General features: G+C 35.9%; 17 protein-coding genes across 17 annotated transcripts in view; 13 read left to right on the forward strand and 4 right to left on the reverse strand.

The window, feature by feature from the left end:
• LOC132556992 (replication protein A 32 kDa subunit-like) overlaps window positions 1-2,965 on the forward strand; it is a 6,308-nt gene extending 3,343 nt beyond the window's left edge. The window contains exons 5-8 of the mRNA XM_060221457.1: window positions 14-202; window positions 767-874; window positions 1,267-1,361; window positions 1,784-2,965. Of these exons, the coding sequence (XP_060077440.1) occupies window positions 14-202; window positions 767-874; window positions 1,267-1,361; window positions 1,784-1,865 (474 nt within the window). The 3' untranslated portion in view covers window positions 1,866-2,965. The remainder of the gene's footprint in view (window positions 1-13; window positions 203-766; window positions 875-1,266; window positions 1,362-1,783) is intronic.
• Window positions 2,966-11,822: 8,857 nt separating this feature from the next.
• Window positions 11,823-13,691, forward strand: LOC132556968 (vesicular inhibitory amino acid transporter-like). The gene is made up of 2 exons (XM_060221432.1): window positions 11,823-11,852; window positions 12,471-13,691. Exon 2 carries the CDS (start codon window positions 12,474-12,476, stop codon window positions 13,689-13,691), a length of 1,218 nt encoding a protein of 405 aa, XP_060077415.1. The 5' UTR covers window positions 11,823-11,852; window positions 12,471-12,473.
• A 3,103-nt stretch (window positions 13,692-16,794) lies between these two features.
• LOC132556969 (uncharacterized) lies at window positions 16,795-30,728 on the reverse strand. The gene is made up of 12 exons (XM_060221433.1): window positions 30,359-30,728; window positions 30,074-30,196; window positions 29,166-29,360; window positions 28,242-28,556; window positions 27,302-27,512; window positions 24,879-24,961; window positions 24,385-24,598; window positions 23,434-23,525; window positions 22,731-23,015; window positions 22,242-22,378; window positions 19,052-19,094; window positions 16,795-18,359 (listed from the first exon to the last, which is right to left on the reverse strand). Exons 1-12 carry the CDS (start codon window positions 30,726-30,728, stop codon window positions 16,795-16,797), a joined length of 3,633 nt encoding a protein of 1,210 aa, XP_060077416.1.
• A 7,390-nt stretch (window positions 30,729-38,118) lies between these two features.
• Window positions 38,119-60,850, reverse strand: LOC132557005 (extracellular signal-regulated kinase 2-like). Its single transcript, XM_060221470.1, has 15 exons — window positions 60,785-60,850; window positions 58,937-59,035; window positions 58,426-58,546; window positions 57,685-57,815; window positions 57,027-57,196; window positions 56,441-56,580; window positions 55,258-55,315; window positions 54,622-54,756; window positions 53,971-54,076; window positions 51,442-51,658; window positions 51,036-51,136; window positions 47,202-47,285; window positions 43,960-44,124; window positions 41,231-41,326; window positions 38,119-38,598 (listed from the first exon to the last, which is right to left on the reverse strand). Exons 1-15 carry the CDS (start codon window positions 60,848-60,850, stop codon window positions 38,407-38,409), a joined length of 1,881 nt encoding a protein of 626 aa, XP_060077453.1. The 3' UTR covers window positions 38,119-38,406.
• Window positions 60,851-61,295: 445 nt separating this feature from the next.
• On the forward strand, window positions 61,296-63,720 carry LOC132557014 (uncharacterized). Its single transcript, XM_060221479.1, has 2 exons — window positions 61,296-61,316; window positions 63,202-63,720. Exons 1-2 carry the CDS (start codon window positions 61,310-61,312, stop codon window positions 63,705-63,707), a joined length of 513 nt encoding a protein of 170 aa, XP_060077462.1. The 5' UTR covers window positions 61,296-61,309; the 3' UTR covers window positions 63,708-63,720.
• Window positions 63,721-68,885: 5,165 nt separating this feature from the next.
• On the forward strand, window positions 68,886-110,026 carry LOC132556990 (probable methyltransferase-like protein 24). Its single transcript, XM_060221455.1, has 6 exons — window positions 68,886-69,076; window positions 88,042-88,172; window positions 89,497-89,625; window positions 103,003-103,077; window positions 105,635-105,782; window positions 106,271-110,026. Exons 1-6 carry the CDS (start codon window positions 68,945-68,947, stop codon window positions 106,571-106,573), a joined length of 918 nt encoding a protein of 305 aa, XP_060077438.1. The 5' UTR covers window positions 68,886-68,944; the 3' UTR covers window positions 106,574-110,026.
• A 4,563-nt stretch (window positions 110,027-114,589) lies between these two features.
• On the reverse strand, window positions 114,590-123,461 carry LOC132557001 (eukaryotic translation elongation factor 1 epsilon-1-like). Its single transcript, XM_060221466.1, has 6 exons — window positions 123,373-123,461; window positions 120,932-121,031; window positions 119,991-120,094; window positions 116,371-116,466; window positions 115,876-115,935; window positions 114,590-114,740 (listed from the first exon to the last, which is right to left on the reverse strand). The coding sequence occupies exons 1-6, from the start codon at window positions 123,457-123,459 to the stop codon at window positions 114,654-114,656; spliced, it is 534 nt and encodes a 177-aa protein (XP_060077449.1). The 5' UTR covers window positions 123,460-123,461; the 3' UTR covers window positions 114,590-114,653.
• A 307-nt stretch (window positions 123,462-123,768) lies between these two features.
• Window positions 123,769-144,345, forward strand: LOC132556996 (uncharacterized). The gene is made up of 6 exons (XM_060221461.1): window positions 123,769-123,974; window positions 133,591-133,694; window positions 136,149-136,221; window positions 141,831-141,880; window positions 142,027-142,180; window positions 143,007-144,345. Exons 1-6 carry the CDS (start codon window positions 123,899-123,901, stop codon window positions 143,042-143,044), a joined length of 495 nt encoding a protein of 164 aa, XP_060077444.1. The 5' UTR covers window positions 123,769-123,898; the 3' UTR covers window positions 143,045-144,345.
• A 6,165-nt stretch (window positions 144,346-150,510) lies between these two features.
• On the forward strand, window positions 150,511-158,514 carry LOC132556970 (monocarboxylate transporter 12-like). The gene is made up of 6 exons (XM_060221434.1): window positions 150,511-150,760; window positions 151,019-151,162; window positions 155,795-156,214; window positions 156,409-156,678; window positions 157,190-157,315; window positions 158,351-158,514. The coding sequence occupies exons 1-6, from the start codon at window positions 150,511-150,513 to the stop codon at window positions 158,512-158,514; spliced, it is 1,374 nt and encodes a 457-aa protein (XP_060077417.1).
• An 8,362-nt stretch (window positions 158,515-166,876) lies between these two features.
• LOC132556971 (monocarboxylate transporter 12-like) lies at window positions 166,877-174,450 on the reverse strand. The gene is made up of 7 exons (XM_060221435.1): window positions 174,267-174,450; window positions 169,889-170,128; window positions 169,290-169,433; window positions 168,573-168,977; window positions 168,089-168,358; window positions 167,677-167,802; window positions 166,877-167,118 (listed from the first exon to the last, which is right to left on the reverse strand). Exons 1-7 carry the CDS (start codon window positions 174,448-174,450, stop codon window positions 166,877-166,879), a joined length of 1,611 nt encoding a protein of 536 aa, XP_060077418.1.
• A 15,763-nt stretch (window positions 174,451-190,213) lies between these two features.
• On the forward strand, window positions 190,214-193,482 carry LOC132556972 (monocarboxylate transporter 12-like). The gene is made up of 6 exons (XM_060221436.1): window positions 190,214-190,439; window positions 190,944-191,087; window positions 191,500-191,922; window positions 192,119-192,388; window positions 192,761-192,886; window positions 193,223-193,482. Exons 1-6 carry the CDS (start codon window positions 190,214-190,216, stop codon window positions 193,480-193,482), a joined length of 1,449 nt encoding a protein of 482 aa, XP_060077419.1.
• A 7,557-nt stretch (window positions 193,483-201,039) lies between these two features.
• LOC132556974 (uncharacterized) lies at window positions 201,040-201,852 on the forward strand. Its single transcript, XM_060221437.1, has one exon. It carries the CDS (start codon window positions 201,040-201,042, stop codon window positions 201,850-201,852), a length of 813 nt encoding a protein of 270 aa, XP_060077420.1.
• A 115-nt stretch (window positions 201,853-201,967) lies between these two features.
• Window positions 201,968-203,359, forward strand: LOC132556975 (uncharacterized). The gene has a single exon (XM_060221438.1). The coding sequence runs from the start codon at window positions 201,968-201,970 to the stop codon at window positions 203,357-203,359; it is 1,392 nt and encodes a 463-aa protein (XP_060077421.1).
• Window positions 203,360-203,976: 617 nt separating this feature from the next.
• Window positions 203,977-204,744, forward strand: LOC132556976 (uncharacterized). The gene has a single exon (XM_060221439.1). It carries the CDS (start codon window positions 203,977-203,979, stop codon window positions 204,742-204,744), a length of 768 nt encoding a protein of 255 aa, XP_060077422.1.
• A 27,135-nt stretch (window positions 204,745-231,879) lies between these two features.
• LOC132556977 (mucin-2-like) lies at window positions 231,880-235,714 on the forward strand. Its single transcript, XM_060221441.1, has 2 exons — window positions 231,880-231,897; window positions 233,564-235,714. The coding sequence occupies exons 1-2, from the start codon at window positions 231,880-231,882 to the stop codon at window positions 235,712-235,714; spliced, it is 2,169 nt and encodes a 722-aa protein (XP_060077424.1).
• A 12,808-nt stretch (window positions 235,715-248,522) lies between these two features.
• LOC132556978 (putative defense protein 1) lies at window positions 248,523-250,828 on the forward strand. The gene is made up of 4 exons (XM_060221442.1): window positions 248,523-248,727; window positions 249,225-249,394; window positions 249,951-250,042; window positions 250,588-250,828. The coding sequence occupies exons 1-4, from the start codon at window positions 248,523-248,525 to the stop codon at window positions 250,826-250,828; spliced, it is 708 nt and encodes a 235-aa protein (XP_060077425.1).
• A 7,872-nt stretch (window positions 250,829-258,700) lies between these two features.
• On the forward strand, window positions 258,701-267,408 carry LOC132556979 (putative defense protein). The gene is made up of 5 exons (XM_060221443.1): window positions 258,701-258,795; window positions 265,316-265,434; window positions 266,138-266,298; window positions 266,689-266,783; window positions 267,216-267,408. Exons 1-5 carry the CDS (start codon window positions 258,701-258,703, stop codon window positions 267,406-267,408), a joined length of 663 nt encoding a protein of 220 aa, XP_060077426.1.
• Window positions 267,409-288,358: the final 20,950 nt, after the last annotated feature.

The following is a 288,358-nucleotide window of genomic DNA, read 5'->3' on the forward strand; positions in this document are numbered from 1 at the left end:
TTTGGTATGATAGGATAGCACACCAGACTCTGAGAGAGTTTCAGCAATGCAGGAAAATACCTATGTTCGAGTGAACGGACACGTACGATCCTTTGGTGGGAAGAGAAGTGTGGTGGCTTTCCGGATGATGCCCCTCACAGACATGAACGAATTAACATGTCATATGCTCGAAGTCATCCATAGTCATGCAGCATTATCACAGGTATGTGTCCAGGTGAAGGAAATAAGCATGTGAAAAATAAGAAAACCAAAGTGTTGTAAAATACAATTGGTACACTGCTAAAAAATGTTTAGATATCTCTCGCATCACTGAATTTCTATGAAGGATTTGTGTAGGATTTACAGTGACATGCAATAGATATTTGTAGATGCAGGAAGAAAGTTACTTGTAGATAATTGGAAACTCCTTCTGTCAGTTTTAAATTTGTCTAAAGTGGTGTGAAAGAAACAGGTCAGTGTTGCTGAAACATAATGTTAAATACAGTCACTGCATTTAGTAGACCTGCATGTTTCTTTTTGTCTCAGATCTGTGAAGCTTAGAATTATCCCACCATTTTGTTGGTGGGGCAATCAACAAAAATGGTTTTCTTTTATAGTGCGGCTACTTTTTTCAGTAGAAGATGCCTGATGTTAACAAAATGGTTGATTGATGATTAAGGATAAAAGTTTATGACCAATCCAATGATTCCGCGTGTACATTGAAGTTTTATGTATGTGTGTGCCGTTTCAGTTTAATGTTAATGGTATTGTGACTTCTATTTATTAGCAATCTTCCAACCATATGAAATCAAATGGTTTAAACAATAACACGATGGGAAGTGGAGATGTGTCAGGATTTGGGGCTGTTAATGGATTAACTGCCACCCAAAACCAGGTAATTGTTAACATGTAGATGTTGTCTTTGATACACTGTCCATGAGCCCTGAACAAAGTTTTCAAAATACTTAAAAAATCTAGTTGATGAGCTTAAGAATTGGTCCTCATACAGCTTTTTATCAAAGAAGGAAAAACAGGTGTCCTGAAAATCATATCATTGAATATTTATTTTCATTAGATAAAAAAATTAATTTCTTTCTAGTTTTTAAGAATCCACCCATTTGAGTATTTAAGAAAGAAAATGAGAAATGTTGATTTAAAAAAAAAATTCTCCCATTATTAAAATTTATATAAAGATAGTAAATTCATGAAATGAAACATCAGGCTAGGCGTATATCAGTTCTGTCCTTAAACACGGTGTGTGGTGATTTTTGTTGTGCATTGTTACAGGTACATGTTATCATCAGAAATAACATGACAGATCAAGGAGCCAATGTAGAGCAGGTCTGCAAACAACTGAGAGGTGTGCCGGAGAAGGCCATCAGGTAAAACTCAGCCTTAAATATTTTAGGCTATATTTAGGAATTCTTTAACCTTTCAAGAGTGCCGCCATTCTATCTATCACATACATCTTGACTACTTTAGGTATGGAGCTCCCTACATACTTAGAATGAATTCCTAGTGTCTGAATAAGATGTGCTTCCAGTTCATTCAGGTCAAGATCAGATCCACTGTCATTAAAAGTTTGAATCTGTTACTTTTGGGCCTGGTCCAAAAAAAAATGTGTTTATTGCTTTGTTCAGTAATTTCTTTATCAGAAAATGTTAACTATTTCAGATTGAATAAATGTAATTCGATATGAAACAGACTTTGGAGAAAGAAAGGAAATAAAAAAAAGTAGGTCTGCCATAAAAAAATTTCAGCTTTTTCTGATGCTAGCTTTGAATTGCTTTAATTTATTTTGCAGAGAGGCAATAGACTTCCTTAGCAGCGAGGGACACATATACTCCACGATAGACGAAGACCATTACAAGGCGACAGACAGTTGAGAATTTAAACAGTTGTAAATAACGGAGTATACAACTGAGTGTGTGAGAGACTGAAAGTGGAGATACAAAATCAATCCAGCTAGGATTAAAACAAAATACTATGAAATTAATCTGGGAACTCCACTTTTTGTACAAACTTCAAAAGTTGTAATTTTGCTATATTTAGGCAGATGCTTTCTGTTAAATGAGAGGCGAATTTGTTTCTGTTTTAACACTGACCAAGAAGTTTCTGTTGGTAGAGTGCCAGGAGTGCCCTCATGGTCGTTAAAATTGTTTACTGTCAAATCTTCTCACAATTATTTATTTTGATAGTGATCATGTGACTAGATGATAGAAGATTGCTACTAGCATCATCATATTTAAGGATGTTGTCCACCAAATGTCTTCATATGAACTATATATGGTATACCACTGTAGGTACAGAGAAATTGAATTTACCTCTTTGATACAGCAACTATGGAAAGCGGCCAAAAAGAAACTAGCAAAGGAGCAAAAGACTTCTTTGTGATAAACAATTGCTGTAGAGTAGCATTTTTGAGAATGTATGATAGCTTTAGTAAATTTAAGTTGCATTGTTTTTGTCTGTATTTAGCAGTTTATTACAGTTAAACAGATCGTAGAAGCTAATTGGTAGTAACATTTTTTCACCGAAGTGGCTTTTATTGAACGACAGTGTCCTAGAGAGAAGTAAAAGGTAAAAGGGTTGTTAACTAGTTAAAATATGGTTAAAGTTTCAAATTTATTGTTTTTTACTTCACATCGATCAATATTCCTTTTCTTTTGTTATGTGTAAAAGTTACGGGGTGCCATCCTGTTCTTGGCCAGTACACCTGACGTGTTTCTACATCTATATGGTATATCGGAGACAATGCAGCATCTAGTTAGCATTGGTGCAAATATCACAGTCATCTTTTGCACTTATCTGTGACCTGTATAGTACTTCATCGCATAGAAACCAAGAACCACTCCATATTATCTGTAGCACTGAAATACCTTCATGTGGTTTACAATCCCGTCTTCATATTTTTAAGATGACAAGATAAAGCCCTTTTGTTATCATATATAGTGAAGTTGTAATAAATGTCTTAAAATTGTTAGAAGTTTTGTTATATATTCAAGTGAATCAGACTCGCATCACACAATCCTTACATGCATTCATTCAGTTTGACATAAGAGGTTTACTATTGATTACTAATATAGCATGGACATAACTTCTCAGTGTCATTCAGTGAGATATCCCCAGAGAAACGGATAATGATTGACAATATCATCAATTTAGATGTTGGACTTCAATAAAATTCTGTGTTCACAGTTATTTGATAAACATAATCTTTCATTCATTTCTATTCTGTTTATGTAGGAGATTTCGGATACTTATCAAAACTTTTTTTCACTTTACCTCAGCAGAAGTATGGTAAAACAAAAATGAAAGGACCAAAGCAGCCTCCTGTCATAAATCTTATGAAATGGTCCATCTCAGCTTAGGACAAACTGGTTTACAGATGTGAAAGAAAAACATCAGGTACCGGTTGGGGACAAGTCAGTAGGGGGTTCCTAAAGATTCTTGTTTGGAAAGACGAGAACATGCAGGTAGACACTTTAAATACCTCAGATTGACAAGGAAGACACTGCAGTCAACTAGAGGTCTCCCGTTAACCAGTTCATGGATTAATAGACACATGGGTAAGGATGGACTGAGGAGACGCATCAGTCAATATAGGGAAAGACATTAGTAGGTCTTAGTAGACACTACAGGACATCAGTCCAGGTAACTGGTGTATAATTTGACGTGATTTCATATACCAATGAACACAAGTTTTTTCTTGCAAAATGTGTGTTTTACAAAGAGATAAGCTTATGTAGACAATTATCAAATTCAATTAAATTCACTGATACATATTTTGATTGGAGATCGTTAATCAGCACAAAAAATGCTACCGATATGTTTAAAACCCGAAAGTCAATTTGATTGAGAGCCGCTTTCGAGGTTTATTTGAGAATCACCTTGAACTTCAGTAAGGTTATAGGTCAAATACATACATTTTGTATAACTGTTTAAATTTTTTTTGTAAAAATCCAAAATAATTTTTTAGTGACCATTACATGCAATATGCAAGGTCACACACGGATAGACAGTGACAATTTTTGAAATATTTTAAAAATCGTTTGTATTTGCTGTTAGGTGATATTGATCCAATTTTGTCACAGTTCCGAATTATTTTAGCGTTCTATCGATTTCCGGCTATCAGTCTGGACTCGGTGACACGGCTCCACCCAATGAGGGAGATGACACTGACGTTTGTCGTCGAGACCTAGAATTAGGACGAGTCAAGGGGACACAACTAGAACAGTATAAACATGATGAAACAAAATATGAAAACTGCCTGATGGCAATAGTCAATGAGTTAAGACAACTTGGGAGATCGTGGGACTGTCGCCTCCATTTGATCACAGAAAAATTCCATTCTCATGCGCGAACGTTTTTTTTACATCGAATTACATGGCAGATAGAGCGATATATCGATTTGTACCAATAAGTGTTATATTTTAACAAAACAGGGATATCATACTTTGAGGATTAGATAAATCCATTCGAATGGAAAAGATAAAGAAATTCAAAGCAACGAAAAGTCCTGTAGGTCTGGACATATTGCAGGGTGACACGGCAGCCGGAGGTGTTTTTTTCTGGTGGTTACGTCGTCGGTTTTTATAGATACATAATTACTCGGATACGTAAATGATTCGATCACTTAATCACTTGGAAGAGTTTATTAAAAGTCACAAAGACCTTGCAAAGTCAATTAATTTCACTTTCAGGTTCACCGATGACGTCTTGTCTTTAAATAACTAAGGATTTATTGACCACGCCAATCTTATATACCCATTAGAATTGGAAATCAAGGACACGGCAGACTCTTCTTCATCAACCGCTTATATCGATCTTTTCCAACAACGAAACTAACATGGGCAGCTTTCTACCAAGCTGAAAAGCGTCATGATTTCAGTTTCCCTGTTGTGAATTTTCCATTTCTGTAGCAATATTCCTTCATCCCCAACATATGGTATTTACATGTCGCAGTTGATTCGAAATTCAAGCGCCTTTTCCCATTATCACGATTTTCGTGCAAGAAGTCGTCAAACTCGTAACACATGGTTTCTAAAGAAGCAGGTTGGTTAAACTCACGGGGAAGTTTTACGGTCGTCATAGTGATCTCATTGAGAAATTTTTGTTTTCTTTGTACGATACGAAGCTGGATGTGTTTGATGCACGTTAGTTTGCCCGTTGTTGAATACCTTGTTCTCCTTGTGTGACATTCCTTACTTGGATCGACCATGGTTTACATGGCGGGTGTCGTCGATGAAGCAGAAGACGTGAAATCTTTAGTCTTGTATTTTTTGGAAAGTCTCCTTGTAGATTTTCCTTTGTTCATGTTTTACCTTAGTTTTATTGAATTTGAGTTTGAATTATGATTATATTCACATGATGGTGTTTTCCTGCTGTTTTTGATTGGTGGAGACAAAATAATGAAAATAAATTGCAAAAATTTGAAGTATCTAGAATTTCGACCAAAAGACCTTATTTGAAAAAGGAAATTTTCAAACAAATGAAAGCACGTTGAATAAGACATTTCTATTATTAGATTTCAATGTAAACTTTATATTTGGTATTCTCAAGATATTAATCGATTAAAAAAATGCTCGGAAGGAGAGTTGCAATAAGCCGAAGACAAAATTTCAAAAACCTTTCCTTAAGTAACAAAAGTATATTGTGCTTTAGACACGTACAGGACTAAGTCTAGCTTAAATCTAGACCGCAAGTCAGGGATAGAACACATTTCAGCAATGGTGAATGTCTTGTTTACATTTCCAGCGTGAAATATTGTTAGGAAGAAGAATCATGTTAAGATTTCAAAGAATTTTTACCGATAACTACGCACAAAAAATAATTATCTGTTTGGAGGAATATTAATCATCAAAAACTCCCACCAAGTATTTTTTATTTTATTCTTAAATGGACAAATTACAGATTGACTGCAAAGAAATGTGAAATTCCATTCGTACAAGAGAACATTGCCACCAGCTGTTGGATTGTGTAGATGCTAATGGCCAAGCTTATTGAATAATTCCACGACGAGGATGTCAATAGTGTTGTGCTGGTTTGGATGTTTTGGGCAATTTGCTTTGTAATTTAACAGCTGTAGAATTGCCTTACTCTTGGAAAATGATTTAAAGGTTAAGACCCTGTCAGAGGGAGAAAATTAATAACCCTTAGAGTTAAGAGGTACTTGTGACAGCCAGCGACATCGGTCGTCTGCTACAAATGTTTGTAACTGAAAGCAGAATTGTTTACCAATATGATTGCGTCGGACCGTACCTAAAGAATTTCCTCTGTAGCTAAAAATCACGTGATCTGTAAATCAATGTTCCACTTATTATATTTTTGTCGGAGTTCGGACAATTTGATCCGTCTTTCCGTTCGTTCTACTTGAACTGTTGTTATACTGGAGCACCAAACACAGTCTATGAAGTATGGTCAATAGCAATATTTCGGCCATGAAAACAAATCTTCTAGTACTTATCCGGGTTTCGAAAATGCACGACTCCGCAAATATTTTTTATAAATCTCCTTACATTGTTGAAAAAACTTCTACATGCAACTTGAAAAACAGTCACACAATAGTTATTGACCGAGACAACGTGATTAAACATCAGAGAACCATTCACAAGATTGTTTCTGTGTTTTGTATTCAGTATTTGTGTTTACTAAAGCTTAAGTTTAATCGACTTGGTGATTCGAAAAAAGCGTTTAGTTCTCATTGTTTAGAGTTTTCAGTTTCTTACACGAAAAAGGGTTTCCTACTATCCAGAATGTTTTCTATTCATTAAAGCAGGTTTTACTTCTATCAGGTTCACGAACTATATTTGTAGACTTCAGTCTCAACACTAAATTCACGATCAAAGGAAATAATGTTTATTTATAGCATTGTTTTGTAATAATCGGCGAACGTATGAATTCGCAGGTAAGGCTTACTGAATATTTATCTCTCGCGAAAAATAAAGCTCTACAGTATAACATTTAAGGAATTAACGAAAGAAAACACTTGTCACCAAAATACCAAAGTGACAAAACCAGCGAAATTAAACGTCTGTAGTACTTATATGTCGTGTATATATATCAGCTGTATCTTTCTATACTTTTATTGCATTACGACATTCATTATCATAAACTTCACCTGTTATTTTGTACAGTTCTATCATGTCTCCCCTAATTCTCCTGAATGTCAGTGTTGGTAGCTTTAGTTTCATCAACCTATCACTGTAGGTCAGGTCCTTCATTCCCGGGAGACATTCTCTGAACTCCATCTCTTTTGTCATTGTGTTTTGTAGCTGTGGTGCCCAAACAGAGCTGGCGTAGTCAAACTGCGTTTTTACTAGGCATTTATACAGTAGAGTAATGACTTGATGTCCATGAATTGTTAGAAGTGCGAGTATAGAGTTTGCTTTTTAAAATACTTTTACTGGAATGCGTTAATCGAATGATAGACCTGAGTCTATTATTACTCCTATATCCTTTTTCCACTGAGAAGGTAGGCTTGTTCAATTTCATTCTACCCTCTGCTTCTTTCCTTGTCTATTCGCATATGTTTACACGTATCTAAATCTTTCTGAAGCTCGACGTTAGCCTATTTTGTTTGGTTGTTGGATTGGGGAGGAGAGTGGTATCATTTTCGAATTCATGGATTATAGGAATATGCGAATGATAAACAGATTTAAGTTGAAATGGATAATAGTATTAGTGAATTTTCAAGGCGAAATTCATCCACGAAATCCAGTGCCAATGAATACGTATAATTTTGGAAAACCACGAAATTAGAGCCCCGCGAAAATAATTTTTTACCTGTATATAGATTAAATGCGTCTTCGAAGTAAATATTTTCAACTATATATCTTTTGTGGGACTCCAATTTCATTTCAAAAGAAACACACTTATTGCACTTGAATTCAGAGTACACCAAAATATTCAATAATGCTAACAATCCATGTCATTTTTAACGCTATACAAATGCCCACAAAATCCACGAAAATAAAGCCTACATGAAAATAAACAATACAGCAGAATCGGCGGTAATATTAAAAATAAATGAAATATAAAGAACACGATAGAAAATAAGTAAATTAATAAAATAAGCACAGGAAAAGTGTTTCGCTGGACCCCCGTCCTCATCTTAATTAACCCTGTTGTGACAGGATTTCTTTACCTGTTTAAAACACATTATAGAATTTGTTTATTTAATAATAAACGCCATGGATGTATAATTCACCCGAGAAGAACGTCATCAACGACAACAAAATCTCAAAGATTGTTGAAACGAGGACAAAATGTGAAGAAAGGGCGAATTAAGTTTCGTTTATCTTCCCGGTTCAGAATTTGTTGACCCCCACCCCTTCCCCTTATCGGATTCAAAAACATAGATTTGGTATAAAAGTGTATATAACACATGTACATAGAATGAAATGTTATTTCACGCTAAACATGGCCGATCTAGTGTCTATATTGTCGGTCTTTAAGTATTTACCAAGGACGCAGATGCCAGTTGTCCAACGAGGCTATGTTTCAATATCCTTACAGCATGCTAAGGAAATAATGGGCTTTCTGATCTACGTTTGACTTTTTGGGGTACACGTTTTGTTATGACCCCGAGGTTTTTTTCGAAATAATAATAAGTACTAACATGTCAACATCATCCAAGCTAAAATTCAATAAAACTAGAATAAAATATGAACAAAAGAAAGATTTACATTGAGACAAGAAGAATAAGAACAGAAAGAGTTACATATTTAAATAATTAAACTCTCTTCCATCATAGATGTTACACCTAACTCAGTGTATTTTTGGTCACCTTTACCTTTCTGGACATATAGAAATATCCCACCTTGGCTAATTGTTTGGTTGTCCTGCTTTGGACCTGCTCCAACATTAAAATATATTTTGCATGATATGGATGTCACACAACATTCAAATACTGAACATCTATTCAAGTACTCGATTATTTGGAGTTAGTCTTTTTAATTTGTGTTTATATGTGGTCTACGAATGTACGATCACTGATTTACACAACGATCCTTGAAATGGTACAAAATAGTAGCGATTCAAGATTCATCGACGACACCCGAAAGGTAAATTTTACTCATCCAAGTAAACAATGTCACATTTTCAAGCAAGAATCAGGTTCATTACAACGAAACACTAAGCTTCATGTCACGTAAGGAAATAGAATAACGCAGAGAGCCTTGTCTCCTTTAAAGCAATATCACTCTTATTTACTTTTTATAAACTTTCGATGAATGACACAAAATATGGGTGACTGATCCGTTTGTAATTATTAATGTTTTTGTTTTCTAAGAATGTTCAGAATAAAAATGTCGCTTCGATATAAAAAAAAAACAAAAACAAAAACAAAAACAAAAAAAACGATGGTCATTATTTTGAGATTGCTAGAAACCTTTTCATAGTAAAGTTGTGGTGTTTATCCGCTTTCCATTCGAGAACAGTAAATTATTCTATATATGACGGTATTTAAAATCAGTCTCTCACGTGGGGGCGTGCCAACATAAAATGTCAGTTGCTTTTCGCGTTCGATAGGTCCACATAGACGGGGAGTAGTCCAGCAGTGTGAAGTGCTACTACACTAGAAGGCATAAAGCTATGTCAGTGCTCCTACACACACCAACAGAATAGACTCGCACCAAGACTCTCATCTCTGTAAGTACCACTATCCTTTTTACAATGTAACTCTGTTTTATATACATCTATAATTTGATTTTTCCATAAATACACGTTTTTATCTGATGTGATTGCTAAACTTTATCATTAGTTGACGGGTCGATTTAAAGCGGTATAAATGGATAAGTATACATTTATCTATTATCGTTTTTCCTTCATCGTTGAAAAATTCTCTGAAAGCAATTATTCTTGTTCATGTTTTCGACCCTGAAAATCATCAGTGTTATGCATTTTGATCAATTTCGTTACGATTCAGCTGTCAGGAAAGATAATAATTCTTTTTATTTTGAAGTTAGTTGGTAAATTTTTAGTGTTATTTTGACTAACGTTAATTTTGTTGTTCTATTTTCGCTAATGTCATGAAGATTCGTTTCTCTGACCTTTACATTGTTAATCGGTACCTTGCAAATTGCTATTAACCCTCTAAATAGATTTGTGTTAGCAGACGAATTTGCCTTTAAAAGTCCCTATTAAAGAACCAGTTTTAGACAATTTCCCATTCTTTCATGTTAGGAATCTATTTGTTTTAAAGGACACCTAAGGCGTGCCATTGGTATCTGTTACATAAAAAGTGTTTTGATGACTTGAGATTAAACTCCATAACTTATCAGGTGATATATGTGAACATGCATGTCAATTTGTTGAATATTTGGCAACATATATAATTTTGAGATATGATGTCAGCTATGCACGTTTGCTTAACACCCAGCATGTCCCTTTAATAATATAATGGGTGTAACTTAATTCAGAGCTGGCTTTTGAAAGATTGATATCACCAAACATATAAATACAATATATTTCGTTTTTATTTTGTTTTGTTTTCACAATGTATTTTCGTACAATGTAAACCTAATATTTACTCTGTAAACTGTAATACTAACCACAGAAGAAGAAATCGTCTTTATTTCAACTCCAATGACACATAGAAAATTGATATGGAATATGTACTGAGGGTAAACGTACTTGATTTGGCGCAATCAAATTTTAGTGTATTACTACAAATAGCACTATGATGAATTTGCGCGTCAACGATACTTGCAGTAGAACAAGTATAAATTGCAAACGTGCTATTGTAATACTTCGGTGCTAAACGGTAAGACAATATTACCACTGAAATATGCATTATAACGTTGTCGTCTTATAGTATATGTATATTTAACGTGTCTATAAAGTTCAACGAAATACAGCATATATAAACTGGTGATTACTTTTGATATAGAGATTTGATAACTTTAAATATGGATTCGAAGTGAAATTGTGAAATCAGTACCAGTGAATATTGCACACAAACTATTATTCATATCTTTATAAAAAGGCTTAAAGGTTTTGAATAATTGCTCTTTGGAAAAAATAGACTTAAATGTTTTAATGGGGCGTTTTTGTAAATTACTGAATGCTATTTCTCTAATCGCATATTCGCTATATAAGAATTGATGATTATCAGGACTGTCATGTGTTAGGGTTTGCAACCATCGAAACATTCAATATTTATTCACTGACGAGTCCTAGGTGGTCGAAGCAGCTGCATGATGCAGTATCTAATTCTGAATTTGTACCAAATTCTTCCATTCACGTATGTTGTACAGTTCTTTGAGAATGAAAGGCTCTGCCAGCGGTGCATAGTCCCTGACATAACCCGTGACCAGCATATTACGTTTTAATTCTTTTTAATAGTGGCTCAGTTTAGAATGCAAACATCTACTAGGTGTTATTTTGCAACTCTAGACAATCATTGACATAATTGATTTTTCCCGAAGTCCCCTACTACAATTCGAAACTTAAGGTGAAATATTATCACTGATGAGTCCTAACAGGACGAAACAGCGGTATGATGCAGCTTAATTCAACTTCCAGATTTGAATTTAAAAGTGTTATTTACTTGTGTGTGTATTTATTCTTTATACCAATAATACAATAATTATATATGTTTATTTTCAGAAAGGGTCAAGGAAACAAGCACAATGCCTTTCTCTGTTTCTGGTACTTTCCGGTGGGCTCGATCTTTTTTTCCAAAATTCAATGCCACAAAAGAAGAAAAGCTGCATTTTGTGAAATACTCCACGTCCGAAAATGAGAAAGAACTGTGTGAACTTACTAATGGAACATTTACTCATTCGAATTCTTCGGATGAATTTGGCATTGATCCAAAGGATCAGATCAACGAATGGCAGGCTGCATGGAACATCACAAATGCCATACAGGTAAAATTTAGTAATACAAAATCAAAGATCTACAAGCATACCATTTAAGGGCGTATGCCCCTTTTAAAAACCCCATTAAGTGATGACTGTTAAGTGTTTATATAGTGCAAAAACAAGATATCATCCAAAGAAAAATCAAACATGCAATTTGGAGGTAGTTTTAAATTTGTCCGTGCTGAGTATTGAACTTAGTCTGAAGTATAAAAATGCAATATTGTAAGATATTGTTTTCGAGAATATTCACACATCATCCCGTTATTGTGTAGTTATGTATTTCATACTACGAAGGAATAATGCTATACAAATGAACGCAGAACGCTTATCTTGGGAGTTGACTGAATATTTTAGTTTCTAACACAAAGCAATTGTATTAGAAACTATTTACTATATTTCTTAATTACATTTTCATAAATTCTGAACCAGAAAGGTCACGATAAGGTACATTTCTTAATGTAAAGAAACTGTATGGGGTTATTCCTACTTTGAATATATATTTTATTGGTATACTACTTGTTGAGAAATGTAATGAAATTTTCTGCGTCACTTAAATGTTGGGGACTAGGAGAGACAGGCCTAAATTCAGCCTTCAGCATCAGCAATTTTCTGTTTCTTTGACAGGGTATGGTAATTGTTAGTTTACCTTACGTTGTCCTGAAGAGTGGCTACTGGGCCGTGGTTGCCAACGTGCTGGTAGCTGGTATATGTTGCTACACGGGAAAGATCCTTGTCGACTGTCTGTATGAGGAAAACGAATTTGGGGTCAAGGTCAGAGTCAGAAAGAGTTACGTGGAGGTAGCTGATTTTGCCTTTGGGTCGGTAATTGGAGGAAGGATTGTAAATTTTGCTCAGATTATCGAATTGCTGATGACGTGTATTCTGTATATGGTTTTAAGCGGTGATTTGATCGTCGGTAGCTTTCCTAACTTACCCGTCGATCTATCGTCTTGGATCATGATAAGTACGGCATTTCTGATCCCTTGTGCATTTCTACAGTCACTTCGCAGCGTGTCCTGGTCAAGCTTCTGGTGCACCGTTGCACATCTTATCATCAACGCCATTGTACTTATTTTCTGTATAACGAAAGCGGCGCAATGGAAAGTACAAGAGGTTAAAGTTCATCTGGACATATGGTCATTCCCAATATGTCTTGGTATCATAGTGTTTAGTTACACGTCACAAATATTTGTACCTACTTTGGAAGGCAACATGGTCGACAAAAGCAAATTTTCTTGTATGATGAACTGGACTCATTTTGCCGCTGCGTTATTCAAATCTTTATTTGGATATATAGGCTTTCTTACCTGGGGAAGTGCTACACAGGAAGTAATCACCAATAACATATCGTCGGAAATTTTCAAAATAATCATCAACATGTTTCTTGTCGTCAAGGCGTTGTTTTCGTATCCGCTGCCGTATTACGCAGCAGTGGAGTTGATAGACACTGCATTGTTTAGTACGGGATCTAAGGCAGTGTTTCCTTCCTGTTTGGACGACAAAAAGACTCTAAAAGTCTGGGCAGTTGCACTCCGATTGGGACTTGTGTTAGCTACAATGTTGATGGCCATATTTGTACCGTTCTTTGCCCTTCTAATGGGGCTTATTGGAAGCTTCACTGGGACCATGCTGTCCCTAGTGTGGCCATCTTACTTTCATTTGTACATCAAATGGAGGGTATTACGTTGGTACTCCAAAGTATTCGACATTGGAGTTATAATATTAGGATTTGTATGTTGTTTTGTCGGGATGTATTACAGCGGTTTAGCACTATACCAAGCTATCCAAGGACTCCCTTCCACCCCTAGTCCTGCGTCACATGTACCCTTCCATAAAGGCGTATGACCTATAATACAGACATTACCATTGGATGTAATTTTGTATTAAAGCAAAAATAACATGTACCACTTTATATTTTAGAGTGCTAACTACCTAAAACGTTGTTTTCGAGAGGTTAAACATTTTGTAATTTTGAGAAATTGCGAAAACCAGACACCTGGAAATATATTGCATACTTCAGGACTTCATTGGCAGATGTATCCATCAAGCTTCGAACGTTTTGACAACCATTGTTTATCGTTTTAACTGTAACAACGTGTCACCATCCTTCCTTTCTCTATCTAAATTGCTGAAGCCATGTTGATATGACAAATATCTTGTAGTGGATTAGAATTAGTTTTTTTTTAAATCATTTTATATGTAAATAAACCGACACCCGATTTTGAGGTAATCAAACTTTAATTAACCTGAATAAAGACTACTGGACTAATACTTCCCCTCTTCCCCCCATCATTTAACATACTTTTTATGGAGGGAAGAAATTATCCCAATATTTCCAAAACTCTCCTTTAAAGTAAACGTGCCTTTAATTCATTGAGTGTTATTTTCAGTAATGCTATATTTTATAACCACAAGAAACATTGCTCCTAACCAAATCACGTCGTCAAAAAGTATTCCACAAAAGAAATTTCTTCAAAATCGCTCTTTTCGACTTTATAAGTACTATAGATAAACAAGTGTTTAAGAACGTCCAAGATGTTATGCTAGAATTCACTTTATATTGCATTATGGCTAACTTCAGGTCAAACGACAAAATTTTAAATCGTTAAATGCTGATCAATTTTGAAAACACATTGTAAATAGAGAAAATATATCAGCGCCGACTAAGTCTCCTCTCCCAGATTATTTTTTCTCTCTTGTTTTCTTGTTTATGCTTTATGGATTAAAACAACGAAAAAAACGATATTTTGAAACTTGCTTCAAAATTAGAACCATCGAATAAAATACCTTTATAGTAAATGCTTTTTATAGTATAACCCGGTAATATTTTCGAATTAGGCGTAAAAGACATGTACATATTAGAACTTGAGTGTAATATTTAATTGTTGGTATCAGGAACAGTCTAGAAATTTATAAAAAAAAACGTTGTGGTTGTTATTCATTTTTATAAAAAAAGTTTACTTCCCAGTTTATGATATTCTCATCAACCGTAAAGATTTGATCCCTTCAAAAATATTTACTGTTTGTGAAAGAGAACTTGAATTTTAGACTGATGATGATTTCATTTTAATTGATGTCGTCTCCGTTTCAAAGTTGTTGCCAATCCGAATTTAAACAAAATGCATTGTCACTAAAAAACAGTGTAAATGACAGAATACTAAATCACAGGTGATAGCAAAAATAAAATACCCCCCCCCCCCCCCCAAAAAAAAAAAAAAAAAAAAAAACAGGAACTTAAATAATTGTTATCACATGGAAAGAAATGTTCAACCATAATTTTCATGTATTACTAAGGTTTTTGTTATATTTAAATGCAAAGGATATCCATACCTTGTTGTTTCAAGTTTTCTTTCTATGCCAGATTCGGTCATAAAATATCGTATAACCAATTTACTATTTTCGTTTTAATCCTTCAACAGTTGACAACATTTCGCTATTTTCGCAACGTTGAGTTAGAACTTCAATTGACAAAGAGCTGCACAAATGGTTTCTGTTCTTCATCTTTAATGGCAAATATATAACATGAATGAAATATTCTATTTTTGACAAAATGGTATGATAACCTGTTATATGGTAAATTTAAATCAAGCCAGTTTTGATTAAAAACTTTTTATCTGTTTTTGATGTTCATTTTGTTTTGATTAAGATGCCTCTCCGTTTGTGTAGTAAAATATGGCCATTGCTGTTGTTCATATTTTGCATTGCTTTCTTGTTGTATCTTCGTTTTCTATCACAATAAACAGATTACAATGAACATTGATCATTATAATTATTATTTAAACAAAGATGATTATGGCAAATCATATAATACATTTTGTTACATTTTTATCACTAAAACATAGAGAAATTGAAAAATAACAATTTTGTAGACATAAACCAATGAACAGAGAGTACAAAATCATCTTATAAAGCCCGGTACAGAATCGGAAGAGCTTGTTAACTAGTGCCATGGTTTTCATTTCCATGTTAAACGTTTCATTTCCATGGAAGTCAGCAAGCGATGGAACTCAAATTACCTTATCAAAGTGCAACCTCAATCCGCAACCGAACGTCTTGAAAGTGGGTCTACACATTTCAGGAGGCTTCGTGTCATCGAAAGCACCAGCTAGGCTGCCGCCATATTTTCAGTCGCGTAAAATTTGCGATAGGTCAAACTCTCTCTGAACGTTTTACAGCAGCTTTTGTCTAGCAGTGACATGAAGAACATTTTTTAATAAGAGCATAAAAATTAATGTACATTAAAATCATTTATGTGTTAATGATCTTTTAAAAAAAGGACTATATTTTGTTATGAGTAACCAGTGTCCGCAAAAGTTTAGTCATTCTATATACGTACTTAATATGCCAGTAATTCGGCTGTTTTGCTTGCAAAATAAAATAAATAGAATATTTGTTTTTACTGAAACACTTTTAAGTATACTCTATGTCTTTTGAATGTATGTTGATGTTACTTTTGTGATCTTCTTGGTAACTATGGTGACCAAAGTAAGATTAACAGCAACAAGTAAACTTCAGTTACTCACTTAACCTATTTCATAAACTTAGAGTCATTTCAACATATACCAGAAATATTTAGTGTACAAATGTAATAAACACAATCTAAAAGACTTCACCATACGTAATCTCTACAACACACAATGTTTGCTATGTCAATATCCAACTTGGGAGAACACTTATTTTTATTTCATCCATATTTTAATTTAACATTTATGTACAAAAATGATTGAAAAAATATCTGACGTTCTTCTGATGTTTACAATAGACATCAAACTGACAGTGACATAATATGTTATTGTTAAATGTTGTTTTACTTCAAAACGTAAGGTACAATCCGATTCAATACTGTCTTCATTGATATAAGTGAAGCCAACAACAAGTATACTATTCTCTCGGACCAAAAGAGCTCCCTGATGACAGGAAGCAAAACGTTCCGCATTATTGACTAAATTCAGAAATATACTGGAGATGTGCTATCCTCTGTTGTAGTTTTCATTTCTGCCTCATCACCACTGTCCATAAAAGGTATATTTTTATCAATTTCTTCCTGTTCAGAGGGATTTCGATTGTTCCCTGATTCCTGTGGGGTAGTGAATTCCTCTGAATCACACTCGCTAGATGAACTTTCTGAAGAGGTATCGGAACTGTAGGATGTATCACTTTTATCATCACCAACAGATGGCACCGGAGTCTTAACATTAACACGCTTGCACCGTAGCCTTATCTTCTCAATAGGGCCTTTACTGCCAGGTAAGTCATTCGACTCATCCTTGCTTCCTTCGTCCTGTAACGCGTTCTTACAAACATTCACTTGCTTTGCAGGTATTGTCGCCATATCAATGTAGTCATCAGTAAACACAACCTCTGTGCTAGGTAAATTCGATAATGCAGCCGTCTCATCACATTTCAGTTTATCGCGTGATGAAGTTTCTTCAAGGTAGACCTTGTCAGGAACTTTAGGTATCGGCTCATCTGGTTCACCGGACAAGAAAGACATTTCAACATAGTCCTGTTCCGGACATGTATCATCCTCTTTCGTCTCGCGTCCATTATGGCACCGTTTTACATGTTCTTTATGTGGCAAGTCGTTGTCTTCCGAAAGACGTTTTGGATTCTCTTCTTTGATGTGTCGGTCAATATTGTCACTACTACTCTTGAAAGACCCGGATGAGTCACTGTTATTACTGATGTCCAGTGGTGTGACGTCTTCAAGTGTGGCATCAAGTGCGGCCAATGCCTCTACAGATGCCGAGAAAAAGTCGTGTAATGTGAAATCATCATTATTATGCATTGCAAGTTTGTAACTCGACCTCTTTACCGGTTGTTTGTTATTATCCACGGAAATGCCTTCTTTTTTTTCCGTATCTGTTTCCCCGCTTATAGGGTCTGTTGGTATGACACAACTTTTGAGTTTCGAACTGAAGGAACTCGATGACCTTGAACTTTCGTTTTCTTCTGTATAGTTATCTATGGTTATGAAATGTGATAAAAGATTTGTTTGAAAGGTCAAACCAGAATCATCTAACTTTGAATCATTTGTATTCGGTATAATCTCCAAAGACACAGATTTTTTGTCATCAATAGGTGGCCTGTATCTGCGATCCGTTGTTGCCATTGAAATATCCGCTTCACTGTAACAAAGGTTATGCCTTGAACTATCACCAAAATGTGACGGAGTCTCTTTTAGCCAGTCTTGAAAGTCATTAACGTCAAAGTCATCTCCTTTCTTCGTCTTTACGTTGACATTGTCCTCTATCAGTGGCTGGTGGGAAGGAACTTGGTATACCCTCATCTTATTGGAGATCGAATGATCAACTTCCGGGTCAAAGTTCTTTATATCATATGGATTAATGTGTCTTACAATAGCCTCGTTACCATCCGCCAATATGAACTGGTTGTTACCACGTTCTCCGCAAGAATTTTGGACGATATTTGCGTTTTTCGTTAAACTAGAGCCATTTGATGTTCCTATCACATGACATGATTCTCCTTGTTTTGATTGGCCTGTGTTTGGGACTGTGTAAACATTAAAAAATCCAATAGATGTCATTTAAACAGAATTTAATTGATCAATTAAACAACAGTTCCTATAATGTTTTATTTATTTTATATTTTATATATTTTAGTGGTGATTTTATTTTTGATAAATTTACAATAATGGAAAAAAACTATGGAAATATAAGAATACCAATTATATTCAGTTTCATTCTTGAATTATTGATATAATGCTAGGTCACAAAAAAATAACATATTATACAAGACAGGGTAAATTTAACAAAGAGACAAGTGTAAAGCAGTGCGGGAATACTACGGTTAAAAAATCAAACATAAACGCATTATTGCTTTGTGATCAGGAAAGCAGTGTGTTTGTGAATACAGTTCTGAAAAAAGTAGAAAAGACAGATATTTCCGTGTACACTGAAAGTATATTAATTTTCTTGCTGCGTTTTTATCTAAATTTTCGTTGATTTCGTGCGCAATCGTCGTCCACGAATTCCTATGCCAAAACATTAATATACTTTTCAAACCTTGACATTGGGGTTGTACTATAACTCTACTTCAGGATGTTTTTAAATGGACCAAAAATACGTGGGAAAATTGGTTAAACAAAATTGCTATGACTATCAATATTAAATAATCTTAAGTATATATGCTTAAAACATGATCAATGGATAACTTCGAAGTGCTTAATCCCATGGTATACTCACTATTGTTCTGGTTCCAGGTGGATTCCTGTGGGTCCTTGTCCAGCTGTAAATATTCTCTTATATGTAAAGGTTTGATAATATCTCACATAAATCACCTTATAGGAATTCATTTTAGAGATGCCTGGCATATATGAAACTATGTGTCTCCAGTAGGCACGCAATTGATTATCCAACGAATTCGTCATAATGCGTAAGTATTTGAATATTTGTGTGAACTGTCGACTGTTAATAATTTTATCTGTAAGGTCGATCTATTAACCTAGAGTTGTGATAGAATCATAATTTAAATGCTGTACTGTTAAAGTTTCTTTTTTCGAAGGTCCAAATTTTTCCGGTTGTATCAAAGGATTGAAGCAAATAAGTTTGTTTTATCTACAGAAAACTTGAAACTTATTTTCGTTGTGTCTTTTTTTTCCGCGTTATTTACTCTCTAAAAATCAAACTGGAAAACCTCAACCTCTTCAGTATTCCAAAAACAATATTATTTTCTTTATAGACACGAAATTTAATACTTTGCTAATGTTTATTTCCTTTTTTATACCTAATGTGGAAAACAGTCGTTGCAATTTTCAGTTGTCAAATTGTGCATTTGAACAAGAGCTGATTGAATCACGTAAAATTATATACATTGTATCTCACAAACATAGAATGTTTCTTATATATCAATGATCGTAAGATTAAACATATATGACAAACTAAAGCTTCAATTGGAGGATTTAGTGTAGAGCTCGTTTGTTTAGAAATAAATTATCAATATATTCTAGCAAGAAACTATTGTGAAAAGGAGATAGTTATTAGCTTGAAGTAAAAACCTATATATATCCTAGTCTGGTTGAAAGCATTTTGATCAGAGTGAATAATGATATCTTTGACAAAATTCCGGTAACAGCATTGGATTTATATTTAAAAGTATCGAAATTAAAATCTGATATAATGTTCTGAGTTTATCATACCGGATCATGAGCATATGGTTGTATGATGACACCATCTCCATATTTAAGCGGCGCTATATTTTTGTCAGTGAATTTTTCTATTTTGCCAATTTGCTATATATCGTTTCATTTTATGGTGTGCGTGTAATTTAATATATTGTTCTATCTCTAATCAGAAACAAAATGTCATATTAAATAAATAGTTTATGGGTAGCCGAAAATTCAACAGCATTTAATGTACATGTAGAACAACCTTTAAAAAAGGCAAAGATAAATATCTTTGAATCATGCGTTTGTTTGTTTATTTCACGGCAAAATCAATATTTCCTGTGTAGCCCAAACAACAAATACTTCGTGACGGCATTGTCTAAACAGTTCTAACTACAAAAACACTTTTTCTTCCTCTTCTATTCAAACGCTCATATGACCCTATGTGTTGAGTTAATAACAACATTCAATTTGCTCGCGAAGCGAAAAGATGTTTGACTTTCGCCTGTTTCGATCTTTTTTAGCTGAGGTCAATATGTAAATGGACTTAAGTGTATTGCTGAAGTTGAATTCCTTGTTTTATGTATCTTAGAGCAAAAAGATTACCGAGCAAATGTTTCCCCTTATATATATAGTTTTATATTGCAACAGGAGGGAAATATGCAAATACGGATTATTTTGTGTTACTGGTATGTATATTGGAATGAAAAGTTGCTATTTTGACAGCTTTGGTTACTAAAATCACTTGATAAACGTTAACGTTAAATGTTAATAAAGAATCATATGTAAGACAAACTTGAGTTAGTTGCATAACAAACTTCAATTGAAATAACCAGGAAATATAAAATCATATTCATATAAAAACAGAGTAAGAAAAGTATGTGTGACGATTCGATGATTATTCTGTCACCTTTGTAAGAATAGTAGGATTACAGTAGAGCCAAAATGTCACATCGATGCATTACTATCCCGTAAACGTTTGTGCAAATACGATTCAAACATCTGATAAAGGGGCAGTGTAGTTATGGAAACGCCACTCAAAATTTTCTTATCGACTAAAAAATCATATATATTACTTACCAACCAGTAGAACATGTTTCTTTACATGCAAGATAACGTAAAAATAGCTGAGCATGCATATTAATATAAAAAGTGTATTTATTATTATAAAGATAACAAACATCAACGACAGCACTGTTAAATGAATATGAACATACAATTTGGAAATGAAACTCGTACATGCAGATGAACAGATGTGGATGCGCACATGCAAAACAGGTGAAGTGTAGGTTATGGCTTGTGTAATGTGGCCTCAGATCATGCTTCTTCAAATCCAGTACATCCGGTGTCCGCTTTACGGCAGATGATACATGTGTTTCTGAGGAAAAAGAGGCGTCTTATACTGTCACCGGTCTGCCATAGAATATTACGGAACGAAGAAATTTCTACAAATTAAGAGATTCATGCAGTTGATCACCAAATGTGTTTGTCGTAAAATTACATGCTTTCGATTTTAAAGTGTTGGTGAACTTCATTCCTAAACCCTCTCCCCTTTTTTTGGTATTTCATGATTACCCTATCAGAGGATCTAAAGATAGCGCATAGCTGGTTAATTTCAGGAATCAATTAATTTGGCGATGATTTTATTTAAATCGGCATAATTCTACTTTGATTAATTAAATTTCGCGATCTGGATCTAAAAGGACATATTATATACACGCGTCTCTTTTTTACGCAATTACGTAAAAGTACCGAGAAATAGAGAAAATATTGTCCCCTTACAAATTACCAACTAAATAATAATGATATTTCAGAAAAGTTTTAAATGTTCAATGGCCATTGTATAAACCAAAATATGTAGTTTTTTTTTAACTTGAAACTAATACAGAAAAATGATTTTTTTTAAGTATGTAACCGACAGTGGTATTTACATTTCAGCAAGACGTAAATCGAATACAGCATTGACTTTTGGAATAGGTTGAAAACGGGAAATCAACATTAACTTACAGACAGAATTAATACAAAAGCTGTTTGTTGTTCCATTGTACGGATTTACGGATCGTTTTTGTTGGATCATGTCCATAGAATGAATTTTCCAGCTCACGCCGGTTGGGAAGGCTGTGAGAGGAAGTACTGTAGTGGCCATGCGTAGTGCTTGTAATGTTGACGCCATAGTTAACATGCCCGTCATTGCTTATCACGTGATCTCTATACATGCGGTGAGCAGCTGAAGCAGCCAGTTGGCTGTTGTGGTCATACGGTTTACGAACCTGTCTCCTTCTCCGAACAAAGAAGATGATAATTCCAATTAAAATGAAAAGGACAACAGCTCCCATGACTCCAGCAGCGATATAGGGGGCGCTATTCGGACTTCCTGCGGATGCCAAAGCTTGTTGGTCATTTATCCCTTTAAGGAAAAACATATACTGATATACCTATCTGCCATTTGCGAAGAACGAGTTTTGGTGCATCCCAGATATTTTAAGCTGTCAAATATCTGCATACTTTACATCAAATTTTTACTTTATGTCTTTATGATATTTTTGTAAATACGGATGAAAGACCAGGAGCTATTAAAAGTAAACAAAGCGTCCATATCCAAGGGCATCAATTAACAAAATAGAAATTGAAAAGAAGATATTAAGTTATAGTGATAACTCCATGCAAGAAACATTTCGAGTTTAACCTTTAACATTGTACATCAAGATGGATATAGCTCTTTTCGTAGATTTTCAAAAGCGAAAATGAATCTGTCTCACCCTCGGATGTCTGGGCTGCTACTTCAGAAGAGCAACTGGGAAGTTGTGGATATAGGTCAGATATTGCACATATCTTGAACGAATAGCGAGTTCCTGCCTTTAGGTTGGATACTACAAACATGGCCACTGTAGCATTCTTGGTCGTTTCATACTGACCGCCACTCTCTGACTGTTGAAGGACGAAATATTGACCGGATCCTCCATCAAACCCGGGATTGCATTGCACGCGAATCTCCACGTCATTTAGCGAGGACCACGTACAGTTTGTGGGCACTTCCGGAGGACCTACGTAAATAGGGAGCACTTAGTACTGCAGTATTTGTATACCGAAATGTGCAGGATCCTTTCGATCACTTGAATTTGGAAGTTGATATGTATATAATCACTATCAAAACTTATTTAATGTAATATTTTATGGTAAGTAATTTCGGTTACATACGTTTTTATACATTAATAATTACATGTAAGAAAATGCACTGCAATATCAACATACCAATTGTTAAAAAAATTGATTTGATGGAACTGGGTTAGCCTTCAATGGCATCACTCATTGAGTAAACTTTTGGCATAATAAAAAAAGCCATGTGAACTATCGAAAGGGATGTATGAAACCGATAGAAAATACATAAATTAATCAATAAAAAGTCCTAAATAAATCAAACGAAAGACATGGAAATGCACCAATGTTTTTATGGCCACAAACCTGGTCTCACTATGCGGTAAATACATGGCGATCTGGATTCACCAATTGCGTTCGATCCGACACATTCAACATCTGTGTACTGCCAGTCGTCTCTGTTAGATTAACCCAAATAAGTCTGCATTACATAGTAGCATATTAAGCTATACCATCTGAACATGAAAAATCAAAGTTATCTTTTTTGGTGTTTTTTTCCAATTTAAAGCTACTACATTTCAAACCTGCTATTTGAGCTGGTTATCGCAAACAGAGCAAATATTTATTCCAAATAAGATGAAATGAAAAGTAGATATCGTAAATGTCGATTTTTGTTTCAGATTATTTTTCCCCTTGCTTCTAAAACTTTAAAAGAAAAAGAAGTATAAATGGAATAATAGAACGGATATTGGTTCTAAATTAACTATAAAATATTTAATTATAATGTTCATCGTTTCGTTTTCGTGATTTTATTCCATCCTAAAAACAATTGAAAAATAGGAGCTCTCGAAAATTACAGCTTTCACAGTAAAATAGAAACAACAAACTCACATAATATAACTAAACAGAAATATTTTAACACCGTTACTTTCGAGACGCATGTACTAATTGTTTTCGAACGCCGTCTAGCGAATACCATGTTTTTTTTGTTTGTTTTTTTTTTAATCCCTCCATGATAATTTCGTAAATATCTCGAATACCAGCGGTATAGAAATTCTTCTAAAAGCATCTGCACTGACCTTTTTTTTCCAAAATCACCGAAACACAATATATTTACAACAAAACAATAAATTATAATAGAGGATATGTTGACTCTTACATATGCGAATTAAATTTAATAGTAAAAAAAGAGAGATATTAAGATATATTACATCCTGACAAATCAAGAAGCGCTATATTGTTATGTGAAAAAGGCTCGACTATTTAACGCACTGAAATGTATCTTTACAATTAATATCATATGGTTTCAATACTAACGTCACTGAAATGACAGCCGTAGAAACTGTTTCCCTCGGTCTACCGTATACTACATGATTCGAAACACTAGGAGTTATAGTTATCCCAGTTCCTTTGTAACGCCATTTAATTGTGGAATTCCCAGGATTACCATCAACTGTGCACGTGACCGTCACAGAGCTCCCAAGCTTCACAGCGTGCCTTACAACGCTACCTTGTGTACAAAATGGGCGATCTGAAAACAGACGACATGAGCAGATAGGTCAGTTTCAGTAGGCATAACAAAAACTGCAAAGGAAACCTTCCCAATATTTCTCAACAAATATGGTTTTTGAAAACATGTCTTTTAAAGCAGGTAGCCTCTTACTATATGTGGTCCCTTAACACAGGTTGCCTTTTAAAAAGTAGTATCAAAAACGTATGTTTTTAATAGGTGGTATATTTATACTGTTTATCCCTTATTAGAGATGGTATCTTAACACAGGTGATCTATCAAGCGGTTCCACTGTACTTACATGACACCTCGATGTGGACTTTTTGTCCTACCCCAACACCAATCGTGTTTAGAGCCTGACACTCGTAGTTCCCAGCGTCCTCTCTGAACGATCAAATTAGGAATGAAAAGATAAACATGGTATATATTGTGAGAGATTTGCCATAATAATTATAACATATGACTCTTTCAATAACGTCTCTCCGATGATATTTTTTAAAGACAATATTGTAGAAACCAAGAGTAGCCTATCGCAATAATTGGTTCGGATAGTCTTGCAAAGCCATTTCAGTTTGTTTTTTTCTTTCTTTTTTCAGTAATTGGGTCGCAGTCAAAATAAGTACCTACATAGTATTTACAAGTATCTTAATATTAACTCATACAGGTTTCTGAAATTTTTGACGAAACATTAGAATTAAAGTTCTTGATACAACCCAACCAGTAGAAAGTTTAAGTGTGACATTTCGTTAGTCATTAGTCATTGAAGGTTGCCTTATATTTACCGAAACGTCACACTCAAATCTTTTTCTGGTAGTGTTATAAGAATTTTATTCTAGTGACATTACCAACCTGAAGAAATATGGACAAACGCATGTTAGTTGTAATACATGGTGCAATAAGATTCCAGGTACTTTTTCTACTTAAATGGCTAGTAATAATATGTATATTTATCGCAAAGAAGGTTTAGATTGAATTATTGAGTAAACGTAAGATTAAGGTGGGTCTTCAACCAGAAAAATGTCAGAAGGTCATAGCAAAATGACAAAATGGGACTTAAACAGAACAGTCTCTCTCCCCCCCCCCCTCTCTCTCTCTGAGAAACACATCTTCATTATAATTACCTTATCATGACATATAGGCTATGGACATATACCCACACGAAATAAATCACTTTTAATTACTACATCTGTGTCGTGGTAATAATACTGACAGATATCAGTAACCAGCATTCATGTAATTTGGTAGAGCGTCTGGAATAGTCGATATCTTTATACTAACTGCTGATGAAGAAATGATAATTTTACAGAATTATCAAATCTATTCCACAAGCTAGTAGTTGAGGGGATAAATGATTTTTCTAAATACATCTATTTAGGCGAAGCAAGAAATGAAATAATTTTGCACTTGTCTATTATGTCTAGATTGTAAAGGTAGCCATCCAGTTTCAAGATATAATGCCTCACAGTAGGTTACAGGTGATAGGCAAGGCACAAGTCTAGCAAATTCTTATTTGACTCATTCCACGGCATTTGGCAGTTCGTCAGAACAACCATCCCAGAAACAGGAGGCATATTCAAGAGTTGGTCTAATGAAAGACGTGTATATAGTATTAAGAGTTTCCTTACTAACTTTATATATCAATAGTTTTAAAGCAGTTATTTTACATGGGTATGTTTTGACAATATGTTGAACGTGGTCATGCCAATTACAATTACTACTGAGAAACACTCGAAGATGGCAATGTAAGTGAAAGTAAGTGGTTCATTTTTACGGGTAAGATTTGGTTTTACATCGAGGGGTCTGGAAGAAAATGGAACGGTTTTGCATGATTGAATTGCAGACCAATCTTGTAAACGTTGGATGTCATGATTTAGGATCTGTTCAACAGCATTTATGTCTACTGAAGCCTCTTCAAAAGATGAGACATCTGCAAAGAGAGGCTAGTAACAGCTTTCATTGGGTCTACAAGGTCGTTAATATAGGATATTTTAAAAGAAGATTTCCTACATCTACCACTATTAGACTCAAGATTACTGTAAAAGTGTAACTTTGCTTGTTTTTTCGTATTGTTGACTTCATTCCTGTTATTTTTTAAAAAAAATATTTTCTTACAATCAATACGGTGTATGTGTATAAAGTCTTTCTCAGTCTTTCACGAATTTGACAATGCTTACATAATGTAGAGTCAAACCATCGTTTGTCCGACGGACGTTTAGTCACTTCATAATTTGGAATACAGACAGACACTAAATCCAGAAATTTACTTGTGAAGTTGTCAGCAGCAGATTCAATGGACGGAGCAGACTAAGTGATTTCACAATTAACAATTCGATCAGATTATTAAAAAGATCTCTCTCTCTCTCTCCCTTCTTCCCCCGCCACATCTGTCAAACTTTTTAGGGAAAGGACTTATCATAAGTTGAAAAACTTGTGATCCATCCCATAGTATTCTTACAATAAAATATGTTCAAGTCAAATTAAAGAAAACTGAAAATGGAACCGAAAATAAATAAATAATAAATGAATAATTGAGCTAACCCCCCCCCCCCAAAAAAAAAAGCAATTAAATAGAACCCCGATGCAATTGACAGTTTGTTCATTTCCCGCACCATTTGTGGTGATGTCAATGTTATATCCGTCATTTTGTCATCCTATTCAAATACAGCTCGGTACCGAATGATAAAATTGTGGTTTGGATCAAATTATACATAATCATAAAATAACCTTTTCACGGAAGAAATGTGAAGATCGGCTACTCGACTTGAAGTGTAGTTAAATCTACTCCCTGTTCCCAAGGCTATAATGTTGTTATTGTGGCGCCAGAATATATTTTGTGGTAAAGGCATGGGCCTCGCATCGACCTGACAAGTGAGAACGACGTCGGAATCCTCAGTTACCTCCCTTGTTCCGTTTTCCGACGTTATCTGAGGTGCATCTACAAATCCAAAAATATTTGGTGAAAAGAAGAAAAGAGCATGTTAAGTCGAATCATACTCGGTTAAATCCGAATGCCGTATACGAGAAAGTACACTGACCTGTTCTTTCCCGAGAGTGATGCAAAAGAAATTTAATTTTCAATCAAGATTCCGTCTATCGGGAATTTTTTAACGTATTTAATTTTTTTAATTTAGCAATATTTTCAAAATAGAAAAAAAAAAAAAAAAAAAAAAAATCGCAAAAATTTGCATGTTTTCTTCTTTTCATTATAATCGCATGAGTGATACATTTATTCAAATTTCTTGTGACGATGAAATTGCAAAAATTACAAGAGGTACTTTCGGAAATTTTAGTTACAATTGTACAATGATAACATTTCGCCTGTGGAGAGGTGAAAGTTTACTGTAAAATCATAAAGGAAAATAAGAATTTTCAACACACCCTTTTTAAAGTTTAGTTTCCACTGGAAATGATTTTTTTTATTCCTGAGACGATGAAATCGCAAGAAAAAATTTGAATACGCAAAAAAGGCAAAAGGTTAATTTTGGTGATTTTCGCGAAAATTGCACTGCGGGAAAATATCCCCGATATACTGTATATTGTTTTCAATCATGGATATATCAGTCATTATATCAATGAATTACACGGCATACGACTGCATGTAAAAATTATACATGTAAATTCACTAAAAGATATTCTATAAAAGTCAACTTAATTGAAGACTTACACGTTACAAGAAGTGTGAGTGTCCTGTTGACATCGCCGACGCCATTAGTATGTGTTACGGAGTTTGAAGCGGCACATCTCATTTGACGTCCACTCATACTTTTGTCGAATTTAACGGATAAAATTCCGGTTACAAAGAATGTTCCATCAGACCTCGGTAGTACCTCATGAATAGTGTTTTGTAATTTAGCGCCATCTATGTACCATTCAATGGTAGCTGCTGGCCTACTTCCGGCCGATGTGCAGGTAATGGTTTTTGTTTCCCCGTCGTTGAATAGACCCGTAAAGTACCCAATTGCTGGCATTAAAGGTGATACTGTGAGATCAAAGGTTTAAAAAAAGGTCATAATTAAAGATTAAAGATCAGACGAAATGATACGAAAATGCGGAAAGTTTGTAAATATACTCTAAAAACTGGATAACAAGCCGACTTCAAAGATAAGATCATCCTGAAAACAACGAAAACTATAATCTCTATTGTATATATAGAACGTTGAAGTATGCCTTCAAAATGACACCAAATCTAATATTCTTGGCAAGCCCATGAACAAATCTTCCGAAGACAGTTTTTTTAGCTCCCTCAACATCAATATAGTTTTCGTTCAATTCTCATAATGACAAAAAACCAGAGAAAAATTGAAAGAATTGTTGCGGGTGTTTTAAGCCAAGGTTGCCTAGAAATGAATGATAATGATATTTTGTGGAAAAGTGAAACTTAATGTGATAGTTGATTATGTATTTATTTTCTGAAAATTTAAATGCCCACTAATAAATCAGCCATAAAGACTTCAGCATCGATGGATTTCATTAACACATCTCTATAAACATGAAATTAAATGCTCTCCAAATAAATAAATAAATAAATAAATAAACACGAAATTTGAGCATCACGATAACTCACCATTTTACAGTATTCACTACTTACGATTGACATCCAGTTGTGTCTGAAAGCTTTCGTTGTAGAAGGGGATGGGTCCTGTGTTGACTAAACAGTACAAAGTACTTCGGTACATCTCCCTCGTCACCGTAAAGGTTAGATTGCTCCTTTTGTACCAAGTCCCGTTCGGATACTGTCTGGCTTCTTCACTGCCAGTTAATCTCGTCCTATTGACATCAGGGCCTATACAATCATCAATTTTACTGACTTACTCACTGTAAATATTCTTATTTTCTAGGGGTCTTTTTCGCTTTTTTCGAGGATGACATTCAGTCATGAGAAATGTATACTGTTCTGTGAAAACATAATAGAGAACCCTATTCCATCCTGTTTGTTATGGTAACATCGCGAATATCTGAGCTGTAGAAACTGATCATGTCTAATACTGCAAACGTTTTAATTTCAAAATATACGTGTGGAGGATATCATAAAATCATATGAGAGATAACTCGTACATTGAAAATCAAATTAATTAAGATCAACATTTCAGACTTTTTGTGAATTGTATTCTTATCATTTTAAATGTCTTGATATTAAAGTCAAGTTATCGAAATAGATAAAGATCAAAGAATATATATTCAAGTTTCAACAACAGTTGATGATTATAGATTTTCAGTCAAATGATATTTCAGGACCACGAAATTCCCAATGCAAAGTAATGAAAAAATTCATTTGTAAATGTGATAAACATATAAAGCATCTTATTTTCGTATGTTCATTATTCAAACACATGATAAACTTAAAAAAAAAAAACCTTGTAATATAGAAGAACCCTTTTCAGACGTTTTGTAAATTACATCATAATGTATCATGTACGATACCTTGAATACGTTTTGAATATTGTTTGGATAACGTTGTTGTTTGATCCGATATAAAATCTATAAGTACAAACTTACTCAAAAGATACCATTCTATGCTCGGCGAGGGTTTCCCGCCATCCGCGGTGCACGTAATCGTCTGCTGGGTGCCCTCATCTATCTGACCAATCAGTGAAGACACCCCATCGTCAAACGGGCGCACTGAAACAAGACGACTCCGTCAGAGCAACATGAAGTAACCCCCCCCCCCCCCCCCTTTTTTTTTTTAGTTTAAAATAGTAAAAATATTAGTATTCAAAATACATTTGTGAATTCACATTAATTATTTTTTTATTGAAGAGTGTTTATGTAAAATGCAATTACCCAAAATTGTGACGTCAAATTTATCCGCCGTCGACAAATCTATGACGTCATAACATCTGTACTCGCCATCCTCCATCAGGCCCATCGACTTCAGTTCTAATGATGTCGAGCCATCGTGACGTAAGTGAACAGATATTTTTGAAGAGTTTTGGAATCCATTTTGTAATTTATCGTTAATGGCGATAACAATCTTTGTGGGTGTTATTTTCTCCCAGACCAGGAATGAGTTTGCGGACCGCGACACGGTACAGTCCAGAGTCACAGAGCTCCCTAACACCGCGGGTATCATTCGAGGAATGGTCTGTGTTGATATCAGGACGGGCCCCATACATAGCACCATATATGTGACACAAAAAGCATGAACGAACATGATGCTGCAAAGAAAATGGATAAAATTCATTTCGGATGTAAAATCGTAAGTTTAGAAGGTTCAATTTTTCCTATCTTCTAGGACTGAATAAAATAGTGGAATAGAAACCTTTCCCTGTACACAGAATGAAAACAACTATAGCAGAAACATCGAAGTGAAACGGTATTCTTTTAACATAATACTATGTCTGAGAAAAATGTATAAGTTTATATATAGAAAAAAGTTAAAACACTGGAAAACACGTGATGTAAAACATTATATGTTTATATATATATCTCTCATTCCACATCTTTCGTATTAAGACATGTATATTTATTCCTAGTGTTTGACCGGTCTCTGGTATCTATATAGTTGGCTACAAGGAAAACAGCTGAATTAAACTTTATCTATAATTAATAAGTAATATAGAAATAAGAACATCATAAAGATTTACAAAAGCCACACAAGTGGATAGCGCCATTTAATACAAATTTAGAACAGATACAGCAGAGCCAAACAATGAAATTAATTGCATCATATAGTTATTTCGTCCTTGTGTGACTCGTCAGTGATGTTATAGGACCCCAAAGTTGCTATCTCGAAATTTCGGATTATTAACTAAAAATTTCTATTTAGAAATTTCGAGTTGAAATAAAACACAACGTGGCCTGAATACGCTTCCGTAGAATCCTATCAGGCGTCCGAGGTAAATTAAAATGGCGAAATTCAAAATATAGGCCGAAAGATGTACTAATCCAATAATAGTGTTTCTTTAACTTCAAATCAAAATGTGTCCAAGACAAGTGGATATCGTGAGCTGATTAGTTATCGAGAATATCGATCCAGCAGCCGCACTGTCCTGAATAAAAAGTCAATTTTCATTCGAGGAGTGCTGCGATTCATTATTGTAAATCAAAAACCAATGCCGGTATTCGAAAAAAAATGTATTTCGTGACATACGGATATATAAAATTAACATTTGTCATATTTTGCAATTTATTATGAAAAATGAAAAGATTTTTATTTGCGTGAACAAACACTTTTAAGTACCGAACAAACAGAAGACATTGTGAATTTCGAAATGTTTGAAATGTATTTTGATATCTGTGAAAGGTAAGAAATAAAAATGACCTACCTGGATGGTAACGATGCTTTCTCTACAACTTTTCAGGATGATATAGAACTGGTAATACTTTGTAAATGACGGAAATCGAGGATACAATATACTGATCAATTTTCCTCATTCACCACACACTACCCACACAAAACAATTACTTCATAATTCGAAAAAAATGTACAAATGATTCACGATGTTAAGAGACTAAATGGTGACTGTATGTGTGAAACAGACATACCAAATATTTATAAACACAACTAATTATGATAACACCCATCAAGGTGAAAAAGGGACAAATATACGTAGAAGGAAAATATTCAAAGCCAAGAAGATTCGGATCATTTCAAAATGAGAGTTTCGCGAGAAATGATTTTTAAACTGAAATTCAAATTAAACAAGGTTTGAAATAAAAAATAAATAACATTCTTTAAATAAGGATAACATAGATATAAGTATATATATATATATATCTCATATACTTTAAGTACCCCCTTATTGGCCCCTTTGTTTACCATATAGAGATAAGTATGAACATACCTGCTATAGACTGATTTGGATGCGGTATTGGGGGAAGATAAAGGGGTTATCGGATAATTAGCCACAGACAAGCTTATTTCCAGTCGTTCGCTAGCGCTCTATTTGTCCAGTGGGCCCAATTGTTGACTGACCATCCCAAACCGATTAGGTCATCGTTCCGATTACATGTATCGTACATTGGGCGAAATATACATATTTATTTTGGTGTTTATACATCTATCACAATAATTTGTCTGGATCAGATTTCGAGACGACTTTGATCTTATTGTTAACGTACTGAAATTGGCGCAATCAAATTTCAGCGTATTATTGTCAACAAATAAGTACAGTCGACTTCGCGCATCCACAGCACCTGGTAAAATGAATGTCCATTCGATGGAAGATGCTGTTCGAATATGCAACTTTCAGTTTTAGAGTGCGGTCGTTCTACTGAACTGTACCGAATATAACACTAGCTAGATGACTGAAAAAGTTCCTCTAAAGAACCATTTGTCAAGCTTAAAAACGTGAGACTTGAGGACACCAACACATCCTCTGGAATATTTCAATATCATTTTCCTATTTGCATACCATCCTACCGACCGAATATTTCGTTGAAGTCCCCAATTGCCATGTTTAATAAACGATACACTAAAATGAATTAGCGCAATATTATCATCATGAACATTACTGAAATAAAATAACCACTAAAATAGACAGTTTACAGTAGTAAAAATAGCCACTCTGTAATTGAGGCCCTGAATTCGACATTACTTACAAGAAGCATCTCATCTCTACCCTTCTGGAACACCTGGTCTCATTCTCCTTGCACTTCCTTTTGTTCATCATTTACCATCTCCTTTCACAAGCTTTCAGTTTGAATTATGATTTTGTTATGATGTCTGTATTTTCATGTTATCATTTGAAGAAACAAAATAAACCAGATTATCTTGTCATTCATTTTTATTTGTCATCTTCCAAATATTGTACAAGAAAATTTGTAAATATTTCTGGCATCTAGCATCAAGCTTAACCAGAAAGACACAAGAAAAGGATTGTGATGGTTGTCTTGTAAACTACATAAAGATGAACCAGCACTGACAGACATACAGATGAGTCCGGCTTTAAAGGACCTACACACAGATGAGTCAGGCTGAAAGTGACCTCCATTTGGATGAGCAAGACAGTGAGGTACATACATATGAGCAAGGCTGTCCGTGACCTACATACAGATGAGCAAACTGACAATGACCTTCTGTCAGTTCACTACATACAGACGAGCACGGCTGCCCTGTACCCTACATACACACGATCGAGACTGTTAGTAAACTACACTCTGACTTGTCAGACCATTAGTTAAATTACCTAGACCAGACAAATCGTAAGTAACATCCTAAAACATACAGATCCTCAGTGAACTACACAAAGATTTGTCTGACTGTCAGAAGTCAGCAAGACTTTATCATTACATACAACCTTAAAATGAAAAAAGTGACAGTGTTAGCTTTTCTATGAGTATTCACATACAAATCTTACTTCAATACTCCTTGTGATAAATCATATTCACTGTACCTACATATACCAGTATATATATCTAGATGAGTGGGATACTTCTCTTAGCTTTAATGTCATATAACAGCTAGATACTTCAATCTCGACTTTACTGACCAAAAGATGATTCAGTTATATTTTATGAATGGAAGGATGAATGAAAAGGACATGAAAATTATTTAATATATATCACAATCTTATACTGAAAATATGAACACCATGTACAGGTATCATCAGTGAAATGTGATTACTGGATGCACAGTGAAATAGTTTACATATGTTTCAAAAATAAAAGATGCCTGCTTACCCCCTTAAATCAATGTTGGACTGAGTTAACATACAAATGATGATGTATGTCTGACACAAAGTTAATGTTACAGATTACAATAATTAGTGACAAGATGAATTATTTACCGTGTAAGGTTATGTTTTAGAGGGCCTCTATATGATATGATAAGATGAAAATAGATGCCATGAAAAGTGAAAAGAACAAACAGAGAAAACCATAGTTTGGTTCATGACTTTCCTGAAAATTACAATCCTTTTGCTTTAGGTTTCTTACATCCAGTTCTAGTAAATTCATTGACATTACAGATATTTATCAGATATTGTGAATGTATGAATTTGAAATTAAGAAATAAAAGATGAATTATATATCAATCAACATTTATCATAAATTATTTCCAATAAATAACACACACATAAAAATCACAATGAATCATGCATAATTCAATAAATGACTCATCCAGGACAAGAGTCAAACAGGACAACAATACTGGGACGGAATGTTGTTGTATATATTACATTTGGCATATTCTCCTGCAATTTCAAAATCTATTCAAATTTCTATTTTCATTTTTATATTCTTTTGCTGTCAAAATCAAGTAGAATGGCACAACATTATATACAATGTACGTATATCTTTTATTTGAAACAGTTTTTCCCTTTTTTAATTTCATATAATTTTTTTCCCAAATTTTGAATATCTTATTATATGAAATCAAATTTTCTTTTTATATGTTTTAAATTGATTTTTTTTTTCAAAATGATTTGCAATCGGATGAAAAAAAAACCCCACCAAAAACCCTGAATATCACATTAATAATGGTAGATTTTCAACATAATCATGAATAGACTTGAACTTCATTTAACAAAATACAATATTCACAAAGTCTATTGTGAATGACATGTAGTGTTTTCCTATTTAAATTAGTTTTCTCAACAAATATCACATCTATGTATATACAAGATAATATTATCTACAAATAATTTTAAATGCTTTTTAATGATTCTTGTGATCTGGAGACCAGCTGTAAAAATGATATTTTTGTCAAAGTTTTCAAAAATAAGGAATGAATAAATACTTAAAAATGTAAAATTCATTCTCCTGACAGCAAGAGAAAATCAAGGTTTTTTATTTAAAGAGATATTTTAGAAATGGACGGCAGTTGACACATTGTATTTGGATAAAGTTAGGTACATGAAAAGCAGGCAAAAACAATAGAGGTATCTTAATCTTTTCATTCATCAAACATAATCATGTATAAAATATCAAAGTGAAATCTAAAAAAGGAAAAACCAGAAAAAAATGAAAAGTAACTACACAAAAACCTAAATTGATATTATGATACATTTACTTAAATAATTGATCATTGAATTAAATAAGAAGTTAAAGAGAATAAAATGTGAAAAACTGAAAAAAAAAAAAAAAAAATCAAAGAAACGCAATTGATAACTGCTGGAATGGTTCAAACATGTGGAATGACAGTGTAAACAAATAAATTTTAATCTTTCAACACCAGAATATACTCTCAGCACACAGTATTCTCTATGTACGTAAATATTTTACACAATAAAACTGCATGGTTATATTGTTCATGGTATACAATGTGTGAATTATACCTATATATATATATATAATATATCTTGGACGGCAAAAATGGTGATGCTTATACATAAAACACTTATCACACTATGGGTAGTTCTAATAAAATATTTTAAAAATCAACAATACTTTTAAATAAAATCATACTCTCACAACAATATAGTGAACTTCCAACATGTGCATATCATTTGAATAAGTGCTGGACATGTTGGTACATTAACATACATACCCTCCAGTAATACACTTAAGCCCTATCTCCACTTCTACATTCACATCTTTATTCTTTTACTCTACCGAGGTTATTTTAATGAACACATTTTCAGCAAAAACCTAGTTCAAACTGTTCTGTGTAATTCCTTGCCATCAACGTTTTCAAATGTGAATAATTTTAATTTTTGTGACCTTCAATTTCATCTGAAGTCTTTTTCCTCTATCTTTCTCACCATTCATTTTTTTTTTTCATTTTTCCATCTTTACTGAGGAAAAATCAGAGGACAGAAGGAAATGGTTCAGCTTTTCGAAAATATAAAAGTAACCCCATAAGCACTCTTCAGGTTTTGTATTTAAACAACTCACTATCACTCCAACACTCTGTCATCATAATCAAGTCTGATCACACAATTAATATTTGGTGTACGCCCTTACAAACACTCCTTCTTACTGACACATAATTCTTCTCCTTAAAAGCAAGATCATACAGAACCTATAAATCAAACATGTATGTATTTAATAGTTTGACTAATTTCTAACATTTGAATAAGACCTATTTCAAACACGCCAAAGATCAGAGTACTGCACACAGAACACAGTTCACACACAAATCTTGTACCCTGGTCTGAATTTGTTAATCTGCACACGACATGACTCATTGAATGTAAAATACCATTCTCAACTTTACGGGTGCAACATTAATCATAACAGAAACATGAAGGACGCAGTTTATGATGTTACTTACAGGGAAAAATTTCCCACTAAAATGCATTGGGAGACAAACCTTTCATAGAAGTTAAAAAAAAAAAAATAGATTTGTAAAGAATATGTAACTCTCTGCCATATTTTGTAGCTAACTGGCAAAATGGTTCATATGTTTGTAGATTGGTGAAGAAAGAAATCTTTAAATGGGTTTTGATTAACTGGAGCCATCTTTTCCTCTCGTGAAAAGGTGAGGAATACAAACCTATCAGAGCATGTCAGCGTATCAGGTCAAATACACTAAATCAGTGAACCATACCCATGGCCTTGGAGTATAAAGCGGTACATGACACAATGACCTGTATGAGAGGAATTCCATCCTTCTATCTTAGACTGAGGACATAAATGTGATCAAAGCATTAAAAAGTCAATGAATTTACGATGGCTGACAATACGTCTTGCTAGGACACTTTATCTAACTAGCGATAGTCCTAGGGGTTTAAACATGCATAACACTTATTTCTAAATTTTACTGAAAAAACAATGAAATATATTTCACCAAAGATTTGTTTGTTTGCTTGGTTTATTGTCCCATGAACAACCAGTGGCTGGTGGATTCCTCACTGAACAACAAACAGGAGGCCCATCACATGACATCCAGACCAATTAGAGTAAAATGTCTTACCCAAGGACGAAACCATATCGCCAATGATCGGTCCGTTTCCTGAGAAATGCAAAACTCCACAGAAGGGACCTTTAAAATTCCCACCAAACGGATTGGCATAGCTATAATGAAGCACATCCCGACAACTAAGTCCAGTTAAATAGCAAAATAACAGAAATGTATTATTGACATTGTGATCCTTAAATCAACATGGGATGTACCAACTTTATTCACAGTTGCACCTCATTCCTTTATTGTAAGAACAGATCATTCATTCTATGACTTTGTTACAGGAATGTTGGAACCGTCTTCAATTTGACGAGTTATAAAAAAGACTTCTTACTGTACGTAAGAAAAATTCTATGATAAAATAATCTCTTTGATAAAACAGACTTCTATCTCAATACATATGTCTTGTTTCAAGACTATTTTTTTCAATTTCCGCATCATTCGCACTCACAGGTAATCCTCTCTCAATAATTAAGTACAAATCTCTAAATTTTCTATACTTTGATGTGGTAATCTTACAACTAACACAGGCAGAGCCCATCCCTGTCTACCAAGTCATTATTTGTGTATAAATTTGAGACATCAAAACATGTTGCACCTCAGAAACAGATAAATCACTTTTGTGACAAAGTCCAAATGAAAATGTGATTTGTCAACCCCAAAATCAAATATATAGTATATATATATATTTTTTTTTAATTTTCAAATCTTATGATAAAAATCATAAATCAAATGATAAAATACTGGCAACCAATTCCTGATCATTTTTTTTAATTCACCTCCAAATAGTGCTCAATGGCATTTTTCTTTACTTATTTTCACATTGACAAAATTGACCTGTTCTCAATGAAGTGGAAAGGTCAAATCAGACCACATCAAAAGCCTCCAATCACCTGATGATGGGTCATTTATATATTCAACCAATGATATAGCTGAATAAAACCGTCTATTTTCAAGTACAAGGAGCTTAAACCTGGTAAAATATATGTCAAATGCAGACATATATATAAAATTTTGAAGCCTGTCAGATGTTGCCGGTGACCTTTCATGACCTTTTCCCTTGAATTGATGCTAGAGCCGTGGAGGAGATGGTGCCGACATTCTGATTGTAACTGCCGAAGTAAGCCTTGTGTGCACCTGACGACGGGTTGTTGATTGCATTGCTGTACTGTTTCTTGCCGTACAATGGTTTTCTCTGTTGTTGATTGGTTGCTGACGATGGTCGCTGACCGGGTACCTAAAACACATAACAGTTTCCATCCATTACAGATTACAACAGCAAAGAGCAGTGTGTCAGATAACAATCATAAATTACAGGAAGAAAATAAGTCTTGACAATTTCCTTATTACTGATATTAAACAATGTGAACCTTCAAGGTTAAGTCTACCTTCCAATTCAAATAAACAGTAAAATATATATTTATATATAAAACTAAAAATAGAAAAAGGGGAGTGTTAATGAATATATAGACACAAGAAATAAACAGACATATGCAGGAATGAAAATATCAAATATTGTTAAAAAGACTGTTAACAACTTCTGATTTCTCTGTTGATATATAAACCTGAACATTGGAAAGCTGTGAAATATCATCTGCACAATTCAATGCAGACAACTATTCACAACTACAGATACGAGCTGTAATAAGCTAGGAAAATCTGACCATGATATTTTATTTTCCAGCATTATACATCAATCAGAATCACAATTCATTACAGCCAGTGAAATATAGGAATCTATCAATCTGCTTAAAACATATCACTGCAGTTCTGATATCAAAAATCTCATATCATCACTGGTGATGATAAAATTTACCAGCGTCTTTGACCAGTGATAATATAACTTTCATAGTTTTGACCAACCAGTTGATATCTGCAGATTTTCCTATTCAGGCATAAATTTTGTATTTGGATCAGTCTAATTTCTCATTTGTTTTTTTTTCTTTTAAAAACGTAATAAAAAGAAAATTTAATAGTTTCCTGTTAAATATCATACATATTTCACTTGTATGACAGAATATATAGACAGTTTTCACTCATGCTTCATACCTGTGAAAAATTGAGATTTTGCCATACTCATGAAATATATAGACATTAAAAGGGAAACCATTAACTATCACCTTAGCAAGACACTTGCATGCAATACATTTTTTGTAGTGGTCCTGGTATAAAATTTACTAGCACTGGTGCTTAAGACAAGCAACATCCTGGTCTGCTGTTTTTGTGTGTTAATCTTACCAACATGCATGCTAATGAGAAAAATTTTACTAGAAAAGGCATTAATATGGCAAAGTGTTCACCCCAGTTCAATTAAAGAAAGCTCTACAGAAATGCCTGCATAATGCCAAGTCTACAAGCAAGAGAAGATATTAGTAGAGTGTATAAAGAAACTTCCTTAAAACATATAATATACACCAAGAAAATAGAATACAAGGCTGCCAAATTTACCTTAATGAAGTTTTCAAAATTTTTCCAACAAAACTTCAAAAATGTACAAATTCATCAAGGTACTTGAAATTTTGAAGTGAAATTTATAACTGTGGTGAAAAATTGCTAGAGTTAGATATCAAAAATAAAGCAAAAATTTTCTTTCACCAGAAGGAAAAAAAAATTAGGAAAGACAAGACGTGATTGTAACATTACCCACAGAGACACATGAAATGGAACTTTGATAATCCTGCAACCTTCATAATGATAAAAAGAGGCTGAATTGTCAAAAAGATCACTCATGGGACAATTTTATACAGAAATAGACCAACTTGTTGAAAAAGTAGGTACTGAAATTTCTACACAACTGTTTTCAAAATAGGCGGTCTTATTACCAAAAACAGATTTATTGCCAGAAATGATGCAAAACATTTAAAACTATAACAGCCTTATACATATATGTAAGAAGGAAGAATTTAGATGATAAATAGAAGTCAAGAAAATTAGCACACTATCACTACAGCATGTTAAAATCATGGCTATACAATGGTCAGTAGCTGGTCAGGATTTGTACCCAGAAAACAAGCCAGACATTAATAAAATGGATACTGTCCACTACTTAGTACTGGTCAGTTAACATTTAAGGATATTTAAAGTCACACAGGGAAGTTAGCAAAAAAAAAAAGGTACTGATCAAGCAATGGACCCGAAAAATTCCTCCAAAATTTTTAAACATAAATCTATTTTGGTCAAATGTAGAAAAAAACTATGCTATACATTTTCATACAATTTTCAAATTTTTAACCCCAAAAATTCAGAAATAAATACCTGTAATGTTCAGTTGGTAAATTTAAAACCAAAATTTTCTTTTAAGGGATAAATTACATTTAACACTAACATGTAAATGTAATAGGTAAAGAGAAAAATCATGCTTTACAAAATCTGAAAGAAAAAGGAATGTCAAAATTCTGCCGAACATGCTATAGTGATGTCAAAGTATAAAGCCAGTCAGTTCCTACTAAATGTAATATATCAGAACGGCTAAAAATCAGTACTTCACCTAACCAAAGATTCATCTGTCATTTCATTATATCATAGGAAACCGTATCTTTGTTATCAGAAAATTAATATCTTTATCTGAATAATTGAAGTGAAAAATTAAATTCTTTGTGAAAAATAAAACGTATCACTTTTTCTCCTTCATTTCTGATTGTTTGATGTCCAGTTATCTAAACAATTTGATAGAACAGACATGAAATACTGAATCAAAAAATCATTTGGTGAAAAACATTCATCTAAACCTACAATAAGTCTATATAACTATGCATATGGTTGGTCTGAAAATCTTCAGAAAGTGATGATGATCAAACTGATGATAAAAAGATTCTGGTGCGTTCTGAATGCTTAAGAGCCAGATATATCTAAGTCAACCCCTCACTTACATAGTAGTCATCAAAGGGTTCGTGGTAGTCATGGAAATTGGACTTTATCGGAGGAAGGGGGTCCATTGCACAAGAAAGCAATCTGCCAATTCCCAACTAGGATAAGTGAAAAGTACACGAACACATTAGGTGAAATACAGTTTGTTTTCACCCCTCAGCTAGCATTTGAAATACAGTGGAACGTATCATCATACTATGAATTTATTTTTTATATTTCAGGATTCCAGGGTTTTTCCAATAGTGGAGAGTGAAGACATCATATTTTTCATGAAATGAAAATTTCAAGTTATGTTCTATGCAAGAATGGGAAGTTGTCAAAGACAAAACTAAACAGAATTTAAAGCAAGAAAATTACAGATCTGAAAAATGGAATAAAATATGCATATAGTTGCAAATAATATGTTTTCTACTTCAATTCTATAAGTTATGTGTTTATGTGAATAGCATAACAACACACAAATCTAAATGGTGATCACAGTAAAATGAAAGATACATGTATAAGGTATAATTCTATAGTTTTATAAAGAGTAACATTCCCCACCCCTTCACTTCCTCAACATCTCTCTGTCACTCCAATACACTGATTCATAATTTAATTCAAGTTAGGTGGAAATAGGTTTTAAATAAAACACAAAGTTTTGTTACAGGTAAGAGGTTGGGGATAGAGACTGGGATAGAACATGGAACAAGAAGGAAGAATATAGTTTAAACTACAGCATTGAAAAGTTAGAGAGGCCCCTGCCTGTCGATTCAGAATTTTAAACATTGACCTTACACCTTTTCACATTGTCCTCAGATAACTTCCAGAAAACTTTACCTTTTAATTACATATCTTTTCCTGTTTTTAGAATATCATTTAGAATAGAGAGTACTGACATCACATTTTTCAGTCTCTTAAATGTTTTACTGACAAAGGGGAAATAATTTGAAAATGTTTAAAACAGCTACCAGTGTTGGTGTATGCTTTGCTTTAAACTTTTCCTTATCAACCTAAATATGTACCGAAAAATAACCAAAGGGAAATAACTCTTAATAAGAAATAAAAGACAAAAAGTATTTGTTCATTTAAGTATTCAGATTAATGATGAATATCATTTGTCTAAATAACATATAAGTAATTTGATGATTACATAGTTGTAAAATTTTATTGCTTTTATTGGTTTGGTGTTCAATTTTAGTGAAAAAAATCCCAACCAAAAAAATGATTGTTAAATAATATAAAAACACACTCTAATAAAAAGAATGTAAAACAGAATGATTGATCAATATGGTTGAAAGTCTTTATTTATTACTCTATCTAAAATAATTAGCAATGTAATGACTTATTTAGGTTTTTGTTTTTCTTTTTTGAAAGAGACTGATGTGAAATTATTTCCAGAAGTTATGGTTTAATGTGAAAGGTATCAAGAGGGATCAAGTCCATTATTAATAAAGGTCAAAAGTCCCATTTCTATTTCAACATCATACGATTCTTTGATATTTGTTTTTCTGTTTCTTGCATGTCACTTTTTATCCATTGTGATCCTCTTAGGGAATCCCAACTTTGAAATGTTTCCAGTGATACAGAAGACATATTGATACATAAATATCATGACAGCATACACTGAATGTTAAAAAATGTTATCTTTTTCAAATGAAATGGGGTCCTTACATATATTCTAAATGGCAACCTTGAAAACGACTGGAGTTCTTTTTAATCTCTATCCTTCATAAGGCTACAAAGATGGAATATAGCAAAGATTTTTCCTGCTTTAAATTGGAGATTTCTTTATAATGAGACATAAGAAATCAGAATGTATGTCATTAAGTCAGAATTAAGTTATGCTATGGTGAATGAGTGCACAATTGATGTGAAAAAAAAATAATAAAAACAACTCTGTCAAAAATGTTTGGACTCTCCTAATTGATGAAAAGTGGAATCCACTGTATTTCAAATGAGGAAAACAAGGAATTGTTGGTTTTATAACAAACTGGCTATATATCAAGGAATTGTTGGTTTTATAACAAACTGGCTATATATCAAGGAATACAGTATATGTGAATAATATGCACAGAATTTTACAATGATTAAAAGACTTAAAAGAAAATGTTAATATGTTATATTTATCTTTATTAGAAATAATCTTAATCTCACTCTAGTTAAAACCAAACATAGGTCAAATTAAACTAAAGCACAACAAAGCAAAAAACCAAATATATAAGTGTTGATGACATTATCCAACTGGTGATATTGATATTTGAATATAAATACATAATATTTCCGGAACTTCAATCAGCCATGAAATTGTTTTATTTCCCCTACTCAGACAGATGTTTACCTTTTGGTAGGTTAATACATTTTGTTAAAATTTACCCAATTTACATGATATTGGGTTAATAAAATTGTACCATATTTTCCCGATTATAAGCCACAACCTTTTGCTTCATGTATGTATAAAATTTCAGTCAAAAAAATGTGAACAAAATCTATTCATGAATTTAAACTTGTTCTTTTATTATTGAAGATACTAGTTTTCATATTAACATTTTTAAACTAAACAGTTATTTTACTAAATTCCCTACAAGCAGCTGCAATGAATGTCATTAGGTGATAGTATTTGATGATTTATATCAAACCCTGCACAAACCATTTTTAGGAACAGCTATTGATACAAACAGAAAACATTACTTAGGTATTTTTATCAAACCACAGAACTGTGACAGTGAGTTCACAAGGATGTGAGACTTACCATTCGTGAGCTAGTTACACTGAGGCCGGACGACTTTTCATCTCTTGTAATGGTTGGGTTCTTTACACCATATGCACCAGATATTGGTCTACTGCCCATCCGTGAAGCGGCTGGGGCTGAAGCTTGTCTGTTCTTTGACATGGCGGGGTAGGGATCCTGTGTCATCTAAAAAAACATATTTGAAAATAATGAATATGTAAATTAAAAAAAAACAAGGAATGAGGGGAAAAAATGTATATGAAATTACATGTAGTTAAATTTGTAATAGAAAATACAAGAAGCAAAACTTTTGATAAAAACTTATATTCAAAACGAGAATTTCAAAGAAGATTTCAGTACAATGAGTTAATACACAGTAACTATATAATATCCAACAGAAAAAAGGTTTTTTGGTCAAGACTGGAAAAGTTTGCTCACAGAAACCACAGAAGAAAGTATTAATACAACTGTTACAAATTCTGCTGATCTTCAATGTTAAATAAACTGAAACCAGATGAAATATATTTGTTCATGCCATCTCTTTGCAAATATGTACCAGGTATACCAGCAACCTACATAGTTTTATGCATTTCAATGGTAGATGATGAAGTGACAAATCTGTCTATTATACACAGCAATGAGCTGATGAATTCAGTGACAAATCTGTTTATCAATACAGCAATGAGCTGATGAAGTAAGTGACGAATCTGTTTATTATACACAGAAATGAGCTGATAAAGTAAGTGACAAATCTGTTTATTATACACAGAAATGAGCTGATGAAGTAAGTGACGAATCTGTTTATTATACACAGAAATGAGCTGATGAAGTAAGTGACGAATCTGTTTATTATACACAGAAATGAGCTGATGAAGTAAGTGACAAATCTGTTTATTATACACAGCAATGAGCTGATGAAGTAAGTGAAAAATCTGTCTATTATACACAGCAATGAGCTGATGAAGTAAGTGAAAAATCTAAGTTTGTGTTATCAAGTCAATGAATTTTACTTTTTTTCTTTCTTGTTGTTGTTGTTTGTTGTTTGTTGTTGTTGTTGTTTGTTGTTTGAACAGCTTGTACTTTACCTACACACCTTTCTCGAGGTGTAGGTAAAGTCTAATGGATGATGAAGCTGTACTTTAGCTGCTATATATACTATCAAACAAAACTGGCAAATCTAACCTTCTGTAAATATTTACAGTAAACAAGTCTATGATAAACCTATTAAAGTTTAGAAGGTACTGTTTCCTAAAATAGTCATTTAAAATTTTGAAAACGAATAAATATTGTTCACAAACATGACTTTTAAAAAAACATGCCATATATCGTAAAGTGCAGATAACATTAGCTTTGTCTACCTAAGCATGAAATACTTCTCATTAAATCTGCATAATAACTTTGACAGTAAAAAACATTGAATTACAAAACTTATCTACCCTATAAGCATATATAATAAAAATGTTATACTGTAAATTCTGATTATTTGATAGGCCAGTATGAACAAAAAATATAAAAACAGGAAAATTAAAATAAAAAATAAAAAACAAAAGCAAAGCATAAAGAGATATGTCAGAAGTTGTTAACATAAAATGACCAAGATCAAATATATGACAGCCAAGTTCAGATTCAGGCAATTGCCACAGCAGAAAGGAAAATAATTAATCTGGTTATTAATAATTATCTTAATACACTGTTTGTTAATCAGTCGTATTAAATTTCAAGTTACTGTAGTGATGGACCCACAACTGGAAAATGGATCAATGTAGGAAATGTTGTGGTACTTAATAAGTATGATATACAAATAATGACAAATGCAAGCTCCTTAAAACACTGTGTATGATTTTAATCAATGACACTGAATTATGGGGCTAAGTGCACCTTCCCATCTAAGTTTTTACTTTTCTTTCCATTACTTTGGATTTTCACATCTCCTAGGCTTCAAAATTTAGCCCCTTAGCATTCAATGACATGTCCTAGAAAGATGAAACAGCTGTATGATGCAGTTTAATTCATTGTTTGGCTTTAATGTATCTAAACCTAAATTATTAAACGGTGTTATTCACTTGTGTGTCTTTTTTTTCCAATTTTCCATGAGAGAAACAAACAAGTCAAAGTATTTCATAGTTAATGTATAAAACTCATTATAATCAATAATCAATTAATCATGTGTGTTCAGTTATATATTATCCAACTGAAACCAATACCCTTTACATAGGGACACAGCAGTCTGCAATCCAGTGTAGAACTTTCACATAATAAAGAATAATTAGTTGCACAAAATGTGTGCTGGATTACAAGCTTTATAAAGTTCCTTCACTTAATTTTGAAACCATGTACTGGTAAAGACTAAGAGTGACAAATTGATTTCTAGGGAAAACTACAAACTATTTCTAACTATCTACCTAGAGCTATATCTATTCCAGGTCAATGTTCTAGGATAACATACATGTAGCATGCTTTCAGTTCCTATGGGATGGCCTGACAGTGTATATTACATCTTACATACAGTACACACTGGTAGCAATGTCTAATTACTGACGAGACTGTCAACTTCCTACTCTTGGCATCTGAATGTAATTTGCTATTGTCAACTAGAAAATTCTCTAATCTGCCATAAGCATGGAGAATTACTCTCGAACTCGCCATTGGTATCAGAAATATTCTCAACTCTCCCTCTAGCATTAAGGATATTCCCTAATAATCATCAAAATTGGTACTTAAACAAATGTATTTGCTACTAGTTTGCCACTGGTATCCAGAATACCCTGTTATTTGCCAGCGGCACCTGGAATACTCTGTAACTTGCTAGTGGCATCCATAATATTTTCTAATTTGCCACTGTCAACTCTTGATTAGTATCAGAATTAACAGAAATTTAGGAATTGATATTTTTTGTCAAAAACACAGCATACAACTACATGTACATGTACTTTAAAGTGATAACATGGCCTACCACACTTTAGTATGGAAAACTGCATAAATTGCTCAGAATTTGGCAGATGAAAGGAAGCTGACAGTCTCAAATAATGATCACAAGAGCATGCAACCACACCACAAAAAACGCAGTTTAAGTTTTAGTTGTGTTTTAGTATCAAAACACCTTTTATAGGCTAAGCAATGGCATATATTATATGTTTAATGCTGAGCTCCTTAAAAAAAAAACCCAAAGCACATCTTTTTAAGCTTCTGTCTGACAAAGACTACCAGTGAGTACATTTAGTATTTAAGACATACACAGCATCACTGTCAAGCCTCTCACTCACCTTGGGCATATTACGGCCATACAGAAACTGATTCATCTGAACTTTAGGGTTTTGAGATCTGAGGAAGACTTCAAACATCTCCATCTAAATAAAGTCAACACCTTATAAGCTTCAAAGTGACCAAGGCAATATAAATCACCCAATTAAACTGTCATGTGACCAAGACTAATTAAACATCAAGAATTCTTAAAAATAATTGAAGCAAATTGAAAAAAAAAACCCGCAGAACTCAAGGGGTTCCACATGACCAAGAAAATTCATATTTCCATATAAAGCTCCAAGGTGGCCCAGGCAAAATGATTAGGAAAATTCTAGTTTTAAAGCTTCATGATTATCCAATAAGCAAATGGAATGTGATGCCTTAAAAGCTTAAAAGTGATCCATGCAATTTAAGCTTTTAGTAAGCTTCATAGAAATGCAGCTTGGCAATAAGCACCAAAGTCATCACCAAATAAGCATCAAAACCAAAAACCTTTGGAAATCTAAAGTTATCTAAACAAATATCAACACCTTGAGAACTACAAAGTTACCATACAAATAACACGTTTTTGCACTATCAATAATATTGTACAGTTAAACATGTCTATCAGGCCATCCCTATGTAAATGCCCTCTGTCTATAAAGGCCACTTGTTTCAGGTCCCAATATAATACCAATTAAAGTAATTTGAATTTTCATATAAAGACCACCTGTCTATTTTCTCTGGTTCTTTGAGTGGTCTTTATAGACAGGTTTCAATGTGTAAGAATCACAAAAAAAGTTGTATGCCACAACACTCTGTAGTGGTATTATTTGGGACAGAAAGTAAGAGCTATTTATAATAAGACTTGTCATTCATCTGTGTGTATACCTGTGTTTAATCTATCATGACTTTTATATGATTTACTATATTTGATTTCATTCAGTTCTTACTGTACTATATTTGTATAACACATACTGTAAAATCGATCATTTTCCTTGGGCTCAATTCTAGTGTTCTTTCCTTCAAAAAACATCATTACATGGACAATTGATTATGTTGATAAGTACATTTCTATGAACACACTCGCAGTAATTATGACAGTTCGTGGACATATTAATAAATCAATTAAGAATACCCAAGAAATCAATGAAAATAAACACCCTTCAAAATTGAATGATTCTACAGAATATAACATCAGATTGTCCATGTCCACTCAATTTTTACTTCTGAACTTTTCTTCTCTTCAGGTATAATCCTCCAGTACATAGTATATAACTTTATATATACAATGTAATTGATGTAAATACTGTATGTTATCTAAAGTGTTACATCATTTTTTCATCTTTCACTGGACAAACTACAAGTTTCTGCATTATGGAAGTCTAGTCATGAAGTCTGTTAAACATTCAAACTGTTAATTTATTAGAAATATCAAATGTTGTACTGAAATCACAGATAAATAATACTACAGCGAAAGTTAGTGTTGAGTTTCAGAGTAAATAATGTGTAAAATGACCATAATACATGTGTCATTTAGAAGTTGAGAGGACTGTATATATCGTGATCATGTGATATCTTTATGTGTTTCGATTTCTTGTTTATTTGTTGGATTTAATACCCTGTGAACAGCCCAAATCATTAAAGGCAGCACCTCCATCTATTAACTGGTGGGTACCTTACTGAAAAACACATGGGAGGCCTGTCACATGCCATCCAGAGCAATTAGGGTAAAATGTCTTATCAAAAGTCACAACCATGTATAGACAGGTCCATTTCAAAGCTTTCTAAGAAATACAACCAGTCATGGGCATGGAACGTGGAACCATGCACCTCAGATCTTCACCTGAGGTAACATGAAACAAACTTTCTAATTCTAGACAGCTTTGGTGGACCAGTATGCTACTAGTATAAAGCACCATTGTTCGAAGAATTTTTTTTTTTCAATTTCAGCGAAGTTTTTGATACCCTTACCAAAAACATACAGCTATGTTTCCTGTGATATGTTACTAACATAAAAATCACACTGGAGTTGTTATTGTGTAGTGAACATTAGATTTTCCTTTGAAAGTTTCAACATATTAAGCAAGTTGTTGTAGATGACAAGCCATTTCGTTATTTCAAATTAAAGTACTAATACAATGATATCAAGTCACTAAATTCTCTTCTTTTTTCTGACTTTTCATTCAACTTTCATATCATAGGGCACTAGATTGTCAATTTGCTCCATATCCCTTTCCCATGTTTTCTTTTAAAATGGAAAAAAAGAAATTCTACTACTAACAATGACACTAAATACCTAATCTGTGTCTAATAATGCATTTCTGTCAAATAAAGTGATTTATTTTTGGTTAAACAGATTTAACAAGAAACTGTTATATAAGCCTAGAATTTCATCCTGTTTTATTTATTTGATGCAGTCTTCAACCTGATGGGTTTTATAATTTCTGTTAGAAAAAATTCCTTAAATTTGTCTTGAACGTTTAAATCAAACTTCTGAGTATCATTGACTGCTACAACCATAATTGATGGGTCGAACAAATTGAAAGTTCTTCAACTGTGTAGGTGAATATGAGGTAAAGAAAGGTGTGAAGTTGATGAGATTGATGAAACATACAGCAGGCTGGGTTTGAAGCTGAAAGGCAGGAGTCAGAGATCTCAAGCAACTGGGTCAGAGATCTCAAGCAACTGGGTCAGAGATCTCAAGCAACTGGGTCAGAGATCTCAAGCAACTAGCTCCAGATTTGAGAATTTCAGGAATTTTCAGTAGTTAGAAGGATCTAGAAGCTGTAACTTAGGTCTAAGGCCTTAAGTCTGGAGTCAGAGCGCTCAAGAAACTGAGTCCAAGATCCAAGGCTTAAAGGTGGGAATTAGAGCACTTGGAAAGTAGGTCAGAGGTCTGAGGCCTAAAGGCAGGAGTCAGAGAGTTCGGAAACTGGATCAGAGATCTGAGGCTTACAGCCAGAAGTCGGGAAAAAAAAAAAAAAAAAATTAAACAGACCAACGTAGTAGTAGCTCTTGATTATACTTTGGTCTTGGGATGTGTGAAGTTAGCAGACTTGAGTTTTAAAAATACAGTCAAACTTTGATGTTTCGAAGTTCAATGGACTATCAAAAAAACTTTGACACATCAAGACTTTGAATAATGTGTGGTGGGTTATATTGATATTTTCATGTCCATGGCTATATCTAGTTGTTGACATGATATTTCTACCTGAATAAATCACTGTGTTTCTCTTGTTTTTATGCTTAAAACTAAAAAGTGATGCTTTGGGAATGAATGAAATCATCATACAAGTAATCAAATTTCTTTCGTTTGTTTTCAAAATTCTGTAAATTAGACCTGACTAAATGCCATCACCACAATGGCCGCGGTGAACATCACACGATGTCCCATTATCTTTGATAAAAGATCATGGCTTGTAGGTAAGCAATTAAATCTAAATCTGTGTCCAGTCATTAATTAACCCCGTAACACAAAGCTTATGATAGCAGGCTATCGTAATCCCATTGCCAGGTAGCACTCGTCATTGAAATGTGTGAAATTTTGCCGCGGGGACAAAATAGCTGTATTTCATCCATTTGCAATTAGGGTCAAAATAGAAGTTGGGCTACAGACATATATTCAAGGTGAAATATATCTTTTTACAGATATTTATGCGAATTCAAAAACCAGATGCAAATGAATAGATTTATTATAGTACAAAAGTAAAGTACAATGCATGTTTCTCTGCCTATAGTAGTTTTACTGAATCAGAAGACGGTAGGTACAGACGAAGACTTGAAAGGGTGGTGATTGTCAGAAAATGTAACATACACTGCATAACAGACAAGGTTAACATTAATGAAAGCAAGATAATTATACTTACACCAGCATTCGTCGCTGCTCTCTCCATGTTCTCATTGTTTGGTCGTCGGGCATTTCTCGACTTGGATTGTGGAGGCCCTTGATCACCATGTGTTGTTCTTCCAAAGGCTAAAGATCAAAATACAGAATGGTTATAATGTTCAATGCTACAAAGATTTTGGTTTGTGAATACCTCTCTTCTTGTCTGTATCATCTGTGGGTTGGAATATATTTAATATCAAAACTGACTTCACCAATGATGAAACTACATAGAATATGTACACCCACAATATCAAATCCATTTTGTGACTTACAATATTTTAGTTGCTTACTGCTTTACAAACAGTTCAGACAACATTACCATCTTTGCAATGAAATCATGGACTTGATCATGTGACCCAGCACAAACACATGCAAGTATGACTTGTTCTCACCTGAAAATGATGAGTGGTGTTGAGGTGCGGATTGTGGCGGGCCGTCCCCTGCATGTTTGTTGTTGTAGACTTTTGGGGATGCCCCTTTGGGAGAGGTGTCCTTGTGGTATGGTTCACTGGGAGGGTGGGGACTTTCTGTGCGTACACGAGTTGGATGAGGGGCACTCCTCATCTCCTGACGTCGCCTCCGACGCTCCTGTTTCTTTTGCATAATCATCTGTAAATAGTTTATCCTATATTGTTAAAGAAACTGATTTTAACTGAAATTTGTGTAAAAGATTAGACACTTGTTTCAGAGAGGCTGATATCTGTATAAGTGATATTAATGTTTGTGTGATATTGACATTTGTGTAAGTGATATTGATGTCCGTGTGATATTAATATCTGTGTGATATTGACATCTGTGTAAGGGATATTTATATCTGTGTAAGGGATATTGACATCTGTGTAAGTGATATTGGTGTCTGTGTGATATTGACATCCGTGGAAGTGATATTAATATCTGTGTGATATTGACATCTGTGCACGTGATATTGGTGTCTGTGTGATATTGACATCTGTGGAAGTGATATTAATATCTGTGTGATATTGACATCTGTGCACGTGATATTGGTGTCTGTGTGATATTGACATCTGTGGAAGTGATATTGGTGTCTGTGTGATATTGACATCTGTGTAAGTGATATTGATGTCTGTGTGATATTGACATCTGTGTAAGTGATATTGATGTCTGTGTGATATTGACATCTGTGTAAGTGATATTAATATCTGTGTAAGGGATATTGACATCTGTATAAGGGATATTAATATCTGTGTAAGTGATATTGACATCTGTGTAAGTGATATTTATATCTGTGTAAGGGATATTGACATCTGTATAAGGGATATTAATATCTGTGTAAGGGATACTGACATCTGTTTAAGGGATATTGACATCTGTGTAAGGGATATCAGTGACTGTGTGATATTGACATCTGTGTAAGTGATATTGGTGTCTGTGTGATATTGACATCTGTGTAAGTGATATTGGTGTCTGTGTGATATTGACATCTGTGCAAGTGATATTGGTGTCTGTGTGATATTGACATCTGTGTAAGTGATATTGGTGTCTGTGTGATATTGATGTCTGTGTAAGTGATATTAATATCTGTGTGACATTGACATCTGTGTAAGGGATATTTATATCTGTGTAAGGGATATTTATATCTGCGTAAGTGATATTGGTGTCTGTGTGATATTGACATCTGTGTAAGTGATATTGGTGTCTGTGTGATATTGACATCTGTGCAAGTGATATTGGTGTCTGTGTGATATTGACATCTGTGTAAGTGATATTGGTGTCTGTGTGATATTGATGTCTGTGTAAGTGATATTAATATCTGTGTGACATTGACATCTGTGTAAGGGATATTTATATCTGTGTAAGGGATATTTATATCTGCGTAAGTGATATTGACATCTGTGTAAGTGATATTGGTGTCTGTGTGATATTGACATCTGTGAGGGATATTGATGGCTGTGTGATATTGACATTTGTTGAAGTAATACTGACATCTGTGAGGGATATTGATGGCTGTGTGATATTGACATTTGTTGAAGTAATACTGACATCTGTGAGGGATATTGGTGTCTGTGTGATATTGATGTCTGTGTAAGTGATATTAATATCTGTGTGACATTGACATCTGTGTAAGGGATATTTATATCTGTGTAAGTGATATTGGTGTCTGTGTGACATTGACATCTGTGCAAGTGATATTGGTGTCTGTGTGATATTGACATCTGTGTAAGTGATATTGGTGTCTGTGTGATATTGATGTCTGTGTAAGTGATATTAATATCTGTGTGACATTGACATCTGTGAGGGATATTGATGGCTGTGTGATATTGACATTTGTTGAAGTAATACTGACATCTGTGAGGGATATTGATAGCTGTGTGATATTGACATTTGTTGAAGTAATACTGACGTCTGTGATGGATATTGATGGCTGTGTTATATTGACATTTGTTGATGTAATACTGACGTCTGTGAGGGATATTGATGGCTGTGTGATATTGACATTTGTTGAAGTAATACTGACGTTGGAGGGATATTGATGGCTGTGTGATATTGACATTTGTTGAAGTAATACTGACGTCTGTGATGGATATTGATGGCTGTGTGATATTGACATTTGTTGAAGTAATACTGACGTCTGTGAGGGATATTGATGGCTGTGTGATATTGACATTTGTTGAAGTAATACTGACGTTGGAGGGATATTGATGGCTGTGTGATATTGACATTTGTTGATGTAATACTGACGTCTGTGAGGGATATTGATGGCTGTGTGATATTGACATTTGTTGAAGTAATAATGACATCTGTAAAAGTGATATTGACATCTATGTAATTGATATTGTTATCAGTGTGAGTGATATTAACATCTGTGTAAATAAGATTATTGGCACCAATATAAAGACCTGTACACAGCTAACTACACAAATTTTCTTAAGCTTCATTTTCAGTGTACACCATTACTATACCTCATATAACTTGTTTCTATATTCGTCGACAGTTAACTGTACATCATCACTAAGGGGAGGGACCACATCATAATCTATACTTTTTTCTTCTGATGGATTATGAAACCTGCAACAGAAAATTTCTACTCAGCAAATATGTTATCAGGATAAAAAAAGTCACAAATATCCTCATGGTTTCAGTTAAAGTACTGCTTTGTAGTGCAGTAATTATCCATTTCAGCATTACATAAACACCATATCCAAACACAAACATCTCTACCAATAAATAAAACCCCATTTCAGCTTGTTTTAAAATTAGGAGATGGCTTCAAACTATTGATTCTAGTTTTTACAAAAGTCAGTAAATGATCAGGATATTTAACCAGAAGTTTGGATGGGTGATGCCCCCTTTCCTTCACAAGGTTTTCCACTGCTTTGGGATGCAACATTTTGGCCTAATTTTGGGATGAAATTTTGTGAATCAGGAAGGAATTTTCAGGAGTTAATTGAATTTTTGTGACTTTAGATATGAAAAATTTCAATTGGAAATGGGGCCCATTACCAGCCCCCAAAAAAGCCACAATAAAAACCCTGTTCAAGAAATTATAATGATAGTGGACATGCACTTCCAGATCATTATCTTTACCCCACTGCCCAGCTATAAAAACTAACCTCGATACATAAGGATGGCGTAGCCCTTCGTCAGCAGTTATACGTTTGTCTGGGTTAAAATGTAACAGTCGTCGTAATAAGTCTATGGCTTCCTTTGGAGCTTCTGGTAGCATGTCTTCAAAACTTCTCTTAGGCCTGCAAAGTAAAGGATTCAACAAAACTGAAAATGTGCATGTGTAAAACCTTATTAGTAATGACACAGTAAAAGAAACAAATCTATTCAAGTACTTTAGTAGTTTGCCTTGTTGAAAAGTCATTCAAAATGCCTGAATTGCATTGTGAAAGTACATTTTAAAACTGTTCACCGCCTTGCTAGAGAAAAATGTATTATATTGGGTTTGTTAAACAAAGTAATCTTGAGAATTTGATTTAGAAGGATGAAAATTTCATTGCACTTTTGTCATTATATAAAACCATGAAAAGTCAAAAACTAAAATAATCCAACAGTAAGATTTCAACAAGTGTCATTTTAATTCCTCACACTGATTATCACATGTCCTCACTTCAAATGAAAATGTCTCTGAATACCTTCCTAATTAATGGCAAGTCTTCATAATTTCCTCTATCAAATTTTTTAATTGGTATCAATAGATTAACACCTACCAGTGTATTCTGTTGTATTTAAACTATACTTACTTAACTGCAGCTTTTCCTAACACTGAGGAACCATAGGCTGATCGTATACTCTCAATGTCTAGAATTAAAATGCATAATGAAATTAACAACAATAAATGGCTATTGAGAATTATAACAAATAAATAAAATTAAAAAAAAAAGAGAATAAAAATTTTGAAACTGAATTTTTCTATTTATAATACCAAAAACTTTCAGTTACATATCATATTGAATTTTTTTCTCTCTCTTATTTCCTTTTCTGAGTTAGAAATAAAACATCTCTCAATAGTTATCTAAATTATTTTCAAAAGATGGTGGGTGAAGATCATACATTAAACTCTTGAAATTATTGTAAAAGAAAGAACTTTATGGTTGATTTAGGTCTCAGACAGAAAGACCGAAAGGGATTCCACCCTCTTGCTTTGTATGTAACCCTTCCTGTTTGGTGAAATGATAATTTTTCTCTGAAATCTGTAAAGCTTCTGCCAATGTTTTCTTTATCTAATCCAGTCTGTCTGGTAATTTTATGTGACATTTACATCAAGCGATGTCATAAACGAAATAACACTACAGCTAATTGTCTTAATTTCTGATGTGAAACAGCAAAGGGAGATAATCTCATCAGATAATAATTTAGAACTGCAAAGTTCTTCTTGCGAAAGCTTAAGCAGTTTTGACTAAAATCATGTACAACAGAACCACTCTTCTGTAATATCTGAGATCAATTTATTTCAGTCTCTGGCATATATTCTGTTACATCTTGATTTCCAATTTGCCTCGAATGAGCTTTTTTAAAGTATATCTGCTCAATGTCACAATTAATCAACTTCTGACACATACAAGTATAGAATATCTGTTCAATGCCACAATTAATCAACCTCTGACACATACAAGTATAGAATATCTGTTTAATGCCACAATTAATCAACCTCTGACACATACAAGTATAGAATATCTGTTCAATGCCACAATTAATCAACCTCTGACACATACAAGTATAGAATATCTGTTTAATGCCACAATTAATCAACCTCTGACACATACAAGTATAGAATATCTGTTCAATGCCACAATTAATCAACCTCTGACACATACAAGTATAGAATATCTGTTTAATGCCACAATTAATCAACCTCTGACACATACAAGTAACAGGTTCTATCAATTAACCAAGGGATGCCTAATACTATTTAGTATATCTTACCTTCTCTAGTTGGTGGTGGGATACCAGCCATGATTTTTTCTATTTGATTGAGTGTCGAGGAGCCTGGGAAGAGAGGCTTGCCTCCTAGTAGTTCTCCAAGTATACAGCCAAGACTCCACATATCCACACCCTTGGTGTACCTATTGCAATTAAAGATAAAAGTGCAGAGGACACTTAAAAGAAATGTGCATGATGAATTGAGTTAAAGAAACACAAGAAATGGTAAATCAGTATTGAATGGCATAAAATTACCGAAGAATTTTAGCAATGGCAAAAATAAGTTAATAAGCCAAAGTCATATTTACATGAATCAGACCATCCAACAAAGTAGAAATTCTGTTTTACAACATATATGTAGCCTTAGTTTAAATTTTGATGGCGAAAAAAGCTGAACATGAAGTCTGACCATAATTGGCTGAGCAGGTCATTGTGACCTATATTTACTTATGCATTAGTAAAGTACATCTAAAGGTTAATTCATATATAAATTAATGACAACAGGGCATTACATCACACAGAAATAAAGCAGTTTACAGAGTGTTAGATAGAGAGGCATTGAAAGCAAGACTTAATGCCATATATGTACCTATGAGATGCCAACAGGATCTCTGGTGCTCTGTACCACCGAGTGGCCACATATTCTGTAAGGTTTGGGTCTCCAGTCTCTGCGTCTATCCCTATCTGTGTGAGGGAACGAGCCAATCCGAAGTCACACACCTTTACCACACAGTCACTGTCCAGAAGCACATTTGATGGCTGGTGACACAATTAAAAAATACATGCAAATAACACAGAAGAAAATTGGTTTATGACTATAAAATGTGAAAACAGTTGTTTTTTTCTTCTGATTTTTACCATTGACATAACTTTAACTTTGATAGATCCAATACATTTCTGCAAATAAAAAACCCAGTCATCCAATCTTAGTTTTTCTATAGATCTTGTTTAAGATTAAAAAAAAAAAAAATGATACCATGGGGTAAAATATGAAGTAAATTTGTTGAGAGATTCTAAAGACACTATTTAAACTGAAGATTAACGCAATGGATGATCATGGTTAACACTAAATTCAACCCCTATTTAATTTTGTAACAGATGCAGAATATAAAGAAAACTAATTCCAGACCAAAAAATGTTTGTGCCTTTATATGAACTTGGAAGACAATTTATATAAAATGTATAAAACATATCACATAAGATTACAGGACAAACAAGATACATATATGTAACCCCGTAGTACCTACCTTATTATCTCTGTGGATTACATTGCCAGAGTGGAGGTATTTAGTAGCCTTCAAAAGCTGATACATAATGTACCGTTTGTGTACGTCACGCAGGATACTGCCTCGCTTGATCACATTATGGAGATCAGTTTCTGTCAAAACAAAATAAGAAAGACTTAAATTTCAGTATCTACACGTTCTAAAACAACTGCAAACATTTTTTTCATTACAATTTGACAGATGAAGATATTTTGTCAGATTTGACCTTTGACTTTGCCATGAATTTAGGAAACAACTGTATTTATAAGACAATAAGTCCATGACTGCTAATAAGCCCACCTTCATCTACTACAGTTTCAATAGTAAATGCTATGAAATGCTATCAATACTGTTTAATATGCTGACATCACAATTTTTCTAAACAAATATCTCATTTTCATTTGCTTTAAAAAAACTAATTAATGTAGAAACAACTACAGTCCAACCTGCTTTTAACGGCCATCTGCAAACATAACAAATCACCTGTCTATAAAGGCCACTGGTTTCAGATCTAAATGTAATGCAAATTATGGGAATATTTTACCTCTACATAAAGATCACCTGTATATTATAAATACCTGTCAAGAAAGGCCACTGGTTTCAGATAAAAATATAATGCAAATCATACTAACATTGAACCTGCATTATTTTCTCCTCCCTTGTAATGGTCTGATAAAATCATACACAGAGTTGAGTGATTTTGATCTCACTTTTAAGACTTACCCATAAATTCAAACACTAGATAGATATCTTTGTCATTCTCAGCTTTAATAACATTATGCAGCTTAATGATATTTGGGTGGTCTCCAAATTCCTGCAGAAACATTATCTCACGGAATGTCCGCTGTAAAAAAATAGTGAAAAACACTTATCAGTGGACCATGGCACAGAAAATATAGCCATACTCAAATTCTTACATAGAACCCAATGATGTGAAATAAAAATCATCTTCATTTTTTACTAAAACAAATAGTGTACACAGCTCTTAAAACTGACTTTTATTATATTTCTTTGGAGAGGAAAATTGTAGGTATGCCCCAGGGCATTTAAATACACATTTACCACATAATTCTATCACGAGATACAAAGCAATAATCCCCAAAAAGGTGCCCATAACTTTAAGAGTCAACTTTTACGAACATAAAAAATATGAAAGTATTTCAGTTAAACATGGAAAGAAAAACAAAATTAAAATCAATATATAAAAATGTATTTAGAAATCATTGATAAAAACCTGAGCGTCTGTCTGGTTTCTGAAGGCATCAAATATTTTCTTAACAGCAACCACTTCCCCCGTCCTCCGATCAACAGCCTTCCATACGATCCCATAGGCCTAGAAATATAATCATAAATATCAGTAATGATTGTAGAAGTCTTTTCACTAAGTTTTATTACACTAGAGACAGCAAGTTTTATTAGAAATTAGAAACGGAATCGCGACTTCACTATAATGAAACCCTGGTAAAATAACTAGCCGCAATATACCACTTGGCTAGAGAGAACTTCTCTTTAGCTTGATTAGTTCAGCATCAGACTAGTAAGCCAGGGGTCCCAGGTTTAATTCCTAGCAGAGGCATTGAAATAAATAATGATCTCTGCTACATTGGCACCCATTTAGGGACCCGGGAATAGTACTTAGCCATGCCCCACCAGCATCACTTTAACCCCTGAAAACTTGAGAACAAGTTATTTCCTGGAAGGGGAGTATGTAACCCTGGTAAAATACTAGCCGCAATATAACACTCGGCTAGAGAGAACTTCTCTTTAGCTTGATTGGTTAAGCATAAGGCTAGTTAACTAGGGGTTCCGTATTTGATTCCTGGCGGAGGCATTGAAATAAATAATGTCTTCTCTTAGAATAATTGAATTTCCAACAGAGAAACGGGAGAATTCAGTGACATCTTGAAATCTAGAATGAAGCTCCAGTCAAATGATGGAAGTAATATTCATTTAGCATTTTATATTAAACATTACATGAACAACTGAACCAAACCAAAGACTTCATAAAAAGTATGATATCCTAGAAAGGAAAACAATTTACAGGTGTTATGTGCATCCAAAATTTTGGTCACACAGATGTTTGCATTTTAAAACATTCAAGGATTATTTTCCCTGAATTTCACTTAAGACTTTCACTGTTATAGCTTAAGGTTTCATAGCTTGGTAAAATAAATTAATAAAGCATGCCTGGTTGTCACTATATACAGTGCTCATTTGATGATCGTTAAAATATACATTTCTACCAGGCAAGATAAATTTAACTTTCTTATATCGTAAACCCTTTTCAGTCTCAGTTAGTGCAAGTTTCTCTTTAGAAAAGTGTACTGTATGCCAAGAAAGTCAATACTGGTTATTAATTTTTCATAGCGAAAGTGAACAAGGAAATTGTTCAGAGCAATTCCTGAAACGATTATTTGCATACTATATCAATTGTTTTAATTGAATTTTCTCCTGTCCTTGTTAACCATATCTGGCTAGTGGGAATTTCTCTTCGTCCAATTTACGTAGAAGTACACAAGAGGTTGCTTGATTGAGGCCATGTGGGGACAGGACATGTTTATTTCAGATTTTTCCTACTATATTATTGGCAATTTGCCATTTCTTATTCTCTCACAGCAAGCACCTGCACAGCAAGTTTATTACAAAACTTATGTATCAACAATAATACATCTTCAAAAGATACCTTCAAAATATTTTAACACTGTAAAATCGATCCAAAACAGAAGAAGAATGCATGCAATGTTATGAAATTATTTTCAATCGCTAGCTCTTTCCAACTGAATCATGGTACGCCCACGCTAACACGTCAGTCCACGATCTGAAAGTTTTTAAAATTTTTATTTATGATTTACAAAAATGATTTCATATTGTCTTTTCCAATAAGAACAATTATAAAATGCCCCGTCATGAGATTATCAGTAGCGTGGGGTGCAGATATTGAAGAATCGCCTAAGATATATTTTAGAAATGCAAGCTTCAACACATCGATTTTCAGCTATTCTGTCGGAATGACATGACGCCGAAACAAAGGTATTATAGCATAAAGTATACATAATATCAAATACAACTTTCTCTGACTTACCCCTTTTCCCAGTCTCTTTTTGATTTCATATTTTTTACTAATGTGGGGCTCAATTTCTGAATTCATGTTCCTACAACATCAGGATTTTCAGTTTCTCAAATCAAGCGATCCACCATTGAAAAACAACCACTTCACTACCCGAAATTCCTCCGAGAGATTCATACGTACTTTTTCTAAATAAATCAATGCTGTCATAATATGCATTTTATGAACTTGCAATATCAAAACACTTCCATCATAGTTAGACTGGTGTATTGAAATGTAATATATGATATAAATATAATTTGCAATAATGATAAATTTGTTCGGTGCGGATTGATATGTTAGGTAAAAAGTTTGAGCTCAAAATTTACAACGTCGTCATTATTGCGAAGTTTTGTGTTGTTGTTATGACTACTTAATCTCTAATGCCGTTTATGTTGGTAGCATTTTGGGTTACAGGCTAAACCAGTACTTCCGTTACACTTGGCGGGAAATCCACCACGTAGCCAGTCAATGACAATTACTGAAATATTAGACCAAGCGATGTCGCGTAAGAAGGCTTTATCCATTACTTAGTAATATACTGCGGCTAACATTCTTTCGTCGTCCGTTAAAGAATAAATCGTAGTTTTTCCCATAATGTTTGTCATGTAAAAGTGTTCTAGGGTCACGAACCTTTTTGGATAAACAAGTGCTCGGGATTTTGAGTAATCATACTTTTGAAGCATTATGAAAATTTGGAGTGTGAATATTATAGCATAGGATATTAGGAAATAAACTTACGACTGCTTTTGTAAAACTGTTGGAATTTTATCAACATATGAATGTTCTTTTAATTCTTCGTCACTTCACAAGGAATATACTGTTGCAGTTTACATTGCACTCTAGAGATTCTGTGACCAATCTTCAATTACATTCACAAGTCCTTTTCAACTTAATTGCTAAAAACAATAGGTCCCAGGATATAAAATTTCAGTTTATCTAGAAATTCTGAGCTCCACTGCTATCTGATCCTGCGCAAGTAAAAAGGGTTTTGTGGTATAGAGATTAAAACATCAGAATCTATACATGTTCACTGCGGAATGGGGCCACTTGGTGTAAAACTGTCAAACAGCTTCTTAAAGATGATGGTATTGTTTGTTTTAAACAAAGCAGCTTTTAAACATTCTAAATCAAATTTTATAGATTGGAAGAATCTGACTAAGTAGGGGTAGAAGGAATTTGAGGTGTCCAAGTAGGGGTCAAAACATCAGTGCAAACCATTCAATTGATGTATATTTTCGTACATGCGCATAAATGTATAATTAGGTCACCCTTTTGGACTTTGAAGGCCAAAAGTTCAGGTCTAGTCTAGATGGCAACTTTCCCCTCTCCTGTTATTGGTGGCACCTATCAAAGATGCCTGTCAGTAACGATATTGCATTTCTTCATTTTTTTTGTGGAAAATTTTGTTGAAGTGCAGAATTGGCATTATTTATACTAAAGAAGAAGAGTCCATCTGTATTGAGAAGGTGAAATGATGCTAGTATGAATGGTATCTTAACTGAATAGTTTTGGAATGGTACTTAACAAGAGGCAAGGACCAGCTACATGTATAGGTGTCTTGTTCCTCAGAGGCAGTAGACCAAGGTTATTAATGAAAGGTCAAGGTAATGACAGTCAAGTTTAATATTTGTAAAAGTACTATATGGATTTCACTTCTGGCACAAAGGTTTAAAGGTTAAATGCATGTAATAGAACAGGAAAAAACAATCCTGCATGGTGCCTAAACAGGAATTGAATCGGGCTCTCTTGTGTGATAATCCATAACTACCATCTGAGGATTAGAAGCATGTGTTTTGTCTGCTAATTGACAGAGACCATATTTAACACTTTGTAAACCACCCCGACCTACCTGTTCCATTATTATTTCAAAATATGACTCGTGACCTTGACACATATTTATCATGTTATTCTGATGTTTTATGATCAATGAATTATGGCCAGAATCGAGCATATGAAAGTATAGTGTTTAACATTTAAACGACTGAGTGATTGATCAAGAGTCTTGGTTGAGTTTGACTTATCCCTTTCCTGTAATACTTACAATTAAATGAACATTGTAGTCAGTTTTAAAGCCCCAAATTCATTGATCCTCATAATCTCGTGTAGGGGTGCCAAGACCCCTTTAGAATCTGTTGTGATTAATTTTGACTGGGTTTTGTATCAATGTAAATTAAAAGGGATGTGGTTCCTACATACTGGTAAACACTGTTAAGATGTATTTTGAAGTTTGTTTTTAATTGCAATGAAAAGCCTAGACCTGCATTATGATACTTTATGTAAAGTGGAAAAGATGTTCTATACACACGATCTTTTAATGATGTTTATGTATTCTACATTTGTATAGACACATTTTAATTAGTGAATTAACCTTTGACCTTCTGTTTTGGTAGATGCTCATTATTATGTAAAGGAAGAAGTAAGAAACGCTAGGAACAGGCGTCGCTTCAGACAACTAGCAAGAGAGGTCTGCGGTGAAGTTTTTGACATACCAGAAGACAACCGTGTTTTATTTGCATACCAGAAGCATCATGGCAAAGAAACGTTGATTGGGGAAATCAGTTTTCAAATTGCTGATGAAAAGTTGACATCACCAGGAATAACATTTGATTCGGAGTATTTTCATCAGGTGACATTTATGTTTGTGAAGTATGATTTCCAAGGAATGGGAATTGGGCAGCGGTTATTTTCAAAATTAATGAAAATTATTGGAGAGAAGTCTGTTCGACCTATTCGATTGCAAAGTGCAGAGAAAGCTGTAGGCTTCTTTGAGAAAATGCAATTTGTGTGCCAGGGTGAACCCATTGAAAGTCTATGTGGTGTAAACTTGTTTCGATTCATGTACAACATGGAACGACCTTCTGGATATCTTACTTGTGATTCAACTAATGATTTATAAATGATGTCGATCAACACTGAAATATATGTGTCACATAAAAAATGATTAGTAAGTAAGTTATTTTATAATTGATTTTCATAAATTCATTTATTTTGGATTTCAGCTATATTGGAAATGCTCAATAATGAATGGAGAGAATATGGGCCAAAGTATTTCATACTATACAAGTTTTTGTTTTTATTCCATGATAGCTTACATGTTGATCGTATTAACAGCATTAGAGAGTTACTAAAGATGAAATTTCAATACTGTACAACCTTTGAAAAAAAATAATCTTAATATGTGCAGTTTATTAAGTCCTCATCTGAGTAAAAATATCTCCTGTGCAATCTTGTTAAGTCATATTAACGATGAAATTGATGTATATTTTCATGGATTATTATTATTCTCTTTATGTTTTATTTTAATGTTTCCTGTTTGGTATCAGTTTATTATTCATGTTACATAGTGTATACATAAATCAATTTTATACTGCATAATTGCATTTGTCTATATGTGTAGTTATTTGTTACAAGAATAAAAGAAGAAATAATGAAATATTTTTGCTGCATTTGATTTTGAATTTGAACTATTTTTATGCTCACTTTGTTGGGGAGCATATAGACTTTGATTTGTCCATCCGTCCGTTTGCTTGTCCATCTGTCATAATTTTGTCCAGAGCATAACACAATTACTATAAGAGGTGTCAACATAATACTTCATAAGTAGATAGATCTCAACAAGGAGAAGTGCAGTGCACCAGAACCATTACTCTCTTTTGTATAATTTAGGAATTATTGCCCTTTGTTTTTTTCATGCTTAAATTTTGTCCAGAGCATTAAATTAAAAATTATAAGAGGTATCAACTTGGAACCTCATATGTAGATGGATCTTGAAAGAAGGAGGGCAAAAGAATCATAACTCTTATTGCCCTTTGTTATTTTTCATACTTAAAAATTTGTCCCATTCGCGGAGCATAACCTGCATCTGTGGCCCTTGTGTCGTAGAGCATGAGATTTTTTTTTTGTGTTGTCAAGTTGCCTTTAATCCATGGTCTGGGCCTGTGAACAAGCTGTTTGTCTTAGAAATTTGATTATTTTGATTTTGATTTAGAAAACGCACCAGTTTTAGCTCCTCGGCACATATTCTGTCTCGGGTCAGCACAAAATATCTTTAATTCACAGGTACACAATACAAAATGTACTTGGCCATCTTGAAATTCATGGCAGAATTTGTTGATTTCTTGAAAAGCATTTTTGAGATCTTTCCGAAGTTTTGCACATACTATTGTGTGGGTTCTCCAGTTCAAAATTGAACATACATTTGTATACATGCATATGCATAGTGCAAAGACTGGCCATCTTGAATTACAGTCAAATTACATCATTGCTTCTCACATTATTTAAGGACCCCAAATTGTGAAACAGCTTTCGTTTCCTGATGGGAAAAGTAATAGCCATATCGACTGCTATATTGGTTTTGACTGTCGGTATTTTAATAAATCTGTCCGATATTCCAGGATGATGGTATGAAAACAGTTAAGCTAATTAAAGTTGGGAAGGAGGAAGATATTGAACAACACTGGAGTTGGACGTAACACTGTTTATTGGAATCAAAGGAAGTACAAGGTCAAAGGTCACAAGGTCGTTATTCTCGAAAGTTTATAATTTGACATGAGTAGCATGACCATCTATGTTGCGAAAGCATTAATGGTCAATGTGATTCTTTGACGGAATATAGTTCTGTTCAGACGTATAAATAAATGATCACAATCAAATTAAAGACGTGTACGATTTGCATTACCGACCTCGAAAGCTTTATTCATCAGATTTTAAGGTCCAACATACTACTAAGCAAAGTAAGTTAGAATGAAACAAAAACTCACTGGACCATGTTGATAAAAGTAGCAAGGTCTCCGATATTAATAGTTACTATGGGCGTATGATTCTCTTGACCTCATGCGATGGACATTGCAGTATGATATAGTGATTTTCCTGACTGAGATATCTTGAGCTGTAGATTTCTAGGCGTGGTAAGTGATGTTATAACTTCAATATTAATTGGATTCTACCCCGTTAAGATGTTGACAAATTAACGATATAACTATGTTTAAGTATCATTTTATTCTTATATCGATACAAGAAATGTCAATAAAAAATAATAAAGATAAGCAAGAAGTAATTGAAGCAAACAAAAACCCGGCATCACCAACCAACAGTCATGTCAGCGACGGAGATACGAGTCACGGGCAAAGAAAAACCTGGAAAGCCATCATCACATGTATTATGTGCCTTCGCCACTTCAAAACATACGCACTGATGACATTATTTACTTGTATCCATGAAAAAAAATAGGCTTTGTCTCGAATCATGCTTTGAAAAAACTATCATTGTTCGTATGATTGCCGTCAATTATGTAAGAATAGGTCCTGAGGGGAGGGGTACCATACATATAGCCTATGTGTATACAGGACAGTCCCTTTGTTTATACCACAACAACATATGCCTTATATCTTAGTTAAACATTTTGAGGATTTTCTGCCGTTCCATGCAATCACTGATCATTTGAAATGTATGTCGTATGTACCGGACACACTAAAAAAACAAAACAATAAAAAACACTTGGAAACGTGCGCCCCCTCCAATTCGGAATCCTGCAAATTACGGGATATATATTGATATGATTTGAAAAGTAAATGATGTATTCTGTGAAATATGATTTTTTTCAGAGATTTATACGATGTGTTTTGTTCGTGTGTGGTCATGATGTCACTGTCAAAGGTCAATTTCATATTAAATCGATTCTATGATAAAACAATGCAAGGTTTCTGGCAATGTTTGCCTGTCGTTACTCTACCATACTCGATGAACGTTTCTTTCTGTACGATCAAGGTGTGTATATCGATAATTGACGATGTGTCATTATGATCACGCCGAGAAATCCTAGCTGCCAATCACTACAATTGCCCAACGCCCTGTTTGTTAAATGGTTATATCATAATTTCTACTTATTATTTCTTCTTGTTTATTGAAGAAGGTTAATTAAAGAAGTGTCACCAAAGTGAAAATCTTCATCTCTAGTCTGATATATTCAAATATTATAAATAAATAAATTGTCCCCTTTCCGTGACCGATCAGAATTATCACATAAATATGGCCGCAAAGATCAAGTTTGTTCTCTGTCGATTAATTATAAGTGAAGAAGTAATTCTACTATAATTTCTTAAAATGAAGCGGAAGAAAAAATGCAGAGTTTCCTGTCGTTATAAAGTTAGTTATCTTTGTTCTTCTACAATAATACTGGGAATTATCTTCTATTACATAAACCGATGTCGTTTAAAAAAACGCGCAACCATATACGGCCGAAGTTCCGATTTGTGGTGTAAGGGGAATAACTCCTTTATTCCTAGCGAATCATATACACTGGCATAGATGTGATTGTCATTAGTCGGTTTTTTTTTAGATTCGGGTCCCTCATTCCCAGTGCCCACCCCCATAGCTCCTGGTTTCCACACTGTTTCCAATCTCCTGCCCTATACCTAAGCTTTTCTTCTGACAAAGTGGCATTGAACGGGTATATTTTTAAGACTTACTCTCAAGTCTATTTACATTTATAGTCCTAATGAAGGAACATTTAATAATTACAGTACTTAAACTTGTTATTGTTTTCTGTAGTTCAGGGTTATCAGCTATAAAGTGGATTGAAATGCTAGAATTTATGACCATGATGTTTTGTCCACTTCCTTTTGGATAAATTGCAGATATGGATGAAAATATTTGTATTCTTGAACAAATATGTCGAAGGCATGTACATCAATTTGTCATACCTCTCTTCTTTATCTGGATTGTGACACCAAAATAGATATAGATACGTGTTTGGAAGATTTTTGTCTTGGTATGTAAATAAACAGAACCATTACGTCCAAGTAGATATACTGTTATAATCGTATATCTATATAACAAAGGCATTAGACAAGAGATGTAAGAGGGATCTTAGCGGTTCATTATAGAAAGATCTTTACTGGTTCTATGAACGTTTCTCTCTTATTATAAACTGCATGTTGACATGGTATATTGACACAATTTAGCGGTGCTTTAATTATTTAAAAAAAAATAAGCGAGAAAAATTGGAGTAATTGAAAATACATTTTGTATATATAGAGTTCTTTCTCAGAAACGGTAAAAATGGAACTTTGTCAAAATAATATGTCAGTGTTATAATTGACAATGTGTAATGTGTAACTTATTCCCGACTTCCGACCCCTTTGTTAAAATATGGCGAGTTTCAACGAAATTATGAAAGACGCAGTTCATATAGAACTATATATAGATCCCGCTAGTATGTTACCTGTGGCTGTGTGTTCCCATACAAAATATACCGAGTAACCTTTATAACGACTTAACTTAATTACTCTCATGAAATCTCTGCTTTGCATTATATATTGTTTCAAGGAATTACTACAGTCTATATGAAACTTCCGATGAAATGTTTTTGGTCACTTTTGTGTGAGTTAAAATAAGTATATTCTAAAGGGAGGGGAGTGAAAATGGCTGGGTTAGGAACTATTAAGAAGAAATCAGCTGTTCTGAAAGTAAAGGGTCAGTTTAATTAATTGGTTGATTAATTGTTATTTTTTAAACATGTATTTATGGTGTATGAACATAATTTCAGGAACATCCGTCACAATTATTTTAATTTTACTTATAAATTTGAATGGTATCTGTGAGTGGGATTTTGACAGTCTAGAATTTGGATAATAGTACATCCCAAACTCGAAAGACCGGCTTGGAAGTATGTTGTTTACAAACAGCTTGGATAAACCAGAATCTGATGTCATCACAGTACGTTTGATGTCCAATACTTCGTGGAATAGTTATATTTAGAAACTGGTTCCATGAATCACAATTTAACTTTATTGAATAAAAAAACATATCCCATTCGCTAATTTGTTAAAAAAAATAGTACAATATCGCACATGTGATATCTTATACGACTCGGTGCGTACGCGTGTTACACACATGTATTATATGACACACTGTCATTACAGCAGTCACTTTATGCAACCTATTTTTATGTTCCGCCGATATACGGTGGGGCTTTTCCGGCGTTCTAGTAATGACTTCCATGATGTGGATTTTTGACCACAAGCTTCCCTGTGGGCGCCTCACTCACTAATAACGTGCTAACCCGTACGAATGCTCGCGTGGAAGAGGAGTGTGTAACGGTGAAAATCTGCCGTCAGAAAGCAGAGCTCAGACATGAGGGCTCGTTGGACACTACTCGCCATTACAGGGACCATATTTATGTTTAGTTCAATATACTTGATAAACAAAGGCAATCTTAAACTACAGCACGGCGATGCAGCAGTTTCAACAACTGAGGCACCGAAGGTGAGTTTGTACCGTCTTTGTATCAAAGAAAGTAGTGTCTAAGGCACATGACGGAGGCTCCCTTCCGTCTGTTTACACAAAGTGTCTCTTGACATCAGGTGCCAGACGCAAGTAAGCTGACGTAAGCACACATGTACATTTATACGATATTTTAACTGCAGCATAGTTGAACATGCTACGTGCTACTGATGTTGTTCTGTATTTGGGCTAAATGATCAACCATTCTAAATTTAGGCGTTAGGGTCACGGTCAAGTGGTCAGATGGATGACAACAATAAGGTTCAATTTCGGTCCACGCTGAGAGTCAGAAGTGTACAAATTGAGGATGTAAATATTATACACTGTATCAGAAAATTTGTTACAATTTAGATTACCATTAAAATATATGAGAAAAGAAAATTTACTCAGCAGCTACAGGAAAATGTAGATTTTTCAAATAAATTTTTGAGTTGATGATAAAAAAAAAGCCCCAGTAAACATAGTGATCCCAGTAATGTTGTTACACACATATCCTTTGTAAACAGTTTGTCATTACCTGGCCAACATTGTAGTCTCACCCTTTAATATAACATTCCTAATCAATTAAAACTGAGATTTCTTGTAGAAAATTTTCAGAGCTGCCTATAGAGGATAGGTCCAAAAGGCAGATACAACATAAGTAGACTTGCATTGTTTTGTAGGCTAGAGACCTACCTTGGCAATCTCTCTTTCTAAAAAAAAAAAAAAAACAAAAAACACCAACTTTCTTTCTGTCCATCCCCTGAATACTGTTTTGCAGATTGAGTTCTCTAGATCAGCAATATTTTATATACTGACCTAGTTCAGACGAAAAAAAATGAAGAATTTCTAAGGAAGCAATATCTTAATGTTTTTAGCATGTACAGTGATAAGTTATTTCAGAATCTTCATACAGATGCTTCTTGGAACATATTCACGGGAACCTCTGCATATATCTGACATTTACAATTGTACCAAGTATGTGACTCTTATCATTAAGTATTCATAATATAATATTTTTGCTGGGCTTTTAGAGATACGAAAATCCTGTCTTCAGCACATGTTGAAGATGGCTGGCTGATAGTGGCTGACAAAACACTCATATTTGTATAAAGTGCTCTGTCTGACATGTTGTCAATTTACTAGGAGACAGGTTACACATTTTGCGAAACTGTTATGACACAGTTTACCCATAAGCTTTCAAAAAATAAACATTGAGGAGGAGGTAACTAAGGCTAACTTGGGCTACATTATGAGAGCTAAGAGGATTTCTTAGTCTCAATAACTGGTGACAGGGCATCACTGATTTATTGTAAAAAAGACTACAGTACAAAGCAATAAGTTAAAATGAGGTTAAATTGTTCATGAACAACTACATATGTCTGCAGACCCATTCGCTCAAGGATATTTCAAATAAAATTTGGTCAAAATACTTTTATTGCAACAGAGGGAGATGTATTTCAGAGATTACATCAACATATCTAATTGGGACACAAGTCCTGGGGACGGTGAGACTCATCATTTTAAAAAAAAATGAAGTCTCTGTCCCCATGGATGCTTCAGACAAAATTTGGACAGAATCTTGGCATTTCTACAGAAGAAAAGAGATTTTGATAATTTGTTCTTTTTCCATATATGGCATTGCCTCTCCTGCCCAAGGAGACAGAGACTCACCAGTTACACAAAATGAATCCATGTCATCCAAGCAAGCACCAGACAAAAAATTGAGCACTATCTTCTTTTCTTTCCCTCTGAAGAAGAAAGATTGTAATGAACTTACTAAATTTTCCAAATTTTGGCTGCACTCCTCAATCCCTTTGTGCCAACATGGACCATTTCATGAAAGTGAAAAGTCTAAACTGCCCTGCATGAATTTCCCAAGTGTCATGGCAGTTTACACTTTCTTAAAATGTGGAAACTGTCTCCTAGTAAATTGACAAAGTGTCAGACAGAACACTGTTTTACTAATAGGACTGTTTTGTCGGCTGCTATCGGCCATTGTACATTGTACATCGTACATGGTTACTACTTTTGGGCATATCATATGCTCATTGCCAATTATTGCAATGGTTTTTATTAGAAACACCTCTTTCAATGTTGTAGTGTCATATAAAAAGTGGGTCAAATGGGTATTCTTCTTCTAGCACTATCTGTATATGCAGAGTTATGGTTCTTTTTTTTTTTTGGTCTTTCAAACAAAAGACTCCGAACTTGTATAAGTCTTGTCAGTAACATGTGTTGCATTCAAAGGAAAAACAGTTAGGATGTAGTCACTGGCCTGTACAATCTGAAAACAGGATGTGGTCGCTGGCCTGTACAATCTGAAAACAGTTAGGATGTGGTCGCTGGCCTGTACAGTCTGAAAACAGTTAGGATATGGTCGCTGGCCTGTACAATCTGAAAACAGGATGTGGTCACTGGCCTGTGCAATCTGAAAACAGGATGTGGTCACTGGCCTGTACAATCTGAAAACAGTTAGGATGTGGTCACTGGCCTGTACAATCTGAAAACAGTTAGGATGTGGTCGCTGGCCTGTACAATCTGAAAACAGGATGTGGTCACTGGTCTGTACAATCTGAAAACAGTTAGGATGTGGTCGCTGGCCTGTACAAATTGAAAACAGGATGTGGTCACTGGCCTGTACAATCTGAAAACAGGATGTGGTCACTGGCCTGTACAATCTGAAAACAGGATATGGTCACTGGCCTGTACAATTTGAAAACAGGATGTGGTCGCTGGCCTGCACAATCTGAAAACAGGATGTGGTCACTGGCCTGTACAATCTGAAAACAGGATGTGGTCACTGGCCTGTACAATCTGAAAACAGTTAGGATGTGGTCACTGGCCTGTACAATATGAAAACAGTTAGGATGTGGTCGCTGGCCTGTACAATCTGAAAACAGGATGTGGTCACTGGTCTGTACAATCTGAAAACAGTTAGGATGTGGTCACTGGCCTGTACAATATGAAAACAGTTAGGATGTGGTCGCTGGCCTGTACAATCTGAAAACAGGATGTGGTCACTGGCCTGTGCAATCTGAAAACAGGATGTGGTCACTGGCCTGTACAATCTGAAAACAGTTAGGATGTGGTCGCTGGCCTGTACAATCTGAAAACAGGATGTGGTCACTGGCCTGTGCAATCTGAAAACAGGATGTGGTCGCTGGCCTGTACAATCTGAAAACAGTTAGGATGTGGTCGCTGGCCTGTACAGTCTGAAAACAGTTAGGATGTGGTCACTGGCCTGTACAATCTGAAAACAGGATGTGGTCACTGGCCTGTGCAATCTGAAAACAGGATGTGGTCACTGGCCTGTACAATCTGAAAACAGTTAGGATGTGGTCACTGGCCTGTACAATCTGAAAACAGTTAGGATGTGGTCGCTGGCCTGTACAATCTGAAAACAGGATGTGGTCACTGGTCTGTACAATCTGAAAACAGTTAGGATGTGGTCGCTGGCCTGTACAAATTGAAAACAGGATGTGGTCACTGGCCTGTACAATCTGAAAACAGGATGTGGTCACTGGCCTGTACAATCTGAAAACAGGATATGGTCACTGGCCTGTACAATTTGAAAACAGGATGTGGTCACTGGCCTGCACAATCTGAAAACATGATGTGGTCACTGGCCTGTACAATCTGAAAACAGGATGTGGTCACTGGCCTGTACAATCTGAAAACAGTTAGGATGTGGTCACTGGCCTGTACAATATGAAAACAGTTAGGATGTGGTCGCTGGCCTGTACAATCTGAAAACAGGATGTGGTCACTGGCCTGTACAATCTGAAAACAGTTAGGATGTGGTCACTGGCCTGTACAATATGAAAACAGTTAGGATGTGGTCGCTGGCCTGTACAATCTGAAAACAGTTAGGATATGGTCGCTGGTCTGTACAGTTTGAAAACAGTCAAGATATGGTCGCTGGCCTGTACAATCTCAAAAACTTATTTTGAAGTTAATTATAAAAAATTAAGGAAGGCCACAATTTTTCTTCTTTAGAGTTAAGTAGTAGGTCTATTCATCTAATGGTTGAGCTAAAGGAAACTTCCTTCTGCAGCAAAATCTTGTACATGGACAACTAAACTCTGGTAATTTTCTGCAAGATATACTCTCTCTGTCTCATGGAAAGCATTTCAACTTTCAAGATCAATGTTAAAATTATCTCAAAGGAAAACACAAATGCAACCTGAGGTCAGTTTCCCTGTTTGGGATTTGAACCAGTGTTTTACTTGTTTAGTTACCATATCTGGCCTACAACAAGACAAGAGGCCTATCAATTATAAGTGTAAAAAGCCAGACAGTTGGGATATTATAACAGTACTGATTAGTAAAATATATTGTATGGGTGAAATTTTTATCAATTATGGATTTACTGTCATATAAACAAGAAATAAAGGAAAACTCCCCATACCTGTCAGTAACATTAAACAGTTTTTTATTCTTCCTGAATTTCACAGATTATGAAAAAAGTGATGCTTCTTTTCAAATTTGGAAGATAGTCTTGTTTTTTCTTCATTTTTGAAAAAGAGTATATATTTAAATAGAAAAAGTGCCAGTTTTTAGCTGTAAAGCTGGAACAAAAATCACTGACAAGTGACTATAGGTGGTTCACCACTATTTCATGTAAGTAGTTTTATAAGGCAGTTATGATGGTCTTAGCGGTCATGTAGGTGAATCTGAATTATTCATGAGCTTTAAGTCCACATAATACCACATTGAATGTGTTTTCTGTAGAAGTTTCCAAATGGCTTAAACCTAAATACGTACAAAGACAAATTGATGATGTCCATCATGTGTCATAGTGACATGTTAGCTATATGATGACTGAAAGGTATTGTTAGGCCTGAAGGGCATTTGATTTTTCTTTATCATAATGACATGATGGATCTTAACTGGTCCCAAGGCGAGTGAACTTTGTCATTAAGTTTGTAGTTTTTTATGCTGGCAACAAATTTCGACTTGTTACATCTGTGGAGAGTTTTTTCTCAACTCTGTCACCTGCAATCACTCTCTCCTTGGCCAATATAAACAATGGTTTGATGTCATGACAAATGTACTTTAGTTAATGATTCATCCATTGATTAGTTCATTCATTCATTGATTAGAGAAAGTCAGCATTGAGAAACATCAACAATTCTATATAAATTATGACGGGCACTATTCAGACGGAAAAAGTCCTGCATTATTTTGTAGTGGTGATAAAAATAAGGTTTTAACTATACTGTCAGTATTAATGAACCAGTGGTTTGCAATGAGGGAAAGACAACTGTTGATTTTGTTTTTAAATTTCAATTAGACTCAATTAGGGTGTCGTGCAACTTATAACAATATGGTTGGGATACTTCAGTGTGATAAGGGTAAAAGGGTCCTGTCATGGTGCATCATTAAAAAATTTCATCAGATGATTTGAAGCTGCATCAAATGGATAATCCAATATATACTTATATAATATATATCTGCATTGGGGAAACCATAAAATGTCCTCTATGAACAGGTAGATATAATGATATATAATGAACAGGTATATATAATGAACAGGTATATATAATGATATATAATGAACAGGTATATATAATGAACAGGTAGATATAATGATATATAATGAACAGGTATATATAATGATATATAATGAACAGGTATATATAATGAACAGGTAGATATAATGATATATAATGAACAGGTATATATAATGAACAGGTAGATATAATGATATATAATGAACAGGTATATATAATGAACAGGTAGTATATATAATGATATATAATGAACAGGTATATATAATGAACAGGTAGATATAATGATATATAATGAACAGGTATATATAATGTATATATAATGAACAGGTAGATATAATGATATATAATGAACAGGTATATATAATGATATATAATGAACAGGTATATATAATGAACAGGTATATATAATGATATATAATGAACAGGTATATATAATGAACAGGTATATATAATGTATATATAATGAACAGGTATATATAATGATATATAATGAACAGTATATATAATGTATATATAATGAACAGGTATATATAATGAACAGGTATATATAATGAACAGGTATATATAATGATATATAATGAACAGGTATATATAATGAACAGGTATATATAATGATATATAATGAACAGGTATATATAATGAACAGGTATATATAATGATATATAATGAACAGGTATATATAATGAACAGGTATATATAATGATATATAATGAACAGGTAGATATAATGATATATAATGAACAGGTAGATATAATGATATATAATGAACAGGTAGATATAATGATATATAATGAACAGGTATAATGAACAGGTATATATAATGATATATAATGAACAGGTAGATATAATGATATATAATGAACAGGTATATATAATGATATATAATGAACAGGTAGATATAATGATATATAATGAACAGGTAGATATAATGATATATAATGAACAGGTAGATATAATGATATATAATGAACAGGTAGATATAATGATATATAATGAACAGGTATATATAATGATATATAATGAACATATATAATGATATATAATGAACAGGTAGATATAATGATATATAATGAACAGGTAGATATAATGATATATAATGAACAGGTAGATATAATGATATATAATGAACAGGTAGATATAATGAAATTTCAATTGTTATACTGATTGCTGGTGTTCTATATAATACATTGGATTGATTCTTTAAATTGGGTACTGTGTGTGTTTCTGATGTTGGATAAATATTTAAACTGCCATATTTGTACATATGTATCGGTTTTTCCCAGAACCAAAATAAATCTGATGTCTTCATTGTATCACTTAGAATCGTCTTTCATTCCTTTTTGTCTTTGTGTGATACTTTTGTTTTCTTGGTGTCCCTTTTGATATCTGTACTTTTTCAATCCTGGCTATTGCGATGACAATGGATATGTAAACTATGTGAAAACAAAACAATTTATTACTATTGAACTGGCAATAAGCTGCCCCCCCTCCCCCCTTACCCATTTAGGGTAGAGGTCCCTGAATCAGGTAGAAATTTGTATGCTGGCAACCTTTGCTTATTGAAGGATAATTACGGTACTCTTCATTTTGCATGTAATGTATTATTATGAGAACTGTCCACAAACACTAGCTCATTGATAAAGTTGAAATATAAGCCTCAGGAGCAATGTGTTGTTGTAATGGAGACATAGCAAGCCAAAGCTTTGATATTAAGTGTTGTTACATCATAAAGAGTTCAGATATAAATTGTAGCCCTGGGGCAGTGATACATGTCTATATCTGATTCATGTGTGTTCTTTACTGGTATATGAAGTAATGTTATGCTTTACAACAAAGATGTTCAAATGGTGCTGACATTTTGTAGGGCTTATAATTGTGATGTCACATGCTAAGGACCATCAATCTTGGTGGATGTAATCCCTTACTGTATGAGTTAAGAACCATCAACATATTATATAATTAATACTAGCTATACCCCCCAGCAACAAATGGAGGTGGTGGTGGATGGGGGGGGTGTGGGGTGTGGGTGTGTGGGGTGTGGGGAATGGGGTGTGTGGTGAAGGGTTATACTGGAATCTGCTTGCCTGTTGGTCTGTAGAAAAATTTAATCCAGACAACAACTCCTAAACTTGTGGAGTGATTTCATTGAAACTACACAGGAATGTTGACCACCATTTGTAGATGTGAATATCTAGATTTTTTTAGCAGACATTTTAGGTTGCCATGATAACCAGGTTACTATACACAGGTCTTTATGAAAACATTTTGTTTGGACAACTCCTCCTTAATCTGTTAGCTAATTTCAAAGAAACTATACAGGAATGTTAAGGGTCTATGTGTAAATGTGCATGCATGTTTTTTCAGCAGAAATTTGTGTAACCTGGTCACTATAAACAGATTTTTATGTCATGGCAGTAACTTGTCAATACTTAGATCAATTTCATTGAAAATATGTGTAACTTATTAAGGCCTGTAGTTTGACTCATCTGGTGTTTCTAGAACCATTACTATGGAAACATGATGGAGAATTTTGATTGGTTGGAATTGAGTTATTGTCCAATTGTATTGAGAATTGAAATATACGGGTTTATGAGTAAAGGCATTTACAATGGTATCATTTTCAAAAACATTGCATGTCATTTGGTTGCTATGGTAACCACAAAAGGCTGATGAGATAGATGTTTATCATACTGCTCCTGATGTTGTGGACTGATTTCACTGAAACTACACAGGGATGTTAGGGACTATGTGTAGATGTGTTAATGTGCATGCAGTCTTTTTTAGCAGAAATTTTGGTTGCCATGGTAACCAGGCCAATATACACAAGTTTTTAAATTAAGTGCCATAACTCTTAATTTCATTGATTTTATTGAAAACTTTATCAAGTGTAACAGCTAATTAGAGCCTATAATTTGACAGATTACATGTTCAAAACTGTTACCATGGAAACACATTAGTGGCTTCTGATTGGTCAAAATTAAGATATAATTAAGTTGAAAATTGGTAAAAACGGTTTAGGGGGATGACAAATACAACGATACAAAAACAATGGCTGCCATTTGGTTGCCATGGTGACCAAATGAAGGCCTCTTGGAGGTATCTTGTTTGAACAACCCCTCCACAAATATTGTTGATTTGGGAATGAGGATAGGGGATACTAGTCGGAAATTCTGGCTGTTCATACCCTACCATGCGAGCATATAGTCCCCAATGTCCATGGTCAGATGACCCTTCTCAAAAAGTTGATATGATATTATGCAAACATACCCTTTCCCGAAAAAATAAACTTGTCATAAAATGAATGATATGACTGAATTCAAATGTCAAAGTCAAATTCACTCTTACTGTGCATATGCAAACCTCATTTATGAGAATGACTCCAGTATGCTTGTTGTTTCAGAGGTCTAAGGTTGTAATTAAGGTCATCGTTACTTTTGTTAAAAAACTTTGATATCGATGCAATAATTAATGTTTTTAATCAAAAGTAACAGTGACCTTGATTACAACCTCATTTTTAGCAGCAGCATTTTTTCAGGGATTTTGATCAAACTGCTATCAAATGTATGTATATGAGTACCTTTCGCAACAAAACATGACTTGTACATTATGTTGTCTACGTGATAGATAATACTTCAGACTGAAAATAGGGGATTGGCTTAATGTCTTATCATTGGACAGCTTTATCTCTGATAGGTGCTGATTTACATACTTAATTACCACACATTGACATTTGTTGAATATTTACGATGTTATATTTTGTGGTGATGGGTGTTTTTTTAACCTGTACTACTCGTAAATTGCTGCTGCAAGGAACACTTCAAAGTTTTCTGATCTATCATAATGGTACCAATATTGTATTAATTACTGAAATATACTTACTATTTCATGTACACCTCCATGTATATAGATTTTAATGTGTCAACTGACATCTTATTACAGTAGAACAATAATTGGAGGGAGATTATACAATTATTCACTTCACTTTGGGAACATTGGATGGTAAGGGCTGAAGGCTGCTTACATAATTATATATTTAAGTGTTTATTTCTAGGATATAAAATATAATCTGTGAAAAATAATTATACCTAATACTGTTTGTGTGTCATAACATACTAAACTTGACTTTAGAATGTTAACAAATTTATTCTGTGTTGATTTGACCAGTGCCATTTTGTGTATCTAAAAGCCCAATACATTTACCAATTCCATCCAGATCTCCATGTATAGGAATTGGGGGAAATTGAGGAAGAAGAAAACCCCAGTTGACATCACTGTCCTGTCATCAGGAAGCAGTATAGTCAGTAATATTCATGAAGGATTTAATTTTATGATATTCACAATCAACACTCAATACACAACACAAATTTACCATGTGAGGAATCTTTATTATATGTCTGTACACAAAGATAGCCCAACTGAGACAACTGTAAAATACAGTATATGTCTGTACACAAAGATAGCTCAAACTGAGACAACTGTAAAATACAGTATATGTCTGTACACAAAGATAGCCCCAACTGAGACAACTGTAAAATACAGTATAAGTCTGTACACAAAGATAGCCCCAACTGAGACAACTGTAAAATACAGTATATGTCTGTACACAAAGATAGCCCAAACTGAGACAACTGTAAAATACAGTATATGTCTGTACACAAAGATAGCCCCAACTGAGACAACTGTAAAATACAGTATATGTCTGTACACAAAGATAGCCCCAACTGAGACAACTGTAAAATACAGTATATGTCTGTACACAAAGATAGCCCAAACTGAGACAACTGTAAAATACAGTATATGTCTGTACACAAAGATAGCCCAAACTGAGACAACTGTAAAATACAGTATATGTCTGTACACAAAGATAGCCCCAACTGAGACAGCTGTAAAATACAGTATATGTCTGTACACAAAGATAGCCCAAACTGAGACAACTGTAAAATACAGTATATTTCTGTACACAAAGATAGCCCAAACTGAGACAACTGTAAAATACAGTATATTTCTGTACACAAAGATAGCCCAAACTGAGACAACTGTAAAATACAGTATAAGTCTGTACACAAAGATAGCCCCAACTGAGACAGCTGTAAAATACAGTATATGTCTGTACACAAAGATAGCCCAAACTGAGACAGCTGTAAAATACAGTATATGTCTGTACACAAAGATAGCCCCAACTGAGACAGCTGTAAAATACAGTATATGTCTGTACACAAAGATAGCCCAAACTGAGACAACTGTAAAATACAGTATATGTCTGTACACAAAGATAGCCCCAACTGAGACAGCTGTAAAATACAGTATATGTCTGTACACAAAGATAGCCCAAACTGAGACAACTGTAAAATACAGTATATTTCTGTACACAAAGATAGCCCAAACTGAGACAACTGTAAAATACAGTATATTTCTGTACACAAAGATAGCCCAAACTGAGACAACTGTAAAATACAGTATATGTCTGTACACAAAGATAGCCCCAACTGAGACAGCTGTAAAATACAGTATATGTCTGTACACAAAGATAGCCCAAACTGAGACAACTGTAAAATACAGTATATGTCTGTACACAAAGATAGCCCCAACTGAGACAGCTGTAAAATACAGTATATGTCTGTACACAAAGATAGCCCAAACTGAGACAACTGTAAAATACAGTATATGTCTGTACACAAAGATAGCCCAAACTGAGACAACTGTAAAATACAGTATATGTCTGTACACAAAGATAGCCCCAACTGAGACAACTGTAAAATACAGTATATGTCTGTACACAAAGAAAGCCCCAAATGAGACAACTGTAAAATACAGTATATATAGTTATTCATGGCTTATGTATGCCTGCCCATATATGGAATTTAGACACAAATTAGAACATAGTTGATTTGTATTTCTGAAGGATTTTGATATGTAAAAAAGACCTACAAAGCTCCTAGAACTGGATTTTAAGATCTAAACTACAGCAAAGTTGTTTACTCGATACTGCCATTTAATCTGATGGAATGTTACCACTAAAGTATACAGACAGGAATTCATAGTCAGCACAAAGTCAGCTTTATCAATTCATAAAACAACTTGTATGATTCAGTAAATCTGTGTGTGTAAACTTCATGGTAGAAGACAAGTGGACAGGTACAGTAAAAAGGTGTTCAGACAGGCATTGTCATTTTAATCTTGGAGAATTCAAATTTCTATCTTCCTCGACACAGCTTCTCTGAAAGAATGTGTCTATGTCCGGCCAAATGTCGTTGTATATCTCAGATAATAGTTTGATATACTAATATAAATTATTCCCCGTAAAGAACCTTTACAAACATAAATCTGATCAGACAAATCATCAGCTGGTAAATATTATTTTATCATGTGTGAACACAATTAAAAAAAAGGAAAACCTAATTATCATATTCTAAATTAATATATGTGTATCCAAATATTTTTCATCAGACAATTAAAAAAGCTTACAGCCTTGATGAATGTAATCAATTTTTGAATATCAATATATATGGGCCTGTTCTTTTGCATTTTCTTTGTCTTTGTGTGTATTAATACATAAGTAACCTAGATGTGTTGAGGAGCCCTTCATCCAATCCCCTTGCCCCTTGCAAAACTTTCAAATTGCCAAAGAAATTTGCCCTGTCTACTGAAATAATTTGTTTTTCAATTTTGATGTCATTTATATTCTTTCAGACATTGAAAATAGTTTTATTTTCCTTATTGAAGATCTTCTTGATATTCAAATAACTACATTTATTGTATCACCCTAGAATATGGAAATTTATGACACATAAACAGTCTCTGCTTTCAGTTATTATTGGCTGATAGAAATGACCTGTTGTGTTTGACTTAACATGGAAAATTCCTATTTAGGAAGTTGTTTCGTGTACAAGTATATGAATTTTATGCTTCTTTTGCCTGTAATATATGTCACCACCCTCTTAGCTTTAATGCCTGATTGGTTTTCCTATTTTGTGTTCCCATGTGACCATTGATTTCAAAATTAGGATGATAATGGAGAGTTAGTACCGCCAATGATGGGTCATTCTGGTCTGACTACAGATTACCCAACATCACTTTGGCCTTACACACGGACACTTCCTACAGCAACATTGTTGTACTATAGTATACCTATGTTAACATGAAATATTTACGATTGATGTTTAGTCTGTCTGACGTTTAATCAATTTTGACTTTAAGTTGTGTTTTTTTCTTAAGTTGCATCTAATTTCAGTGATAACACCTGTAATGGTTTTTTGTTTGTTCGGGTTTTTACATATGAAGATGTATCCATGGATGATGTGAGGCCTTTGAAAATTGTTTTTACAGTGTCATGATTAATGCTGAAATTTCATAAGCCTGGATGCTAAAGCCTGATACCAAATCACATTATACTGACACCATATACTTTACAGAGCTCCATGATGATTTTAGGATGATTGTATAAAGGTTATAGTTTATTTATTCGTGAATATAATTTTACATGCTGGTACACAAAACATCTTTGGGACATCATGTATATACATATATGTATATAAGGTTACGTAAACAACATGAATATTCAAGAAATTTAAATGTGAGTCATATCATATGCCGTCCTTCAAGTGCAGAGGGCAAAGCACATTCGTTTGTGTATAGTGTTGTGGTTTAAGTTGCCAACACTGCAAAACATACAGGGCAGAAAACGATAAGCCTAGCTCTAATTTCTAAACATTTTGAGGTGAAAACTGAACAGGTCATATTTCACGACAGAATACATGTATGTTCATATGGTACAGTTTTGAAGAGCTTTTTAAAAACTGAATGACATGTCTGTGGTCTTTCAATAAAAGAAACATTATATAACAGTACCACTCCCATCTGGAAATTGAAAACTATGTACACAGTCACACATAGAAGAAAACTATGTACACAGTCACACATAGAAGAAAACTGTATGTACACAGTCGCACATAGAAGAAGACTATGTACACAGTCACACATAGAAGAAGAGTGTGTACACAGTCACACATAGAAGAAGAGTGTGTGTGCACAGTCACACATTGAAGAAGACTGTATGTACACAGTCACACATAGAAGAAGACTGTATGTACACAGTCACACATAAAGACTGTATGTACACAGTCACACATTGAAGGAGACTGTATGTACACAGTCACACATTGAAGGAGACTGTATGTACACAGTCACAAGATAAAAAGAACGGTCTGAGTTTATAATTAAAGTAGTTTAAATAGAAACTTATCTTCCAATCTTGATTCAATCAGCCAACAATTCTTGCTACACAGGACGAGTAAAACTCCGCCAGTCCTTGGTGACAGTAATGCATAAAGCTGATTGATTTTACATTTATAATTACTGCAGGTTGTTGTTACACAAAAACCCATTGCCTGTAGGATGTAATATTACAAGTTCATGATCCACCAAAAAGATATTTCGTTAATTATAGTGAGCCTCATATCTGTTAGTTTGTTGATCTTTACGCAGTAATGATACCTTAATGGAAATTTTCAGTTACCAGAAAGAATCTCTGTCTGTAAATAGTACATGCATTGTCAGCGGCTTGTCTGTAGCCTGAAGGCTTTTCTACGTAAAGAACATTTCTATGAAGGTACATATTATCATGCATTTAGTATCATAATTTGATTCTGAAAGATAATCTGGACTAGGACAAAGAAATAGTATCTGTTGATACTGAGCCTGGGATTGGTGTATGTGGGCATAATGTGAATGTCAGGCATGAACTTTAAGTGAGAAAAATAAATGGTAGTGATTTGAAACATTCAACCCTTTCACCTTTCTCTATTGATACCTCACCTGGTCAACCTCAATATAATGACTCTATTGATCAGCGTCAATATAATGAACCCACTCTCCCCTCCCTGTTGGTCAACATGAATATTAAGACTCTCTCTACTTCGAAATATCTGCTGGTCAACCTCAATGAAATAGCCTCCCTCAATCATTACTGGTCATCTGGATATAATATCCTCCTAATGTCTACTGGTCACCTGAATATAATGACCTAATGTCTACTGGTCACCTGAATATAATGACCTAATGTCTACTGGTCAATCAGAATATAATGACCTAATGTCTACTGGTCAACCTGAATATAATGACCTCCTAATGTCTACTGGTCACCTGAATATAATGACCTAATGTCTACTGGTCACCTGAATATAATGACCTAATGTCTGCTGGTCACCTGAATATAATGACCTCCTAATGACCTCCTAATGTCTACTGGTCACCTGAATATAATGCCCTCCTAATGTCTACTGGTCACCTGAATATAATGACCTCCTAATGTCTACTGGTCAACCTGAATATAATGACCTAATGTCTACTGGTCACCTGAATATAATGACCTCCTAATGTCTACTGGTCACCTGAATATAATGACCTCCTAATGTCTACTGGTCACCTGAATATAATGACCTCCTAATGTCTACTGGTCACCTGAATATAATGACCTCCTAATGTCTACTGGTCACCTGAATATAATGACCTCCTAATGTCTACTGGTCAACCTGAATATAATGACCTAATGTCTACTGGTCAACCTGAATATAATGACCTAATGTCTACTGGTCAACCTGAATATAATGACCTAATGTCTACTGGTCAACCTGAATATAATGACCTCCTAATGTCTACTGGTCACCTGAATATAATGACCTCCTAATGTCTACTGGTCACCTGAATATATTAACCTCCTAATGTCTACTGGTCAATCTTATTATATTAACCTCCTAATGTCTACTGGTCAACCTGAATATAATGACCTCCTAATGTCTACTGGTCAACCTGAATATAATGACCTCCTAATGTCTACTGGTCACCTGAATATAATGACCTCCTAATGTCTACTGGTCACCTGAATATAATGACCTCCTAATGTCTACTGGTCAATCTTATTATAATGACCTCCTACTGTCTACTGGTCACCTGAATATAATGTCCTCCGAATGTCTACTGGTCAACCTAAATATAATGACCTCCTAATGTCTACTGGTCAACCTGAATATAATGACCTTATGTCTGCTGGTCAACCTGAATATAATGACCTTCCTATCTGCTCTTATTACCTCAGTATTTACTTTCTCACCTTATCGACCTCAATATTAGTCGTTCATTGACCTTAAGGTTTATTCCACTTTCAGTCCCTTTTGACCTCAAAATAGATCATGATTGCCCAGTTTTCTATTTGGTGGATATTTCTATATGAACCATATTGACTCCTTCTTCTTTTCAACTGAATATGTACCAGGTCAAAAGCGTGAGGTAGAAATATGGAAAAAACTTTAGATGTTGTGTGTTTTCAAGGGTCAATGAAACAGACATTGAAGTTTGCCTTTCAATGCCATCCATTTTCATATTCTTTTCATAGTGTAAAATGTGGAAATTTCAATGTACCATTACATTCAAACTGTACAAAAGGGCATTTTATTTGAAAAGGATCCTATTCATGGTAAATCATTCAGTGCTACAATATTGAATTAAGGGATTAGGGGTCTGTATAGCTAACCCCGTCTACTCATACTTGAGTGGACATTTGATGGTCTGCATGAACATTCTTCGATGTTATAAAAAAGCTTAAAGAAGGATCCAGGTTCCTTTGAACATGAACTCATAATTTTCATGTAGACAGCTTTTGATAAAAAAGGGAAATCTAGCATGTATGTTTGAGACATTGCAATATGAAGGAAAAAAGGATTTTCTTGTAAAACCAATTTTCATGATGGAATTCATGTACTTTAAACTATAAATTGATATATTTAGGGAGCCATTTTGGCTGGCTCTAGGTGACACCAGACCCCAAGTGTTACTGCCCTTAAGATGGTCCCTGTTGTTTTTGTAGGCAACAATATTACTGAAATGAAATTATAACGTGCAGATTTTTTTTTTTTTTTTACAAATATTTTCTCTATTACAAAACTGTTTGTCTGGCCAGGTGTATTCTTTGACATTTCTTTACATGTATTCTGATGACTCAGAGCACTATGAAAGGAAATCCGTCTTAGCTTTTTATTTGCTGCATGAAAAAAGCAAAACTGCAATGATGCATAAATGTAGTAAACAGGTACATGTGCAGAGATATCTGAAAATCAAATGGACTGGTGTGTTAGGTTTTGCCACAGCTAATGAGCTGAGGTTGGTGTCATTATCTCAAGTCATCAATTTCCTGTGAATATCTCTGATTTATGAATTAGATTTCAGTAGATTTCAGAACCTGAAATTGAAGTTTTGACTTAAATTTCAAGCCAGTAAACTAATTTGTTTTCATTTCTATTGATGGGTTTTTCTATCACAGTTTACTGATATGACAGCCGTAGAGTTACATTAACGTTTGGATTTAATATTATATATATAATGTGTTTAATAGTGATAACAGTATTATTGGTTGTGGTATAGTAGAATAGATTTGGATAGAAATGCCAGACAGTATTATACATACATAATTAAAGTAAATTATTTATCATTTATTTCATCTGTTTCTGAATATCTTATATATAACATTAGCAAATTGATAGTAAATCACAAAGACTAAGGGTATTAATTAAATGTTATGAAGATAAAAATATGTCATTTTAATTACTCAATTAATATATACATTAATTGTTACTGTTGACAGAAATGATTTTTAGATAACAGATGGTTTTAAAGAATCTTTAATCAAGTCTGAAACAATTTTCTCATTTGCTTTGCAAAATTACACATATGTATACTAGCAGATAAGAGAAACTGTGCATGGATATCATATGCTATAACGTAGGAGGTATGTAAAAAAATCAGGGTTTTATCTGACACATATTTAACACCAGCTCAATTGATATGGTTATTGCATCAGCAGCGTCTTGGATAGAGATCAGTTTTCACAGACGTTCTCTAAACAAAGTTCAGCTTATCAATACCTTGTATATCCACTACTGGAATAGATGCATTTTTGACAATGATGTCTCATTGGCGTGACAAGTATGCTGAAAAAAGCCTTTGGAATACCATTCCATATTCTCACAAGCGCACGTGATGTGTCAGATAACGTCAATTGCTGATTTTGGAGGCGATGTAAGCGACGCTTCATCTCATCCCACACATGTTCTGTTGGCGACATATCCGATGACACCGCAGGCCAGGGCATCACATTCATGTTGTTCTAGATCAAGAAGTCAAGGTCAGCCCACATCTGTTGCAGAGTGGCGTTATGTTGCTGCACAAATTGAAGGACATGAGGCCGGATGATTTTGTCACAATATTTGATGCCTGTAAGTTTGCCGGCCACAACCACAAGAGCTGTTCTGCCACAGAATGAGATGCCACCCCACACCATGACACTGCCTTCGCTGAATGGACATCGTTGAATCTCACAACTGTCATGGAAACGTTCACCAACACAACAGTACACCCTACTGTCGAGATGAAACCTGGGTTGGTATTCTTGAAACCATTCTCATGCTCAAGCTTTATGTCTTGTTTAAGTTGAAAATTAATAAATAAGGCTGATTTTGCCAAAGATTTAACAACAATTTTGAAAGGACTTCAAGTCAAAGCTATATTCAAGGTTTAAATTTGACATTTGTATTATTTTATATGATTTAGGTAAATTATACAAAAATTTGCTTGAGCATAAAATCTATGCTTGAGCATGAGAATCATTTCAAGAATACGGACCCTGGACTCATGCATGAAAAGAACTTGTGCCTAGTCCTGCCACGTGAAGTGTATGTGTTGTTTACACCAGGCTAAATGTGCTACACAATGGCACTGCTGGATAACAGGACACATGACTGGGCGTATGCCTTGTTCATGTAATTTATTACATACTGTTCAGGGACTGATTCTTTTAAGGCTAGTAATACTTTTAGCCGTCAAAGAAGCAGTTCTGAGGTTTTCATGGAGATGGACAACCTGAATATACATATTCTGGTGATGAGGCGTTACGTGTGGATATCCTAATGGAGTCTTTGGTGGTGCCAAGCTGTTAGTACCATCTCCACAAAGGTGTCTACAATATATTGGTGTTCACCAAATTGTCTGGCAATGTCAGTATGACATACGCCAACTTCAGTCATGCCTATGGTGCTGCATCTGTCAGCATCCTTCAAGTTTGGCATTGCATATTAAAGATGTTTTTCAAAATGATCCTGGTTTTGTGTGTTACAGGTATTTACACCATGCTTTTATACAGGTTTAGGTGACAAACCTGTTTGCAATTGACTGCTGGCTGAAGAAACATGTGAAAACGATGATGTGAGCCAGACAGACAACTCATGCTTTGACCTGTGTAAATGAGAGGCATGCACAACCGTGTAAAGTTTCAATAAAATTGAGGAATTCATGAATATTTTACACATGCACAGTTTCTTTTTTCCGCTAGTATATATTGCACATATACTTTTCAGAAATGAAAACCATAATATCACTTTATTGAAAATATTTGTATGTTTTCAGCCAAAAGAACTTACCAGAGCAGAGAGGCTACAGGACCTGTACCCTGACCCGAATAATGACTCCTTAGTTCTACCCTCTAAAGACTTTATGGACCGTATGATGCGACAGGATGTCATGACCCTATATCACAGGTTTGTGGCCTTGAATTTCAGTTAACATCTTCTGTGATCTCAAATATTGGTCTATTTGACAATATATGGAAATATTTGTATAGGTTCTGTTTAGTAGAAGCCTGACTTTCCTCTGGCTCTTACACCAAACATTGAACCTTATAAAGTTGATTCATCACTACAACAAGCATACCGAGTATTGTTGAAGTAATTCATGTTCCCTACCAGCCCCCAAAAGCATTTACACTGTGACCTTGACCGAATAACCTTCAAACTTGTGTTTCATCACTGCTTCTACAACAAGCATACCGAGTATTGTTGAAGTAATTCATGTTCCCAACCAGCCCCCAAAAGCATTTACACTGTGACCTTGACCGAATAACCCTCAGACTTTAAATTGTCTGAGATAATTTGATGCTTTATACGTGAATGATGTTTGATGAAGATCCCTCAAGGACCGAAGCCACTCTGAGTGCTGACAAACTTTCAGGGATTTTGAGACAGATAAAGAGGAAAGCGATAGTCTCTCGGTTTCACCGATAGGGGACTAATAACTCCTTGTCTGGTATTCTGTAGCATTATCAACTGTAATGCTACTTCAATTGCCTTTGGCTTATTTAAATTCAGTAATATAGAAAAATTGATTAGAAGACTCTTTCGGACAATTCAATAATTGAAAAACGTTGTACCTTGCCTAATGGTATTCATTTGACTAACTATTGGTGATACAGTTTGCACTAATTAGACAGTAGACTTGTTATGCTCATTGCAAAAGCTGAGATGGTAGAGCATAGGGCAGCACAAGCTCAAGTGAAGATCTGAGGTGTGTGGTTTGAGGTTTCCTGCCATAGATTGTGTTTGTGTCCTTGGGCAAGATACAGTTCTCTGTTTGCACTGAATTTCATACACTCTACAAGTGTCACATATGGTAGGTAGCCACCAATTACTACAAGCAGATCCCACCTCAAAATGGCCTGGCCTTGCTTTTGTTGGGGCGTTAAAACCAAACAAACAAGCAAACCTTTCTTTATAAAGGAAAAATAGCTGCATGCCACTTTGATGATCAGTATGTTTGTCTTGGTAGCTTTAAGTGGCAGGTAACACCATTAAAGGTATAAGATGGTAAGTTTGAATTGATCAGAACATTTCTGCTGACAAGTCTAATTTCAATACAGGTGAAATCAAATTAGTAATTTTTTTCGCATTTTTCCTTTAGAACTTTATCCTACCATCCAAACTTTTTCCATTCAGTAGTACATAATAATTTAAGGTAAAGATAAATCTACAATTATCCTAACTGTACAATAAAGCATTAGGTAATTGACTAAACATTCTTGTGATCCAGGTACATCAACAGCCTTCAGTATTTCTGTCGCCGCGTTCTCCACCTGGGTAAACTAGATGATGGCGGCTGGGACATCTGTGACGACAAAGAGTTTAGACCTTCTGACAGTTGTCTCGTCTATTCCTATGGGTAAGATAGTATTGATGAATATTGACATACCTAGGTGCTACCACATGTAATTGATGTTATTCTAACATTCTCAGATATATAGAAATTACCAAACTTATTAATTTATGGAGCTAGTGCACCTCACCCTCTTAATTGTTTTTACTTCTCTTTCAATCACTTTTGATTTTCCAGTTGGCCCTCAGTTTCAAAATTCAGGCCCATAGCATTGATTAAAGAGCCCTAGCATGAAATAACTATATGATGCCGTTAAATTCATTGTTTGGCTCTACTGTATCTAACTCTAAATTTGTATTTAATGGTGCTATTCACTTGTGTCTGTTGTACAATCTTTCAAATCTTGATCAGAAAAGTTAGGGATATTGGAAGTTTTCCTGATTATTCCAGAATTTTCTCAGAAGAACTATTTTCATAGCATTTTAAAAACCATAAATGTATGAATAATCAGTCAAAGCACTTGGCACAAGACCATGATAAGCCATATATGTATTCAAGAATTTTACTTCAGTTCAATACACATATGCAGACTATATAAGATAGTTCCAAATCCCTGTGTACATATTATATGTCTCAAATAAACTGATAAACAGCAGAATACATTGTTGGTGAATGTACTGCATATCCATAATTGTCCAGCTAACTCCTTTAAGAAAACCCGTTTGTACCTCGTCTTGTGTGGGTGGACTTGAACAAAAGCCAGGTAACTTCCAATATTGACTATTTACATAAAATCACAGCAAGCAAAAGGGTTTCATGCATGCAATGTGATGTCACGAGGTAATAGAAATAGAAATTGGAAACCCACGTCTTCCTGTTTATTGGCAGGATTGTAAATCTTAACAGACTATCCTGAAAAATTCCCATTGATACAATTGAAATGACATACACAGATGCCTATCACTGTGATACAAGGAAATATTGATAGGGAAATTTCAACATCAAACATTATTCAAATGTACAAAAAATTTGATTGCATAATTTTGATGACATTACATGTCTAAAATGTTCTAATTTATGAAACCATCCTTAAATTACGACACCCTACCCTTTAATTTATCTGATTTTTTTTTTTTTTTTTGAAATTTTACCAGAAGTTAATTTGTGTGTTGTTTGCACTGTAACATAGCACCTACATATTAGATGATTATTTTGCAAATTAATTCTGAAAATGTTTAAAAACCTCATAAAGTTGTATTCAAAAGGCAATGCAATAATTAAATGGAAAAGAAAAAAATAAAAGTTTTTGGGAATAAATTAAAGGAAGTTTTCTATACAACACTTTCCTGGTTGTGAAAGATTTTTTTTTTAATTTGCAAACATTTTACATTTTTCCAATTTTGGAATGGCTGCCTTTTCATCAAGTTTGTGATATCTGTAAAGTACTTTTGTAATTTAAGTGCACTCATGAAAACAATTTCATTGTGAAAGATTTAATTAAGATGATTTTTAAAAAAAAGTTAATGTCACACTGTGGTGTTGTGGAGGTAGTCAGGAGTTAATGTCACACTGTGGTGTTGTGGAGGTAGTCAGGAGTTAATGTCACACTGTGATGTTGTGGAGGTAGTCAGGAGGTAATGTCACACTGTGGTGTTGTGGAGGTAGTCAGGAGTTAATGTCACACTGTGGTGTTGTGGAGGTAGTCAGGAGTTAATGTCACACTGTGGTGTTGTGGAGGTAGTCAGGAGTTAATGTCACACTGTGATGTTGTGGATGTAGTCAGGAGTTAATGTCACACTGTGGTGTTGTGGATGTAGTCAGGAGTTAATGTCACACTGTGATGTTGTGGAGGTAGTCAGGAGTTAATGTCACACTGTGATGTTGTGGAGGTAGTCAGGAGTTAATGTCACACTGTGGTATTGTGGAGGTAGTCAGGAGTTAATGTCACACTGTGATGTGGAGGTAGTCAGGAGTTAATGTCACACTGTGATGTTGTGGAGGTAGTCAGGAATTAATGTCACACTGTGATGTTGTGGAGGTAGTCAGGAGTTAATGTCACACTGTGATGTTGTGGAGGTAGTCAGGAGTTAATGTCACACTGTGATGTTGTGGAGGTAGTCAGGAGTTAATGTCACACTGTGGTGTTGTGGATGTAGTCAGGAGTTAATGTCACACTGTGATGTTGTGGAGGTAGTCAGGAGTTAATGTCACACTGTGATGTTGTGGAGGTAGTCAGGAGTTAATGTCACACTGTGGTATTGTGGAGGTAGTCAGGAGTTAATGTCACACTGTGATGTGGAGGTAGTCAGGAGTTAATGTCACACTGTGATGTTGTGGAGGTAGTCAGGAATTAATGTCACACTGTGATGTTGTGGAGGTAGTCAGGAGTTAATGTCACACTGTGATGTTGTGGAGGTAGTCAGGAGTTAATGTCACACTGTGATGTTGTGGAGGTAGTCAGGAGTTAATGTCACACTGTGGTGTTGTGGATGTAGTCAGGAGTCAATGTCACACTGTGATGTTGTGGAGGTAGTCAGGAGTTAATGTCACACTGTGATGTTGTGGAGGTAGTCAGGAGTTAATGTCACACTGTGATGTTGTGGATGTAGTCAGGAGTCATTGTCACACTGTGATGTTGTGGAGGTAGTCAGGAGTTAATGTCACACTGTGATGTTGTGGAGGTAGTCAGGAGTTAATGTCACACTGTGGTGTTGTGGAGGTAGTCAGGAGTTAATGTCACACAGGAGTTAATGTCACACTGTGATGTTGTGGAGGTAGTCAGGAGTTAATGTCACACTGTGATGTTGTGGAGGTAGTCAGGAGTTAATGTCACACTGTGATGTTGTGGAGGTAGTCAGGAGTTAATGTCACACTGTGATGTTGTGGAGGTAGTCAGGAGTTAATGTCACACTGTGATGTTGTGGAGGTAGTCAGGAGTTAATGTCACACTGTGATGTTGTGGAGGTAGTCAGGAGTTAATGTCACACTGTGATGTTGTGGAGGTAGTCAGGAGTTAATGTCACACTGTGATGTTGTGATGTTGTGGTGGAGGTAGTCAGGAGTTAATGTCACACTGTGATGTTGTGGAGGTAGTCAGGAGTTAATGTCACACTGTGATGTGTGGAGGTAGTCAGGAGTTAATGTCACACTGTGATGTTGTGTAGTCAGGAGTTAATGTCACACTGTGTGTTGTGGAGGTAGTCAGGAGTTAATGTCACACTGTGATGTTGTGGAGGTAGTCAGGAGTTAATGTCACACTGTGATGTTGTGGAGGTAGTCAGGAGTTAATGTCACACTGTGATGTGGAGGTAGTCAGGAGTTAATGTCACACTGTGATGTTGTGGAGGTAGTCAGGAGTTAATGTCACACTGTGGTGTTGTGGATGTAGTCAGGAGTTAATGTCACACTGTGATGTGGAGGTAGTCAGGAGTTAATGTCACACTGTGATGTTGTGGAGGTAGTCAGGAGTTAATGTCACACTGTGGTGTTGTGGAGGAGTCACAGGAGTAATGTCACACTGTGGTGTTGTGGAGGTAGTCAGGAGTTAATGTCACACTGTGATGTTGTGGAGGTAGTCAGGAGTTAATGTCACACTGTGGTGTTGTGGATGTAGTCAGGAGTTAATGTCACACTGTGATGTTGTGGAGGTAGTCAGGAGTTAATGTCACACTGTGGTGTTGTGGAGGTAGTCAGGAGTTAATGTCACACTGTGATGTTGTGGAGGTAGTCAGGAGTTAATGTCACACTGTGATGTTGTGGAGGTAGTCAGGAGTTAATGTCACACTGTGGTGTTGTGGAGGTAGTCAGGAGTTAATGTCACACTGTGATGTTGTGGAGGTAGTCAGGAGTTAATGTCACACTGTGGTGTTGTGGATGTAGTCAGGAGTTAATGTCACACTGTGATGTTGTGGAGGTAGTCAGGAGTTAATGTCACACTGTGGTGTTGTGGAGGTAGTCAGGAGTTAATGTCACACTGTGATGTTGTGGAGGTAGCAGGAGTTAATGTCACACTGTGATGTGGAGGTAGTCAGGAGTTAATGTCACACTGTGGTGTTGTGGAGGTAGTCAGGAGGTAATGTCACACTGTGATGTTGTGGAGGTAGTCAGGAGTTAATGTCACACTGTGGTGTTGTGGAGGTAGTCAGGAGTTAATGTCACACTGTGATGTTGTGGAGGTAGTCAGGAGTTAATGTCACACTGTGATGTTGTGGAGGTAGTCAGGAGTTAATGTCACACTGTGATGTTGTGGAGGTAGTCAGGAGTTAATGTCACACTGTGATGTTGTGGAGGTAGTCAGGAGTTAATGTCACACTGTGATGTTGTGGAGGTAGTCAGGAGTTAATGTCACACTGTGATGTTGTGGAGGTAGTCAGGAGTTAATGTCACACTGTGATGTTGTGGAGGTAGTCAGGAGTTAATGTCACACTGTGGTGTTGTGGAGGTAGTCAGGAGTTAATGTCACACTGTGATGTTGTGGAGGTAGTCAGGAGTTAATGTCACACTGTGGTGTTGTGGTGGTAGTCAGGAGTTAATGTCACACTGTGATGTTGTGGAGGTAGTCAGGAGTTAATGTCACACTGTGATGTTGTGGAGGTAGTCAGGAGTTAATGTCACACTGTGATATGTGGAGGTAGTCAGGAGTTAATGTCACACTGTGATGTTGTGGAGGTAGTCAGGAGTTAATGTCACACTGTGATGTGGAGGTAGTCAGGAGTTAATGTCACACTGTGATGTTGTGGAGGTAGTCAGGAGTTAATGTCACACTGTGATGTTGTGGAGGTAGTCAGGAGTTAATGTCACACTGTGATGATGTGGAGGTAGTCAGGAGTTAACGTCACACTGTGATGTTGTGGAGGTAGTCAGGAGTTAATGTCACACTGTGATGTTGTGGAGGTAGTCAGGAGTTAATGTCACACTGTGATGTGGAGGTAGTCAGGAGTTAATGTCACACTGTGATGTGGAGGTAGTCAGGAGTTAATGTCACACTGTGATGTTGTGGAGGTAGTCAGGAGTTAATGTCACACTGTGGTGTTGTGGATGTAGTCAGGAGTTAATGTCACACTGTGATGTTGTGGAGGTAGTCAGGAGTTAATGGCACACTGTGGTGTTGTGGAGGTAGTCAGGAGTTAATGTCACACTGTGATGTTGTGGAGGTAGTCAGGAGTTAATGTCACACTGTGGTGTTGTGGATGTAGTCAGGAGTTAATGTCACACTGTGATGTTGTGGAGGTAGTCAGGAGTTAATGTCACACTGTGGTGTTGTGGAGGTAGTCAGGAGTTAATTTCACACTGTGATGTTGTGGAGGTAGTCAGGAGTTAATGTCACACTGTGATGTTGTGGAGGTAGTCAGGAGTTAATGTCACACTGTGGTGTTGTGGAGGTAGTCAGGAGTTCATGTCACACTGTGATGTTGTGGAGGTAGTCAGGAGTTAATGTCACACTGTGGTGTTGTGGATGTAGTCAGGAGTTAATGTCACACTGTGATGTTGTGGAGGTAGTCAGGAGTTAATGTCACACTGTGGTGTTGTGGAGGTAGTCAGGAGTTAATGTCACACTGTGATGTTGTGGAGGTAGCAGGAGTTAATGTCACACTGTGATGTTGTGGAGGTAGTCAGGAGTTAATGTCACACTGTGGTGTTGTGGAGGTAGTCAGGAGGTAATGTCACACTGTGATGTTGTGGAGGTAGTCAGGAGTTAATGTCACACTGTGGTGTTGTGGAGGTAGTCAGGAGTTAATGTCACACTGTGGTGTTGTGGAGGTAGTCAGGAGTTAATGTCACACTGTGATGTTGTGGAGGTAGTCAGGAGTTAATGTCACACTGTGATGTTGTGGAGGTAGTCAGGAGTTAATGTCACACTGTGATGTTGTGGAGGTAGTCAGGAGTTAATGTCACACTGTGATGTTGTGGAGGTAGTCAGGAGTTAATGTCACACTGTGATGTTGTGGAGGTAGTCAGGAGTTAATGTCACACTGTGATGTTGTGGAGGTAGTCAGGAGTTAATGTCACACTGTGGTGTTGTGGAGGTAGTCAGGAGTTAATGTCACACTGTGATGTTGTGGAGGTAGTCAGGAGTTAATGTCACACTGTGGTGTTGTGGTGGTAGTCAGGAGTTAATGTCACACTGTGATGTTGTGGAGGTAGTCAGGAGTTAATGTCACACCGTGGTATTTAGTTTCATTCACTGCCTTGAATAAATGTTTTATTTGCGTTTTATGGTGATTTGCACAAAAATATTTTTTATAAAGCCCATAAAACATGTTCCTATGATATAAAATACTTAAGGACTTTTATATTTGGTTATGAAATATATACACCAGGTAAAATGCATTTTCATTTCAGTAATAATTACCATAACTTTAGTATGCAAATACAGTACCTACACCCATCTTTGTATCCCAACAACAAAAGATTCAAAAGAAAAACAATCCCGCCCTCCCTACGATCCATGAGCCATCACGGCAGGAACGCAGAGTGATCTCCCTTCCTCTTACCTTTATGGCTGCCGACGAGTGCGGAGGTGTCTGAGCTAAGTGCTTTTCTTACTCCTTCTCTTCGTACTGCCATTGTCGTTTGAGTATATTGTTACTCTATTAGTAGTCTATAAACCCATCTCCCAACTTATATTGTGAAATTAAGTATTGTCATTTGTTTATTTTGACCGTATTTCCGGCCGTTTTTTCCTCCACGTATTCGAGTGCGTGACTACTTGTCTCGTTGCTCGGAATTGCGTGAAGTTGGAATTTGTTTTCTTGCTGCTTTGTCAGCCGTGTTGTACGGCCGTTTTATTTATGCAGTGCAATCTTGCTGCGTACGATAGGCTTTGTGCTCTCGTTCGTAGTTTTTTGATTGTTCGAGAACTTCGTTTCCGGCCGTGTTTTTACTCCGCGTGTTCGAGTGAGTGACTACTTGTCTCGTCACTCGGATTTTCGTGAAGTTGAAATTGTTTTCTTGCTGCTTTGTCGGCCGTTTTGTACGACCGTTTTCTTTTTTTGCAGTACAATCTTGCTGCGTACGGTAGGTTTTATGATCTCGTTCGTAGTTTTTTGATTGTTAGAAAACTTTTTATCCTTGTTTTCATTGTTACAATTTTTTATTGTTTCGATGCTGGATAAAGGTGCCGGGTTTACGTCGGGGGTCAGCGCATGGATGTTCCTATTTCTATAGATAATGGGAACCCCATGATACCTGTCCCATTTGCCGACATTACAGCCAGACCTCACTATGTGAACTTTGTTTGCACATGGAGTCTGCTGCTTAGGCTCCCATGCCTTTCCAGCTAACTTTCCGCCGGAAGAGGGATTCGTCCTCTTCTTCCGGTAAGGGAAGTAAGCTTTTTAAGACCTCCCTCCTGAAGTTCTGAACCAGAGCGTTCCTGCTGGGGGTGCTCTCGTTCCACCGAGCTCCGCCCTTCAGCAGGGGGTGGCTCCCCCTGTCCAGGTGCGTCCTGGAGTAGGGGGGGCAGCCCGACCCTGACTCGGCGCAGTCAAGGGTCGAATTGGCCGGTAGCTCTCGATAGGCGGCGGTGTTACCGTCGGAAAGGGACTTCCGGTCGAGGTCTCTGATTCCTTCAGGGACCTCGGCACGCCAGGTGGCGTCGTTGGTGGGGGCCGCTTTGACTCCGGAACTGTGCCTTCGGGTATAGGTTCAGGGGCCACAGACTTTTTGTCAGGATTGTCTGTGGCTACGGGGATTAGTGACACTTGAGTTCACTAATCCTGGTGTCAGCGCGGGGTCTGTTTTCCCACCCTCACAGGCTTCTGGCTCTGGGACTTCCGTCCCAATCCAGATTTCCCAGTGCAGGGTTTCCCAGGGGGTTTTCCTCCAAGGGTTTGGGGCTTCAGGCCAGGAGTCCGGTTTCCGGTCTCCCTTTCCCCCGGGCTCAGGGAGTAGGGGTGCCTGCGGGCACTTATTCCTGGGTCGCCCAGGCCAACCTGCGGATGGTTTTGGGTACCAACAGTTACTCAGCAGTTACGGGCTTAGCCTGTACAAGTCTGGGTTTCCACCTGGTGGGAGTGGCGGTTCATCCTGGTCCTTTGGACAGGATGTCCAGCCCCAGACTCAGGCAGGCCATCTTGGCCAGTTCTGGGGTCACTCCCGGCCCGCTGGACCGTTCCCATTCCCTCAGGGGTTTGGGTTTTTACCCCATGGGTCTTCACTCGTGGAACCCATAGGGGTTGGTCTCTCCTCTAGGAGATGTTATAGCAGTGCGGAATCCCCCCAATGTTCTGCTACTTCGGGGGCCTTGTTGGCCGGTCCTATAAAGGTTTGCCAGACCTTAAGGACTTCCGCCTCCAGCGCGGACCCGTCGGTCTCCTGTTCCCAGGGGTCGGCTTCGGGTCTCCGACCCAAGCCTACAGCTACAGCTGTTGGTCGCGCTGCGTCCAAATGCCATAAAGAGGAGTTCCCCTCTGCGGAGATGGCTCCTCTGGCGGCCCCTGTTCCTCCCAAGGGGACTTCGGTCTCTATTGAGGAGGAGATGGACATCGAGGGTGCGGGCTCGGCAGAGGAAGACGATGTCATTCATCTTTCTCCTGGGCCAAGAGGGTTCACAAGGGGAAGATGGCCCTGAGACTGCTGAAGCTGAGGCTCAGCATGTGCTTTCTGGGATGCGGGTCCTCCGGGCCAACATCTCCCGGATTCTCAGGGCGGAGGTTTGCCCACCGCCTCAGCATCGTCGGCGCCTGAATCCACCATCCTTCTGGGTTCCCTGGTGGCTCCTCGGGCTTCCGTTCGCTCAGATCGGTCTCTGCCAGAAGGCAATATCATGTCTTCGGTTCTGGCCACGGCCCGGGCTCCGGTTTTAGAGAAGGACTCCTTCTCTACCCGTGCTCTCGGGTTTGTCGGTCTGCAGCTCAGTGTTGGTGAATTGTCGGAGGCTTCAGCTTCCGACTATGCCACACATGATGGGCAGCTGGCCTCTCAACCAGCACAGCTGGAGTTGAGACAGCTGGCTGCCTGGCCCGGCAAATCAGTGGACCAGGTGGTGCTCGATCCCAAAGAGCACCACAGGATGGAGAGAATGTTGCACCTCTCCATCCAAGTTCTGTCATACATAGACTTCCTGACAGTTTGTCTATACAGGGTATCCGATTTGCCTGAGTGTCGGTTATCCGAGACAGAACAGCCGACATACAGGACACGGCAGCCTTGCAGGTTCTCTGCTCGTCAATGCCGTGTTGGCTAGGCAGTTTTCAGTTCTGAAATTCCGCCCAGTCCAGTAACCCTACCGTTTCCGCTTGTTGAATGCCCCCTTCTAGGGCTCTACCCTGTTCAGGGGAGCTCTTCCTTGGGTTCAGAAGGATATGAAGGAGGACTCGGTCGCCTCAGCACTTCTGGTGAAGAGGTTTCAGGCTGAGAAGGCCAGTGCCTCGCAGGGGTCAGTGCCTCCTAAGAAGAAGGCGAAGTCTTCGGCTGCTCAGTTTTCTGCACAGCCCAAGTCCCAACCTCACTTCAACGGCAACAAGGGGAAGGGTAGGAAGGGTAAGAAACCTCCTGGGGGCAAGAAGAAGGGTTCCTGACTATTTCTGCTTCTTGGCCGCGAAAGGCGAAGGGTATGGCCGGGTGGACGGTGGTTCTCCTTTCCCGGGCTCATGTCCTTCTCCTGCAGGCTCAGGCTCCGGGTGGGCAGACGATTCTCTGGTCTGGCAGGGGCTCGATCTGCCCCATCCGGAACTCCCTGTGGGCGGACGTCTCTCTGCTTTCCTTTCCTAGTGGCAGGATATTACAGAGGACGCTTGGGCTTTTGTCGGTGGTCAGGGAGGGTCTAGGTATTCCCCTTCTTCAGGATTCGTCCCTCGCCTCCTGGCCGTTTTTGTTTCTTTCCTCCTTCCGGGGATTCAGAAAGGGCACGGGTGCTCCAGGAGGAAGTAGGGACCATGCTGCCAAGGCAGAGATGCCCTTGGGGCTCACGACAGCTCCTTTGGTGTTCACCAAGTTGCTGCTGGTGTTTCCTTCACTCCTGCAGAATAGACGTCCACATCTATTTCGACGACTCCCTCATGCCTCTTTTGGTGTGGGAATCGTTAGTGAAGGACACTCGTCTGGTCCTGAAACTCTTGCTCAGAGTCGGCTTCATTCCTTCCAGAGAGAAGTCAGAGGTTCCTTCATATTAGGACTTCTTCTTCCTGGGGAACCATTTTGACATGGTTCGGGGCTTAGCCCTTCCACCTCTGGAGAAGTTTGAGAAGGTCAGGGCTCTGGCTCTGACTTTCATCACTTGGTCGCTTGTCCAGGTACATTGGTTCCTCAGTTTTCTGGGGTATCTCAACTCCTTGGCATATGTGGTCCCCCTAGGGAGGATTCACATCGGACCTCTCCAGATGTTCCTCCTGTCTGACTGGGTTCCGTCATCCAGGAGGCCTGGATCCCGCTTACCCAGTCGGTCAGGGAGTTCTCTTGCTGGTGGACCATTCAGGAGAACGTTTTCCACGGGGTACCTCTGACCAAGCCTATCCCCTCTATGATCCTGTTCATGGACGCGTTCATGACAGGAATGTGAGCTTACCTCGATGGGGGAGTGGTCTGGCGAATAACTCTCGGAGCACATCAGTGTACTCGAGATGAGACTGTTCATTTGGCTCTGCAGTCCTTTAGGGGTATCCTGCAGTCCAAAGTGTGGCTACCGACAACAGTTGTCGAGTATCTGGAGAGACAGGGGCCACCAGGTCTCATGTCCTGTGTGCCCTCTCCATCCACATCCATCTTCTCTGCCAGGACATGCAGTTGACCATAGCGGTCAAGCATCTTTATGGCAGGCTGAGTGTGTTGGTGGCCACTCTCCAGGCGCCACCAGCCGGTGTTGACGGAATGGCAGCTGTGTCCCTTGATTTTCAAGGGGAATTGTCAGGCGTGGGACAGACCTATTATAGACCTGTTTGCCACTTCCCTGAACAACCAGCTGCTAACCTTCGTCTCCCCGGTCCCAGACCGTAAGGCGTGGGCTGTGGACGCCCTTTCTCTGGAATAGGAAGGGACGTATGCATATGCATTCCCTCCCTTCAACCTGGTGGGCAGGGTTCTACAGAAGTTCTGGGAGCATCACTGCTCCTTACTTCTGAGAGCCCCTCTGTGGCCGAGGCAAGCTTGGTTTCAGGAGCTCTTGTCGTTTCTGGTGGAGGAGCCCTTGGCTCTCCCCACCAGACCGAATCTCCTTCGCCAGCCTTGGCCCAGAACGACACACTCTTGACCAGAGATCCTCCACCTTCACGCGCTGAGGCTATCTCTGGAAGCCACGCCAAGGCAGGCTTTTCTCAAGAGGTGTCAGATTGCATTGAGCAATCAATCAGGGCTTCCTCTTCTGCCGTCTACCAGTCACGTTGGATGATCTTCTGTGATTGGTGTGTCGGCAAGGAAGCTTATTCATTCGAAGCCTCTGCATTTGATTGCGGAATTCCTAATCTCTCTGTTTAGGTACCGCTATCTGCCACCTGGCACTATTGCTGGCTATCGTACAGCTATTGCCAGAGTTCTTGCTTGTTATGGCAGGAAGGAGATCGGTTAGTCCTCCTCTCTTTCTGCCCTAATCAGAGGCTTTGCTATGAATAGAGTTGTTTTTAGCGAAGAATCAGGTTCCGGGGTTCTCGCACGATCCCATCAGGATCCTGGCTGTGACTAGCTCGGAGGAGCGAGATAGGTTGCTTTGTCCTTGTCGGGCTCTTAGGTTTTATCTTGATAAAACCAGGGGGGGGCGGGGCTCTCGATCCCGTCTGTTTTGCCCATTAAACAGGGGCAACGAGATATCTCCTCCCAGTCGGTTTCCAGGTGGGTTTGCCAGGTGATTTAGTATGCTTACGAGCATTTTGATGATCTGGCTTGGGCGAGAGTGAAAGCGCGGTCTCACGAGGTCAGGGCCCTTGCTTCATCCTGGGCCCTTCTCTCAATGAGTCCTCCTTTCAGGAGGTCATGTCTGCAGTATTCTGGCAGGGCAGGGATACCTTAACAGATTTTTATCTGTGATCCCTAGCTTCCCACTCAGAAGGCCTGTATTCATTGGGACCTTTGGTGGTGGCATAGTCAGTGGCTGGGCCTCCTCGTTAGCCCCGGGCCATGTCTTTCCGTACGGCGGCATGTGGGTACACCTGCTCTTTCACAGAGAGGTCCCTTCCTTCACTTTAGCACTCTGTTCTCCCTCCCTACTACTTTGGTTGTGCTGAAGGGGCTGCCTGGCTTCTAGTCACCACTACGGTAAGACGAATTCGCATACTAAAGTTATGGTAATTATTACTGAAATGAAATTGAGGTTTTTTAATGTAAAACCAATTTTCATGATGTAATACTTACCATAACTTTATGGAGTCCCACCCTATCCTCCCCTCTTCCTTATCTGCCTGGCTGCCCCTCTGTGGGGTTTACGCCATAAAGGTTATTAGAGGAAGGGAGATCACTCTGCGTTCCTGCCGTGATGGCTCATGGATCGTAGGGAGGGCGGGATTGTTTTTCTTTTGAATCTTTTGTTGGGATACAAAGATGGGTGTAGGTACTGTATTTGCATACTAAAGTTATGGTAAGTATTACATCATGAAAATTGGTTTTACATTAAAAAACCTCAAATTTGAATGTATACAATAGTAACCTTATGCACAGGTCAACTATGCTAATACTTAAGATGACTGTTCAAGTTTCAAGCATGGGTGGGTCCTTCTGTCTTACAGAGCCTTATCCCTTCATTAATATTTATAACCTAATTTTTATGGATTTTTTTAAAAAGATTTTAAATGTGGATATATTTAAATTTCAGTTAGATTGCCCATCCTTACATAATGTACCATCTTACTTTACACTCATAGATAATTCATACCCTGCCATTTCATGGTTGAGAGCATACAATGCTACCCTTGACTCATTTACCGTTTTATAGATACAAATAAGGAACTGCAGTTTGGTAGATAGTTGTTTAATAATCATATGAAGGTTAAGATTTGATTATGTTGTGGTCAATTAGTTTTTCCCAGAGTTCCAGCCATTTAACTTCAAGAATTTGGATGAAAATTTTATAAAAAAAACTTTAAGACTAGTATTAGAGGTTTTGCCTAGCTCCAGTGTGAATTAAAAAAAAACATGTTGATAGAGCTTCAGTTTTGTTCAGATTCTATACCATGCATGCTGTAGGTAGGATTTATCACTATAACACTAAAAAGTTTCAAACTTCTTGATTGCCAGTAGGGACATTTGTGTCACTGTGACATATCTAGCTTGTAAACATTTTACCTCATTCATATGTTTTATGAAGATTTTTGATAATTAACAGAAGCATCATTTGAAATTGATAACCAAGTTAAAGTAGAAAGGAAATTTGGACACTCGGCAACTCATGACCTTCCTTTCCTGTATTAACTCAAATTGAAAGTTAAAATATTATTGCTCGGAGGTTTGATGTAGTTGTTTACAGAAAGGCTTTTAAGTATAATACTAGATATACATGTATATCTTTCTTCTTTTTAGAATCAACTTTGACTTTAGCTTCGATGATGCTATTGTGAAACAGTATGGCTGTGAGGTGCATGCCTATGATCCTAGGTAAGTTGTAGCAGTATGGCTGTGAGGTGCATGCCTATGATCCCAGGTAAGTTGTAACAGTATGGCTGTGAGGTGCATGCCTATGATCCCAGGTAAGTTGTAACAGTAAGGCTGTGAGGTGCATGCCTATAATCCCAGGTAAGTTGTAACAGTAAGGCTGTGAGGTGCCTGCCTATGATCCTAGGTAAGTTGTAACAGTATGGCTGTGAGGTGCATGCCTATGATCCTAGGTAAGTTGTAGCAGTAAGGCTGTGAGGTGCATGCCTATGATCCTAGGTAAGTTGTAACAGTATGGCTGTGATCTGCATGCCTACAATCACAGGTAAGTTGTAACAGTAAGGCTGTGAGGTGCATGCCTATAATCCCAGGTAAGTTGTAACAGTATGGCTGTGAGGTGCATGCCTAAGATCCCAGGTAAGTTGTAACAGTATGGCTGTGATGTGCATGCCTATGATCCTAGGTAAGTTGTAACAGTAAGGCTGTGAGGTGCATGCCTATGATCCCAGGTAAGTTGTAACAGTAAGGCTGTGAGGTGCATGCCTATGATCCTAGGTAAGTTGTAACAGTATGGCTGTGAGGTGCATGCCTATGATCCTGTGAGGTGCATGCCTTGTAACAGTATGGCTGTGAGGTGCATGCCTATGATCCCAGGTAAGTTGTAACAGTAAGGCTGTGAGGTGCATGCCTATGATCCTAGGTAAGTTGTAACAGTATGGCTGTGAGGTGCATGCCTATGATCCTAGGTAAGTTGTAACAGTATGGCTGTGAGGTGCATGCCTATGATCCCAGGTAAGTTGTAACAGTAAGGCTGTGAGGTGCATGCCTATGATCCTAGGTAAGTTGTAACAGTATGGCTGTGAGGTGCATGCCTATGATCCTAGGTAAGTTGTAGCAGTATGGCTGTGAGGTGCATGCCTATGATCCTAGGTAAGTTGTAACAGTATGGCTGTGAGGTGCATGCCTATGATCCTAGGTAAGTTGTAACAGTAAGGCTGTGAGGTGCATGCCTATAATCCCAGGTAAGTTGTAACAGTATGGCTGTGAGGTGCATGCCTATGATCCTAGGTAAGTTGTAACAGTAAGGCTGTGAGGTGCATGCCTATGATCCTAGGTAAGTTGTAACAGTATGGCTGTGAGGTGCATGCCTATAATCCTAGGTAAGTTGTAACAGTATGGCTGTGAGGTGCATGCCTAAGATCCCAGGTAAGTTGTAACAGTATGGCTGTGATCTGCATGCCTACAATCACAGGTAAGTTGTAACAGTATGGCTGTGAGGTGCATGCCTATGATCCCAGGTAAGTTGTAACAGTAAGGCTGTGAGGTGCCTGCCTATGATCCTAGGTAAGTTGTAGCAGTATAGCTGTGAGGTGCCTGCCTATGATCCTAGGTAAGTTGTAACAGTAAGGCTGTGAGGTGCATGCCTATGATCCTAGGTAAGTTATAACAGTATGGCTGTGAGGTGCATGCCTATGATCCTAGGTAAGTTGTAACAGTATGGCTGTGAGGTGCATGCCTATGATCCTAGGTAAGTTGTAACAGTAAGGCTGTGAGGTGCCTGCCTATGATCCTAGGTAAGTTGTAGCAGTATAGCTGTGATGTGCCTGCCTATGATCCTAGGTAAGTTGTAACAGTATGGGTGTGAGGTGCATGCCTATGATCCCAGGTAAGTTGTAACAGTAAGGCTGTGAGGTGCCTGCCTATGATCCTAGGTAAGTTGTAGCAGTATAGCTGTGATGTGCCTGCCTATGATCCTAGGTAAGTTGTAACAGTATGGGTGTGAGGTGCATGCCTATGATCCCAGGTAAGTTGTAACAGTATGGCTGTGAGGTGCATGCCTATGATCCTAGGTAAGTTGTAACAGTATGGCTGTGAGGTGCATGCCTATGATCCTAGGTAAGTTGTAACAGTATGTTAGTCTGAAAATTTTGTGGTTATTGTCAATATGAATAAAAAGAAAAAAAGACATTATTTCAGAATATCTTAATATTTACAGACCATAAATGATTTTGTAGCTGAATAAAAGTAGCTTTCATGTCAGGAAGAGCCTATCTGGATCATCTTTCAGGCACCTTGTTTTTTAGCGGCAATGGTTGAGACAACAGTCGTGGCTCATCGATACAAAATCAAACCACTGGAAATATCCTTAGATATTTTCTACACAAAAGTGATTGTTTTGGATTTTTGAGTTTATCATGTAATAAACAATACTGTGGTTATGTTTTAAAATGCACAGAAGGACTAGAAAAATACCCATTGCCTGACCGTATGATTTGTGATAGAAACATTTATGATATTTTTGCCCATTTCGAAAGGGTCTTGCTGAGAAACTTACATGCTTTGTACAGTGAATCTGTGCTGAATAAATACTTAGATGTTGTAATTTTTACAAAGTCAGTGTGAATTGCTGCATATTTCATTCACAAGGGTTGACAGATACTTTTTCCATGAAAGGTATCAATTGGGGTACGGTATCGATTTGGTTAGTGTCACGTTATATCTTTATAAACAACAATCCAGGTCAGTAATGTGTTATTAAAAACTATCTGTTATCTTTTAGTATGAACATGATGGACCATACCCATGGGAATAAGGTGTTCTTTCACAATATTGGCCTCACCAGTGATAATAGAACTATGACAGTCAAAGGTATTCCCTGGAGAATGGGCACATTTGGAGCCCACCGAACACACAATGGCCACGTACAGGTGAGTCATGGGACCAGGGCTCCGGCAACGTTTCATCTGGTGCATTGTGTAAAAGTTAGAAAGGACCAAGTGATTAAGTTGGTGTTATGGTTCTTAATGTGTATGTTTTCAAATAATCTTTTGGTAAAATAGTCTCTTTTCAGTTTCTTTTTGCCCCTAATATTTTAGTTCATGGTAAAAGTTGCTAATTTAAAAAAAAAATCGAAAATATTTTCAGGTAGCATTCATGTATTACAGACATATAGCATTGCCTATGTTCTATCCTGTCCTGACCCAAAACTAATTTCACTTTGCTGCGGGGGAATTGCAGCTTGTGTATATTCATTTAATAGAAATCGTACATGTGTACATTCATCATTATGCTGATATGACAAAAATTGATAATGCGCAGAATCATGATCCCACCAAGTTAGGTACATTTACATTATTTGATATAGAAATAGAAGTTTTCAATTCTGTTGAATAAATCTGACTTTTGATGTTTTCAGAGGCCCATTGACATCTTAAAAGTAGACATTGAGGATTGGGAGTGGGTTGCATTGCCAGAAATGCTATATTCCGGAATGCTTCGGGATGTGCAACAGTTTGTTGTAGAACTTCATTTAACCAGGGTCAAAGCTGAACCAAGTATTACTCAGTATCTCAAGTGCTTGAAAATACTCAAAGATATTTATGATGAAGGATTTAGAATATTCTGGACCCATCGAAATTTATGGTGCAAATTTTACTCATCTTTTGGTCGTGAGGAAAGATGTGGTTGTCATGAGGTTTCTTTTGTGAGAGTTAAATAATCTGAACATTTTAGTAACTAATTATATGATATGTGAATGATATTGTGAGTTATGTATAAATTAAGGATTAAATGTAATTCATGTGGTATTTGTTTTTTTTTTTTCATCTTAAATCAATCTTGAATTCAAAGATCATGTGAAATTTTAACTTTTGTAATGCTGACATATACATGATGAGTGAAATGTTAATCGGTTTTTTGCAATTAGCTACAGCAGGATGAATTTTGAGAAATTTGTGTGTGGATGTATTTTAAGGTATTTGGCAGAAACATAATGTTGTATGTTACTCAGTTTTGGTCTACCGAATTGTAAGTTATCTCTTCAATTAGTTATTACATTTCTGGGATTTTTTTTATAATTGTTCAAACACCTCTAATTTAAATGACATGGATGCAGTGTTAGTTTTATTGATATCAAGATGTGAATTTCAAGTATTGTGCCATCCCACAAAAAATAATTATGTTTTTTAAATATTCTTTTTTGTCAACCAGCTTCCAGTATATCTCAGCCTATTTTATTGTGCTATAATAGAACAACATCATAGCTTTATAAATTACCATTGTTAACTTGTGCCTAATTAAATATTCACACTGTTTTTGAAGATTTTTTTAATAAAAAGTAAATTTCTCCTGGAATAGCTTAAGATTATCCTGTTTAAGTGGGAAGTTTGAGGGATTTTATTTGTTCAAGAGAAAGTGAGGAAAGAATTATGCGATGTGCGGATATGATCTAGCATAATGTATAAAGGTTGATATATTTTTAGCATAGCATAGTAGAATTACATGTATTACAAAACAAAGTATTTTTATACATTGAATAATTCACTGAAATTTTTTATCATCATTTGAAATGTTAAAATTTATATCAGAAAAAATGACAAAATGATATTCTTTTTTTCAATGATTCATGATTCATGAATTTTTCCATGTTGTTATGTATGCATCACACCATAAATTAATTACCAGCAATTGTCTATTACAAGGATTTTTTTTACCAGGACAATTTTATGATTCAAGTGCTGAGAAGTAGCCAAACATTACAAGAAATAAACTGTCGGCCTTGTCATTCAAATCAAAATTCATTTACATCAGTGAGATTATGCATTCATTTTTGTTTGATGTACATATGATATTTGTTAGAGACCCACCTCTATAAAGTGACCACCTGTGTTAAAAGGTCACTTTAAAACTTCCCAATGGTTGACTGTATCTGTTGTTTGCTTGGTTGCAGGTTTTCTATCTCAGTGACTCGGTCTATAACTAGGCAATGTCTGTTATAAGACCACTTTATGGACTTCTTCAGGAGGTCTCCTAGAACAAGTTGGACTGTTTGTAAATTCAAAGTTGTTTGCACCATAATTTGTATGTGATATATTTCCTTTTCTAAAGTAGAATGAAACCATTTTTATGCTCCTCGAAATTTTCAGGGAAGCATATAGTTGTTGCCTTTTTTTTGATAGAATGATCAGACTTTTGTTTTATTTTAGGTTTGATATTGGAACAAACAATGAACTTGGCTAACGTTACATGTTCCTAGATATTGTACAAATCTAGAATATTTTATGTTTTGTGATTAATATCCTTTAATAACAAGATTTAAGCACAGCCTTATGTTGGATCATTGTAGACAGAAATGGGTACAGTAATAGGATAGATCTAGGTTAGAGGATTTATTTCCTGTCACCAGATAAGTAGGTACTTCACTTTTGTTCCGTTAACTACATTGTAATATCTACAGCTTCACGGACAGCATTTGCTAGACAAATTTTATTTTTGTGGGAAGTCTAAGGTGAATCAAAAGGTCATGTTACTATAAGAATATATATAAAATGAATCAGAGCCTAGATATAATCAGCAGTAAGCTTTGATCTACTCATTCTTATGGTCAGATGCCCCTGTGGTTAAATTAAAAACAAACTGTCCCTTCCTTTATCTAAACACTTCTTGAATTTCTGACTTCAGATGGGGTTACACAGTTACTCTTCATGAAAAAAACCTTGTCATACTGCCGTACTGGTCCTCTTTTTGATATTTTATCATACTTGTGTTTTTCTCCCAGCATGCCTCTTTTTCTCCCAGCATGCCTCATCATTCCTCCTGCTATTGTGATGTCATTTCCTGGATAACTTGACCACAAAATACTCTAGTCAATATCATTGCATCATTAGGCTCATTTATAAACATTAATATATCAATGCATCAAAAGCAATTATATTTGTGTATTTATATATTTGTGCATGTATACAATGATTTTGTGTGAATCCAAAGCATTCTACACTTTGTTTTAACATTGCGTTCTTCACTGTATCAGTAAGACACCTTAATTCATTTACAAATGTAATATTTTAGTATCCTATAGATTGTTTCCTTGGATACTAATTCCTGTATATTCTAACATTTTATATCAGTCTGGAGTTGATCGGTCTGGAGTCGACTATTGGATGTTAAAGCCAAGGGTGCTGGGCAAAGTGCTTTTCCTTGAGGATGTAGATTTCAGGACATTTAACAGTTACTTCTATTGTCAAAATGTCTTAACTTGAATCTCTTTACACTGTGAATGTGTTTTGAAGATTGCATAATATGTTATGAGATGGCAGAATTTGAGATTATGTTGACTTTTGATATGTTAAATATTTTCCCAAATGCCAAACGCTTTTGATTTTTACTACTTTATCAGACTAACTTTAAGACTCATTTTGATAAACAGAAGTTCGAATATATTAGTGACTTGAGTAATTCATGGAGTAGCAAAGCACTTCATCATCAAATTCTATATTCTCCAGAATCTTGACAATGACTTCTAAGGCATGTATTTATCAGTGGAAAGTCTTTAATACTCTGCTCCTAAAAAAGGTTTCAAACTGAAGACAGGTTTATAATTTTTAAGATGATTGGCCATTGAATATTACTTTTTAGTTGATGGAGTGCTGAGATTTCTGTAAACAAAAAGAGTATCGGGTTGGAAAATCAAGTACTGAGATTTCTGTAACCAAGAGTATAAGCTTAAAAATGTTTTTGCTTGATTAAATGTGATTATAGGGTAAGTGATATTATGAAAGGATAACAAATCTAAACAGATGCCTTTTATTCAATCCCACTGGTTGCTGTTGTAATCAGTTTTAAGTTAAATGCACATGAAGGATTAATCATACGGTAAAAATGCCCGTTTTGAAGTGTTTTAAATTTTTGCATATGGTTAAAAATTTTGTGACATAATTTAGAGTCTTTAAAATTGTTAATGGTCATGAATTTTTGGTTTGGTCCAAAGGAGATTCTGCCCACAAATATTTTGTTTCTGGAAAAAAGGGAAACCAGGGATAATGATTTTGGATGAAATTGTAACAGATTTCCAGAGGGCAGTTGGAATTTTGTTTTTGTTTACTTCTGTCGTTGTTTGATTTTGTTGAATTGAAATATATATTCATTATGTTGTTTATATTAATGTATTGGTTTGTGCAAGTGTATACTTATGTAGTTTACACTTTAATATTTTAAAAGAATTAGTTATTTAGTTTATAAACATATATATTTGTTTAATTTTTAGTTTGGTTTGTTGACTGTTTCAGACTTATTTGTTTGTAACTATAAAATGTTGAAAGCAAGAAATAATTAATGGAAACTATTATTGTGGAAAAGTGTTTGTTTTCAATGATTGTATTGTTATTGTCACTAATAAGACTTTTTTTTAAACCAAAGAGATTATTTCTACCTGTAATTACTCTTTTAGCTTCAGACGATTTGGTTGCAGTTAATATCAGATATAGTCTAAGGGACAGAACTCTTGAATTTTAGGTACATTGAAAATATTGAACATTTGCTTTTAGTAAATTGACAACGTTATGAAGTTCTCAGAAAGTGAAACAATTTTTATTTTGACTTTTTTTTTTTTTTGAGAACATTTCATCTCTAGTAGATATAGTTTCCATAAAATGGTGCTTGCTTTGACAACTTTGTTTTTCTTTTTAGACAAGTATTGTATAAATTGCTTTTAACTACCTCAGACTGAAGTTGTAGTCTGTGCACAAATTGTAATACATGTACCTAATAGAATTGGAAACAACTCCTTAGAGAAAGAGCAAGATAAATGGGACCAAAGTGTAGAATATCTGAAGTTTACATGTTAATGTGAGGTTTATATACCTTGCCTTTTCTGTGATGTTTACCTAGAAATAACAAGAAATATCTCTCTGTAATGATTTTACTAAGGAATCCAACCAACCGACATACCTTGAATCAGAGATTCTGTGATGACTCTATGGATTTATTACTCAATATATATCACAAAAGAAAGATGCATCTCCTGTTTTTTTTTCGAATATATTTAAACCTTACTACCATCTTTTCTGAAGCAGAAATTAGGCATTATAACATACATAATTACTGTATATCTGCAAATGTTTGCCCCAGGTTTAATTTACACCCACTTCATCATGAACAGGAGGTGCAAAATAAAGATGAGAGTGAAAAATTGTTATACTTGTTATACCCTTTTAATGTAATGATAAGAGGATGAAATGGACATAAGAGGAATTCATGTATGATGTTACAAGGTTAAAAATATCCCGGTATACAGTACACAGACTATTTGTGGTGGGATTCATTATATGAGGTTTATCTGAATTTCTGCGTGTAGTATAATTCATAGGTTGAGAAAGGTGTTGGATAATATACACAATTTTGCACAAGTTTGGATTTCATACAAGATTTAAGAATCAGGCTTATGAAAAATTATTTTTTATTTTACTGATCCTCAAGAATTAATTCCCATTTTACTACGCCTCTGATTAGCATAATGAAAACTTTGCAACAAGTTAGTGACATCGTTTCATTGTCATTTTCTGATATCACAATAGGACATCTTGCTTGACATTAGGCAAAAAAGAATTACATAGGGTTATTCACAGAATATGGAACATATCACCATAAAACAGTGACATACAAGTGACTGTCTTGATTATTAATGGGACAGGTGTTATTTAATGTGTGGAACAGAGATGAATGCAATTTTCCAATTAGGTTGCCCAGTTTTTCTCAACAATTTCATATTCTAAATGCAAGATATACATTTGAAGGTCTATGAAGTCATTTGTTCAATATGAAAGGATAGGTTAGGAAATGAAATTTGTTAAAATCTGATATTGTCTTGGTGAACATGTATTTTATCTTTGATATAAGAAATGTTTTATTTTTTAGTAATCAATAAACCTTTTACACCTTATTGTATTGTTAAACTATTCTAGTCTATATTAGTTTAATAGGTCTGCTACATTGTATTCTTAGAAATGACCATAATTGATATGAAGGATATTAGTTAAATGTCTCTTGTTTTAAGTTTGTTTTAAGAACTGTTCTCCAATATGTTTTTAACTGTCATCCATTTAATTATTTCCCATTACAAAATAAGAAAAGGACATCGATAGACAATCACTTTTTATTATAATGATGATACATATTCAATTTTCATTGCTTCTTCATCTGTGCTTTAATGCCATAGTTCACATTTACCATTAAACAGTACTTGTATGCCAAAATCTTCTGCAGTCTTACAAAGTGTAAAGCAAGCACGGATTAAAGCACATTATAAAGAGTTAATTCCCTTTATTTTAGAGGGTGGACTATCCAAATTGCTATTAGTCTTTGTTCTGTCATCCAAAAAACAATTTTTGTCAAACCTCTTCAGTAGACTGCCTCCGTTAAATTATCACATGTGTTAACAGACCACCTATGTTTCTAAAGACCACATTTAACCTCAACACTGATGTTTTTCATGCTAAATAAACTTGTTATGAGGCCAATAAGAGACAATATTTTGAAATCCCGAATGTTGGTTTCTCACATGTAAGGACAATGTTGTTACCCCACCGAAAAAATGACCCAAATAATTCTGTTACTAATAAAATACAATCTATTTTACAAAAATATTGTAAAATTTCCTTGCAATATAGTTGCATGTTTGAGAAATAGATTGAAAATCATTCATTCTTTTTTCTAACGGTGATAACGGAAATTGTATACTTAATTTTGTTGAGTAAACTTATACTGTTGTTAAAAATGACCAGTTGTGTTGGCCTTCATGTAATTTTTTTGGTTCAATTGCCTAAAAATTAATCTTAAATAAGATGTCACACCATGCTTTAGGTAGTCACAAGAATTAAATATTTTCTTGCTTTAAAAATGAAAATTGAACACTATACATTTTTCATTTTATCAGTATTTAACTGGAGCTTAAATCAGTATGCATTATCATATTACTGTCAAAGTCAAGCATCAAATATATACTCATGTCAAAAATATATATTGTGCTCATAATTTTAGCTCCAGGCCAATTTATAGATACCTAGTATTTGTTCTATGATGAGATATGATTTCACCTATTTTGATTATTTGTGAATATTTTTCACTTCATTTGTTATGATATTGGTATTTGTCCAGTTACCAACCCTGTAAATCAGTTCCACAATAAACAAACTTTAAATAATGAAATGTGTTAAAGTTTTCTTACTAAAACATAACCAACTGGTATAAAGATAACAGTTTACCGGTTTTCCAATAGAAATGTTTCAACACATTTTCTTCAGAATAATGATCTGAAAGGAATGAAAGTTCTTATAACACAATCAGTACAACTTAAAGGTAAGAGACAATCGCTCAGGATTCTGAAATTATTATTTATTACTGTTCGTCTACCAGTTTCACCCGAAACATATGGGCTTCTCCATGACCAGTACAATAAGTACAAGATTTGAGTGTGATGTTTTTATGACTACACCCAATCACCTTTATCTGACAAATGACCAGTGTGAAACATACAAACACTATTGGAAGTAGTTTATGAAATGGTAAGGAATCAATGTCATACTAAAAATTTTCTACTGGTTGTGTTATAAGATGAAGGTGACCTTGTAGTCATTGAAACGTCACACTCTAATCTTCTACTGGTTGTGTTATAAGATGAAGGTGACCTTGTAGTCATTGAAACGTCACACTCTAATCTTCTACTGGTTGTGTTATAAGATGAAGGTGACCTTGTAGTCATTGAAACGTCACACTCTAATCTTCTACTGGTTGTGTTATAAGATGAAGGTGACCTTGTAGTCATTGAAACGTCACACTCTAATCTTCTACTGGTTGTGTTATAAGATGAAGGTGACCTTGCAGTCATTGAAACGTCACACTCTAACCTTCTACTGGTTGTATTATAAGATGAAGGTGAACGTGTAGTCATTGAAACGTCACACTCTAATCTTCTACTGGTTTTGTTATAAGATGAAGTTGACTGTGTAGTCATTGAAACGTCACACTCTAATCTTCTACTGGTTGTGTTATAAGATGAAGGTGACCGTGTAGTCATTGAAACGTCACACTCTAATGTCCTGCTGGTTGTGTTATAAGATGAAGGTGACCGTGTAGTCATTGAAACATCATACTATAATCTTCTACTGGTTTTGTTTTAAGATGAAGGTCACCGTGTAGTCATTGAAACGTCATACTCTAATGTCCTGCTGGTTGTGTTATAAGATGAAGGTGACCGTGTAGTCATTGAAACGTCACACTCTAATGTCCTGCTGGTTGTGTTATAAGATGAAGGTGACCGTGTAGTCATTGAAAAGTCATACTCTAATGTCCTGCTGGTTGTGTTATAAGATGAAGGTGACCTTGTAGTCATTGAAACGTCACACTCTAATGTCCTGCTGGTTGTGTTATAAGATGAAGGTGACCGTGTAGTCATTGAAACGTCACACTCTAATGTCCTGCTGGTTTTGTTATAACAACGTTCATTCTGTAAGTTGTTCTGATATATTTATATCACTTCACATAGAATTTTGGAATAGGCATTTGGAAACGGTATCTAATCTAGAGATTTGTACATGTATTTAGTGATATTGCATGTGATTTTGATAAATTTTATTTTTTTCAAAATATTTAAATACTTTATCACTATCTTATGGATATTATCTGGATCAGACACTAAAATATCACACTACAGCTGTAATTAGAAAACATAACAATTAGAGCATTTGATGATAAACATGTATTTATTGGTGGATGATAAATATATACAAAACATGATAAGTTAGATATCAGTGAACTTTGACCCCTCTGTAAAGCTGGTTTCTTTGGAATGGCACTAACTCCAAAGTCTGTCTGACAGCAGTCTGGTGTTGTATCTGTTGCAAAAAGACAAAAATATTATAAATCTAATAATCTGACTTACTGTACACATCAATATATGACGAGTGATTTAGTGATATCTCTTTGAATATTACAAGTTTCAAATGATCTCTTTCTTTGCTTGGCATGTCTTCTTAGTTTATGATAATCAATGCAATGCAATGTTGATTTATGTCAATAAGTTAAAACTTTGGATATGCTGTAGTCTTAAAGACATTAAGTACATACTTATGTATAACTTATGTAAACACAGATCTTAACTTTGATAGTCTTTTTAATAGTCACCAATTATTACCACTGCCAATGTTGTTAGCCTAACTACCAACAGAACATAAATTTTGTTATAAAAGCAGAGCTGTGATTAACTGAACATTTCCGTTAGTTCAATTATGATGCAAAGAAAGAGTCATTTAGTAAAAATATGGTCAATTAAGATTTATATCTGCTTCCTGAAATATTGTTTTCATGAATGCTGTAATAATTATCTGAAGTGATATGATAAATAGAATCTTACATTTGTTTTCATTTCATATGAGATTATTTAACTCATCGCAAAATTAAAAATTTTACCCTACCCAGTGACATATGTCACTGTCTTGACAGAGGCTCAGTTGAATAAACAAGAGATCCCAGACGGATCTTGGCATCCACTATTGTTTGATCTTTATTATCTTTTTTCTTCTTTCCTTTGTTTTTGCTCTTAATAATATGAAATTTAAAACCTTCTTTGAGAAAGTAATGATGAAAATTTGTATTACAAAAATCCAAGATGGCCACCTGTCAACCAGTTAGTTTATCTGATCAATTCTGAAATCAAACAGGCACAACCTGGGGCCACGGGGAACCAACAAATGAAATTTGAGAAAGATCCATCCAATATTATGCGAGAAATATCAATAACAATAATTGTTTACGGACAAACAGACAATGACGGAACACGGACTTCGGATGATCAAAAGTCCTAGGACTCATTACCTGCATATGAAATGGACACTACCTGGTACTACATAATCTATTTGATGTATTCCAACAGACATTAAGTACTGATCGAGGTGGGGGCTGTAATATAAGTCCCTCCAACTAACTCTACAGTCTGGTAATGCATGCAGTACAAGATTATATCAGACTCACATTATCAAACCATCGGGATAAGTTCACAAATGTTTCCTTTTCGTAAAATGTCAGACCACCCTGAAAAGAGTAGTTTTGAAAAAAAGGCATTATTTATATATGTTCTTTATATATAAGTTTCTCAACTTCACAATTCTACAAAAATAAGTTAAACAAATCCAGGTAAAAGGAATAATCTCTTTTGTCGTTAATCTGTGAGAAAGATTTTCATTATCCTCAGGGAAAATGGTCTAAACCATATGCTTTTACCAACTGATTTCAAAAGTCTTTGAAGGGAAATATTTCAGAGACGATTGTTCAGATAATTAAATATCCGACATGCATTATAATGAATTTAATGTTACCATGGAACTAAATTGGGTAAAATGTATGCCTGCTATGTGCAGGTGTGTTCACATAGGTCTGGAAGTTATCAATGATGGAAAGAAATTCTTTGTCACCTGTTTAACAAATCTGTTGGTTTTGTAGCTCACCTCAATTTATATGAAAACTTACTACGATTTTGACGAGACCATTGTAAAGGAGGATATCGGCCAAGGTCAGCCAGTTGCCCATTATGTACACTTTGTCTGCTAAATACTGGTTTAGCTCCTGTTAAGTATCAAAAAATCAAAATCAACTGATCATATTACAAGTACAGCTATCAGGGCTGACTCAACTTCATCATTTCTCTGGCAATTCATCATATATATAAGTATGAGTTTTTCTAATATCAAATCAATTTTCAATTTAGAGAGTATATCTTGTTTGATCTCTGTAAAATGTTTCTTAATTGATCTAAAATCATCTTGGTACCATTGCAAGGAAACACACAAGGAAATAAAACAACACAATGAACCGATATAACAGATAATCCTGTGCTGTCCTGGTGGTGTCCTCAATCAAGACACACAAGGAAATAAAACAACACAATGAACCGATATGACAGATAATCCTGTGCTGTCCTGGTGGTGTCCTCAATCAAGACACACAAGGAAATAAAACAACACAATGAACCGATATGACAGATAATCCTGTGCTGTCCTGGTGGTGTCCTCAATCAAGACACACAAGGAAATAAAACAACACAATGAACCGATATGACAGATAATCCTGTGCTGTCCTGGTGGTGTCCTCAATCAAGACACACAAGGAAATAAAACAACACAATGAACCGATATGACAGATAATCCTGTGCTGTCCTGGTGGTGTCCTCAATCAAGACACACAAGGAAATAAAACAACACAATGAACCGATATGACAGATAATCCTGTGCTGTCCTGGTGGTGTCCTCAATCAAGACACACAAGGAAATAAAACAACACAATGAACCGATATGACAGATAATCCTGTGCTGTCCTGGTGGTGTCCTCAATCAAGACACACAAGGAAATAAAACAACACAATGAACCGATATGACAGATAATCCTGTGCTGTCCTGGTGGTGTCCTCAATCAAGACACACAAGGAAATAAAACAACACAATGAACCGATATGACAGATAATCCTGTGCTGTCCTGGTGGTGTCCTCAATCAAGACACACAAGGAAATAAAACAACACAATGAACCGATATGACAGATAATCCTGTGCTGTCCTGGTGGTGTCCTCAATCAAGTCCACTTTACCTCAGTTGATTTGTTCAGCATGAGAGGGGCCATATGTATGTCATTCAATTGTAAAGTACCTAGTCACAAACCACTACAGGTTCAAGGAGACCCTATCTGAAAATGACTCTAGTCTTGAGTGGATGTTGACAGGGTGATCAACTGCAACCCAACATACAATCCTGAGTATGTAAAGGGAAATAACTCTAGCTGTCTTCTCTTATTGGTGAAAATTTGTATACACGTCATGTTCTATTGAACAGCAGAAGGAATGCAGTGCAATTTTGTATCATTCAGTGATGTTTCTGGCATTTAAAATATTCTCTTCGGTGTTCTTTTGTTTTTAAGTGTGTTTAATTTCATCCAAAAGCTATACAAGACAACTCAATTGAAAGAGTCATTTCACTTTGGTATATAATGACAAATTATCACCACTAGTAATGTTACTGCTATTTATAGGGCTGTTAATTATTGGTTATGTTGAATCTCATAATAACAGAAAGAACGAAAAAACTGTTACAAAAAATAATATGATACATATATATTTTATTTTGAACTGCAATAAATATAACATTGATTTGTTGTTGTGTTAATTGCCCTGTGAATAGCCAGTGTCATTTTGAGGCCAGGTCTCTGTTTAGTATCTAGTGGTTACCTCACTAAACAGCATACAGATAGCCAGTGTCATTTTGAGGCCAGGTCTCTGTTTAGTATCTAGTGGTTACCTCACTAAACAGCATACAGATAGCCAGTGTCATTTTGAGACCAGGTCTCTGTGTAGTATCTAGTGGTTACCTCACTAAACAGCATACAGATAGCTAGTGTCATTTTGAGGCCAGGTCTCTGTTTAGTATCTAGTGGTTACCTCACTAAACAGCATACAGATAGCCAGTGTCATTTTGAGGCCAGGTCTCTGTGTAGTATCTAGTGGTTACCTCACTAAACAGCATACAGATAGCCAGTGTCATTTTGAGGCCAGGTCTCTGTGTAGTATCTAGTGGTTACCTCACGAAACAGCATACAGATAGCCAGTGTCATTTTGAGACCAGGTCTCTGTGTAGTACCTGGTGGTTACTTCACTAAACAGCATACAGATAGCCAGTGTCATTTTGAGACCAGGTCTCTGTGTAGTATCTAGTGGTTACTTCACTAAACAGCATACAGATAGCCAGTGTCATTTTGAGGCCAGGTCTCTGTGTAGTATCTAGTGGTTACTTCACTAAACAGCATACAGATAGCCAGTGTCATTTTGAGGCCAGGTCTCTGTGTAGTATCTAGTGGTTACTTCACTAAACAGCATACAGATAGCCAGTGTCATTTTGAGGCCAGGTCTCTGTGTAGTATCTAGTGGTTACTTCACTAAACAGCATACAGATAGCCAGTGTCATTTTGAGGCCAGGTCTCTGTGTAGTATCTAGTGGTTACTTCACTAAACAGCATACAGATAGCCAGTGCCATTTTGAGGCCAGGTCTCTGTGTAGTATCTGGTGGTTACCTCACTAAACAGCATACAGATAGCCAGTGTCATTTTGAGGCCAGGTCTCTGTGTAGTATCTGGTGGTTACCTTACTAAACAGCATACTGGAGGCATGGTGTGTGCCAAAACAACTAGAGTATCTCAATAAAGTGTTTTGAATGCCCATTACTATGATAAAACAATATCAGCACCACAAACCAGTTTACTTCTCAGCCTTCAGAAAATCATATACCAACAGGGGTATGAATTGTTGAAACACACACTTTGTATCTTCATCTGAAGATGTGTAGGCCAATGCTATACTGACTGAGCAAGAAGGCCACTCTGGTGTATTACAACATTTCTGAGTAATTTATTTCACTGGTTTTCTGACATACTGAGACTGACTTTGGAAGATGCATCATAAAACACATTTGAACTAAAACCCTGCACATACAATACATACTGGTCATGTATAGTGGTGAGATATGTAACCACTGAGTATAAGTTTAGGGTCCAAGGGAGGTAACTCCATTCAGGATACAAATACTGATTCATATCTTTTTATTAGTTTTAATGATTTGTACAAAAATCCAGATAAATTAACTGGCACATGTATACATTTAGGAAATTTGAAGTTGCTGTTTTTTATAGACAGGAAATAGTGACTTAATTACACATCTATAATTTAGGTACACTACAGTTGGTAGGAAGTAGGGAAATACCGAGCTAAACAATTAACTACTAAGGCTGAACAAAAATATTTCCTGCTTACAGTTACCCCGTCTACTCTAATATTTTGCTTCTACTCTAAACTTTTAAAGACAATTTTCAAAGAAACACTAACAAAGTCTCTCTCCTACATAATTATTTGTAAGAATAAAACTTTTTCTACCTATATATCTTCCCTATTTTTTCTCCAAATCATCATAAGAATCGTGTGTAATTTTTGTTTGGCCTAACTGGAAGTGAGAGTGTAACCAATTACCACTTGTCTGAAAATTTCTGCTTCAGCTAAGCTGTATTATCAGAGAGAGCCGGGAAAGTTATAACTAATATTATGTAGCACATACCTTGAGACAACTTGTGACATCTTTATCCTGAGTGGACCGATCAATATGTGTAACTCTGTACTCCAGCCACTGGTCAACAGCTGCCTTATCTTCCTGTGTTGCTCCTGTATGCAACACAAAAGTGAAGGCTTATTCTGCTGGATATTCTACAATTCTTTTGTCTCAGCTTTGCCTTACCACTTTCATTGTAAAGAACAGTACAATATATTTATATATATATGGACTGAGGGAGAAGCTTAAGATCAATATTTTTTCAGGTCAATAGAAAACCACAAAGATTTTAAATCTTATTTTGCTTATGGACTGATCATTCAATTATTTCCTTGTATATATTAATATGTTATTGAACATTCAAACATATGCCTGATAATCTACAAATCTACAAAACAGTGCAAAAATTCTAAAACTTATCAACAATCACATGCATTACTCAGGATATCTCAAAATATCCTTAAGACAAGTATATTCAACCTCATCATCTCGAAGTTGACAGTACCTCAATTTAAGTGAGTTCCAATTTCTGGTATGAAGTTTATGCCATATGTTATATTGACCTGCATGTGACCATTGTTTATCCAATCAAACAGTATACTGTTGTTATTAAGAAAAGTGAAAATTTTTAAGCAATTACTATATTTATCTAGTGGTAATACCATATGAAATTACAGGATAGATATTGGGTTTTTTTAACAAGGTTTCACAATATCAGAAATTTGAAACCATTTTATGACTACTTACTGGTAGTGATCATTATCATTTCTCACACATAAGATGTTGGATAAGCAAAAAACTTATTTGGAAATAAAAAGGGATGAAATCACATTAAAAAAAATGGAAAATTGAAACATCAATTAGTTCAACAGACAACAGAAAATGCACATGAAAAAGACAGTAGATATTCATTCAATTTCTTTTCTATCATTTTGTCATTCAATACTTACCTAAAAGAGCATCAGCATGCTGACTGGATCTTGTTAAATATTTTGCTACAGTAACCAGCCCTTTAGGATTAGAGTTGTTTTGGACTTTCAAAACTGGTACCTGTGCAAAGATAAATCACCTTTGTTCATATCAATTAACTGAACAGCACAACTCATTCCACCAAGTTATTGCCAAGTTCAAATTTGAATTGGCCCAATCATATTTTAAATTAACAACTACAGTGCTTATATAAAAATGATAACATTTTAAGGGCACACAAAATGAATTTTCTTTCTTTCTGCAAAAATACATACCTATTATACTTGAACTAATAATTATTCATTCAAAAGGGCAGTAGACATTTGGTATGGTGACAGAGCATGTGCACACATCAGCTAACTTGGTCCTCATGAGAATTTATTATTGGTAAAAGCATGACATTTATATGTACAGTGAAACCTGTCTAATTCGACACCTTACTTTTCCAACATCTTGTCAAATCCGACACTGTACCGTATTCCCATGAAATTGCGTTATTTGTCAATGGTTTAAAACACTGATATTTCCAGTCATTGTCAGTTCTGAATTCTGACACATATTTCTATGAAGGCAGGCTATCTTTGTTAGTTAATTATACCTGGTAAATCAGACACGTAAGTCATCATCGCACCACAGATGTGTACACAACTGTTCCGCTTGACGTGGCGATAGTCGGTACATGCGGTGGGGTTACAAAGGGGGGATTATTGTACTGTACACATGTAAGTTTACCCTGCCATAGTGAGTATATGTCAGTTTTTTTTACACATACATGTATCTCTAACAACTAAAAAGTCGAAGTAGAGTTATATTCTTGCAGTGTTTGATTTGATATCGTTGTCTACGGATGTTAAAATTTACCATGACATCTTCACTATCGTGTAAAAAAAGACTTTTAACGGATACAAGTAGTCCATCACCAAAGAGGCATCAGACTAATTTAACTTTGGAAAAAAAGATTCAGTTAATTGCAGACTCCCAGAAATTACCTTAAGTTTTTCAAAAAGAACTCAGCGTAAAATATGGTATCGGCCGTGCAACTGTCTCCAACATATTAAAACGGAAAGAACAGTACAACAGTCAATTTCAAGAAAACTGTGAGTTGAAGAAAAAGAGATTCACAAATTCATCAAGTTCATAAAGATACCCCATGCGATCGTAGTCACCAATGCACAGTATACAGATGTAGAACATACATGTACATTGTATTTAAAAGATTAAAACAAAATTAAAACGTCAGTAAATTAATACTTCATTGTTTTGTTTTATTTTTAACACCAGAGTGTATTTGTATGCACATTAGTTGTATGCTTAACGTATCTACCGGCGGTAGCATATATTTTTGTGTACAAAGTGAAGTCAACAACAATACCTGGCTTTTCTGACACCCTGTCTAATCCGACCAAAAATGTCACTACCCCATGGTGTCGGATGAGACAGGTTTCATTGTATAAGGTCTTCAATGCTTGGTTACATATTCATGCAATGACCAATCATACACTGACCTTACCTACTCAACTCTGCCTTTGTACTGGACACAATGCAATAACATAGCATTCTGAGGCATCCTCATGTATACAAAGTTAACAGAATAGTCATCTTAAATTTACAAAGATTAAGAGACAAACTCCATGTACAATATATACAAAGCAAACCTGTTGAAATATCATGTGTGCAGCACAATGCCGCCATATAGGTAAAACAATTCATTACATTGTGCTCTTCAATTAAAAATACCATAGACACATATACCTTGTACATGTTCCTGGTTGCTTTCATGAAACTTGTTTGAGAAAAGTCTGAATTGTGTAACTATAGTCACTTTTAACTGAATATTATTATACTTTTCTTTCAAACCACACAATTTAGATAAAACAGCCTTTAGTTAAAGTATATAATTATGAATTCGTTATCAATTCACATGAATACATTGGCGTTAGCTAAGATGAAACTAAAAATTGGGTCAAAGGTGTCAATTATATATGGTCAGTCAAGCTAACCAGTCTCGTCGTTTTGTAAGCAACCCATAAACAGCTGCAATGCTGTGTCAATTTCGGGGACTAAGGAACAGTCCGGGTATTATGATAGTAACACCGGAATATGACAGACATTACTAATGACTTTCCCTAGCCTAACACAAGACTGCTCCAGTAAGACGTTAGACATTTTGAAATACAAAAGATTTACTTTTATTCGTTCAATAGATGGTGTAACCTAACAAATCAGAATCACAATATATTTTATTCACTGTTACTGTACAAGTACCTGTTGTAACTAAATGTGACTGAGGCATTCATGTTAGACTACCGCGCACCGGCGTTTAACCAAAGTTGCAGTCGACGATTTTGCTTAATTTAAACAGATCATATACACTTTGTTTAAACAACGGAACACAAACACTGACAAACACACTCATGGTCACCTTTTCTTTCCCGTCAAATGAAATCTTTCCACAAGAAACACCTAAATATGTTGCAAGTCGTGAGAGTTCCTCACATGTGTCCACCATCTTGGATTTAATACTCGGAAAGCTTCAAGCTTTGGGGTTCAAATTGTATGGATATGTCACGAGAGACACGAAAATAGAGTGTTCATTGCAATATATCGCTTATCACCATTTATCCTAATTTATAGATAAAATATATATCTAAATCACACGAAATATTCAACGCAAAAAGTATTATAAAATATTGAGTTTGAAAATAAAAGACATTGAATTGTATTGATCTATTAAACTTTATCGTAATTATTTCAAAGTGTGCATATCGAAACCTCCCCAGGAACCTCGCTACCAGGGCCAATTCCATGCAAATGTGGATCGAGGTTGTCGACACGTATGTATTGCACACTTGTGATTACCAAAGACACTTGTCAGAATGAAGCCGGCGGGACTGGAGTGTCAGTTTTCTTCTAAGTGTTATTAGTCAGGGTAAAGGATTAAATGTGAAATGCACTCAAAGGACATACAAATACGACCCCTAAGAGAAGATGAAATTGGACTTGCATACGAGTTAGAAAAAGAAGGTATTTATATTATAATAGTATTATTGTGTACACCGCCAGTATTTGCAACAGTAATTGAATGTGTATATATATATTTGTTTTGTTTTTATAGGTTTACTTCAATTGAAAAATTATCTTTTAATTTTTGTTTCGCTAATTAATGCATGTAAAAGTCGGGTATAGGTGTACTTTAGTGTAGATTGCAAACAATTTCCACATCATAAAGCAGATGGATAAAGAATGCTTAGGTAAAGAGGAGGTACATTTCTGTACGTGTATACAGATGCTATATATTGGTGTTACGTTACTTCAGGTTGTGTGCGTACATACTGTGCATCACTTGCTTTTGGCGAGCTATTTTTTCCGCAACAATTCACGATTCGATTTCATACGCAACCTGAGGAGCATAAATTAATGCAGTTTGAAACTTCTTAATTGGAAACGATTTTTAGTTGGAATAACTGCATTTGAAACTTCTTAATTGGAAACGAATTTTAGTTGGAATAACAACTTTTATAGAAACTGTGGCTAAGTAATTATTATCTCTCTCTGTCTCTCTCTGTCTCTCCCCCATCTCTCTCTTCCTCTCTCTCTCTCTTTCTCTCTCCTACTCTCACTGTCTGTCTGTCTCTGTCTCTGTCTGTCTCTCTCTCTCTCTCTCTCTCTCTCTCTCTCTCTCTCTCTCTCTCTCTCTCTCTCTCAGTAAATAAATGATAAATGTATACCACGCAGCCTTCCTGAAACAATATGATTACTCGTGGGGAAATCTATAACAAAACCTAATATTTCATACGGTAAAGGAAGGCTAGATCAATTGACCAAGATATGGACAGCATATAGATGTTAGGAGATTATACTGCTGAAAATATCCAAGTTCGTACAGGAGACGGTCACGTGGCGATGAATTCAATCCAAAGTACAAACGATCAAATACGAGTTCAGAGATTGTATTTATAAATAGCAATATGATAAGTGTCGTTACATTTACTACTTTGCTAACCACAAAATTCTAATCTCTCGATATATCTCCACACCACTCTACAACCAAATTAAAAAAAAAAAACCAACAACAACAGAGGACCATTTATTGAGTTTTTATATGTGATATTTTAGGAAGCCGCTTTATAATACCATTTTCACAGATCACTGACAGTAAAACAAATTCAAAAGGCCCTATATCATATATAAGTGTGTTGAGTAGATTGAAACTCTTAACATGTGCACGACTGATGTAATCAATCGTCCGGCCGTTTTATTATAGTACTAGAGAAGAGATAAGTTGAATACCTATTAATCATAACAGACGATAAAGTAAAACAGTAGAAAGAGAGGTTACCTGTGGGTTTGCGGATGTGCTTGTGACGGTTGGCACTGTTTGAAGTTAATTCTTCAAACGAGGCCTCCAACGTTATGTCAAGGTGAAGAACGCGGCCTCCAACATTACGTCAAGGTGAAGAACGCGGCCTCCAACGTTATGTCAAAGTGAAGAACGCGGCCTCCAACGTTACGTCAAGGTGAAGAACGCGGCCTCCAACGTTACGTCAAGGTGAAGAACGCGGCCTCCAACGTTATGTCAAAGTGAAGAACGCGGCCTCCAACGTTACGTCAAGGTGAAGAACGCGGCCTCCAACGTTATGTCAAAGTGAAGAACGCGGCCTCCAACGTTATGTCAAAGTGAAGAACGCGGCCTCCAACGTTATGTCAAGGTGAAGAACGCGGCCTCCAACGTTATGTCAAAGTGAAGAACGCGGCCTCCAACGTTATGTCAAGGTGAAGAACGCGGCCTCCAACGTTATGTCAAGGTGAAGAACGCGGCCTCCAACGTTATATCAAAGTGAAGAACGCGGCCTCCAACGTTATGTCAAGGTGAAGAACACTTATTACTACGTAGGTACGTTTTTATGTTAGAGCATTGCTGTTCAGAAATTGATTATGTAAAGACAAGCTTAGGTTTTATGAGGAGTCAAAAGTGTTACTAAATATCATTAGCCTGCAAACTTTGCTTTGAAGTGGCATCATTGTCCTTTCGTCCATTTCGCCTCCACAGGTAGAGCGGATCATTGTAGTCCTGATCACAGGGACTAGTCAGGCCCATGATCCGTATTTGTAAATATGATTCATTATGAGTACAGCTATACGGTCAACAGGGTTGATTATCCGTGTGATCCTGATTCTCCGAATGTCGCTGATGGGATGGGTTTCGAATTCAAAGTAAATGATTTGACGCTGTTGTCGCTTAGCATGAAGACACTATCATAGCGGCACACATATCTTCCCATTATGAGTGTGTACTTCCATTCTGTTTACGTCCAGTTGCTTACAGCATTCATATAAGGTCTAGAACCTTATATAGAAGATATGTAGTCGTTCATTGCATGATACTCAAAAGCTTATGGTATGCAATGGTTTTTGTCGGTAACCAAAAGTAACAAAGTGTATTAAAGTATATGCAATATCATACTTTCATAAGGAAAATGCAAGTTTTTCTCTACTTGGGAATTTCGTTCCCTACCTTGTAAAGGTCTGTTTAAACTCGGGGATGGATTTGCCTTCAATATTTTTTTCTTTGCAATGTCAATGCAAATATTGGCCTCCCATTTCTAAATTAGTGAAGTGTGTTTGACCGCTGATCTATAATTCTATACAAAATGGCGAGGTCAGCAAACATTTGAAGCAGAACAAATGCGAGTCAGAACAAAATATTTATCAAAGTGAGGTGAAAGGTGTCAAGTTCCCACTCAAATTAGATTTTTTAACGTCTTGAATGGCCAAAAATAATTCATTATGGAATAATGTTTGCCGACCTCCTCTCCAGCGGCGGATGTTTTATCAGTGTATTTATGTTTTAACATGCAGTGAATGTAAATATTTCAAAATGTATGAAAAGGATTTGAATGAATTGAATATTGTTCCGTTATTTTAATGATTCCGCCAAAAGGTCTCCATACTGTTAGCGATCGAACAAAGCATAATAGTACTTGATATTTTGTGAATAAGTAATTTTTCGATTTCTTTTGTAGCGAAACTTTCTTTAATTAAGAAACGGGAAATACTTGAACGAACTTGTTACGTAATAGTGAAACCAATACACGTTACAGCTACACATGTACCTTTTTTCTGGACATTAATTTTCTACTTTATTACTACAGGGCTTCTATTTGAAAGACGACAGTCATTTTGGCGGAGATCTTTTATATTAACAAAAGGAAGAAAATAATAATGGAATCTTTGGAAATGAATACATTTTCTCATTCTTAAAAGTGGTCTAAATCATACAAGATTGTAATAAAATGCTGTTTTGGATGTTTTGCAACTTACGATGTGCTGTTCAATAAAACTGCATTTCGTGTGTAGAATAGAGTTTAGTTCAACAGATCAACCCTTGGTTGTATCTAGTAAAACAGTTTCAATAACAATGGAAAATGGAGGATTATAATCAAAGAACAAGTGGTCACACGGAGTCACAAAAGTTAATTAATATTAAGGCACCTGAAAATAATATATGTTTATTTTAGCGATATGTTAATTGTTTATATAATACACACCATGTGTGCGGACTATAAGGTTGGGATTTCGTGATAAGTTCCTGTGTTACTAGTTCAAGAAAAATAACCTTAGAAATAAAATCTCTGGTGACAATATTATCACTGTGGTGCTAATACCCCATTGCGACAATTTCACACGAGAAGAGGAACCAACCTGTTAATTCAATGACCGACTACAAAGTGTTTGATATTGCTAAAATCTATACCTGCTCAAACCTATAAACTGGGGACAATTTCACCTGTAGGCAAGTTCTAATCAATAATATTCCATGACAAGGAAACGTTTAATTAATGTTTCTATAGTATGAGCGACCGCTCGACTAATTCACAGTGGACCGTCAATGCCGGACTGAGTCCTTTGAGATTTCTCAATATCTCGAAATCACACAAACTGTTATAGGTTCTCATAAATTGCCCGTATCTTGGTATGTTTGGTAGGCCGTAATGGCCGTGGTAGTTTATCATCACAGTTCAATGCGTAGACCAATTTGTAAATTGTTTAGCGGTGTCTCTATATAGCATATTAATCGACCGCTTTCGTTGAAATTTTCTCTTAAGGTAAAATTTCATGCATTGTGTATTCACTGATAACAACTCGTTTCCAGTTACCTCAAATTTATTGATTTTTCAGGTGCTAAAATATTGTTTATTTGAAGTCAATATCGTTATATTAACCAACAAAACATTACACGTGCGGTTTTGTTTTTGCCAGAAAACGGAAGTATGAAATGGAGTCACCAAATTTGCATACACCAATTTCTTTAAATGATAATAATTATTAAAACCTGCTCAGACACTTGATTTTTATGTGGCAATGGTCGGCCTTTTCGAATTTATTCGTGAAAACGCCAAATCGTGCAATAGTTATACAATTCTTACCTTTAGTTGAAAGTTCTCCCTTTGATATTTCAGTGTCTACTGTTCTTTTTATATAAATGGAAATTTAGGCATTTTCTCTGTTTGTTGTTGTCCATCGATCTAAACACTTTTAAAATCAAACATTATGAATGTAGATTTCTTTCCATCTTACTTACTCTCTTGTAATAAGGAATTAGAAACATAAAATATAGCGTGAGTTATAGTTATAAATCGTCCTCTTTGCTGTAACTGTAACGGTATTCATCTCACCTGGCGTGGAGATTATCCCCACTCAAACTGAACCACTGAATTTTTAAAAAGCGGTATTCACGGCTATATTTTCCCGTGTACAAATATTGACACAATCCAACACTGTATCAGCGCGGAGTAAATTAAGGTGATTTATATACTAATAACGCATATTGATTATGCAACCCATGAGAACAGTTCAAGAGAGCCGGTCTCCACACAAATCTATCGTTTACGTACACAACCAAGACAGAAACTAGTCCATATATTTTTGAAAGTGGAATGTCTTATAGATCAGATCATGCTTTGATAATGCACAACCGACCCGTTTACTGTGATTTGATTTAAAATTTGTTATCATAAAAATACTTGTCCTGATGTATATTGGATTGGATAGAAAACGTATTATGATAAAGTTATAAACATTTCAGTGACTAAAGAAATAAAACTAAAGCCAATTAAAACTGTAGATTACTGACGCAGAAAGAATATTCAAAGTAGAGCATTGAGCGCAGAGTAATGGAAAAGCACCCAGAGTGATAAACCAGTTCTTTTAACGAGGGAGCTTCTGCCTCATCGAAACAAAAGTCATGTAAATACGGATCAAATGCAAATTATGTTACGTTCTCAAAATGAGAATCGCGGCAGTAACGAGCGAAAAAAGGATGTGTACCATAAAACATCCACATAGTCTTCATCTTTCAGAATTTGCCCTCCTGATCATTCAATGTCTGTAACGGAATGAACAGAAACTAAGATACATTAAAGTTATATGAAGATCACACATCGAGATGGAACATCACCCCTTAATATAGGTTCCTTTTGATGAAGAATTTACCATTGAAAAATAAACTTATCAATCCTTATAAAGTCACCCTTTCTAAATATTTTGATTATTGAAAAACATTCAAAGACACTGCTGCAATCGAATGTCATTTTTAAAAACAAATTGTCCGTATTCGTGTCAAACGATCGAATTTAACTACAGCTTAAAATAAATTACCCCATACTTGTTTTGAAGTTAGATAAACATATCTCTCAAAACTGGCAATCGTTACAGATAGTTTAAACGTTATGTGTTTGGGGATTAATATTTAGCTATGTTTTCACACTAAAATCTACGCTATCTGTGTCAAAGAATGCTGTCTAATACTTTAACCCGCGACGCACAGTCACATTAAATGCCATCGAAATTCTCATCTGGGTCTCTCAGGCCTTAGATTGAGTGCCAGGTTTACCCTGATTGTATTTCCTGTTTGCTGAGAGATTGTACAAAAGGGTCACTAAGATTCACGGGTTATCTCCAAATCAGCGGAAAATCAACAGGGGGTTTTTAACTCTGATTCAACATGTTTGCACGAAAACTAAACCTGCTCTTATCCAGAATTTTAATCAACCACTTCGAAAAATCAATTAAGAAATACAGCTAGAGGAATTCATTTGGAAACATCACAGGTTTTCAGTTACATTGATGATAAGTGATAGATGATTATGTTTCCTATGGGCATGCTCATTGCATTATTTAATGAAAAGAACTGAAGATTAAAAGTTTAAAATTTTCTAATGTGAAACGTCAGTCATGTAAAAAGTTATCAGTACAACAAATGGCATTACTTGCTATCTCGTAAAAAGTGCTACACAACTGAAAAAACACATTGTTAGTTTTTAAATAAACCATTTTACCTTGGGTATTTCGGCTATTAGTAATGTCTACTTTTTCAATTATTTTTAAAGATAAATGAAGAATTACATTTTCCCATCTATAGCTATATAAAAACTTATATGATATATGCAAAGGCATGTTACAAGTTCATGCCTCCCTATTTTGATATTGCATATCATGCTTCATATTGTGATATGAAACATAATCGTAAAAAGCCGAGGAAACGATAACCTTGTAGCACGTATACTGTTAAATACAGTGTAAGATTTACAATATACTCACTGACATATTGTTGTCTTATGTTACATCCTAGATGGAGTTAGCATGGATTTTCGAACACTTAAATTGGTTTATAAAAACTGCAGGATAGGTTGAAAAGAGTTACTGAATACAGGTACTCCTGCTTATCTGTTAAACAGTGGTTAGAACTGCGGAAGACAGGCTTGCAGGCTGATGAAGGTGATAGGGAAGTTTTACGGTCGTCATAATGATCTTATAAGGAAATCTCTTTCCGTGCGCGATATGAAATCGGACGTGTTTGGTGTCCATCCATTTACCTGGTGGTTGAGTTTTTGTTTATCATGTTCTTGTCTGTCTGTCTAACATTAATTACTCAGATTTACATGGTGTCGTCGATGAAGCAGAAGACATTTGGTCCTTTACAACACCAGGTCTCCTTATCCATTTTAACGAGTCTCCATGTACATTTTTCTCTTGTCCATGTTTTGACGTAGATTAATTGACTTTGAGTTTGATTTAGAATTTCGCTGACATTTCGATATTTTCAATGTTTTTGCATGTAGTTTAAGGGTATATTAGACTGGGCGACATGGGTTGAAGCGAGTACACTGTAACAGTGTTAAGTTCATTCGGTGAGCTTTCACTTTCAATGGTTATTGTATGTTTTCTGACAGAAATTAGAGTCGATGTATACTGAAATTAGTATGTCTTCACATTTATTTAATAAAATCTTCTTTTCTTGTCAGACATTAACAGTGTTTTGATAGTGTGATATAAAATATTTGATTAACATACAGCATTTCTCTATACATTGGATATCAAGTATCAGGAATTTATTTTATTAGTGTATAGTTGAGTGTTTTGGTGCTATTATATGGAGTTCAATACCATCGAATTCTGATATACAGGCAGGTACCCGTTGGACGTTTACTTTTAATTTCTTTTTCCTTTTCATATTTTTAAAAGATAATGATCTTGAGTAAAATACTCACCTGTCTCTGTGAATTTAAAGGAACATGATTCACCATATAATTTCACTAGACAGAAGAATTTCTGAAAGCAGTTTTAAATATTAGCTACAGACAGACGTCAGAGAAGTAATTGTTAAAGAAAACTGCACAAAATAAATTGTTCTGGAGCTAATTTGTTGAAAGATTCAAAGAAGAAACCAGTTGTAGTCACACTGGTGTCGTAATGCTTAAGTAGAGTTTGGTTTTGATGTCGATATGAAGTGTGAAACACCTGCCTGTCAAAAGAAGTTGAATTACAGTGGGTGATTTTCACACCTATCATTGTATGGTCGTCTCTGTGATCTAAATTGCGTTCTTATTAGGTTATTTTGTATGTTAAGTTAAAAGTAAACAATAATCAGAGATTCTCGCACGGTAACCTAAAAGCTGCTCGAGTAGAAATACCGTTAAAATTGGCAATCGAAAGTCATCAAACGGTTCCAATGTTGACCCAACAATAGGGAACGGGAAACCCGAACAACAAAATCATTCGGAACGAGAATAATGGACTCAATCGTCCACATGAAGACCAAACACATTAACAGTCTGTGTCTGTCCCAAACATTCCAATCGACGCTACAAATGAATGAAATCGATATTACGTCTATCAAGTTCACATTCTAAACGGTAATATGATATGGTCACCATTTTTTCAATGTTACATTCTAAATGGTAATAGGATATGGTCACCATTGTTCTCATGCACGAAAACGATTATAGCGACATTCTGCTTTTAACAGTGAACCTGTTGACAACAGGTAGAACATATCTGATTTAGATTCTCACGGACTGTTTGACTAAATATTTCATGTCATTTACACTGTTTACATTTCTGTTATTTATATTCACTTTCAAAGTGGCAATGATTTATTGTGCTTATAAAGCACTAAACTTCAATACTTTATTCAAATAGAAAACATCAAGCGTATGTTATAGCGATTTATTCTCATCCACAAATGTTCTGGTGTTCATGGATTTCTATTAGAATTTTTGAAAACGTTTTGATAATGACACGTTCGTGTGACATATTCATTACACTTACAGTAAGTCATCTTGGTCAGAGTAAAACAGTAAAACAGAAATGCCGTAGCTTCAGCTCCTATGTACTAGATTTTATAAATATATGTATTTAGTACTCCTGGCCCCACTTGTATAAAACATCTCGACTTGAGATTTCCTCAAGTCGAGATTTTCCTCAGCTAATATCTCCTTGAAAATATCTTGTATGAAAATTCCTCAAGGAATTTCAGGACATCCTAGCCGATGACTTCCTCCTGTTCCTTGAGCAAATTTTATACAACCCGTTTTTGAGGAGATATCAGCTGAGGAAAATCTCGACTTGAGGAAATCTCAAGTTGAGATGTTTTATGCAAGTGGGGCCTTATCAATATATCGCTTACTTTCTCTGATATACATTACCAGATGTGTTATATAATATTTTTATTTAATTTGTCATTAAACAAAAATGATTTTATAATCTATTTACACGTACATTGGTTCTAACTGGTCGTTGTCAAAGGTTATTGATAAAAGGAGAAAGGAAAGGAAATGAGAAAAAAAATAGAGTTAATTTCGTTTCGTTTCGCTCAGAGCTTCACATTTCAGCAAGAACACATTACCTCGGAGTAAATATTATGATACTCGTTAAATGATATTCTTGCCACACCACAAGTACGCTTAATATGCTGCATTCTTAATGTATGTTATATCATTGCAAACTCTTATGTTTTCTTCTTTAGCTGACCGTTAGTCTAGAGTAACTTTTTAATAGTCTAATGTAAATATCAAAGTGAGACAAAAATGATAGTTATGACACAATTTGACACGGAGTTGACAGCGTGCAGATCTAGGACGACTAATGTTGGAAACCTGCAAATAATTCGTTAATTTATGATGTTTCATTTAAACAAATTCTTATGACATGAAAGCTTTTGATTTTTTCTCTTTTCTTTTACAGAAGAAATTGAGTTTGTGAAATTTTCTTGGTTCAAGGCTGCACTACAACATTCAAAGTTCAGTCCCATTTGCAGCAGTATATTAACATCATACACATATATTTATTCTAATTATAGGTTATCCGGAAGATGAGGCGGCTACGTTTGACACGATGATGTACCGTCACAGTGAGGCTCCCGAACTCACGATCGGGTACTTCGATAAAGGGGAACTAATCGGGGTAAGTCACGTGGTTCAGCGATATCTCCTCTAGACAGGGTTGAACTTTTTCTACGATAAATCTTCATCCTCAAAACGTATATTTAAAACGGAGTGCACAGACGTTTTGTGTCTGTTAAATTTGTCTTATAAGCATTATATAACATAAAACGACCAACAGACAAGCTATCATTGGACCAAGATTGCTTGGAAAACAATATCTGTTTTTTTATTGATAGAATGTTCCGTGGCCAGCCACAAATTTACAGAGTAAATTGTAAAACCTCTGGTTGACTTCCTGCTATAAATAGGATTAGCTATATCGGATCATCTTTATATCTAGAATTTGGTACATTTCGAAACAGACAAGACTGGTACATCGTTCTGAGAAAACTATTGTATAAAACAGCAAATATGAAAATCTATAAAATAATGTTTGACATTATTGTCATATTCAAGGTATGTAAATCCGGATACATATCCTTGTGTAGAAAAGGTAGGAAATGCCGTACAACAATAGATTTATGTGGATAATAGTCTCTTCGCTTACAAATCTAACAAATTATGCTGAGTCCCTTTCGAGAAACCAATCAAGCAACACGTTTAATGTAACGTCTGTCTACAGACATAGAGTATATGTACACAGTATAAAACATTTTCATGTATAAAGCTAAACACACATGTTACTGAGTCGTGTATCAATATACAATGTTGGACAACTGTTAAGGAAACTATGACAGATGTAACTCCCTCCGGCACGTGAAGCCTGACCAATCAGAAATGATCAATAGGTACTTGTGTTGTACTGTCAGGAACAACAACACGCCATACGCTCTTAATAAATATTTTATATATCTATTATGCAGGCCATAAATAAGATATAGAAAATAGAAATAAGGCACATGTTACACCAGGGGTCCTTTGAATAGATATCCTTCATCCATGTCGGAAAAATCAATAATGTGTTTTCAACGCAATTAACGGTTTTAGTGTTAAATGATGCGTGGCTGGATGTATACAAGTACAGTTAGACTCTGCATCTTAACGGTTTTATGGTAAGTTGTCCATAATTTAAGGAACTTAAATACCGTACGGCTATAAAATTGTCCACACACGATAAAAAACGGGTTAAAGAATTATCTGAAATAACTGAAGTATCTCTTGTCACTAGTAATACAGGAAGTATTTAACACGAACAAAGCTTTGTAGTAAAATATATAACTATAAAATGCTTTATCAGGTGAGCACAGACAGTTTATTTTATCTTAAGTTTTTATTTTACGTGTCTGTATAACTAAAAAAATAACAATTTGAGAAAATCCTTCTGATTTTTTCCTCGTAACTTTTCCTTTAGAATATCACATTTTGTTCCAATATAATTTTCGTTTTGTATAAGTCCGCCCTCAGTCTTCCCTACTGACATTTGTTTAGGGATATTTTTCTTATTCGAACGATGAATTCTTTGATATGAATGCATAAACAAAGCATGTATTAAGTTATTCTCACTACATAGAAAAATTGGACGAGATGACTGAGATACCTCCATTTTGATAGATTTTTCCTGTGTGTCAAAATGTTTGAAAATACCACCAGATACATTCATTTGAAATGTTCAAAGTATTTCACGCTATTAAAACAACAGACACTGCATACCTCTGAAGATAAGTATACACAGACACAAGAGATAAGATGGGACGATATTTGTTGAAATATACATGTACACATTGGATTACCGAGTAGATTATCTTCAATCAGAGTGACGGACAGTCGTGTTATCTGTTTCAAATATACATATTAGGGTTAGATTTAGAAGAAGGAATAGTATCGCGTGACAGGGTGTCTTAACAGTATTTTATCTGTTGCTATCTCTCAGTGTCTGTGTTGACACAACGCGTGCTAAAGATCCTAGTGTTTGTTAAATAGCGACAGATCATGGTTCTTGTAAATATAAATCAAGCTTAATTACCAGATAACAATGAAGAGTGTTCTGGTTTGAAAACAAGGACAACACAAACAATTGTTAGTGGAAATTGTGTGTAATAAACAATGTTAGACTATTTTGTTAATACGTGACAAGTGAACTAAGAAATCTTTAAATGGTAGGAGACGACATAATAACCGGTACCAGACTCGGCTTGTATCAGGTAGACCAAGAAAGATATAACTGTGCCATACAGAATATAGGCGTATACTACACGATAAACAATGATCCGTTATTTAGGGTAACCCAACACCCGTGTAGGTAAACAAAAATATATAATGTATGTTTCTTTCTGAAATACAGAGGAAAATACAGCACGCGATTGCTACACATGTATCAGAAAAAGATCTGTTTTGGTAGTTTAACATGCTTATTTTGTATCTAATCGGTTTTCTATTTGTAATATCTTAACTGAGTATAGATAATAAGCAAAATTTTGCTCTTTGGTATGTACTGTTTTCATAATGTGTATAACGTTTCTGTTCTTTTTCAAAGTATGTGTCTGGAACCCGTTTCCATGAGCCAAACCTTACTCATGCTGCCATGAATATGCATATTCCCAACGGAGGTAAATATTCATGAGTTTGTTGTTGTTTGTCAAATGTTACAAATGGGGCTGTCGATGAGAGGTTTCTCATTTATAAGTTCACATTCATGTGACGTAACAAAATCTTAAGTTTGCAACATTTGATTTTCAACTTTATTACAGTTTAAGTTAAGCGGCACGAGATCGTTGTATGACATAATAAAAGAAGTGTGTGTGATTAAAGTTTAAGTTAAGCGGCACGAGATCGTTGTATGACATAATAAAAGAAGTGTGTGTGATTAAAGTTTAGGTTAAGCGGCACGAGATCGTTGTATGACATAATAAAAGAAGTGTGTGTGATTAAAGTTTAGGTTAAGCGGCACGAGATCGTTGTATGACATAATAAAAGAAGTGTGTGTGATTAAAGTTTAGGTTAAGCGGCACGAGATCGTTGTATGACATAATAAAAGAAGTGTGTGTGATTAAAGTTTAGGTTAAGCGGGACGAGATCGTTGTATGACATAATAAAAGAAGTGTGTTATTAAAGTTTAGGTTAAGCGGCACGAGATCGTTGTATGACATAATAAAAGAAGTGTGTGTGATTACAGTTAAGGTTTAGCGGCACGAGATCGTTGTATGACATAATTAAAGAAGTGTGTGTGATTACAGTTTAGGTTAAGCGGGACGAGATCGTTGTATGACGTAATAAAAGAAGTGTGTGATTACAGTTAAGGTTAAGCGGCACGAGATCGTTGTATGACATAATAAAAGAAGTGTGTGTGATTAAAGTTTAGGTTAAGTGGCACGAGATCGTTGTATGACATAATTAAAGAAGTGTGTGTGATTACAGTTTAGGTTAAGCGGGACGAGATCGTTGTGTGACGTAATAAAAGAAGTGTGTGATTACAGTTTAGGTTAAGCGGCACGAGATCGTTGTATGACATAATAAAAGAAGTGTGTGTGATTAAAGTTTAGGTTAAGCGGCACGAGATCGTTGTATGACGTAATAAAAGAAGTGTGTGATTACAGTTAAGGTTAAGCGGCACGAGATCGTTGTATGACATAATAAAAGAAGTGTGTGTGATTAAAGTTTAGGTTAAGCGGCACGAGATCGTTGTATGACATAATAAAAGAAGTGTGTGTGATTACAGTTTAGGTTAAGCGGCACGAGATCGTTGTATGACATAATAAAAGAAGTGTGTGTGATTAAAGTTTAGGTTAAGCGGCACGAGATCGTTGTATGACATAATAAAAGAAGTGTGTTATTAAAGTTTAGGTTAAGCGGCACGAGATCGTTGTATGACATAATAAAAGAAGTGTGTGTGATTAAAGTTTAGGTTAAGTGGCACGAGATCGTTGTATGACATAATAAAAGAAGTGTGTGTGATTAAAGTTTAGGTTAAGCGGCACGAGATCGTTGTATGACATAATAAAAGAAGTGTGTGTGATTACAGTTAAGGTTTAGCGGCACGAGATCGTTGTATGACATAATTAAAGAAGTGTGTGTGATTACAGTTTAGGTTAAGCGGGACGAGATCGTTGTATGACATAATAAAAGAAGTGTGTGATTAAAGTTTAGGTTAAGCGGCACGAGATCATTGTATGACATAATAAAAGAAGTGTGTGTGATTAAAGTTTAGGTTAAGTGGCACGAGATCGTTGTATGACATAATAAAAGAAGTGTGTGTGATTAAAGTTTAGGTTAAGCGGCACGAGATCGTTGTATGACGTAATAAAAGAAGTGTGTGTGATTACAGTTAAGGTTTAGCGGCACGAGATCGTTGTATGACATAATAAAAGAAGTGTGTGTGATTACAGTTTAGGTTAAGCGGCACGAGATCGTTGTATGACATAATAAAAGAAGTGTGTGTGATTACAGTTAAGGTTTAGCGGCACGAGATCGTTGTATGACATAATAAAAGAAGTGTGTGTGATTACAGTTTAGGTTAAGCGGCACGAGATCGTTGTATGACATAATAAAAGAAGTGTGTGTGATTACAGTTTAGGTTAAGCGGCACGAGATCGTTGTATGACATAATAAAAGAAGTGTGTGTGATTAAAGTTTAGGTTAAGCGGCACGAGATCGTTGTATGACATAATAAAAGAAGTGTGTGATTACAGTTAAGGTTAAGCGGCACGAGATCGTTGTATGACATAATAAAAGAAGTGTGTGTGATTAAAGTTTAGGTTAAGCGGCACGAGATCGTTGTATGACATAATAAAAGAAGTGTGTGTGATTACAGTTTAGGTTAAGCGGCACGAGATCGTTGTATGACATAATAAAAGAAGTGTGTGTGATTAAAGTTTAGGTTAAGCGGCACGAGATCGTTGTATGACATAATAAAAGAAGTGTGTGTGATTACAGTTTAGGTTAAGCGGCACGAGATCGTTGTATGACAATAAAAGAAGTGTTTGTGATTAAAGTTTAGGTTAAGTGGCACGAGATCGTTGTATGACATAATAAAAGAAGTGTGTGTGATTAAAGTTTAGGTTAAGCGGCACGAGATCGTTGTATGACATAATAAAAGAAGTGTGTGTGATTAAAGTTTAGGTTAAGCGGGACGAGATCGTTGTATGACATAATAAAAGAAGTGTGTGTGATTAAAGTTTAGGTTAAGTGGCACGAGATCGTTGTATGACATAATAAAAGAAGTGTGTGTGATTAAAGTTTAGGTTAAGCGGCACGAGATCGTTTTATGACATAATGAAAGAAGTGTGTGTGATTAAAGTTTAGGTTAAGCGGCACGAGATCGTTGTATGACATAATAAAAGAAGTGTGTTATTAAAGTTTAGGTTAAGTGGCACGAGATCGTTGTATGACATAATAAAAGAAGTGTGTGTGATTAAAGTTTAGGTTAAGCGGCACGAGATCGTTTTATGACATAATAAAAGAAGTGTGTGTGATTAAAGTTTAGGTTAAGCGGGACGAGATCGTTGTATGACATAATAAAAGAAGTGTGTTATTAAAGTTTAGGTTAAGTGGCACGAGATCGTTTTATGACATAATAAAAGAAGTGTGTGTGATTAAAGTTTAGGTTAAGCGGCACGAGATCGTTGTATGACATAATAAAAGAAGTGTGTTATTAAAGTTTAGGTTAAGTGGCACGAGATCGTTGTATGACATAATAAAAGAAGTGTGTGTGATTAAAGTTTAGGTTAAGCGGCACGAGATCGTTTTATGACATAATAAAAGAAGTGTGTGTGATTAAAGTTTAGGTTAAGCGGGACGAGATCGTTGTATGACATAATAAAAGAAGTGTGTTATTAAAGTTTAGGTTAAGTGGCACGAGATCGTTGTATGACATAATAAAAGAAGTGTGTGTGATTAAAGTTTAGGTTAAGCGGCACGAGATCGTTTTATGACATAATAAAAGAAGTGTGTGTGATTAAAGTTTAGGTTAAGCGGCACGAGATCGTTGTATGACATAATAAAAGAAGTGTGTGTGATTACAGTTTAGGTTAAGCGGCACGAGATCGTTGTATGACATAATAAAAGAAGTGTGTGTGATTAAAGTTTAGGTTAAGCGGCACGAGATCGTTGTATGACATAATAAAAGAAGTGTTTGTGATTAAAGTTTAGGTTAAGTGGCACGAGATCGTTGTATGACATAATAAAAGAAGTGTGTGTGATTACAGTTTAGGTTAAGCGGCACGAGATCGTTGTATGACATAATCAAAGAAGTGTGTGTGATTAAAGTTTAGGTTAAGCGGCACGAGATCGTTGTATGACATAATTAAAGAAGTGTGTGTGATTACAGTTATTAAAGTTTAGGTTAAGTGGCACGAGATCGTTGTATGACATAATAAAAGAAGTGTGTGTGATTAAAGTTTAGGTTAAGCGGCACGAGATCGTTTTATGACATAATAAAAGAAGTGTGTGTGATTAAAGTTTAGGTTAAGCGGGACGAGATCGTTGTATGACATAATAAAAGAAGTGTGTTATTAAAGTTTAGGTTAAGTGGCACGAGATCGTTTTATGACATAATAAAAGAAGTGTGTGTGATTAAAGTTTAGGTTAAGCGGCACGAGATCGTTGTATGACATAATAAAAGAAGTGTGTTATTAAAGTTTAGGTTAAGTGGTGTCGTTGTATGACATAATAAAAGAAGTGTGTGTGATTAAAGTTTAGGTTAAGCGGCACGAGATCGTTTTATGACATAATAAAAGAAGTGTGTGTGATTAAAGTTTAGGTTAAGCGGGACGAGATCGTTGTATGACATAATAAAAGAAGTGTGTTATTAAAGTTTAGGTTAAGTGGCACGAGATCGTTGTATGACATAATAAAAGAAGTGTGTGTGATTAAAGTTTAGGTTAAGCGGCACGAGATCGTTTTATGACATAATAAAAGAAGTGTGTGTGATTAAAGTTTAGGTTAAGCGGCACGAGATCGTTGTATGACATAATAAAAGAAGTGTGTGTGATTACAGTTTAGGTTAAGCGGCACGAGATCGTTGTATGACATAATAAAAGAAGTGTGTGTGATTAAAGTTTAGGTTAAGCGGCACGAGATCGTTGTATGACATAATAAAAGAAGTGTGTGTGATTACAGTTTAGGTTAAGTGGCACGAGATCGTTGTATGACATAATAAAAGAAGTGTGTGTGATTACAGTTTAGGTTAAGCGGCACGAGATCGTTGTATGACATAATCAAAGAAGTGTGTGTGATTAAAGTTTAGGTTAAGCGGCACGAGATCGTTGTATGACATAATTAAAGAAGTGTGTGTGATTACAGTTTAGGTTAAGCGGCACGAGATCGTTGTATGACATAATTAAAGAAGTTTGTGTGATTACAGTTTAGGTTAAGCGGCACGAGATCGTTGTATGACATAATAAAAGAAATATGTGTGGACATTTTACAAATTTTTTTATAACCTAGCGTTAGCTAACACAAGTTCCTGAGGGTTCACTTATGCACCAATGTTGGTCTTCGTTTGAAAGGTGTTTCTATCGGAAACATAAAGAGGAGAGAGGATGATTTTACTCGTTCATTTATTTTCACCTTAAGATTTTATTTGTTGGTTTGCCAAAAACTTGCGATATATTTATTCTCGAATATTTTGACGTTCAAGACATCGCTTGATCGGTTTGGTAAGATTAATGTTCTTGTGAAATAACAGATAAATCACCGTGAATCCCTCTCCTCCTTATCATCAAAACTCTACTTCACCTACTGCGTCCCTAGAAGGTCTTGAGTTGTGGGCCTGTCTGAGTTAATTATTTGTTACTTTATTAATGTAGTGACGTATTCAAGTTTTCACTCAAGGGAAATTAAAAATTTATACTAACTGAAATTCTCTGTCAAGTTACTATTTGCGGATTGATACGAATTCGCGCTCTGACACAGTCACGAATTTCTGATTTTTGTGGTTGGTTTTATGATTTTTCTTTACCTGGAGTAACAAGAAATCAGTTCTATATTGTGAGGAAAGGGAGGGAATAAATACACTTTTCGTTCATTTTATCTACGGACATTTAGTACAGATTTTGACATTTGGTTTGGCGTCTCTAAGTAAAGGGACTTAACAGGTGACAGCTGTCCTCCTGAATCTTCAATCACCATGCTTGTTGTCAAAGGCCAGTGATTGCATATCATAGGATTATATGCGTATCCAGAGCTGTGAACTACATATTTCGCATTTGTTCTCTTACAGAAAGTGTGTGTATCCACTCGGTTTGTGTGACGGAGATACGGAGAAGACAGGTAAGTTGCAAAGAGTTATCTCCCTTCCAATATATAGTAAATTAAAATTCACACATGGTGGCAGCTTAACCGCTCCCATGTCAATCGTCATCAATTTAAGGAACATATATATCTTTTGGATAGTGATATTTTTCATCTATTTTTAGGGTATCGCATCAAGAATGTTAGACTGGTACACCGATACCATGAAGACAACTGAATTTGATGTAAAGCGTATTCTACTGATCGCTCACTCTAAGCTCATTCCTCTTTACACACGGGCTGGCTTTACCTTCAAATGCAAGTCTGACATTGTTCATGGTAAGTTTTCAGCTCCGCGATACTTATAAGCATGCTTTATTTCTTATTATTCTTATAATTTCTTTAACATTTGCACTGGGATATTGTACAGAAGACATACAAGTGCGGTAATACAGCATCGTTTGAGATAATTTCAATTATCATTATTTTAGAAAAGCATTTACTTAGTACACAAAACAATCCATTGTTCATAACATTTTCCGGTGTTGATTCATGATATTCATTATATTGATACTTTAACCATTAATCACATGTTAATGTCTACACACATTTTTAATTGTTTACTCAGCAATGTTTTTAATACAGCATCGTTTTAGATAATTTCAATGATCATTATTTTAGAAAAGCATTTACTTAGAACAACATTTTCATATCCATCTTTCATTATGATAGATGTTAATGGCACTGTTCAGAATATACACATATACCTGACATTCTTTTGTAATAATTCATTATGCATTATCAATGAGCTTATAAGGACTGCAATACCTGTTTATGTCTTTTTTTGGTAATTCATTTTGACAATTTTCGATTTTCCTCAGCCGTTACCTAGATTGTACCAATTAAAGCCCATAACATCTCTTACGGGTTAAGGAACGATGAAACAGTTGTATGACACAGCTTAATCATCCATAACTTGGCACTACTGTATCTCTTTCTAAATGTGTATTAAAAGATTTTATTCTTTTGTGTCGCATTTGTACCAGAATGCGTCCTGCAGTGTTAAAACACTATAATTATTGTTACTAATCGTAAAAAAGGAGATCGGTCACGCATAAAAAAATCACTTACAGAAAATATGGTCGACTTTCAATTTTTATTCCAGGTAGGGAAACATGGTACGAGATGGAGATGCTTGTATAAGCCAGGAAATAACGACAAATGGGAACTCTCTCAAGGATGAAATATAATGGGTCCGGAAGTATGACCGCCTCCAGGGAGCAATAACGATATGATTCCTTACAAAAAAATATTCCATACAGGAAATAAACCCTTTCTAGACTTTAGTCCTATGACATGATTCACAAGAAGTTAATTCAAGAACATACGCCGGAAGTGGATTTTGAAACGAGGCCCATGAAAGCATACTTCCAGACAGTGTGATAAGAATATTTGCATTTATTCAACATTTCAGTTCATTCAAGTAAAACGGATAGAAATACTTAGCCTCTAAAATAAAAATACAAAAGGTGATAAATAATATCCTGAGATTTTTCTGTTCCCTGAATAAGTAATGCAATTTACAGGATATACACAATTTTGGTCCTGTTGAAAACAAAATGAAAGGAGTTTTAAGTTAGCTAGATGTGGACGTAAAATGATGTAGGATTGAATTTTTATATATTTGTTAACTTTTAAAAAGGAGGCTGCAGTGGATGAAAAAAAACGAATGAGAGTGTGACAGTCAATGTGAAAGGAAGTTCTGCGGCTGCGCGTCTGTGATAAAAGTGCTTTATTGTAATCGAATGGTATTTTGTATGGGTTCTTTATCTGTTTTGAATGTCAAATGTGCAAGTGTTACTGTTTCTTGCGGGCTAAGATTAGATCAAATGATGTTACTAATAGGTATTTAAAATTTGTATGTGTAAGTTATTACTTCCATTGTAATTTAATTGATTAATTTTGAAAATATCATTTTTGAGTGTAAGTACGTATTGCCAGCTGTTAATGTCTTAACATTGCTTGTATAAGGTGTTACATGTGATAATCTTAAATTAGAAATTATTTAAGAATTTTTATCAGACATCAACATATGTAATTTTGAATTCCTGCTTTAATTAGTACTGAATGCTAGGCACCCTAGTAGTATTTGTTAATGTCGGTTAATGGAAGATAAGGAAACTGTATCTAACTTAATTTTTTTGTTTCCGGTTGCAAATTAAACTACATATATTTTTTTGACTTATTCTATGGAGGAATAAATCAATGTATTTTGTTGCAATAATACGCTCATATATTTTTCAAAATGACGAAGAGATTCTGCAGGTATGACAGTGTTTCTCCATGCCCCGAATAAATAAATAAAATTATTTAATAGAATAATGAACTACATGTCATATATTACTATTGTATGGTTGGATACCTATATATTGAATGAGAGTAAATGTTTTATTATTTATAATTAAATTGCAATACTTTTTGAAATAAATTTATGCATCTATCAAGTATCTGCTTTGTGTTATATGAGATTATGTGACGAGACCTGAGCTAGAAAGATATCTTGTGTTAATAGTATTGATAAATTGCTTTTGTATTCTTTTGTTAGGTCGGGATGATCTAAAGCTCTCGTAATTTTGTTAATTCATTTTCATTTGTTGAATTTAAATCGCGCTTTCCTGAAATGATTTTGTGAGAGACCCTACCAAGTGTTATTGTGGCCACCGTCTTCAAATAACACATTTTAAATTCTCTAGTGCCACTGATGCAATTTTGTAAAGCAAATCTGCTTGACATCTTGATCGCGTATGGTTGTTAAGATATTCCAGAAGAATTTTGGCATGGGAACTAACTGTTGTTAGCTGTTGGCTGACTTGTTCTCACACGAGGCTGCACTGATTGAAGAGCGTATCAAAACAGGTTATAAAGACTTTGCAAATTCGCTTAAATTTCCTTTTAATACAATGATGACGTGTTGTCTGTAAGTAATAAGATACATTTTAACCACGTCCGTCATATATACTCACCAGAGTGAGAAATCAAGTAAACGACAGACTCTTCTATATCAGCCATTTATTTAGAACGTTTCATACAACGAAACTAACATGGACAGCTTTATACCAAGCTGTATGACAAGCACGATTTCCATATTGTGAATTTTCCATTTCTTGATAACAATATCCCTGCATTCCCAACCTTATGGTATTTACATTTCAAAGTTGATATGACAACACGTTTCCATTATCACGAAATTCGTACAAGAATTCGTCATCTGACGGTAAAACTCGTAGCACAGGGTCATTACAGTGATCTCATTTAGACAAATTCTTTTTCTTTCTGCGATAGGGAGCTTGATGTGTTTGAGTTTGTATTATTATTATGATGACAAATTGGTATTTTCTGGTTACTAATGAAGTGGAGTAATTCCCCTTTATCTGTTGTGTTTGATTACTATGAGAACAATGTATGTTTATAGGTGCAAATATTTAGTTATTGTTCTGAACAAATTCACGTATTTTTTGTAACTTAAATCGAAATTTAAAAGGGGACATTGAAAAATCCATCTTAGGTATCTGTTGTGTTATATTTTGTATTAAACACGCAACTGATGTTTGTAGAAAAGACAATTACCAGTAAACTGACACAATCACCATGATGTGATGACGACAGAAAAAGGTTAATACCACAGCGCTCAAACATCAACCGATGAAAAGTAAAATGGTAAGTGACAAAGATGTTTACACTTTTTAATGGGTTTTATACTAGGTCCTGTTGTTAGTGCTTTCGTGAGGTAATATGGATGCCGAAGGGTGACCGCAATTGGCGATGTGATCGTCAGCATCAAACCCTTCCTGTCTTCATTTTCACCAAACCTGGATGATTATATTTCAGAGCATCTCAGGAGGTATCCAATTGTTTGGAAAATATTTGTAGTAGTATCATGGCTACTTTTATTGCTTTTTTCATGTCAAAATCACAAAAAAAAAAAAAAAAAAAATCCAGGAGTTTCTGGTTACATATTTACATAGACAAGAGTTAAAGAAGAAACACGTATGTCACATGTATAGATTAAGAGGAATGTATCTTTATATCAATGGATTTTCACATTGTCGAACAAATGACACACAAACAATTCTGATTCAAATTTAGAATTAGATACAGCAATACCAAATAAGGAATTAAACTCTATCCACAACTGTATCTTACTTCAAGGGGATGTTCGCAGTTTCAAAACCATCAAACATTTTTCACGAGAATTACTTTTGTATTTTAAATAATTGTATTACATCTGATTCCTTGAAATATATATACTATATTAGTTTAGATTAAACACAATGATTATATATATATAATAAACACTAAATAATGTCAATATGAACGATACTAATCATACTAAATACTAAAATATGTCATTAATATCTACAAATATAAGGCTAGGTATATTTCAGAGAATATATAGACGTGGATTAGATATGACACATTATTTGTACTAATACTATCAGCTCAAGAATAACTTGTAATTTGCAGTGTAGACATAATTAATCATCATGATCAACTGATTATTTAAAGTTCCAATGAACTGTCACAAAGATATAACAGTATTAGGAGTCCCAAATATATAACATCTTTAAATCTCTTGCCACTAAAGGAATTGATGTATAGGATAAAAAATACATTATCACTTCTAGTGATGAAATAAGAAATTTTAAGCGCTATAACGTCGATATGTTTAACCGATCAGAGCAATGCTTTCTAGTCACTACATAAGTTTTCTTTCAACTGTTCGCTTTATTGATGTAATAAACAAGAAAACTAGTTCAATCATTTTTGTATTTAATATCCGTTTTACGGTATGTAAGATATTCTCGAATTCAGGACAACCCATTCTTTATAATAAACGTATCATGTCTCATGTCAGTATCGTTTGTCGTATACTGTAATTCCTATACATTGTAATATATGTTAAGTGTTAAGGAGAGTTTCTGCACCCTGACAAGTGTTAGGAAATGTATGCAAAGTGCCTTTAAAACTTGTACAAAAAGTATAAGATCATGTGTTTTTTCACGTTTACCACAGCGAAACCAGCAGGCTTACTATTGTATAGTTGGAAATATTCTCGGGGGAATTAATTTCGATCTATTCGTGATCATCAAAGTTAGTGCGAAATTTAAAACCAAGCAAACACCAGTCGAATTATAAGGTATCATAAGCTTGTACAGATGTATGCCATTGTAGAGTCAAATGCGAAATTAATTCTCGTGAACTAGCTTGAATCGGGACGCCCGCGAAATTTTAGTAACTTAATATGGAAATACACATATATGTCGCAATGTGCACATGCAATACTGTGGGCAGGAGTGATGAACCTAAGTATAAATTGTGTATTGAACACCAAAAAGCTGCGATTAACCGCAGATTTACACACTTAATGACGTTATATGCATTTTATTTTAAGTCATTAAAGAAAACTGTTTCATGAGAGTACAAATTTAAGTATGCTATCTGTCTTGTTAAAAATTATCTCAAAGGAAACATATTGGTATTTCAAGGGAGACTACTCCAATGAGATCTAAATGGTTTTAGAATCAGGATTTTAGATGGAAATGTGGATTTTCTTCTCATTCCAATACATTTCAAAACAATGAATCAATAAATTGTTTAACAAAATTTCAATTTTTATTTTGATTGATAAAGTATAAAAACCTGAACAGAGGCTTTGTTTAATTTCCTATTGTTTACAAGTAGTATTGTATTGTGTAATTTGTTTTCTTTCCGGTAATCATGTTATACTAATTATGTCTCTAGTAATGTATTGACGATATTAATGATGCAGTTTTAGTTGTTTTCTATTGTTATTGTCCCTAATATGGTTATTCAAAATAAAATAATCGGTGGTATATGATCATTGTGCCCTTTATTTAGTATGTATTGTTATTTTATCGGAAAGTAACTACACGATAAAAATAAATAATCTTAGATCTTTAGCAACGACATATTAACAGCGAAATTGGCTGATGTGGATAGTACAAATCTAGTTCGTGTCGAGTTGATAGACGTCATCTCACTGAAGTCTACTCCATTCATTTAGTGTCCTCTTGCGCACTCTTGAAAGATACCAAAATATTAACACACTCACAAAGTCTATTTGCTATAATTGGATATACTCTATTGATTTATATTTTGTCCATGAAATATAAGAAAATACTGGGACTGATTTTAATTCTGTTCTGGTGAATACATACAAAATGTACCTCTTTTATGTTTGAAATACATTTTCTATTCACTTTTTTGTAATTTACAAATTTGCGGTTACATTCCCCAGACGTTTGTTGTGTGAACCGTTTTCAAGTACAATACAAAACAAAACAACAATCTTTTATGTCGAATTTTTCAAACATCGACAAACATACGTAACACGACTAAAATTCATACAGAATAACATTTAAACAATATCATACAATTACAGCTAAGGAATAAATAAAATGAGTGCTCTATAAATGATCACAGACAATACATAAACACCGCAGTACTGGAGCATAACACAGAGGAATATATCATGTCTCTGGATATAACAACACGATGAAAACAAAACGGTAAGGAAGCCAGGCCCTCAGCGCATACAGAACGTACAAAAAGGATCAAAGTTGAAAAATCATAGTCACAATAATAATGTTATGTAATGTTAATATCAGATGGCGATAACACTGTTCAAGGAATGCAACCGCCTCCTGATTATACTGTACTTTTCTACCTCTCTGATATTTTGGAGAGACTCTTCCATAAATTGGCGGCTTTCTGCCTGAAGGAATTTAGACCAAAATTGTAACGTTTACCCTTGGTACACTAAATATTTAGTAAAAATATCACCTAATCTTTTTAAAACAAGTTGCTTTACCCTTGGTAACACTAAATATATTAGTAATTTTCTTTAGTACATTAAATTTTGTTTTTGGCAGATAGATTGAAATATGTTAGGGTCCGCCTCCATAAAGTTTTGTTTTTGAATCCTATTAAAAGTACATTTTCATTATTCTCTATAAAAAAGTGCGATCATGATTTTTAAAAGACACAGCATCGTCATCAGCATAGTTGTATGAAATAATTTTGTTGACAACACCATAAATATTCTTAAGTTAAGTATGAAAAATCATGGATCCTAGAATTGACCCTTGTGGTACTCCCTTAAAAATGCTAAGAACAATTACTGGAATTCTGACTCAGTCAGATCTGCAGTTTTTCTGTTCCTACGGTCCGGTGTCCCCTTTGATATACTGTATGCTTCCAACTTAGCTATCAATAGATAGTGAGGCAAGCAATCGAAAGCGTCTGATAAATCCACCAGGATTGCACTTACACATTACCCGTTATCAAGATATCCTTTCCAGTCTTCATTAAGTCGTAGTTAACTGGATCGACAGTTTGTCATGTGTGACTCTTCCAAACCATGTGATATTTTTGGTAAAATACTGAGAGATCTTTAAAATTTTACTGTACTCTGACAGAAATGGAATCAGTGGTTTCTTTAAGTGTAATTTCGAGGTTTTATACCATTTATAACAGCATAGATTGTCGTTTGAGTATAGTCTATTTCCCAATTTTACCCTGTAATGGAAAGATTGCGTTATATACAGCTATTGAAGTATCCAAAGACGGGCTTCACTACAAAATTCGACATATTAAAGAACTGACAGAATGAAGACTATGTAACCTGAAATCATTGCACCAGGTTTATCCTCTTGTTATTGTGGTTATTAGACCATGTCAAGCACACAAATATGTCATACAACCCGTTCGCTCAAGTTAACATTTTTGTCAGTATAAATATATATATACAACATAGCTTAATTTTTTGTGTGTCAACAGTTTCGCGATTTTATTTCAAAACGATCAAACTACATTGCACACGGATCAAATTTTCGCGATCTAGATGTAAAAGGTCATCCAATAAACACTATTCTTGTTATTTCACGGATGAACGTTTTGCAATCACGTGATATCACGAAAATAAACGGCTATACGACAGTAAATATATATCATTATCTTCTATACCAGAAATATATATTGTAAAAACAAGAAATGAAACTGTACTGAATACCACATCACTAAAATAATGACACCCGAGAATTGTCCTTATCACTGACAGAATAACGAGAAGATTACATGTTTCAGAAATTTTGGTAAAACGCCAATAACCAAACTAACTATACTTACACGACAGGTAAAAACGTCGGCTCCTCTCTAATTTCTGTCTGGTATAACGTGACCCTGTTACCAGTTTACATGTTAAGAAACTGTTTTGTGTTGCAAAGTCGACGATCGTGTGTTCCGTCATTCATCAGGAAAATCTGGAACATTTCTGGAAAAAAGTAAGTGTTTATCTATTAACCTATGGAACATTTAAGCATTGAAATGTCCTGTCTTCAAAAGTTATTTTATACTGGCATGCAGCCCCTATGTCAAATATACTGAAATAGGTTATTAAACATTCCATTTGAATAGCAAATGTAGAGCGTCAAGCAGGAATAATTTTACATCACGAAGAGGGCTTTATTTGATGGTCTTAGACCATGTAATCAAATCTATTTAATCAAATGTTTATGAAATGATCATTATAAAATAAAAATACTGACAAAATCAAATTTCGGAGCCAACAGTTATATTTATACGTGGTTATGTTGATCAGGAAAATGAAAAAGCTGTCCAAATCTGGGGCTGTATGTGTAGATCCTATCTCATATAACGTTCCAGACGGAGGATGGGGATGGGCTGTCACCTTCTCGTCTTTCATGGTCAATGTATTCATAGACGGAGTGATTTATACATTTGGAATTTTCTTTCCGGAACTCCTCAGATATTTTGGAGAAAGTAAAGGAAAGACACAGCTATTGCACTCCATTCTTGTTGGAACTCTTTTTTTTGTTGGTGAGCTTTAACAATTTTTCTCAACATTTTTTTTGGAATAATCACCATATATTAAATGAAATTATATTTTGTCCTTCAACACTCGAATAAGAAATAAGTCTATAGACGGACGGACAAACATACAGACATACAGACAACCAGACAGACTTTCAACTTCGATCATCAATCACAATCGATATATCAGGATCAAAATGATGGAGAGTAAAACGATAAAATTGTAATAACAATTTCTCAGTATCTAATGAACTTGTATCCTAGGTCCTGTAGCTAGTGCGCTAGTGACCAAATATGGCTGCCGACGGGTTACCGAAAGTGGATCAGTGATTGTCAGCGTCGGGCTCTTCCTGTCTTCATTTTCACAAAACCTGGATGTGATGATCCTTTGTTACAGCATCATAGGAGGTATCGTTGATATCTTTTAAAAGTGAATTTGTATAAGATAAACAATACATCTTATGCCTATATAAACTTTTTCTCTTTTACTAAAATTACAAAAACTTCACAGAAACCATGGGTTCATATAAAAAAATAAGAAAGAAAAGAATTCACATCTTTTCATCTGTGTTAAATATATGGATAAATATATCATTTGTACCAATAGTCACTTTTAATTTCAAGAGGCAAGATATATTGGGTCTGGTATGATATCGACCAATAAATTTTCGTAATTATCATTATCTCCAAGGAAATATAATTTTCCAAAGCAATATTTCCCCGATTAGTGAAATAAAATCGAACATGTAATAGCATCAGACCCGTAACCGTCTGATATTGAGCACACTCGGCCTTTTAGTGTATGCAGATAGAACTAAGGTTGAGTATCCATTTCAAAATCGTTAATCTACTGTCCGAGGACCTCTCGGCCTCCCTTCGCCTTCCGTTCGGTCTCCCTTCGCCTACCGTTCGGTCCTGTCCGATTTACGAAAACCGGGCGTTTCGTTCTTTTTTTTTCCGGTCGGGCCTGTCTTCGGTCGTCTGGATGCCACTCATGCACAACATTATTAAAAGAGATTTTTTTCATATGTCAGGATTAATATTTAACATTACAGCTGCTGGTGAAGACACCTGTATTACAAATACTTACCCGTCGAAGCTTCATCTCAACAGCCAGTATATCAAAGTTGTAAAAATGTCCACGGCAGCTGTATCAGAGGGTAGAATAAGCACCTTTTCTAATTTATAACTTGGTAGTCTACCAGGAATAGGCAATGCATTGTCTTTAGCATCGTTGGTCACAAATGTCTTGATATACTGTCTGTCATTCATAGACATTGCATAATGTGGAGCTTTCCCAGAATTTCCATGCTTTCTCTTGGTATCAAGTCATATGTATCCAGCAATTTAGAAATTGCCTGTAACTTGGTTTTGCTGATATCATCATGTATAAAGCAAAATGGTGTTCTACAAACACGGATTCCATGAAAATAAAACTCTTGATATTGTCGTCCCCTCTGTTATAGTTTGTGTTTCTTTGACTGGATATGATCACTGTATCTACGATGACAGTTCAGTCTTAATTGTAAGAACGTGTTCATCACGTGTTAATTGGTGACAATGCAACCTGGACGAGCGCGACATGCAAAGAATGGCTAAAACAACCAAAATACAATATGTACAAGTTTATTACACTATATACACATAACAAGATATATCTCCTAACATGATTAAGCACACCTTACTCACTCACTCATAAACACCCTCACACTATAATTATATAGAAATATATAATACAGTCTATACAGCCAAGCATCTAGACATGTCTCATGGTAAAGATTCTGAAAACGTCTCTGGACGACCGGCTCATACAGCGTTACAACAGTCAGCAAATGTCCACAGGATTGAACAAATGTCCTCCCTGTTAACAGATTCAATGACGACACCAAGTACTGTCCACAAAGGACATCTCAATAAATGTCTACACAGGATATCTCAGGACTGCCCACACAAGACATCTTCATAATTGTCCACACAGGACGGCATATACAGCTGATAGGTCTGTCTACACAGGACATGGTATCAAGCTACACTGCCTTGCCCACACAGTACGTTAGCAACAGCTATCTTGGCCCACATACGACACAAACATGAACCATCTCTGTACCAGTAGTATCATCATCGTCCTCACCAACATCATGGGGTAGAACTTTAATTACATAATATAACCATGTCTAACCAAATATCCCATTCCTATTACTAAGCTATACATATATTAATTTAGTATCTCATTATATGCACAAATATTCTTTTATTACAACCATATAATACCGTCTGTAGCTAATTAACTGATATAATTCCATTAGCAAATTCTAGCCTTAATTTCAAGTTTCTGATAAATAAACTGACTATTTCTGCTTGTAATAACTAAATATATAATCCAATTCACATATTAGTTATTCTAAACCCATCACATATGTATCTTGAACTGTACTCATCGGCCGTTATAAGCATATGCATGTATCTCTTAATATTCGGCCCAAATACCAAACACAACAGATTCCGGGTAAACATTGGAATATAAGGGTGTTATAAAGGTTTACAAACTTACCGCAGACTGTATTTTGCGCTGGCTTACCCCATACAAGCAATTATCGACCTGCCGAAATCTATACCAATGCTCTCGCTTACATGTACATTTCCTTTCTCACGAGACTAAATTCAAATATTAAGAACTCGGATCCGGAGAATCCGTAATTAAATCTTTTACATGGAATTATTAAGAAAAATAGATAGACAGTATTTAGTTTAGATATTATCGAAATGATTTCATTAAATACATGTACGAAATGTTCAGAATAACTGGGATATTATTTCATACATATAAACAGATAAAATGTACAAAATTATGGTTGGGACTGTGACAATGTAAATTATGGTTGGGACTGTGACAATGTAAATTATGGTTGGGACTGTGACAATGTAAATTATGGTTGGGACTGTGACAATGTAAATTATGGTTGGGACTGTGACAATGTAAATTATGGTTGGGACTGTGACAATGTAAATTATGGTTGGGACTGTGACAATGTAAATTATGGTTGGGACTGTGACAATGTAAATTATGGTTGGGACTGTGACAATGTAAATTATGGTTGGGACTGTGACAATGTAAATTATGGTTGGGACTGTGACAATGTAAATTATGGTTGGGACTGTGACAATGTAAATTATGGTTGGGACTGTGACAATGTAAATTATGGTTGGGACTGTGACAATGTAAATTATGGTTGGGACTGTGACAATGTAAATTATGGTTGGGACTGTGACAATGTAAATTATGGTTGGGACTGTGACAATGTAAATTATGGTTGGGACTGTGACAATGTAAATTATGGTTGGGACTGTGACAATGTAAATTATGGTTGGGACTGTGACAATGTAAATTATGGTTGGGACTGTGACAATGTAAATTATGGTTGGGACTGTGACAATGTAAATTATGGTTGGGACTGTGACAATGTAAATTATGGTTGGGACTGTGACAATGTAAATTATGGTTGGGACTGTGACAATGTAAATTATGGTTGGGACTGTGACAATGTAAATTATGGTTGGGACTGTGACAATGTAAATTATGGTTGGGACTGTGACAATGTAAATTATGGACTGTGACAATGTAAATTATGTGACAATGTAAATTATGGTTGGGACTGTGACAATGTAAATTATGGTTGGGACTGTGACAATGTAAATTATGGTTGGGACTGTGACAATGTAAATTATGGTTGGGACTGTGACAATGTAAATTATGGTTGGGACTGTGACAATGTAAATTATGGTTGGGACTGTGACAATGTAAATTATGGTTGGGACTGTGACAATGTAAATTATGGTTGGGACTGTGACAATGTAAATTATGGTTGGGACTGTGACAATGTAAATTATGGTTGGGACTGTGACAATGTAAATTATGGTTGGGACTGTGACAATGTAAATTATGGTTGGGACTGTGACAATGTAAATTATGGTTGGGACTGTGACAATGTAAATTATGGTTGGGACTGTGACAATGTAAATTATGGTTGGGACTGTGACAATGTAAATTATGGTTGGGACTGTGACAATGTAAATTATGGTTGGGACTGTGACAATGTAAATTATGGTTGGGACTGTGGGACTGTGACAATGTAAATTATGGTTGGGACTGTGACAATGTAAATTATGGTTGGGACTGTGACAATGTAAATTATGGTTGGGACTGTGACAATGTAAATTATGGTTGGGACTGTGACAATGTAAATTATGGTTGGGACTGTGACAATGTAAATTATGGTTGGGACTGTGACAATGTAAATTATGGTTGGGACTGTGACAATGTAAATTATGGTTGGGACTGTGACAATGTAAATTATGGTTGGGACTGTGACAATGTAAATTATGGTTGGGACTGTGACAATGTAAATTATGGTTGGGACTGTGACAATGTAAATTATGGTTGGGACTGTGACAATGTAAATTATGGTTGGGACTGTGACAATGTAAATTATGGTTGGGACTGTGACAATGTAAATTATGGTTGGGACTGTGACAATGTAAATTATGGTTGGGACTGTGACAATGTAAATTATGGTTGGGACTGTGACAATGTAAATTATGGTTGGGACTGTGACAATGTAAATTATGGTTGGGACTGTGACAATGTAAATTATGGTTGGGACTGTGACAATGTAAATTATGGTTGGGACTGTGACAATGTTCTCTTAATTCGAAAGCAGAGTAGTGGAATTACATGGAGCGAAAACACACCCGGAGCATAACATTTACAGCGGAGTTGTGTATTCTAGGGACTAATATATTCTTTCTCTATTAACCTTGAATTATTTTTGGTATAATCGCCAGGAGTAAAACGTTCTTAAAATTATTTTATAGACATTTCAAGTATTTTCAAACATCTATTATAAATAAAACAACAAAGAAAATGCCGACATGTTAAGAGATTATTCATTCAGACATATAAGTAATTAAACTAGGGCAGAATATTAACAGGTGTGTAAATAGAAATGCGTCATTTTTGTTTTCTCATATCCTATTTTATAGGTATTGGTTTCGGCCTGTTTTATTTACCCTCCATCGTAATAATTGGTGAATATTTCGACAAACGAAGATCATTGGCCACAGGACTTGCAGTTTGCGGAGTTGGAACCTTTGTATTTGCACCTATCACAGAATACTTTTTGGAAACATACATGTGGCGAGGAACACTGTGGATTATGTCAGCAATTATACTCAATGGTATTATTGTCTCCACTACCTATAGACCTCTACAAACGGATGTGAACAGGAACACAACAAAACGTAGTGAAGTCGATAGCAAGCCTAATCAAGATGATACAACAAGGAATTCCAGCACCTGTTGCCAACAAATATGTTCATCAATTAATGCCACGTTGGACCTTTCACTACTCAAAAGTCCAACTATGTTGTTGTATGGAGCGTCATGTTTTTTCGTCATGTTTGGTATGATTTATAATCTGATAACTCGAACTGATCTCTGAACTCTTCTTTTCAGAGTTGTAACAAACATTTAGAATTCTAAATTATCATGCCAGTTCATAAATTACACTGCATCCTTTAACGGTTTTGTCCTTTTTGATTTTTTGGCTCAAATTCGCATTTTCTATTGTCAATAAAATATTACTTTTAATTTTCAGGATATTTCGTTCCGTCAAATTTTCTGCCTGCATGGGCTAGTGAGGTCAATCTGTCCACAGCTCAAGGAACATTCCTCATTTCGTTAATGGGCGTGTCCAACACTATTACACGTGTTTTGGTTGGCTACATAACGGACAGACCATGGGCCAATTGCTTGATCATTTACAGCACTGCGCTACTGATTGGTGGAATGTCGACGTGTTTTGTGCCATTTTTTATCACATATGAGATTCTTGTCATATACGCGATCATATTTGGAGCAGTAAAGGGTAAGCAGTCTGATATGTGAAGTATTCTGAATATGAAATCAAATCTCCCGAAATACTGATAGATTGGTATAACTAATATGCAATCTTATATTGATAATGCTATCAGAATTTTATCAGTTCACTTTTCTAAATAGCTCAACCTTGAAGTTCATTAATTTGAGAAAAATCATCAAATATGTGTTATGAATTAATCCATACAGGATTTATTTTGCTATTAAAGAGCAAGAACTTAAATGCATAAGCAAGTAAAATATTCGTTTTGTAATCACGCTAAAAACAGCAAATATCACTGTAATAGGTGATCCCATCTATATTCATGATATTAAGCTTGCTTATCATTTTATCCTTTACTTCCTTCAAATATCATTTCGGCTGTTAAATACAATGACTATAGCTATTTCACTCACGTATTTATCAGGATAATAACTTAATAATGTCAAATTAACTGATTATTATTACACTAATGACATCGGAGTTTTCTCTTACCTTTATTGTTAAACTATACTTACAGCAGTCTTTTTCTGTCTGAGAAGTATACTGATGGCTGAACTATTGGGGATACACAGACTCAACAGTTCGTTTGGTTTAGCAGGACTTTGCATGGGACTGTCTACTTATGTTGGATCGCCTATTGCAGGTAAATTGTGGTAAAGTGTATATAAGCGTTTATGGATGTTTGCATCCCAATTTCAGCAGAGAAAAATTCGGTGGATTTTTTTCAAGGGTTCCATGTCTTTTGGTTTGTTTCATCTGTTGTTGTTCTGGGTTGGTCACCTTATTATGCTTTCTTCTAGGTTTTTTTTTCTTTTGATAATTTTTTTTATTAAATATCGACGCATCACATTACATACAACTTCCTTCATCTAGACAGAAAAATGTTGAAAAACAACTTGAAATTTCAGTCCGATCTCAGAAATTCTATGGTTTATTCATTTTTTTCTAAGATTGTGAAAAAGACACACAAGTGAATACCACATTTTCGTAATATTTGAGTGAGATACGGTAGAACTAAACAATGAATTAAACTTCATCATACAGCTGTTTCATCATTCCAGGACTCGTCAGTGATGTAGAGGCCCTAAAATTTGAAGTCTTGGAGGCGACTGAGGAAAATTCTAAATGATCAAAAGAAAAGTAGACATCTAGTCGGGGAGATGCTCCATAACTAGATAAATCTTGTAATTTTCATACATCATATGTTTTTGGAAAAGCGTCAAGTACATATGTATTTTCTGAGCCTTGCCACTATTCGGGTGAAATTAATCGTGGTTACGGCAACCCCGGGGATTTTAAGTCCATCAGCAGTGTCTAACACCTGTTATCTAAGACTGTACAAAAGACATAGACATGAATAGCACCTTTTCATCATTTAGAGTGAGATACAGTAGAACCAAACAAATAGATAACTTGCTTGATGCAACTGTTTTGTCCTTCTATGACTGAACATTTTAATTTTTGTTATGTTTGTTTTTTGTTGATAATAAATGTAAATCACGTGTCAATTTTTTTTCAAATTATTGGTTATTCTTTTGTTTTCTGCGTTTTGTAAGGGCTACTTTCGGGAAATGTTCTTTAGTGATCAGGTAAATGAAATGTGTTATTTTTTCTTATAAAAGACACGATTGTGAATTCTATGCAGTGCTATAATGTTATTTGAATTGATATTTTTCAGGAGCATTGTCTGATATGAGTGGAAACTATAACATGGCTTTCTACTTTGGTGGAATCAGTCTCGGGATTGGAGGCTTACTTTGTTTACCACTAAGACGGATTTCAGTATGGGAGAAGGGAAGAATTGATGATTTAAATAAAGAAAATACCGGGCAATGGAGATAAAAAACCTGTTATTATCGTCTACAAATATGAGGCCATCTTTACATGCTATTTCAGAGGAGGGATAAATGTCAAAATGGTTTTGAATATGACGGATAATTGATATTACTGTTATCAACTCAACAGTCACGTGATCATTTTTAAACGTTCTTACAATGAAGACATATTTGTCGGACAGTGATCTGATGTCGTAAAACGATATAGGTTTAAGGGTCACAAATATATCAATATTTATAACACTTTTCCTAGTGAAATATAAGAATTTATCGCATTGATGAAATCATGAATGCTAGTGTCTATAAAAGACATCTTATGTGGTACAAGAGCAGTGCTTTCTAGGCACTGCATTTCAACAGTGAAAATGGCAGCATCACCACCTAAAGCAGCCAATTCAAAATGTCGTTTTGTTGGCCATTGCAACGTCAAACTATTTGATGTCAAATAAAAGTTTATTATTTTTAGAAATGTTTTAAACACTTGCTTATTGAATGCTTTGAAAGTTTTCCCTCCAACTGTTTCCGCTTTAAAAGTATAATACAAAGGAAACTATTCAGATAATTTATGTATCAAATAACGGTTTAACGGTATGGCAAATATTCTTGAATCGGAGGACGGACAATTTTTATAATAAACGTGTGGTATCTTACGGCAGTAACATTTGCCGGGTATTGTAATTCCGATGGGTAATGTATTAAGTAGTAATGGTAGGCTCTAGTATTGTCGTCTGTAACCTGAGTGATGTAAGAAAAAATTGGCAACGGATCATCAAAAATGACAAAATGAACTAGAAATTGTTGTGAACAATTTGGCGGGCTTTTCACTTCTTTGGCGACAAGTTGACCGGAAGTTGACATGTATCCTGATAACGATATATGAGAAAGATTCCTTGTTTGTTAGTCTCTACAACATATCCAAAGATGAACTTTGAATCTTGAAACATTTAGGTGATATAACTACATAATAACGAAGAAATACACTTTTTAAAGGTTCAAATATATTTGACCCCTGTGACCTTGAATGTTGGTCAAGGTCATATTTGCAAGCCTTATAATGTAACATCTGATGATCAATATATCCCTAATATTAGTTCTCTAGACCTTGTGAAACTTGACAAGAAGATTGTTGAACACTGGTACCCTATTTTGTATATTTGAACCCATTTCAGAAACCGGAAGTTGACATTTTGAGGGAAGTTTTCCTTATGACAATCACTAGGAAGTGTCCACAGAAGGTTTATAATCAATTTTCATCAATGTATGCCTTCTAGAAATTGAGAAACTTTCATTTAACGATTTTAAGTTAATTGACGTCTGTGACCTTGAAAGTGGGTTAAGGTCATTTATATTATCGAACTTTTTTTCCAGTTACATATCCTTCTTGTATATGAAATATCAAGCCTCTAGGCCTTCCAGAACTTGAGAAGAAGTTTTTCAAATATTGGTACCGTAAATAGCTCTTTCCGAATTTTTGCCCCACCGAAAACCGGAAGTTGAACTTTTAGGGAAGTTTTCCTTATGACAATCAATAGGAAGTGTCCACAGAAGGTTTATAATCAATTTTCATCTTTGTGTGCCTTCTAGAATGTGAGAAACTGTCGTTTAACGATTTTTAGTTAATTGACATCTGTGACCTTGAAAGTGGGTCAAGGTCATTTATATTATCAAACTTCGTTGCCAGTTACATATGCTTCATAAGTGTGAAATATAGAGCCTCTAGGCCTTTCAGAACTTGAGAAGAAGTTTTTCAAAGATTGGTTCCCTAAATAGCTCTTTCGAAGTTTGTGAACTACCGAAAACCGGAAGTTGAACTTTTAAGGAAATTTTTCTTATGACAATCAATAGGAAGTGTCTACAGAAGGTTTATAATCAATTTTCATCATTGTGTGTCTTCTAGAAAGTGAGAAACTGTCATTTAACGATTTTTAGTTAATTGACCCCTGTGACCTTGACAGTTGACCAAGGTCATTCATATAACGACCGTTTATAGCCTGTAGTCTGGACATATTAAATATGAAATATCAAGTCTCTAGACCTGATAGAATTTAAGGAGAAGTTCGTCAAAGTTAGTAACCCGAAATAGCACTTTTCAAATTTGACCCATACCAGAAACCGGAAGTTGACTTTTTTTTGCAATATTGTCTGATGTCTATTGTTAGGAATTGATAACATAATGATGTAAACAAAAAATTAAGTTTCAATACTAATTGGTTATAGAGAAAATGTCATTTTAAGATGTTAAGACATTTGACCCCTGTGACCTTGACAGTTGACCAAGGTCATTCATATAACGACCCTTTATAGACTGTTGACTGGACAAATTAAATATGAAATATCAAGTCTCTAGACCTGATAGAATTTGAGGAAAAGTTCGTCAAAGTTAGTAACCCGAAATTGCAGTTTTCAACTTTGACCCCTACCAAAAACCGGAAGTTCACCATTTATCTAAATTTTTTTCTGACGAAATATGTTTGCAGGGTTATGTTTATAAACTGCTTTAAGCTTAAGTCAATAGCTTGAGCCGTTATTGAGTTACAGCCATTTAGGTAAAATCGGATATGACGTCATGGCGGCCATTTTGTTTTTCTGATGATTTTGTAAATGACACTAAATGGTAGAGAACATCTGGGGAAACCTTTCTGATATAAATTATTCCAAAAAAGCCCGTTGGTAAAGATCTAGATCGAGTTTTTCCAAATTGTCGGCATTTTTAAAAGATCAAAGGAAATTTTCAAAATGGCATACAACGGAAGTGGTAAACGTTACAGAAAAATTAAAATCACTTAATTCATCGGAAGGACATTCTGCATCGATGTGTTAAAGAGATTTTCAAGAAAAATCAAAATTGAAAAAAAAAAAATTTGTTTTCAAATTTTCAAATATTGACCCCACAGCGAGCTTTTTTATTAGACATATTTTGTATTATAATGGCATAATGAAAAGTTAGATAAGAAAATTGTCTACAAATAACATAATGGACGAACTCTGTACACTCAACGGTTTTCGAGTTACGGCCGTTTTAAAGTTTTTAACTTAAGACGTCATAGCGGCCATATTGGATTTTTGACCTACTTAAAAAATCTGCATCGTCACCTTCCAGTATGTACCTATAACATGGTCAATACATATTAGGTGTGGTCTTTACCGTTTAAAAGATTACGAACCCACAAAGTTTGGAAGAAAAATAATAATAATAATAACTAGAAATTGTTGTGAACAATTTGGCGGGCTTTTCACTTCTTTGGCTACAAGTTGACCGGAAGTTGACATTTATCCTGATAACGATATATGAGAAAGATTCCTTGTTTGTTAGTCTCTACAATATATCCAAAGATGAACTTTGAATGTTGAAACGTTAAGGAGATAAAACTACATAATAATGAAGAAATACACTTTTTAAAGGTTCAAACATATTTGACCCCTGTGACCTTGAATGTCGGTCGAGGTTATTCATATTTGCAAGCCTTATAATGTAACATCTGATAATCAATATATCCCCAATATTAGTTCTCTAGCCCTTGTGAGACTTGACAAGAAGATTGTTGAACACTGGTACGCTATTTTGTATATTTGAACTTTGACCCCTTTGGGAAACTGGAAGTTGACATTTTGAGGGAAGTTTTCCTTATGACAATCACTAAGAAGTCTCCACAGAAGGTTTATAATCAATTTTCATCATTGTATGCCCTCTAGAAATTGAGAAACTTTCATTTAACGATTTTTAGTTAATTGACATCTGTGACCTTGAAAGTGGGTCAAGGTCATTTATGTTATCAAACTTCGTTGCCAGTTACTTATGCTTCATATGTGTGAAATATCAAGTCTCTAGGCCTTTCAGAACTTGAGAAGAAGTTTTTCAAAGATTGGTACCCTTAATAGCAATTTTCAACTTTGACCCCCTACCGCAAACCGGAAGTTGAATTTTGAGGTACGTTTCTCTTATATCACTCGACAGGAAATGTACACAGAATATTTATGTCCAAAGTTGAAGACTTTGGGCAGCTTAACAATGGAGAAATTACCATTTAACGATTTTTACATAATTGACCCATGTGACCTTAAAAGTGAGTCAAGGTCATTTATATTAACAAACTTGATAGATAATTAATTAGACATCTTACACATGAAGTATCAAGACTCAAGGCTTTGCAGAACTTGAGAAGAAGTTTGTCAAAGTTTGTAATTTAAAATAACACTTTTTGAACTTTGACCCCTACCGAAGACCGGAAGTTGACCTTTGATCCCAGTTTTTTTCTTGTGAAAAGTGTTTTCTTATTAATTTACATAATATGATTGAAACTGAGGTCACTAGCTGAAACAGTTCTTGAGTTACGGCATTTTAGGTAAAATCGGATATGACGTCATGGCGGCCATTTTGTTTTTCCGATGAATTTGAATATGTCATTAAATGGTAGAAGACATCTGGGGAAATTTTCTCAGTAACAATTTGATAAAATATAGCGCATCAATATTGTTCTAGAACGAGTTTTTCCTATTTGTCGGCATTTTTAAAAGATCAAAGGACATTTTCAAAATGGCGTACAACGGAAATGGTAAATGTTTCAAAAGAACTGAAAACCCTAAATTCATCGGAAGGACGTTCTGCATCGATCTGAAGAAAAAAATTTCAAGAAAGTTCAAAATTGAAAAAAAAAAATAAAAATTTGTTAAATTTTGAAAATTTTACCCAAAAGCGAGCATTTTTTATTTGACATATTTTCTGATGACATGTCTGACAAAAATTTAGATAAGGAAATTCTCTACAAATAATATGATGCACAAACTCTGTATAATCAAAGGTTTTCGAGATATTGCCGTTTTTAAGTTTTTAACTTATGACGTCATGGCGGCCATATTGAATTTTTGACCTACTTAAAAAATCGGCATCGACAAGTTCATATACGTATCTACAAATATTTGAATAGAATGTATATCTAGCCCTTACAATAAAACAGATTACAAACCCACAAAATTGGAAGAAGAATAATAATAATTAAGAAGAAAAGAAGGTCTTTTCACAAGTTAGTGAAAAGCCCTAATAATAAGAAACATAACAAAAATAATAGGTCTTTTCACCAAATGGTGAAAAAGCCCTAAGAAGACCATGTGTTGTTTCCAATTCTCAAACAAAACGGTTTACAACAGCTAAACCTGCCTACCATCAAGTATCGAACCCATCCATCTAATTTAGTATCACACATCGAAATATATGTACAATATCTCCCGATGTGATTATGGTGGTAACTACGATACTTCCTTATAGTCCTCCTCAACTCGCAGCTGTTGTGAGTTTATCTGTCGACATCTTTCACGGAACTCGTGATATGGGAACACACCAGTTCATATCTCGAAGAAACATGTAAACATTGGGGGTTGGGGAAGAAGAAAAGGTGTACAGATTTCAAAAATTGTGCAATAACATTACACTTATGCTTCATGAAGTGAAACGCCAACAGTGCAAGAAATGTTCAGTGGAAATATCGCCAACTAAGATATAACAGCTGCATGTAAATGGTTTTAATATCGGGATTTCAAAGGAAAATGATAGATTTCCTTCAGATCTCAATAACTACTTTTAGAATATCATAAACGTACTGAACAAGTAAAAGATGGATAAAAATTTTTATCCTCCCTCGGAATGATTGAATACAAATTTTCTACACATGTATGTATTTGTTTTATTTTTTGCTTACATTGTGTGAAAGCAGTATTGTGTAGGATTGTTTGGCTTTTTGATAATCACACTGTCTTAATTATCCTAGCAATTGTATTGACAATGATGGATGCAGTTTCAATTTCTATTGTTTATGCATAAAATAAAAATATCGGTAATAAATGATCTGAAAAATGCATGTAAAATTAAAATCGTAACCAGGACAGAATATGAATAGTGAAAGTGACTGATGTCAATCTTACACATCTGGTTCATGTCGACGAAACCAGGACAGAATATGAATAGTGAAAGTGACTGATGTCAATCTTACACATCTGGTTCATGTCGACGAAACCAGGACAGAATATGAATAGTGAAAGTGACTGATGTCAATCTTACACATCTGGTTCCTGTCGACGAAACCAGGACAGAATATGAATAGTGAAAGTGACTGATGTCAATCTTACACATCTGGTTCCTGTCGACGAAACCAGGACAGAATATGAATAGTGAAAGTGACTGATGTCAATCTTACACATCTGGTTCCTGTCGACGAAACCAGGACAGAATATGAATAGTGAAAGTGACTGATGTCAATCTTACACATCTGGTTCCTGTCGACGTCACGTACTTAAAGTCTACTGATGTAGTAATTATGGCGTCCTCGTCAGTCTTTGTGAAAGACACCAAAATATTAGCTAAATACACGAAATATAAGTATTGGAGCACTGTAAGAACACTGCTGTATATACTTTATTGATAAAATTTTTGCCCACGGATTACAATAGCATTAGAAAATATCAAATCATCGATTACATCATATATCAAAACTTTATAAGATACATGATCTATTTTTTTGGGATTTCACCTAATAGAAAAAAGTATTACCTATTCACTGTAGTTCACCAATGTCGAATGAAAGCAAGTTTGAATAGGTGGAGGTTTAGTTAATTTTCACTGTAAACACCACGGGTTTTATTATATCTTATAACATTTTGACAACATTCCGTAGCAGAAAACGACATAAAAGACGGATACTTATTGGTAAGATCAAATAAGACGGATTCTGCGTAGTGACAAATTCAATCGGGTATGATAGGCAGGGCAAAGATGAATCTGTCTTTTCTATAGGCAGGTAAAAGACTCTCGTGCTGAGTTGAGCCAAACTCGAGTTGAGATACCGCTGTCTGCTGAACAGTCCCATTTAAGTAACCGTGCAACTATCTATATAAAGCGACTGATACAACACGAGTTCTACTTATTATTGTACACAAAATCAGTAACTAATTTGGGTTCTGTGCGTTAAAAAAATTGAATCATTATTTGGCACTACCTTATCCTTTGTGTCATTTATGAGATCTTCGAGATGGCAGGCGGTAGACACTGACGAAGGACTTTTTAGTACCAGATGTTTACGGTGACCTGCATGCCAAATTTTTCAATTATTCAAAATTAAAGTAATTGTATAGTTTAGAATACACTCATGTACTTGTTGTTCTTCTGAAACTATCATATATACGGAAAATACGTTATTTATTGAATCAAAGGCCTAATGCAACACCCTCACCTAGATTTTGACGTTAATTTTTTTACTTCACTTTAGGCTATTTTCAGTCGCCTCTTGGGTTTCCAAAATAGGGTATCACTGACAAGTCCTAGAAGATCAACAATGTTGGATGATGCAGTTTAATTATTTATTTGGCATTACAGAACCTAATTCTAATTGTGTTAAAAGATGCACTCGCTTGTGTTTCCCGTGTAGTATTTCGATGCAAAGTATCTTTTCTACGGACTTGGATTACGATTCATACATTTTGTTTGCAGATCGATCACAAGAAAATTTCACTGTATGTACAGGAATTTCAATAAACTACGCTTGTTTCCAAACCTTCAACACAGACACCCAACAACTCTTTAACGTAATTGTTTTATATTCTTATAACACTGTAGTGGTATATATTTGTAATTAGTTCATTAAATTTGGAAATGATGTAAGTCATGTATAATCAAGTAGCCAATTTCAATGATTCTCTAATTTCGTGTAGAAACATTCAACCAAACTATCTCTTTGGCACTTGATTACTTGGATAAAGAGTACTCATGAAATCCGCTTAAGCATATACCTAATGTCCAATTGTTAACGTATAATTCAATCATGGATATATAATTTCCTGGGTCAGAATAACCAGGCAATCAAAAAGAAAACAACAATGGCGAATAATACTTATTTTACAGTATGCATGCCTAATGTATAAACGTATATCCGTATATTTTCCTTGGGATGTAATTTCATTGTATTTGAAAAAATGTACTTTTTTGCACTTGAATCCGTGGATATAATTTTCTCTCGAGATCCATTTGTACTATAATCAATATCAATCACAACTTTTACGCATTTATCGGTATCTAAATTCATCAATAAATTCGCAATTAAGTTTTATACCACGAACTCAACGAAAAATACCTCCTCCCACACACAAACACACACCATCCCAATAAAACGATACTTATCCACAATTGGTTTTGTAAAATTGTATCTATCATTTGTTTGTTAAGATCACAATCTAGATTATCGTATAAGGATCAACATTCTCTGGCGAAATCCGGGTAAATGACGAGGTTATATCTAACAAATAAATCAACATATCCTTATCTACTGAATAACACAGGAAGTGTTGTTCACAAAAAGTAACTTTTCACAAACCAGGTAACTGGTCTAGAAATCTTCTGAGATAGTATATACACGTGGAATTTTATTACTAGAGTGTGTTTTAATAGTTGTGTTATCCTCACTCTCCTTATCGCGGTGCATTGCGTTCGTGTTGAAATCCACGCTCCTACGTTTCTCCCTTTCTGATATCCGCCTGAGGGGTAGACAAATTAAGCCGCCAAGTACAAGAGTGATGCCGGCGAAGTAAAATGTCATGTTGTAATTTCCACTCGCGTCGGCTAAAGCTCCTGAAAAAGAAAAAAATACGGTATCTCTGGAGCTGAAGTTACAATCAGTGAGATTATACTAAATCGAAAATTGATCTCCGAATCAATTGAAGGGGAAAACCGTGCATAAGAGAAATATTTATATGAAGTTTATTGAACTAGGGTTAGGAAAGGCTTTTTAGAAAAATAAGTGTACAAGCTTCATCGAAGACACACATTATAATTATAGATCAAAGTAGTGTAACAGTTTCAAAAATGAGAACAAAGATTACTTCCAATGAAACAACAGGATATGATAGGATCTCAAAAACATGTAATGATTTCGCATAAGAACACAATGTATTTGAGGAAATACCCATAATCTTTAATCACCTTTCATCTTTCAAAGTTTTACCATCGGATGTAAATATGTATTAAAGAAGAAATATGATATCGTGAATATAGAAGCAACCGCGAAAGGTAAACACATTTGATTCGACAAGCAAGGGAGTTAATTCAGAAATGGAAATTTAAAGTACATATATTATTACAATGGAAACAATGAGGAGTGCTAAGAAGAAGAAAATCTGTGTTCTGTACCTGCTATAGGCGATCCAAGATATGTAGACAGTCCCATGCTCAGTCCTACTATTCCAAACGAATTGTTGAGTCTGTGTACCCCCAATAGTTCAGCCATCAGCAAACTTCTCAGACAGATGAAGACCGCTGTAATTTATCATTTCAGTAAAATATAAACAAACAATTTAATAAAAAAAACAACCCTAAACATATTTATAGCCAATCAAAAGCGACGTAACAAATAACAACGTCATTTTAAAAAATAGATGATCGCGATTATTTTACTAATATATTACTTATTCCAGATGATAGTATATTGGCTATTAAACATTTCGTTAAGATATTAAATTTCAGATTTACACATTTCAAACACAAAAAGATAGGTCTTTGTTTAGAAGACATGTTGTTACATAATTTGTGAAATGAATCTTACCGATAACTGCACCAAACACAAACGAGTAAATTGCAAGAATGTTGAAACCGTCGTAGAATGGCACAAAACACGTCGACACTCCACCAAGTAATAGAGCGGTACAGTTTATCATCAAGCTATTGGCCCATGATTTGTCTGTTATGTACCCAACCACGACACGAGTCATGGTGTTTGCTACACCCATGATCAAAATAAGATATGTTCCTTCTTTGGTTGACAGATGGACATCACTAGCCAAAGCAGGTAGGAAATTAGACGGCACGAAAAGTCCTAACACAGAATAATGCATTATTAAAAGATATTGTAATTAGTTTTAAACATCAATTTTCAGTTGGCATTCTTCACAAAATTATTGTTATGAGTTACGTTTTAGTTTGTTTTTGTTTCATATTTTACATTTTTTTGGAATTGTGGTGATAACTAGTATCTGGTAGTATTTTTCCGTTAGGAGCTTCAAATTGCATTTTGTCTTAAAAATACTTACCAAACATAACGAGAAAACAGGTTGTTCCATACAGCAACATGGTGGGACTTTTGAAAAGTGTGAAGTCGAACATATTTGTGTTGTTTAAACTTAAATGTTTACAACATATTTCTGAATTCTCAGATTTTTCATCATTTTTGATACATGTGCTTTTAGTTTTAACAGCAGTTCTCAATGGTCGATAAGTCGCGGAAACAACTAGTCCATGGAGAAGAATAGCCGAAATAATCCTCATGGTTCCTTGCCAGTCGTATAATTCCAAAAGAAATTCGCAGAGAGGCGCAAACACAAAGCCACCTACTCCAGCACCACAAACAGCAATACCAGTCGCCAATGCTCTACGTTTTTCGAAATATACTCCAAGTATCACAATAGAGGGTTGGTAGATCAGGCCGTATCCGATACCTGTAGAACATATCTTTATCAAATATAGAAAAATCATGTGTACATGACGTTTTGAACAAATTCATTTTCATTTATTATTCTGCTTAAACGTGTCATTGGCTAAATTTGATTATTTGAAAGAAATTCTTGTGTGTCATTTTCACGAACCTATACAACTTATGTATGTTAATTTCATCAACCTTTTTGTGGAAAAAGCACAGTGTATATCGCGTATGTTTGTGTGTGCTTACCTCTCACTTACAAGTATAAAAGAAGAAACATCTGGTTTATTGTTAAAAGTTTCTGATGCGTTTAACAAAACAATTTATATACCTCCTACAATACTGTATAAGAAGATCATCACGTTCAGGTTTGGTGCAAAAGATGACAGGAATATTCCGACGCTCATAATTAACGCTCCACTTCCGGCCACCAGCCGATTTCCAAACATGTTTACTAAGACACTTGCGACTGGTCCTGATTTAAACACAGTGCAATTATTACATCTGAATGCTTTTGTTCAGTGCATCATTACTATTCACAAATAAGATTATCGTGCTTAAACCAGAACGACACAACGACATTATATCGGGAAATGTGATGCAATTAATGTTAGAATAGCGGGTATAAGAAGCTGAATATCAAAAGCCTCGAAATTGCGATACAACTTCAAAAGTGAAACACATCTTTTTTGTTTTTGAGTTGCACTTTTAAAACTTATTTTTATTTTGAAACAGTCAATCATTCATTTTTAAGGGAAGCCTTATGATGCCTTCTTAACATAATTACGTTTACTCGTGAAGATATCAAATTCATTCAGAACAATATGACATGTCCTTGCCAAGATATTTCATAAAAGAAATGAATGTGTAATGCAATTTTAGGTTATCTACAAATATTAACTAAAATAGTAATACTATAAAAACGCTCACCAATAACGAAAAATGTACCCCACATTACTGAGTGTAGAAGCTGAGTCTTCCCTTTACTTTCTCCGAAATATCTCAGGAATTCCGGGAAAAAAATTCCGAATGTAAAACTCAATCTGTCAACAAACATACTGACGACGAATGAAGAAAATGTTACCAGCCATCCCCATCCACCGTCTGGGGCTTTGGGTGGTGTTTGGTATTCAAATATCACTTCATTAGTAGATCGCTTTCTCAAAGTACCTGATCAGAAAGAAAGAAAGAAAAAGGTTAAATTTCATTACTATACTAAATATAAATTAGAAGAAAATATAATGTACATATATTGTTTTAGTAAATTATCGGATTTTTTTAGCAATCTCGATACTGTAAAATCATTGATCTTCGTGGATTTTTATCCGTTTTTTCTGGATACGAATTCATATGTAAAAGAATGACAGTGATAACTGAAACACTTAATCATCACTATAGTGTCCCAGAACGACATCTGCTGGACGAATGATGGCCGTCCTTCTCTGGTCATACTTTCAATCTGACCTTAGTACAAACAAGTAAGGAAAGAAGATCCCTAATATATGCATATCACGAGTAGATCGCGTGACCATCCGGAACAACATTCCAAGGCACCTGTAGTTTAACCTCTACAATTGTCGGTATACCTTACCTGCCACTACTACCTGTATCTTATAATTTACCCAATTGAAGTAAATATGAACCATACATGTTTACAACATCGTTTTGGATACGTGTATTATTAGATTTAAAACATTCGTAAAAGTACGCTTGGAGTATGTTCCTAATGGTCGATAAATCACGGAAACAACTAGAACAGGAGGTAGAATAACTGAAATAGTCCTTAATCTAGTTGTATTATAATTATCATTTTCTTGACAGTGGCAAAATAAATGTTGTCGTAGTGCGTGGATTGATATACGATTTTTTCATGTTTTTTTTTTAATACGTTTAATAAATAGTTCGGAGATCCTTATTACTTGCACACGCCCCCCTTTAAGAGTTTTAGAGTAACGTAGTCGTAAGCTGTCTTGCCTATACCATACCATGTGAACTCATTAAAGGAGCATTTGTTGATAAAAATAGGACACATTAAATCTATCCGAGATACAAAATACAAAGGAACTTTCAAAATATTCTAACAACATGATTGATTGTTTGCGAGATTCAAAACAATTAAATAACAATTGTAATTATAAATGTATTAATAAATTTTGATTGAATTTGGATATACAGGACTTTAAAAGTTAAATCTCCTTCATGTATGACATTTTTTCTGACATTAAAATAAATTAAGCTTGACACTTGTTGACCGAACACTGTTTATCACCAGTGTATGTAGAATAACTTTTCGGTCACGATATGCCTGTGCAATCTAAAGTAGACGTGCGGCAAGGCGTCATATAACACAGAGTTAAAATCAAGCTGTCAATTGTGGATTTATTGAAAGTCTGTGGACTTAATGTCACATCAATCTCCTGAATAACCTTTCATTTTTCTTCCTTTTCTGAATATTTGCATGAGACATCGAATGAAAATCAATTCCAGATGATTGGAAACGCCTTCGAGAGACCTCGATAGGGTACACTACGGTGTACGACAGCACGTTCGGATAGTTATTTTAGCACTCTTAATAGGCCAATTCGGTTTGTAAGTTCCAATTCGTTGGATAACGACTTCCTTCAAGCAACTGGAAGAAAAAATTAAGCACAAACAGTGAGGAATATACTTCACAGTTCTACGGATTACGCGATCACAGAGCCGTTGTATGCTCTCTACTCACACGCCGTCTTAGTGTAGTTCGGAAACATTGAGCGGCCTATTTTTTAACGTGTGAGTCCAGGTTTTGCGTGAGCTTTCTTGTTCTGATAAGCATATTAGGTTACGGTAGGGTTTATAATGATGATGCATCTTTTTCTTCTTTTGTCTACCCAGGTGTAAAATTATTCAGGTTAATTTCCTAGGTCTGACACTTAAGCAACACTGGGTATCCACCTATGTTCACCCAGTTATGGCACGAAGGGGTGCTTTTCAAATAGCGTGTTAGCAATTTCGATACAGAATGAGAAGAAACTACCAAGTTGATTTATGATAGAAGTTCAATTAAAGAGACTTCCTGTTTATATACACCAGTCATTATCGCCTGGTGGATATTTAAACAGCAAAAGCTAAATAACAAAATCTATATGGGGAAAGTTCTTGAACGAGAACGGTGACCAAAACAAGAACTGTGCTATAACTGCGCCAAAAAGCGGGGCCATTTATATCAAAATATAGAGATTAGCGGACACCGTTTCTAGAGACGTCTAAACTCCAGGATATACTGGATTTATCTCACATTGACCAAAGTTAACATTCGGTTCATTACAATTAGATTCATGATCTTTTTCTACCATGGCCGTTCAATTTTCTTATTATGCGCACATATTGCATACATCATGCACACATCGTGCGATCCCTTATCTGTATATGATGAATTTCAATACTTTAAAACCTATAGCATGTACAGCTACAGTTAGAAACTGAAACTGCTACGCTATTTGTGTGTATTACACGTATTCCAGCAGTCCTTTTTTACGTAGTGAAAGCGACAGCCGTAGACAGAACTGGATACTCAGAGAATGTCTTTTTTTTGTCATGACACGCCTAGCAAGATGAGTATAGGAATACCGGTAGTAAAAAAAAATCAAAATCTGATGCTAATTGTTGAAATAGTATTTACTTTTGAAAAAGAAGCCTCCCTGCATCTGCCTTAAATGGTGCATAGGTGTTTGTAGCTGCTCTCTCGTGCATTCTAGACAAAAGACATTTACTCTTTCATTGCGTGTAGTGACTTTGAGTTGCCCTCCTCTCACCCCGATCTTCATTTACTATAGTTTGATTCACAATATGTCATCGGATACCTAAATTTAACTCCTCATCAGTTCATTATTTAAACCTGTTGATTTGTGCGCAGTTTGAAATTAATTGCTACGAAATAAATACAGAATCGAAATTAATAGTGTGGGGTTAAATTAGGAGACTTTGAGGAAATATCTACCGCTGGCTAATGAACGACGGGATAATGAAACAATCAATGTAGACATACATATGTCTGACATTACTGTTTAGAATCTTAGGTGTGGTGCTATAATTTCTGTATATATTTCTATAATATAAATGTTCCGTTTTACTACAATTTTTGTTGCTAACAATAACTAACGTGTATACATTTTTATCTATATGATAATTCAACGACAGCTGTAGGTTGCCGCCATATTTTCAGCCGCGTAGTAACTTGTTACAGGTTAAACTCGCTCTAAACCTTTTTTGAGTAAGTTGTGTGTAGTAGTGATATGAATAAGTAACATTTTCTATGCGAGTATAGAAATGAATTAACATTGAAATACATTTTGTAAACCTTGAAATGTCTTCCCAATTATCAAACGATATCATAGATTATTATAATCTAGAATAATTTGTTTTCCTTTTTCACTCTTGGCTACAGTCATCCCCCAGAGCATTGGAAAGAAACATTGTTGGGATTTCCTTGTATCTGACCCCCAGGGAGTCCCCGACTCAGCCTTGACGGCGTCGTCTTAATCGTTTAATAATTGTAATATACTCAAGGGATAAAGAAACGCAGGGTGATATTATTTGCAATATCATGCAGACGCGTGGTTCAAAAACAATGAAAATCGTTCAAGCAACTCTCTAGGATACAGAGCACGTGATCCTGTCTCGAATGTTGCATTATTGTTTTGCGTTCAGGGAAAATCTCGTGCACAAAATGTTACATTGCTCGTCATACCAAGGTAGTCTTCATTTAGACACAATTTCCGTTATGTTGATTCATTTCTATTAGCATTTTAGCAATGGCACGACTGACGGACGGATGCGGACACCCAAACTTAGGTCTGTCAGCAACCTGCCATTGCAATGATTATGCAGGTTGCTGACAGACCTAAGTTTGGGTGTCCGCGTGATGTCGCAACGTCAGGACAGGTTTTTTAGTCTCGGGCATTGGCGCAATCGGCACCTTACATCCACTGAATCTGCCCTTCATACCACAGGTACTTATCACCGTCCTATCCATGCAAAAACCTGTAAGGAAACGATTGCGGAAAGTTGGTCTGCTAGAACGTCAACTGTTTGTAGGTTTGCCCGTCGGGTGTTTTTTACTGATGAGTCCTGGTTCACCCTATTTCGAGCAGACGTTCGACGTCGTGGAGAACGTTTTGTCGATTGGTATGGTAGCGGATAATTTAACTGCCGCTAGGTTCAGAGATGAGATTCTCAGACCCAATGTTGTCCCATTATTGCAGCAAACAACCTCACATTCCTGCAAGATAATGCTCGGCCCCCCGAGGATCTGTCGCAACTTTCTTACTAACAACAGTATCCACCCACTGGACTTGCTGCCATAAAACTCCGACCCATCCCCTATTGAGCACTTGTGGGACCACCTGGATAGACAGGTTAGACGACGTCAGCCTCACTCCGTTACTCTTGCACAACTGGGAGCAGGACTCTTGAAGAATGGACCAAGATCGCAGTGAAGAGGATAAACTCATTCATGCCTAGGAGAATCAGAGCTGTGGAGAGAACGAATGGGGGACATACCTGGTATTGACTAGCCAGCTCCCACAATCAGTCCATTTCGATTTCAGATTACAGCGTTCATTTTTTAATTCTCTTCAATTACTCAAAAATCATTTACTAGATACAAATTGTTGATTTTTCAGTTTGTTCTGTATGGATTGATATTCATTCTTACTTCAAAATATTGAACAGTATACTCGACGTCTTGCCAAGAATTATGTTCAAAGTTTACCCTGAGTTTCTTTATTCCTTGAGTATAGATGCCTATATTGAAATGTTTATAATTTGGGACTTACAACATATGATCCAGTGGTAGATGTGAACATTTTATAAAAGTTAACATATATAAAGCTTTGTGCCAAGAAAAGTTTTTTTGGTGCATGATTTATGTTTTCCTCAGTTTAATCAAAAAAATATTGGGAAAGAGAGAGAGAAGAAAAAAATTATCCATGTATCAAAATGTCCCAGCTGAGATTCGAACATTTAAGCCATAACAGACCATCTATTCGAGGCTGTTTACTATTCGTCACTTCTATCTGTTATACCAGTACCAGGTATACCTTAATTTAGCGATTACCTTATTATTACTGTTATTTTCCCAAAAATGTGTTTTCGTATTCTAAGGAAATTATGTTGAAGGTAGGAAATAAGAAATTACGCTTTTATGAATTAAATTGACAGAGAGAGAAAAGAGCAGTAAACAATCGAAATAGATTATTTGATCAGAGAGCTTATTTTTTGAAAGATGATAGTTTGTTTAGAAACTCTAAAACCGATTTGGCAATGGAAGAAACGAAACGACTTGCATTGGATTCCAAATAATGTATGTTTGGCAAGTAACTTTGTTACAATCTCCCGTAGGGTCATAATATCTAATTTAGTCGCCGAGTACTCAGGTTTTTGTTTAGGCGGTACAATCATTAAGATTAACTAATCTAATAATTTTCCCAATGTAGGTTTTTTCCCATTTTGCACATTGATGAACAGGAGGTGAATCTCTCTTGATATTTTCTTCTGGTAATTCAATATTATTTTTAAACGTTTATATTTCAAAGCCAGTTTGAACATTGTGATAACAACACTTCGTGTTTTTAGAAAATGGCCGCTCAGTGAAATGCATATGCGCTGTAGTAACAAGAAACAACTTCTTTCAAGACCGACTTGATTAAATCTTATGAAGGTATAGAAGATGATCCATTCGACCACTTTTTACTACGATTATATCACCATCTTGTCGCAGTATTTTTTCACTGTAGTGAATATAGGAATATGATAAAGCCGGAAAAAAATGTATGTGCCATTGCCTTTTATTTCGTGAAGGTAACAGTGTAGGCGGCATCTAAACACACAAAATTTCTATCTAGTAATGATGTATAAATATTTGTATTTTCTCCTCTTTTTCAGAGCTCTGATAAGTTAAAAATTTATAAGTACTTCCATAAATCTAATTAAATAATGTACAATTCCACTTAGTTTTTTGTAGGTCAGATTTGGTGATCTCAAGAAGATCATTCGGCTAAGACTGAAAGAACGTGCCATAAGGTGGCATTACACGTGCCATCAGGTGATATTACACAGGTAATACAATCAGTGTGACACAAAAGATATGGTTAATTGACATACATAGCTCTATTTAGAAATATCTCCTGTCCATTTTCTGTATATGATTTCATTGACACATTGCACGTAACATATTGCAGTAATTGTTTGTTTCATATACATTTATATCGAGCATCATTTGACAAAGATCGTTGAAAAACATTTTTTAAAAAAAGGCTTGAATGTCACATACTTAACCAGTATCAGATATCTACTTTTTCATTGCCTGGTATTCCAATGTGCCAGGAACCCAGCAAAAAGCAATACGAAAGTTAAAGGCAAGTTCATGATATAGTATTAATGTATTACGAATGAAGATATTTTCGATATTTCTATTGCTAAGACTTTGTAAAACAGAAAGAGAGTTTGAATGGGTAACAGCTTTCATAACTTTGTTTGTTTGAATAAATTCAAGGGCGCGGTAGCCGGCATCCACAGGTCTTATCTTGTGTAACCATGGCCGGGGCAACCTTATCTTTATCTTTTGAACCATCAGTATATATATGTAGAAGTTTTTTTTATATCATAGCAGCAATTTCGAGAGGAATAAGTGGAAGGTGCAACTGTCAGTGTCTGATTTAACCATTGCATGAAATGAAAAGTCAACTTCAGGTGATTTCAAGAGCCAGGGTGGAATTTCTATCGTTCCAAATGACTGAATTTCATCAATATCAATATTTGTGTTTTGAGCGGAAATTCGAATGATGAAATGGTTTTTGGTTTTGTTTTGAAACAAGGTTTTGTATTTAGGATGATATACAAGTTAAAAAGCAGGGTTTGAAGGATTTGACTTTAGCTGAATGAAGTATTGCAAAGCCAATTTATTTCGACGGCTATATAGTAACGGTTCGTTAGCCTCTTCATAGAGGCTTGCTGTAGGTGTGGTCTTAAAAGCTCCGATAGCGAGCCTGAGACCTTGGTGATGAACAGTGATGAGGAAGATAAAGGTTGGTCAGAAGGAATGTAAAACATTAGGTATGGAGTAATACTAATAATTCAATTCATGTCACACTACAGGACATGACGCGAGAATTCATTTTAAACAAAATGCAGAAAAAGTCTAGGCATTCCAGCAACATATTTATACGTAGAATCTGTGTATAATTTTCACTGCAAAAATTTCTATCGTAGTCTAACACAAGAGAAATGGCACAATTGAGATGTGTTTAATTGTTCATTGCTAAATCACAACGGCTGTTTCAACTCCTTTGTTTTGAAACCAGTTTTTAATATAATATTGTTTTTCTTTCTATTTTTATTTTATGATATAAAAAAATGTTATTCCATTTAATGTAACAACAAAACCACTGATAACGCGTAGAATATTTCCATAAGGTCCATCGGATCATGATGGAGTATACATTACAACAAGAGGACAGATAAGTAACTGCCGCATTCCATATGAGCAAAAGCGATGAAATACGTAGTGAAAAAGGAAAACATAGGAACAAAATGGTAAAAAAAGGGATAGAGAATTGTCTATTGGAATGCTAAAAGCATGTGGCATCTATTTTTCTGTATTTGTCTTAAGAGTTCCTGCTTGAAGTATCTCATTATTCGTTGTTGATTGTTAACGTGCTTTGTTGTGCTTGACACCGGAAGACGACGACCTCCCCTTGCGATTTGGATCCATCAATGTGACAGTGAGGTGATAAAAAAAGACAAGTTAAAAAGATCTTCGGGAGTGTAGTCGGCGTTGTAACCGTGACGTCATGTGACGTTCGTTCCGTTCTCCTACAGCGACACGTACAGGCAGTGTAAGGCTCACAACGTCAATTTAGTTTTTCTTTGATATGAGTGAGTATATTCTAATTTCCTTGTGTATAACGACGAGAATCTAATACATAAATGCAAGATGTCCATAATGTTTAATCAGCAAAATACTCATTGAGTAGCAATGATATAAAAAAATTCATATCTTGAATAATCATTCATGAAGAAAATTTCGCCAAAGTAATTTTAGGACAGGTGTGAGCAAAGTTGTCACACTTATCATAGCTACTTCCATTCATTATACACATGGTACGTTTTATGGTTATCAATAAGATTATTAAACACCGTGTATCATTTCGCACACATGCTTTCACGGATTAAGAGTACCTGTCAGTACAGTACTGTACAGTATCGTAAGTATTATAAGGACTTTTGATTCAGGACTTTGAACTGCTTATATATATATATATTGTATCTCCATAAACATATGAGAAACGTACTCTTCAGTACTTAAATCGCATAAAACATGGATAAAGATATTGGTTTATATAAAGAACAGACTTTTAGACAGATGGATTGGTTTTAAATTATTAGATAAATCTGTTCAACGATATTAACGTATGCGTCGTCAGCTTCAAGAACAAGTACAAATGAAAATTCCAAAACGTATATTTATCCCAATCCTTTCTTACAACGAAGTCAAATTTGACAGCTTTTCTCCAAACTTAAGTGTAATGATTTCAATTTCTCTCTTGTGATTTTTTCGTTTCTGGATAGCACCATTCCTGCGACCTTAACCTATAGTGTTTACATGTAGTAGTTGATTCGGTATTCAATGACCCGTTCACAGTCTCATGATTTTCGTGTTCGAAGTCATCCACTAACGGATAAATGCGTAACACAAGGTTTCAGAAGATGCAAGTTGCTGAAAATGATAGGGAAGTTTTCCGGTCGTCATAACCTTCTCATTGAGAAATATTCAATTTCGTTTTGCGATATGAAACTGCGCGTGTTTGCCTGTTGGTTCCGTTGCTGAGAACGTGGCATATCTTATATGGATTAACTAAGATTTACATGGCGGGTGTCGTCAATTAAGCACAAGACACTTGCTCTTCCTAAATATCTGGTCTTATTCTCTTTTTTTTTTTTTATGAGTTTATGGGTAAATCTTTCTTTTGTTTATATTTTACCTTGGTTTAATTGAAATTGAGTTTGGATCGGTATTATGATGATATGTATGTATTTTCTTGTTGTTTTTCAATATATATTGTAGTAGCAATAAGATAAAACAAACATAATGTGTCTGTGAATGTTCCAGCTAACGTAGACCTGTTTATGACCGTTGACATGGAAACAAGACTGATTTACAAGGTCATTACCAGGACGTACAACGAGATATATGGTTATGTTTGTGAAATGGATGCGTCGTCTTAATTGTTTTGCTTCTATTGAATAATACATATTTGACGATTTATTTTCATATTCATTTCGGATTAAATTGTACACATAATGTGTCTGATGTGGTTCCCATGGTAACATAGAAAAAGCCTTTTCGGATGTTTAGGTATGTATTATGTATGTATCTTTTCCCTTAAGATACAGTTATCTCGATACTGCAAAATTATTAATAAAAATAGATAATGAAACGTTATACGTTTATTTATCGTTTTATTTTTCATAACATAGATAATCTTTTCAATACTTTGTTGAAATCGCAATTTTATTTGAGGTAACTGAATTCTTTGAGGATGGAAATAAGATAAAAATAACGTTGATCTATTATACACTGATGTGTTTCATCATAAATCATATCTAAAACCTCAATGAACGACGATAAAATAAATGACGCGCTCTGCAAAAATATGAAGGGGTAAAAGATTAACACGAATGATAGCTTTACAAGTTATATGTGATGAGATCAAGTTTTTTCTGCAATAATGATATTGTATTCTATTAAACTAAAAAAAAAATGATCCTCAGATTTAATACTTGCTTTAGGCCGGAATTTTTTCTTGGGTGGGTGAATTTTGTATCATAGAATAGTAATTCTTACAACACAGCCTGTAGAAGATTTAAGTGTGACGTTTCGATGACTACACTGTCATCTTTATCAGACAAATGATCAGTATGAAGCGTACTAATAGCAATGACGTGTGTAGTGTAAGAGATGGTGAGGAAGTGACCAACTTTTTCGGCTGCATTATAATCCTATGTACACCAAGGTCGAAAATATTGTGACGAGATGGTAAACAGAATAGAGTCCAGATGGTTTCAATGCACTGTAGTCAATTCGGCATTTTGCGATTGGATAAAGCATGGTTAATTTAATGTTTTCTGTATTTGTTCCAGGGATTGCACTTTTGTAGCAAATATTGGCAGAACAGTTACAATACGGGATGCCTCATTGATATTTTCTAGTTATTCCAGACTCTACATCCATACTGAAGTAAAGAGCATTCGTAAATATAATCTATATAATTATGCCATGAAGCTTCCATCATGTGCTCGATATGCGAGCTTTTTAGTTACTTATGTGATATATATTCTGTTGACACTTCCTTCTATAGGATATATCTAAAGTGCACACATACGCATATAAAAATGACATGTTTTACAATATCAATTATGAATTTATTTTTCCTTATGAATAGACAAACGATGTAATGTATGTGGGTGTCTGAACACACATCCAGATGCTATCTAGATTAATCTGTGTTTTTATGATTTGTAAATCTAGTCACTGTAAATAGTATACATTTTTTCATCCAATTGATCTTTAGAACCCTTATTTATATGCACAAACCGACAATCGATTGAAAATTGAGTCAAATTAACGAAAGCGCACTCGCCGTCCTATTCTTTGCAAATGCAGATACTATTGTTACAAATACACCAGTGCATAAATCGTGTATTTTGATAGAATTTTATCTTGAATAGCAGCATAGTAAACAATATAGGTATGGGGAGGAGGTCATATTGCTATTTTTATGCTTTTCTTAACCCAGGGATTTTAGGTCAGCAGATGCTAAATATACTCACCAAATTAAGGAATTTTGCAGAGGGGCAGAGAAGTGTTAAAGTTCCAAAAAGATAAATAATGCATCAGTGAACCATCTGATTAGACATATAAACTGATATTTTTCTTCGAATAGGTCCTTATACATTTACTCGCCATAATGACTGAGGACATACACAAATCCACTGAATAACTTCAAATCCAGGTTACCCCTTACCCACCAGCTGACACGGATATAAAAATTGCATTTTACGACTCTTACCGTGACAGCACGTGACACAAGTGTGTTTAGTGTTACCTATACACAGGTATGAAAATGATTAATCATAGGTGATCTCGATCTTGTAAACGATATGTCACTGAATTATTATTGTAACTAGACCTTGTCACTAATCCCATTTACAAGATGAACACAATATATGCATGGTCTGTTTATTTAGCACATTAAAGTGCAGATTAGGTTAAGAATCTGTGTCATGCTTGTCATGATATATGTAATCACTACCACCTAGTGTTCAACATTACCTAGCAAATAACATTTATAGATTGAATATAACCTTGAAGTTTCCCTCCTGTCATTAATACATGCATCGTGGTAAATATGAAAAATTTTCAAGTCGTGTAGTTCTTTTCAGCATATCTTGGCATCGACAATATGATAAAAGCCGAGTAATGTTGTCGATTCGTTTTATCGTTCTAAAATGACTTGTCACGGATTCGTGAACATGTGACTTGCTTAATTTTTTAAATATATCAAATAGTTTTGTAAGAAATTTCGAAAATTCAGGAAGACACAATCTTGAAGAATATAATCAAACAGATGTTGTTCTCTAATGAAAACTGTGAGCGTATCTGCTGACCAGATTGAAAAAATACACGAGCACTTCAAGGTAAAAAAACAAACTAGAAGATACCAACATGTCAACACAATCCTATTTCAATTGCAATTAATATAGGGCGAGATGTAAACAAAAGAAAGATTGACATGGAGACTCCTTAAACATCTCAAGGGGAATAAGACAGGGTGTTCCCGAAGAGTAAGTGCCTTCTGCTTCATCGACGACACCAGCCATGTAAATCTTGTCAATTACAGTCTCACGTGAAAACAAAGTATACAATATTATCAAGATTTTTGCAAACATACAAGTTAATTTTCCATCCTATCGGCTAAAATATAATATAAACGAACTGAATTTGGTAAAACCAACTTTTAGTGAAAAATTACATTTTGGCAAAAAAGTGCAATGAGGAATTCGCGTATTCACAACAGTTACTTTATGAGCATACTTTATTGAAAGTGCAATCAGTACAATCGTATTGTAGCGTTACACTTCACTGCGGGAAAGCGCTAACATCAAGTTATTACTTAGATATAAACTTTCATTTCACACCTCAGCAAAGCTGCAAGTAGAAAGTAAAAAAGCCATCGTCTTCTTCTGTAATGACTTTCAGTTCGTTCAACAAGACAGTGATAAACCTTAATTCCTAGCTGAACAATGGTAGAAAAAGAGTAATTAATATATTTGCTGAAAAAACGCGCTTCATATTTCTTCTAAATGTTTCATGTTTTAGCAAGAACCACATCCTGCAGAAAAATACCCTGTTTGCTATTTTAGTGCGTAAAAACACTACAATATTATCAAAAACGTGAATGGATCTCTCAGCTAGAAGTCTTTACGTTATGTTATGTTGATTTTTTTAATACTTCAAAGCCTGACAATGGATACGCCTGAAATGGTTAAACTGTTTATTTCTATAACAGCAGATGTGTAAGCTTTTACCCGCTTCAGTAATCATGTGCAGTAAGTGAATGCAAGGACTAGTTTCGTGTTTCATTGTGATCACATAGCGTCAACGTGTATTGTGTATTCGGCTTAACAAAATCTGACAATTTAATTTCGTGAGGTTTTCTTCCATATTGTGGACGGTTATCTAGATTTTATTACAACACCGACTGGTAAGTATTATCATATTGTTAGTATATCATCATACGCTTTGATAACAGAAAAAAACGCCACTGATCTAAGTTAGTCGGTTACTGAACCTTGGCTTTGGCTACAATTGTAGTTGTCTGTGGATATACCATACAATGATCCAAATACTATTACTGCGACATGGCACCACTCAAATATGTCCCAATACCTGGTTTTAGATGGTCGAAAGAACTCGGCACGGATGAATGAGACAGTAAATGAGAAACCAGTCACGTGGTACATATGACGTCAAAGTGTTGGTTCGTCTGACCTTGTCTACTATGTAAACAATCGTGAAGAAGACAGACACGTCTCATATTTTTTTAAATTCTTTATTTGTTTAAAGAGGATTACAAACAGCCCTGGGGCTACTCGACATGAAACACATAGTACAATACAAGAAAACATATTCGAAACTGACAAAACTTACTTACATTTACTCACTCCTTTCATTCATTAAATTGATACTCGCACACTCATCCACGCACACAGCACACACCTGATCGCACACCAGATAGAGAGAGAGGGAGAGAGAGAGAGAGAGAGAGAGAGAGATAGAGAGAGAGAGAGAGAGAGAGAGAGAGAGAGAGAGAGAGAGAGAGAGAGAGAGAGAGAGAGAGAGAGAGAGAGATGATTAGAATCTGTTTGAATTGATTATGAAATCGAAAACTTGATCAAATATAACTTTGTTTGATTGACAGACTAAAGTTTCACATCCATGTAGTAATATATTTACTAGAACATCAGGTATTAGCTCAACAACAAGAATCGGATTGACATTTGGAGCAATTTCATTACATACCAGAAACAACATCTTAATACGGAATCCGTTATATATAGGGAAATATAAAAAGAAATGTTTCTCGTCTTCAGGAGAATGTATACACAAGTCACAAAATTTATTTACAGTTAAATTATAAGAAAATCTATGTTTGTTAAGGGCACTAAGTCCCATTCGTATTCTACAATGATTCACTTTGCCCTTTCCATGTCCATATGTACACAGAGATTTAGACAGAGGAGTCGTACTATTACACAAAGATTTTGAGAAAGATGCTAATGTAGAACTACAGCGAAAATGTACAGGCATATTATTCCAGTCTCTTATTGACATGGGAAAGAAAGATTGGTGGAAGAAGGATTTCCTAGATGTTATGGGAAGAAAAGTATCAGAATTTCGAAAGCCATAATTTTGAGTGCGATGGTTAAGTAGGGGACATACAGATTTAAGATATGAAGGACAAAGATCATGCTTAATTTTATACAACATTTTTAGTCTACAATTTCTTCGTCGGTCACTAAGAGATTCCCTTCCAAATTCATTTAACAGTTTAGTATATTTAGTTACCTTGTAACCACCAGTGCATATCAAAGCTGCTCTTCTCTGTACGCTTTCAATGAGGTCGGATTCAAATTGACTACAATTATCAAATAATACATTACCATATTCTAAGATAGATCTAACCATTGATTTACAGAGAGTTTCAAGATAGGCTCGTGGGATTATATACGATAGTGACTGAAGTATGTTTAAAATTTTATTAGCTTTACCGACAATTTCTGACACATGAGAATGCCAGCTCAGATTCCCAGACAAGAAAACACCGAGATGTTTATGTGTATTAACATGTTTTATAACAACATTATCAAGAATTAAGTTAGGTATAACCAATGCTCGTTTTTTAGTAAAAAGAACAAGTTCGGTCTTCAAAGCATTAAAAGAAACTAGCCATCGTTTCGCCCACTGAGACAATATAGATAAATCATTGTTCAGTCTTTCTACAGAGGCCTGACCAGATATTGCCGAAGAAAGTGAAGTATCGTCAGCGAATAAGTTGATATCCGACGAAATACCCTCGCTGATGTCGTTAACGTAAACTAAGAATAATAGAGGCCCTAATATAGATCTTTGAGGAAGCTTGGCCATTCAAGGCAACAAATTGATTTCGTTCAGATAAGTAACTTTTAAGCCAACAAAGTAGATTACCTTTGATTCCAACATTTTCTAGTTTATAAAGGAGACCGGCGTGCCACACTTTATCAAAAGCCTTGGAAACGTCTAAAAAACTGTACATACATCTTTACCATCATCTATACATTGATATATATTATGAATTATTTTCAACAATTGATTTACAGTAGAATCATTTTCCTTAAACCCGGAATTCTCCTTAATAAGAATGTCATTTTCTGTAAGGAATTTATACATTCTCTTGTATACAATTTCAAGCCATTTAGAAACAGTTGAAAGGAGAGGAATGGGTCGATAGTTACTGACAATATTTTTATTACCTTTGTTGTGAATAGGACAAACTTGAGCTGTTTTCCACATAGATGGAAAAATACCTGAGCTGAGAGAGAGATTAAAAATATGGGACCAAATAGAGCATAAAGATTGACAGCAGTTTTTAAGGATAAAATTAGATATACCGTCGGGACCTGATGCCTTGCTAGTGTTCAACACCTTGAATATATTACGTACTGCTTCAGGATTTGTGTATATATCAGAAAGTGTAGGTCTATTATCATCCACGGTAATAGTAGGTAATTCTGGTTTCTCAACACACTCAGGGACAGTACACTGCTCAGAGAAAAAAATATTGAAATTGTTGGCCTTATCCAGGTCATCATGTATGAGATGGTTATTATCAACGAGTGGGGGAATAAGTTGTACATTGTTTTTGCCTAACAAAGATTTAGAAATAGCCCAAAATTGTTTTGGATTTGTATTTTTATGACTTAATTTTCTAATTGTAAAATCTTGGTAGCTTTTTAAGGCATCACGCTTGACCCTATTCGCTTCTCGACGTGCTACTTGGAACCTTAAGTTATCAAAATCATTTTTGGTACGCTGAAATAACTTGTAGTACCTGTCCCTTTTCCTAAAAGCTCTGCATACTTCATTTGTAATCCACGGTTTGTCACGGGGACGAATAGTAACAACTTTATTCACTATAAACAATTTACAGGTATCTAAAATAAAAGTATTTACAGTAGTAATTATATCACTTAGAGAATCTAAAACGTTAACAAATATGTCAATATGAGCAGTTGAGAAAGCATTATTCAAACCTTCGATATCTGCTGTTTTATAATCCCGTACAGTTCTCTTATATGACTTCTGTTTTGGTACTTGATACCTCAGATTACAGGTAATAGTACTATGGTCAAAATTACAGAGAGGGGTAGTTACCTGACTATCAACGACCCAATGGGCTTTGTCGATAAAAATAAAATCAAGGATGTGAGCTGAGTTATGAGTAATATGTTCCGGTTCATGAATCAATTGATGTAAATTATTTTGGGTAGCAGCATCAAAGAGGCGACGTCCGAGTTCACTTGTGGAATACTGATCATAGACTTTCTAGCCTATAGTTTCACACCGCAGAGAGTGGCGAGTGGTAGCAACAAAAAATACCTCTATACGGGTATATACGTGACAGATCCGTATCGGCTAGGTCTCCCGTTTAACAAACACAACTCTTAAAATTTATCGGAGTGTGCATTTAGTTTTATTTGCAAAATGAGAGTAATGTAGAATAAACGAAAAAATAATTTTCCGTCAGATAAGAAAATGCTAAATCTGGTGTATAGAACATGTATATGGAGAGAAAAACATGGAACCTCGTGATACATTTATATTGTGGAGAACACTGTAATTATCGAAATATTTTATCTTAGTGATGTAATTTAGTGTTTCATACATAATTGATGTCAATAAAATCAAATGTTTTAATTTTACATAAAGAATATACAGTGTTGTTAATTTGTCATTATTATATGTACATAGTATCACTTATCAATAACGGTAGACCCGTTGAAGTCATTTTGTAAATACTGATACATTTTTGTATTTTGGTGGTACCACAGGAAATAACTTTAGTATATAGCATATATATTCAGTCCAGACTTCTTTACCCTTGATTCTGCTATTTGATTACAATTAAAACCACTAACCAAGATAAATTATGTGTCTTGTATTTGTGGTAATCCTTGTGAAAACGTCTTTTTACTACTTTTTATAAAAGATTTATATCATCAATTTCACTACCTTGAATGTTACGTTCAATTTGTATACAATTGTTCGGAAATCCTCTTTTCACCCTAGACCTTAACTCACATAGTTTCGGACATGTGCAGTCTGCCACTAAGTCTAATAACGCATTTTGAATTATATAGCAATGATTATTGTAGATATACAATATGTATACAGATGTTTAATTTGATCACTTTTTGTAAAGTTCATATGGTTGTTTACTGTGTATATAATGTTATCGTCACACTTATCTAATTCTTCAAAACTGTGAAATGTTTATTTGCAACCTACCGTTGCAACATAGGTGATCTCGATCTTGCACTTGAAAATCACAAACACGGACAACGACATGTCTCTTAATTGTTATTGTAACTAGATCTTGTCACTAATCCCATGTACAGGATGAACACAATATATGCATGGTCGGTTTATTTAGCACATTAAAAGTGCAGATTAGGTTAAGAATCTGTGTCATGCTTGTCATAATATGTGTAATCACTACCATCTAATGTTCAAAATCACCTAGCAAATATTATTCATAGATTGAATATAACCTTGAAGTTTCCCTCCTTCACTAATTCATGCATCGTGGTAAATCTTAAAAAATTTCAAGTCGTGTAGTTCTTTTCAGCATATCTTGGCATCGACAAAATAATAAATGCCGAGTAATGTTGTTGATTCGTTTTATCGTTCTAAAATGACTTGTCACGGATTCGTGAACATGAGACTTGATTAAACTTTTTAAATATATCAAATAGTTTTGTAAAAAACTTCGAAAATTCAGGAAGACACAATCTTGAAGAATATAATCAAACAGATGCTGTTCTCTAATGAAGCTACTGTTTACGAGATTGAAAAATACAAGAGCACTTAAAGGTACAAAACAACAAATAGAAGATACCAACATGTCAACGCAATCCTATTTCAATTGCAATTGATATAGGGCGAAATATGAACAAAAGAAAGATTGACGTGGAGACTCCTTAAACATCTCAAGGGGAATAAGACCAGCCATGTAAATCTTGTTAATCACATTCTCACATGAAAACAAAGTATACAACATTATTAAGATATTTGCAAACAAACACGTTTATTTTCCATCCAATCGGCTGAAATTTAATGTAAGGGAATTGAATTTGGTACAACCAACTTTTAGTGAAAAATCGCGTTTTTGCAAAAAAGTGCAATGATGAATTCGCGTATTCACAACGGTTCCTTCATGAGCATAATTTATAGAAAGTGCAATCAGTACAATCGCATTGTAGTGTAACACTTTCACTGCGGAAAGCGCTAACATAAGGTTACTACTTAAATATAAACTTTCAGTTCACACCTCAGCAAAGCTGCAAATAGAAAGTTAAAAAATCGTCTTATTCGGTAAAGGCATTGAAAAACCTTAACTCCTAGCTGAACAATAGCAAAAAGAGTGATTGATATATTTGCTGATAAAACGCGCTTCATATATCTTCTTAATGTTCCATTGTTTGGCAAAAGCCTCGTCATGCAGAAAGAATGACCTGTTTGATATTTTAGTGCGTAAAAACACTACAATATTATTCAAAACGTGGATGGATTACTCAGCTAGAAGTCTTTCGCTTATGTTATGTTGATTTTTTAGTACTTTAAAGCCTGAAAAAATGATACGCCGGTAATTGTTGAAATTTTTTTACTATATCATACGTTATGTAAGCTGTTACCCGCTTCAGTAATCATAAACTGTAAGTGAATGCAAGGACTGCTTTTGTGTTTCATTGTGATCACGTAGTGTCAACGTGTATTCGGCTTAACAGGAGTCTGACAATTTAATTTCGTGAGGTTTTCTTCCATATTGTGGACGGTTATCTAGATTTTATTACAACACCGACTGGTAAGTATTATTATATTGTTAATACATCAACCTATTCTTTGATAAAAGAAAACGGCCCCTGATCTAAGTGAGTCGGTTACTGAATCATTTCATGTTAATACAGTCTGTATATTGGCTTTGGCTACGATTGTAGTTATCTTTGGACTGTATGATATAATGAACTGAATAACACTACTCCGACATGGCACCACTCAAATATGTCCCAATACCTGGTTTAAGGTAGTCGAAAGAACTAGGAACGGTTACCGAGCCAAAATTTTAGACTGCTAAATTATTTGCCAAGGCAGCGACGGTGTGGATTAGAAACGTAAAAGACCACCATAAAGCTTGTTAAACGCTACAAAACGTGACAGTAGGCATTGTAGGCATCTGCGTTACGGCATGGTGAGTTGTTTGAAAGTCCTATTCCTTGCCTACTGCCACAAGATCACAAATTTTTCGTCATATTTAGCATTCATATCCTCCCCTTGAAATATTTTTATAAAATGATTGCTGTTGCTTGAGCGGATGTCTTTTATACCGAGGGCACAATCGTGCTCCAAACCTCTCCTGTGTTCTCGTTTGATCTGTAAGGGGTTTTGACAGAACGCGAAAAACGCACCAGATCTGCATGGAGACATAAAAAAGTGAGGGATCCATCAGAACGCATCGAACCGGGATGCAACATATACGCATGGGGTTGCCGTGGCCGCCAGGAACATAACGTAAACACATTTGCTTCTGTTTGACTGTACTCAGTCACAAGTCGAGCTCTTTGTGGTCGAACATTACCTTCCATCAGTTCAAACTCAGAACCGATGGCATCTGCGCGCACGATGTGCGATTATATTGCATAGATGTGCAATTCTATCGTGGTTAATGTAAATTTCGAATTGTCGGATAGGATTTTAGTATATAAGAGAACATTTAAGTATATTTCCTAATTAAATCACATGTCTATAGGTTGGATACATGTATATATATCAGGTACAGACTCAATAGTTATATAGACTTGTAATTTAAAGTGGCAAGGAGAGTCAAACTGAATTCATTTGAATGGCAGAAATAATCACATCTACAATGATCCTTAACTGTTTGAGTCCAGTATATATTCAAACGACTAGAAGGAACATTCACTTCATAGCATTTTCGTCTTACATGTGAATGAAACCAAATGATATACATAATATTCATTTACGTGCAGCAATACTGTAAGGGGATTTGGTTTCGTGGTTACCATTTTACGTAAAATCCAGCATTATTTTCATTTTTAAAAATCATGAAATTTGATCCGTATGGCAATGAAAGGAAGAATATTTAGAGAACACATATTGTCATTTCTGCAGTATACCTTATCGCAAGAAACGTTCAAACAAAAATGTTCAATAAATAAAGCTTATTTGCATTGAAAAAGAAACTGTTTTTGTTAATATTGAAAGCTCGCTTCCTTCTTACGCCGTAATTTTCATTAAACTTCGGTCAATTTAAAGCATCTTTATACCATTTTTGATAATATATATGTATTAATATGATAATCAGGAATATAAAAAAGATGTCTCCAGATGATGTGGTTATTCAACAACCGAAACGAGCTCAGCCCCCAGACGGTGGATGGGGATGGATGGTCATGTTTTCTTCCTTTATGGTCAACGTCTTACTTGATGGAGTGATATTTACATACGGCATTTTCTTCCCAGAATTTCTAAGTTATTTTGGAGAAAGCAAAGGAAAGACACAACTGTTACATTCGGTACTTGTTGGAACCTGTCTTGTCACTGGTGAGTTAGAATGGTTTCAGTGACATTTATGTCTTCGATACAAATCACTGAAATAACTTGCTGAATCAACAAGTGAATAGAAAAAGAAAGAAAAAAAAAACAAAAAAAAACAAAAAAAACAAAAAAAACAAAAACAAAAAACATAACAAATTGTCATTTTACGTCATAAACTTTCTGCAATATATGCAGTAACCTGGTAACGAAACAAGTTCGAATAGAACGAAATCAGGAAAAAACAGAGTTCAGTGCAGATTCATTTAGATTAAACTCGCTAGTATTCAACCCTGAGTGACACTTCATAATATGAAGCTATTTGAGACTATCATTAGGGTTTGCAAATGCGATATAGCTAAGAAAAGGATAGTGATCATTAGTCAATTGCAAATACCACCCAATCCCCACTTTTTGTTGTTTGTATTTTCAACTGGAATCGTGATTGTGTGTCTATCAATATGTATATCCAAATGAAAACTTTAAGATAAATATTAATTTGGTTTCTATTAGGACCTGTTGCCAGTGCCTTGGTGAACAGGTATGGATGTAGATTGGTATGTAGAAGTGGAGCCGTCATCGCCAGCGTTGGGCTCTTCATTTCCTCATTTTCACCAAACCTGGACGTGATGATAATCTTTTACGGAATTACAGGGGGTACTCGCATTTCAATCTTGTTATGGACAAATACGTCCTCTGTAAACAAATGCTGAACAGTTACAAAACCAGTGATATCGACCTTATAAAATACATCTTTTTATGTTAATTTGATTTCACAATCACATTTCCAGACGAACGGTATCTTCAATGAACTTAATCATGGATGTAATAAATTGCATTGTTTTTTATTTAACAATATTTGTCAGAATATTGAAATATATGCATGTAGATTGTAGAAAAATGGTGAAGAAAAATGCCATTTTAATGGTTATTAAAAATGAAGCAAGTATAATCTAAAACCATATAAATAGATGGATCGTGATACATTTACGTGAGAAAATTTCTATCATTTTTGTTTGTTTTGTAGTGAAATGTTCTATTCAATTGTATGTTTTTCACAATCTTATAGGTATCGGATTTGGACTATTTTACTTACCGTCGATCGTGATAATTGGTGAATATTTCGATAAACGAATAGCGTTGGCGACAGGAATTGCCGTTTGTGGTGCTGGAGTAGGTGCCTTTGTATTTGCCCCACTCACTGAATTTCTTTTGGAAACATACAACTGGCGTGGAACCATGTGGATTATTTCGGCAATCATTCTCAACGTGGTTGTTGTTTCTGCAACCTACAGACCACTGGAAACTGATATAAACAAGGCCACTGTAAAAATAAACAACGCTTATGATAAAAAAAATATATTAACTGAAAAAAAATCAGATCCGTTATGTAAACAGATTTGCTCATCAATGAAAGACATGTTCGACTTTTCACTCCTTAAAAGCCCCACTATGTTGATGTATGGAGCATCATGTCTTCTCGTCATGTTTGGTAATATCTGGATTAATTATAATGTAAATTACCTTTGAAATTTATACAAACGAAAAAAATCAGATGGTTAATTCGTACATTTACATAAATCTAATAAAAAGTTAAAACATATTACTAGTGCACAACTATAACGGAAAATTATAAGACTAGACATGTATCGTTTTTATACATCGAAAATGCAATCTTCTTGTTGCAGGTTTTTTTGTTCCATCGAATTTTCTGCCTGTTTGGGCTAGCGAGGTCAACTTATCATCAGATGAGGGAGCATTACTCATTTTAATCATGGGCGTATCTAACACTGTTTCACGTGTTGTGGTTGGCTACATAACGGACAAGCACTGGGCCAATAGTTTGATGATAAACAACACAGCCCTTTTAATTGGTGGAGTAGCTACAGGCTTGGTGCCTTTCTATACCACATTTGAAAGTCTTGCCATTTATGCCTTTGTGTTTGGCGCAGTCATGGGTAAAGTTATTACTTAAATATATTGAAGGGTTCATTTCATATCTAGTATCTATGAATATATAGCCCCTGATTCGATAGATTTGCACGGAAAGCTATGGTTTTCAGATAATTATTTAGATAAAAGAACAACCACATGATGTCAACAAATATGTTTTAACGTTGTTTTCCTAACTGCTTATAATAAGATACTGTAAAATCATAATTTTTCGTGTGGTTTATTTTCGTGGTTAAAAATCATTGAAACTTTCCAACAATATAGCTCAGTATACTAATTTTGACAGTTCGTGGCCATAAGAATTGCGTTTGTATCGGTTTGTATTATTTACCGATAGCGTTATTTTGATATTATTTCCATGTATTAATTGTTTACAGCGATTTTTATTTGTCTGAGAAGTATACTCATGTCAGAGCTATTGGGGGTACACAGACTCAACAGTTCATTTGGATTGGTAGGACTGAGCATGGGACTGTCTACATTTGTTGGGTCGCCTATAGCAGGTAAATTGTATATAAATGTTTATGGCTGTTTGCAGGTGCTAATTTGTTGGTAGTGTTTAATTGAAATACTAACCTGTGAGGTTTTTTTTTCATTTTTCGATAAAACTCCTTTTGTATTTGTTAGCTTGAAACGAATGCACTTCCGGTATCTTTCTAAATCGTTCATATTTGCTCTCTGACACATCATCTGCACAAATGATATTTAAACTTTTTAAACATTCACCAAGGACCGTTGAGAATTGCTTTTAATATAAATCACTATTCACAAACAGACCGAAAGAAGTACATATATATCGATTATTTTATATAATTGAACGTCATATCATTATTTTCCAGGTGCGTTGTCAGACATGAGTGGGAACTACAACATGTCATTCTACTTCGGCGGCATTACTCTCGGATTAGGAGGGTTTATTTGTATCCCACTCAGACGGATTGCAAAATGGGAGAGAAGTCATAACAACACATTCAACATGTCTTCTTCACATGATCACGACGATGATGAAGAAAGGAAAAAAGTGAAAATATCTGTGAAAAGAAAATCACATGTTTATACAATATCAGAAAACACTGGAAGACATATGGACTACAAATAGGGAGGGAAGCCATTTTTTACGAACAGTAACGTAAGCCATATGTTGATATAGCATACAATATCATAAAATGACTTGATTGATAGTTGAAAAACTGATAACAGGTTTTGATGTACGTCATTATCGCGTCTAATATTTCAGTTTATATGCCTAGTTTTTTGTTTTGTTTTGTTTTGTTTTTTTGTTTTGTTTTTGTTTGTTTTTTGTGAAGTATCATTTGTAATGATGGTACCAAACGTAAATGCAAAATTGTAACAAGAGCAACATTCACTGTCGTTGTTCGATTAAACTTGTCCATCTTACAGGCATGCTGCTTTCCTGGAGATGATTATGTATTCATTGATTGCATCAATGCTGTTTCTGAGACGTGCTCTTGCTATTTCCTATAAAGACTATATAAAAAAAAATTAAAGAATTCAAATATGGAATTTGGAGACTAAGATTCTAAATGCATAAAATTAACCATTTTCTGTCTACATATACAAAGACTGAAACTTAAGTAAGATGGACGGAGGACTGTACGAAAGGCACACATTTGACAATGCAAATCTAACCCTAGCATAGATAAAGTAGACGTTAAAAATGAATTAAGCTGCATCGTGCTGCTGTTTCGTCCTTCTAGGACTTGTGAGTGATGTTACATCATACAGCTGTTACGTCCTTTGATCCAAAACCATATATTTAGTTAAGACTCGACAGTCAGTTATGTTAGTTAACGCTGAACCGTTAGTATACTGTGTACCATAAGTTCTGGTGTTTGCTTACTGTTAGGGATAATTACGTAATATTGGTTTTAGTACTGGTATTATTTTATTTTCATGCACTCGGATCGAAATATCGGCGGTGTATTGTTTTTGTGCTCTCTGTTAGTTTGTTTGTTTGTCTGTTGTCAACTTCAACCTTGTCCATAACTTGCACCGAAAAAATTATTTTGTTACAATCGAGGGTAAAGTGTTTCATAAACACATCTTGTTTTTAATATTGTGGTCTGTCGATCGAATATATGAGAGTGGAATTAACTCTGTGTATTGTGAAACATTTTCTTCGGATTATTTAGCATTTATCGAATGTATGTTCATATATCGTAGTCAGTTTGAAAATTGGTGTGACATTGTTAAGTTGCTTCAATCAAACAAATTACCATATAATAAAGACTTAATCATAAAACCGTAAGTAACTCCATTTCCTATCCAGTACCACTAAGCTATTATCTCTGTGGATGCGTTCTATGTCTATGGAGTGGATATCTCGAGAGACATTTAGATGGACGGCTCTTTTTGAATGATTTGGACAATGTTCTTTCCGGTAAGCTGAACGTAGACTAAGAAGATCAAACTGAAAATTCAACTGGTACCTTCACTTTCAAAATAGATCAGCTTTGCGTTGCACGGATCTCATGACGCTTTGCCTACGGAAGCTGAGAGTAGGTCTCGAACCAATACTACTGGTTTGCAAAAGAATGGAATGACAATTGATGGCAATTTACTTCAAGAGAGACCCTCACACCCCAGCATTGCAACGTTTGATGGCACAACAGAACGGAGACCTAGTTTAGTTGCAATTTCAAAGAATGACCAAGAGATACCATTGAGACTCCTCTAAAAAAATGACAAGATTGTGGAAGCACCTAAGGGAGAAGATCTTAAATATCTTTGTTTCAGATCAGCCAAGACCCAAGATGACTATGGTCTCATGGTAGCATAGAAAAAAGTACCATGATGAATGTGATGGACAAAAAAATCCATGAGAACATGAGACGGGACACTGACGCTGGTGAAAGAAGTAAATAACCATAATTATCACACAAAAAAACCCAATAATTAAGGACAATTTTTTTGCAAAGTCTAATTGACGAAGAGAAAGGTGAAGCTACTATGGTTTTTTATTTCATTATTTATTTCTTTTCGATATTTATAATTTTTTCAAAATTAATATCTTGATATTCTATGATATTGTTTACTATTGTTTTTATATATTTGATGTAAAAGTGAACCTGTCGTTTACCAGTTTTTTACTGCACTAGATATTTCATATGATAGGCCCTATTTGGATCTTTCCGATTTTCAAAGCATGGATTTTCCGTGGAGAGAGAGAGAGAGAGAGAGAGAGAGAGAGAGAGAGAGAGAGAGAGAGAGAGAGAGAGAGATTTGCCTATAATTTCCTCCCTTTAAAATAACGATGTTGCAAATGGTGCAACATGTTCTTTCGTGCAAACATTTTCATTCACTTATATATTGTCATTATGGCCATAAATATATTTTTGTTAAAGTTATAGTAACAAAAGACACAAAATTTGGCGCATCGAATCATGCCTTAGTAACATATCCTTTATATATAATACATCGAATGCGAATCGTGCCTCAGTAACATATACTGTGTATAAACTACGTCCAATGGGAATCGTGCACTTCGTAACCTGATCTTGAGAGATTATTTAAGGCATGCAAAAGAAGGAGGGTTTCCAATTGCTGTTATAGATAAATTGTTAGACATGCGCTTAAAAATTGAAACGTGATGTCACGAAACCGCCGTGTCGGACTATGTTATTTGACCATAGACAAAATATTGACACTGATTCACTTGCAGTGTTATAAAGTGAAACGGACTCAAAATGCAGTCAACGGATACTTTAATACCAATTTGAACAAAAGCAAAAAATGAAGATACATTTCTACTGTCTTGTCAAGGTCAGGTCTGTGCCATATATGAAATTACCTGTACAGAAGTAATTTACATGTTGCATCAGTACTTCGATGTTATAATATACAGTGTATCGATGTGATGTGACGCAAACGAAATAAAATGTTTAAGTACATCATTTGTCACATTTATTTTCATTTTGGAAAAAAGAAAGTAGATATGAAAGGGAATTACAATTTGGAGAAGTTACTGAAGTAGGAAAAGCCGCGTACATGCGAGTCTTGAGAATTCCTCGAAGAGGGTCGTAACAAATATTCTCCAACTGATTATGAACTTTTGGCATTTTTTATCTCGTTTCGTATGTCCTTTTCAGATTCTTGGTCCAGCCTTCTTGATTAAATTTTGGTCTGTTCAAACACAGCTCTTTGACATTCGTATTGTAGAAATCGATTCCCTTCGTCAGCTGGATTGCTGTTTGCGTTGATATGTTCACTGTGCTGGTTCATTGTAGTTCGGAAGACGATGGCGAAGGAGATCTTTCTTCATAAAGACTTAAGTCTAACTTGGTCTTTTCTTACCACCTATCCTTTGCTTTTTTCCATTAATACGCTTGGGGAGTGATTCCGAGGAATCACAGCAATATCGCTCAGGGTGCTAATACTTGGAATCTTGTCACTGCTAATGGAGGGTCTATATCAAGGCTTTGAACATGATAATAATATTTAGGCAAGACGGATTAATGTCTATATAGGAATTTGTCTATCTCTTTTTGTGGTGAAAGCTCTCCAGATCTTGGCAGTACGCGTAAAAACCTCGCTGTCTTGGCACTCCGTGTTTTCATTCTCGCTGTTGAGAAGAAAACACTCGCAGCCTCCTTTTCTAATATTGCCTTCTACTAGGCAACGTAAGGACAGACGTGCGTTTTTCTAGTGAATTTATGTATTGCAGGTTTCTACTATGCAAACTTGTCTCATATTTAAGGTTTATTGCAGACACTGACTCGCATTGAGACAGTGCAGAAACTGGAAATACAAAACATACTGTATTCAATACATTGCATGTGTCACTATTACAGTTGTGGTAACACACAACGCCCCAAAACTTCGTGTTAGTTTTCCTGTATACGGGTAGGTACATGACAGGTTAGGATCCGTACCGGCTATGTCGCCCGTTTAACAAACACAACACTTAAGATTTATATCAGCATATATTTGTTTTTGTTTAAAATGAAAATTGAGAATAATACGGGAGTAATGAAAATAAAATTTCCTTTCTGTCTATATGGGATTCTGAATTATCCATTGCTGTGACATAAAGATGCGTCCATTTCATGTTAACATATATAACGTGTGTCCGTACACTACAATTGGTCACGTATGACTCTTTGTATACAAAACTTTTAAAACTACGGGTGTATCTAACTAATCAGTGTGTATATTATATAACTGCAACCTACATATTAATGGATTAATATACTTTGTTGTATTCTTATATCTATAGAGAATATATAAACCTACCACACACTTATTTATAAGTCATTTCTAAATGGATGTCAACCACGAGAGAATTGCACATTTGAGCGATAGAACCGCACAACGTGCGCATATATGTGCGATAGCTTATTCGTCCAATTTTCCTATTGTGCACATATCGTGCAGACATCGTGCGCGCATCGTGTAACTTTGTGCGATCCCACAACTGTATATGGTAAGCAGAAGTTCGGTAACATCCAAATAAATTATTTGACAAAAATGCATCGTTATCATGACAAAGTATGTTATTTCAAAAGTTCTGCTGTTGATTCACAATATGACACTGGTTTTATCAATCTATATTCAATTATAACGATATGCAGGAGTGAAATATTTGAAAGCTCATGGTGTGTTCGCTGTGTTTTTTCATAAACGGGAAGTTAACAGTAAAAGGTAGGACTGGGGAGGGAAAGTACGACAGCACAGTATGTGAAGGTAGATTCAGCGACCACCTGCCTTGAAGAACTGACACAGCAAACATCGAACGGAGCGTCTGCATAAGATACCTCGCGGGCCCTGACACAGCATACACCGAACGACGTCTCTGCGCCATTAGATACCTCGCAGCCCCCGACACAGCATACCTCGAACGGAATCTGCATTACCAGATATCCTCGCATGGTGTGACACAGCATATATTATTCATCTTAACAAAAGCTGTGATGGCAGCATAAAACAATAAGGGGACGTAATTAAATACTTTTGGCGGAACCTTATATGTCCCTCAACTAAGATAGACATAGGATCTACATGACCAAATGTATTATGAACTGACAACGATATACATACGTAACCACCGAGACATCACTGGAAAGTCTAATACGTAAAAGGGTGCTTGAATTACTCTTACAGAACAATATAACTGACATAAAGTACAGCACAGATTTCAGGATCGGTCCCTAGAAAATCTTACCTATATTGTTAAGTTGTCAAACATCGACATTAACGAATTTATTCGTTACGAAAAAATAAGAATCAATGCGGTATTCATGGTTACAATACTTTGTTATCTATTTCATGTACTGTTCATACTAGCTGCGTGCAGTAAAAATCACGTTTAGCAATATAAATTGTAATTTGTTTACGAAATCCATAGACGTTTTACTGTTATCATTTATAAACATTGATTTATTGAAATACACTGGAAATCACCATTATTGCTTCGTATTAATACTTTATATACAGTTGAGTTTTTATTATTTTTGCCACGCTTGTTTGAGCCACCTTCACATTTACAAGTCAAAGATCGGCAATGTATTCCCAGTTTCCAGAGTTGTCTACGCATAGACATAAGGCTACCCGCTGTAAAGAAAATGTAAAAATATAAAAGTTCCAGTGCATGAAATTTGTCTTTACCTATTCTTAGTAAATCAACAACATACCAATATCCTCGTGGGAACAGTCTGAATCTAAATAAAAAGCTAAAAGTTGATTATAAGAATGAAACATACACTGACTGACGATTTCAAGACAAAAACTCAACAAAAAAGAAATGTCAGCCTTTTTATTTTGTACTAATGAAGGGATCACTTTAAAGTTAAAGTGAAAACGCATAGGCAGTCATGAAATGAGACTGTGGAAGTATATGTGAGAAAATGTCGTTCGCTACCGGGACCTTTAGTATAACCACACCAATCCCGTTCAGACGGAAAAGCGTAGTAATCTGTATCGCGTGTAATTTCTATTTCAGGGTGCACAATTGATAGCTGATATATGTGATTTGATTCTGCACATGTAAATCAGGTTTCATGTATATTTATGTTTGAATGAATATGCTGAATATATTATGGACAAAATCAAAGATTTCAGCAATCCAACTCATAAAAGAATACAGCAGTTTAGATGACGATTATGATGTAAGATGTATCCAAACCAGCTAGTAAGATTACTATTACTATTAGATACTATTAGATCTGAATATTATCATCAGGGATAAGAACTTTGTTTCATGCATGTTTTAAAGGTGTTTGCTGTATGGATTTTAAAGAGAAAATATATCATAAAAAAAATAGCGCCACATTTTATCTGATGACTCTTGTTTAATTTGTTGTTTTCCTATTTGATAAACTGAGCCAGTGAAAACGCTACGGAATTCTTCTCTAGTATCGGTAAATTAGTGTAAACCTTATCTGAATTCTAACCATGCATATATTCACATACCCTGGTAATTCAAGTCACTATATATCGTTACCTGAAACAAATACGTAATTGAAACAATTTATCACATCATGTTATTTCGAAAATACACTGAAAGAAAACCCAGGAATTCAGCTCAATTCATATAAGAAGGATAAAAAGCAAGGCGCGGCCGTTCCAATTCGAACTATTAGATCGAAGATTTTTGTCTAAATCGGTCAAATAATTTGTCCGAGACAATGATAATGTTTGTTATAGCTCAAACACAGCTTAGAACATTGACTTTTTCGAAAAAAATCATTGATAATTACTTTATCACAAACACAAAAAAATATTATTAGAAGAATTGATTGTTTCAGAACAATTCACGTCAAGTTAAATCAGGGTTGATCAAACTGTTGGTTCTTAAATAAAATGTTGAACTATAATATTTGGTCGCATTCAGATATTGGGGGACGATATTAAGGAAAAGTTGACCACAATATGATCAATATTGTTTTAATGGAAACAGGTTTTACTTTCTTAAATGGTCCCATCATTGGTAATATTCTCACCTAAAGTAAAAAAAAAAAAATTATTTGATTTTTCCAATTTCTATTTACATTAGAAAAAACCAATGCATATAAAAAAACCATAAATAAGTAAATTACCGACAAGTTCCTTAGAAAGGCAGCAGTACTGTTGGTAAGATCTTGATAGCCGAGCGTATTTTCTGTAATGATATTACAAATATCTGAGGAGGGTGATATAAAATACATAAAATAGCAGCATCATATAGTGACAGTTCTGGTGATGTTACTGATGTCAACACACACAGGACGAAGGATATTTATTTGTATTTACAATATTTACAGACGAAAATGTCAAAACGGCTTCATTTTCTTGCTTCTCCTTCACAATGTTAGCGGCGTTTCAGCATCAAAAAAGTTTGGAAATGAATCAATGCTTCTAGTGTCTTATAAAGAATCATTTCAGTCACTTTTAAAATGCTATAAAGACGGTTCCGTTTGCGTTCGTTACATTACGTTGTTAAAAGTAACGTCAAACTATTATGTCATATTGTACAATGAAAATCCATTAAAAATGGCAACTTTATTCACATTTAGGAAAGTGAAATATTTCTTTAAAACATACCGTTAAACGCGACAATAACACCATGTGCGCATTTATCATCCGTAATTAGTATTTTCATATTTTCCGCGTTTCCTATAGGTACGGTATTCGGGTATATTCGTGAGAGTTGTATGGTCCAATGGGAGTGCGACGCGTTATCCGCACGTGCAAGTTAAGAAAGTGTGTAAGGGTAGGCGAGGTATCGGGCATTCTAGCCGTGGACACCCACAAGTACAGTCAAGAAAAAATGGACCCGGCATCATTGGAAAACAAATTGCAAGAGCGCATTTCTGCTTCCCAGCACGACATGTTAGGCCAGCTCGAAACTATGTTAAGTAGGAAACTGGACTCTTTCAGAACAGAAATACAGGATTCCCAACGTCAGTTATCGGCAGACCAAATCTCAAAATTGGTGGAATTAAACACTCATTCTTATTCGTTCAGACATAAAGGCAACGAGGAGCAGTTCAAAGTTAACACCAAAGTTGTTGCTAAGTTGCAGGAGGCTCACTCTAGCATAGTTGAACAGCAGGATTTGGTTACGGCGGCCGACAAAATAACCGAGGGTATGAACATTTTAAAGTACAGGCAGAAACTCATAAGGTTAGCGGATTCTTCTGAAACGGGGTGGAAAATCGTAGCGGAGTATGAGGCTAATGAGCTGGCTGAGGATTCAGACGATGAAAAACAGAGGGCGGAAATCAGGGCTCAAAGGAAAGTAAAGGCACAGAGACAATCCAGGCAGAGGCGGTTCTCCCCGTACGGTGCCCCTCGACCACAGGGACCTGGAGACTTGTCACACATGGACGCGACAAAACCGACGATTCCGGCGCATAACAGGAGGTCAGGACTATGTTACTCTTGTGGAAAGCCAGGACACTGGAGGATAGGGTGTCAGCAGCAGCAACGTAGCGTTGGACAGGGACCAGACAAGTATTCATGTTTTTCCTGAAGGGAGAGTGTCCGTGTCCAATATTTTTGTAGCGAGCGTTGAGTGTGGTTTTACTACAGCGGTAGTAAAAACAGCTGATCAGCATGTTGGGTCAGAGGTCAGGTCACCTATTGGAATGTTACGGCGAGCGTTTGATGAATGGGAGCGCATTGATGCGTGTCCAGTAGTACTCGATATTATACGGTACGGGAATAAGTTACCTTTGTATCAGATTCCGGACGTCATAGTTCTCGGAAATAACAAGTCAGCGAGAGACAATGCTTTATTTGTGAGAAACGAAATCCTGAGTTTGTTAGAGAAAAGGTGTATTTCGGAAGTCACGGTCAGGCCAAGGGTAATAAATCCTTTAACGGTGGCTGGTAATACCAAAAAGTTGAGGTTAGTTTTGGATTGTAGGCACGTCAATCCATGTCTTCATAAGTTCAGATTTCGGTTTGAGGATTCAGCCGTTGCTTTAGAGCTGTTGAGAAAAGGAGATTGGTTGTTTTCTTTCGATTTGAAATCTGCTTACCATCATATTGAGATTTTCTCCGATCACAGAGAATATTTAGGATTTAGTTGGGATTTCGTTGGGGTCACGAAATACTTTGTTTTAAATGTTCTGCCATTCGGGCTTTCAACTGCAGGTTACGTATTTTCCAAGGTTACGAGGGAGTTGATAGAGTATTGGAGATCCAAAGGTCACAAGGTCATAATGTACTTGAACGACGGTTTAGGAGGCCACGGCCTGCAGGAACAGGCGCTGAAGTTGAGCAATGAAGTAAAGGTGGATTTAAACCGTTTCGGTTTTTTAATAGCTGATGAAAAATGTAGCTGGAAGCCATGTTTAGAGGCAGATTGGTTAGGTTTGGTTTGGAAGATGGGCGAAGGGAAGGTTTATATAACCGAAAAGAGATTGAGTAAGCTTGAATGCAGTTTAAGGGCCGTATTGGCAAGTCAGGGCGGTGACGCAAAGGGCGTCACCGCACGAGCTTTGGCGGGCGTGGTCGGTCAGATTATATCCATGAAAGTTGGTATAGGTCCCGTTACAAGGCTTATGACAAGATACATGTATGCCAACGTTTTAGCAAAGGCCAGTTGGGACTCTCGTATCTATATCACGAGTGACGCTTTGTTTGAGGTAAGATTTTGGTTGGAGAATGTTCGTAGTTTGAACGGACGTGTCATTGAGCAGCCAAAGTCGCATGACGTGGCGGTTTTTAGCGACGCCTCCGGTATAGGGTACGGAGGTTATATGTTGAATGTCAATGACAGTGAAGTACTAGGGGTGTGGTCCGAGGCCGAGAAGGCAGAGAGCTCTACATGGCGAGAGCTGGAGGCTGTGAGACGCATGATGAGAACGTATGACGAAAGCCTGGTAGGGCACTGCCTGGTAGGGCGTAAGGTGTTATGGTACACTGATAACCAAAATGTGGCTAGTATATTGGTGAACGGTAGCAAAAAGTGTCGTTTGCACGCACAGGCTAGAGACGTTTTCGGAATGTGTTCAGAAAAGACATCGAGTTGATTTCGGCCTGGATCCCAAGGGGAGATAATCTGGTGGCTGATTTGTATAGCAAAGCCGGAGATTCAGAGGATTAGGGTATTAAGCCGTCAATTTTCAATTTTTTGAATAAGGCTTGGGGCCCTTTTTCGGCGGATAGGTTCGCAAGTCCCTATAACGCAAAATGCGAGATTTTGAATTCCCGATGGTGGTGTCCGGGTACTTCAGGTATAGATGGCCTTATGCAACCCTGGGGTGGACTTAATAACTGGTTGGTTCCCCCTCCTAGGTTGGTGCCGAAAGTCGTCAATAAAATGATAGATGAAAAGGCTAAGGGGACTTTGATAGTGCCTTATTGGAAATCGGCTCCGTTCTGGCCTGTTTTGGCTCCCTTAGGCGGAAGTTTTGCTAGTTTTATTAAGGAGCATATAATATTGCCCGCAAACGCGGTAGACAATGGGAAGGGAAGAAACGGAATTTTTGAGAAAGGTGGGGTAAAAATGGTGGCATTAAGAATAGCATTTTGATTACAAACAGCTGTTTCTGTTTTGTTTGCAGGCTTAAAGCTGACGTCTACGATTCAGGCGGAAGTGGAATCTGAAGGCCCGCTTACTCCATGGTTACTTAAGTTATCTGAAAAAATGTCCCAATATTTGCTGCAAGCCAGGAGTGAATCTACAGTGTCCAGATACTTTTCATATTTCCGGAAGTGGGAGGATTTTATTGTGCGAGAGCACGCGTGTGCATTACCGGCCCAGCCAATACACGTGACCTTATACGTGTCTTACCTGTTGGACAAAGGGAGTTCTTACAACGTCGTTAACGCCGCTGTATATGCAATCAAATGGGCCCACAGCATTAGTAGCTTGCCTGATCCTACAGAGAACGGTGTCAAAAACATGGTCGAAGCAGCCAAACGTCAGGAAAGGACCCCGCGCGTGAAGAAAGACTGTGTCTCGTCGGAACTGTTAATACAACTTTGTAAGAAATATAAAGACAGTAATGACGCTTTAATAGTCAGAGACTTGGCAATGATAGTGGTCAGCTTCGCAGGGTTTCTCAGATTTGACGAGTTGAGCAGGTTGCGTATGAGGGATGTTGCGTTTAGAGATACGTATGTAAGTCTTAATATTGAGAAGAGTAAAACTGATCAATATAGGTTCGGGAGTGAGGTAGTCATTTCAAAAGGAGAGACTGTGGCGTGCCCGTATCGAATGCTTGAAAGATATATAAAGTTAAGCAATATCTTAGAACCAAATGACTTTCTTTTCAAACCTTTCGTACGTAGCGGAGGCGTATGTAAGCCAATTTTAAAATGTAAGGCGCTTAGTTATACTCGTGCAAGGGAGTGTGTGGTGCAGAGGTTGAAGGAAATAGACGGGGGTCTGAATTTAGGATTACATTCTTAAAGGGCGGGCGGCGCCACGCAGGCGGCTAATAGCGACGTAAATGACAGGTGCTGGAAAAGGCACGGGCGGTGGAAAACCGACGTCGCTAAGGACGGTTATGTCGCTGATTCCTTGGCCCGTAGGCTGCAGGTTACTCAGAAGTTAGGTCTTTAAATGTGTTCGAGCTATTCGTTTTGTTAGGCGTTTAGGCATTTGAGCATTTGTTCAACCTTTTTTATCTTATCGCCCGTTCTTTTATAGTCTATTGTCCACTACTGGCTCGCGGCAGTCATGTGTTAGAGTTATTGTTAGGAGATGAGTATAGAGAGGACTTTCATATTTTCCGCGTTTCGGAGAATAGCGGAAAATAATTGTCCTATAGGTACGGTATTCGGGTATCTTCGTGAGAGTTGTATGGTCCAATGGCAGTGCGACGCGTTGTCCGCACGTGCAAGTTAAGAAAGTGTTTAAGGGTAGGCGAGGTATCGGGCATTCTAGCCGTGGACACCCACAAGTACAGTCAAGAGAAATTTTGCCAAGTATTACATTTTTAACTGTATTTATTTCAGTACGGAATGGCTTTGAGTTGTTAAAAATCCAACGCGCTGAGCTTTAAGCATTGAGGGTTGGTACACTTCCTGTTTTCCTGATAGGTTTTCAGATTGAGTGGCTCGCTTAGCTCTTTATCTACTCAAGCCATTCCTGGGCGGAATGTATGCGGGTGTAAGAGTCGTTTGTGGAGTTATGAAAAATGTTTAAGTTTGTAAAGATATGTATTCTTGTCTTTATATTTCGGAATAAACGCCGGGTGACACTCTATTGTCCACTACTGGCTAGCGGCAGTCATGTGTTGGAGTTATTGTTAGGAGATGAGTATAGAGAGGACATATAATAGAGGGCGTCGTAATGCTGTCTCCAAGTTCGAGCACATAATGTTCGCCGATCCAAATCAAGAAGAAAAAAATAAACTTACGTATCAATTACTTTATTTCCTAATGGGACAATAAAGCTGACTTGTTATATATATACTGGGAAAACATATATAGTATAGTTATTTATCGCCAATGTTTTCAATAACATCATCTAGACCTGTACCTGCTTTCAAGTACAGAAAAATATCCATAACCCAATCAACCCTTAGAAATTGTCGAGTCCACATGTCTGCAACGATTCTACCATCAGCATACTTTTAGGGATACACACATCCCTGAAACGACACCAATATTATACGACAGTACGTTATGGGGAAATATTTAAACATTCAACTTTAATATTTTGTTGATCAGATTTTAAAAATATTTAATGTGGGATAAACTTTACTATACCAGATGGTTAGATGAACTAGCCACACTTTGACATTGTTCAAGGTTTACGTGCCGAAATATTTACTTCTGAATTTCAAAGCTTCTTGTCCTTTGTTTGTCGACGCCATTTCATCTAAAATGCTGAGTCATGCACATGAACATTTGCGCGTTGGAAAGAATTTCTAAACGACTCGGACGTTACTAGTTCAAGATAACTTTGTCAGCGAAACGAAGTGACGTAAACGAGACGTTGTTTAAAAAGAAAATTCATAACATATTATTTTGAATTATAGTTTCTTTAATGTTCAAAATCATCATTCTAACAGAGAAAAATGGTTTGTTCCGTTTCAATAATGGAAAATACTGACGTTTACGTAGAAGCCAGCAGACGACGAACGTAAAGAAAACCGCGCTAGCACTGTCAGACAATAGGTCAATGTAAAAAGGCATGTCCACAAGAATTTGGTACAATACCCAGCTTTTGATAAATAAAAAACAACTTCAGCATCTAATACTTTGTGTCCGTAATGCAAAGAGACATACATGTCCACATACATAACGAAGATATTTACACTTGTATGTAAAGCATGTTTACCTCAATATGCTGTTATTTTTTCTTCATACCCATGTTGAAATAAATGCATGCTGTCACCATGAAACCAGTTCTCACACAGATTATGGGATGTCAACATCAAGCAAGAATGAAAATGGTTTTCACATGTATTTGCTTTTTAATTAAATTAATCGCTGGTGAATTACTGATTTGATAAAGTAATGGAAAAAAATAAAAAAAGTACAGTACATATGATTCCATCCATAACAGCTGTCTGACTAAAAAGTTAAATGGAATTGATATCTAGAATGTACATTGCATATTTATTAAATAATTGAACAAATCCTCATCAAAAACATTGAAATTTGCTTGTCAGTAATCCAGTCATTTAGCTTTTCTGCCACAACATCTTTTTATCATTTGATTATCAGTAGTTCCTCACTTCTTGATAATTTCAGCTCAGACATCATACATCACAAATAAGGCAGCCCTTTGCAGAAACAAAATATGAAATAACTTTGTCATACCTAAGATGTTTGTCTCCACGGCGGCATCAGATCCACGAGATCATCAGTATCACAATGCCTTATCAGGCAAAAGATGTTGTTGCAAATGGATAGACGTGTCAGCCCCATTAGGCCTACTGTGTATCCAGTACATATTTCCTGGACACAACATCAAAATCTTTGTTTAAAAGTATTGCTCGTTAAAATCAGCAAATTCTGCATTATGCACATAAAATTCCCATTGATTAATTTCCATAGTTTGTCCATTTATCAACATTATTTAAGCATTTTAGCAATGTCATAATGACATGGACTGATTTGATATTTATTAAAGATAGTCCTTTATTTCTTCCATCATTCCAATTTGGAAGTTCGGTGAAACTGTGTTCTTTCTCTTGTGTATTGGTAATTGTATCCTATATACTGCAGTTCTTTCCAAACTTTGATAAGTACATTATTTTTTTTCAAAGAGGCATACATTGCACTCTGTTTATATGTCTATCATGGCATAGACACTTGCTACATTCTTTGTAGCATTTGATTTGTTAATCATTGGATGCTTTATTGCACTTTTATTGGTTTTAGAATATCCATATACTTTGAGAAGGGAGATAATTCAGCAGCTATTAACAAATAGAAATTGTTACAATTTTTTATTGCATTCGAAATTTCAATGTTGTTTTTATTGCAATATTGCAAATATATTTTGTTTGCATGATAATGTTTATTTCTTTGATTTTACACTTATTCATTTAAACATTATGTCTTTTTATGTATTTTTAGGTCCTTAAAATTTAGAATGTCACAATTATTTCATGTTAGTTTTGCAATGTTATATTATTTAATACATACAAAGAACTTTCATTACCCTTGGTTATCATATTTTAACCAAAGAGGAAAGAATAGCATTGATATTTTTTGTCAAGGGGATAATTCAAACCAATAATGTATACAAAAATTCTTGCTACTGAGAAATAGACCTTGAACATCGAACCAATTGCAACATGACAACGCCATAGATTTGGGAAGCAGGAATGTTGTTATATATAAATGGAGATATCATAACTGAATACTCATGTTCAGCACAGTATTAATACAGCTGAATGGGATGTTGCCTTTGTTGGTTTCATAGTAGGAAACAAATCAAGTTAAGCGACAGCTAGTCTGTCGTGTCCTTGATTGTCATTTCTGCTTGGTACATGGTCAATATACTGCTTGACCTTTACATCATCTAAGAGTGACATTGAATGACTTACCAATGGCGTTATGACCTTTTTTGAGAAGGCCACCGATAAGGTTGGCATCGTAATAAAACAAAAACGACAGCGGTGATAGTCAGTTCCACAGGTATGTCAATGTTCAAGATCCTTTTTCGTATTCTGTTTCCACCTTATTGATTTCTTTCTAAAACGAAGCTCTCACCACCTTGAAAATTTTCTTTCATTTTTGCAGGATTGATTTTTTTCAAATGTTTTCTTTTCACTTTGACTGATATCTCGATCGACATTTCATGACCTACATGACCTACATTTGACCTACTTAATGTTAACTGATGCTTTTTCCTCGGTTTTCTATATTGGTATCGCTGATTGAAAACATTTGCCAAAGTACCAGACGAATGTTGTGATTTCAGGTGTGCATGTAAGTTCCGCGTGACAGTGCATTACGACCCATATTACAGCGTCGCATTTTTGTGAGTTTAGAGAGATTTTAAAACATATTCTATGATAACGATATGCTGAGGTTTGCCATGACATGTTGTCAAATGAAATTTACAATTTCATACAGTTTCGACAGTGACATTCTTGTTTCTATGTTACATTCGTATGTGTGTTAACACTTCAACAAATTAAAGTATTAAAAATAGAACAAATAAATTGAAGTTTTTCTTTCTATTATTTCTGGATTCCATAAGTGATAGTGTCGATGATATGATGAGGATGATAAATTATATTATAAGTTTTACCAGGGTAATATTTTCATGAGGTAGCGTTCAAAATAAGCACGACAAAGAGCAGTTCGGTTTACGAATTGTTTTATAGCGTTATTGCTAGTATCCAAAACTGTACCGCATTGCGAAACTTGTTACACATCAGTTACATAATTCAGTTTGTATTGATAAATCTATGTAAAATTGGCAGTGATGGTAATTCAGAGATCATCGTGTAAATATAAGACTTTTGTATGTCATTACAATTCCGAACTCTGGTCATTTCCAATCCAGAGAATGACGATTCTGGTTCTGTTGAAGTTAATATCCAATATGGAACAAGCACCGCCTAAAAGTGATCGCAATTTGAAGCATGCACTGTGACACAACTTTAGCTAGGCCTTTGAGTTAAGAAAAAAATTGTTATAGTAATAACATCCGTCGATATGGCAGTATTTGTCGATATGAAGTCATATTGAGAGCAAGAGACCCTTGGTGATGCTCACAGGGGTATGTGATAACAGCTCGATATAGTAACTGCTCTCAATACCTTAGAATAACTTTTCATTGTGCCGTTCTGTGTTTTAGTATGGCCTGTGCTTTAAACCCAAAATTCGAAAAACAGGAAATGAAATGTGTTTTGACTCGTTAAGCAAAATTCTGCTTCCTTGAACAAATTATTTGCATTAAGGGTTCTTAATATTTTACTCATCATTATATCTACTTTGTTTATATGTATTACTTGAACGTTATGATACTTTTTATCCTTTATTAAAACCTTAAAAGATATTTTGAAGGTCGGGATACATTTTGAACATGTCGATAAGTTGGAAGTATATAGTCCGTTCTACTCTTCAGACAGTTTCAGCATACCAGATGTCTACTACCGATCACATATACAGCTTGTTGGTTAAAGTAGAGTTATATTTTCAATCACACTTAATTTCCATACACAAGACTATAAAGCGTTCCATACATTATAACGAATACCTCGCAATATTAACATGACATTACGAGTTTATTAAATCAACGACAAAATACAAAATACACAATACATCAACGTAATCACTTTTCTCATCCGTAAACTTATTCATAGAACTTTTTTCGTTTAAGATCAGTTTTTGCACGAGAGAAAATAATATTGCCATACTAATTTGAAAAAAGGGAGAAAAAAATTTGATTGATAATTTCTAATTGAAACCATCTGTAAACACATTTCAGTGAAGTTTCAAAGTAACATAAATCGAGAAGGTTTGTCATTACATGTATACATTTAGTAATGAATTTCCAATGCTTATAAATAGAAATTTTTAGATAAAAATATTTATAAAAGCATATGAGTGCCTCAATATGTAACTGTAAAAAAAGATATGTTAATTTAATTCAAAATGTAACAGTACCTATGAATTGTTTAGATGATGAGGACCAAATTTATGTAACAATAGCTAAGATCTGATAAGTAAAGATGATAATGACGGGATCTATGATTGTAACAGTAGCTAAGATCTGTTCAGTAGAGATGATAATGACGAGATCTATGATTGTAACAATAGCTAATATCTGTTCAGTAAAGATGAAAATGACGGGATCTATGATTGTAACAGTAGCTAAGATCTGTTCAGTTAAGATAATAATGACGATGTATATATCTGTAACAGTAGCTAAGATACGTTCAGTTAAGATGATAATGTCGATGTATATATCTGTAACAGTAACTAAGATCTGTTCAGTTAAGTTAATAATGACGATATATATATCTGTACCTGTAGCTAAGATCTGTTCAGTAAAGATGAAAATGACGAGATCTATGATTGTAACAGTAGCTAAGATCTGTTCAGTAGAGATGATAATGACGAGATCTATGATTGTAACAATAGCTAAGATATGTTCAGTTAAGATAATAATGACGATATATATATCTGTAACAGTAGGCATGATCTGTTGTGTTTAAATGGTAATGATGAGATATGTGAAGGCAACAATAAATTGAAATCAGCGTACCATGACCAAAATAATAAATGTGGAAAAAAGAAAAGAAAATGCGAATTTCTATTAACTTTTTCCTAAAAGATATATTAATGTGCACACAAAATACTCTTTGATTATCAACATAAAACTTTAGACAAAAAATGATTACACCAACAGCGAACACTTTAAGTACAACAGCTGACATCAATTTGAACATAGTGACGGACATCTACCAAGTCTGAAAACTAAGTTTCTTTTTTTCTTTTTTGTAAGTACTTAAGATTTCTTTTCTCTGTGCTTAAATCGTTTGAGAATCACATCATGCATAACCAAATATGATTTCTTTCTAGTGGATTGAAGTAACATAACCTTTTAATGTTAAAATTGTATTTTGAAAGGACGAAAACATCTTTCCCTTCCTTTAATTCATAATCTTAAAGGATTCTTTGAGGAAAACTCATCTGCTTTGGGGTGAATGAATAAGCCTTATTCCTTTTTAACATACAGAGTACTTAAGTAATGTGTAATGATAGAAGCTTATATGAGTTTCCATAAGATTTGTTGAAAGGCTAGCTAAAACGAAACTATCGTGGCAAGTTTCAGAAATTGGTTATCAAACAGTAACGAATTGGATATCCCTTTTTATGCAAATATACATTTATATGTTACACTTGACGTCATTTCCACTCTATACCTAGATCTTCATTGTTAGGTCAGAATGTAATCTGCGAATGTCTGACGTCATTTCATTACCTGAGGTGACGTTTCAGTCAGCTATATTACACATTAGCAATATATATATTATGTATGTACTAAATTACCGATCAATCATATGATAAATTATGGTTCTATTCAAGTACACTTTCGATAAAGTAGGTGTAAATGATATATACCTTGATTTTTTTATAGAATATCTAGAACATTGCTAGCAAAAGGGTGTTATTATCTTATCGAGTCATGTGTGTAACAGAGATATGTGTATAACAGAGTCAGGTTTATAACAATCATGTGTATAACAGTCATGTGTGTAACAGAGTCACGTGTATAACAGTCTTGTGTGTAACAGAGTAATGTGTGCAACAGAGTCATGTGCGTAACAGTGTCAAGTGTGTAACAGAGTCATGTATGTAACAGAGTCATGTGTGTAACAGTCATATGTGTAACAGAGTCATGTGTGTAACAGAGTCATGTGTATAACAGAGTCATGTGTGTAACAGAGTCATGTGTATAACAGAGTCATGTGTATAACACAGTCATGTGTGTAACAGAGTCATGTGTGTAACAGTCATGTGTGTAACAGAGGCATGTGTGTAACAGAGTCATGTGTGTAAGAGTGTCATGTGTGTAACAGAGTCATGTGTATAACAGTCTTGTGTGTAACAGTCATGTGTGTAACAGAGTCATGTGTGTAACAGTCAAGTGTGTGACAGAGTCATGTGTATAACAGAGTCATGTGTATAATACAGTCATGTGTGTGACAGAGTCATGTGTATAACAGTCATGTGTGTAACAGTCATGTGTGTAACAGAGGCATGTGTGTAACAGAGTCATGTGTGTAACAGTGTCATGTGTGTAACAGAGTCATGCGTGTAACAGAGTCATGTGTGTAACAGAGTCATGTGTGTGCCAGAGTCATGGGTATAACAGAGTCATGTGTATAACACAGTCATGTTTATAACAGAGTCATGTGTATAACAGAGGCATGTGTATAACAGAGTCATGTGTGTAACAGAGACATGTGTGTAACAGAGGCATGTGTGTAACAGTCATGTGTGTAACAGTCACGTGTATAACAATCATGTGTGTAACAGTCATGTGTGTAACAGTCAATTGTGTAACAGAGTCATGTGTGTAACAGAGTCATGTGTATAACAGAGTCATGTGTATAACAGAGTCATGTGTATAACACAGTCATGTGTGTAACAGAGTCATGTGTGTAACAGTCATGTGTGTAACAGAGGCATGTGTGTAACAGAGTCATGTGTGTAAGAGTGTCATGTGTGTAACAGAGTCATGTGTATAACAGTCATGTGTGTAACAGTCATGTGTGTAACAGAGTCATGCGTGTAACAGAGTTATGTGTATAACAGAGTCATGTGTGCAACAGAGTCATGTGTGTAACAGTCAAGTGTGTGACAGATGTGTGTAACATGTGTATAACAGAGTCATGTGTGTAACAGACAGTCATGTGTGTAACAGTCATGTGTCATGTGTATAACAGTCATGTGTGTAACAGTCATGTGTGTAACAGAGTCATGTGTGTAACAGTCATGTGTGTAACAGAGTCATGTGTGTAACAGAGTCATGTGTAATAACACAGTCATGTGTGTGTCATGTGTGTAAAGTCATGTGTGAGTCATGTGTGTAACAGTCATGTGTGTAACAGAGTCATGTGTGTGTAACAGAGTCATGTGTGTAACAGAGTGTCATGTGTGTAACAGAGTCATGTGTGTAACAGAGTCATGTGTGTAACAGTCATGTGTGTAACAGAGTCATGTGTGTAACAGTCATGTGTGTAACAGAGTCATGTGTGTAACAGAGTCATGTGTGTAACAGAGTCATGTGTGTAACAGTCATGTGTGTAACAGTCATGTGTATAACAGTCATGTGTGTACACAGTCATGTGTGTAACAGATAACAGAGTGTGTAACAGTCATGTGTGTAACAGATGTGTTAACAGAGTCATGTGTGTAACAGAGTCAGTCATGTGTGTAACAGAGTCATGTGTGTAACAGTCATGTGTGTACACATGTGTGTAACAGAGTCATGTGTGTAACAGTCATGTGTGTAACACTCATGTGTGTAACAGAGTCATGTGTGTAACAGAGTCATGTGTGTAACAGAGTCATGTGTGTAACAGAGTCAGAGTCATGTGTGTAACAGAGTCATGTGTGTAACAGTCATGTGTGTAACAGTGTGATGTGTGTAACAGAGTCATGTGTGTAACAGAGTCATGTGTGTAACAGAGGCATGTGTGTAACAGTCATGTGTGTAACAGAGTCATGTGTATAACAGTCATGTGTGTAACAGAGTCATGTGTGTAGTCATGTGTGTAACAGTCATGTGTGTAACAGATGTGTGTAACAGTCATGTGTGTAACAGTCATGTGTGTCATGTGTATAACAGTCATGTGTGTCATGTGTGTAACAGAGTCATGTGTGTAACAGAGTCATGTGTAACAGTCATGTGTGTAACAGAGTCATGTGTGTAACAGAAGTCATGTGTGTGACAGAGTCATGTGTATAACAGTCATGTGTGTAACAGTCATGTGTGTAACAGAGGCATGTGTATAACAGAGTCATGTGTGCAACAGAGTCATGTGTGTAACAGAGTCATGTGTGTAACAGTCATATGTGTAACAGAGTCATGTGTGTAACAGAGTCATGTGTATAACAGAGTCATGTGTGTAACAGAGTCATGTGTATAACAGAGTCATGTGTATAACACAGTCATGTGTGTAACAGAGCCATGTGTGTAACAGTCATGTGTGTGACAGAGTCATGTGTATAACAGTCATGTGTGTAACAGTCATATGTGTAACAGAGGCATGTGTGTAACAGAGTCATGTGTGTAACAGTGTCATGTGTGTAACAGAGTCATGTGTATAACAGTCATGTGTGTAACAGTCATGTGTGTGTAACAGAGTCATGCGTGTAACAGTCATGTGTGTGACAGAGTCATGTGTATAACAGTCATGTGTGTAACAGTCATGTGTGTAACAGAGGCATGTGTATAACAGAGTCATGTGTGTAACAGAGGCATGTGTGTAACAGAGTCATGTGTGTAACAGTGTCATGTGTGTAACAGTCATGTGTGTAACAGAGTCATGTGTATAACAGAGTCATGTGTGTAACAGAGACATGTGTGTAACAGAGGCATGTGTGTAACAGTCATGTGTGTAACAGTCACATGTATAACAATCATGTGTGTAACAGTCAAGTGTGTAACAGTCATGTGTATAACAGTCATGTGTGTGACAGAGTCATGTGTGTAACAGTCAAGTGTATAACAATCATGTGTGTAACAGTCAATTGTGTAACAATCATGTGTGTAACAGAGGCATGTGTGTAACAGAGTCATATGTGTAACAGTCATGTGTATAACAGTCATGTGTGTGACAGAGTCATGTGTGTAACAGTCAATTGTGTAACAATCATGTGTGTAACAGAGCCATATGTGTAACAGAGACATGTGTGTAACAGAGGCATGGGTGTAACAGTCATGTGTGTAACAGAGTCATGTGTATAACAGTCATGTGTGTAACAGTCATGTGTGTAACAGAGTCATGTGTGTAACAGTCAATTGTGTAACAATCATGTGTGTAACAGAGCCATATGTGTAACAGAGACATGTGTGTAACAGAGGCATGGGTGTAACAGTCATGTGTGTAACAGAGTCATGTGTATAACAGTCATGTGTGTAACAGTCATGTGTGTAACAGAGTCATGCGTGTAACAGAGTTATGTGTATAACAGAGTCATGTGTGCAACAGAGTCATGTGTGTAACAGTCAAGTGTGTGACAGAGTCATGTGTATAACAGAGTCATGTGTGTAACAGTGTCATGTGTGTAACAGTCATGTGTGTAACAGAGTCATGTGTATAACAGAGTCATGTGTGTAACAGAGGCATGTGTGTAACAGTCATGTGTGTAACAGTCACGTGTATAACAATCATGTGTGTAACAGTCATGTGTGTAACAGTCAATTGTGTAACAATCATGTGTGTAACAGAGGCATGTGTGTAACAGAGTCATATGTGTAAAAGTCATGTGTATAACAGAGGCATGTGTATAACAGAGTCATATGTGTAACAGAGACATGTGAGTAACAGAGGCATGGGTGTAACAGTCATGTGTATAACACAGTCATGTGTGTAACAGAGTCATGTGTGTAACAGTCATGTGTGTAACAGAGTAATGTGTGTAACAGTGTCATGTGTGTAACAGAGTCATGTGTATAACAGTCATGTGTGTAACAGTCATGTGTGTAACAGTCATGTGTGTAACAGAGTCATGCGTGTAACAGAGTTATGTGTGCAACAGAGTCATGTGTGTTACAGTGTCATGCGTGTAACAGAGTCATGTGTGTAACACAGTCATGTGTGTAACAGAGACATGTGTGTAACATAGTCATGTGTATAACAGTCATGTGTATAACACAGTCATGTGTGTAACAGAGTCATGTGTGTAACAGTCATGTGTGTAACAGTCATGTGTGTAACAGAGGCATGTGTGTAACAGAGTCATGTGTGTAACAGAGTCATGTGTGTAACAGAGTCATATGTGTAACAGTCATGTGTATAACAGAGGCATGTGTATAACAGAGTCATATGTGTAACAGAGACATGAGTGTAACAGAGGCATGGGTGTAACAGTCATGTCTGTAACAGAGTCATGTGTATAACAGTGATGTGTATAATAGTGATGTGTATAACAGTCATGTGTGTAACAGTCATGTGTGTAACAGTCAAGTGTGTAACAGTCATGTGTATAACAGTCATGTGTGTGACAGAGTCATGTGTGTAATAGAGGCATGTGTGTAACAGAGTCATGTGTATAACAGTCATGTGTGTAACAGAGTCATGTGTATAACAGAATCATGTGTATAACTGAGTCATGTGTATAACAGAGTCATGTGTGTAACATTCTTGTGCGTAACTGAGTCATGTTTGTAACAAAGTCATGTGTATAACAGAGTCATGTGTGTGACAGAGTCATGTGTATAACAGAGTCATGTGTATAACAGAGTCATGTGTGTAACAGTCAAGTGTGTGACAGAGTCATGTGTATAACAGAGTCATGTGTGTAACAGAGTCATGTGTATAACAGAGTCATGTGTATAACACAGTCATGTGTGTAACAGAGTCATGTGTGTAACAGTCATGTGTGTGACAGAGTCATGTGTATAACAGTCATGTGTGTAACAGTCATATGTGTAACAGAGGCATGTGTGTAACAGAGTCATGTGTGTAACAGTGTCATGTGTGTAACAGAGTCATGTGTATAACAGTCATGTGTGTAACAGTCATGTGTGTAACAGAGTCATGCGTGTAACAGTCATGTGTGTGACAGAGTCATGTGTATAACAGTCATGTGTGTAACAGTCATGTGTGCAACAGAGGCATGTGTGTAACAGAGTCATGTGTGTACCAGAGTCATGTGTATAACAGAGTCATGTGTATAACAGAGTTGTGTGTGTAACAGAGTCATGTGTGTAACAGTCAAGTGTGTGACAGAGTCATGTGTATAACAGAGTCATGTGTGTAACAGCCATGTGTGTGACAGAGTCATGTGTATAACAGAGGCATGTGTATAACAGAGTCATGTGTGTAACAGAGACATGTGTGTAACAGAGGCATGTGTGTAACAGTCAAGTGTGTAACAGTCATGTGTATAACAGTCATGTGTGTGACAGAGTCATGTGTGTAACAGTCAAGTGTATAACAATCATGTGTGTAACAGTCAATTGTGTAACAATGATGTGTGTAACAGAGGCATGTGTGTAACAGAGTCATATGTGTAACAGTCATGTGTATAACAGTCATGTGTGTGACAGAGTCATGTGTGTAACAGTCAAGTGTATAACAATCATGTGTGTAACAGTCAATTGTGTAACAATCATGTGTGTAACAGAGCCATATGTGTAACAGAGACATGTGTGTAACAGAGGCATGGGTGTAACAGTCATGTGTGTAACAGAGTCATGTGTATAACAGTGATGTGTATAATAGTGATGTGTATAACAGTCATGTGTGTAACAGTCATGTGTATAACAGTCATGTGTGTAACAGTCAAGTGTGTAATAGAGGCATGTGTGTAACAGAGTCATGTGTATAACAGTCATGTGTGTAACAGAGTCATGTGTATAACAGAATCATGTGTATAACTGAGTCATGTGTATAACAGAGTCATGTGTGTAACATTCTTGTGCGTAACTGAGTCATGTGTGTAACAGAGTTATGTGTATAACAGTCATGTGTATAACAGAGTCAAGTGTGTAACAGTCATGTGTATAACAGTCATGTGTGTGACAGAGTCATGTGTGTAACAGTCAAGTGTATAACAATCATGTGTGTAACAGTCAATTGTGTAACAATGATGTGTGTAACAGAGGCATGTGTGTAACAGAGTCATATGTGTAACAGTCATGTGTATAACAGTCATGTGTGTGACAGAGTCATGTGTGTAACAGTCAAGTGTATAACAATCATGTGTGTAACAGTCAATTGTGTAACAATCATGTGTGTAACAGAGCCATATGTGTAACAGAGACATGTGTGTAACAGAGGCATGGGTGTAACAGTCATGTGTGTAACAGAGTCATGTGTATAACAGTGATGTGTATAATAGTGATGTGTATAACAGTCATGTGTGTAACAGTCATGTGTATAACAGTCATGTGTGTAACAGTCAAGTGTGTAATAGAGGCATGTGTGTAACAGAGTCATGTGTATAACAGTCATGTGTGTAACAGAGTCATGTGTATAACAGAGTCATGTGTATAACTGAGTCATGTGTAAAACAGAGTCATGTGTGTAACATTCTTGTGCGTAACTGAGTCATGTGTGTAACAGAGTTATGTGTATAACAGTCATGTGTATAACAGAGTCATGTGTGTAGCAGTCATGTGTATAACAGAGTCATGTTTGTAACATTTCGCAGATAGCGAAAGATGTTGAGGAACATTTATGTTTTTGAAGATTACCATTGTGGAAGGTTATGCATTCTGATTTTGCAGGAGCCAGTTCCTTGTTCCAGGGTGCTAGATTTAAAAGTCGAGGGGGGTCTCCCCCGTCCCACCAAGAGTGTGTTCCGTCTACTTGATACCATCCTCCATTCACTCTTAATGCTGTTCGCTCTGTTTGAATAAAGTGTTCCTATGAATAAGTGGAATTGCATTATCCAGGATTGTAATTACCAGTTTTAGGCGCTCAAACCAGAAAGAAAAAGAGAGAAAATAAAAAGATTCAAATGGAGAAAAATCTTAAGATGTAGAGTTTGACCGGAAATTTCTCATACCTTCTACACACATTTAATTCTTATAAATGAAACAATATTAGTAATTGATTCATTTTAGCGTTAACATTTCGATCAATCAGGATAAAGATAAAACAACAACAACAACAACTAAATGATGTGATCATTCTGACATCATAAAACATACGGTTCCTTTTTCATTATTATTTTTAATTGAATTTTAACAAAATGGCCCTGCAAAATTACATCTAACTAGAACCCACTTTTGTCCATTTACGAGGAGTAACTATATTGATGTACAGACACTTGCGAACAATAACAAAGAGATAGACAGGCAGATACATTGAGATTAAATTGAATGAATAATTCCCTTTTCCTGTTTAATATGACGTAGAACCGGAGCTTAAAATATCAATATTAATCTGATATGAGACAAACGTTTTCATCGGTCATTTTTATGTTGTCGCCCATTAACATAAAAGCTTATATCGTTTTCATAGTTCATTGGTCAATTCAGCGAAGGGGCAAAACTTTGTGCAAAGGAAATAACTGATATAGGTTACACAAATCTACAATGTTCAAGAATCATCGCCATCAAATTTCGTTGAAATCCATTCAGTGGTTTAGGAGTAGCTGGTTCATCGCTAAATTCCCAAAGGAGCACAAGTTTCCCAATAGGGGCGATAACTCAGTCTGATTTAGATTACGCACATTTGCAATGTATAAGGTTTATTCACTGAAATCCACTCAGTAGTATGGGAAAAGTAGCCAGTGCATCATTATATTCCGACAAAAGGGAGGTAACTCATTCTGATATCGATAATGCACATATACAGTGTATGAGGATTATGTTCGGCAAGTATCGATCATTGCGTCTACAGACAGACGGGCGCACAGACCGACAGCCAGATTCCGTTGCTGGGGGTATAATTAAATATGAAATCATAGTTAAAAGCGATGTGGTTTACACTAATCTCTTCGAATAACAAAATACATGGACACACAGGTGTAACTTACGGAGGATCAAACTGGACGACTTGACGCGGCGTACAAGATCAAGTTTCTCAAAAGAGTTGACCACTAGGAGTGTCATCTCAAAATCAGCACAAGCTGTCACGGCGTCTTTTTTGTTGTACCTCCGGGAAATGACCTTATAAATCAGTCCAGTTTTCTGATCAATTGCCATGTACAGGTCGACGTGAGCTGAAACATTCAGAATAAAAATTATGTCTTATTTTTGTGTTGTAACTGCAATTGAATCAAAATAACACTTGAAATATCTTAACGATGAATAACACAATCGGAACTATTGTATGTTGCATTTGGAACTGTTATCTGGCACTACTGTGTCTCATTCTAAATTTGCATTAGAAGTTAGCTTTCTCTTGTGTGTATTTCCCAAAAATCTTCGAGTTTGTAGTCGCTGCCCGTGGACTTTTTATCCCCGAGGTTTCTGTAACCTGCATTTTATATTTTAAGTCATTCAAATATTGACATGGTTTAGAATATAGTATTTGACGTTCTTCTGAAATTTTCTGATAAAACTCACTTAATTAATGGAGTTTTGCTCATCCGTATCAAGATTGTGTTATTTATTCGATCACTTTGGATTCTTAACATCACTGACAACTCCTACAAGGGCTGTTTTCCGCAATTAAATTCATTATTTAGCTCTAATATGTCATGTTCTAAATAACATGAACGGTTCATAATTTTTACAGTGTGTGCCGAATACTCAATTGAACTGCTTCATACAGCTGTATTGTTCTTCTATATTATCAATGACACTTAGAATCTATAGTGTGAAAATTTTCAAGACGAGTCAGAAACATCAAAATCGGCAAAAGATAAAACTTTACATGTGAGATAATCTACCTACTTGTCTATTGAAACCAAGCCAACGATAGATCTGTAATCTTAATTGTTACATAAGAAAAATATAGAATGTGTTGAAACATTGTCTTTTTTGTTAATCTACTATTCATATAATTTCAAGATAGTTAACTGAACAACGATCACAAATGACGTTAAAGGTATACTGTTGACGTAGAATTATAAGGTGATGTTTCGGAAATATTCAAAATTATTTCTGGACATATCTAGACCCTCACGATTAAATTCATCTTCGATGGTCAAGTCAGATTTTAAATGTAGTCGCTAATTTTGAGTCTAATTCAATCTCTTGAAGGTTTCCCTACTGTAAAATTCTACCGGAAGAATACTATACTTACTCATATCAAAGTAGTACAAATGCTGCTTATCTGAAATCGTGTGCTGGGCTGCATTTGGTTCCAGGTAGGTATACTTGTTGACAGTGAACCGCTTACACCGCCTGTGAATGTGACTGTAGGAGAACGAACGACACGTGATGTTACGGTGACACCGGAGACTACACTCCCCAAGATCCTCAGCATGGCTTTCGTCCATTTCTTCACTGCTACTGAGAGATCCAGAAGGCAAGGGGAGGTAACCGAATCGTCGCCTTCCGGTATCTAGTACAGTTAAACACATGCAACACCACAGAAATGTAAATGATTATTCATAACACATTGAAAAATTATTTCACCACGCTTAGATACATTTCCAAGTTGAGCAATACATACATGTATTTGTAAATTTTAAGTAGCGTATATTTGTGTTTGGCCTAGGTATATCGTAAGATTTAAAATTCATGGTCGATTACCCCAATTTATCCCTTAAAGCCCCTATATATGCATTATCTGACAAATTCGGGGTATTCAGAAAATTCTGAGAAAATATCATTAGTTATATGTATGTATTAGTTATGCAAAGATTAACCCATACTGAAGCTGAGTGGTATTAAGAAAGACTTTGTTAGGATATCAATAGAAATGAAAATGAATAAAGTGGACCCTAATTAACATACAAGCCAAGTTTAGGAGGCCGATATCAACCTCTCACGGAAACATCTGAATGGTTTTCCTCAGTTCGGCAAAGATCATAAATGAAGTCATGGTTACAAAAAGTGAACAGCTTTTGTATGAGGTATCAATGCACGATATTGTCCCGAGTATCTCTCTCAGATCAATTCATCTTTATTATATCCATACAAATATATTTGTCCTGCTTTTTTTTCTTTTGTTTTTTGTTTTTTTGTTTTTTGTTTTTTTGTTTTTTGTTTTTTAAAAAAAAAAGTTGCCTTCATTGAGGCTATAAGAGTGTTAATGTAAAAGTAGCAAAGTTAAAGAAATCCTTAGTTGAGTAAGACCGAAGATAAACGTTAATCTTACCTTGGTTATGTGATCTTTTGTATGGATATAAACTTCATTTGCTTAGAGATTCGTGAGATTTTTCGTACACATGCGTTTTTTTGTTTTGTTTTTACTTATGACCACCAAAATCTGCACAGGTGTAGGACTTGACCATGTGATGCTCTGACATCTATGAATTATTTCTATTTTGGTTTTAATGAAATATCTTATGTGAACGTTTTGCACGACTGACAGACGGATGAGCGGACGTCCTTGCGATTTGTGTGGTCTACTCTTTTCCATTCGACTTGTTGGTTCCAGTGCACATTAAATCTTTTTTAAATCTCAATTTTCAAATTTTGTTTTACAGAGAAAGGAATTGCTCCTCCATTAAAACGTGACAAATTTTCAGATATTGACACGACAATGAATTTCTGAAATTAAGGAAACATGTATATATCATCATATACATATGACTTTTGAGAAAGCTGCTTACCACGAGTACATCCCATCACATCAAAGCGAAGACAAACTGCAGCAGTTTGATCATGCCAGGTCAGGGGTCTGATACGGATGTACTGGGCTACGAAAGGTGGCTCAATGTTCTGGTATTTCCCTATGTTCTTCGTTGCTTGTACGTCCGATGGACCGTTGAAAACCTAAAATAGGGTAAAAATATTTTTTCTTCTCTAATACAGATAAAGAATATCTTTGATCTTTTCTCCAATATTTGAAAGGGTGTTAACTAAAATAGGATATTGTAACCATTTTATATTGCGTTACGATGTCGCAAATTGATGACGTCATTAATTTCGACGCATATTAAATTGGATATAACGCCGCCGGTAAAATATTTCAAAACCTTCAATTCACTACTGTTTTTACGTTCATAAGGAAAATATAGGATATGACAAATGATGAATTAAACTAGATCATACAACTTGGTCGTCCTTCCAAGTTTGTATCATTTCTGGGAATCTAGTTTTGTTGCAATATATAGATCATATATTATACCCTGGCCTACGGGGTACCTCGGGAAAGTCCACTAACACACTCTACTTCCTACAATATTCATGTAAGAGTTAACGTCTTTTTCTTCAATAAAACTTGTCATGTAATCTAGGTCAGACCAAACAATTTCACGTCCTTCAAATGAGAGCTGGGGTAGTGACAAAAACAAAAAAAAAAACAAAAAAACAAATAGATATACAGATATAAAGACAACCTAAATTTCTCCGAGAATGTCTGGGTTATCTATGGTGTTAAATAAGTTCATTGTGAGTAAAAATACCTTTAGTGAATAAAATGGGAGGGAGAGAGAGACAGAGACAAAGAGAGAGACAGAGAAAGAGAGAGGGAGAGAGAGAGGGTAGAGGGAGGGAGAGAGAGACAGAGACAAAGAGAGAGGGAGGGAGGGAGGGACAAACAGACAGAGAGAGAGAGAGAGAGAGAGAGAGAGAGAGAGAGAGAGAGAGAGAGAGAGAGAGAGAGAGAGAGAGAGAGAGAGAGAGAGAGAGAGAGAGAGAGAGAGAGAGAGAGAGAGAGAGAGGAGGGAGAGGGAGAGGGAGGGAGAGAGAGGGAGGGAGAGAGAGACAGAGACAAAGAGAGAGACAGAGAAAGAGAGAGGGAGAGAGAGAGAGGGGGGAGGGAGGGACAGAGACAGAGACAAAGAGAGAGGGAGGGAGGGAGGGACAAACAGACAGACAGACAGACAGACAGACAGACAGACAGACAGACAGACAGACAGACAGACAGAGAGAGAGAGAGAGAGAGAGAGAGAGAGAGAGAGAGAGAGAGAGAGAGAGAGAGAGAGAGAGAGAGAGAGAGAGAGAGAGAGAGAGAGAGAGAGAGAGAGAGAGAGGTGGAGAATTATGGAATTTTAAAAGAAATCTCCTTAACATAAATGATAGATAATTAAAAGATTCACCAATCTTCTTCCGTTGAACTCTGCTATTCAACAAAACACTTGAAACTAGTATAATTCCTCAGCTGGAAGTTGGCTAATGTTAATGCTATATATAAAAGGAAAGGGTTAGTTTAAGATGTTGTTTAATTACAAACCTATTTCTGTTACTTCAGTAAAAGTTAAGAAAAAAAGTCCAATATCTTTACAATTATCTCATTTATATTGAATTATTACAAAGATTCAAATGAATATCAACCGTTATATGTTATCATAACCCTAATTTACTTGCAAATTTTTATTTTCTGTTGACAAACATTAAACTGCAGCTCGAGAAAGATGACATCAAATTTAACAATTATAAAACCGAATCTGTGATTTTCTCAAGGAAAACATAAGAACCACCCCAACTTTTTATGATGAACCAATTACTGACAGTAAACTGCACACACACATTAGGGTCTAATACTATGTAATGAGGCCAAATGGAAGCTTTTAAAAGAATAAATTTATGAAGATTATTGAAAAACTGAATTCAAAGAAAATCTTGAACTACTCTATATACGCCGTACATAAGACCAATTATTGAGTGTGCTAATGTTATGTTGTACACTGGCTAAAAAACAAAACAAAAAAACCCCAAAAATTCATATATAATGTTTAATTCATCATTACCATTGATGGAATATGTTCATTTAATATTTCAAAATACTTTATAGTGTGTGCATCTTTATCTTATCTGCTGAGCAAATCCCTGGTGAACTGCCATGATACATCAGTACAATACAATTTAAGCAGTGAAAATTGAGAAAGGTTTCTCTTTGTTATTCGTTACTTTTGGTGTAATAAGGAAGTAACTGCTATTGCATAAACGAAGAAATCATCATATTATTTGTAGGAATATGTGTAACCCTACCATGAGTTTATATATATTTATTTGATGAAATTGGCTTCTGGTCCTCAACAGTATGTGGCCAGTGTGTCATATATATGGACTGTACATGGCCTGTATCTGTTGCGAAGTGAATCCAATATCACCAAATAGCTTTGCTTAACAGTTTACCACGTAATAGATATCAGTAAAACATGTACGTTGTACAATATTTAATATCAATCATATCATGGTCTTAATCAAATGATCAAATTAAATATCAGTAGTCAAAAGCTTACTCTATACATGTATGTGTATGTAATTAACCTATTCTATAAACATCAAGGAGTTACTTCCCCTTAAAGTGTACCCTGAGAGTAATTTTATATTTAGTCTGATTATGGTGTGAATGATATGTCTGAAGACGGAATCCAGCCCTACTGATTTGAACTGGAATTACAAGACGATGTATCCAGTGAGGAGGAAAATGACCCTTCGAAAAGTGACGATCGCTTGGGCAACATAGATTGGCACGTACTTCACTAGGTCTCATCAGTAGTCGTGAAAGTAGTCGAACAGTGAATCGTCGTTTCAAAGAAACAAAATAAAATTGGGTGTGGTTTTGGACTAATTTTACTATCTTCAAGTCTCGATCAACAATTTCTGACGTCGGGAAATCGCGTTTGTGCAAGACTATGCATACATTCACGAGGTGTCGGGAATTTTCTTACCGAAGAAGTTTCGTCCGAGGGGAATTTTTCTTTCCAGGGAATTTTCGTAGCACTATGGATATATATAGATAGGGTGTCAACAACCAATTATAACACCCTCCGCTGTGTTAATAATAAAAAAAAATGATGTTTTAGAAGTTTAAACAATTATTTGACTGGTTTTTACCCTAGCACTGGTACGCGTCTGTTGTTAGCCGACAGGCGTGTCGCCTCACAGGTGTCACCATTGTTTTTTCCAGCCACAGAGGTGCTAATTACCTAACCTGGCACCGGTGTGATTATGAGTTTAGATGACATCTCTACACTGTGAACTGTGTTTTCAAATCAAGACTGGTGATCTTATTGTTATTTTTACGATCGCAAAATTAATAACTAAACAACGTCGTCTGCTGGAAGATCTAAAAACCAAATACACCTTATACAAACAACATACACACATAACCTATTCTATAAATTCTAATAATTCTATTCTATACTATATAATAGTAGTATGAAAATTCTCGGGGTGAAAATTCCCGCGACCCATTCACGACTAGGCCTTCTCCGAGTATTAGGCGTTCACGATTACGAAGGAATAATATTCCTATGACCGCCCAAGTCATAGGCTAGCCTATCAATTTAAAATGTTTAGTTGTGGAATTAATAACAAAATATCAACCTAACAAATATACTTTTATTTAATCAACAATCAGTTTTATTTATCGACGTCATGCATCGACACCCCATCCGTGTTAGTGTTAGGACAACCATACACACCGCTTCCCTCCTCGATAGGAAGCCATTTTAGCGGATTTAAGCGCTAATTCACCGACCCCTCGTTCACTACCTTAGATATTGCGAAGATGTGAAGTACTTTCACGTAAATAAACAAAGAAATTACTATGGAAAATCCCAAAATAGATCACGATCACATGTAGCACAGTAAAGACAATATGGCTGCATCAACAAAAGCGTTGAACTTATGACGTCACAGGTTTGGGTGCCCGAAAACGAGGTCAACGCCTCTCAGCCAAAGGTGTGTTTTTCAATAACGGAACATTCCACGGCATTCGCGTTTTCGGCATAGTGTATTTTATGTGCAGAACTATTTTTCAATGTCAACATAGCTGACCTCTCAGGGTACACTTTAATACAATCACATTAATGTTTATATGTTGTATGTCTCTTTCTTACTTAACTTGCCAATGCTATTGACATTTTTTTCAATAAAATTGGTTGAAATTAAAAAATTAGCTGATGGAAAAAGAGTGTGTAATTTCTTTGGTTGGTCAAATCTGTGCTATATACAACAATCGCCGGTAAAAAATCTTATGATATGTAAGAGCTTTCAGAATAAACTCTCGTAACTTTTCAAAAATACATTACGATCACCAGTCACTACGTGTCTTGTGTGACTATGTATATTACATAGATATAAAAAAAAAAAAAAAAACCCGTTGCAGGGTGTACATAGTACCAAGCGTTTTATAAACAAAGGACAGAGAAAATCTGCCTTCAATAGAAGCGTGGTAAAAGGTTACTATGTTAAAAACATCTTGTAGGAAACTTCTTCATAGTGTCGAGTAACTGGAAAATTCTTGCTTTCCGTACAGACAAGAAAAGCTTTTTTCAGCTATTTAAACAAACAAAAACAAAAAAACAAAAAAAAAAAACAAAAAAATAATATCTTAAAGGTAGTTTCCAAACATCACTGGCTTTAACCGAATTCTTATATATATGTATATATATATATAATTAAAATGTTCGTTGGATGCGTATAACTGAAATATATATATGATCAATGAAGAAATAGCGACAGGACGAACAAGCGAATTGTCAAATTTTCGAGGCGACCTGCCCCTTTATCAAGACACAAATATTACGTAGTCTATATTAGAACATAAAACAAATAGAAAGTTATAAATTTAGGTACCTCGATAATCCCTTCTGTCGATGGACACCGAAGGTTCTTTATAGCGGACAAAAAACATCCCAAGCCGTTGTACGGGAGATGGTGATTAAAATACCAAAAATGTTTTATATTTATCTCGGTATGTTTTGTACGGTAGACATTGAACGTATAAGTGATCGCAATGAAAACAATTGCACGTCACACTCCGAGGAAAGTAGTCTACCGGTACATCTCGGCCACATTCTAAACGAGGAATTGTTTGATTGAAGATAAGAAAATTTCTTGTGAAAAAATGCTAAATGTACGTGTAGTTACAATATAACAGTAAAAGTACTTTTGATAAAAAAAACCCCACCGATTAAATGCACAAAATATACACCTATAAGATAAATATAATTTTGAATATGGTCAAATAGTCCCAGAATCGCCAACTCGCCCAAAGAAAAGTCGCCCTATAAAAGTGAAAATTTCTACTTCCGGACTAGAGTTTGATAAACGGTGCCAATCTCAAATAGGAAGGAAAGCAGATATAGTAAGTAGATAAAAAGTGCAATAAATAGAGCAAATAAGTTTATCTAAAAAAGAACACCCCACCTCTTTTTTCCTGAAAGGAGGCGGATAGGTGGGTGATACTGTACTAGTTGCCTCAATGATGGATTGAGATGTACCGGCACTTGGCACACGTAATCAAGTATATTACATTGGCCGATGTGCATGGTACCGACTGGAGGATGTTGTAGTTTTGGCCTCACATTAGATTGAATTGGTACTGTAAATATACGGACAAAGCTTGCACCTCTTACTGTTACATGTTTTGAAACAGCCAGTTGCAGGAGTGTGGGAAGTTGTTGGCAGCTTACTGCTCACCACCAGGTCTTTCATGTTTTTGAACAGTGTATAGATGATAATTACACCACAGTTTTATTATCAAGACGATTACATCGAATGTTATTATTACCTGTGTAGTTCCCTCTGTCTTGACGTAGTCCCAGTCTTCACCATCCATGCTGTACAATACGTGATAGGTACGAATATTGTACAACGTCGAGGAATAATTTTGTCGTTGTTGAAGAACCATGGCAACTATCTTCTTTGGATCACTAAATTTCACCTGTAATGATACAAATAAAGACACATTACTTTCTAAAACAGATGAACATTTTTTATGATGAAGCGATTTAATTACCACCTTTTGTTCAATACACAACGGGTTTTGTTGCTGTGCGATGTAATATTGTGTGAGAAACGAGGTGAGCCTATGAGTTTGATAGCAGTGTGACATTATACCTGTTGGACTTCTTCAGCAAAAGTGCAATAGTAACCCATAACCATGTGTAACCAGTCAAGTTGAAGATTTAACTGTAGTTATCGACACAATCTCACAAAAATCTCCTGATTAGCTCCCGATAATCAATCTTTAAAAGGATGACATTCCATTAAGCCAAGTGAATAACGAAATGACACATAATTATGAAGTGCATTTCGATGACAAATTTGCCGGAAGCACGGTCAACATTCGAATATCTATAGGAAAATCTATATATATGAAATAAATTCGACAAAACTCCATTGACATTCAAGTAAAGTTCTAATTACTTTTCCCCGTATACAGACTTGTGCTATTCATGCATGTGTATTCCCCATTCAAAATTTGCTAAATTTATATAAAAAAAAACTTACAGGTAAAAAAAATCTAAAATATGACATCAGCAAACTCTTATTTATATATATATATATATTTTTTGCTTTTCATATTCAAGAGTTCCAATATAAACTCGAAACTCTTAAAGTAGTAACAACAGGTTTTACTATCATGAAAGACGTTTTTGTTCTTATAACAAGTTAAGTTTAAACATTTTCAATTTTGTAGAAGACATCACCACGTTATATCATTAAGTGACATCGACATGGCCAAACGCCATGGTTTCAAAACAGGCTCCTAATTCTCCAAAGAACTTTGGTATCCAAGGATCCGTATTCTCCAAGGAGCTTTGGTATCTATGTATCCTAATTCTCCAAGGAGCTTTGGTATCTATGTATCCTAATTCTCCAAGGAGCTTTGGTATCTATGTATCCTAATTCGGTATTGGGTCAGAACAATAATATAGGTACTTAAAATGCACGTGCTCGTTACATGGTCTTACAACATCATCTATGAAATGAATTTAGTTGGTTTGAACCAAGATCAACCAGACGTTTTTACTGTAGCTTTCCATGAGTTTCTTCCCTTTATTTAACTCTATATGATAGGTTCTTTTATCAATAGAAAACATTAAACCACGATGCAGACTGGATTTTAACAGCGAATAATTAAGGTAAAGTCGACACAGCGAGAATGAGAAATTACCCTAACTGACCACCCTAGCTCCTCGCTGTTACTTCAAGTCGACAAATCGAGATTGTGACGACGCGACGGCGACAGAGCAATAATTCAACGGCACCAGCATCTTCTGCTTCATCGACGACACCAGTCAAGTAAACTGGTCAATCCGAGTAAGTAATATCACGGGACCAAATAGGGACACGGTAACCAGCAATGGAACCATCATGTATGCTAATGAGTACCAAACGAGTCTTCTTATCCCCATATCTCCCATTGACATTAATATAACATCCGTAAAACGAGCCAGCAATAACACATCGTTTAAATCTGTTAATAGTAAGTTTAGTCTGTAATTAATTATCTGAATCATTGTAATACGGATTCCTGATAAGCTGGTATTTCCTCTTTCGAAAGATTGGATAATGTATAAGACATGTAGGTAGTGCTTCCTATGTCAATGAGCAATCGTAGTTTCCTTTTTTTATGAGAGAAATATAATAATGTCTGCATATAAGGATCAAGTTAATATATACCTTGTCTGTAGACACTAAAATACATTATGTAATCCAGAAGTGTTGGTTTAACTTCAGGATCTAGGCCATTTGCTAGTAATCTTAAAATGATTATTTATTCGTTCAAATTACATAAATATGCTGGTAAGTATGCTAAGAACGATTTGCTATGGTCAATCATTACCAAATCAATCTTTATCATTGTGTTATCATTAGACAAAAAATCACTGATATATGATACAGTCTTCAAAAAATACCTGGATATGCGGTTTTGAATCTCCACGTAGACTACACCAGCATCCGGCATTCAAGCTTGGACATCCGCTCGATGACCACTCGTGGTACATGTGCAAGCGACCACAGGCTGGCGTATGAGACCAGCTTCCACTAGATTCATGATGGGATGAGGCTGTTATGGCCGAGTCGGGGACTCCCTGGGGTCCAGATACAAGGTAATCCCAACAATCCATCTCTCCCCAGCATTGTGTGAGAACTGAAATGGGTTAGGTAACAATTCATGGGGGTATATATGAATTTATGAAACGGTGCGAAATTTGGGTACAACATTCCACTTATTATCACGAACACAAATTTACAAATTTACATCTTTTTACCATGACAATGTCAGAACCATTCTAGGTTGGAACTCAGACTATCCTCGACATACAGGAATTCTGAATTCTATTAATGGGGATAAACATCAAATGAAATTTGCAGAAATAGAATAACCATTAATAAAAATTTTGAATGATTCTTGAGATGATTTATGAATGTATAGCCAAACAAGCATGATGTTATAGGTACAATGTATTACTATCAAATAAAGATAGGGAAATCACGAAAAAAACTACCATGATTATTGTCGTTATGTCGTTTTTAAAGACTTCAAAGTTATTGCCTTAAAAATGATTCGATTAATTGGAATCTCTTCCAACATTCCAGCATTTAGAATAAACAACAAAAATCGTTTATGTAATACAACGTCTCCACGAACGCATTTAGCCACCAAATCTTAAACAAGTTCAAATTGCTGGTAACTCTGCTACTAGTAGACTTAATGGATACTATGTTATGTACGAAATCAAATGCCAATGAAACGCTCTTCCAATTTATTTATTTCAGACAAGCCATGCAATTCAAGCCTTGCGAGCACGTATAATAGGATAGTTAAATTGTCTGATTATTTTCATTTCATAGAACATGCAGCCAGTAGTACCTAATCATTAGAAAAAATCCCTCTCAGGAACATATAGTTTTCACAGCAAAAAAGATTTATTCGCCATGATTTTTATCACGATTTTCCGAAGATAAGTAGGCTTCAAATAAGAATAGTCATAGAGAGCGCATGTCCGTATCAGCGTCTGTGATGATATCCCAAGCTAAATATTGAAAATAGACTGATACGTATTGATTACCAACTGATAAACAGATTCGGACATTCGAACATAGAGCTCATCAAAACAAAAACAAACCGATATGCTGACAGAATCAAAAGTAATATCGATGAAACTGTGGCAAAATATGCTTTAAAAAGGTTACATTTCGCCTACTGAAAAAATATACTTCGGAGTAAGATACCTCTACGTCAATTTTGGTCAAACCAAGTTAGTAACGTCATGTTCCCAAGAGAACCAGGTTCACAACAATGGAACAACCAAGCATACTAACCAGCAACGCCACATTAAAAAAATCCAAGTGATATCATTATGACAACCACAACACTGCCACATAATCATCGAAATAGTTGGAGGAGGTTGGATTTTCTCAGTCATTCCCATTAGTATTAATAATTTAGGCTCTAAGCCTCGAGTCTTAATCTGTATGATACAGTTTGATCATTTCACTCGCATTGAAGCGTTCATGAAAATTGAAAAAAAAATACACATGGGGTAATATAGTGCTAACAGGGGATACAAGATTGTGATTTGGTTCAAAAAAATACCTGTTGTATTTATATCTATTTCTTAAAATTGCAATATTGAAATGACCTTTATCAAATGCCTTTTTAGATATTGCTGAAAATTATCATAGCAAACCACTATTCATAAACTCATTTGATAACATTTTGTAAGTTAAACGTTTCAAATATAACATCATGGAAAACCTAATAACATCTCCTCATAACTGCTTATTGTCGAGGAAAATCTGTTTCGACCGTTAAAATATGTTATATTCTATTACTGTGGTCTAAATCTGAACTGAAAGGTGCTGTTCACTTGAGTGATTTTGTACACTCTTTATCAACCTGCATCTCTCGCAATTTTGTGTTGTGATTTTCTATATCAGGTTGATATGAGCAAGCACCAGTGAATAACTTAATCCCTCTCTATCTTCGGAATATATGCCAATATGCAAGCTTCAAAATGCGTCTTTTCACTTCAGTAAAATTATTATACTTTTCTTCTACAAATCGATAACAACATAGATATAAGCATTTTATTGGTGTGCTGGTATGTTACATGTATAATTAGAAATGTAAAAATATTCAAGTTTCCGTGTAATCGTTCAAACAAATTTACACCCGTACAGATAAATGAATTTATGAAATGGTAATATGAAAAGAAAATTTGATAACCCCCTCCCTACACTCATATCAAACACTAACCCAACTCCAACTCCTCCACAATCATACCAAACACTTACCCCATCCCAACTCCCACCCCAACACACCAAACACTTACCCCACTCCAATTCCCCTACCTTCACACTCACACCAAACACTTCCCTCACTCCAACTCCTCTACACCCACACCCACACCAAACACTTACCCCAACCCAACTCCTCCACACCCACACCCACACCCACACCAAACAATTACCCCACTCCGATTCCCCTACCTCCACACTCACATCAAACACTTACCCCACCCCAACTCCTCCACACCCACACCAAACACTTCCCCCACCCCAACTCCTCCACACCCACACCAAACACTTACCCCACCCCAACTCCTCCACACCCACACCAAACACTTCCCCCACCCCAACTCCCCCACAACCACACCAAACACTTCCCCCACCCCAACTCCCCCACAACCACACCAAACACTTCGCCTACTCCAACTCCTCTTCACCCACACCAAACACCCGACTCCTCTACCTCCACACCAAACACTGCCCCCCACTCCAACACCCCTACCTCCACACCCACACCTAACAGTGCTCCCACCCCAACTCCTCTACACCCACACCCACACCAAACACTTCCCCCACCCAAAATCCTCCACACCCACACCAAACACTTACCCCACCCCAACTCCTCCACACCCACACCCACACCAAACACTTACCCCACCCCAACTCCTCCATACCCACACTCACACCAAACACTTACCCCACCCAAACTCCTCCATACCCACACCCACACCAAACGCTTACCCCACCCCAACTCCTCCACACCCACACCCACACCAAACACTTCCCCCACCCCAACTCCTCTACACTCACACCAAACACTTACCCCACCCCAACTCCTCCACAGCCACACTCACAAAACACACTTCCCCACCACAACTCCTCTACACTCACACCCACACCAAACACTTCCCCCACCCCAACTCCTCCATACCCACACCCACACCAAACACTTTCCCCACCCCAACTCCTCTACACTCACACCACACACTTCCTCCACTCCAACATCTCTACACCCACACCAAACACTTCCCCCACTCCGATTCCCCTACCTCCACAACCACACCAAACACTTCCCCCACCCCAACTCCTCTTCACCCACACCAAATGCTTCCCCCACTCCAACTCCCCTACCTCCACACCAAACACTGCCCCCCACTCCAACACCCCTACCTCCACACCCACACCTAACAGTGCTCCCACCCCAACTCCTCTACACCCACACCCACACCAAACACTTCCCCCACCCAAAATCCTCCACACCCACACCCACACCAAACACTTCCCCCACCCCAACCAAACACTTCCCCACTCCAACTCCTCTACACCCACACCCACACTAAACACTTACCCCATCCCCAACCCCTCTACACTCACACCCACACCAAACACTTCCCCCACCCCAACTCCTCTACACTCACACCAAACACTTCCCCCACCCCAACTCCTCCACACCCACACCCACACCAAACACACCCCACCCCAACTCCTCTACACCCACACCCACACCAAACACTTACCCCACCCCAACTCCTCCACACCTACACCCACACCAAACACTTACCCCACCTCAATCCCTCCACACCCACACCCACACCAAACACTTCCCCCACCCCAACTCCTCTACACTCACACCAAACACTTACCCCACCCAACTCCTCCACAGCCACACTCACACCAAACACTTACCCCACCCAACTCCTCCACAGCCACACTCACACCACACACTTCCCCCACCCCAACTCCTCTACACTCACACCCACACCAAACACTTCCCCCACCCAAACTCCTCTACACTCACACCACACACTTCCTCCACTCCAACTACTCTACACCTACACCCACACCAAACACTTCCCCCAACTCCGATTCCCCTACCTCCATACTCACACCAAACACTTCCCCCTACCCAACTCCCCTACCTCCACACCCACACCAAACACTGCCCTCACTCCAACGCCTCTACACCCACACCCACACCAAACACTTACCCCATCCCAACTCCTCCACACCCACACCCACACCAAACACTTCCCCCATCCCAACTCCTCTACACTCACACACAACACTTACCCCACCCCAACTTCTCCACACCCACACCACACACTTCCCCCACCCCAACTCCTCTACACTCACACCCACACCAAACACTTCCCCCACCCCAACTCCTCTACACCCACACCCACACCAAACACTTCCCCAACCCCAACTTCTCTACACTCACACCACGCACCTTCTCCACTCCAACTTCTCTACACCCACACCAAACACTTCCCCCACTCCGATTCCCCTACCTCCACACTCACACCAAACACTTCCCCAACCCCAACTCCCCCACAACCACAACTACACCAAACGCTTACCCCACCCCAACTCCCCCACAACCACACCAAATGCTTCCCCCACTCCAACTCCCTTACCTCCACACCAAACACTGCCCCTACTCCAACTCCCCTACCTCCACACCCACACCAAACACTGTCCCTACTCCAACGCCTCTACACCCACATCCACACCAAACACTGTCCCCACAGCAACTCCCTACCTCCACAGCCACACCAAACACTGCCCCCACTCCAACGCCTCTACACCTACACCCACACCAAACACTGCCCCCACTCCAACTCCCCTACCTCCACACCCACACCAAACACTGCCCCCTCCCCTTACTCCCTAAATCTTACTTACATTGTGACACTGACACGGCAGCCAATAACAGGAGACACTTCCCCATCTCATCTCCCTGCTGCCGATTCCTTGGGAACTAAGAAGACTTTGTCTACAAAATCTAATTCTCGGATCGTCACTATGTCACAGTTTGATCCGTAATCCATAATCTGTAATTAATAATTTATGTTTTTTAACTGGTGCGTGCTATGGAAGACCTATTTAATGTTCAACTTACTACATGTCTAATCGTTAAACAATCCTTAACAATATATATATATATGGGTACACCTTCCAACGTCAGCCAAACGTTTTAAAAATGGTATAATAAATACATAGTATATCATTTAAAACACCTTAATTCCAATCACAAATCCAGTCATATTAGCCTTGTTGGATAATACTTTGCAAAGACGTTATGCTGCTTAAAATATTTTCGTGTAAATCATCAACTAACAGATAAAATCTTGACATAGCGTTTCAAATGATGCAAGTTAATGAAAATTAAAATAAACATTAACGGTAATCATAGTGATCTCATATAGAACTGAAGCTAGACGTGTGTCATGCTCGTTAGTTAGCCTGTTGGTTGCGTTGTTGTATACATTGTTCTCATTTGAGAACGTGACATTATTTATTTGTGAATTCATTTGAATTTACATGGCGGACGTCGTGAATGAAGAAAGATACGCTTACTCTTCCGGAACACGTGGCCTTAATCTCCTTTTGTTTCATGAGTGACTGTGTTGATATTTCTTTTATTCTTATTTTGCCTAAGTTTTATTGAAATGTTGTTTGTAAGATTATTATGTTGACATATTGGTATTTTCTTGTTGTTTTCTTACATCCCAGTGATTTTAAACTGGTTTTAGTTTGTTATATATGTTTATCATTCGCTGAAATCAATTTATGGTGATGAATTAACACTATCTTTTAACGATTGTTTATCATTGCCAGTTGAATGTGCCAAAATAGTTCAATTATTGGATTTGCGACAAATACAACCGACATCGGTTGTCTGAGCTACAATACAAACGTGATATTACGCAAGTCTGTTGCCTTTATGTCACAAATATATCGTACAATCTCTTTTTTTTACTAGGACAGTTGTAAATAGATATTGATATCGTAATATGGACAATGATTGAAAATGGTGCAACAAAATGGCTGCCCACATTTCATTTTGTCTTCCACATTTCTTTATTTCTAAAACCAGTTAAAATGTCATTTTTGTGAGATATGTGATAATAGCATCTTGTTTCCAATGAATATGAGATTTAAGAATCTCATCACGAAGCTTTGATTTTTGCTGCCAAGGCATCTAAAAACAAAAACTTCGAAGAACTGTTTCGTAAAATCTAAAATTAAACTTAATTTCTGTTTAAAATGCTATATACACTGCATAATCTAAGGTGCTATCTGTAATGAATAAAGTGTATCATGTTTGAGTTATGTTTAATTATCAAACAATGTTTGATGTAGATGGTTGTCACCCTAATTGACACAAACATTTCCTAAGCTGACCACGTACTAATCCCCTAGAATTTTTCATTACTAAATCTTAAATCTAGTATCAATATCTTTCTTTTCACAATCTCTTTCATACCTCCTAAATATTATTCGCGATATGCTGGTTGAGCCAATCGAATTTCCAATTCTATAAGTCTATCGAAATAGCGACTTCCATCGATCGTCAAGGTTTTTACATTTATAATCACTTCTTGTAATATATAATTTAGTCTTCTCCACGGTTGTTAAACATTTCAGACGCGCTCGACCTTCGAAAAAATAGATCCCAATCTCATACTTTTCACAAATACCAGGTCGTGCAATCTTGTTTCCTTCGAAACGTTATGATAATTCCTGTCGACACATTTAAACAATCATTTTTACTTGTGGCACTGAGAGTAATTTCTATGTTTAATGGGTATGTTTATTAGAACATCAACACATGTGAACGTTAGAACATATATCTCAATGTTTTTATTTACATCAGTATTCTTCAGATCTATACATAATGATAAACAAATTGTTTTAAAACAAGGCGTAGCTTGTATAAAACATCTCAACTTGAGATTTCCTCAAGCCAAGATTTTCCTCAGCTAATATCTCCTTGAAAATATCTTGTATGAAAATTCCTCAAGGAATTTCAGGACATCCTAGCCGATGCCTTCCTCCTGTTCCTTGAGAAAATTTTATACAAGCCGTTTTTGAAGAGATATCAGCTGAAGAAAATCTCCACTTGAGGAAATCTCAAGTTGAGATGTTTTATACAAGTGGGGCCTGCTGTATTAACTGAAGATAAGAGAGGGGCGCAGTTTAAAGTAACCAACAGAGAGTTTGAAAGTTTGCATACCATTTAGAATAACTTCAGTGGCTCCAGTATTGATCTCATCACCACATTCTACCTGTAACTTCAAATTCCAGATTTTTTTTATGGAAAAGTAAGTCATTATTATATAACATATGCAATACTGAAATAGAATCAAACGCCCATGTTCTCTGGGACAATTCTGTAATATAAATAAAACACTCATCTTCTTTGTGATATGGTATGTGAGTGAGGATAACAATGTAAGGATGAGGAATATATATGTGTGTGTGTGTGTGTGTGCGTGTGCGTGTGTGTGTGTTTGTGTATGTGTGTGTGTGTGAGGGTGTGTGTGGTGGTGGTGGTGGTGGTGTGTGTGTGTGTGGGAGGGGGGGGGTAACGATGTAAGGGTGAGGAATGAGTGTGTGTAGGTGTGATGGTTTGTCTAAGAGAGTACCGATGTGTATACGCGTATGTGATGATGTGTCTGTAACTAATGACGAATTCCTCTTTGGTAACTGCAGGTAATTGCTGTTTTATAATGATGAAAATGGATTATGAGAGGGTTAGAGTTTGAAAGGACTCGGGGGTTGTGGGAGGGAATGTGAAGGAGGACAAGGGTGTGGACTGGGAAAGAAGTGAGAAGGACTATATTAAAGAGCAAGAGAGGAGAAGTAAGTAAGTAGAAGTATATGAGAGAGTGAGAGTTTGAAAAGACTCGGGGGTTGTAGGAGGGAATGTGAAGGAGGACAAGAGTGTGGACTTGGAAGTAGAAGTGTATGAGATGATATCACTTACGTAGTACTCTGAATCGATTTTCACCCCTCGATACGATTGTAGTCGAATGGGTTCGGATACAGGTGAGACTGTTTGATTACCTTTACGAGCTTCTCCTTTTTCCCGGTAACTTTTCGGAAATCTTCAGCACAAAAATCGATGAACGGTAGCGATATTATGACTGGTGTAAATGCAGTGGGAGTCTCATATAATATGCTAGTTTTATAATCGGTCTTATTTCAGCAGTGACGGAACATTGTGTTTTGTAGAGGTATTATAAAACTAGTGACAAATCATAGATGTTTATGCAAAAAGTACAAAACGATATGGAAAAAATGCGAAACTTAGCCCAGCTGACACGAACAAAAAGTAACGAATCGATCGGGTGAACTGTTCAATATCTGCCTAGCACGTTAATTGGAAGACACATATCAATTACAGCTGGTGCTGACATCCCTTTCATGTTAGAAATATACCTGGGTGAACACTTTGACACACCTGGATACAGGGGTGTGACTATGGTCACCATCTGATCTCAAGATGTGTTATTTACCTGTATATTTCTATACTATGCCTAAACAGACTTTGATAAAAAGACAAATTGGATATTGTCCAATTATCATAAACCCTAATGTTAACTGTTTATCATAATATAATGATAACATCAATAATAACATCTCAATATTCTGGCAGAATATTTGAATATTTTTCTAATGATACATTTACGTACCCACTTAATATGATATATTATAAAAAGTATATTATACAGATAATAAAAATACGTCGATCCCTGCTCATCAGTTGTATTTATAAAGTATTCTAAGTTATATTTCATTTAAGTCTCCGTGTTCTAGGATAACAATTGACAAGTAACGAACAGTATGACCATTTTTATACAGAGACATGCCTTCTTGACCATTATACGATAGGTATATATTTTTATAATCCTGTGAGTGGATGTTGATGACGTTATAAGACATAAGATTAATGTTTGACAATCGTATATGTACAGATAAACCCATCAGCTCTGTAGAGATAAAAACAAAACAAAAAAGATATATCCAAGCATGGAAAAAATTACAGAAACATCAGTACTGATTTTCAAGATAAGGTTTAGGAAGCTGTAGAAAAATAGCACACAAAAAATAGCGCGTTTTGGGATAAAAATAAAACTGGCGATAATATAATAAGGAAGGTGATTTTTGAGCGAGAAAATTCCATTATTAATTATTTTGATATATCCTATTAAAATGCAAGCGGAGAATTCATTCCCTTATGCAATATGGGTAAAATGAGTTGTCACGCTGCTTATCCAGGCGCATTCACGGTCCAATTAACTAATTAGTGTCCGGTCAAGACCAGCTATATCCCCACATCCGGAACAACGCCATTACATAGGAAATGGATGGAAGGAAGGATTCGTGAAGACTGTTGAAATTGAATAGAATAAAATATAAGTATAATATCATTATAAGTTCGTTTATGATAACCATTTGTTTTAAATATTTAACCCCCGTTAGATAACTGTTTCCTGTCACAGTTGTCACATATTGGACACAATATTCAATCATTAAAAAAATCTTTTAGCTTCCTGTTGAGGTGATAGTTATAATTCGGGCGACTCCGTCATGAATCGAAATAAAAATCCGTATTCCGATAAATGTGGAACTTTGTCACGACGTAATGATTGAATGCTTGTTGTAACCTTGTTTATAGGGATGATTAATGTTATTTACAACGTACAATTTGATACTTACTGAAACATCAAAGAGAGAATGCATCCTAATTGTTTGTATCACATGATGCGTAATGATTCTTGTGAAGGGTAATTATTCAAACCAGAAACTCTACAAATGTTCGCTATCCCGTAATTAATATCAAATGACTTCTAAAAACTCACGTACATACGTATATTTATCTTTTTTATATAAAATTACAAATATCTTCTGAAAAAAATGACCTAGTAAAAGACTGATAATTTCTCCATAAACGAAGGCATTACAAAAATATTTGTATAATGTGTTGTGAAAAAGGATATTTAATTTTAGCCGAAACTTTTGACTTCAAAATACGTGTAAGATTTTGTTGATCAAGGATGGCACAAACTAATAGAAAAAGAGAGGGAAAGGGCTTCCATTTTAGTGTTTTTATTGTAGAAACTGGGTAAGTTATAACAATACATAGATCTTGTTTAAAGATAGTGGAGTGAGTAGTTTATTTAATTTAGATCTAATTTAAAGATGATGGTGTAGGTATTTTATTTGATTTTGATCTTGTTTAAAGATAGTGCAGTGAGTATTTCATTCAATTTAGATCTAATTTAAAGATGATGGTGCGGGTATTTTATTTCATACTTTAACGATGACATATTACATAAAATATATTTTCCACGTCATTAATCGCACAAACCTAATTGTAAATAAGACCAGATTCATTATTAATCCACACAGAAATATCAACTAGACACGCTTGATTGAGTTGTTTACCTGTAAGCTTACACAGTATATAGGATATATATGTTTATTTCAATGTACATATATGTCTAGATGACATTAAAATTGTTCCTGTCGTTATCGGATAAAATTGGAACCAGATTTGGCATTTCTAGATAGAAAAAGGATAACATATCCGAACGCAATTCCGAATTTAAAATAGTATCTCTAATTATATGACTCAGAGCTAAATAATTTGTAGATGACACCACGGAATAAAATATATCAACTTCCGGTATCTAGCCTGGGGATACACTTCATAAGGTGGCCGTTTCGACAGTTTGATATTTATAAACCGGAGATTATCTTTAACTGACGTAAAAGGCGTATCTTTTTTCTACATTCTACTGAATGGATTATGATGATATGTCTCTTGGGAGAGTTTATTTCTATTGTGTTTGTCGCTCATAATATCACAGATAAAAGACAATATTTCTAAATAAGGTGATAAAGGCGACCATAATTCTCACCTGCAGTCTTCCCAAACATGTCCGCATTCTCTTATGTGCACTTTGATGTTAGCATCACATCCTTTAGAATAGAAAGAAATTGGAGGCAGGTTGTTACTCTAAAGAAATAGAATGTACACAAAAAATAATAGAAATGATTAAGAAAAAAAATCCCCAGATTTATGACTAATAAAATGCTTGGTTACCGATTCACAAATTGCTTAGATATCAATGATTTCAACCAAAAACTTCACCTTGGAAGAACGACACTCTCACGGTAACAAATCAATCACGTTTCAACACATCCGAAGTAGGAATATTCCAAATCATGAACGCGTGTTGCCATTCCATAAAGCTAGTTTTTGGTATGTAGACACAAACTCGAAACTGTACAAATAGTTATCTACTACCTTCATTTTGTAGCACAAAAATATGATGCAGAAAAACATGGCGCCGATATCGTCCACTTAAATATGATACCGGTTATCATTAGGATTTATCTTATTTTTCATGTTTAAAGCTTTTACAACGGGGCAATCTGAATAAAGAAAACGTCATGCTTGCATCAAGAAAGTACGAAAGCCTATTATTGTCACTTTGAAAAACAAAAAAAACTTTTTTTCTCGTTAAAACGCGTTAATTATCTCGTTATAACGCGTTAGTTATCTCGTTAAAACGCGTTAGTTATCTCGTTAAAACGCGATAATTATTTCGTTAAAACGCGATAATTATCTCGTTATAACGCGTTAGTTACCTCGTTAAAACGAGATAAAATGCGTTATTTATACAGTTATCTATCTGAGAGATGTGACGTTTACGGTCAGGCTTCGGAATGAATTCGCTTATTTCTTTCGTGAAGAAGCTATCGGATGAAGGGAGTCAGAAGATGGAGAAATTAACTTGTTAACTGATATGTTTGCTTCTCAAATGTAATAGCTAGTTTCTAGCCTAAAGACAGGACCAAAAAATAATTATCGCGTTTTAACGAGATAACTTTCGCGTTTTAACGAGAAAACTAACGCGTTTTAACGAGATAACTATCGCGTTTTAACGAGAAAACTAACGCGTTTTAACGAGATAATTAACGCGTTATAACCAGATAATTAACGTTTTTTAATGAGAAAAAAAGGTTTTTTTCGCTTTTCAAAGTGACACTAATAGGCCTTCGTAAGAAAGTGAGTACTGCTATAAAAATACAGTAAAATGTAGAAAAAAATCAAATAATCGCAACAAACATACAAAACAAATAAAACCTGCAATGTTAAAACTTGTTCGAGAAGGGAGACTTTAATCAATATGGATAAAACACGGATGGTACTGTAATATATGGAAAAGATATATGTTTACAAAGATAGGAAGCAAATGAAAGTTGTGAGAAGGCATGTAACCCAATCCACATAATGGGTTATCACCGATAACCACCAAAGTGTGAGTATTTGTCTTCCAATCGATGTTGCGTCACATCGACAAATATTGACTTCTGGTGACTGGAGGTAAAAAAAAGCACGATATGGTTTTTTTTTATTCATTGACGTTAAACAGCAACTTCTGCATCTCATAACATTGCGCATGTCGCGTCGCTCTTCGGCAGTGCTTTTGTCATATGTCGCGCTACATAAATATTGCCTGCAAAGCTTTCAAATTACTATGAATGTCTTGTCCTACTGTAAAATAATATAATTTTGTGGGGCTTAAATTTCGAGGTTTTACAAGAATATGCATTTTCGTTGACACTTGGTTTCTTGGATATATATTATTCACTGAATCCTCTTGTTATAAGGTTCAAGTCAATTTTTATATGATTATATGATTTTTATATGACGTAACCACGTATCCAACAGGGGAGGGGGGGCAGGGAAATTGATGGTTTTAGAGCGTGTTAGGATTGTATATGACCATTGACAACTACACTTTGTTAACATTATATAAAAGGTTATGGAATCATCATTTTGATTTCATTCTAGTCCAATATGGGACATCGGGGACAGTGTGTAAAAGGGAAGTATTTGATGCCTGGTGGTTATTTGTCCTTGGCGTTACTATCACTTGCGCTCTCTGCAACCCTTTAAAACATTTATTGCAAAATTGAAGGCTCCATGTGTAACAAGAAGACTAGTTTGATCTTTTGATCTTTTGATGTACGTCAAAAGGCGTTACATTTGCAGTTTACAGTCATCGACTTCATTGTCAGCAATATTTATTATCAATATGACACCGTACTGGTAAAGTTTCATAGCAAAGTGATTATAATATCGAACCAAGATCTTGTGAGAGTTAGCGGACTAACATCGATAAAAATTGAACAGTGAACAATGTATCCTTGATAAATTAATTCATATATATATATATATTATGATTGAGAAAAATCAAACTGTTGGCAATACACAAAAAATAACCATATATTAACACAAAGCTTCACTCGACATCAAAATATACACAAGACTTAGGCCCATACTGAATTAAACACTCAAGCAATGAACAAGTTACAGGCGAAAAAACCAGGTTAAATGGACAGGTAAGCGTCCTCCTGTCTAGCAACGACGCATATTTCTATCTCAAATCCAATCTGTCAAAGAGCCAACCATTTGTAATGTAATTCTCTATCTTAATCATATTTAGCAACGATTTTCATGAGACAATTCTTGTTCAGATTGAACTTTTGCAGGCTCATTATTGTCCTTGAGCGTTGAGTAATCATAATCCAAAAATTGTATACCAACTGAATGAAAATAAAATTTATAACTAAGTGTCGTATGACGAATGCAAATATGTCTTTGTATTATTCTTATTTGGTGCCTGACTGGTTCCTGTAAGACCCAAACAAGTGTACTGATAGCGAGATCTATCAGCGTTGGAGTATGTATGTGTTTTCTGTCATTTTCACCAAGGTTTGCTACCCCTTTACGTCCTCCTTGTTTAACTCGATATGTGTGTTATTTTGACAAATTCAGATTTTTCCTACAAAATCTCTACAGAGGATTTTATTTGTCACAGAAAACATGTCCAGAAAATTACTTCATTTTTCTTCCTGAAGTCTGTTAAATAATGAATGAACTGAACCCTCGTATGTCCAGTCAGACCTCCCGTAAGTCCAATAAGACGTCTGGTCAGTGGGGGAGGAGAATGCCAATGACAGAGGTCAACATGTAGGTTGATCTATGAGTAACCACTGCACCCTACAATGCGCGCCAGTGATAAATTATCACAGTGGTCTATGTGGTTGGCACGCTCTTATATATTGAAGGAACCTTCTGGGTCACATAATGTTACTTTTGATCCTACAACAAGCTCACACGCATTTACGGTAAGTGGCAGGTTTTAGACAATGCTTTGTACATCAACTTTTTCTTTATTTCATGAATTGAATATTATTTTAAAAAGTTATTGATCCGATAAAACCTATATAAAAATATATTCCTTTCGTGAGTTGCTCGATTTTTAAAATTTTTATACAAAAAATGTTTTTTTTTTTTTTTGAAAAACAAAACGATTTTTGATTTTGTATGCAGAAGATTTTATTGTAATTTTTGATAAAGTCCATGTTCAAACATATACAATGTACACGTGTATTACTTGCAAAAATAGTGTGTTTATAAATGGAATAAAACGTGTAATTGTCGCATTTGTGAAAAGATAATAACTTTTTTCCCTCATAACTCAACAGAAAATTTTTAAAATAGCAAACCATTCATAATAAATTTTTGTTGTTTTTGTTCCGCACCATGTTGACCTGTGAAAAGATAACATCTATAATTTTCAATATGTATATGTTAGTATGTATTATCTTTACTTCTGTCTCTAGCGATGAGGACTGTATTAATCTTGTCTTTTAATTATTGAAACTGAATCATTCTTTATCAAAAAATTGATGCAGATAGTTACACACATTTATCTTTTCTATTGTTTGAAACGGAAAGAGTAATTAAGTGAAAATAATCAGAAAATTTGAAAAAAAGTCGAACTGCAGAACAACAAGCGCAAGTTGAACTATTCCGCATCAATGAAATTGACAAAATACTGAATTCAGATTTTAGAATTTCATAAACAGGGAAATTTATTGAGTTAATTCTAGAAAAAGGAAGTATGACACTTAATCACTGTAGGCATTTGGCAAACTAACGATCACGCCTACACAGAATCGTCACAAGTATTAAATGTGTTGGGGATGAGGTCAAGATCCAGAGGTCCCTTGGGCATATTTAGACCTACCAGCTCGCGCTAGGTATGATTCACGTTTCACAAAAGCCTTATTTGTCATTTTTAGTGTAAAGTAGTATTTTGTTTTGGCAAACATGAAATTCATTGCCTTTAGTTTCGTATTTTAGAGATTCATTAGACATAAGCAAAGGAAACACCCCCTATATGCTTAAAACTAAATGGTAGCTTACGTAAGTATTCAATTATGAAATCATTTCATGGTTTAGTGTTATTGAATGTCTTATATATTGAGTTTTTTACGTTGGAATATTGTCAAAGTAGTGGAAATTATAAGTTCCGAAAACATCAAGCAGAAATCGAGGATGTGAAGCCGAACTATCAGAATAACCCAGGTGTTCCGGAACGATAAGCGAATTATCGACGACACCCGTTATACATATATAGATCTTGGTAAATCCAAGATCGTACATAAAACACGCACATGAACAGTAAAAAAAGTTATACGACTGAAAATAAGTTTGTGATGACATTGAAAATGATCGCAAATAATAGTGTTAATTACGAGTGTTTTCATTTGTGTAATCCACACAAATTCTAATTTACTGTTAACTCGTTTTTGTGGGGTATCTATAGTCGTTGATTTCGATGGCACTTTTGATTCTCGAATTTCACTTTGTGTCAATACAGGCATCTTACCTGGACAATCTACCACCAAAAAGGCAATACATTCCTGACAACATTGTTGGGCCTGGGTTTTTTTTGTGAAAGACTGAAGTTTTGTTTCATTTGTATAAAAATTCCATATACTACGAGACATATTTTTATCAATGATATAAAAAAAAACTACAGCATTATACTTTTGCAATTTCAAATCGAATTTATCTTAACTTGCATGTTTAGTAAAGCTAAGCTTTACTAATACGTATCATTAAAGATGGAATTTAAGAGAAAAACAAAGCAAAACAAAAAAGCATGCCTATCATATGAATTTAATATACATTCAATAGTATCACGTTTGTTTCAGCAAGAAAGAATAGGGCGAGGTTAAAACAGTAATAGTATTCTAATTCATTAAAAAATGCGACAAAGACATGTAAACATTGGTGAGATCTATATTCTAATAAATCATAAATGTTTTTTGAGTTTTTCCTTCGACCACGTAAACAAGAGACAACAACACATCAACAAATAATCGCTTTCATGTTTCCATGTCCAAACATCGCCATGTTAGTAGCTGACGGACCCGGAGGCAAGTATGACCTACTGTTTTCGTTAGCAGAGAATCTCGCCATGACAAGTCACCTTTAATAGAAACGTCTGACTGTGTTCCCTAAGGCATACAACGGTAGACTTCTGAATCTGGCTGGCTTGCTTTCTTAAAATCTATTTCATATGTTAATTTCTTTATTATTTTTCATGGTAATATATGGGAAAATGTAACAAAAACATACATATTTAATGTAGACATTGATACTTTATTGACAGAACCTGATCTACATGAATGTAAATATTGTACGAAAGCAATTTAGAATTAGATATCGCTGAGCCGAACAACGACTTATTAAACGTATCATACAGCTGTTTTGTCTCTCTAGGACTCGTAAGTGATGCTACATCATACAACTGTTTCGTCCTTTTAGGACTCGTCAGTGATGCTACATCATACAGCTGTTTCGTCCTTCTAGGACTCGTCAGTGATGTCGTAAGTCAGGGTCTTAATTTTAAATACATTCATAGAATTTTTCACCAACCTAAAACTAAAAACAACTTTCAATAGTATGTAATGATAATTATTTTTTTTTAACCCGATATGTGATAAGTGATTCGTAATAGAAATAATAACATTCCTACTTATCAAAAACTCAGGACCTTACATGTTCACAGTTCCATGCAATTAAATAAAATATTCGGGTTTATTTTTACAATCAACAAAAAGTAAAACTATCATCCGTTATTCATTCCTATGTATTGTACAATAACCAAAACCTATTCAGACGGACCTCTAAACAACCATCATGTTACTATTGCGACTACTTGACGGTGATGTATATCAAAGGATTTAATAAGACAAAAAAGTTGGGCGTGTTAGCTTGACCAGAGATACAGGTACAATCTTAAAGATTTCTGTTCAATTCCATATCGTCTTTCCAACTGCGATTTTTTCATACTTTTATGTGATATATGTAGGCTACTGAAGCTTTATCGCTTTCAAGATATGGGAAACTAGATCCCTTGAATCACTGACGAGTCTTAAGATTGAAGGGTCTAACTGTCAAATCTAGATTGGATGGTGGACTAGTCTCAAAATCAAATAAATTTAAAAGAATATAAGTACATGATTTATTCCCAACCGTTCCAATGTTCGACTGAATTAGAACGAGGCTTCCGATTACGACAATCATCAGGGATTAGGAGCTCGTCCGTGTCTCCAACATGTATTTCTAAGATTGTACAAAACACACACAAGTAAATAACAACTTTCAATACAAATTTAGGATTAGATACAATTGTGCTCAATCATAAATTAGACTGCATCATACAGCTTTTTCTTCCTCCTAGATCTCGTTTGGGAAATACCTGTCCAGGCTGTAACGAAATAATTTGAAACGCCTGCAATATCTATTTTAGATCATGACCTTTGACCCAGCATCCTTAATCCCTGTGGTCATTTCGTTGGCATTGCTCGCCTTGACCGATGGGTTCCCGTTTGGTGAAACAGACACAGATTGCACGAAGATGATACCATCACAATTGACGTCATTACCCCAGAGAGGGCCAGCTCCCTATAACATCACCGTCAGCATGAACATGCACGGGGTTGGAATGGAACTAATAGGTAATTGTAAGATGAACTTTGGTGACATTATCGCCTTGTACAATTCCAGTAGAGCACGAAAACGGTCATCAAAGCGTCGACGTTACTATATTACTATAAATTATATTTAGTTCGGAATTTCGCAATATTTGTCGTGAAAAAAAATTTAACTTTTCATATATTACAGCGCTTTTAATTCAATATTCAGTTTCTGGTAATCATGTGGCTATGTATGACTTGACTTGGGAATTGCTTTACATGATTAAATTTGATCCTCGATAAGTCTCAAATGTTGTTTAATCGACTATTTCTGTCTACATCATTGTTTTAATCGTTGCATTTAGTTAAGCCATTTCTGTGTCTCTTTCATTCATGACGTGGCTATCTATTTTCGTATCAATGTTCGTATCCCGATTTTTCCCCGTTCATGTTGAGATATGGAAAAGAGTCATGCATACATTGTAACATTTGTCTCACTATACGTGAAAATGGTTTTTAATAAATTATCTTTTCTTCAGTCTCTATAAAAGCAACAGGAAAACGCAAAATACGAGGTGTCATGATACAGGCAAGAAGTGCCGAATGTCCACTACCGGGAAAGTCTGTAAGTTCCACGCCTATTGGGAGTTTCACTAATGTAGAAGGAACCAGAACAATGAAGCCTATTAACTGCTTCAAGAAAACCAATGTAAGTACGGAGGTCAGATTTCGAATGCTTTTAGATTATTAGATTTCACTACGTGCACTTTTAAGACACTGTATTCTATAGCCGCATTGCAATGCATATTATTTACATAATTGAAGATAAAGCCTTGACAGGTTTACCTCTTTTACCTTTGCTGTTATAACCAAAACCAAGTTGACTTTTTTCCAAACTCTTACAAATGAATTTCTAATAATGATATCTGCAGAAATGCAAAGAAAAGAACAAAGTATGCCCTTGTTATTATGTATTTTTATAGTGAAAAAAAAACCCCAAGAAAATACCAAAATGTGAAAATAATGATAATCCAAACTCAAATTCAGTAAAAAGAGGTCAAAATATGAACAAAAGAAATTGATTGATTGGATAGAAACATTTCTGATCTTCTATCATACTTGTGAAATGTATATTGAACAAGAAACTTTGAAATATCCTCTATACACGACCGCGGAATGTCAAAACTAAAAAGCCTTATCGGTAACCTTGCTTTCGATCTGGATAAACATGTTTCATTTTTATCACACCTTTTTATTTCCCAAAGAGCGCAATAATCAATCTGAACTGGGGGATCGAGAATAGCATGGAAGCCACGTGGAAAGTTGAAGCACCTGAACAGAGAAAGATCCGATTTTAGTAAGTGATACAGATGAATTGCAATCATGACATATATCATCCACATTATATTTGTAATGATAATTTTAAACAAAAATCATAGATTCATAATGCTTGGATGGAAGGATACGTATGCTTCATATTTCAATAAATTTGGTAGTTCTTATTTAACTGATAATTTCGAAAGAACCTTGAGTACATGTGTATATTCTGAATCTGCGCTACTGTTTGAAGGAATTAAAATCGTGGCATGCAGGTTACGGCAAACCTTGGGTACTAAAAAATCCATCAGCAGTGTCTACAACACGTAATCACAAAGATTGTACAAAATACGGAAACAGTTGTTCCTTTCAATAGAAAAATAGAATTATGTAAAAGAGCGGAGCCAAATAAGGAATTAAACTGTATCATACAACTGTTTCATCCTTCTAGGATTCATCGGTAATGCTAAGGGCTTAGTGTAAGTAATTCTAATATGGCCATGCTTGTCCTAACTCAGAAGAGTATGAAATTTCATTTCGTTTTTACCCCTGGTCCTATAATTTGAATTACCTTATGATTTACAGCGCAACAGTTGTGGATAACGAACAGACATATTGGGTTGGTATCCATTCTGAAACCATTCGTCACATCACTGATACTGCGGAGGACGATGGGATAGCTTGTCAGAGAGAAATTAGTACACACAAACCAGTGTCGCCTGGGTCTTTAACAAATGAAAATGGCGTAAACAAGTTATTTGGAGCCTCGACGCCTGTACTTATCATGTCAACTCTTCTTATCAGTATGATCCTCAAACATACCTGATAAATGACTTTGGGCGCTGAAAATCAACGTTGAAGTTTTATTGAATTGTCTCGGATGATTAATGTGCTGTAATTCGCCGGATGTGAGCAAAGCTAGTGCATGTCGGGAAGTTATTACCGATTGTTTATAGATTTCGCTTCCAACATTCCAGCACGCGATTTTCTTGGTCTTGATCGTCTTAAATAAGTGCAGGAAATATTAAATATTGTCGTTTGAAAATTTCTGTAATATTTACAGGAATCGAATATGCCTTCATCGACTCTGTGATCTTCGATCAATTTATTTCTTTTACCGCGATACTGTTTGTAGTATTTCGTATACAACTGTTGATGTCCGAGCACATTATTGTTTCAAGTTTGGTGAAAAAGGAAATATAAATTTTGATAGAGTATATCATTTGTGATTGCTTTACTATTTATAACAAAAAGTCTGAGGAGTTCTCGATTCTAAATCAATCATTCGTAGTATTTCTAGCTTTAATATAATCATTACACATTGTAAGGTCACCAGGGATAGACCAGGAAAAGGGTCCCTATGATTGTTCTTAAATTCCACTGAAAATCCCACCACGATAAACCTATTTAGATACATAATTGATGTATTCCTGCCCTCCAATTCTGTTATTATAAATGTTCTGAATTCTTTAATAGAAAGAGTTCCATTATTCTTTTCACTTTTGAGTTTTCCATTGATGTGTATACAAGAACTGTATTGAAACATACGGGTGTAATGTAACTGTGTTAATAAATGTTTGTAAATAAATCCAGAAATAATATTGGTGTTGTTTTGATTACATCACATTTCAAAAAACTTTTATGACAAAAATGTTATTTGGTCTGCGATTCTAAAATCCGCTGATATTGGTCGGATACATTTTTTGATCGATTTATGTAATGAAGATGAAATTACAAAATTATTTGACGCAGTTATGCCCATTGGCAGGATTCATCCACCTCTTTGATTACATTTGCTATTGTTTGAAATGCAAAATGTTTGTTCTCTGTTCGAGAAATAAAAATCAAGATTCTCTATGGATTTTTTGTTGTACAATAATCGTTTCGTTGATTTTTATCGAAATGTTTTTTACTTTTTCACTCAAACAAGTGGGATTAGACACAAGTTACAACAACTGGGAGACGAATTCTCCCAAAACCTACACTATTTTTAAATTTGAAATATCAAAGAGGTATGGCGGAACTGCGAAGGCACATCTATTTCAATTCAATGTAATTTGATTTTACTCAAAGTGCCTTACGGTACATACATACATACATACATACATTTTGGAGAGTGATTTTTCAAACATAGATAAATGATCGTGTATAAGAACCAGCATAAGCATGCGATGCAAGAGAGATTTAACAAACATGCACATACTGATAGAGACGCAATCAATCCATCAATCCACCCATCCACCCCTCCATCAATTCATTCATTTATGCAACCAACCAATGTGTTCCTTTCTTTTCTCAAACGTAAAATGGATATATTTTCCAAGATTATTTAGTTCCTTCACATTATTTATACATAATAATTGCACAAGTTTGATTAGAGATTCGGTGACTGAATTTCTCCCAGGAACAAACCGATCGTGTTTGGGCACTGCTCTGATAAGTAACCATTATATCTGATACATGGTTTTATATCTTTATTTAACGAGTAATTAATCTTCAACCTTTTCCTTTTCATTTCATGTTTTGTCAGTTCAGATCACGAACAACTTCTTTCAATTATATCAAACGCTTTTGTGTAGTCTAAAGCAACAATGTAATCTTGTTTTACTTTCAGTGTTTTGTTAATAAGTGTCTGTAATGTAAACTTGGCGTCTATAGAAGAAAACCAAGGTTTGAATGCAAATTAACATCAGTTATAATATGTTCAATATCCATTTTAAGTAGCCTCTGATTTAAAACTCCAGTAAATAATTTACCTAAACAGCTTAGCAAATAAATACCTCTGTAGTTGTTAGGGGCATCAATAACTCCCAAGCTTCAGGAAAATACCCAGATTGTAAGATATTATTGAATATCTTAGTCATATAAGATAACACTACATTTCTAAAGCCTAGAAATATTTCATTCAGAATTTTATCTCCACCACAGCTTTTGTTTCTCTTTAATTTCCTGGTTGCAACTACAATTTCTTCCTCTGCTATAATTTTGTGTAACTCTTCATAAACTATATTACAGTTTACATTTTGCCATTTTCAATACTTTCAGATTGTCCAATATTAAGAGTTTGAAAGTGGGTAAAGAAGTCATCCAAACCAACACACATCAACAGGAATTTTCCTTTTATCAAAATATCTCCAGAACTATTTTGGATTATTTCGTCGGACTAACTCCATCATGTCACATTCATATCTCTGATATTTCCTCTCTGTCAGAACCCTGTGATTAGCAGGTTATTTATCACTGTAAAAGACTGACAGAGCAAGTTTGTATTATCGATGCCTATTTCTACACTCATTTGTAAACCACGGTTTGTCTCCTTTGAAGAGATTAATTTTCTTTTGGTTAGGTACCCCACATGTCTGTACCTGTCTTACTTCACAATAAGGCATAACAACGATGTTCACCAAACCACAAAAGTCGTCTATCATCTTATCAACGTTACATTGTGTTTTTGCGTTTATATTGAAGCTCGTCCTAAAACGGTTGCGTTTTCTATTAGCTTCGTTTGAACCATATCGCTGTTTTCATCTTTTCATCTGACAAATAGCATGTGCATCTTCACTTGTGTTTTAATCATTTTCACAGCTTCAATATTTTGTTTTGCTCAAACACAAAGGAGTATGATCAGATACAGTTGTAAAATGACCAACAGAAAATTCACATATTTTCAATAAATTACAGGGTTTTTCTAAAACATAATAAATTACACTAGATCTGTTGTGGCTACAAAAAGTGATACCCCCCTTTCTATCGCCAGCCTATCCTACCGAAACTGTTGACATACGTATCAGTGTTCCTACGTGTGGTTATTTCTTTGTCTTAACTGTGATTCAAAGTGTCAATTATTTTCAACACCGAACCACTAAGACTATCATCAACAATAACTTACAGCCTGCGCGAGAGTTTGAATCGCCAGTAACATAAACCTCACCTTTATCTTTATATTGGCAGAGCAGTTCCTCCAATATCAAGAACAGGTCGATGTTGTTTTCTTTTTGATAGAATACACTATTCTGTGGAGGAAAATTACAAAGTACAAAAAATATATTGACATTTTGTTTTGAATTTTTTAACATAAGAATACTGTTATGAATTTGGTAATCAATTAATTAAGCACTACTACTATTAGTAAATAGCCATACCTCCATCCCTAGTTTACCTATCAAAAGCATCCGCCGCTTCAATCCAACATTCTGTTTTCCTGGCGATATTACTATTAAAGCTCGGAAATGTACAAGAAAAGGCAAAACAACGGATTAATCCAGTGGTAAGATTATTCCTTGATATGGGACATTTTAAAATCCTGAAGGCACATGCACATTGAATATTGAAATGACTTTCTACCACAACTCCTACACCAGGATGACTCTATGTCACTAGCACTATATCAAGAGAAAAGGTCGGGTTGTGGTCAGTAATTGCCGCAATGCATAACTGGTACATGGTGATCAATACATTTTGTAATCATTTTAAATTACACTTTTAAACGGTTTAACCGAGTGTAATGAAAATGATCACTTTCACGTTGATACAAACAAGTTTCTTTCTACAAAAAAACATACTTTTATCTTTACTCTTGTAGAATTTATAACTGATTGGAAATGTTTTAAAAAATCACACGATATGGTCAATGTGACGTCCTGTCCGCGAAATGACAACGTTGAGCCTTTTCTTAAAATTGATGATTGCCTCTTTTCAACCGAAACTCCAATTGCAGTCTTGAGATGTTGCAGGCTTTCAGGCCTGGGATTGTACACTTTTAAACATGTTTAAATACCGTCCACTGGTAACCGATGCCGTTTCACCTTCTTATTCAAAGAAAAATGGTCCAATCACTCCGACCGACCGAGTACACACCTGGCTGTCACTTTGTCATCTTGCAGCAACTTTCCAGCAGTCTGGTTTTTCTTTTTCCCCATACACAGTAATTCTGCTTGTTGTTAAGTTGTGAATTTTAATGAAAGTGAGATTCATCTGAAAACCATACGCTATCGGTGATATCCGTGTTGTTAGTCATCCAATGAGTCGTTGTAGTCTTTGTGTAACATCTGTATCCTTCAAATGTATCACCAGCACTTTGTATGGAAACAGCTTCACGTAAACTACAACATTATATAAACACTTTCATAGCTGGAGCCTCAATTAGCAGGTCCCGTATTTTCAATGTCACCTAGCACTTTTCTAACTGACCTACTGGGGTCTCCGATGTCATTTTCTGAACAACCTCAATGTTCTCTGCACACCTGATAGTCCGTGGACGTCCTTGGTTCTTGTGTCTTTTGTCTTCCACAGATCCTGTCTGCTGGAATTTCTTTACTAATCTGTGTATTTGTTGCTTTGATAGTTTTGCATGTGAATGGTACTTCTTTTACATAGTACGAATCACTGCTGCTGGCGAATGGCCTTCAAAATGAAGTTGCACTATTTCTCCAGCTTTTTGATTTTCTGACCACATTTTGAAAAAAATTGCAATCAGAAAACATTATATAGATGACGTCATAGATGATTTAGATCATTTAGAGGAAGATCCGAGGTCTGTGACTTGACGCTCCCTACTCGGGTCTCTTTGTGTACCTGGGGAACCTAAGATCACGGATCATTAAGATGAAGATCTGAGGTCTGTAGTACCAAGATCTGAGGTCTGTAGATCTGAGGTCTGTAGATCTGAGGTCTGTAGTACCAAGATCTGAGGTCTGTAGATCTGAGGTCTGTAGATCTGAGGTCTGTAGTACCAAGATCTGAGGTCTGTAGATCTGAGGTCTGTAGTACCAAGATCTGAGGTCTGTAGATCTGAGGTCTGTAGTACTAAGATCTGAGGTCTGTAGATCTGAGGTCTGTAGATCTGAGGTCTGTAGTACCAAGATCTGAGGTCTGTAGATCTGAGGTCTGTAGATCTGAGGTCTGTAGTACTAAGATCTGAGGTCTGTAGATCTGAGGTCTGTAATACTAAGATCTGAGGTCTGTAGTACCAAGATCTGAGGTCTGTAGTACCAAGATCTGAGGTCTGTAGATCTGAGGTCTGTAGATCAGAGGTCTGTAGTACCAAGATCTGAGGTCTGTAGATCTGAGGTCTGTAGATCTGAGGTCTGTAGTACCAAGATCTGAGGTCTGTAGATCTGAGGTCTGTAGATCAGAGGTCTGTAGTACCAAGATCTGAGGTCTGTAGTACTAAGATCTGAGGTCTGTAGATCTGAGGTCTGTAGATCTGAGGTCTGTAGTACTAAGATCTGAGGTCTGTAGTACCAAGATCTGAGGTCTGTAGTACCAAGATCTGAGGTCTGTAGATCTGAGGTCTGTAGTACCAAGATCTGAGGTCTGTAGTACCAAGATCTAAGGTCTGTAGATCTGAGGTCTGTAGTACCAAGATCTGAGGTCTGTAGTACCAAGATCCGAGGTCTGTAGCTAGATGCTCCCTACACGGGTCTCTTTGTGTACCTGGGGAACTTTTAGATCACGGGTCATTTAAGTAACATGTAATGGTCATCTTGCATGTTGTTCAGTAAGACCGGCATCCGTTGGATAAGGAGACTAAGTTTAAATTTTATGCTGGACGTTCATTGGGAAATTTACACAACTTACAGTTGTGAAAATATGCGAGGTTACTTGTCTAGCTTCAGTATAATGGGTTTTTTCTTGGTTGCGGATTTAAATCTACAACAGCATCCTTTAGTAATTACTCTGGAAGTTATTTTAATTAATTAAATTGGAATACATTCCTAAAAACCTATACTTTGTATAGTACAGTGTAAGAAATACAAATATTTTGATTTGTTTGTCTCCCAGTATGGAGAGAGCATCGAACTAAGCACCTCGGATCTTCACCTAAGGGACAGTGGGTCATCGCTCTAACAGAATGAGATATCCTTGACTGCATTAATCTACGTAGATACTTATAGAATTGAAAATTACAATCAAATTTTAGTTTCAAGAGACAAAAATCTACATTTCAATTCAAATTTAGGATGGGAATTAGAAGAGCTACATAATACATCTGTGTCGGCCTTACTACAGAGAACGACTTGTAAAGGATCAAATGATGAAAGAGATATTTTGATGTCTAGAACCCGCATTAGAAATTTAAAATCGTTGAAAATTAAGAATTAAAAATCAAGGTTTTATGGGGGTATATAAATAAATATACTTCAATAACAAAATGGATAGCTGACGTCACACTGTTGACGTCACACTGCACAACAGTGAACATTATACGACACCTCTTGTATTATGTTTGAATGTATCTGCCCGAATCTGTAACAGGATTTGCACAGGTAAACTTAGTTTGACCTAAGGTGACCGCCTGAACTACAACGTTTCCTTTAAAGCCAGCAGTCTATCTCCCAGTGAAAATAGACGTCTTCGTAAAGGGTGTGTCTCATTAATATCTGGAACATATTTCTCTTTGTTTCTCTCTAACACCTTTACTATGACCACAGGCAAAGCCCGCACGACCTTTTCCAACTGTTAAGAAGAGGACTACACAAGGCTTCTGTCTAAGCGTTACTTTACTATGATATTAACAAACTCTGACCTAGGATGAGGTGTAAGTCACTGAACATATAAACATTATTTTCATCAACATCACGACAGTCATACCCACTGGCTATAGAAAATAGATTATTAGTCCATCCCATACTAAATACAAATGACTTTATGGTAAAGCCTATTTTCTATGGTCCACAAATATTCGGGAGTTTTACTGGCACGTAGTAATAAGCTGAAAGTTAAGGAATTGCATCCTCTGTAGTCGGGAACTCCCGGTAATCAAGGTGAGCAGTATTAAGCTTGTTAATGAACATCTTATGCAAAATATAAGTGATATTATACTTAGATAGAAATACTGTTGTTGTCGTCGTCGTTGTTTTCGTCGTCGTTCTTGTTGTCGTAGTCGTTGATGCTGTTCCATCACAAGAAGTTTGTCCTCTTTACGCATCATTTGCGTAAAGTTCTGCTCATTCTACTGTTTGTAAACTGTTTTATTAACGGCATTCTGCTTTGGTATTTTTTCAAATTTTACCATTTGATTTCATCAAAGTGTGTTAATTAGACTTAAATTTTAAGAATTGTTTTTACTATAACTAGTTTTTGGTATCAATCGCGATGACCCTGTCATCAAACGACAAAAACTGTTTTAAGAACACACTTAACGTAAAGAAATTATTTCTAAAGTGTGTAAATTTTAAAGTTATCAAAACAAAATTGGTAAGACGCGAAAATAACCTTAATCTGCTATCTGAAACAAACAATGTACATAAATTTGTTGGAAATATGAGTAATGAAAAGATAAACATGCCTTTGGTAGACAAACTAAAAACTTCGGAGTGATTTTGTTTTTTTTTAATTATATCATTATATAATCACATTGCTTACTTCTGTACTGAATTTTCTTGTTTTTCATAGGTGAGACTTAGGTGAAACGCAACCTTTCAAAATAAGACTATATGAAGCATCTTTCCGTGCGTTTCAGCAAATGTTTATGTATATCCTCGTAATCCTCATGTAACAAGTTGTGTTTATAAAAAAGAATCATCTATCAGAATAAAGAAATAAATCTTCTTGGTTCATTTTATTTCGTAAAACATTCTAAATAATCACATTTCAAAACTGCTATCTACGTGTTTGAAAGTGTCATTTTTTGAGATTTTCTGGGTTTTTTTCCGAATCCTATCCTGATGCCGAGGTTTTTTCCATGATTTTACAGATGAAATCTAAGGGTATGGTCAGTATATTGTTCGTGCTCCTATCTGTATTTGACGCAGCTCTGACCATACCGTATCCATTTTCCCCAAAGAACTTCAAACTTGAGGTTTTTGTAGTAAAACCAATGTTTATGATATAATACTCACCACCATATAGACAATAGCGTATTTCCACCGGCAGCCCATAATTTACATAACAAAGAAAATAAATATCCCGTGAGAGGACCCTTAATGCTTGGTACGAACGCACCGCGCATGACCCAAAACCTCACTTCCGCACCCAAACAAATTGGATGAGAAGACAAGGGGAGGAGGGAGGGACCTCCAATATATGGTGGTGAGTATTATATCATAAACATTGGTTTTACTACAAAAACCTCAAGTTTATTTCAATAATACCTCACCACCATATAGACAATAGCGAATTTGTCTTACCGTAGAGGAGTCTTCGCAGACAATCACTAATCGTAGCAAAAAACAGCATTAAAAACCCATAAGGGTAAAGGATATTAACAATTAAAACTCTAAAAATCCTTCTGAGCCGCAAGGTAGCCTTCCTAAGAATTGACTGGGGGACATGAGACTGTCTGAGCAGTGACAAGAGGACCCAGAGAGTACAACCCATCTGCATGGGCGGAAAGCGACCGAAGATAAAAATCCGCAAAGGTGTTACGGCCTCGCCAGAAGGCTGACGCCATGATATCCTCGAATGAGGCACCATTGAAAAGGGCCCAAGATGCTGAAAGAGCTCTAACCTCATGTGCCCTCACTCTAACCCTGTCAGAAGTGTCAGCACTAGACCCCTCATAAGCAGTCCTGATGGTGTCACAAATCCACCTGGAAATAGTCTGAGCAGAGATATCAGTCTGCCTTGATTTAATGGGCAAGAACAGACGGGATCTAGACTCCCGCCGCCCCCCCTTGGTTTTATCGAGATAAAACCTCAAAGCCCTACAAGGACAGAGTAACGAATTCTGATTCTCAGCACCAGAGACCTCCTTTAAGGCAGGAATCTTGATAGGCTCTGGTGAAAAATTAGGAACCTGATTCTTTGCCAAAAAAGAAGGATCAGTAAGAAGGGTAACCGAGGAATAGTCCCGAGACCACCTGAGACAAGAAGAAGAAGAGGATAGAGCATGGATTTCACTTCTCCGTCTCCCAGAAGCCAACGCTATCAAAAAAACTGTCTTCCAAGAGAGAAACTTGGAAGGAGCAGAAGCCAAGGGCTCATAAGGAGGCTTAGTAAGAGAATCTAAGACCAAAGCCAAATCCCACTGTGGCATCAGCAGTCTAACCCGAGGCTTCTCCAAAGAGAAGGATCTGAGAAGATTGGACAAGGAGGAACAATTTCCAATATCTGAACGCCCTCGGTAGGAAAAAACATTGGCAATGGCAGAACGATAGCCACGTATAGTGCCTGGAGTTAATTTCTTAACCTTAAAAAGATAAAGGAAAAACTCAGCTATCGATTGAATAGAGGAACAGAGTGGATCAATCTTCCTGCTGTGACACCAATCACAGAAGGCTGACCATCTTGATTGGTAGACGGCAGATGAGGAAGATCGTATTGATCTGGTGATGCAATCTGTAACCTCTTCAGAAAAGCCTGCCTGGAGGAGGGAGACCGAGATAGCCTCCACGCGTGAAGGTGGAGGCGCTCTGGGTTCCGATGGAACTGTCTGGATTTGGGTTGACTGAGAAGATTCCATTTGGGAGGGATAGCCAATGGAAGGTCTATCAATAAGTCCAGCAGAGCAGGAAACCAGGGCTGTCTGGGCCACAGAGGTGCTATCAGAAGAACTGAGCAGTCGTGCTCCCTGACCTTCTGCAGCACTCTGCCCAACAGATTGAAGGGAGGAAAAGCATAGGCCAGAAGACCGTCCCAGCTTAGGGACAGAGCATCTACTGCCCATGCCATAGGATCTGGGACAGGCGACACAAACGTCTGAATTTGAAAATTCAGAGCTGTGGCAAACAGATCCACTAGGGGGGTCTCCCACACCATACAGATGGCTCTGAAAACTGACCTGTCCAAAGTCCATTCTGTGATAATTGGACTCCGAGACCTGGAGAGGGTGTCTGCTAACACATTGAGATGACCTGGAAGATGTCTCACTGTTAGGGAAAGCCCCATGGAACGACACAGGAGCAGGACCTGACAAGCGAGAGCACAAAGTTTGTGAGACCTTGTCCCTCCCTGATTCTCCAGATAAGCTACTACTGTGGCATTGTCTGTAGCCAGGCAGATGGACTGATCCTGAAGCAACAGACGCAGAGACTGAATAGCCAGCAGAACTGCCCTCATCTCCAGCACATTGATATGCTCCTGGAGTTGATCTCCCTGCCAGACACCCGAACGACAATGACCGTCGAGGTAGGCCCCCCAACCCGTCATAGATGCGTCCGTATACAGGGTAGCTGTAGGGGATGATCTCCGAAGAGAGACGCCCTTCAGGACATTGCTCTCCAATGCCCACCACATAGCCGACGCCTTCACTGAATTGTCCAAGGAAATGTGAACCTCCCACTGATGAGAGGCCGGTTTCCATTTGGACAGTAGGTACATCTGAAGAGGTCGAATATGGAGCCGACCCAGAGGGACAACATCCGAAAGGGAGTTGAGAAATCCGAGAAGCCTCAGAAACCACCTGACCTGAATAGAGTCCAAACTGTTGAGCAGAAGAACCAATTCCTTGGCTTTCTGGAACTTGGACGGAGGTGGAAGAACGAGGCCGAGATCCGTAAGGAAACGGTTTCCCAGAAACACAAAGTCCTGTGAGGGGAAAACCTCGGATTTCTCTCGAGAAGGGATAAAGCCCAGGCGAAGAAGGGTAGTCAAGACTGACCTGGTGCTGCGACTCAAAGACTCTGGATCTAGATGCAGCATCAGGGAGTCGTCGAAATAAATATGGATATCTACTCCGCGACTGTGTAAATAGCCCACAACCACCTGAAGCAGCTTGGTAAAGACCAAGGGGGCTGTGGTAAGACCAAAGGGCATGGCCCTGAACTGGAACACTCTGCCCTGGGATGTAAATCTCAGGAATTTCCTGGCCGATTTCTTTATCGGAATGTGGAAATAAGCGTCCTTGAGGTCTATAGAGGTTGCCCACATGCCTGGTGCAACTGACGCCAGAATGCCTCGAGGAGTCTCCATTTTGAAATGTGGAGAGTCCACATACTTGTTGAAGGCACTGAGGTCTATGATTGGACGCCAGGCCCCGGATTTCTTCTTGACAAGAAACATACGGGAGTAAAAGCCTGGTGTCCAGAGAGACCTCGGGAGCTCCTCTATGGCACCCTTTGCCAACATGCAGTCGACCTCGTCTAGGAGGGCCTGAGCCTTTCCTGCATCGCCGGGAGGGGGAAAGAAAACAGGATCTGCCGATAGAGGGGGATCCTTCAGAAGGGGGATACCCAGACCCTCGGACACCACCGAAATTGCCCACTTGTCCTCGGTAAGCTGCTGCCAATCGGGCAGAAAATGAGAAAGGCGACCCCCAACGGGAAGATCTGGCCTTGGGAGCTCGAGACCTTCCCATGGATCGTCCATACGACAGGACAAGGGGCAGGGTGGAACCGAGGGACTGAAAGAGTCAGGAACTCTGCCCCTTCTTACCTGCATTCTGCTTGCCTCCCCTTCCTCCCTTGTGACCCCGACCACCCCGTCCCCGAGAAGAGTGCCCCCCTCGAGAAGTCGAGGTAACAGACGACTGAGCCTGAGGCTGAGCCGTCTTAGGGCCCTTCTTAGGCTTGCCTGGGCGCTGCACCCGTCCAGGCTTAGGCTTAGCCCTAAGTTTCTCCAACCGAGCTGAAGCTGACTTGTCATTGTTGACTCTGTCCATGACAGAGGAGAGAACCCCTCCAAACATTTCAGAGCCTGACAGGGGAGCAGTCATGAGATCCGATATAAAAGGCTCTCCAATAGTTAGTCTTGGCTTCAAGACTGAAGCACGACGAGCCAGAATGAAATCAGTCAAAACTGCCAGAATGAGCGCAGTCCCATCCATGTGGGCCCGGTTCATAGCCTTGCTGAGTTCAGCCAAGAGCTTAGTCTTGTCAGGTAGGCTCTCCTCCGAACGAGAAGAAGCTACAAACAAAGCAGAGGAAAAAGAATCTGCATAAGCCAGCACGTGAATGGCAAGGCGAAGCAGTCTTTCTATTCGACTATGCTCTTTGGGAGACAAATGAATCATGTCATTTGATCTTCCAGGCCAGCAGTGGTCCAAAAGAAGGTCCACCTTAGCTGGATTAGATTCTATTGAGGGGTCGTGAACTGCATATCGAGAAGGATTGAACCCCTCAATATCATTCACCCCCAAAAGCAAACCGGAAAGATCCTGCTTCCTATTAGCAGAACCTTTGGCTTGAAGAACCTTCTGAATCTGGGCCAATGCTGAGGAAACCATAGTACCCTCCGCCAATGACCTACCTGATGCCCTAACCTCAGGCTCTGAGGGAAGAAAGGCACTTAAAGTAGAAGTCCTCTCTGGAAGACCCGAAGCCGAGGGAGGAGGGCAAAACTCCACGCCGAGGAGTGACGCAACCTCCAAACGCAGGCTGCGGAAGGAATCCAGATTCCTTTCAGCCTGGGAGACTGCAAGGACTGACTCGGTGCCAGGAGAGTCCACCTCGGAGTCTGAAGACTCCTGACAGGAACCCTCAACTTGGACTGCTGGGAGCCAAGAGCGGGTCTCCGATTCAACATCAGACCCAGCATCCAGTGACAGAGTGTCCCCATCATCAGGTAAGGCCTGCTGACCCACAACCTCAGCCTCTGACTCCTCACAATCCATGTCCTCAGACTCATCATGATCAGACTGAGGGCACTGGCCTAAACTGGAGACAGACCTAGTCACAGACTGGTCCGGAGTCTCCAATCTTCTAACCTTAGAGGTAGAAGAAAGGCCAGCACTAAGATTAGCAAAGTTGACCTTACGCTTAGACCTATGGGAAAGCGAGGTCTTATGGGTGTCAGCCGAAATCTTTGAGGGACGGTTAAGCCTCTTAGATTTGTGTTGGCGAGAGCGAGAAGGGGGGGGACCCGACTCAACACCAGGCTGGTGACAGAAGGCTGAGGTACCCCAAGGTTGGCCTGGGTAACCAAAAGGGGTCTGACCATACCCAGAGTATGGAAATCCCAAAGGCTGGGAAGGGCCCCAGCATTGGCCATAGCCAGAATACTGGGGGGAGGCAACATACCGGAACCCACAGGACCGGGAAATGAACTGCTCCCTACTGGAGACATGCCTGTCAAGTATGGCCGATAATGGCCAACACTGTCAGGAGACTGCATATAACCACCAAACCTGGGTGCAGACTGAGGAAAGGGGTAAGGTGGGGGGTGCACAGGCGCTCCCAAGAACCCCACTGAGCCAGGAGCTCGAACTGGTGGAGGACCAGATCGAGGTAAGGAAGACTGAGGAACCGAAGGGTGCAATACCCTGGACCCAAACCCAGATAGTGGGTAGTCAACCCCAACACCAGGAAGTGAAACCGAGTCACTCCCTGCTCCCAGTGCAGCCTCTCCAGTAACACCGTCATAACTGGCATTGCCAGCCGGCCAACTGTCAGTGGGTACACCGGCACCCCTCAATGGGGCCCGGGTCGCATGACTGGCCTGTTCGGTAGCCATTCCGCTAACGGAAATGGTACCCGGACACTCGCTCCCTTCGACCTCCACGGAAATTCCCGGGTGAGTGCCCTTCTGGAGCACGATAGGAAACCCTAAGGACCCTACCGTCCCAGAAATATGATCGTGAGTAGGCTCCTCTGTAGCCAAAGAGGACCTACCACTAGGAAGCAAAATTACTTCCCCCTCCGGGGGTAAAATGGCCTCACTGCCAGGTGGAAGGCTGACTACAGCTCCACTCTGTGCTTTTGGACGCTTACTGTCTGCCCCAGCCTTAATACCCTTTTTTCGGGTGACAGACTTATGGGATAGTACCTTGTCCCACAAAGTGTGTGGCCAAGCCAAACACACGGAACAAGGTCTATCCCGGGAGCAGTCTCGACAGGAAAGACAGAGGTCATGGTCATCCCCATCGAGGATGACATGGCCGCAATCTCCCTGACGAGTTTTAGAAGCACTCTGCCCCTTCTTACCTGTCATACTGCTCGGCGGGCAGCGACCAGCAACGCACGAGAAAAAGAAATATCGAGTGAAAAAACCGAATAGTTGACAGAAGTAAATGGTAACAAAACAAACAGTAGGAGACACCGAGAGGGCCTTCTACACAGCGGTATCGTAGCGTAAAACAGTCCACGTGTGCGGTAACCAACCAACACAGAAAGGCCGAAAACGGCAAAAACAGGGACTGACAACACAAACCACGAAGAAAGACCTGTCAACAATAAATGTAAGAACCAAATACAGATACTGTACAACACAAATAACACGTAAAACACTAAGAAATGCCTGAAAACCGTAGAAGAAATGTCGCTCCTCAGTCGGTGATGGCTGCCATAAGCGGAAGTGAGGTTTTGGGTCATGCGCGGTGCGTTCGTACCAAGCATTAAGGGTCCTCTCACGGGATATTTATTTTCTTTGTTATGTAAATTATGGGCTGCCGGTGGAAATACGCTATTGTCTATATGGTGGTGAGGTATTATTGAAATAAACAAGAATGCCAAGACATGTTCCCGGAGGCATTAGGTGTACATTCACAGCTATCGAAACCGCCATACGAGATCCAGACATCAGACACCATTTACGATGGTGTTTCACACGAGCAGGGTAGGTACAGACAGTTTATAATTACAATATAAGTCCATCAACCAGACAATATCTCCAACAAGGCTGACGATTTTAACCGTCGGGATGTCAATCATGGGCGAGTGTGGAGCAAGGGAGGTAACCAATGAAATATGGGATGGTGTTTTCATTTCTCCTTTATATTACAAAAATGTACAATAGTATACATGAAATGTATCAATCCAATTAACTTTTTTAAAGATGAAGAAAAAAAAATGGAATTAAGGGATAATACCAAAAAATGTCTTCATCCTTCTCTAATTTAGAAGTGTCCATAAAATACGAAAGGCTTTGTTATATCATACTATTTTGTTAATTAGCGTTCAATTCGCGTAAGATGAATATGGGTTGCATGTGAGTGATTTTGTAGTAAATGTGTGTCTTTATTTAGTTTTGTGCTGTGAATTCCATTCATACATTTTAATAATTCAATAGCATTCATTGGTTTTCATTTCGACCACATCTAGTTTTTCCCAATCACCTACCAGGTTTCAATACTTCTGGCAACAAGCATCACTGACAAGTCCTACAAGGACGAAACAGCCCTATTACACAACTGAATGAATTATTTGGCAACAATTTTATCTAATTCTACATCTTTATATAAAGGTGAAAGTTCTAATTGATTTTTCGGTTTTTGACAATTCGCCTAGTAGATGTTTCTTAATATTTTTTTCCACTTCAGTGACCCTAAAATCGACGGGTAAGTATAAAATCAACGCCTTCTTCTTACAAGCACGTGTGGCGGACTGCTCGGCTACTGACCGCGATGTCCCTATCGGCTATTTTGAGAAGGAATTTGGCCACGATGACGTTGAACTCGTCCACTGCGCAGGAAGACATGATGTGAGTTGCTAACACTGCTTTAACAAAAATAACTCAGTCGATTTGATTTTATTCTTTTTTGCAGAGCTTTGCAGTGGAAGCTTAAGTTTCCCCCGGCATTACATTTTGAGGAACTGGTATGACGACAGAACGTACTGTTACATGAAAACGTTGAATTTTCCTACATTGTTGATACAATAGACACCTAACATACACATATTGGATATTATGGTATTAATTTACATTTTGTTCCCAATTTGTAATACATTTTGTAACTTCTCACTATGAATCAGGGCCTGGGATATCCTGATGCTCAAACTGGAAGTCAATTTTCTTAAATTCTGCAGTAGATGACATCCGGGAACTAAACATCCTGTGTTACATCTATCTAACGAACCCTGTGTGTTTCAGAGCGCTGTTGTCAGTCGTAAATGGAACCTGAATAAGGAAAATGTTGTTGTAAGGTGGTACAAACCAAAAAACGAAACCAGGAAACTATTCTTTAGGTAAGTATAGCACTTTATAGAGAATATGTCTAAACAAAACAAACGGAAGTCCGGGAAACAATTCATTTACAAAATGAGGCGTTGGGTGAACATTATAAGTTCATCATGAGCTGGGTTAAAGTATTTCGAAAGAAAGATGCATACTTCAATTTGATCTACAATTGTTTAGCTTTGAGATAAGAACAGATTATTAATTAACTAATAATTAAAAATATAAAAAAAGTGTTTCTCATTTAATAAAATTACAAAGGATGATCCAAATTTCAATTTTATTTTTGCACTTTTATATAAAAAGATCGACTGGTTTGAAGTTCATGTATTCGTCAAATACTCAAGAGTCTGAGTTGATACACACTGATTTTATTTGTATTTAAGTAATATACCCAGCACTGAATCTATAAATTTTAAAATGAGTGATTTTTCTGTTCACAGAGCCACCGTCATTGCTAATGTAGATCTATTCTGGATGGAGAATTTCTCTGATAGTATTCGGTCGCTAGGCAACAATAAAGCCGGACAAGTGTGTCCGGTAAGACTGATGGCACACTCAGGGGGCGACAAATCCGATCCACGACAATGGTTGCTGATATTCGCCGTGTTTGCTTACAGAATATTATATTTATGAAGTTTCATCCCTTTTTCATAGTCATATGATTTAGATAGTGGACATGGCGATACAAAAACATTCCAGGTGGAAAAGATCGGCGTCATGTCCTCTTGAGGCAAATTGATAGCTTGACCTCCTGTATTTACTAGGTTCCATAACGTTCACTCTGCCTTACTGTTGAGAAGTTGAGAAAATATTTTATAAAGAAACTATGTAGAATAACACTGAACGCTGTATAGTATTATGGATTAAAATTTTAAGTGGTTACAAAAAAAAATCAATAAAAATCAACAAATTGCCTACATCTTTTCACATGTGATCAGTGATGGAGGGTCGATGTGTTATCGTACTATGGACTGTGAACTTATCTATTTCTTAAAGAAAAAATCATTTCAATCATTCATGTGGAATTAAAAACACAAGAAAATCTAAGATCATTTATAGATAAACTTAACAAACAATCATGATAATTGTTTCAGTCATTTCATTCTAAGTTTACCGTCAATAAGCGCCGTCTGGCGGAGAAAATTGTTTTAAGGCAGACAATCCAGTCCTATATCATTGCTAGGTTGTGTGGCCCGAATTCATAACTGTGATTTTACATGGACATGGATGATAGTTTCATAGTACTTCCGCTTCCGGTAGCAGTGGAATGAACTTGTTTCATTAAGAATATGTAATAAGAATCATTTCGGAATTGATTAACAAACTGAAGTTAATAAATCTCTTTTTTAAATTTAAAAGCGTACAAAAACATTATACTAATCAATTTCTTTGATTTTCTCACGAAGTATTCATGTAAAAAAAAAGGATAAAAAATAAGAAAGGTTTCCAAGGATGATCTAAGAAAATTGCATAAAGTAGTGAAATCGCAGATTTAAAAAAAAAATCAAAGTAAAATAAGGTACAAAATCATAACACGAAATGCCGGTACGGCCTGTATCGCTGGTTTCATTTGCTGAAATTCAAACTTAAGGAAAAGTATCTAAAGGACTTTATCTTTACCTTATATATCTCCGCCCCTTCCACTCCTGGGACCGAGGTGTTTTTTTTTTAATCCCTTTCCCCGCGAATGCCTCTGACAAAATTTGGGCAGAATCCAATCATTCCTACAAGAGAAGTAGGATTTTAAAAAAAATACTCTACTTCCCCCTAGTGGGCCCAGCCCCTTTCTACCTAAAGGGCCAGACCAACCGATTCCACAATACTGATTTCCACGCGAACAAGAAGGATTCGGACCAAATTTAGGGTAAATCAAATTACTTTTACTAGAGGAGTAGGATGTTAAAGGATTTGCGCTATTTCCCGTATTAGGCTCCGTTCCGCATCTCCACCTATAGGGGCCTCGACTAACTGTCGATTTTCATTCAGGCAAGAATGATTCGGACCAAATTTGGATAAAATTCAATCATTTCTACCATAAAAGTGGGATGTTAAAGGATTTGCACTATTTCCATATTGGGTCTCGCCCCTCCCACTTCAGAAGGCCAAGTCCTGCCAACCGTTTATACGAAATGTGTTTCTCTTTCCTCAATTTGGTTAAAATTCAATCAGCCGTTCATGACTGGTAGCGATTTGTAGCAAACGTTGACTGACGGACGGAACTTTGGGCCAGGCGAACAAAAAACTACGTGTAGATTTGTTTTTTAATGAAGTATCCCTGATATCGACGGTGGAAAATCGTCTTCAATTTAAAATAATAATAGATTCTGTTACAAGTTATGACTTGTTATAAACGAAAATCGAATGAATCAATTAGTCAAAACTTATGTTAATAGGATTAGGTGACAGAATCACTTTTCTACCTAGTTGTTGGTAAGCCTGCATACTCGTGGTATTTTTTCTTTTTTTTTCTTTTTTGTTTTGTTTTTTTTTAATTACTATTTCCTTAGTTTTCAATGCGAAACTTAATACTAGTACATCGATAAAGAATGAAATATTATGGGAATTCACAATTCATCTTAATTCTTTGTAGAATGAAAACTGTCTGCGTTTTAATTCTATGTTTGTGATAATGCAATGTAAAGGGAGATCAATCTTGTGAGCTTGGAAACACATACTACATTCACAACGTCGGACACCGCAGAAAGATCAATGCTAATAGCTTACAAAAAATAAAAGAATTATTTCTCTGTTCTGCCTCTCTAAACATTCCACTTACATTTCAATATTTTTTTACCCATTTTAACATATTATCTCATACGTTTTTATATTAAAGGGATATACCACCCAAGTTGTAAAATTTCCTGATGTTGTGAATTTATTCCGAACTCATTTTAATGATTTATAAATTTATTGTTGATCAGTTTGGGCAGGAGAAATTGGTAGGAAAATTCCCATCCAAACCGCCTTAATACATACACAGTGGAATATATCCGGAACTGAAAAGTCACTGGATCATAGATTTATGTAGAATATTGGGTAAATACACTAGTGTGTATACTGATCACAAAATTTCCAACTGGGGTTACAATTTTATTACGTCATTAGACTTATTTTTCTGTAGATTTTATGGTTTATATAAACATTTCATTGTATTCGGATTTAAATAATGCAATTTAATTATGACGCAATTAGGACCGCGTGAAAGTTTGTAAATTGATCTAACTAGATCTATAAATAATTTCCGCAAAATAATTTGAGGTGTACGAAAAAAAACATAGGCAGATGATTTTGTACAATTTTCTAATAAATCACCCATGAAATCCTAACTTGAGCGGCAGCGGTATTTTATACATTAACTCACTGCTGCCATTTAACTCGAGTTAATATTTCCCCATTTTGACATCTGATGATGATGACTATCGGATGGCGTCAAAAACACGCGTTTTATATTCTGATGCACAAGTCAGACCATGGATAAGAACCATGATAGATTCCAAGAGGACATTAAAATATCGTTTCTATGATATTTCATCATGGAAATATTCTATCTGTATCTATTCTTTGTGATTATTTGTGATATTTTTGCACAACAGCTCGCTAGAGGCTACCAACCAAAGTTAACAGTTAATCTCCGACTCAAAGGTGTGATATAAAAGGGAAACCGCTGTATCGAGTACAATATATGAACGGATTGATGAATTACCTCTACACAATTTCGATTTGACGTGCAGTTTTCGTCAAACTTGTAAATAATGTCAGTTTCTCTTCATTAAAACTCTCTCTTGTATTGCATATATATGTATATTTATTGTGTACAGATGTTCCGATGTCTCCAACAACAAACTTTAATTTGTATGAAGCAATACTCAACTAGATTGAATATAGTATCATATTTATTTCATTCTGGGGTATACTGTTAAAATTGTCTTTGTACTGATCTTTCTTGACTTCGAAAAATATTTTGTAACCGGACTTGAATGAAGTAAGTGTCGACTTTAGTCTTGCCCTCAGGTTCATGAGATTGATGCTTTAAAGCTAAAGAGAATTTTTCGGTATTTGAATAGGATATGAAAATAGGAATAACTAATTTTGAGACAGCCATTTCCGGTGTCGTTTTCGTAATTTGTCCGATCTATGCAGACATCTAAATACAATTACTACGTACTGAAATAATGACACCCAATGATTCATAGTTGAATGGATGGATTTACCAGTTGGTGGATCATCCGATAACACTACCAAAAGTATTCTCGATACCTCAGAGGTTACAATCACTTTCGCTCTCTACATCCCTGGACCCATCCTCGATATTCAAGAGGTAACGATCACTTTCGCTCTCTGCACTTTGGATTCATCCTCGATATTCCAGAGGTTACAATCACTTTCGCTCTCTGCATCCCTGGACCCATCCTCGATATTCCAGAGGTTACGATCACTTTCGCTCTTTGCATCCCTGGACCCATCCTCGATACTTCATGGTAACGATCACTTTCGATCTCTGCACCCCTGGAACCATCCTCGATACATCAGGGGTTACGATCACTTTCGCTCTCTGCACCCCTGGACCTATCCTCGATACTCCAGGGTTACAATCACTTTCGCTCTCTACATCCCTGGACCCATCCTCGATATTCCAGAGGTCACAATCACTTTCGCTCTCTACATCCCTGGACCCATCCTCGATATTCCAGAGGTCACAATCACTTTCGCTCTCTACATCCCTGGACCCATCCTCGATATTCCAGAGGTCACGATCACTTTCGCTCTCTGCACTTTGGATTCATCCTCGATATTCCAGAGGTTACGATCACTTTCGTTCTCTGCACCGCTGGACCCATCCTCAATACTCCATGGTTACGATCACTTTCGCTCTCTGTATCCCTGGACCCATCCTCGATTTTCCAGAGGTCACGATCACTTTCGGTCTCTGCACTTTGGATGCATCCTCGATACTCCAAGGGTAACAATCACTTTCGCTCTCTACATCCCTGGACCCATCCTCGATATTCCAGAGGTCACAATCACTTTCGCTCTCTACATCCCTGGACCCATCCTCGATATTCCAGAGGTCACGATCACTTTCGGTCTCTGCACTTTGGTTTCATCCTCGGTACTCCAGGGGTAACAATCACTTTCGCTCTCTGTTCCCCTGGACCCATCCTCGATACTCCAGGGGTAACGGTCACTTTCGCTCTCTGTATCCCTGGACCCATCCTCGATATTCCAGAGGTCACAATCACTTTCGCTCTCTACATCCCTGGACCCATCCTCGATATTCCAGAGGTCACAATCACTTTCGCTCTCTACATCCCTGGACCCATCCTCGATATTCCAGAGGTCACGATCACTTTCGCTCTCTGCACTTTGGATTCATCCTCGATATTCCAGAGGTTACGATCACTTTCGTTCTCTGCACCGCTGGACCCATCCTCAATACTCCATGGTTACGATCACTTTCGCTCTCTGTATCCCTGGACCCATCCTCGATTTTCCAGAGGTCACGATCACTTTCGGTCTCTGCACTTTGGATGCATCCTCGATACTCCAAGGGTAACAATCACTTTCGCTCTCTACATCCCTGGACCCATCCTCGATATTCCAGAGGTCACAATCACTTTCGCTCTCTACATCCCTGGACCCATCCTCGATATTCCAGAGGTCACGATCACTTTCGGTCTCTGCACTTTGGTTTCATCCTCGGTACTCCAGGGGTAACAATCACTTTCGCTCTCTGTTCCCCTGGACCCATCCTCGATACTCCAGGGGTAACGGTCACTTTCGCTCTCTGTATCCCTGGACCCATCCTCGATATTCCAGAGGTTACGACCACTTTTGCTCATTGCACCGTGGATTCATTTTCGATACTCCAGGGGTTACAATCACTTTCGCTCTCTCCCTTGAAAATGTGATAGCCAAATTGAAGGTTCCACGTGTGACACTTTGTGCACTAAACGATATCACTAGTTTGGTCCTTTGATGTACATCAAACCAGTCTCAAGGTCACATAACTGTTTATTGTAATGACTTTGAAATTAAGTGTCGCTCATTTGTAATCTTCAAAAGGAGCGTATCAGCATGTGATTGGTCATTTGTTTTCTCCAGGAACCAATCAAATAACTTCGCTTGTGCTTTCAAATTTCCGTTAACCAGGAGTCAGACAGTAACCTCTGTAGTATTGAGATTGTAAACCAAAAATCTGAGGAAGTCTTTTTCAACCTTCTGACATTTGATGGTATATTTTTCTTTTTTCCATCATTACAGCATCTAGTACATTAAAATGATGCATTGACACTTATCTTTTCCGGCTACTTACTAACAGAGCGGGAATACCTAGGACTGAAAATCATAGAGTCACGTGACTAGAGTGAAGAAATTGGAGAAAACTTCGGGTTTGCATCTAACTCGGAAGGCAGCTATTAGTAAGGATTACGTTCCTCACAAACCAGACATTTAAATGAGATACGTAGTTATCATGCTTTCTAGATGACAGTACATTCTATACCATTGTATGTCCCCTCCACATCAAATAGCCCGTGTCTACTCCAAGGAAGAGGTAAAATGCATATCTAACATTGTGAAGGTAATGCTTTTAATATTATAGGAAATGTTCACTCAGTACAACGGGCAGCAATTTCGAGATAATTGGGTCACAAATTACAATAAACTGCACCTGCTATAGAGACTTACAGTCAACAAATTTGGTTTTTAATACACTATGTACATCAGCTTTGTCATGCATAAATACCGAGATGTTTTCTTATGTTAAATGACACTTTGTGTAGATTCTTTAGTGATATTTAGTGTGAGAAACTCCACACAAAGGGAGAAGTCGTGGGATTTGTCAAGCAAAACGCCGGGTAGTTACGTAATAATTTGATCTTAAAACTATTTTCAGGTGTGAGTTTCAAAGCTAGTAATCTTCGACATATTTGAAATGTCGGAGTGACAAATGCTCGAACGGTCACGTCGTGAACTGTGTCTTTTTAAAGTAATAAAAGAAGCAATAACGCCGTAAGTTAATGATTTATCACTACTGGCTTAGCAAAGGTAAATCTGCATTTACAATCATCCATATTAAAAATGAAATATAAGATATACTGCTTGCATCTAATGATTGTTGCATGACTAAAGTATGACTGAAATAGAATGAATGTTTACGTAGGTTGCCTTTACATCGACTAAGATTAATTTAACTCATCCAGTGCATTAGCATTCAACATGGCGTTTGCGGTTTTCCTAATGTAAAATGGAAATAGAGATTTTTTTTAAAAGTTGGGTATCTCTCTCAGTTTGATTTTTTATGGATTTGCGGAGTAAACTGTCGACGATTTCACACAGATACAATAATTTCAATCCAGGCTTTGTATTTTTTATCAGCACTCATTAGGTTTCAGAAACATTTCAACAGGGCGTTTTCTAAACAGTGTTTTCTGGAGGGTATTCTCTGTAGGTCTTTAGGGCGTTCACTGTAGGTCTTTCTCTAGAGTGAGTGTATTGTTTGGAGGGTATTCTCTGGAGGGCGTTCACTGTAGGTCATTCTCTAGAGTAAGTGTATTGTCTGAGGGTGTTTTCTGGAGGGCGTTCACTGTAGGTCATTCTCTAGAGTGAGTGTATTGTCTGAGGGTGTTTTCTGGAGGGCGTTCACTGTAGGTCTTTCTCTAGAGTAAGTGTATTGTCTGAGGGTGTTTTCTGGAGGGCGTTCACTGTAGGTCTTTCTCTAGAGTGAGTGTATTGTTTGGAGGGTATTCTCTGGAGGGCGTTCACTGTAGGTCTTTCTCTAGAGTAAGTGTATTGTCTGGAGGGCGTTCACTGTAGGTCTTTCTCTAGAGTAAGTGTATTGTCTGGAGGGCGTTCACTGTAGGTCTTTCTCTAGAGTAAGTGTATTGTCTGAGGGTATTCTCTGGAGGGCGTTCACTGTAGGTCTTTCTCTAGAGTAAGTGTATTGTCTGGAGGGGTGTTCTCTGGAGGGGTATTCTCTGGAGGATGTTCTCTGTAGGTTTTTTCTCTGGAGGGCGTGTATTCTCTGGAAAGCGTTCTCTGAAGGATGTTCTCTGGAGGGCGTTCTCTGTAGGTTTTTCTCTGGAGAGAGTTATCTGGAGGGCGTTTTTCTGGAGAGCGTTATCTGGAGGATGTTCGCTGAAGGGCGTTCTCTGGAGGGTGTTCTCTGTAGGTTTTTTCTCTGGAGAGCGTGTATTTTCTGGAAAGCGTTCTCTGAAGGATGTTCTCTGGAGGGCGTTCTCTGTAGGTTTTTCTCTGGAGAGAGTTATCTGGAGGGCGTTTTTCTGGAGAGCGTTATCTGGAGGATGTTCGCTGGAGGGCGTTCTCTGGAGGATGTTTTCTGGAGGGCGTTCTCTGGAGGGTGTTCTCTGTAGGTTTTTTCTCTGGAGAGCGTGTATTTTCTGGAGAGCGTTCTCTGGAGGATGTTCTCTGGAGGGCGTTCTCTGGAGAGTGTTTTCTAAAGAGTTTTCTGTGAAGGGTTTTCTCTAGAGGGCGTTATATCGAGGATGTTCTCTTGAGGATGTTCTCTGGAGGGCGTTCTCAGGAGAGTGCTTATTAAAATGTTCTCTGAAGGGTATTCTCTCTTGACGGCCTTCTCGAAAGGGATTTCTATGTAGGGCGTTCTCAAGAAGGTGTTATATGGGGGAAGGGGTGTTCACTGAAGGATGGTCTCTGTAGTGCTTTCTCTGGAGGGTATTCTATGTAGGGCGTTCTCAAGAAGGTGTTATATGGGGGGAAGGGGGTGTTCACTGAAGGATGGTCTCTGTAGTGCTTTCTCTGGAGGGTATTCTATGTAGTGCTTTCTCTGGAGGGTATTCTATGTAGGGCGTTCTCTGGAGGGTATTCTATGTAGGGCGTTCTCTGGAGGGTATTCTATGTAGGGCGTTCTCTGGAGGGTATTCTATGTAGGGCGTTCTCTGGAGGGTATTCTATGTAGGGAATTCTCTGGAGGGTATTCTATGTAGGGCGTTCTCAAGAAGGTGTTATATGGGGGGAAGGGGGTGTTCACTGAAGGATGGTCTCTGTAGTGCTTTCTCTGGAGGGTATTCTATGTAGTGCTTTCTCTGGAGGGTATTCTATGTAGGGCGTTCTCTGGAGGGTATTCTATGTAGGGCGTTCTCAAGAAGGTGTTATATGGGGGGAAGGGGGTGTTCACTGAAGGATGGTCTCTGTAGTGCTTTCTCTGGAGGGTATTCTATGTAGTGCTTTCTGTGGAGGGTATTCTATGTAGGGCGTTCTCTGGAGGGTATTCTATGTAGGGCGTTCTCTGGAGGGTATTCTATGTAGGGCGTTCTCTGGAGGGTATTCTATGTAGGGCGTTCTCAAGAAGGTGTTATATGGGGGGAAGGGGGTGTTCACTGAAGGATGGTCTCTGTAGTGCTTTCTCTGGAGGGTATTCTATGTAGTGCTTTCTCTGGAGGGTATTCTATGTAGGGCGTTCTCTGGAGGGTATTCTATGTAGGGCGTTCTCAAGAAGGTGTTATATGGGGGGAAGGGGGTGTTCACTGAAGGATGGTCTCTGTAGTGCTTTCTCTGGAGGGTATTCTATGTAGTGCTTTCTCTGGAGGGTATTCTATGTAGGGCGTTCTCTGGAGGGTATTCTATGTAGGGCGTTCTCTGGAGGGTATTCTATGTAGGGCGTTCTCTGGAGGGTATTCTATGTAGGGCGTTCTCTGGAGGGTATTCTATGTAGGGCGTTCTCTGGAGGGTATTCTATGTAGGGCGTTCTCTGGAGGGTATTCTATGTAGGGCGTTCTCTGGAGGGTATTATATGTAGGGCGTTCTCTGGAGGGTATTCTATGTAGGGCGTTCTCTGGAGGGTATTCTATGTAGGGCGTTCTCTAGAGGGTATTCTATGTAGGGCGTTCTCTGGAGGGTATTCTATGTAGGGCGTTCTCTGGAGGGTATTCTATGTAGGGCGTTCTCTGGAGGGTATTCTATGTAGGGCGTTCTCTGGAGGGTATTCTATGTAGGGCGTTCTCTGGAGGGTATTCTATGTAGGGCGTTCTCTGGAGGGTATTATATGTAGGGCGTTCTCTGGAGGGTATTCTATGTAGGGCGTTCTCTGGAGGGTATTCTATGTAGGGCGTTCTCTGGAGGGTATTCTATGTAGGGCGTTCTCTGGAGGGTATTCTATGTAGGGCGTTCTCTGGAGGGTATTCTATGTAGGGCGTTCTCTGGAGGGTATTATATGAAAATGTTTCGGGGAAGTTTTCTGATTAGAGGAGATGAAGGTATTGTTTTAGGAAACACTGGCATGTCCCCGTGTCACCTAGAATCTTATCTGACATTTTAACACGTTACCCCTTAAACATTTCTTTTTAAGTTGTGCTATTAATCAAAGGTGATGTCTCGTATTCAAAGTTGCACTTTAAAGTATAACTGAATAGATGAAACACAATACAACAGCTATGTTTGTCCTTGAAGTCATATGAATTTTGACACTTATGGTCACAATTACAAAGAACGACATAAGACAAAGAATTATTTATCATCTATTTGTTGCTTACTTATTTATCTATGTTTTCATATATTTTCTGTATATTTTTTGTTTCCTTGATATTATCATTCCTTTATTTTTGTTTACTTATTTATTTCCCAAATTGCAAACGAAGTCACCTTCACCGCAAGACAGTCATGTCACCTTTATTTGCGTCATTGAAATTTAAAAAAGATATACCACCAACATGTTGGAATTTGGCCGTAGGTTCTGCTCTGATACGCCATGAAAATTACACTCAAAGTATTGTGTCTTGTTTATCTATTTTTAAGTGTCATGAAGACTTTGCGTGTTGGAAACATTAGTAGGCACTATACACATTAAGAGTGGACTCAAGTATTTATAAAGTAAATGATTCAGGCTTATTTAATCTGTCGTAAGATCCACGGATCAAGTTCCTTTCATGTATTATTGACTATTCGGAATTTTCAAGTTAGTCTGACAGATTTACGGTTCATATTATCTTTTAGCGCTATGATGAAAACAATTTGCATCGGTTGTTGTCCCTATTTTGTGGAAGAAGTCGTTAATCGGATGATCTGATACTTGAATTATTTGGTCAACTTAACGGCAATACACTGCGCATGTACTTAACATAAAAAAGGAAATATCGTATGTAAAATCAAATGCAAATTTCACCGTAGATTTTACAACAAAGGATACTTTTCAATGTCACTTCGTTTTTTTAAGAGACAAGTATCCGTTTTGTAAACTCTTTGCAAAGTATTGAAAAATACCTTTACCATAGTGTAGACTCAAAGTCAAAAACTGTTTACGTGAAAGGTCATTGACTTCGGTATCAAGCAGTGAGGTATCATTTTCACATGTTTAAAATTTAAATATCAACGCTGGGCTCAGCAGCCGATGACTTCTGAATAATCCTGATATTGTTTAGGTAACTAACCTCATAGATTTGATTTTTATCACGTGATTGTTGTGTGATTCCATGACATGAAGCAATTAAAAATTTAATCCGTAGGAAAATCGGAAGGCCCTAACAAATTTCTTTTCTTTTTTGTTTTGTTTTTTGTGAAGCTTGTCAAAAGGAAGTGACCTTGGTTTGAAGCCGTATGTCAACGAAACCGGATGTTGTCTGGTATCGCCATTATAAATTACACGGATGCTTTCTTACCCATCCCTAAATTGTCCGAGGATAATTCTCCAGTATGTTGTAGCCCCTTGATATGATATAGCTGTAATCACAACAACAGGTTAGAGGCCACTTATACTTAACTATTGAATACATTATGGGTACTCTACAAGGTAGCTGAGAACGAGTACAGCGTCGGTGGAGCCTGGTCCGATGTTAATACGGTCGTATACTTAAGGATAATTATACATATATACAGAATCTAGTAAGTAATATCGACAGTATGGTCCAATATTGGTATTTATATAGAATCTAGTAAGTAATATCGACAGTATGGTCAAATATTGGTATATATATAGAATCTAGTAAGTAATATCGACAGTATGGTCAAATATTGGTATATATATATATATATATATATGCATTAGTCAGAAGACAAATGTTTTGCATGAAAATTCATATACGTAGATGTTACCTATGAACAGTTGTTTATTAATTTCTTTTGGTAGCAAAACATGCTTCCAAATTATTTGAACATATTAAATTTCGTGCAAATTTTATTTTTAAAGTTTAATGACAGCTTTTTGGCATGTATTATTGGTATTTTGCATGCAAAACAGTTTCTTATTACAAAATGTTACTATTTTACTAAAAAACATAAAAATGTTACATTTCTTTTAATAATCACATTTTCTATTTGTAAAATTTACATTTTTCACTCACAAAATTACATTTTATCATTTTGTTTTTCATAAAAAGTAAAGATGGTGAAAAATAAAACTCTTGCTGCTGTTGTTTGTTGTTATTTGCTGCTGTTTGGTGTTGTTTTGCTGCTGTTTAATGCTGGTATTTGCATGCAAAAATTTTAGCATTTTTGCTGCAGCAGTTTGTTGCTGTTGTTTGCTGCTGTTTGCCGTTGTTTACTGCTGTTTTGTTGTTTTATTGACAAATTTGTAGCATTTGGTATTTTTGTTCTTACAAAATATATCTTTTATATACATATATACATATGTCAACACCTTACATTTTTTATTTGCAAAACTTTACTTTCAAAAAACATTTATTTATCTCGAAATGTGAAATTTAACCTTTCCAGTATTCGGTGAAATGACAATGATGGCTATAGTTACCTCTTATTCCTCTTTACGTTGTTGACCACTTAGTAGATTTTAAACGGAGCTATCTACATGATAACTGTTTGCATCGAAATCTTTTCTAAGAAGAAGAAAAAATTGGATTTCTGTAATAATGAGTATTCAGACGAAGAATGATTACTAGAATGTGTAAATGATGTTGTCCACGATATTAATCGTGGATTATTGATTTTGATATGTGTATTTATATCATTTATTAATAAATACCTTAATTAGTTCCTTAACAGATCTTCCAAAAACACATAGATACAAGTTTATGAATAAATAATTTTATCATATTTAAGGCAAACTTACATAAATATATGATATGACATTATCAAAAATAATTATTATATGTTTTTATATGTTGAAGTAAACGTAAATATGAAATGAGATGAAAGCACGACTTCATAGAAAAGTTGGTTGATCAGTGTCTTGTATCTTGTGGTAGACGTTACTCAATAATTAGACAGAATATATATTACATTGTTTCAATGTACATAAGATCCATGGATACAAAGCCGTACATTAACATACAGTATAACAAAAGTAATGATGTTAATTAAATATGATTAGCATATTTTTTTAATACACAAACATACATTTGACAAAAGATATACAAATTTTATAAATATAGTAAATTAATATCACTGATGCTATATTTGTATCATCTTCTGAGGTGTATGTGGATGTAGCTGATGAAAACGGTATGTAATATGTCAAAAAATCAATTAAAACTGAAGAAAATAAACCAAATGAAAGTTTACGTGAATATCCTGTATATGGGAGTTTGATCCAGGATTAACATGTGGGAGAACAATTTCAATTTCAACAAAATTGTATCAACATTCCACATGTTAAACGGATTGGACAACAGGCTGAGCCTATATCAGTCCTTTCCAGTATTAATACATAAATACATTACATTTATCTGCAAGAAAATCCAGTGAGTAAAATAATGTATATATTTAATTAGGATATAACAGGTAAAGGGAGGTTTTTGATTTCAGAATATTTTATTGTCTTGGTGGTATTGACAATAGGAATTGGGCAAAAGGCAGAGCCTATGAAAGCCCTCTCCTTACAGTGCATAAACAAGTATACAGACACATCAATCAAAATTAAAGATAACAGATAATAATAATATTAGGAATAAGAATGTAGAAGATAGATTCAAATGGATGATTATATAACAGAAATGCAAAATAGGCATCACCATCATTTGTATCATTGAGTTCCAGAGCAGTAACATAAACTGAAAACTACAATTAGGTATCACAAGATATTACAAGACTGGGTCAAAATATGTCCATTTGTGGTGGGACAGGCTGCAGATTCAAACAGTCCATTTGCACACAATCCTGAGCCGAGTCCCTAAAATGGACAGGCGGACCCACACTTGAGACATCAAATACAAATGAAAAATAGAAAAGATAGAAGTATAGAATGGGATGTACATTTGCTAAAACAGGCGACCAGTGTCAGTTATGAATCTCTGAACTATATCAAGAATAAATTTATTCATGTTTGCATCAAGTATAGGAGAAACTTTTAGAAATGTATCAATTGTAGGAGGTATAGAATCACTAAGGTCAGAAAGGGAATTAAAGAGGAAGGTAACTCCAATTCATTGTGGAACGTGAAGTAGTTCATTATGTCAGATTATTTTTCATAGGATTATAAATAAGTTGAAATAATACAGGTTTACTGATAATTTACCATGCAAGAATCCAGGGATTCAGGTCATAAAGTCCATGTGTATAAACACCTCGACCATCCACCCAAGGATATGCATAATAAATTATCAACAATTCTGCATTTTCTATGTTGATAGGTAAGATCATGGTTAAGTTTGAGAGGTTTATAAAATGGTATTTCAGTTTTTTTCATCTATATTGGAGTTGGTCCTCTTAACATAGTATATAATAAGTTAACAAATTAGTCACTGCTACATAAGTATAAGTAGTAATCATGAATTTAAAGAATACATTAAAAAAATACTTTCAAAATGCTCATCAATTCCAGTCAGAAATGCTATTAAAACGCTTGATATTGCTGATTTACATACATCAGGTATTATTTCAGTGATCCGTAGATAAAGATTAAATGGAGAAAGATTAAATGGAGAAAATTATACATTAAATCTATTAGTAAGATGGAAATACTCAAATACTATATGAAGTAAGGCTACATTGATGTCAGCATTACATACCTTACAACCATTCAAAAGAGTTTCAATGTTTAAGTGGTCATGATCTAGGTGTATGTCTATTTCAGCTATATTTTGAATTAGCCGGTTTCTATAGTCAGTGTATAATGGGCATTCAAGTAGGTAGTGCTGAGCATTTTCAGTTTCATGACTACATATACATGTTGAAGTGTCAGGCAAATGGTCATTAAATAAATCAGAGTTTAAGTTACTAGCATTGTTTCTAAGCTGGCATAATAACATATTATATGTTCTAGGTCCTGTGTATTTAAAAGTTTTGATGGCACCTGTTTGATTATTTACATTGGGCTTTATAACTTTCTTAAATTTCTGTATTGAATTAATGTTTACTAAGTCAGGTTGGAGCATATTAAAATCACTTAGAGTTGATGGGAAATAACTATTTCTGTAACTTTCTGTTCTACAAACAGGAGGATTGAATAAACGAGTATTTCTTAGAGGATATCTTACATTCTCATTAGTATAAACAAAAGGTTCAATTATGTTACGTAAGTAGCTTGGAATTTCATTTCCCAGAATTTTATAAATAAGAAGTTTATGTTGGCTTCGCCTATTACTAAGAGTTTCAATTCCAGTTTATAATGAGATGTCCCCCTTCTTAACCCAGTAATTATCCTAAGTGCTTCTAACTGAACTGATTCTAATAAGTTTTTTTCCTGATTTGTACAATTATCCCAGATGACATCCCCATACTCTAAAATTGGTCTAATAAAGGCAGTGTATATAGTTGTTAGGCTTTTCCTGTCTACTTTGTGTTTAAACATTCTCAAAATATTTATTCTCTTGTAGGCTTTATTGTATATATTAGTAATATGGTGAGACCATTTACCATCACTACTAAAAGTTAAACCTAAATGTTTATGAATCTTTACAGAGCTGACTGAATCACCTGCAAACAGTATATCAGGATTAATTTGTTCTCTTTTTCTTGAGAAAAAGTGAAGATTCTGTTTTCTGAGGATTAAACTTGATATCCTATCTGTTAGCCCATATAATTAGATTGCTTAAATCATAGGTTAATTTCTGTGCAATTTCACCAGAATTATTTTCAATCACTTCAAAAATTGATGTATCATCAGCAAACAGCTTAAACTTGCTTGTGATGCAGTCACTTATGTCATTAATATAAACCAAAAATAAGAATGGACCGAGAACTGAGCCTTGAGGGACACCAGCTTTAACATCTTTAAATGTTGAATGAAAACCCTCAGTTAGTACCCTTTGCTTCCTATCAGACAAATAGTTTTTAAACCAATTCAAAACATTACCACTTATACCATATGATTCTAATTTAAAAATTAGGCCTTCATGCCAAACTCTATCGAACGCTTTGCTAACATCACAAAATACAAATCTAATTTCATTATTTTTATCCAAATTACTTATAATAGTTTCATATATTTCCAATAATTGATTTACAGTAGAGTCTTTTGGTAAAAAGCCTAATTGATGCTTAGTAATTACTTCACAATCTTTTAGGTAATTAAACATATATTTAAAAACTACTTTTTCAATAATTTTACTAAAACAAGATGTGATAGATATGGGCCTATAATTAGATACATCATTTTCAGAGCCTTTCCCTTTATAAATAGCATTAGCATCAGCTGATTTCCAAGATGTTGGTATAGTACCTGTTTCAAAAGTTTTATTACATAGAAGAGTAAGAGGGCGTACTAATGAGGGGGTTAATCTTTTTATTATTTTAGGTATCATATTGTCAGGACCAGGTGGTTTTCTGTCATTAAGTAAGAGAAGTTTATCTTTAATGTCCTGCCCAGAAATGGTAATATTTTCTAGTTTAAAAGGGAAGTTACAATCAGGTTGAGGTAGAGGATCCAGATTTTCAGGTGTTGTTGAAATCGAAATGAAATAATTATTTAGACACTCAGCCTTATCCAATGGATGATGGACGTACTGATCATTTACATAAAGAGGTGGTAAAGAGGTAGAAACATTATTAGAGTTCATTATTGACTTAGCAAGTTTCCACCACTTGTTAGCAGGAATAGAATTGTCTTGGAGAGATTCATCTAATTTGGTAAAATATGTTTTTAGCTTCCCTAACAAGATCTACTACAAAACAGATAGAAAGAACGTCATAGGTAAACAGATAGGAAGATCAACAAAGGTAAGCAGGTGGGAGAATTACACTACTGTACTGTCTGTACGTCACACAGGCCCTATTGTATTTTATAATACACTTTTACTTTTTAAATAAAGTGTATTTTGGGCGATTTCAACTCAAGGTGTGGAAGTGATAGTGATTACATTGAAGGGGCTGACCAAAGGACATCTTGGATGACGTGACCAATAGGTTTGGAGATTACTTCACTGACTTTTGTGCAGATTCTGATTTTTGTATGCTGAACGGTCGTCATAAGAATATAACAATTTTACCTGTATATCTACCAGAGGAAAGTCCGTCATAGATTACATACTCGTTACACATGAAATGATACACATGTCCACAGACGTTGAAGTTCATTTGATGGCTGATGGTATTACAAACTTAGGAATCTCCCTGAAGAGTATACCGGACTATTCGTATCTCCAATGTACTGTCATACTAATATCTGAAAAAATATAACGCTGTATGTGTCTCCTGGACGCCATATCGACAAGAGGAAACATCAAGTCCTCAAGACTCTCGGCTATTGAAGATAAAAGGAATTCTAATATGGTATCAATCTACTCAGAATTGGAACATTTTGTAAATTCTGAAATGGAACGAGCTGGAATGTTTATTACCGATAGACATAAGTCACTTTTTCAGAAAATTATTATGGAAATCTTAAAGGGACAACGTTCTTGGCTCACTATAGAGCAACGTGCGCGAAAAAAGATAGATTTCGGTTTTTATTTAAAGGACGTGGACTTCGAAAACAGCAGCTAAAGACTGATTATTGCTCGATAAGGATGTCGACAAAACACAAAGAAGTTATAGACGTAATTACCAAGTGGATACACATCGATCGTTTGCGGAGAAAAATAGACAATAACAAGAACACAAATTATTTTTGGCGCGTAACTGGCACTATTGGAATATAGAAGGATCGCTTATTTCTATGAGAATTGTCGATGGTGACGGCAATGTTGATACTGGCGTTCGTAATGTCTTACAGAAGTGGAGAGATGACTACAGGTCTCGCCAATGTATGATACCCTGTGTGGCGATGTCACTATAGAAATTTCCAGTGACAATAGTTTGGTTGCAGACTCCTGTTACATACAAAGAAGCAGAGGAGACAGATAAACGGGCTAAATAAAAGAAAACGCCAGATTCAGGCTATATTCTGTCGGAGGTATCATTATTTTACGCTGATAAGATTGTGCTTTTAGATTCCCCAATTGAAGATCAATCATGACAAGTCTAATGTGGCACATTTCCGTCCTGTTAACCATACTCGTACCAAATCTAACACTCGACATATATAAGTATATCTTCGTCTCTGGTTTGACGAGCACCTGTCATTTAAGATACAATTCAGGAATTATCAAAATCTGCAAACAGAGCCCTCGGTGTCTTAACAACCAATTTCTTTCCGTTGGAGGCATGGAGTATAAAGTATTTACAAAGTTATTTGAATCGTTGGTTTAACCTTTACTAATGTACGGAGCTGCAATCTGGTGACACACTTAACAACGGATAATCAATAACATCCAAACGCGCGCTTCTGATCTAGGATCGATTGGGGATATGGGATGGACTTCGTTAGTATCTAAGCAAAGGACGGAATGTTGTTCAATGTAAATTTACAAGTGTCTCATAAACCGATATCGGCAGAGTATTACTAAGCAAAGGCTGAAAGGTTGTTCAAAGTAATTTTACAAGTGTCTTTTAAGCCGATATCGGCAGAATATTACTAAGCAAAGGATGAAAGGTTGTTCAATGTAATTTTACAAGTGTCTCATAAGCCGATATCGGCTGGGATATTACTTTTATATCTGTACATATATGCTTTATTATTTTGTACGGTGATATGTGACTTACAAATAAATGATATTGTATAAATTGTACACTGCAACACAGGTAGGTTTACCAGTACCCTGGTCTCTGGCAGGTGCGATCCCAGCTCTCCTGTAATATGATACTGCTAGACTAGGTGTTATTGACTAATTGCCTACCTAATACTCACCTCTTCACGTGGATAGATCTATAGATACTTTTGTAGTGTCTTCTCACTAAGCCAACATACTGAATTTTGAGGTATACAGGTAGGGTGAACTTTGGCCAAGTGAGTCTAGGTGTTACAGGTAGAACAGTAAAAGATACTGACAGGTAATGCTAAAGTATTACATATATTTTTATTAACATAAATCATATTTTCAGTAATAACACATAAGACAATTAATTAAATTAATCTAGTCATTATTATTTAAATATTCCAATTGAAGAAACCAATATAAGAAAGGACACATAGTCACTATTTTTTAAAAATTATTTCCATTTTATGAAAACATTAGAAAGGACACATGACACTGTGAAGTCAACGTTAACCTGTGCATTTGCTGTCATGGAATGAGTTTGATAAGAAATTAAAGTTCACGTAAAACCTTTTTTGTAATACCAACCTACCCAAGCCAACAAGCACACCCATCACAGTGTTTAGTTATTATGAAATAATAACACTACGTTACCAGGAAAACAGTATCATCTTTACCATTATTTCACAAACAGCCAATCAAATGATAAAACAACATTGAAAGCAATTAATGCAATCAATATCTAATTATATTCCACAATTCTATAAACAAGTTATTTAATCAATATGATGATTTACAGAATAGATGTTATTTGGTTTCTTTTCTATATCCACTCTTTTTTCTGAATAAAAAACTGATTCAAGCAATAGTGTCTAAAACACTTGCTAATACATCTCTTATCGAAAACACATTTTATACTGTTGTGATGTAGGTTTCTTAATATATGTAAATTAAATAAAATTGGATTTATTTTAAGTATTTACCGCAAACATGTAAGATTTATTATGACAAATTGCCTGCATGAATTAATTTAAATCTTTATTTTACAAATCATATTCAACCAACTTGTCATTTTCATATTTTCTCTCAGAACAGGCTTTAGCTGAAACTCATTCAGATGTAAAATTGAGATGTAGGCTAGGCAGTACAGGTAAGTTTCAGAATGAACCGCCAGAACACTGTCATTCGTCGGTGAGACAACGCCTAGATATGGGACGAGTCAAGGAGACAGAAAACCTGAAACCAACCAACCAACCAACAGGTCACCTCCTCATAAATCTTTAAAGATCCTTGTATTTTAATTTGACTTGGATAAGTGAAATTTGGTATACATTTCTCTCCAAACCTTTTACTTAAACATTTTTGCAATTTAATAAACAGTGAAATTCATCTCCTATGTCGAAATTACATAAAGTAAAGGTTCTCTATTGACAAGGAATACCTAACCATCTTTCTGTTTATACAGGTAAATGCATATTTGAAGAGTGAAACCTGCACTTAATTTCTTTATTTTTAGTATTGAATATTAAACATTTTATATAACACAACCAGTAGAAAATTATAACGTGACGTTTCGATGACAGGGTCACCTTCATCAGACAAATGACCAGTGTGGAGCGTACTAGCACTGACGTAAGTAGTGTACGAGATGGTAAACAAATTATCGACCTAAATACACCAGATGTAAACAATGTGCTATAGTCAATTCTAATTTTCTACTTATTGTGCTATAAGAACTTCTAATCTATTGACAATACCGACCTAAAACAAATGTTCCAAACTTTTGTTCTTGTTTGTCTTATAAATGGAATATGTCCGCCCTCTAGACGAGTTAAGAATATCGTCAAACCATTTATGTATATATTGATCCTTCAGTGTCTTAATTTATTTTTAGAAATGGAATACGTAGATTGATAGTACCAGACATAAGACCAGTTTGAAATATAATTTCTTAAACATTTGTGAGTCATTTAAATAACATGGTTCCCTTTTCTTGTAACGTATACATTACCTTGTACATGGTTACTTGTTTGAGGTAATCAACATATGACAGAATACTATTATCTTATATATAATTTCAATGTCTAGTGGGGATCTTCCCAAATTAGCTGTGCTTTTTCTAACAATAAGTATATCTTTACAAAATTAAATAAAATACCTAGATATGTATACCTTTCAAGTCTTTCTAATCTACGCTAAATGATGTACAATAGGGAGTCTTGAACATTTTCTTTTTGGGAAAATGATAATTTTTTCTTCAATTAATACTTCCAGGTATTACAGTATTATTCAAATTCGTTTAATGCTAATTGTAAATCATCTGGTGTTTCTGAAAGCAGAACGGTATCATCAGCATAAAAGATAATGAACAGTTTGAGATAATTCAAATCTCGTTAATACAAAGTTTGTCTATTGTTTCAAGACAAGTTATATTTTCTCGTCAAGGTACGATTCTACATTCTTTAAATAAATTGCAAACAAAAATGGCGATAAATTTTCGCCCTGTTTTACCACCATCTCAAATTCGATCAAATCGGACTGTTCACATCTATTTTTAACACGAAATTTGGTATTGTCGTATAACTTAAAAATAACTTTGAAAATATTTTTTTCAGTAATTTTGTTTTTGAAGCTTATTCCACAGA

This window comes from Ylistrum balloti, unplaced genomic scaffold (assembly GCF_031769215.1).
Source record: "Ylistrum balloti isolate Yb309-2 unplaced genomic scaffold, AGI_CSIRO_Ybal_v1 Utg370612, whole genome shotgun sequence".
NCBI lineage: Eukaryota > Metazoa > Mollusca > Bivalvia > Pectinida > Pectinidae > Ylistrum > Ylistrum balloti.

Bases quoted from the DNA above. Each gene is read 5' to 3' on its own strand.
- LOC132556969 (XM_060221433.1), bottom strand. From the start codon at position 30,728: ATGTTCGTTCATGCTTTTTGTGTCACATATATGGTGCTATGTATGGGG. The intron at 24,962-27,301 runs GTTATTTTATGA...TTGATCGTTCAG, and splicing joins CACATTTCTTCCGTGAAAAG to AGAGGACGCTGGGAACTACG. The intron at 22,379-22,730 runs GTGAGACAGATT...TTTTCCTTAAAG, and splicing joins AGCAGCCCAGACATCCGAGG to GGATAAATGACCAACAAGCT.
- LOC132556974 (XM_060221437.1), top strand. From the start codon at position 201,040: ATGGGAGTGCGACGCGTTATCCGCACGTGCAAGTTAAGAAAGTGTGTA.
- LOC132556990 (XM_060221455.1), top strand. From the start codon at position 68,945: ATGAGGGCTCGTTGGACACTACTCGCCATTACAGGGACCATATTTATG. The intron at 88,173-89,496 runs GTTTGTGGCCTT...CTTGTGATCCAG, and splicing joins GTCATGACCCTATATCACAG to GTACATCAACAGCCTTCAGT. The intron at 89,626-103,002 runs GTAAGATAGTAT...TCTTCTTTTTAG, and splicing joins TGTCTCGTCTATTCCTATGG to AATCAACTTTGACTTTAGCT.
- LOC132556976 (XM_060221439.1), top strand. From the start codon at position 203,977: ATGTCCCAATATTTGCTGCAAGCCAGGAGTGAATCTACAGTGTCCAGA.
- LOC132556968 (XM_060221432.1), top strand. From the start codon at position 12,474: ATGGTAATTGTTAGTTTACCTTACGTTGTCCTGAAGAGTGGCTACTGG.
- LOC132556972 (XM_060221436.1), top strand. From the start codon at position 190,214: ATGTCTCCAGATGATGTGGTTATTCAACAACCGAAACGAGCTCAGCCC. The intron at 192,389-192,760 runs GTAAAGTTATTA...AATTGTTTACAG, and splicing joins TGTGTTTGGCGCAGTCATGG to CGATTTTTATTTGTCTGAGA. The intron at 192,887-193,222 runs GTAAATTGTATA...ATTATTTTCCAG, and splicing joins TGTTGGGTCGCCTATAGCAG to GTGCGTTGTCAGACATGAGT.
- LOC132557005 (XM_060221470.1), bottom strand. From the start codon at position 60,850: ATGAATTCAGAAATTGAGCCCCACATTAGTAAAAAATATGAAATCAAA. The intron at 59,036-60,784 runs GTAAGTCAGAGA...TTATATTTCTAG, and splicing joins AAAAGAGACTGGGAAAAGGG to GCCTATGGGATCGTATGGAA. The intron at 51,137-51,441 runs GTGAGAACAAGT...TTTGATCTTTAG, and splicing joins ACACCACTCATCATTTTCAG to CCTTTGGAAGAACAACACAT.
- LOC132556975 (XM_060221438.1), top strand. From the start codon at position 201,968: ATGTTACGGCGAGCGTTTGATGAATGGGAGCGCATTGATGCGTGTCCA.
- LOC132556979 (XM_060221443.1), top strand. From the start codon at position 258,701: ATGAAATCTAAGGGTATGGTCAGTATATTGTTCGTGCTCCTATCTGTA. The intron at 265,435-266,137 runs GTAGGTACAGAC...TTTCCACTTCAG, and splicing joins TGGTGTTTCACACGAGCAGG to TGACCCTAAAATCGACGGGT. The intron at 266,784-267,215 runs GTAAGTATAGCA...TTCTGTTCACAG, and splicing joins ACCAGGAAACTATTCTTTAG to AGCCACCGTCATTGCTAATG.
- LOC132556978 (XM_060221442.1), top strand. From the start codon at position 248,523: ATGACCTTTGACCCAGCATCCTTAATCCCTGTGGTCATTTCGTTGGCA. The intron at 248,728-249,224 runs GTAATTGTAAGA...TCTTTTCTTCAG, and splicing joins GGTTGGAATGGAACTAATAG to TCTCTATAAAAGCAACAGGA. The intron at 249,395-249,950 runs GTAAGTACGGAG...TATTTCCCAAAG, and splicing joins ACTGCTTCAAGAAAACCAAT to AGCGCAATAATCAATCTGAA.
- LOC132556996 (XM_060221461.1), top strand. From the start codon at position 123,899: ATGCACTCAAAGGACATACAAATACGACCCCTAAGAGAAGATGAAATT. The intron at 123,975-133,590 runs GTATTTATATTA...TTCTAATTATAG, and splicing joins ATACGAGTTAGAAAAAGAAG to GTTATCCGGAAGATGAGGCG. The intron at 142,181-143,006 runs GTAAGTTTTCAG...TTTTTATTCCAG, and splicing joins CAAGTCTGACATTGTTCATG to GTAGGGAAACATGGTACGAG.
- LOC132556970 (XM_060221434.1), top strand. From the start codon at position 150,511: ATGTTGATCAGGAAAATGAAAAAGCTGTCCAAATCTGGGGCTGTATGT. The intron at 150,761-151,018 runs GTGAGCTTTAAC...CTTGTATCCTAG, and splicing joins TGGAACTCTTTTTTTTGTTG to GTCCTGTAGCTAGTGCGCTA. The intron at 151,163-155,794 runs GTATCGTTGATA...CCTATTTTATAG, and splicing joins TTGTTACAGCATCATAGGAG to GTATTGGTTTCGGCCTGTTT.
- LOC132557001 (XM_060221466.1), bottom strand. From the start codon at position 123,459: ATGGTGGACACATGTGAGGAACTCTCACGACTTGCAACATATTTAGGT. The intron at 116,467-119,990 runs GTATGTGCTACA...GATACTTAACAG, and splicing joins ATGTCACAAGTTGTCTCAAG to GAGCTAAACCAGTATTTAGC. The intron at 114,741-115,875 runs GTGAGTCTGATA...TTTTTGCAACAG, and splicing joins TATCCCGATGGTTTGATAAT to ATACAACACCAGACTGCTGT.
- LOC132556971 (XM_060221435.1), bottom strand. From the start codon at position 174,450: ATGAGTTTATCCTCTTCACTGCGATCTTGGTCCATTCTTCAAGAGTCC. The intron at 168,359-168,572 runs GTAAGTATTTTT...ATTCTGTGTTAG, and splicing joins CTGTTTTCTCGTTATGTTTG to GACTTTTCGTGCCGTCTAAT. The intron at 167,803-168,088 runs GTAAGATTCATT...GATAAATTACAG, and splicing joins TGTGTTTGGTGCAGTTATCG to CGGTCTTCATCTGTCTGAGA.